At 41.4% G+C, this 288,358-nt stretch overlaps 4 protein-coding genes across 6 annotated transcripts; 2 read left to right on the forward strand and 2 right to left on the reverse strand.

Annotated features, from left to right (window-relative positions):
- Positions 1-18,615: 18,615 nt before the first annotated feature.
- Positions 18,616-80,191, reverse strand: slc38a6 (solute carrier family 38 member 6). The gene is made up of 16 exons (XM_055640318.1): positions 80,067-80,191; positions 70,989-71,119; positions 70,050-70,123; positions 69,701-69,753; positions 66,905-66,944; positions 55,615-55,693; positions 54,395-54,480; positions 43,829-43,887; positions 34,098-34,160; positions 30,503-30,553; positions 27,760-27,839; positions 26,647-26,747; positions 26,428-26,552; positions 24,454-24,598; positions 23,525-23,619; positions 18,616-21,702 (listed from the first exon to the last, which is right to left on the reverse strand). The coding sequence occupies exons 1-16, from the start codon at positions 80,118-80,120 to the stop codon at positions 21,607-21,609; spliced, it is 1,332 nt and encodes a 443-aa protein (XP_055496293.1). The 5' UTR covers positions 80,121-80,191; the 3' UTR covers positions 18,616-21,606.
- Positions 80,165-98,993, forward strand: trmt5 (tRNA methyltransferase 5). 3 transcript variants are annotated; one of them, XM_055640317.1, is made up of 6 exons: positions 80,198-80,272; positions 81,145-81,287; positions 85,378-86,021; positions 86,348-86,472; positions 94,996-95,647; positions 98,608-98,993. In XM_055640317.1, the coding sequence occupies exons 2-6, from the start codon at positions 81,280-81,282 to the stop codon at positions 98,682-98,684; spliced, it is 1,506 nt and encodes a 501-aa protein (XP_055496292.1). In that variant the 5' UTR covers positions 80,198-80,272; positions 81,145-81,279; the 3' UTR covers positions 98,685-98,993. The 3 variants fall into 3 exon arrangements, with proteins under 3 accessions (XP_055496290.1, XP_055496292.1, XP_055496291.1); XM_055640315.1 differs by lacking the exon at positions 81,145-81,287 and having other exon boundaries at positions 80,165-80,272; XM_055640316.1 differs by lacking the exon at positions 80,198-80,272 and having other exon boundaries at positions 80,773-81,287.
- A 6,484-nt stretch (positions 98,994-105,477) lies between these two features.
- On the reverse strand, positions 105,478-210,593 carry mnat1 (MNAT1 component of CDK activating kinase). The gene is made up of 8 exons (XM_055640319.1): positions 210,439-210,593; positions 184,093-184,245; positions 180,972-181,045; positions 173,044-173,147; positions 167,830-167,970; positions 164,572-164,697; positions 146,861-146,982; positions 105,478-106,051 (listed from the first exon to the last, which is right to left on the reverse strand). The coding sequence occupies exons 1-8, from the start codon at positions 210,525-210,527 to the stop codon at positions 105,931-105,933; spliced, it is 930 nt and encodes a 309-aa protein (XP_055496294.1). The 5' UTR covers positions 210,528-210,593; the 3' UTR covers positions 105,478-105,930.
- A 33,485-nt stretch (positions 210,594-244,078) lies between these two features.
- six4a (SIX homeobox 4a) lies at positions 244,079-271,091 on the forward strand. The gene is made up of 4 exons (XM_055640320.1): positions 244,079-244,851; positions 250,580-250,938; positions 251,051-251,272; positions 267,099-271,091. Exons 1-4 carry the CDS (start codon positions 244,118-244,120, stop codon positions 267,896-267,898), a joined length of 2,115 nt encoding a protein of 704 aa, XP_055496295.1. The 5' UTR covers positions 244,079-244,117; the 3' UTR covers positions 267,899-271,091.
- The last annotated feature ends 17,267 nt before the right edge of the window (positions 271,092-288,358 follow it).

A 288,358-nucleotide genomic window follows, 5' to 3' on the forward strand; every position in this document is an offset into this window, starting at 1 on the left:
ATTAACCAACTTAATTAAGTTATTGCACCAATGAACATGCAGTCAGAAACTGTAAACTAAGAGTTAAAGTTTCATGTTACTTTTGCGAATATGCTGAGATGGCACGCTCAAAGTTATTACCATTCAGAATGGGTGATTTAAAAAAAAAAACAGAAATATGAATGCAGAACCAAATCGTATGATATAAAATCTGGAACAAATTTCTTTATGAAATGCGAATCTGGAGACGATTTTTCAAAAACCTAAGCACAGTAAATTCCAAATTGTTCAAATCTGGATACAATTTTTGTGTGTAGAATATTAATTCTGGATTTTAATATAAAATTGCCTAGCAAATAAAATTGCCTCCTCATGTAGCTCATCAAAGCCAGAGATTCAAAAGGTGATTCATCTAGATGGAGGTATTTCAATAACTTTAGTGGAAAATTATTAAAACACTGCAGAAGTGGTGGAGGCTGTACTTTTAAGTCTTCCTGCTATTTGTCTGTGGTCTCTGGCTCTATTCCTCTGCCTAACAACCATCTGAAGTTGAGCCAGACCATTTGCAGCATTGACACCGAGGCAAACTTCTGACCGCTGCTACACATCCTCACTAGAATTATCTAATTGATCCCTTGTTCAAAATACATTTCTACTCCATGCCTGTTTCAGACCACCACAACTGAAAGCCTTAACCATGCTCATTACAATTCAATTTAAACAGCAGCCTACTTATTCCATACCCCATTAACCAAACCTCTGTTGTCCATTTTCTAACATTTTTCACACAGAGTGGTGAATCTGTGGAATTCTCTGCCACAGAAGGTAGTTGAGGCCAGCTCATTGGCTATATTTAAGAGGGAGTTAGATGTGGCCCTTGTGGCTAAAGGGATCAGGGGGTATGGAGAGAAGGCAGGTACAGGATACTGAGTTGGGTGATCAGCCATGATCATATTGAATGGCGGTGCAGGCTCGAAGGGCCGAATGGCCTACTCCTGCACCTATTGTCTATGTTTCTATGTTTTGTTCTGCTTATCCAATATTTCTGTTTATGACAGTTCTCATTAACGTTAAATTAAGCATTGCATCAATTTTAAAATTAACATTCTTTTCTTAAATCTCTTCTGACACATCTCTGTAATTAGGATGTGGGCCGAGCATCAAAAATGTGTCTAGAAGTCCATTTTCATGATCCACGTCTCGGAACTACATGAAATTCTGCACAGATTTAGATGAAATATAATTGAGAAGGAAGTCATAACTCGTCGGTGCCAAAGGTTGCACATTAATTAATTAAACTAATTAGAAAATGAGATCGGAAAAGTAAGCGCCATCTAGTGTCCAATGCCCATATTACACCATGAGGAGACTATTTCCGTGTTGCAGTCTATTTAAAGTATATATTATTATATCATCTATATACCATCCTTTTGAACCAGCCTAATTAAGGCCAGGGCAGTTCTTCTGGGTTCCCCCGTCTACAGAACCCCACTGACTGCCAGCGTGAAGAGTGGGGGTCACGGCCATAGTGGGACTGGGGCAGTGCCAGGCTGGGGGAAGGCTAAAGCAGGACAATGCCCCCTAACCTTAACTTGCCCCCTCCCAGAGCTGCCCAAGGCTGGAGCTGGAGTCGCTTTGGGACCGGCTGTGGGCTCCGTACTATGGCCCCGCAGCGCGTCCATCTCGGCCAGCATGCCCTTCTGGTGGTGGCGATGGAGGGGGGCAGCACTGACTTGCATGTAGCACTCACCGGAGGCCCGGCCCAACCCTCACCTCCCAGCGGAGGCCCGGCCCAACGCTCACCACCGACGGCCAGACCGACAAATTGACAGACTGACTGACAAGCAGACTGTCAAATAGACTGACCTTAATCCTAACCGTAGCTCTACATTTGTTATTTATCATTTTTATTTACCAGTACACATTATAACATTATAAAGATAAATGAAAAACAAAATTATCAGCAAGGTTAGCATTACCTTTATCCTTGGAAACCTTGCTATTGCTATTGATGTAATGAAGAGGCAGTCATGATCCCAGCATCCTCACTGTCTAGCGACCATAAAACAAAGCGCGGGATTGGCTAATTTGCGTCTGACCTCAATGTCAAACGTGCATTGATTGGGCAATTACAACTCAGATAATTTGAGGGTTTTCCTCATCTATATTACTAAAAGTCTGTTCTTGACCGGTTTTGGCCATCTGTGCTGCGATTTCCGAGAGAACGCCACCACCTACGGCCGTCATTTTTGGCCACCTTGCTCAGAGCCCCCCTCTGCCATATGTGTGCCGAGGATTTTTCCTGTCGATGAAAAATGACAGAGATATTAATGTTTTTACAAAATTCCCCATTCTCTCTGCTACCCCCGCTGGAGGCAGGGGAAGGGACTATAAAACCAGGAAGTGGTGTGCCTCAATTAGTCTCTGCAAGCTGGAGCTCTGTCAATTAGTCTCTGTCACTCTGAGCTCTGAATGACACTGAACAAATGTCTACAGCACTGTAATTTGGGTTGAAAATTAAAATATAGTTAGTGTGAAGTAAAAAAGCACTGCCTGCAAATGTTTGTTTGGGTTGAATGAAAAAGGCACTCTCTCTCTCTCCCCTCCTCTCCCCCCCTCCCTCCTCCTCTCCTCTCTCTCCCCCCGCTCTCACCTCCCCTCTACAGCCCCCTCCTCTCTTCCCCCCCTCAATTTGTCCTCTTCCCCCCTCCCCCTCCCTCCTCCCCCCCCCCCCTCCTCTCTCTCCTCTCTCTCTCCCCCCCCATCCCTCTCCTCTCCCTCTCCTTGGGGGCTATGTGTCAGTAGATGGTGTGGTTATGGGGTAAAAGGAGCAAATTAATAATATTAATATAATATCAAGGAAAATGCACTTGGTCTAGTATTTCTTAAATATGTGCAGATTTTGTTCTTGACGAGTTTCAGGTAACGAAATAAACAAAAAAGCTCCTCGGCCCCACGCCTAAAAAAGATATCTTTGCTTCTTCTCCAGTTAGTTTGAAGTAAAAAAGCACAGCCTGCAAATGGTTGCTTGGGTTGCTTGGGAATTAAAAAGGCACTCTCCCTCTCTCCCCCTCCCTTACGGAAAATTCTCCTGTCTCGATTATTGCTTCTCGTCCTCCTTATCTTTCAGAAGTACAAAGTGTTTTATTTTGAGTGAAAGCAAATAATTCAGCAACATTTAAATAATACTTTCTCTAAAAACTGGCCACATTTTGTGCCTTCCACCACAGTGATGAATGCTGTGGTGGATGTTTGTGTTAAATTTGTATTGTGTATTGTGTGTTCTTTATCATTGTACCGCTGCTGGTAAATTCATTTCACTTGCACTTTATGTGCAATGTGACAAATAAAACCGTATTGTATTGTATTGTAACTCAGACTGGAGTCATGTGTGCCTCAAGGATTGGTGCTGGGCCCATTGCCATTTGTCATTCACATCAACAATTTGGATGAGAATGTCAAAGGCAGGATTAGTAAATAGCACTAAAATAGCTGGTATTGTAGACAGTGAAGATGATTATCACAAATTACAGCAGGCTCTTGATCAGCTGGACAAGTGGGCAGAGGAATGGCAAATCTATATAACTAAAAGCCTCATCTTGAGCACTTCCTATCTGCACTGTATATTAATCTTAGAAAAAAACACTACCATACAACGCTATGAATTTTGGCCATCTTACTCGGTCCTCCTCCGCTGAGGAAGCCCTGAGGGTTTTTCCGATCAATGAAAAATAAAAAAAGTTATGAATGTTTAAAAAATCCTGATCAGCTAATTGGTCCTCTCGCCTGCGAATCACCATGATGAAGGTAACGCCCCTTCTGGGGGGAGCAGGACTATAAAACCCTGGATGCGAGTCAGTCACTCTGGAAGATCGCGAGGGTGAGGCCACAACTGTGATTCTGCTGTGAGTCAACTGAACTGTTTGTCTACTGAACTGTTAGTCTGCAATGTACTTGCAATAAATGATTTGTTAACCCTTAATGAAAATAAAATGAGTTGTTTGGCATGCCCTGTGCTTGAAACTGAAATGGCAATGGAAATGAAATGAAAATGAGATGAGTTGTTTGGCCTGCCCTGTGCTTGAAACTGAAATGGCAATGATTAGAGAAGGTGAGAAGAGGAGGAAGGGGACGATGTGGAGGGGAGCCGGGCGAGTGAGTGGGCTGCGAAATGTGGAGAGAGACAGAAGCTGCTTCTGACTCTCTGGAAACGGGCAGCTGAGTGAGCGGGCAGGGAATAGGAGGGGCGTGGCTTCACGAGCTGCGCCGGCAGTGAGGAGAAAACATCTTCAGCGCGTGGGTGCCGCTGACCCCGCGATCTGCAGAACAAAGATCCTATAGCGGAGCTGAGCTGTAGGATCTTTGCTGCAGAACCTACTTGATCTTTCTGCGCCTTTTGAAGAACGGGGGGGATGGGTGGACTAATGTACCTCGTAGAAAACTGCGCATGTGTGTTGACAGCAGCTGCATTCATCCAGAGCGGTGGGGGTGGGGCATGAGGAAATGCATTGTGAGGTCAGCAGCTGGGCAACCTTAATATTTTAGTAAATATCTCAGGAAATAACAGACCAAATTTATAGAGGATTGGCTTTTTGAAATCATAAGGAAAATTTCTACCAGAAGATGTAAACATTTCACTGTTATTGTAACATTAGCAGCTGTGCAGCAGTCAGATTTTTAAAAAAGGTCAGATTGCTCAACAATTTTAATTAAAAAGTCGGGAAAATAATGTACCAAATGTGCAGAGGAGTGGATTTCTAAAATCACAAGGAAAATCTCTACTGAAATATTTAAACAAATTTCCGTTTCGGTGTCTGGTTTTTGAGGAGACATGTTTCACAGGCGCACACACACACAGGCGCACACACACACACACACACACACACGCACACACACACACACAGACACACAGACACACACACAGAGTTTTAAAAGTATATAGATAGGTTTAAGATGAGAGGAGAGAGATTTCGTAGGAACCTGAAGGGCAACTCTTTCCTCTCTGTTGGTGGTGGAAATATGGAATGAGCTGCCAGTGGATGTAGCCGAGGTAGGTACAGTAAAATAATGTAAAAAACAGTTGGACATGTACAAGGGTAGAAAAGATTTAGAGGGAATGGAGTCAGATGTGGGTAAATGGGATTAGCTTGGATGGGGCAACTCGGTTGGCATGGATGAGTTTAGTGGAATGGCTTTGTTCCATCCTGTAAGAATCTGTGAGTCTAGCTTAGGAATAATGTGGTCACAATGTTGTGTGTCATTGATTGTAAATATGCAGTCAGGAAAACAGCATCTTATCCTGATGTCCTATTGCAATATAATCAGGTAATTACTGGCAAACAGTGCTTGAAAAAAAGGTACCAGAAAATAGCCCTTTATTTTCATAAAGATCTTTGCAATCCTCCCCCTGCAAATAATGTCACTATAGAGCAATATAAATTTACCCCAGGGCTCCAAACTGTCATAGAGTTGACACCAATCTCCCTAATACCAGAACATTGCAATTTGCTGCCACATTCTTGACCTCTGCAACAAAATCTCTTCAGCCGTGTATACACAGACACCAATTCACACAGGATTCTGGTACTCAAAAGCAGCATGAGAGCTTTGGCTTAGTGATTAACATAATTATTTTATGGTTATAATTAACTATTGATTTGTTTCACTAATCATTTAATGATAATAACTTTTGACAAAATACATTAACCAGCTTATTAAAAGCATATTTTAATAAATAGCACTTAACAGGATTTCAGAAGCAGACATTTCTGAGCTCTCCCCATTGGTTAGAGAATTGTGATGTACTTGCTTCACAATAATGCAACATTGTCCTGGACTATCTGCCTTTTTAATAAATTAAGATTGGCAATGAGGTGTTCTTTACCTCCAGGATTTTTTAAGAACATTTTTGTCTCTGCAAATTCTAGGCACGTTTGTAGCCTGATGGACAATTTTTCTACTGAAGTGCATGGAAACTTACTTAAGGCCTTGGAAGTATTGACAAGTGTGCGTAATACAGCAAATCATTGTTAAGGGGCCACAGCATTGAAATAGTTCTGGACCATAGCAGTAATTATGTTATTTGTTAATAGGAGAGCAATAATATGGCTGTCCCAATTGACTACATCAGAAACCTTCAATTTATATTGTCTTACTTCCTAACAAAATCTAATATTTTGCTTTTCTCAGCATTGAATTTTACCTGCTACCTAATCTCCAAGTTCTTCTGTGTGGAACCCATTGCTTCTCTCCAGAGATGCTGCTGGTCCCGCTGACTTACTCCTGCATTTTGTGTCTATCTTCAATTTTCTTGGCCCCGCTCTGGAAGTAGAAGTGGGGGCGGATGCAGACGGCAACGGCCGTGAGCCCCAGGCCAAGTTCTGCAATCGTTTGCCTGCTTCTGCTGCTGTTGAAGGTGAGATGTTGCGTCGTGCCAGGGTCTTGGGCCTGTCCCACTTTCGCCGTCAGTTCCGCGACAGGCCGTTGGCGCGCAAAGATTTTGTTCATTACAAAAATTTCTGAGCCCCGCGCAAATTCATGCACAACTACATACCCCTCCGCGCTTCTAAGTGGGACCGGCTCTGCGCGAGGCCATACAATGCCCGTGCCCCTCAACGCAACCACGAGGTCGCATAATGTGCGTGCCAAGGACACGTAAGTGGGACAGGCCCTTAATACAATAGACCTCAAGTAAACAAACAAAGCCAAAAGCAAACAAAAAGAACTTGGTGAGACACAAAAGGCTGAAATAACTCAGTGGGTCAGGCACATGAGATGCTGCCTGACCCATTGAGTTACTCCAGCCTTTTGTGTCCATCTTCGGGGATACTGGGATTCTACTCTATAAACAATCTTCCTGCCTTATTCAGTTCAGTTTACTTTATTGTCATGTGTGCCCAGGTACAGTGAAAAACTTTTTGTTGCATGCTGAACGGTCAGCAGATAATACAATTCATGATTACAATCGATCTATTTAGAGCGTATAGATACATAAGGGAATAATGTTTAGTGCAAGGTAAAGCCAGCAAGTCCAATCAAGGATAGTCCGAGGTATCATCTAGTAGTAGGCCCCCCTCAGTCATGACTGACCATGGTCGGATGCAAGCCTGGGCGATGTCATATGGAGGACAGGCTGTTGTCCATGCAGCATGTCCCCCCTCTCCACGTCACTGATCAATCCATAGTAACAGCAGCGCCGTCCCAGGCCGTCCCAGGTGCTGCCAGAGTGAGGTTGTAGACAACGATGAACTGCTTTAGAGGCGCTGACTCTTGAAATTTACTCCTGGAGCCTTTTCCATGACTGGATATGGCCACAAGTGTGCCCTCCCTTAGATGGACTGCCTTCCCGGGCTGATGTGCCCCATCTGCCCAAGACTCGTGGCGGCGGGAGTGTCTACCTTCCCGTGCAGGTCTATAGTGCCTGCCTATCAAAGAGGTTGATAGTAGTTCAGCATTGCTCTCTGGTTCACATATCTTGTTCATATCCAGAAATCTATTGGTCTCTCTTTTGAGTGCAACAATTATAGTCATGAAATGTGTTGCTTTCGCTGTATCAACGTATGTGTTCATATTGTGATGCTGATTGCATAAGGCGACCATAGAGTGTGCCTGTTTCTGACACCGTCCTTATCACCCAGTCTGTAGCAACAGCTTGGAGACTGAACAGGTGAGGTGTTTTGAGGATGTGACCTTGTCAATAAATCTTTACCTCAATAGTAATTTAATCTGCTGGATCTCAATTATTTATGAAACATTACGACAAGAACAATTCCTGCCCTCCATAACAAGAATCATGATGTGTGAAGGTGATTCTAGATATCCATGTTTTGATATTTCACCAGCATTGTAATTAATTTTTAAACCAGCCATTCAAAATCTGAAAACAGATTAAATAATAATCCTTCAATCTTCATGTACACTGACCACATCTATTATTAAAGACCAAGAACCACTTTTTCAGCAAAATTATATATACACATATTCAATTCTTATCTTCAATGTTTATTTCATACTTGAGTGATTGAATGATACAGCAGGGAAGCAGGCCCTTCGACCCACCATGTCCGCACCATTGATCATCCATTCACACTAGTTCTATGCTCTCCCACTTTCACATCCACTCTCTGCTCACTGGTGTAATTTACAGAGGCCAATTAACCTACAAACGCACACCTCTTTGGGATGTGGGAGGAAGCTGGAGGAAACCCACAGTCTCAAGGAGAATGTGCAAACTCCACACATATAGCAATCAAAATCAGGATGAAAAATCCAGGTTCCTGGCACCATGAAGCAGCAGCTCTATGAGCTGTGATACTCTGAATAAATAAATGTAGATTGCAAATATAGTGACAATTTCTGCATGCGTGAATACAGAGGGCATGCACAGCTGAATTAATATTTCTGGAGTCTGTAATTTATCTTAATATTAGGAATCATCTGACTGGTTCAGAGGCAATGGAGGTGAAGAATGGGTAGGATTGATGAATTTGGATTTAAAGAGCGTAACCAAGATGAGGTAGAGGCAAGAACATGTTTATTCACAATGAAATTGGAGGTAGGGGACAACTCTGCAGAAAATTTACTTATACTTTATGAACATAGGGCAATGAGAAAATGTTCATAAGGAAATAATGGATAGATCAAAGTCCTCGTCTGATATGCATATTAATACTTGCATGGTGATGGTTAAACTGCAATACCTTCACTGCAGGTCTCAACCAAGTCACAGAACAAGCAACTGCAATCCTGTAGAGACTATGCCAGAATTGCAGGAGACCCGAATGAAAGTTCTGCAAAACGTTCAGTTCAAACAATTATAGTGTAAGGGCTTCTGTATACATATGCAAAAAAAGTTTCAGCTAAATTGATTAGAATGTTGCAACAGAGCGACGGAATATGTTTTTGGATTGAGAGAGAGGTTATTGTAAACATCCTGCAAATATCCAAGGGTTGTGCTGAATGGGAATGTGAGCTGATGGGCTGAAGAGTGGCCAATGTAACATCCATTCTTAAAAAATAACAAAACTAAACTGAACATTTTTGGACCAGTGGCTTTACATCTCTGCTAAAGAACACGGGATAATCTTTACTTATAATCTAGGTAGTTTTATCTTCAGGTAAAGTGAAAAATAGCCAGCAAAGAATTCACAGTAACATTATAGTGGAAGTAGCAGGTAAGTTGTAAGAGGACACTGTAGTTGATTAAATATGTATCATGTTTACTTTCATGTTTGATTAGGTACCACACAAATCATAATCACAATATTAAAAGAATGAATTGAAAGACACCAAAATTGATTTAAATAGCTGAGAGTTGAGAACGGACTTTGTACATACTGTTTGAAAAAATGTTGAGACGTGTCAGCCTTTGCAGATGGCAAAATATCACCATTTGGTTCACTTGAATGTTGGACTAGGAAAAATTGCAAATGGATATTTAAAAGTCGCAGATGCAATGCAATGTCAGTGACCATGCGAGAAATGTTTTACTCTTTTCTAGATAATGATATGTGATGCATGTAGCTGACAGGACCTTGGTTTAATATCTCATCACAATGAGATTACTATTGATCACTCTTCATCACAAAGGCGCCAGCATCAGTCACATGCCCAGACCTCTATATTCCAACAAAAGTGTAGCAAAGCCGACTCCCCGATAATATTGGGAAAGCACAAAATACTTCATGTTATTAACAATTTATATTGTCATTTTATTTAATTTTAAATCAACAATTAAAAGCAAAATCAGAACTTGCAGATTCAGGAAACAATTTGTAGATGGCCTTCGGATAAATGGGGCCACTGAACCAAATAATTAGGTGTAGGATGGAACAGCAGATGCTGGTTTAAACCAAAGATACACACAAAATGCTGGAATAACTCAGCAGGACCAGCAGCATCTCTGGAGAGAAGGAATCAGTGACATTTCGGGTTGAGACCCTTCTTCAGAGTTCTCGACCCGAAACGTCACCCATTCCTTCTCACCAGAGATGCTGCCTGAGATACTCCAACATTTTGCATCTATCTTTGACCCAAATAGTTAACTGCAATTCTCCACATAAACGCTGCCTGACTGACTGAGTATAACAAGCATTTTGTGTTATAACTTTGGTTTTACTTGCCAGTTTGTTCCTTCTCCCTTTCCTGTTCCTGTGCTGAGAATGTCGAGTCCGCTCAAGATTCAAATCCACAGCTGCATGACTCTCTGGTGCTGCACACAAGTGGCCATTAGTTCATGTGCACTTCAACAGCAAGTAGCAAGAGGCTGTGAGGCTAATCACAGACGAGCCCTAATCCTGACATCATTCCAATGTTGTTGCACATGCATTTCCAGCCAGGGCGACTGGTTAATAATCAGGAAGAACTGCAGCCAATTTTAACCTCCTTAATCCAAGACTGTTGCAGGCAATTGTACCATTCTTGCTGCGGTTCTGGTTCTAATTACATAACTAAGTACAGATGAGCAATCAAACTTGGGACTTTTCAGTCAGTGTGGCTCAAGATCTGACTGGATAAACTTGCTCAAGCTTCATTGGAGGGAGTCGTTCTGTGATTGATTGCTATCACAGCTCAGCTTTTTTGAATTAGAAATTGAAGGGAATTTTAAGCCTATGAAAGGTATTTTTAGACTAATAGGTTGCCTTTCTTATTGAAATTATGAGACAGGGCATATTGCCCACGGTGCTACCAAAGGCCAAGCATCACACTTGTGATTATTATACTTTTAAACTTCAAATACACACATCCTTCAGGGCACATTTTCAGATAGAACAAGCTACAACCCTGCCAAAATTATCTTTCTTTCAACGTAGCACAGATATTTCTGGCATATTTTAAATAAGCAAAATACTAATACTTTAGAAGTGTTTCACAAAAGGGAATTATTTAAAAATTGTTGGCAGTTGTTATTTGCATTTAAGTGATAAAGACATAATTGAGGAATTAGACCCAATACATTTGACAATACATTTCTGAGCCACTGTAATACAGGGAGATTGAAAATAACTCCAAGTATTTTACAGATTATTTTATATTCCTACCCAAATCTATATCTATGCAGAGCAACGTTCTTTAAATCGTTGTTACCACTGTAACTGAGACCTGGGAGGATTTATTCAACACTTTAATCACCTGGAGCTGCCTCCTCCTCCTAATAGTACTGTAGAACCAACCCCTTCCTCATCTGCATCCACCTATCACTTACCAGGCTTTGCCCAGCTTTCTCCTCCACCCACCACAATTGGTCTGTAGAAGGGTCCAGATTCCAAAATTTACCTATCCATGTTCTCCAGAGTTGCTGCCTGACCCACTGAGTTACTGCAGCATTGTGTCTATTTTTGTAAATCAGCATCTGTAGTTTCTTGTATCCATTGTGCGGTAATCAAAGCGGATGCGCGCCTCTTGTATGCAAGCACTAAACTCAATTGCTTGTTCTTTAACAAGTAGTTACACGGGTGCCATGTATAAATTTAGGGCAAACAATGTATTACTCACCAATTGAGTTGGAAGGGAATTTAAGTACATTCAGTGTGTTCTCATCATTGATGTGCACTAAAATATGCATCACCACTCTATGCAAACTTTGTGTAGCCATCTCATAAGGAAGCCAGTAACAGGCAGTGTTTTCATGTAATTTATATTCAACTGGTCAAGCAAAATACAGTGTTGACAGCTTTTAAAAATAAATACATACCTCTTTCATTCCAGTTCAAATTATATAATTTTTGGTTTTGGAGTAGTGTCTGTTTTTGCACTCCACATAGATATGTTTAAATTCCCCATTGTAAACCTTTATTGGAAGGTCTAACCCAGACAAACTTTTTATTAAGGCTTCTGCATAAATATTTTATAGCATTCCTGTCTTATAAATTGTTAAAGGTTGGTTCAGATATATCCTCCGCAGGGTGAAATGTTTTATAGCGGTTCTCTGCATTCCTCTTACTTACCAAGTTCACTGCTCCCAGGGGTAGATGTCAGTTTCAGGTTTCACATGTGGTCATACTGCGCCGGGGGAGGATGGCTGGTTACAGCAGTTTACAATTAAACATTTTAGAGACTATCTGATCAAACCAACACATAGAACACGGCATCAGAAGTTATCTACATTCAACTGGCAAGCTTTAAATAAATGTTGCAGGGGCAGATGCATATGAAAAACACATAAAAGTTATACAAAAATAAACTCACACTTCCTATTGATTGCAGTATTTATCTGAAGAGTTGGGATACAATCCCACACTCTAAAGTGTCAAATCAACCATCCATCCAGAGGCTAATAAAGACCCATTTCTTCTTACAGAGTCACCGTTGGTAATTAATGTTTAACTACTGAAATATTCTTTAAATATTATCAAAATACAGCAAGCTGTGAATTATATCAGGATATAGAATCGTTATATAAAATGATGGATACTAATTCAGTGCTTTTCATGCCTATCTTTCATAGCACTACAAAGACACAGGAAGATGGTACAGGAGCCACCTCCAGGTTCAAGAACAGCTTCTTCTCAGGAACCAGGAACTCAGGCTCTTGAATCACCCTGCACAACCCTTACCACAAGCCTACTTCAGCAATGAACTACTATGAACTTTTTACAGATTACATTGCATACTTTGGCTTTCACCACTCTCTGGTTACCTAGACATAGACAATAATTTAATATTATTGTATTATTTATATTCACTTGTTGTGCATTCTATTAAAGCTGCAAGTAAGCATTTCATTGTTCCATTCCCAGTGCATATGGCAATTAAATAATCGTGTCTCTTGACATTCAGAAGAAGAAATAAATGGAGCTTTGTTTGAGATAAGAGATTGAAGTAACTCTCCCCATTTTGAATAATAAAACCATACTGTTTCAGTTAGTTCATGAAACATAAACCACACCAATGGTTTACCAATCAGTATTACATAGAAGCCGGATGGCAAGTAACCATTTGTTCCATTAGTTTAGGAATGCCCAAACCAGTCAAGTACTGCCATGCCCTCAGGTTGCATCCCAATTTGTTAATTGTATATATGGCTGCAGCCTCTATTAAATGATCATGTAAACGTATAATTATTAGTCAGCCTTAATTCATAATAGTTCAACTATTCCCATTAAATATGAATTAGAATATATTGCATTTTTAAAAAGACTACCAAATTGGATTATGATGAATCAGATACAACTGCACAACAGGTTAAAAATGACAAAGGCTGTCAACTAGGCAAAGATTTAAAAAACTTGTTTTTAAAAGATTTGAAACAATATCATGGTTACGATGTGCTGAAACCATTAATCATGGTGTACGGGTTAACAGCTCTTCTCCCCCCCCCCCCACCACCACATCACCAGTGATGATCTCCAATATGAAGAATTCTAGAAATGACAAGCCTTTCTTACAATGAAAGTTGCCTTGACCTTTAGGGTGCTGACAATAGTATTCTGACATAACGTAAAACAACCTTTAAATTTAAACCAGGTGCAGATAGTTTGCTGGCGTCTTGTGGCTGCCATTCGGTCCACAGATTCATGAACAGAGTGCTAAAACGTACCAAGTGTAAATGCATCAAGATGCCACACACAGCTAAAGCCGTAAGATATCACCGGCATTGCTGATGCTATTAAGACATATTTATATTCAGAGCAAAGTGCTAGACTATTGCCTGTTAGCTGCACGTCTTTGCATTCTGCAGGCAATTCAACTGACTAAGTTTGGAAAGGGAATAATCTAATCTTTAAATTAGACTAGCGGTACAACCTGTGTTAGTTTTACATATGAAACCATTAGAAATTGCACACAAATCAAGTATGCTATCACAGAAAATGATATAAAAAGTTTAGCCAAAAACAAAATTGCATCTGGCAGTATAACGTTCATCAGAAATTTCCAATTATCAAGTTAAAAACAAAGTACAAATGAGCACTAGTCATTTAAATAGTCACAATAAATAAGCAGCTGTGAATTTACTTAGAATTGAAATACTTCACAAAATATGGGGGAAATCAATCAGATTTTCTTTAGATATATCAGAGGCCAGTTTTTAAAGCCAAGAAGAAATCATAACAAAAGATATTATGAGGCATACAGATCAAATCATTAAGTAAAATTACAAACCGTCTGCAACTGCTGGAAATCTGAAACAAAAATGAAACATGCAGGAAGAACTCATCAGCTCAGGCAGTATCTGTGGAAAAGAGAAAGTGTCAACATTTCAACCCTTCATCAGAACTGGAAAAAAAATGGCAGCATTGATAGCAGAGAAAGTCGAGGAGGAGGGTGGGTGAACAAAGGGAATTTCTCTGACAGAGGAGACAGGGTGACCTAATGTGGCAATTAAGATCAAATTAAGCTTCTTCCAATGTGTATTATATGATGTTAGCAGTAAAGCTGTAGGACATGATATGCCTAGCAGTCCAGAATATGCACAAAAAATGGGAAATAAATGTTGAGCCAAATGAGTCAGTTAAAACTGGCCAGTTTTCGGCCATAGAGAAAGAATATGTTGACGAAAGTTAGGAGAATTTGAATCAAGTCTGGGTAGACTGCATTACAAAAGATGAGGTGTTGTTTCACAAGTTTACAGTCAGCCCCATTCTAACCGTGCAAGTGTGCACATATAGAAAGGCCAGAACTGGACTTTAATGGAAAATTAAAGTGGTGCAAAACCTGAAGTTCAGAGTCACTCCTGTGAACAGAGTGCAGATTCTGCACAGCAATCATTAGATCTATGGTACACAAAATTGCTGGAGAAACTCAGCTGCACCCGCTGAGTTTCTCCAGCAATTTTGTGTACCTTCGATCTTCAGCATCTGCAGTTCCTTCTTGAACACATCATTAGATCTATGTTTGGTTTTCCCACAGTGGAGAGGAAGCCAAATTTGTGAACACCAAATTCAATGTGTTGTGAGGCAAATGAAAGTTTTACACTACTAGTAATTTAATCAACTTTATTTAAGATCTAAGCAACTCATTTCTGTAATACATAAACTCAGAAACGTCTGGCAAACATGGCTGATTCCGCAGGCCTTTCCCGCCAGAAAAACTCCGCACATGTGCACACGCTGGAAAAGCCCCGCACATGCGCTCTCTAGAAGAGCCCCACACATGCGCCAACTTCATTCTCCCCTCCTATTCATAAGTTGAGACGGTCAGGAGGTTTAGTTAATCTTGATGACTGTCGCAGCACTGGAGCTTCAGGAGATAATGGTGTTTCAATAGCTGATGGTACATGCATTGCTTGGTGATCAACTTCACTCATTTTGTTATTTAGATCTGCAATTTTTAAATTTCTTATAGAAGTTTCCATAGTGGGTGATGGGAGTGTTGGAGGAAGTTCTCAATTAATGTTATCAAGGAGTGACGGAGCTGATGGAGAAGGCGGACATGGTGCAAGGTCACGAAGTGAGACAGTTGACTGACGTCCATCCCGATACTTGATAGTTGCATAAGAAGGGTTAACATCAGTCAGTTCAACTTCATCAACAAAAGGTTCATTCTTATTTGATTGGACATGCCGACAAAGCAACACGGGCCCAGGGCTAGTCAACCATGATGGCAGAGAAGTACCACTAGAAGAACGGCGTTTGAAGTTAAAGAACCACTCGTGTGGAGTAGTATTGGTAGCAGTTGACAGTTGAGATCTGATGGGAGTGTAATGCATCTGGTGGAACACATTCCCACTGCTGATCTGATATGTCATTTGACTTTAAAGCCAGTTTCACTGCTTTCCAAATGATTCCGTTATACCTCTCAACCTGACCATTTCCAATAGGATGATATGGTGTTGTTTTACTTGTTGCAATTCCTCTATTCGAAAGGAAGTCTTTTAAATCTTTTGACGAATGAGGTGCCCCTATCAGAATGTATGTAACTTGGAAATCCACAGAATGAAAACAGTCGATCTAAACATTTGATAACCGTAGCAGCTGATATTTTTGGACAAGGGAAGGCAAATGGAAACCTTGAATATTCATCAACTAAAGTAAGTATATAGACATTTCGAGAGGAGAATGGTAAAGGCAATGGTGAAGTTAATACTCAAACGTTCCATAGGTTGAGTAGCTTTGATCAAGGATGGAAGAACTTTGGTTTTAATTCAGCACAGATTCTACATGAAACACACCTTATTTTCACATCTTCTGTAGAGAAAGGTAATTTTTTGGAACGAATATAGTGTAACAAACGAGTGACTCCAGGATGACACAGCCCATTGTGAAGATCAGTGAGTGCAGAAGAATGAACAGAGGCACAAGTGCTCGAGTTAATGTATCCGGAGTAACATTATCCTTACCAGGGCTGTACTCAATTGAATAACTATATGAAGATAATTCAATTCTCCATTCATGAATTTTACTGTTTTTAACCTTCGTTCGATTCCGATTATCCAGCATAAAAGCTACTGAACGCTGATCTGTAATCAAAGTGAAGTGCTGGCGAGCAAGGAAACGACTCAATTTTCTCACTGCTTCAATAATTGCTTCCTTTTCGACAGCTGGGTAGTGCAATTCACTACCTTGGAGAGTACGAGACATGAAAGCCGCAGGTCGTCCTCCTTGATTTAATATTGTTGATACTGCTAAATCACAAATTTTTTGTTTATGTTATTACAGAAATGAGTTGCTTAATTTGGTGTGAGGTAAATGAAACTTTTACACTACTCGTAATTTACCTCACTTTATTTAAGCTTTAAGCAACTAATTTCTGCAATACATAAACTCAGAAACGTCTGGCAAACATGGCTGATTCCGCAGGCCTTTCCCGTCAGAAAAACCCCGCACATGCGCACACTCTGGAAAAGCCCCGCACATGTGCCCACTTCACAATGCACTCCATTAGAGGAATGCAAGTGAATTGTTGCTTGACCTGGAAGGACTGCTTAGGTCCCTTGGTGGTAGGAAGGGAAGAAGTGTTGCACATCTTGGAGTTGCATGGGAAAGTACCACCTGGTGAGATATAGTAAACAGTGCCAGAAGAGTGAACGAATGATTGCAAAGGGAGCAATCCACTCAACGTGCTTAAAATGTGAGGGGGATATTGGTTTGGTAGTGGAATCTTGTTGGAGCTGATAGAAAAGCATGATCTGTTCAATGCTGGTGGGTGGAAGGTTAGACAAGGAAAACTCTATCAGGCAAAGGGGTGAAAGCAAAGATGCAGGAAATGGATGAAATACAGTCAATATCTCTTTCCACTGTTAGTGGAGAAAATCAAATATTTAATGCAAAAAAAATGTCTGCATGTAATATTGATACATTCAAATCAATTGTGTTATGAGCACAATGGCATCTATTGGTGAGTGAGCAAATTCTAAATAGAGGTTACAAGCCCCAGTCGTTCTGTTCAAGTCCATATAATTCCACAGGATTATTCCACAAAAGCAGCACAAAAGTCTTTTCCCTCTCATTTCATGCTAGCATATCACCACTTAATTATCAGGCAAAAAACAAAATCTGTTCATTCTATAGCCATCTATGGCAATTTGCTACCGCATAATGTTTTTGTGTTACCTGCATTATTACACTATGGAATTACAATGGATGCTCAAAAGTACTTGGTCAGAGACAGTGAAAGATAATAAAGAGGCAGGGATGGGGTTAACAATGAGAAACTTTTCCCAGGATGGAAATGTCAAAACTAGAGGATTAAAGATGGACTAAACTAGTATATCTAAAATCTAATTGAGGCACTGTGAAAAGAATGCATATAAATTGACCTTAAAGCTATTAATTCTAGTAAAATGAAAATCGTACGTGCAGACTCAAGGCAATGTACAAAACCATAATTTAAACAAATTTCTATAAATTCAAAAGAATTCTACAAGATGCTGACAAAATGATTAGTGCTGACAAAGACATTAGTGCAAAAATGCATTAGAAACAAGCTTGTGATAGTGCGAGAGGTGGTCTGTACTGTTCAGTTGCCACGGCAAGATGACTGAGTGCTGACTGCCACTATGAGAAGTGAGCTTCCTGCTCTCGCAATGGCTAAAAAGCTGGAGAAACTCAGCGGGTGAGGCAGCATCTATGGAGCAAAGGAATAGACGACGTTTTGGGTCGAGACCCTTCTTCAGACTGATGTCGGGGGGGGGGGGGGGGGGGGGGGGGGAAATAAGAAAGGAAGAGGCAGAGACAGTAGTCTGTGGGAGAGCTGGGAAGGGGAGGGGAAGGAGGGAGAAAGCAAGGACTACCTGAAATTGGTGGAGTCAATGTTCATACCGCTGGGGTGTAAACTACCCAAGCAAAATATCAGGTGCTGCTCCTCCAATTTGCGGTGGGATTCACTCTGGCCATGGAGGAGGCCCAGGACAGAAAGGTCGGATTCGGAATGGGAGGGGGAGTTGAAGAGCTGAGCCACCGGGAGATCAGGTTGGTTATTACGAACTGAGCAGAGGTGTTGGGCGAAGCGATCGCCAAGCCTGCTCTTCGTCTCACCGATGTAGAGCAGTTGACACCTGGAACAGCGGTTGCAGTAGATGAATTTGGAGGAGGTGCAGGTGAACCTCTGCCTCACCTGGAAAGACTTCTTGGGGCCTTGTGTGGAGTCGAGGGGGGAGGTAAAGCGACAAGTGTAACATTTCCTGCAGTTGCAAACGCAGGTACCAGGGGAGGGGGTGGGTTTGGGTGGGATGGGACGAATTCACCAAGGAGTTACGGAGGGAACAGTCTCTGCGGAAAGCAGAAAGGGGAGGAGATGGAAAGATGTGCCCGGTGGTGGGATCCCGTTGGAGGTGGCAAAAATGTTGGAGGATTATATGTTGTATGTGACGGCTGGTAGGGTGGAAGATGAGGACAAGGGGGTTTCTGTCCTTGTTACGAATAGGGGAATGGGGAGTGAGAGCAGAGCTGCGGGATACAGTGGAGACCCTGGTGAGAGCCTCATCTATAGTAGAAGATGGGAACCCCCGTTCTAGCAGCTCTCTGCATGTGGCAGCAACTTGGTGCAAATCTAGTTCCTGATCAGTGAGGCCAAGTGTGAGACACCAAAATGTGGTGAGGGCTTTGTGACATAAATAGCAAACACTGCATCCAGAATTAATTTGACAGCTGGCAAAGGCTTCCCAGCTGTCATTTTTTTTTTTGAAAGGCTGACATTACAAATATGAAGTTATTCAATGGCAAATAAATAAAACTGGGATAGATCAAATTGCCCATGGAAGACAGTTCATAGCAGTGCTCAACGAAGCAAATAATTTGTCACAATAGTCAGACATTCAACTTGGGTGAATATAAAGAAGTTTTGAAATTTTGGTTAAGCTACAATGACTACCACAGAAACTTATCAAGATTCACAATCTGAACCCATTTGAGATAAAAAGCTAATGTTCAATATTGGCTATCATCTTTGAAAAGTTGTCCATAAAGCATAATTCTCTTAATGTTTTACAGAGGGCATGTGAAAAATGGAGATTGTTTTCTTTTCTTTTAATTGGAATCTTGGATCGAGCTGTTCCCTATGGAAATTGCCAATGAAGGAAACAGTCCACACAACAGAGACTAGAGAATTGCAGGCATTATTAATGTTACAGCAATTCAGTTGTTTGACCCCTACTTTCCAGAAATCACTTTCATTCATGAAAATGTACAGCTGAATGTCAACTTTCACACACTTACAGATAGCCCTTCGTTGAAAAAAAAAGTTGAACAATACACTTAGCAAAAGTAAGCTGCAGCCCTATAAAGGACAGCTGACAGTTTGCATAGTTTGCTGACAGAATAGAGAAAGTGCCTTGAACAGGATTGTTACATTTCAGGACAAAGTTTTAGGGTACAACTACTACTACTACTCCTACTCCTACTCCTACTCCTACTCCTACTCCTACTCCTAATGATTTTATTTTGTAGAGTATTAATTAGAAGATTGTGCAAAATGTGAACTTTTCTGGTAAATTTTGAATATGCAGCTTAGATATTCCTCGTGCAAATTCTGGAAATATATATATATCGATGGCCATAATTTCAAAAATATACAATATCACAGTAACTACAAAGAAAAAAATATGACCATTGTTTACTTTTTAAAAATTAATTTGAAAATATTGCATCAATGCAAAATTTCACGATAAGCACGATTCATTTAATTCCGAAGACAATTCTTTTTTTTGTTCTTGTGTTATCATATTATGAAGCTGTAAACAGATCAGATAAAAAAACTCCAAGAAGTTTCAATATCACGAGTGCATTAGCATTTTGTTGGATGCCGTTACCATTGAAGAGGATTCATTATGCCATCAAAGCAACCATTTATGATTCGACTACTATGGAGATAATTAGGATCACAAGCAATTTAGATTTTATATCATTTTAAACACGGAGGCAATGAATCATTCCATTTCCCGGAAATGTCATTGTTTAGATCTTCTTCCACGGGTTTTCTAATTTTGCACGTTTCAAATTGTGAGCTACACCCTTTTATTGTCGTAAATATTTAATACAACAAGCATGGAATAAAACATAAATTGTAAGATATTACTCAAACTGTGGACCGAGGTAGATAAATATTAATGCACCTTGTCTGCCAGGTTTTGCTTGCATAACTTAACCTGTTAGAATGCATAAACAACATACAATTGTGGTAAGAAATAGCTAGCAAAAAACCCAAGTGTAAAATGTCAATCCAAAATAACTTGAAAAACATTAACAATGATAATTATGCAGATAACATACACACAAAAATCTGGACTTAATCACCCACTTTCCAGTGTAAAACATCTACACATAGATTGTCCCATTATTTCTTTTTGAATGAAGTGCAAACAAAATTATACAAGTAATCCCAATTATTCAACAATATTATCAACATTAAGAAAGACACCAGCACTTTAAATAATCAATGTAAAATATTCAAAGCTATCGATACAAAAATAATTTATAATAGTAAATATGAGAAAGAATAATCCAATGTTTGTGCTCAACTATTCGAAACTTTCTGTATCCCACAAATTCAATGAGTTAATAAATACAGCATTTCCTTTAACACAGGTTTACAATTCAAAATATAAAAATCAGTGAAGTTGAAATCATTACAACAGATACACAACAGGTAATGTACAACAGATATTTGACAATGTATTAGATTAGGCTAACATTTGACCCACAATCTCCAATTGTTTTCCTTGATTTCCACCCATGAACATACGTTAAGTATTAATCCATGTAAACTAAAAATAACTTAATTAATACACATTTATTATATTTTAAAAAGGCTGTTTGAGACAATTATTTGAAAATAATATACCTTGAAATAAACTTGGCAGCATAGCTTCTATTGCAACTCAATATAGATCACAAAACATTGCACCCATCACAGAAGTATTCTTAAAGTTATATACTGATTTTCCTTGTGAAAGAAATTGCTCTATGCCATTGTGGTTTTAAGTCAGATAACGTCCCCTGCTTCCCAAATGAGAACAAAGACATGCTAAAGGCACAGAGTAAAGCAAAGGATCACTAATCTTACTCTTGGTCCTGGTCACCATTATTGTTCATGTTTCCACTACGAGATTTGGAAGCTCTGATCCAGTTTTTAATCTTTTCTGCCTGGTGCAAGAGTGATGCCAGTGGATCTGGAATGAGTATATGGCTGTTGCAATCGTGTATTTACAGCTCAACTGTGATGATTCCCTGGGAACTTGTAAACTTATGTTGATTACAGCACAGTTGCAGTGCTATGAATCCAGTTTAAAATGATAAGGACCAAACTAACGACACCCATCAAAATGCCTAGAATTACTAATCCAAGTGCCTGTCAAGACAAAAAAAAAAAAAGCTTATAGCATAAAATAATCTAAACATAATACAGTCCAAACTGTGTTTCTGTTTCATGTCTCGGTTTAGTTTTTACTTTTGATTCAGTAGTCTAGGAATTGGTTGAATACCAGTGTACCACCAAGTACTAGTTTGAATTCATTGAGCCAAAGCATCCTGCCCGATAGTGGGTGATTCTAAAGGGAAGGACCATCTGGGCCTTGTTTACATCTGATTGTCCATTCCATCACCTAAGTCACCATCCAGCCCTGTACAAAACGGTGATATGCTGGACAATGTTCAAAAATCACATGCCAATAAGGAATAGCTTTTGGACTATTACCCATGTATGCAAAATAGATCACCTACCCCAGTGGAAAAAGCATGGAAGTTGTTTTACTATATTTTAATCATAAGATCATGTGATAGTAGTAGAATTAGGCCATTCGGTCCATCTAATCAACTCCACCATACAATCATGGCTGATCTATCTCTCCCTCCTAACCCAATTCTCCCGACTTCTCCCCATAACCTCCGACACCCATACTAATCAAGAACTAATCAAGAATTTTTAAGTTCTGTGAATATGGAGTTTAAATTTTTTTCTAACTTTTAAACAAATTTTATTTGACTTTTAAAAACTAAAGTGGAAGTCTTTAGTAGCTGTAGACATAGATTACCCTGGCATTCCTAGGCAGGCCTGATGGATTTGTGGTCCTGGGCCCACTCACCACTTGGAGCCTACTTGAGCTGTTGGATACATAGGGTTAATTCATTCAGCTGTCCACATCTGCAAGTAGAACTTCTGGGCATGTGGTATATACAATACAATACAATATTTATTGTCATTTAGGCTACAGACTGGGTGTGGGATGCTCCGGCTCATCTGACTGTTGATTTATGTGGATTTTTACTAAGTGTAGAAAGGAGTTTCAGATGAGTGCATTTAAAATTGTTGTTGCATAATATGGTATCTACCATCCGAACCTTAGCCAGCACAGTTTCATCAGTAATGAAAATTTGCTTGTATACCAGTTTTGTTTGAAATTGAACATAACAGTACACACCTGTGTGGGAGACACAAAAAGCTGGAATAACTCAGCGGGACAGGCAGCATCTCCAGTAGAAGGGTTTCGACCCGAAACATCACCCATTCCTTCTCTCGAGGGGCTGCCTATCCCGCTGAGTTACTCCACCATTTTGTGTCTACCTTCAATTTAAACAAGCACCTGCAGTTCTTTCCTACACATCTGCGTGGTGTCACTCTGAGTTTTGGAGAAAACTGACACCCTCTGCTTCAGGAGATGTACCACCGCCTTTCTATATACTGGCAGGAGAGAGATGGTACTGTTTAATATCACTTCTCTCACACTGCGACTGTTACTCAGTTAACTGGTGGAAATGATGGGAAGGAGAATGAAGTAACAGATTGAAAGGGCAAGTGTCTTTAAAGCATTCCACATGGCGATGCTGGTTTCAATCTGTTATTCGTGTTTTGGTACTTAGGGAACATGAGCTATGTAGGCAAACATGGCAATCAACTAAGTGAGATAATCTGGCTGATTCTGACCACGTCCATTTATTCTGAAAAGGAGCAAGTGGCTGTGACAAGAGAGAACCGTTATACGACTGGTTAAAGATCGAAAACATTTTTAAATTAATGAAGTGACATTCGAGGATACAGACAGCATTTTGACAAATTATCCTCACTCCATTCTACCGATGGAGGAAGAGTGATTTACAACTAAGTTATTAAAGTGTTAAGATTAATGACAGCCAAGGTAACTGAAAGCCAGCTGTAGTTTTACTGCAAAACTCACCCCAAGCTTCTTTAAGGATTTTAACGGTTCTCTGCTTATTTGTAAGTAAAAGAGTCCAGGGTAGATAAATAATAAAGCAGATGAGGTAGTTGAACCTTAGGAAACGGAGAAAGGATTTCAGACTTTAAAGCGTTACAGTTTACACAAAAGTAAAAGGACCAACCTTGGAACTTAAAAAAAAGTTACCAAAAGGAAAAGAAAATGTGCAAGTTGAATTTTTAAATGGTCTATTGATGGCACACATATAGACTATCTAGCCTGTCTGTTTCATGTCAACATTCTACACAAAATCCTCCTTCACACAGCTCAGTCTAACCTTAACACCATAACTCTCATTTTGTCCTCATATGTTCACCCTAATTGCTACAACACATCAAGGTGCATTATACGACCAAAAAGACTCAAGACTTTACTTAACGCGGGCCAAGCAAAACACAGTAAACGTGGTGATTCCTCAAACTCCCTGCTGCCAGTTTTACTTTAAACGTGGAAGTTTCAGTTGGATAATGCTCAACATTGGAACGTAAAAGGAAACTTAGTAATCATAAAACCAGGAAATTGCAGTCTTTAGCTTTTATGGCTGTTAGCTTGACGGCAAATCTTTCAACAGTTCCTCACAACCAGGGTGAGATAGGAGCATAGTGCAGACCATACTTCCCTAAAAAAATTTCTACATGTTCCACTGTCCCTGGTACTTATCATTCACACACTTAAAAATCACAGGTGCCCCAACAAAGCCCTTTCACCAAAATGTTTTCTGTGTTATATTTCATTAAGTATAGACGATAAATTGATCATTGATGCTAAAGACTCAGTTCAATCCTTTGAAAGCTTGTTAGGTTTGCATCCCCCTTCAATTCTATATTTAGGATAGTACAATGGCACTTTATTTCAATTTTGATTAAAGATCAATTAATGAATTAACTTACCAACCACGCCAAAGATATTTTGTATACTTGAAACGTACATAGCCAGCAGCACAATCAGTAACTGAATACCAAGAGTGACAATGATATGACGGAACCACGAGAAGCGGAGGTTAGAAAAGCACAACAGCGTTAAGGATTTCCTTGCCTGCAAATAAATGAATGTCAAAATAAATAAAAGATAAACAAATACTTCTCCCTGCAGTCAAATAGTAGGATAGATATTTTCTTTTGAAGTTTGTTTGATATTGGCTCTTGATTCAAGACATAACAATTTCATGTGCAAGAACATTTTTTTCTCAGGTTGACAACAATATCAGAATATAAACCATTCCTAAAGATGATTCTTTCAATTTGATAAGGTTGCAAGCCAGTGTATTAACTGTTCAACACAATCTTAATACTTTAGAATTTTTATTTTTTGCTTCACTTCCCACTGGAATTTAAGGTAACAATGCCATTTATAAATGTTATTTTTTCTCAAAAGCTCCTTATTTGGTATTTATTGCGATTTTAATTTTTTCACTTTTATTATGGATTTTCAGTCCCTACGGAAACTATTTTGAGTTGTACCAGTGAACTTCTCCATGAGGTCTGTAATCTCGAGATCCAATACATTGGGTCGAGACCCAATAAATCACCTATTCCTTTTCTGCAGAGATGCTGCCTAACCAGCTGAGTTACTTCAGCATTTAGTGACTATCTTCGGTGTAAACCAGCATCTGCAGTTCCTTCTTACACTCTCCAAATAGGTGGTCATTGGCTTTACTCAGAATCAAAGTTCCATCCCAGCGACTGGACAAAACATCAATACGTCTAGCGACCAAAAGAAAGAAAAATCACATCTTACAAAATCTATTAGTACAAAATGTTGTTTCATGGGTAGATATGTACAATCAAGCACAAAGATATGGATGAGAAAGATATGCAGAGGATTGGAACAAGTCTTGGAAGGGTGCAGTACGCCATTAACATTGTGAAGGTGCAAAAATGTAATCGGGAGGAGCCGCGCGTGTCAGCCTCGCCAACAGTTTGTCTGTCATTTCATTCTATTTGTTATTTTCAGTGGCAAAAGTATGGCTTTGGAGGTTTATTAGTCTTTTTCATGTGGGGGGGTGGGGGAAAGGGAGAAACCATCTTCCGTGTCATTTCCTGGTCGAGGATGCGTCTTTTCTCCGAGTCGCATCTTCGCCCCCTCCTCGCGGCCTACCAACTGGATTGGCGTGGCCTCTCCTGCCGGAGACCGGCCAGAGCTTCAGCAGCGGCGCAGCACTGGATTCCATCGCGGAGCTGGTGATGCCTTACCGGGGATTGCCGTGCGGAGCACCGGAGTGCTGGGCTAGCTGCTTTTACACCGTGGAACTGTGGTTGATTGCGGGCGGCGCTGACTTTAACATTGCGGAGTCTGGGATCTTTTGCCGAGGATCATCAGCGTTGAATCTCTGCCCGACTCGGCCTGTGGACTTTGGGAGCCGTGGTCTCTGGTAGGAAGTGGCCGATTCTGAAACTCCAAGCTGCCGCATGTGTTCTTCCGTTCCGACGCCGGAGCTTCGATCATCCTGGCGCGAGGGCCTGAAACATCGGGCTGCCGTTGTGGCGACTGTGGAGGACTCAAAGGGCCCCGACCACGGGTGAACAAAGAGGAAGGTGACTGAACTTTATTGCCTTCCCTCACAGTTGTAAATATTGATTCATGTCAAATTTCCGCTTCATGTCAATTTTCTATCGTGTATTGTGTTCTTTTTATTTGTATGGCTGTATGGTCATTCAACTCTCACTATACCAATTGGTGCATGTGATAATAAATGTAACTTGAACTTGAAAATGGCTCTAGGGTAAATGAGAATTTTTAAATGGCAAAATCCATGTAGTGATGCAGATTTTAATTCCAACATAGTTTTGAAAGACTGCAAGTCGTTTCAAATGACACGAGAAATCGAAATGATACATAAAGGCACAATTGTTCTCAAAACTCACCGGAAAATTCAGTAGAGGTACCGTCAGGAGCACAGAGAAGAGCAAGCATAATCTAACAGACATGATGATAGTGTCATGTTGCAGATACTGACTGTAGGTATGCAGTAACTGAGAGTCCACTTTGCCTGAAAGAGAAAACAAAGTTCAAAACAAAAAAAGATTAAACAATTATGAAGGTTTATCGAAAGTGTTTGGAGATTGAATTAATACTTAACACACCGTAAAAGGTTAGGTAACCAAACAAGGCTGACAGCATGTAGACTGAGAAACTCAGAGTTATTCCAATGTTAACTACTTTTTGCATCTTGCTTTTTGAAGGCCTAGAAAAAAAGTCAATAGACATTGAAATGAATGTACACATTAGGCTCATTATGAAATGAATGTACACATTAGGCTCCCATCACAGCAGTCACTATAGCCTAAGAAGAACCAAAATGTAAATGGCATTTTAAAAGCTATACTAAATTAATATTAATATTTATAATATAACATTAATATTTACGAACTAAAACATTCAAGTAAAACATTCAAGTAAAAAGTATCAACCTATAAGGCACTCTTAAGACAGTTGATGTTTAGTTTTATGTGTCGCCTGGACAAGTCAGAGAACCACATAATTGAAGCCTTAGTCAGCCCTCTGAAAAGCTGCTATAGATTAACTTCTAGGCTAAGATGGCATTGGTGCAATAGCTTATATATATTTTAGGCTGATATGCAATTTCTTAATGTATCTTTGTAATTCTTTGTACTGTTTGATGTGTATATGGACCTGTGTCTGAAATAAAGTCAAAAATAAAGCTTTAATAATATCCCAAACTGTAATTTATATGAAAAAAGACAAAGTGATGGAGTAACTGAGCATGTCTGCAGCATCTCTGGAGAACATGGATAGGTGTTCTATCGTCAAGTTCTGTTGTATTGTATCGTATTGTGACGTTTTGGGTCCCGACCCAAAACATCACCTATCCATGCTCTCTAGAGATACTATTGACACGCTGAGTTACTCCAGCACTTTGTGTCCTTGAGTATAATTTACTTTTCCAACCATAATGATACTGAAGAGACACCAGTGAGTCAGCAAGTATGATCTATTCTGGGTCATAAATGTGCCTCTGAAAAGTAATTGATAAAGCTGAGGGAGCGATTCCATTATCGAAGGAAAAGAATGGCAAATGGACTGTCGTGGAATATTTTGAGAAAAGCCAAATTTATAATTCAGGCAAATACATTTTTGCCGAATGTCAGACGCGCATTCAATAAAATTGAATATTTAGTCAATCAGTAGGGTCAAGATCCACCATTGGAATTTAGCAGACCCTTTCCTCTACTCACCTTTGGAGTTCACAGTAAATGGGCAACACAGATGTGTGACACAGAAATGAAAATGCCATGGTTGGAATTGCATAAGCACTCTGCAAAGAAAGATGGACATGTTAAAACATCACAATGGATCTCCTCCAGCCAAATCAACACATGCTGGAGAGCCATACATGCGCTGTTAACCCCATCCCCATCTAAATATCTTATGACAACCTGGCAGCTTATAATTTTGTGAAGAGTTTCTGGTTCAGAAATCATTTATTTGCAGATCCTTGCAAATATAAGTCCTATTTGTTGTAACAGGAATTTTGTTACAAGTTACAATTTTAAAGTAAAATTTACCAAAGGACCTTATAGGAGGAGAGTTAATCGACGAAAACTAGACCCACAAAATACTAGGAGAGAATAACGGCATGGTTAATCTGGTAGACGTTAGGAAATTCTTTAAAAAGGTACGAGATAATGTCCTAGAATCAGCGTTCAACTTTCACCTAACATGCCCATGCCAATCTATTTACCCATCTATACTAATTCCATTTGCTTACATTAAGCCTTGCCTATTTAAATCTCCACCTAAATGCCTCTGAAAATATAGTAACTGTATGAGATTTCAACACTGCTTATGGCAGCGTTTCTATATATCGAACATTCTGTTTAAAAGAAAGCCTCATCCTTAGATCTCTTTATAAAATTACTTTTCACCTCAAAGCTTTGTCCTCTTGTTTCTGGTACCCCTTCCATGGAAAAATAATCGACTATCCATCTTATCTGCACCTCTTATAATCTTAAATACTGCTATAAGATTGGAGAATTTCTGGAGAGGGAAGGCCTATTCAGCGGAAGAATGATCAGGGATGTAAACACCAAAGCTGGAGGAGCACAGAAATTTAAAAGGTTGCATGGCCGGAGGTGCTTATAGAAACAGGAAGAGGCAAGGCTGTAGAGATGTTGAGAATTTTGAGAACGTCGACATTGCTGGACCAGAAACCGGAATAATTTCAGCAAGCAGAGGAAAACTGGATGAATAGGACTCTGAACCAATTAGCACAGAACAAACTCTTTTGTCACAGCAATAAAAAAAACATTTCCCTGACAAGATTTGTCTTTGGTCCTGCCTCAACCAATCTACTGATTTCCTATTTACGTCTTTGTATCGTCTACAACCCAAACTTTATAGTGTACTGGGCTTGGCTGCCCATCTTCCATTGAGCACCCATTGCGTTGGTTTCCTGTCCCACTCACAACTCGGGGATCAGAATTTTACACAGGTCAAATTTCCACCAAAATCACAGTGTCATCACTGACATTAGTTCTATGTCTGGACGTACTAAAATCAGAAAATGCTGGAGAATTCAAAATTCAATACAATTCAAAAACTATTTACTGAGTGGAGATGTTGTGTCATCCCAACTAAAATCATATTGAATTCAAAACACCTCAAATAAAATGGGGCGTCATCCAATAGGGATCATCCTGACCATTTTAAATAAAGTTTGTTCTAATGCCAGACAACTCACCTAGAAATTCTTACAGTATTGAAAAAGGATTAGAGCAACTTTAGAATCAGTGATAAAAAACCTCAGATGCCTGTGTAAACCCGGATAAATCGTATCCCTAACATGTTCATATACATCGGATGGAAGTAGGTTTTCCTAAAAATGTAGAATGCAATTTATTTGAAGGGTGCCAATATATAACTTGCTAGACATTTAAGACAATTGGAACTTGCAAAAGGAACTTGCTTTCTAGTTTTGGTCTCTAAATCAGTTGGAACCATGAAGGAAATCGCCATTTTCTTTGGAAGAATGTGGCTCAAATGAGCTATCATGTGTAAAACGTTTAAAATGTGCGATTAGGAATTTGATTTCCCATTAACCATGTGATCATTATTTGAAGCGGTAATATTTAATTTGGACATTAACAAAGTGGCGAACCAGAGTGAATATCAACTATCAAGTATGGGTCTAAAATAAGGGTGGGAAGCCACCACGAAAAATGCATAATTATTTATGTATTAAACAATTGCTAATTATCTTATTACAAACTAACAGATGGAGATCAGGAGTGTGGTCGCCATCTGTTTAAAAAAAAAAAAATTGGCAATTGTTTAATACAAAAATAACGATACATTAGTTTAACTTAGTTTAGAGATGCAGCTCAAAAACAAGCCCTTCGGCCCATTGGGTCTGCGCAGACCAGCGATCCCTGCACATTAACACTATCCTACACCCATTGGGGTCAATTTTTACATGTACCAAGCCAATTAACCTACGTCTTTGGAGTGTGGTGGAAACCGAAGATATCGGAGAAAACCTACGTAGGTCACGGTGAGAACGTACAAACTCCATACAGACATTACAAACTCCATATTTTCAGTCATTATGACATTCAAACATTCTTGGAACATTCCATTCAGATCACTGTTGTCATTGAACAAATAAATCATCACTCAAACTAGATTAGGGATGGATCACTTCATTCATAGCAATTGGCCACAGTACATCTCATTTTAAGTCAAATCTCTAGCTTTCTGTGTCAGAAAATATCATTACATCTTTTCAGATTTTGCACTATAGATAATAAAGACATTGCCTCAGTAAAAGCTACCATAAATAGTTTGAGGTGAACAAAGATTGTTCGATGTAATACGTGAACCCTACTGGGAGACAAACTAAACAGGTGTACAACATGTATAACCAGCGAGGTGCTCCGCAATTGTATAGGCTCTATGCGTACAGCGAGAAAGATTACAAACCTTATATGAAATTTGCAGAAACTTTGGTGTACACTCATCGGAACTGATGTTCTAAATAAGAGACACAAGTCATTTTGTATTTTGTCAAGACCCCACAACACTTATCTGTTTAGTTGTTCACAGTCAACGTTATCTAGTTGCATACGACCACAAGGACGTATTTTCCACTTTGATTGAAGACATAATCATTAACACAAGGAAAAAGCACATATACAGTATATCCTCATTATAATGGACCATAGTGAGGAGAATGGTGTCCACTATTGCCGATTGTCCACTACAATCATTGTACATGGTTGAAATAAGGAACTGCAGATAATGGTTAATTTGCAAAAGGACAAATTGTTGGATTAACTCAGCAGGACAAACAGCATCTCTAGAGGAAATGGACAGGTGACATTGGGACTCTTCTTCAGACTGGTTCAGTCTGCTGAGATACATCAGCACTTTGTGTCGGTTCATCTTAAAACCCAATGCCGCTGGTCTGCACCAGCGAGCAGTTCTTCACTGGCTTCTGTTGCGGCTCACGTTGTAGACGCAGGCCACAGTCTGCTGACAGCTTCCAAGGTGGAGTATGCCAACAGGAGGAGGAGGCGGTGAAGGGTGGGGGCGGTGAGAAAATACAAAGAGAGGCTGAGGGGACACAGCGACGGCGGACAGAGGAAGCAGCAGCGAGAGGGGAGGGAACCCCACAGTGACCAAGCTCGTCCTGTCGCTGGCAGCGGTCCGAAGAAACCACTGTCCCCATGGGCCACGGCATGAGCCGCAACAACAGCCGCATCAACCGGACCATGCAGTGCATGAATGGCTCGATGGTGCAACTTGCGACCTGGGGTGTAAGTGGCGGGAAGGCAGTGCGAGTTGGGGGTGGAGTCGCCAGGTCTGTCCACTATAACCAAAATCCATTATAAAGTGATCCGTTAAAACAAGGGTTTACTCTACTCCCCTCCCATCATGTCTAACTACATGCAATAAATCACAGTTGGATTCTAGGAGTTATACAGTGAAACCCTATGTAATGGTGACAATAATCACAGTCAAATTGGATCCTGACATCATACATTTCCCATCAAGAGTCAATAATGTGCAGATTAGGTGCAGACTGATGTTAATCCTATTTAGCCAATGACAGTTAATGGTCATGTCAATGTATGGAAGAAGTAAACAAGCCTGGACATTTGAACAGATGCCAAGCCCAAGCATTCCATTTATACAAAGCACAGAGAGGATATTCTTGGGGATCGTCCAGTGAGGTTTAATGGGTATAATTCCTAGAAACAGGAAGGGAATGATCACTTTGATGGGACTGTATTATTGGCCTCCCAATAGTCAGCATGAATTAGAGGAGCAGATGAGACTACAGGTAGCTATAAAAATAATATAGTAGTACGAGTGAGAGGCTTCAACTTCCCTAATATTAACTGGGCCACCCATAGGGTAGAGAGCTTAGAAGAGGTAGAATAGAAACATAGATGACAATTGCAGGTGTAGGCCATTTGGCCCTTCAAGCCAGAACCGCCATTCAATATGATCATGGCTGATAATCCAAAATCAGTACCCAGCTCCTGTTTTTTTTTTTTTCCCATATCCCTTGATTCCATTAGCTCTAAGAGCTAAATCTAACGCTCCCTTAAAAACATCCAGTGAATTGGCCTCCGCTGCCTTCTGTGGCAGGGAATTCCACAGATTCACAACTCTCTGGGTGAAAAGGTTTTTCCTCATCTCAGTCCTAAATGGCCTACCCCTTATTCTTAAATGTGTTAGATGGGTCCAAGAAAGCTTCCTTGATCAATCTATACAGGGCCCTACTAGAGGCAGCACAACACTGGATCATGTCCTAGGGAATGAGGTAGGAAAAGTGACTGAAGTGTCATTTAGGAGCTGGCCACTAGGGGCACCGCATGCCTCTGCCTACAATCTATCCATGGTTTCCATCTTTTTGTATTTTTTAGTTGTTTAAAAGTATGTTGAGGAGGTTTCTTTAGTTTTTCTATGTGGGGCAGGGGGGGCAGGTTAAGGGGGAAACCGTCTCCCACTCGCCTCCAGGCGAGTACTTGACTATTCTCCGAGTCGTGTCCTCGCCTCCCTCCTCGCGGCCTACCACCTGGATTGGCGCTCAGCGCTGGATACATCGCGGAGCGGGCGATGCCTCACCTGGGATCGCCGTTTGAAGCTCCGGAGTGCTGGGCCTGCTGCAACAACATCGCGGGGCTGTGGTTTGTACAGCTTCCAGCGCGGGCGACGCCAACTTCAACATCGCGGTGCCCTGGGGCCCTTTGCCGAGGGCCACCAGCGTGGGTCTCCGCTCGGCGCGGCCTGTGGACTTTGGGAGCCGTGGACTCTGGTAGGAAGTGGCCAATTCGGAGGTCCAAGCCGCTGAGGTTGTTCTCCCGTTCGTATGGCTGTATGGTGGCCCCAAATTTCACTGTACCAATTGGTGCATGTGACAATAAATGTCTCTTGAATCTCTTGAATTTTGGACCAGTAACAATAATTCTAATAATTTTAAAGTAGTTAAGGAGAAGGATAGGTCTGGCACACGTTAACACCCTAAGTTGAGGCGGCGGATTTTAGAAGCATTAGGTGGGAACTTGCAGAGGTCGATTAGGAGAGTCTGTTTGCAGGTAAGAGGTCAGCTAGTCTGTGGAGACTTTCAAAAGTGAGATAGCAGGACTTTATGCACAGCATGTAAGGAGCACCTTGTAGAGATATACACATCTTCTTTAGTTACAGGTGAAGTTCCAGAAGACTGGAGGATGGCTAATATTGTACTGTTATTTAGCAATGGCAGCAAGGACATGCCATGGAACTATAGGCTGGTGAGCTTTGAGGGAGTGCAGCGTAGGTTCACCAGGTTAATTCCTGGGATGGCGGGACTGTCATATGTTGATTGAATGGAGCGGCTGTGTTTGTACACTCTGGAATTTAGAAGGATGAGAGGGTATCTTATTGAAACATATAAGGTTATTAAGGGTTTGGACACGCTAGAGGCAGGAAACATGTTCCCGATGTTGGGAGAGTCCAGAACCAGGGGCCACAGTTAAAAAAAAAGGGGTAAGCCATTTTGAAAGGAGATGAGGAAAAACGTTTTCACTCAGAGAGTTGTGAGTCTGTGGAATTCTCTACCTCAGAGGGCGGTGGAGGCTGGTTCCCTGAATGCTTTCAAGGGAGCTAGACAGAGCTGTGCATGGCAGAGCCCTGGAGATTGTTGCACGACAGAGACAACTGGATTTACAGGCGTATGGTTTCCCGAAAGAGGAAATCAAGTCAAGTGGAAGTGTGGTGGAAGAAGGCCTTTAGCATGCTTACAATCATTAGGAAGGCTATCAATTACAAAAGGTGGAATATCATGATGTAGGTGCACAAGTAGTTGCTGAGACCACATGTGGAGTACTGTATGCCATTCTGGTCACCCAGCTATGGGAAGAATGTCAATAAGTTGGAAAGCATACAGAAGACAGAGTCATGGAGTCACACCAACACGGAAACATGTCCTTCTGCCCAATAGTCCATATTGACCAAGATGTGCCATCTAAGCAATTCACATTATATGCACTCAGAATATATAAGCAGAGAAACATCAAAAGTAGCTTACCTTAACATAACCTACAGTGCCATTGAACAATGGGCAAGGAATGTACCACTTTTTAACTACGACCTACAAAAGAAAGTAGAAAGTGCGGTTGACAAGATTTGACTGACTATAATCCATTTGTTTGCAGAGCCAGAACTAATGACCAGGTTTTTCAGTGATAGGGGTCACTGTTGAGCTGAATTTTACACAACGTGTATTTCCAACAGAATACGAGTCATGGGTCGAATTCATATTGTTTTACCTGCCTACTGCCCCACAATCTGAACCCAGAGACTAACTATCAAATTCCTGACTGTTCTTACAGACTGAGATAAAGCCTCAAACCTTTGAAACATTTGTTTCAGTAACAGTGCATTTACCCATTGAACCACTAGCAGGAGTTTGACTCAATTGCTTTCAGTTTTTTAGGTCAAATATTCCAGTTACTCTGGAGAAATTAAAAATTATACCAATGAAGGAGACGAGAAGAATTAAAAATCTACACCTACATCAAGACTCACTATTCAAATTTTAGTCGTAGCAGGAAAGAGTGTTTTGTTTGTCCTATTTTTGTACCTTCTGAGAAGGTGGTTTAAGATAAAGTGAAACCGGGGTACTGAATGGAGGACACTCAATCGACTGCAGATGCTGGAATCCTTCAGCAGTTTGTTTTATGCTGAATGGTACAATTGCCATTTTTTCTCCTATTGTAATATGGTATTTTGAGGACTGCATTGGGGCCTCTGTACTCAAATACTATGCTTACAATGCTGATAATTGGAAATAACAGCAAAATAGATTATTTTTGCATGGTGATTTGGTTTTCTACACAAATATAGTCAAAGTGTAGATCATTTCCAGTCTCAGTGATGTTAAGTTGTACTGAGATACTTTTAGGAATTAATTTTGGAGGATCTGATTTGTATGTTGCTGTTTCAAGCAAATTAGACTGTAAAAAACCTGACGTCACCAGAAAGATGAATGCCACAATGTTTCAATAAACCTAGGTGAAAAAAACATGACTGTGGATAATAACATAGAAATACAGGGGGGGAAAAAGTAGATTAAAAAGAATATTATTTATAAAAGCACTTCTGAAAACACAAAAATATGACAGAAATGCAAATTATATTAGTTTAAAAAGTCTAAGAAAAAAATAGGTTTTCAATCTTACAGCAGAATTTAGGAATCATTCTTACATATTCTGGGCTATGTTTTCAACTCAATTGACATCAAACAAACTATATCATCAATCTGCTGACAATACTAGTCTGTCAGATTATCCTACTTTTCCCCATTATCCTGTGTCTCCATATTTTATAGTTGCAAAATTGAAAGCCACTCTCAAAATGCACATTGAAAAATAGACTGTTGTCATAATCAACATCAGGAATTCCTAAACCTGAAAACAATTCTAGTTAACCACGTGAATAAGATTGGAAGAAATTATCTTCATTTAAAATCCAGATAATGTAAAATTCTGCTGGTTCACACCATCCAATTCACCAAATGTCCCTGCGCCTGCCGAACCTTCATTGGTTCCCAAATAAGCAAAATGTTTTAAAGTTCTCACTGTTATTTTAAAATCTCTTATTATTTATGCTCTTTCCATCTCTATCTTCCTCCAATCCCACAATCCTTTCCTTCAAATATAGCCTCTGATCATCAGAGTTTAATTGCTGTGCCAAAGATGTTCTTGAGGTTCAATTGTTAAGGCCCAAGCACTGCTCCTCTTCCCACTAAAATGTTCACACACAGGTTATAGGTGTAGAAATAGCCATTCGGCTCATCGATTCTACTCCGCCAATCCTGGCTGATCTCTTCCTCCTAATCCCATCTTCCTGCCTTCTCCCCATAACCCCTTACACACTTTCTAATCAAGAATTTGTCTATCTCTGCCTCAAAAATATCCACTGACTTGGCCTCCACAGCCTTCTGAGGCAATGTTCCACAAATTAACTACCCTCTAATGAAAGAAGTTGCTCCTTATTCCTTTCTAAAAGAGCGCCCTTTAATTCTGAGGCTATAGAAACATAGAAATGTAGAAACATAGAAATTAGGTGCAGGAGTAGGCCATTCGGCCCTTCGAGCCTGCACCGCCATTCAATATGATCATGGCTGATGATCCAACTCAGTATCCCGTACCTGCCTTCTCTCCATACCCCCTAATCCCCTTAGCCACAAGGGCCACATCTAACTCCCTCTTAAATATAGCCAATGAACTGGCCTCAACTGCCCTCTGTGGCAGAGAGTTCCAGAGATTCACCACTCTCTATGATCTCGTCCTAGACTCTGCCACTAGAGGAAACATCCTTTCCACATCCACACTATCAATTATTCTGCAAGTGTCAATGAGGTCCCCCCTCAACCTTCTAAACTCCAGCGAGTAGAGACCCAGTGCTGTCAAACGCTCATCATATGCTAACCGACTCATTACTGGAATCATTCTTGTAAACCTCCTCTGGACCCTCTCCAGAGTCAGCACATCCTTCCTCAGATATGGGGCCCACATTTGCTCGCAATACTTCAAATATGGCCTGACCAGCGTCTTATAGAGCCTCAACATTACATCGTTATGCATTAGAGCATTTTATACCCTCGCCTGCGTTCTTTCTCTCAAAACCTATTACTTTAACCAAGCTTTCAGTCGCCAGCTATAATAACTCTTTTGAAACTCAGTGTAAAATTTCATTTGATAAAATTACAGTGAAATTCCTGGATGTTTATTTTAATATGTTAAAGGCTATTTTTTTAAATAGAGGCCATTGCTAGCACTTCCAAACTTCATTTCCATTCTAGCACATCTTTAAAAGATATAGTGCCACGAGCGAAAAAAATCTAACTAATTTTTTTCCGAGCTATTGGCTGAGTATATTACCATTTACGTCTGCTGGAAAAAGCATGTCATTAAAAGGTAACAGAACTGAAAGCTTAAACATTTTCCTTTCTTCCTCACATTATTCATCAAAACTTCTCAATCCTTCACTTCTTACAGAAATTTCAGCAAAGCAGGTGGCCAATGAATTTGCTTCTGCGTCTGATTTGCACCCCCTTGGAAACTCCAAATCATCACTCGGTAACTCTATTGTTGGAACTCAAGTTCAAAATCCTTCTCACCACTGAATGGAATTGAATACAGGTGACTGAAAGTGCCACTGTCCTGTCAGAAAAAAATGTTTATTCTCAAGGTTTCAAACAAAAGCAGCTTCTGCACAAATTTTCAGATGTTTAACTGACATGATTGATCATCAGCACTTAGTACGACCAAAAGAATGTGATTTAAAGGGCTGTCCCACTGCGGCGACCTAATCCGCGAGTTTAGAAGAGTGTCTTCTACCTTATGCTCGAGGGCACTCGGGGTTTGGGAGAAGGGGCGGGGGAGAAGGGGCGGGGAGACACTTTTAAGAAGTATAATAAAGTTTAGCGGGCATTTAACCTACCGGTTAGTTTTCTTTGGTCCTGAAAACTCCAATGAGCCAATTCAAATACTCGGTCAGCAAAGGAGATTGCTTACGGCTGCCTTCGACTGCCTGTAACTACATAGCGACCCCATTCCACTACGAGTTCAAAAGAACCATGCCGACCAATTTTTACTCGTGGAAAATTTTTCAACATGCTGAAAATTTTTCCGCGACCTAGCTGAGGCCGCGAGTATGCGGGAACTTCCGTCGAGCATGAAGGAGATTTCCAGTGACCTCATAGGACCTCCTAGGACCACGTGTCGCCCATGCTGCGAGTTTGAGTCGACGGCAAACTCTTCTAAACTCGCAGATTAAGTCGCCGCAGTGGGACACCCCCTTTAAGATAAAGGATGACAAGGTAGTGGGAATGACAATGGAGATGCAATTCAGCTAAGAAACGCAGATAGTTTAATGAAAATCTAAATATGAAGCAACAATGAAAATTTATTTTTTTAGTCAGATCGCTATTTTAATTTAGTTTTTAAAAAGTCTGAAGAAGAAATGACCTTTTCCACAATCTACATGAAGATTATGTGAGAAACGTTTCAGATTTTTTACTTTAGTTGATAAATGGTGATACCGACCAACAAACACTCTGCAGTACAACAAATAAATAATTTTCAGAGAATCATTAAAATAAAATGCTTTCCTGAAGTAAGTACTCTTACATCATTGAAAGAACCAAATAAATATTTTAAAAGGAAAATCATTGAAAGACCAAAAGGGAAATGGTACTAAAATAGACAGCAGTGGAAGTATTAAGTCAACACAGATATGTTGATTGATCTCCTTTTATGTTGCATACCCTATCAATCATCAACAGAAACGATCACATATATGGAAGTCGTGCAGGTGGATCAAACCAAATTATTCCAGGATTCCTTCCAAAGAGAACAAGATAGAAGAACAAAACAAGCTAATAATCATCGATAAAAATAAGATGTTTGGATGTAGTATCCTGATATCATGTAGTATCCTGATATATGACAGATCATAAGCACATGCTATTCAGGGATTTTAAATAACTTTCTTCCCAACTTAATGAATGGAGGTAAACTCAAGAGTGTTTATTTGCCATATGCACTGGCTATGTTAGAAGACACTTTTGAAGAAGATTGTCTGTGTATCAGGACTCTGAATCTGTCTTAGGTTAAGTACTGCCGTGATACATATTTTACACTGTTTCATTATCACTAATATCAGTGTAAAATACAACACTTGACAAATAGTCACCAGCTGTTCCATGCAATTCAAATGAAAAGGTTCAATAATAATGACAGTTGCCATAAACTTTCCTTACCATCCACCCATTTTACTAATTTTTTTGTGGTTGAATTTCTTAGCCATTGACAGATTGTTATAGGTAGCAGACCAATAGGCCAAGCAGACCAGTGACAGCATGTTGGTGATCTGATGCAGTTCTCTCGTGTGTTATATAGGTTCAAGTAATTTATTGTGACAACCTCCCTTCCCCCATTACAGAGCTTCTCTTCTTAGCTGGTCCAAGTGCATTCATCCTAGCCTAAAAAAGTAAACATTCAAATTTTCTTTGCCTGATTATTATACCAGCTTCCAGATTATGGTAATCAATGGTAATCAATCAATGGTTCTTTTATTATCATGTGTACCATGGCATAGTGAAATTCATTTTTTGCATACAGATCAGTAAGATTATTGCTATACATAGACAGGTTAATTTGCTTTGGTATAATTGTACATTGTTCCAAGTGTGTGTAGGATAGTGTTGGTGAGCACGGAATGCTGGTCAGCACGGACTCGGTGGGCCGAAGGGCCTCTTCCGATAGGGCCACTGTATCTCTATTGTTTAGTTTAACAATCCGAGAAGTACCAAATGCACAGAAACAGTCCACTGAGTCAATATGCAAAAATTGAAAAAGGGATGCAAAAGGGATTTATTCTTAGACCACTGGGATCTGTTTTGGGGTAAGGGTGAATTGTACAGAAGGGATGGTTTACATCTAAATAGGCAGGGGACCAACATTCTGGCAGGCAGGTTTGCCATTGCTACACGGTGTTAAACTAAAATAGTGTGGAGGAGACAAACGGGAAATATAGGGATGGAGTTAAAGGGAAAGAGAGAATTAAAAAAGTTAAGAAAGAAACCAGATTTAACGGGGCAGAATGCTTAGGAAGGGATTGGAGAGTATGGTCAAGTGAAATATGAATCGATGTGAAAGGTGAGGGGAGTATTGGATTAAAAGTATTATATATGAATGCACAAAGTATAACAAATAAAGTGGATGAGCTTGTGGCTCAGTTAGAAATTGGCAAGTACGATGTTGTGGGAATTACAGAGACATGGTTGCAAGAGGAGCAGGGCTGGGAACTGAATATTCAAGGGTATAACCATATAACCATATAACAATTACAGCACGGAAACAGGCCATCTAGACCCTTCTAGTCCGTGCCGAACACATAATCTCCCCTAGTCCCATATACCTGCGCGCAGACCATAACCCTCCATTCCCTTCCCATCCATATAACTATCCAATTTATTTTTAAATGATAAAAACGAACCTGCCTCCACCACCTTCACTGGAAGCTCATTCCACACAGCTACCACTCTCTGAGTAAAGAGGTTCCCCCTCATGTTACCCCTAAACTTCAGTCCCTTAATTCTCATGTCATGTCCCCTTGTTTGAATCTTCCCTACTCTCAGTGGGAAAAGCTTTCACACGTCAACTCTGTCTATCCCTCTCATCATTTTAAAAACCTCTATCAAGTTCCCCCTTAACCTTCTGCGCTCCAAAGAATAAAGCCCTAACTTGTTCAACCTTTCTCTGTAACTTAGTTGCTGTCTCTGTAACTTAGTTGCTGAAATAGGTATACTTCCTATCGAAAAGACAGACAGACAGATGGGCAGAAGGGGTGGGGTAGCTCTGTTGGTGAGGAATAAAATTAATTCCCTTGCGAGGGGTGACATAGAATCAGGAAATGTAGTCAGTATGGATAGAACTGAGGAATTGTAAGGATAAGAAGACCCTAATGGGCATTATCTAAAGGCCTCCAAACAGTAGCCTGATCATAGGGTGCAAGTTGCAGCAGGAGTTAACGTTTGCATGTAACAAAGGTAATGCCACTGTGCCAAATGTTAATCTACAACTTGAGAGGGAGAAGGGAAAATCTGAAGTGTCAGTATTACAGTTGAGCAAAGGGGACTATGGAGCCATGAGGGAGGAGCTGGACAAAGTTGATTAGAAAGATACCCTAGCAGGAATGACAGTGGAACAACAATGGCAGATATTTCTAGGAATACAGAAGGTGCAAGATTAGTTCATTCCAAAGAGGAAGAAAGATTCTAAAGGAATAAGGGGCAACTGTGGCTGACAAGGGAAGTCAAGGACAGTATAAAAATAAAAAGTATAACATAGAAAAGATGAGCAGGAAGTCAGAGGATTGGGAAACCTTTAAAGTGCAACAGAAGATAACTAAAAAGGCGTTACAGGGAGAAAAGATGAGGTACGAAGGTAAGCTAGCCAAGAATATAAAGGAGGAGAGTAAAAGCCTTTTTACGTATTTGAAGAGGAAAAAATTAGTTCAGACAAATGTGGGTCCCTTGAAGACAGAAACAGGTGAATGAATTTATTATAGGGAACAAGGAAATGGCAGATGAGTTGAACAGGTACTTTGGATCTGTCTTCACTAAGGAAGAAACAAACAATCTCCCAGATGTACTAGTGGCCAGAGGATCTAGGGTGACGGAGCAATGGAAGGAAATTCACATAAGGCAGGAAATGGTATTGGTAGGCTGATGGGACTGAAGACTGATAAATCTGTAGGGCCTGATGGTCTGCATACCAGGATGCTTAAGGAAGTGGCTCTAGAAATCATGGATGCATTGGTGATCATTTTCCAATGTTCTATAGATTCAGGATCAGTTCCTGTGGATTGGGGGGTACCTAATGTTATCCCACTTTTTAAGAAAGGCAGGAGAGAGAAAACAGGGAATTAAAGACCATGATGGGGAAGATGCTGGAGTCAATTATAAAAGATGAAATAGCAGCACATTTGGATAGCAGTAACAGGATCAGTCCAAGTCAGCATGGATTTACCAAGGGAAAATCATGCTTGACTAAAATTCTGGAATTTTATGAGGAGGTAACTGGAAATTGGACAAGGGAGAGCCAGTGGATGTAGTGTACCTGGACTTTCAGAAATGTTTTGATAAGGTCCCACATAGGAGATTAGTGGCGAAATTAGAGCACATGATATTGGGGGTAGGGTAATGACATGGATAGAAAATTGGTTGGCAGACAGGAAACAAAGGGTAGGGATTAACAGGTCCCTTTCAGAATGGCAGGCAGTGACTAATGGGGTACCACAAGGCTCGGTGCTGGGACTGCAACTATTTACAATATACATGACTTGGACAGGTTGGGTGAGTGTGCAGATGCATGGTACATGCAGTTTAATGTGGATAAATGTGTGGCAAAAACAGGAAGGCAGATTATTATCTGAATGGTGTCAAGTTGGGAAAAGGGGAAGTACAACGAGATCTGGGGGTCCTTGTTCATCAGTCACTGAAAGTAAGCCCTCAGGTACAGCAGGCAGTGAAGAAATCTAATGGCATGTTGGCCTTCATAACAAGAGGAGTTGAGTAAAGGAGCAAAGAGATCCTTCTGCAGTTGTACGGAGCCCCAGTAAGACCACACCTGGAGTATTGTGTGCAGTTTTGGTCTCCAAATTTGAGGAATGACATTATTGCTACTGAGGGAGTGCAGCATAGGAAAACAAGGTTAATTCCCGGGATATGTTGATAGAATGGAGCGACTGGGCTTGCATACACTGAAATTTACAAGGATGAAGAGTTGTGAAACTGTGGAATTCTCTGCCTCAGAAGGCAGTGGAGGCCAATTATCTGGATGCTTCCAAGAGAGAGTTAGATAGAGCTCTTAAAGATAACAGTCAAGGGATATGGGGAGAACGTAGCCATGATCAGCCATGATCACAATGAATGGCGGTGCTGGCTCGAAGGGCCGAATGGCCTACTGCACCTATTGTCTATTGCCAGGTTTTTGGTTCCATTTTCACAATTCAAGCTGTAGCTAGTCAAAAAGGCCCATTGCAGCCATCGCCTCCAACTGGCTAATACCCGTTAACTGCATGAATGACCTACTCCCAGGATCAACAATGGTACTGAAAATTACCAACAAAGATACTCAAGTCATATTGAATTATTGAAGTGCAAACTATTTAAAAATATATATTAGACAACAGGAATGACCAAGTGGGAACTGAGGAGATGTTCGCATCATATCTACAGTACATAGCAGGGTATTGAAAATCCAGCAGAGACATGATACAAATGATTAGTAACACATTTTTAACACCTTTAATATATTGAAACACCCCTGGTTGCTTCACAGGGACATCATCAAACAAAGCGAGATACTTTGCTTTGTGATTAACAAAGAACTTACACTTAAATGTAGATTGGTTGGTTAGCAAGTTTGCAGCCAATATCAAAATTAAGGTCAATTGTGGACAGCGAGGAAGGTTTCAAAGGATGCAGGAGGATTTAGATTAGTTACTGATATGGGGAAAGAAATAGCAGATTAAGTTTAATTGAGCAAATTAATGTGTTGCATTGTGGCCAGTTGGACTCAAGGAGAAAGTACACAGTTAGTGTGGCAAGACCCTTAACAGCTTTGCTATACAGAGATCTTGCAGTCCAAGTCCATAGCACTTTGAAAGTAACCACACAGGCAGATAGGATAGTAAAGAAGGTGTATGGCATGGTTGCCTTCCCCAGTCAGGGCATTTGAGTACAAGAGTCAGAAAGTTATATTTCAACTTTATAAAACTTTAGTTAGGCTGCATTTGGAGTGCTCCTTTACAGGAGGATGTGGAGGCTTTGGAGAGGGTGTAGATGAGGTTTACCAGAATGATACCTAGAATAGAGAGCAATAGCTATAAGGGGAGTGTAAACTAAGAACATATGCTACTGCAGGCAACTGAACAGGGACAAATGGAAGCACAGCTGCAGTACACAGAGCTGGACAATAAACAATGGCGGACGTAAACAGTGCCAAAGATAAAAGCATGTTGAGAAAAACGAGCTGATTTGGCTTTGTTCAGTTACAGTTCATATGCATGTCCAGCATTTACCTCATATTAAGATCTGAAGCACCTGTGGCCATGTGGGTACTTGTAGTCGGGACTCTGCGTGTTTAATGTACTGCTGCATGTTGGCCTGCTTCTGATCAACCATTTGAAAATGAAACCAGATAGACAGATTTCAAGGTAACAGATATGAAAAAAATAACTCACCACTGCAGTAAAATAGACCATGAACAATATGGACAAGCCACTTGTGTAACCAAGAAACTCTAAAAAAAAAAACAATCAAATGTAAATATTACAAAATCATACAAAAAATACATTGTAAAAAACAATTAGTAATAGTTTATATGGAAATATATATTTTTCCGCACATCTGCAAAGCTGGGGAACTAAAAATAATGCCTGCATTTCTCCCATCTTTAAAAGAGCACAATAAAAACATGGACAGTAAACATCTAATAACTATTTAACATCTTAGTTTTCCGAGTACTTATTTAACGCAAGAACTAAAACTGCACCAGAGATTATTCAGCAGGAACAGCACCAAAGGATGATAAACAAAATATAGTACACGCTTCTACTACCACTCACATTTCCAAAATTAATTGGGTGAAGAGCTAACCCGAGCCCAGATGTGTTACATTATTTCAGCTAAATTGTGTGCTCAGTTATTTGAGCGTGATCGAAAGTCCAAATAGAACTTGGAATGTTCTACTTGGTGCACAGAAGATTAAGAGAAGATGGTTAGATTTTGAAAAAATGACATAACACTTTTTAGATGAATGAATGGGAAAATATATCCCTCCCACTCCTCGCCAATGAGAGGATGCTTTGTAACCAGAAGGCACATATTTAATGTAATAGAGATGGAATAAAGGGGGATAAACACATGTATAGCAATGTGGAATAAACAATGAGAAGAATTATTTCTATAATTTCAGAGAGGAGGGAAGAGAGGAGTGGGGGCAAGAAGAGAGGAGGAGGGGGGGAAAGGAAGAGAGGGGAGGAGAGAAGAGAGGGGGAGAGAGAGGGAGAGGGGGAGAGGGGGGAGGGAGGGGGGGGAGGGAGGAGGGAGGGGGGGGGAGGGGGAGAGAGAGAGGGAGGGGGAGAGGGAGAGGGGGAGGGGAGGGAGAGAGAAAGAGAGAGGGAGAGAGGGAGAGAGAGGGGAGATAGGGGGAGAGAGAGAGAGGGAGGGGGGAGAGAAGAGTGGAGGGGGGAATGAAGAGGGGGGGGGGGAGAGAGGAGTTGGCAGAGAGGAGGTGGGGGGAGAGAGAGAGAGAGAGAGTGGGGGGGGGGGGGTGAGAGAGGAGATGAGAGGGAGGAGAGGAGGGCAGGGGGAGTGGGAGGGTCAGGGTGAGAGCAAAAGGGCAGAGGGAGGGGAAGGGGGAAGTAAAGAAAGCTGGAAGAGAGCATCTAAACCCAGGTGGTCCTGTGTGGAGTTGGTACATTATTTCCTGTGACCACAAGGACTTTCTTCAGGTGGCCCAATTTACTTTTACTTTATAGATACAGTGCAAAAAGAGGCCCTTCAGCCCTCCGCTCCAACCAGCGATCACCCCGTACACTAACGCTATTCTACACACTGGAGACAGTTTTACAATTTTTACCGATGCCAGTTAACCTGCAATCCCGTGCGTCTTTGGAGTGTTGGAGGAAACTGGAGCACCCAGAGAAAACCCACGCGGTCACAGGGAGAATATACAGATTCCGTACAGACAATACCCGTAATCAAGATCATACCAGGGTCTCTGGCGCTGTAAGGCAGCAACTCCACCGTTGCTTTATTGCTGCACAAATATATTCCACTAATATGGGATTTTCTCCCATATTCTAAAGAAATGTGGATGAACTGGTAAACAAGCCACTGTAAATTGGTGCGAGTGTGCAGATGAGTGGGTGGGGGTAAATATGGTTGTTGATAGCAATGTGGGGAAAGAAAAATGGATAAAGGCAGGAACAGTGTAAAATTCGGTAGGTGTCAGAGGTTATGGGGAGAAGGCAGGAGAATGGGGTTAGGAGGGAGAGATAGATCAGCTATGATTGAATGACAGAATAGACTTGATGGGCCAAATGGTCTAATTCTACTATCACTTATGACGTTATGACTTAATGGCCAGCACAGATTCAGTGGGCTGAAGGGCCTGCTTCCTTGAAATACTTGAGAAAGAGCAGGGGATGGAGACAAGAAGGAAAATTGGCCCATAAGAAGAGCCTCGACACGAAGCATCAAATGTGTACTTCTCTCCACAGGTCTCACTGAATTTCTCGAACAGCTCGATTTTTGCAATAGACAAAGCATTGAAGCTATGAGATATTTAGTTCCTTTAGAGCTGCATTTTTCATCATCGGAATGTGTCCAGGTTTACATTTAAAATGCATTTACTTCTGGAATTTTCTCTAGCATCTTTTATTCATCGTTTTTCTTTTCTTTTTAAAACACTTACGTTTGCAAAAACTAGAAATTGCCTTAAATAACTTTTTTTAGAGAAAACAAAACAAAACATGCTGGGACTGTGTATTTGCATCCGGTAACCTTACTGCAGAGAAGTAAAACATAGGGTTCAAAGGTTTGCAACCCCAATTCCTTATAGTATAATAAAAGTGCCAAAAAGGATGAATCAATCACATTTTAATTGCTCCAGCCTCCTAGGGTCGCATGGAAAAATGAAAAATGCAGCAATTTGGAAAAGCAAGTAATTTGAAAAATTCAAATTTAAAAATGGACATCATAACCACCAAAAAGAGATATCTACAGCCTGTGCTATCTCTAACGGTAACATAAATGTTTAGGACGATGGTGGTACAGTTGCTGCCTGGGTTCGATCCTGACTTCTAGTGCTGGCTGTACAGAATGTCTACATTCTCTCTGTGACCATGTGAGATTTGTCCAGGTGTTTTGGTTTCCTCCCACAATGCAAAGATGTGCGGGGTTGTAGGATAATTGGCTTCTGTAAATGGCCCATTCTTTGGAAAGTGAACAAAAATGTCACACACATGACCAGATGTCATCATAAAATGATACATTAAAAAATCATTGTAAGAGATTAATCTTACAAAAGATTATCTGGACTCTCCTAATGGCGGCATGCTGTAAGGTTGCAAATTCGTTTGCTCCCTTAACTTTTACTTACCACTCTTTCAATGTTACTTGTTATTACTTGATTTCAAGGCACGGTGTGACTTTTCTTAAAAAGTGTTGATAACACTTTTATATGCTTTAATCATGTAAAGGATGGAGACAAGAGGGAAAGGAGCTTCTCCAAGGAAGGAGCGTGGGAAAGGCACAGCTTCTGACTCTAGTGTCTTAGAAGGAATATCCAAAATGAACGATGAACTGAAAAATGAAATGAAAACAAGATTTTGCAATTTGGAGGAAATGGTGAAAGGAATTTCGACCAAATTGAAGGAAGTTCAAGTCAAGCTGATTATGTTACAAGATGAATCTCGTGAACAGAAGGAACAAATTGATAACTTGCGAAGCCTGGGCCAGGAGAGAGATTTGAAGATTGAAAAACTGGAACGGAGAATGAATGAAAATCCTCGGGCACTCCAGCAATACAAGATTAAAAATATGGATCTGGAAAACAGAAGCCGTCGACTGAATTTGCGAGTTGTTGGTTTGCTGGATGGTCAAGAAGGAGATAATGTTATTAAATATATTTCTAAAACAATAAAGGAGACTTTCAACATCGAGCATTATGAAAATTTTTCCATTTTGGATAACGCACACAGGATTGGGATGAAATCTGGTCCCCAAGATAAACCGAGACATTTGATCGTTCGGTTTCACTTCTTGCAGATGAAGGAGAATATTCTCCAGGCAGCAAAAAAGTTGGGCATGGTTGAATATGAAAGATGCTAGTTTCGTTTTGTTCCTGATTATAGTTATGAGTTTTTAGAATTAAGAAAGTCTTTCCATAATGTAATGTCTGAGTTGTTTAAGAAAAAGTTGCGCCCTGCCTTACTTTATCCAGCTAGACTGCATATACGACTCTTTAATGGTAACATTAGATTTTTTAACAATCCTCAAGACACTTCCAGCTTTCTGGAGGCTTATGAGGGTGAAGTCGCGACCGGGAGCAATTGATAGCTGATTAAGTTATAATTGGAGATTTACTGTTCCTATTTTGGGGTTTTTTTTTAATTTACTTTTTAAGAATTTTAGTATGATGGTATCAAACAACTTTTACCTTCTCTAAGATAGTTCATTTAATGTAATGGTATTATATATTAATTTTTATGACTTTCTTTCTTAGCTTTTCTAAAATGGAAGGAATTTTTTTCCCCCGTCTTTAGACAAATTAAGTGAACGCAGTTCTTGTTTTTCATATTTTGACCTTGGATAAATAATATGAAGTAGCTCTTGTGTTCCACTGCTAACATGTCCTTTTTTAACCATAACATTAATTTTGTTTTGTCTATTGAGTGGCAAATATGCTTTCTTTTTACGTTGGGTGCTGTCGTTAGGAGAGATAGGGGTACGGAAGGGATTACTGACTGCATACTGGTCAGTTTTGGGCTTTGCATGGGTGGGGGTCTTTTGCTTCTAACTTAGTTTTTTTCATCTGTGCAGAATCTGAACTACAAAAATGTCTGAAATGTCGTCACTTCTGGCTCCACCCTAGATTTTTTCTTCTTCCAGTATCATAAACTATTATGCTTTAAGAAATTAACCCTTTACATTCCACATGATTTTTACAAACAATATGGATAAAGTTATTAACTTCCTTTCATGGAATGTGAATTGTTTGAACCATCCCATTAAGAGCACACTTTTAATTAAAGTTATTCGTAGACTAAATGCTCAGATTATCTTTGTTCAGGAAACTCATGTAAGGCAAGACGACAATCAACGATTTTTCAAGTTTTGGAGAGGACAGCAGTTTCATTCAAATTCACAGGCTAAGGTGAAAGGAGTCTCCATTTTTATTGACTCCTCAATTCCGTTTGTTCATTATGAAACAATTTCTGATCCATGTGGTAGATTTCTGGTGATTACTGGTGTTCTTCATAACCAAAAAGTTGCTATGGTGAATGTTTATGCACCAAATATTGATCACCCTGAGTTTTGTTAACAGTTAATCGCATCCTTTCCTAATTTAAATGAACACTTTTTAATAATGGGTGGAGATTTTAACTGTTGTTTGAAACCCTCGATGGACAGATCTGCAACTGATCATGTGCTTCCAAATAAATCAGCTAGTTTTATAAATTATTTTTTACTTGACTTTGGAATGTTAGAAGTCTGGAGATTATTACACCCAAATAACAAAGAATTTTCTTTTTTCTCTCATGTATATCATAGTTACTCTAGTATTGACAACTTTATAATAGATTCTCGGCTAGTTTTATCGGTCACTGCTTGTGAGTATGATGCAATTGCTATTTCTGATCATGCACCATTTAAACTATTAATCAAACTACCTGATTCCAAGTTTAGTGCTAAACAATGGCGATTTAATGCAAAGATCTTAATTTTGTTAATTTTATTAAAGATCAGATTGCTTTTTTCTTCTTAACAAATTCTACTGAAGAAATATCCAATGGTGTAGTCTGGGATGCTTTTAAGGCATATATTCGTGAACAAATTATTTCATACTCCGCGGGATTAAAAATAAACTCAAAATGAAATGCGTATATTGGCTGATGAGATTAAAGAAATTGGTAAAAAATATTCAAAAGCTCCTAGTTTAGAGCTCTATAATAATAGAGTTGAACTTCAATGGAGACATGATTTGTTATTCGTATCACTGATTGAGAATCAGCTACTTAAAACCAAAAGTCAATTTTATATACATGGCAAAAAATCTGGTTAATTACTCGTTAATAAGTTGAAAGCGGTGTCGGCCAAACGTCAGATTACTAAAGTGAGTAAACGGGATGGTACACTGACTGTAGACCATGATGAAATTAATAAATCCTTTCAGGAATTTTATACCTCCCTATACCAATCAGAATTTCTTACTGATTCCAATATAATGCATGAGTTTTTAAATAAACTGAACTTGCCAAATGTATCACATAATGTGCTTTGTTGTTAGACAAACCCATCACGGAGGAAGAAATACAGAAAGCCATCCTCTCAATTAATTCTGGTAAAGCTCCCGGTTTAGATGGGTTTACAGTAGAATTTTTAAAATATTTCTCAAGTTTACTGTCTCACTGGTTCTGCAAGGTTTTTAAAGAAGCCGTTTAAATGACTAGATTACCACAATCCTTTTATGAAACATCTATTTCTTTAATTCTTAAAAAAGATAAAGACCCTACTGAAGTGACATCATATAAACCTATATCACTGTTAAATGTAGATTCCAAAATTCTTTCCAAAATATTAGCTACGAAATTGGAAAATATTTTACCGCAAATTATTTCTGAAGATCAGACAGGTTTTATTAAAAATCGTTACTCATACTTTAACGTTAGGAGATTAATGAATATTGTATACACTGCATCAAATAAAACTCGTGATGCCGAGAAGGCGTTTGATAGAGTAGAATGGGAATACATATTCAAATACCTGAAAATTTTAAGTTTTGTCCAAAATTTATTTATTGGCTGATATATCATATACCTCAGGTTTCTGTACTTACCAATAATCAGAGATCCCCTTTTTTCAGGCTCTTTCGAGGTACTAGACAGGGCTGTCCTTAAAGTCCTTTACTGTTTGATATCGCTTTGGAAACTTTGGCCACCGCTATTATGGAATGCCCTAATATTTTTGGTATTGTCCGTGGGAATAAGACACATAAGCTATCACTTTGTGCAGGTGATCGGTTATTATTCATTTCTAACCCTGAGAAACCTATTCCGGCAATAGTAGCACAACTTAATCAATTTAGTCGTTTTTCTGGTTATAAACCAAATCTTAGTAAGAGTGAGCTTTTTCTATTAAACAATCTAGTTTCGAATTATGGAGTTTCCATTTAGATTGACTACCGAATGTTTTACTTATTAAGATTACCAAGAAACACAAGGATTTATTTAAAGCTAATTTTACGCCTCTAATTGACCATATCAAACAACAGTTTACTAAATGGTCATCAATGTCCTTATCTTTAATCGGCCAAATCAATGCTATTAAAATGTTTATCTTCCCTAAATTTTTGTAATTATTTCAGACGATACCAATTTTTATTGCTAAATCTTTCTTTGATATTATTGACTCCAAAATTTCTTCATATATATGGCAGAATAAAAATTTCAGCTAAGTAAAAAATACTTGCAGAAATCAAAAAAAGACAGTGGTTTGGCACTGCCGAACCTTAGATTCTACTATTGGGCAGTTAATGCTCGTTATTTAAAATTTTGGACAAAAGATTTAGAAGATACCCAAGGCCCAGGATGGATAAATCTTGAACGTGATTCTATGCAAGGGCTATCATTGGCTTCTATTCTAGGGGCCTCGTTACCTTTTACAATTACGAGATTGAATAAATATACGACTAATCCAATAATAAGACATACATTCCAAATATGGTTTCAATTTCATAAGTTTTTTGGATTGAATGATTTTATCTTATCGAGTCCTATCATATCTAATTTTTTTTCCCAACCTTCTAGTACTGATCAACCCTTTCTGTTATGGAAGAGGAAAGGATTAGTAGCTTTTCATGATTTGTTTTTGGATGGTTGTTTTATGTCTTTTGAACAACCCTCCAATAAATATAATTTACCTAACTCACACTTTTTTAGATATTTACAAATTTTTTGAAGACTACTCTACCCTTTTTTCCGTTACCACATCAAACCAAAATCTTGGAAAAAAATTAACATTTGAACCCTTATCAGAAAGGCTGAATAATGAGTTGATTTTTAAATTACAAATAGATACATTTGATAAAATTAAGAATGACTGGGAAAGAGAACTCCAAATGTCTCTACCTATAGAGAAATGGGAGAGGATTCTTCAATTAGTTAATACTTCCACAATGTGTACAAGACACGCTTTGATACAATTCAAGGTGGTGCACAGAGTTCATCTGTCAAAAGATAAGTTGGCTCTTTTCTATGGTCATATAAATCCTACCAGTGACAGATGTAACTCTGAAGTGGCCTCGCTGACTCGTATGTTTTGGTCCTGCCCACTTTTGGAAAAATATTGGAAAGGAATCTTTGATACTATTTCTGTTATTTTAGGTTGTTGTTTAAGCTGCTAACATTCTTCCAACATTTACCTGATCCTGGAGTCCGTAATTTTCTTGGAATGGGTTGGATGTTCCACAAAGTAGTTCTAATCCTGGCCAATGTCTCCGACCAGTAATTTAAACTTTACTTTATATGTCTACATATTACTGATGGAGCCTGATTGGCTAAGTAAATGCCAGATGAAGGTGGAGGGAGAGAGAATGCGAATGGAAAGGTGTCTATGAAATGGGAGTCAAGACTGTACAATGGAGTATCTGTAGAATTGAAGATCTAAGAAGATAATAAGGAAAAAGGAATATTGGAAGAGTGGCAGGAATGATAATAAAGGGAGCAGAATGGGGGAGGCTAAACAAATGGTTATTAATATTACAGAATTTTACAAATATTAATATTTGTGGACACGGCCCAGAATAGTGCTTGACTCCCAGAATAGAATAGTGCTAGACCAGCACACAACCAACCTCCCTTCCATTGACTCCATCTGCACCATGCTACCTTGGCAAGGCCACCAGCATGCTGAGTCTCACCCCAGACACTCCCTCTTCTCCCATTTCTCATCAGGCAAGAGGTACAGAAGTGTGAAAACATATACCTCCAGCTTCAGGAACAGGTGGTCTGGTTTCCACCAACACTCCAAAGATGTGCAGGTTTGTAGGTTAATTGGCTTAGTTAAAATTGTAAATTGTCCCAAGTGTGTAGAATCGCGCTAGTGTACGGGGTAATCGCCGGTTGACGTGGACTCGGTGGGCCTAAGGAATCTGTTTCCACACTGTATCTCTAAAGTCTAAAAAGTCTACTAAAATACAGCAACTTTAATCTTTAAGAAAGAAATGCAGATGCTGGAAAAATCGAAGATAGACAAAAATGCTGGAGAAACTCAGCGGTGAGGCAGCATTTATGGAGCGAAAGAATAGGTGACGTTTCGGGTCTCGACATGAAACATCACCTATTCCTTCGCTCCATAGATGCTGCCTCACACGAGTTTCTCCAGCATTTTTGTCTAACTCCTATCCTAATCTTCCTCAGGATCTTAAACCAATGTAATCTACTTGACCTTTTCCTCTTCCATTCTAGGTGCTAATTATAACATAAATAACAATAGCACGCACTAATCGCTATATTTTTAAACTCCATGATGTGACCTGAACTGTTAAGGGCCTGTCCCACTTGGGCGTCATTTGCGCATAATTTACACGACATCCTAAAAATTGGTTGGCGCGTCGTGATGCGCGCGCATGGCGAGGCGTGGTGGCGTATGCAGTGATGCGCGGTGCCCCAGGATTCTGGAATGCTCCAAATCCTCGCGTGCCACCTGCTTGACGTATCCCTTGCGCACGCTGACGTACTGATGGCGTACGCTGACGTGTAGCGAGTGGTGACGCATGGTTACGCACGAACATTGTCTATGCTAATTTATTGTGTGTCACCGTGCGTCAACATCTGTAATCATGCGCCGCCCGTACGCCGTCGGCGCGCCATTTGCGCGTCATTTGAGCGCCGCACCACGTGACCACCCTGATATAAAGGGCGCGTAGTTTTGAAAACTTTTCACTGGGAAAATCCTTGCCACGGAGATCGGACTAAGTACGAACGACATTGCAAATAGCTCCCAAAAGAAGCAGGGCCCTCAAGAGCATTTGCCGTGCGACTGTCATACTGCTAGACGATTTTCGCGCGTCAGTCACTACCAGGCCTGTCGCGTAAATGACGCTCAAATGACGCCCAAGTGGGACAGGCCTTTTACTTATATTTTCCAACAAATTGTCACAAAAGTCCATAGAGCAAGATAATAAGTTTAAGTAGAGTTAACATTTCAGGTTGACGATCTTTCATCGGTTTTTACGAAAGGTCAATGACTGAAAAGATCAACTGGTTTTCTTTCAACAAATGTTAGCTGAGTTGTTGAGTACTTCCTGCATTTTAAGTTTTCATTCCAGATTTTCAACAATCATAGTTTCAACATGAAATTGGATAAAATCCATGCTTTCACAGGAGTGTTGGGTTAGTGGTTCCACACATGCAGTTTCCTTCCTGTAATGTTCTAGCAACAATCACCAACAAAAATAAAATTAATGTATTATTTGAGCAAAATAATACATAATTTCAGAAACACTCAAAAATGTCAGTAGATGCACATGTATTATGGAATTAATCACTGCAGATGATGTATTTCCATATCGATGGATATTTCAAAAGATTATTGTTATTTGACAAATGATATTGCAGATTGTAATGGGATAAATGGACAAGAGAAATGAAACAAGAGCAGTTATTGATCTTTCATTCATTTCATGTTGCCAACAAAGTTCAAAATGAAGTTACACTTACTCACGGCCGTGACTGCTCTACAAAGGAAAAACAGATTTGATTACCGAAACAGAAATACCTTTGATAAGTATTTGCCTACACACATCATGTGGCAAATTAACAAGACAACAGAGAACCTAGTTGGAGAATTAGTACAGTAGCTTCTCCATTCCCATGTAGTATTCCAATCAGTTGCAATTATATAGCATTCACTCATATTTTGTTGAGATAAGAGATCTTGGGAAGTAAATTCATAATTCAAATATAATTTATTTGTGCGCCCCACACCAAGTACATGTGAATAATAGTTTAAAAAATTACCTATTTTACGAAGAAGAGCAAGAGGGAGAACGACACAAATAACGATAATGATGAGGAGGATTTGTCCATTAAGATACCATGGTGTCCTATGGTGTCAATAAAGATATTCAAATTAAACGCCATTAAAATATAAGTTTGTAAGTTCTAAAAGCAGAATTAGGCCTTTCGGCCCCTCGAGTCTACTCTGCCAGTAAATCATGGTTAATCTATCTTGCCCTCTCAACACATCCTCCCCATAACCCCTGACCCCTTACGAATTAAGAATCTGTCCATCTCCAGCTTAAAAATATCCATTGACTTGGCCTCAGCTGTCTGTGGCAATGAAATCCACAGATTCACCGCTCTCGGACATGAAATTCCTCCTCATCTTCTTTCTAAAGGTACATCCTTTTATTCTGAGGCTATTGACTCTACCACTAGTGGAAACATCCTCCCAACATTCACTCTATCCAGGCCTTTCAGTGTTTGGTAAATTTCAATGAGGTGCCCTCTCATCCTAAACTCCAGCGAGTACAAGCCCAGAGCCCTCAAGCGCTCATCATATGTCAACCCAATAAGTCCTCGAATCATTCTTGTAAACCTCCTCTGGACCCTCTCCAACGCCAGCTCAGCCATTATAGGGCGAAGAGTCAAGTATGAAAGATGGCTGCCACAATTTGCCACAAGTATAGATTGTTTGGTTTGCTCTATTATTTCACAGAGAATAGTTTGAGCATATTTTTTAAATTATAAAATGCTTCTACAATAAAATTACTGGAATTCAAATATGTTGCATGATGCTGAGCAGTATCTGTTACTGAAAATATTTCTCGTCACCAAGAGGACTAATGAAAAAACTAAAGTTGTTTAACCAGCTACTTCAAAATGATGGCATGTATCTTAACAATTAAACTTTTGAAGTCGCAAAGTAACTCAGCAGGTCAGGAAGCATCTTTGGATAACTTAGATAAGTGACGTTTCGGGCCAGGGTCCTTGCCTGACCCACTGAGTTACTTCAGCACTGTCTTGTTTTGTAAACCAGCATCTAAGGATCCTTGCTTCCGAATTAAATGTTTGTTTCTCTTGATGTAATTATTTTACTACACATTCCCTACCAGGTATGAAACTGTACAATGAGATACAGAATAATTTTAAACATTCTCTCTTGACTAAATTTAGTTGCATACCTTAATTTTACTCGTTAACTTACACATTAACCGATTATTGCGGCTGACACTTACCCATTGTGACTGATGTGTAGGAAACCAGAAATTACAGCAGGGAATTCGGATTTTATGATGAACAAGTAAGATGACATTGCTGATGGTAAAAAAAACAATAACAGTTAACAGATCAGATTTCATAAGACAAATAACATGAAACAATTATAATAAATTGTATTTTCACTAAACTAGAAAAGTAAAATAGTGAATAAAAGATATATTACAATTTTATCGCAGCTTCACCATCTGAAGTAAAACTGTCATTTTAGATTTCAAATTACAAACCACTTTATCATTAATATTATGGATTAACCTTAAAGCTATCAACTTGCAGTTCCTTCAAAATGGTAAAATATTCCTAGGTATTTCACTGAAGCATCATCAAAACCCAATATCAAATCTCACAAGGAGGCATTGAGGCGAATAAGCTGCAGGTTGTAAAAAGAGTGGTAGGTCTGAAGAAACAGGTAAAGTCAAAATGGTTTGGCAAGGGAAATCCAGAGTTTAGACATTAATAGTAAACAGTTAACTTTTAAGTCTCTGACACTTTGTCAGAACTGGGAAAGGGAGAAAAAGATGTCAGTTTTAAGTAGGTGGGGGAGGGATGGTTAGAACAAGAGAAATATCTTTTCTAAGGTGATACCAAATGGATTATCAATCACAATCAATCACAATCACAATAATACTTTATTAGCCAAGTATGTTTTGCAACTTACGAGGAATTTCATTTGCCAAGTCAGTCATACAGATAAAGCGCAACAGAACACACAAAACACATTTTAACATAAACATCCACCACAGTGACTCCTCCACATTCCTCACTTTGATGGAAGGCGAAGAAAAAGTTCAGATCTCTTCCCTTCTATGCTCTCCCGTGGTCAGGGGTCTCGAGCCTTCTGTTGACAGGACGATATTGACTCCCGTAGCCGGCAGTCAGGCCCTCCGCATCGGGGCAATCAGCTTCTGCATCGGGGGGATGTCAGCTTCCCCGCGCCAGCGATCGGAGCCCGTGTCGGGGCTGGTCGAGCCTCTGCGTCGGTGGAGCTCCAGACTAGCCTCTCCGGAGACTTGATGGTAAGTCCGCAGGCCACGGTTGGAGCAATCCCAGGCAAGGGATCAGTTCCGATGTTAAGTTCACGCCCCGCAGTGGGGCACAAAGTCAGTCCGAGGAGGTCTCCAGCTCCATCGACAGTAGGCCGCAGATCGGCCGGAGATGTGCATTAGCAGACTCATAAACAGCCTCTGTTATCATGCTCCTGAATGGTGCTTCCATAAGCTATGTTACAGTTGAATGTACCTCTATCCCATTGAGGACATTGGACTATCTATGGAACTGATGCGCTACAATGCTGTATTCTGTATATTCCACATTGCTCTATCTATTGTTCCAGAGTTTGAACTGGTTGTATCCATGTATGGTATATCTGATCTGTTTGGATAGCATGCTAAAACAAAATGTTTCACTGTACTTTCGTACATGTGACAATAATAAATCTAAGCCTAATCTACTGAAGTTATTCACAGTAACATGATTCTGGCTGAAATCAGAATGATCAATCACCTTTTCAGCATAGAAAAGGATACCAGTAAAGGAGCAAGATGTACTCAAGTGTCTTCTGTATTCTCCTTGGTTTGCATACTGGTCGGTCATTCATTCCTTTTTGCCAGCAGAGTCATAGACCACAGACAACAAAGTCCATGCTAACCATCTAGCACCCATTTTACCCTACTCCCATTTAATTTTTTCACATTACCCTCAACTCCCCTCTAGATTCCACCATTCATCCATATGCAAGTGGCAATTTACTGTGGTCAATAAGCAAACATTTTTTGTGATATGCAAAAATAAAAGAATCTGGGTGGAAACTCATTAAGCATGGGACAATGTGCAAAATTTCAGGTGGACAACACCAGTGGTCAGGATTGGACTCTGGTCACTGGAGTTGAGAGGCAGCAACATCATTAGCAGCACCACCTTGCTGTCGCTTGTACTTTAAATCCCCTTGCAATAAGATTTCAACAAAATTTAAAGTGTAACGGGTGGCATATTCTGGTCCCATGGAGTGGTCATCTCCCAACAATACTGACAGTTGTTATATTTATTTTCCAAAACCTGGATTAGAAATCCAATTACTCATCCTGACCAATACTCAACAACAATGTTTTTTTTTTACTGGTTTATTATTTTCTTCATTTATAAAATCTGCCAACACTTCCTTCCCCCCCTTGCAGTGAATTCCCACACTAACTAAATTCCCAATATTAGTGACTCTGTTTAAACACTATTTAAATTGAATTGTAACTGTTCTGCAGAACCTCTTTGATCTGACTGGTACTCCTCACTGGAGCATCTTGCCCTGTATTGTCTCAATCACACCACCAGAAGTAAATTAGCTGGTCATTGTTATGATTTATGAACCTTGCAGTTTACAAATTGACTGCATGTCTCCTGCATTAGAGCAGTGAATGCACTTCTAAAATATATCTGGAAGGCTTTGGAAAGGCCTGTTCTTGTGAATGATGTGGAATAATGCAGGTTCTTTCATCCTTCTCTCACACTACACAATGTTTTCCTTTGCTTTTGAATAATTGGGGAAAAAATCCATCAAATAGACAAGATAATTGAACTCGAGACACATTTAGATGTGCTTGTGCAGGGAGAGAAAATAAACACATACCTTGTCACAAAAAGCTATTTGGAAATCTATCAAGCAGACAGTTTAATCCAACATTCTGCACATCTATTGAACATCACATCAATGAAATCCCTTCTGATCTTTGGGATAAAGAAATATGATCTGGCACAGTCTGGAGGTCACCTAACCATCATAATTACTTCCACTCAGTTTCCTGTCTGAACACTACTGCAGAATAATTGTGTTGCATTTGCACTATAAAATCTCAAACAAAAGATCAATAAAATCAGTCAATCTGCAAAATGCTTTACTTTTAGACAAAACATTTCTATTTGATTTTGAGAAATGCTTGCCCTCAAAATTAGCTGGTGGTCCATGTGAAATAGAGGGATACCCTGGAGACCCCATGTACTGTCGAAATGAAATTCCTTGCAAGTTGTACTTGTACTGATTGGAAAATACAAAATGATACTTCGAGACAGAAGTGTGTAGAATTAACTAATTAACTCCAACATGAGCATGAAATGTTTAAATTTATTCTTTCAAATTAACTTTCAGCAAAAAGATAGCTATTCTGTTTTAACATGCAACATTTTTGTGAGGTAATGTTGTTGTGATCATGCTCAGGAACTTATGTTTCCTTAAAAATGGAAACCCACACATTCACACTCACTAGTGTGGGAAAGTTTAAAAATCTTATTTTAGTATTTTGTCGGTCCACCAGAAATATTCTACTGGTGTATTAACTTGTGACTTGTCTTCTAGTATCAATAAAAAAATAAGCTGCATTAAATGAAATTAAATGATGCCTAATCTAATGGTATTAACTAAGTAAACCAGATGCATTAGATTAACTTACAACAGATAATAGTTCTAATTTGCAGTTGGATTTCAGCCATTCCACTTTCACACACAGGTTTAAAAATCAGCTAGCCCCAAAATGAACACAAAACTAATATTTTTTGTTTTGAACATACCCATGGATTTGACCAATTTCAGCCAAAGTGCAATTTCTAGGATAGATAAGAATTAAACTATCAATTTGTTACGAGAACAATATACCTGAAAATAATGAATCTGAATTGCATCCAGTCCTAAATGTCAAGACAACCAATTCCTTTATCCTTCTCACAGCACCTGGTACAGCACCATATACAAGAGCTCTCCCTACTTTGGTCTGTCAACACATCTGATTCTGGGTAGCTATGGAAACTGACACAAGGTGATTACAACTACACTAACTGCAACTTGGTGGAAGAATGCTTTGGAGTTACAATGAACTGCACATAGCAAAGTTATGAAATGACAGGGTTGTTTGATCAGACTGAAGGGTCAGCCAATTATAAAGTATAAAAATCCACAAAAAAACAAAAATAACCACTTTATGTCATCACAATAATGAAAATTAAATATATAGCCACAAATCTATGTTCAATTCTTGATAAAGAACATGACAGCACTTCTGGTAGTAAAGTAAGTTGGGCATCAGATTTTATATATTATTTCCTTTAAAACAGGCTTGTTAGCTGTTATAATATTGGATAAATTAGATCTAAAACACAAGACGAAACACAAGACAGGTTATGATTTTATACAAAAAAAAGTTCTCAAATAGATAGGTCATTTTAATTGGTCTAGTGCCAATGAACTGCAGACATGAATTATAAACTTAACAGAAGCACAAACACTACCTCACCAACAGACGTTGATGCAAATAAAAGTATACACTCTTAAACTTTCATTGACCCAGCGTGAGTGGTCATACAAATTGCATGGATTCCGAGAACTAATGCAGCTGGAATACATAAAGGCAATATATTTTATACCATTAATGTTAAAACTTTAGGCAGATCTAGTCATAACAATCCATTGATTTAAATTTAAAAATTCAGCATTCAGTGAATTTTCAGGCTACTTTGAAAATGTATGTTCCAAGTCCATAAGGACTATTGGAATTCACGCTCCCCCCCCCCCAGAATAATATCCAAAGTACTCAAGGCTTTGAAAGGTGATATATCACTGGATATTTTATTAAATTTTAACATGGATGCCAATTAGTGAAGGAAAATGCTAGAATCCATTATTGAGGAAAGTGTTGGAAAATCATATGACATTCAACCAGATTTGATGACTACTATTGAGGTGACACTGGTATCAGTGTTGTGTCCTCAACTATTCACAATCTATATTTTTGCGTATGCTGTGATCAAATTAGCAAACAGGCAGGTTAGCAAATTGTAAAAAGCCCAAAAAAACTTGCAAAGAGATGGAGATAGATTAAGTCAGTGGATAAGAAGTTAGTTAAAGGAATACAATGTGGAAAAAGTGTGAGTTTATCCACTTCACAATTAAAAAACAAGTAAACTAGTCATGATGTGAAAGAAAACATTGTGATGCAATGGGATCTGTGGGTCCTAATGCATGAAAAACCAATACGTGCCAATTAGGCACAGTAACTGCCATTATTAGGTTTATTATTCAATTCAATTGAATTCAATTTATTTTGTCATTGGTCACCTATACCAAGCAACAGTGAAAAGCTTTGTTTTATATGCTAACAGTTCTTAGCATGATAGCACAATGGTTAGAACAACAACAAATGGAGCTAGATTTACAGATAGAAAAATGATTTAAAAGAGTAGAATGATTGTATCGGATGACAGTAGATCCTCCTCTGGGACCAGCATTTAAAGAGTCATCATGCTCTTCGAGAACATTGGTATTTTCTGCAAGTTATAAACTTTTGATACAATATTCAAGCCATTAATGATTCCTATGTAAACCATGGTATTTTAAGAAACAATATCTATCAGAGGGATTCAAAGAAAATTTACCAAGCTGATTCCTGAGATGAAGGGGTTGATGTACGCTGAAAGGTTGGGCAGAGGGAGACTATACTCATTGTAGTTTAGAGGAATGAAAGCATATCTCACTGTAATAATGAAGTTCTTCCAGAGCTCAACAGGATGGATATAGGCAGGATGTTTCCTTTGAATGATCAATAACCAGGGGCCAGAGTCTCAGAATAAAGGTTGGCCAAGTAGACAGAGCCAAAGAAACACATCTTTCCTAAGAGCTTGGCAATGCTCACCATTGAGTTTATTCAAAATTGAGAATTTCAGAATATTAAAAGGAAAGAAAGAATATAGGAACAGTGCATGAAAATAGAACTCAGATAAAAGATCAGCCACCATCGTAATTGTATCACCATCATAACGGGCGGCACAGTGGCATAGCTGTAGAGCTACTGCCTTGCAGCGCCAGAGACCCAGGTTCGATCCCAACTACTGGTGCTTGTCTGTATGGAGTTTGTATGTTGTCCCCGTGACTTGCGTGGGTTTTCTGCGAGAATTTCCTCACACTCCAAAGACGTACAGGTTTGTAGGTTAATTGGCTTGGTATAAACGTAAAAAAATTGTCCCTGGTGTGTGTAGGGTAGTGTTGATGTGCGGGGATCGTTGGTCAGTGCGGACTCGGTGGGCAGAAGGGTCTGTTTCCGTGCTGCACCCCTAAACTAAATAAAAACTAAAACTTGACGTATGATGCAGCTCAAAGGAGATAGATTGTTTCCTTCTGCCCCTAATTTTAATGTTCTTTGGTATCATGGGAACAGTCCTGGAATGGAGATACAGCACTCTGTGCATAGGTACCAGCCAGGGAAGATGTCTCCAACTCTAGACAATGGGAGCAAATTTAGTGAGCAAAGTTTATCACAGGGTGCTGTAAGAAGATGAAGTAGCAGCAACCAAACCATATTGTGTATGCGATTATTGTATGCTATCTCACCCTAACAGATTCATAGCCACAAAGTTCACTGTTTAATGCAGATTTTAAGAAGAACCACTCACTCCTCAAAAGCTGCTTTAGAGTTTCTACCCAAATTCTGCAGTTATTCCTTCAAGGTGGACTAACTGATCGTGGGTGCAAAGCAGCTCTAAGTCAAAGACACAAACAAAACATTCAGACAAAAAAAGTGTGCAGTGTCAAGAATAAGACTTGAGTATAAAGGATGCCAGAGCAGGGAAAGCAGACAGTCTTCTTTGATTGTGGAACCAAAAGAAGGAGATGCGAAACATATAAAGGAAAGAGCAGATTTCAGTAGAAAGGATCTACCAATACAAACAGGGGAAAGTATAAAAAAAAGTTGAATGGGGGGGGAGGTAGCTACAGGAAGATCTTAGAAAGAATTCTCGTTTTAATTGAATTGATAGAGAAAAAGGTAGCAGGATGTGACTGTTAAGGCAATTTTTATTCTAGCCTATTTAGAACAAAGTATCTGTATATTCAAACTTACGCACATATAACCGTCTAAAGATATGGACTTCCAAATACCATTTGATAAAGGGAATATGGAACAGCTCTTTATAAAGATTGAAAGCTATTGAATAAACTGAGCTGTGGCAAAATGGATAGAAAAATTGCTAACTAATAGGACACAGCTAGTAGTGAAAGATGTTCAGGTTTTACACACACAGTGAAGGTCTGTGATGGTCTGTTACGAGCACGGTTTCTATGAGCACAGTTTTGTTTTGGAAACATACATCACAAAAGTTAGACTTGGTGATGCAGAGCACAATTTCTGAATCTCTAGATGACAAAACCTGGAGGCATGTGGACCATGAGATGAATACTCCAAGACTTTTAAGAAGATACTAAACAAATTGGTGGAATTAGCAGCAATTCAAATTTAATGCTTGGTAAGAAGCGGTACATTTTTGTATAAAAATCAAGAGGAAGAAATATAAACTAGTTACCCATTTACTAATCCCACGTGCTTACATCCCTGACTCCACCACCTCCACTGCAGCTAATCCAGATACCAACTATTCTATGAAATATTTACGCTTCAGATACCCTTTGTACAGGCACAATAGCAGTATGTAATGGAGGATTAGGTATATTATGTGTTGAAAGTGGCAGGGTAAATTGAGAAAATGGATAACGGTGCACACAAGGTCCTGCCATTATACATAGTTTAGTTTAGTTTGGTGGATGCATGAGAGCAAGGAAGTAGTGATGAAACCTGTACAAAACATTAGTCCAGCCAAAACAGCAACCATTTATCCATTTCTAAGCATTGTACTTCAAAAAAGATGTAAATGCAATCGATAGAGCGTAGAAAAGATTATTTCAAAACAATTCAGGGATGATGAACTTTTCCTACATGGTTCAACTGGCGAAACTGAGGTTGTTTTCCTTGGAGAATAAGGAGGTTGCAAGGCGAATGGAGAGGTTTTTAAAAATATGCAGGGAAGTTGTGGAGCTAGATTCAAATGGATTCTAAAGGGTGCTGGCTAAGTATTTGATGGGAAGGAGTGTGCTGGGATATGGGGAGGGGGACCAGCTGTATTCTCCTACACAGAACCAGCACAATTTGACAGGCTATATATCTGATGCCACTGATGCCATTCTATGAGAATACAGCATTACCCACAATTTTCTCACCTTCAATGCAAGTATACCTTAGAATATTTTAGTCATAAAGTTAGACAGCCTAGAAACGGGCCCTTTGGCCCAACGCATCACTGCCTCAATAATTTAGTATCTCTTTATCAGGTCACTATTCAGCCTTGTTCGCTCTAAGAAAAATAAGTACCACATTTCCAATCCCTACCCAAGACTAAAATCCAGATAGGATCCTGGTACATCTCAATTACATTCTGTCCAGCACTAAGAAAACCTTTCTGTTATGTGGCAACTAGAATTACACACAGTTAACCAGTCTAACCAGTGTTTTATAAATTTGCAACATAACATCCTGAATTTTATAATGTATGCCCAACCCAAGAGAGCAAGCACAACCTATATATTTTTTTCACAACTGCATCCACCTGTATATCTACAGAGATAGGATAGATATTTAGAATATTTTTCCTCATGGTACGGACATCAAAAGCGTAGTTTTAAGGTGAGAGGAGGGAGTCTTAAATGGAGATTTGAGGGGAAAGAGTGCCTTTTGGTTATACAGAGGCTGACTGATATCTAGAACTTGCAGCCAGAGGATGTGATAGTCAGAAACAACCACAATGTCTAGATTCATTTAGACAGGCATTTAAATAGACATACACTTCAATAGGATATGGCCCAAATGGAGGAAAGTGGGATTAGTACAAAGGAGCCAAAATGTTGGTATGGATATGGTGGGCCAAGAGGCCCACCTAGTTATTATACAACTCCATGACTAACAGTAGCATTATAGTTACATTGCAGAATTTGAATGATCTTGGCACAGTCCAAAACAATTCAGAATTCTAGAACTTAAGTTCAGTTAATTAAAATAATCTGGAAACAATGATCAGTAAAACTGTATAATTTGATTTATTTTTCTATAAAATAAAATTCCATGTTTCTCCACTATCTATAGTGAAAGAAATTTGCCATCCTGACCCAGTCTGATCCCAGACCCATACATTACAGAACATTAGAAATGGCTTATGGAATGGCATTATAAAACATCTATGTTAAACATCAGAGCCTCGTCAAAAGTACATCTACCCAATTTGACCCTGTAAAATAGCTCTGATTACTATATGACAACTTGGACAAAAAAAAATGAAGTTAATCCACTGTCAAGCAAGTAACAACCCGACGTATTGTAGAGTAGTAGAATTTTACCCTTCAGCCAACATTCCCAATTCTCAATTAGCTTCAAGTATTATCTGCTTTGCAGTAGGTCACACCCAACAATAATACATAATCAAGATGGGAAAAGCTCAAGTGTACAACATTAACTCCAGTCCCTGTGAAATTCAATGTGTCCAGTCAAGCAGGGACAAGGAAACATGCTTGACCGGATCCCCTGAATTTTCAAAGACTGAGAAATACATGCTGATTATCACCCACCATCCTCTCGCAGCTACTCCTCCACATTGAACACCACTTGAAAGAAGCACCATGAGCAGCAACACGTTTGAATGTGTGCAGCCTAAGAGGGTTCAAATGGCTTTCATGAAACTTAAAGAACAAAAATTCCTAATTGGGTCTGTGGCACAATACAATATGGAGATACTTTGCAATTCCTTCAACATCAGTAAATCAAATTTCTGGAATTACCTATCCAACCATAGCAATTAGGACAGAAAAAGCTGGAGTAACTCAGCAGGCCAGGCAACATCACTGAAGAACATATCCATGTTCTCCAGGGATGTTCTCTGACCTGCTGAATTACTCAAGCATTTAGTGTCTTTATTTTGTAAGCCATCATTTGCCGTTTCTTGTATCAACAGCAATTAGGACTTTTACAGATCACGTAGGTAGCTCACCAGCAACTTTGGAACATGAAATATTGGCGGATTATAAACACTGGCCTTGCCAATGATATCAATATCTGTGAAACAGTTAGCACAGGATATGTGTTCCTGTCCAACATTCCCCAGGGATAGGTTATACTCTGTGTCTCTCTTTCTCATTTCCCCAGGAATTAAATCCTAAAACTGCAGCACCTTTATTATTATTGTTATTATTTTATTATTATTATATTATTATTATTATTGACAAATTCTCAGTCTTATTTGGGAGATGCCCATAATGTTACCAAGAATCTTTGTCTTCCAATATCTTTGCAAAAACCAGGATATCAGAACGAGTCCTTGCCTTCACTAAATTAGGATCTGGAGTCTGGTGCAGTGTCTCAGTGAGCCAAGCCTAGGCCTAATACTTTGCTTTTCTGACAGACTCCTAATGAGATAACAGCAATATTTTGTCACTGCTGTGGATTTTCAGAATCTAATTTTTCTTTACAACCTTGTTTTAATTATTTGAAATAGAGCGTTATCTATCTTTTGAAGACTACAAGTACAAAAATATAGAATACAGTAAAAAGTGTAAAGACTTAACCTCCCCCCACCTCAACTCAAAATCCCCTTCCACCTTTAGTCTGAAGAAGAGTTCCAACCCAAAACATCACCCATCCTTTTTCTCCAGAGATGCTGCCTGACCCGCTGAGTTGCTGCAGCACTTTATGTCTACCTTCATATGCTCAAGATCTGATTTTCTAAGCCACTGACTGATATATCTACCTCAAGTTCTTTATAACAAGGCATATTTTAACCCAAGAGGGAAGTTAAAGAGGGATGGTCACTGAACGTCCCAAGCCCATTTGCTAATTCAGTATTGTTACAGACCTACAATGTCTCTGGTAGTCCACAATATGGGCATATTCTTCAATTTCCTTAGAATTTAGAACTCTTCTTTACTGTCCTGGACATGCCCACAAACTGAGCCTTCGCAGCCCCGGAACGATTCCAATGACAGAAAATCCCACGTGAAGAAATTATTCATCACTATTCTAAATGGCCAATCTGTTCCGAGACTATGATTCTAGTCTTAGACATCTACCCGAGGGAAATGATCACAGAGTAGGCCTTATAAGATAGATGTCAAAACGTATAAACATTTTAAGTGTAATTACTTCTCACCCTTCTAAATATTGACCATGGGCATATTCCAATCAATTGATAACCTTTCATCCCAGTAATTAGTGCACTTTTGCTGCATTTCCTCCATGTATATTCTCCCTGGCTAAGGACATCAAAATTATACACAGATCCAACTCATTTTTTTAAATGGAACAATTTATTTTACAGTCTTGTTCATGTTCAAACTTTGGAAATGAACTCCAATTATTAAACATGTTCGGACCTATAAATTTCTTTATGGATAGATAAGATTACCTCCAATGTTCTGTATCAATATTGCAACAGCAACCATAACCTGCAAGGAAACAGAACAATTTTTGAATTGAAGGCAGGAGCATTAAGCATTCAATTATTATTATAGAAACATAGAAATTAGGTGCAGGAGTAGGCCATTCGGCCCTTCGAGCCTGCACCGCCATTCAATATGATCATGGCTGATCATCCAACTCAGTATCCCGTACCTGCCTTCTCTCCATACCCCCTGATCCCCTTAGCCACAAGGGCCACATCTAACTCCCTCTTAAATATAGCCAATGAAGTGGCCTCAACTACCCTCTGTGGCAGAGAGTTCCAGAGATTCACCACTCTCTGTGTGAAAAAAGTTCTTCTCATCTCGGTTTTAAAGGATTTCCCCCTTATTATGTCATTTAATATTCCATCTGCAGTGTAAAGGTACCTAATATTGCTGATTATTCTGGTGTGCAGTTTTAACCCCTTTTTCCCTATTACATAATAAATCAACATCCTAATCAAGCAGATATTTTGTTTAGTTGATACAATTCTTAGCTCTCAGTTTTAACAACAAAGAGATTACCTGAAACTGTTGACAGGCTAGTCAAGGTTAAAGAAATTGACAGAAAGGTAGTGTGCTTACAATGAATGGGATGATTTACAGTGCTCTGCTCGGGGGGGGGGAAGTGGGGGGGAAGTGAAGTGGGGGGGGGGGAAGTGGGGGGGGGGGGGGGGGGAAGTGGGGGGGGGAGAGAAGTGGGGGGGGGAGGAGAAGGGGGGGTGGGGGGGGGAAGTGGGGGGGGGGGGGTGGGAAAGAAGTGGGGGGGGGAAGAAGGGAGTGGAGGGGGGGAAGTGGGGGGTGGGGAAGTGGGTGGGGGGGGGGGGAAAGAAGTGGGGGGGGGGGGGAGGGAAGGGAAGTGGGGGGGGGGAAAGAAGGGGGGGGAAGTGGGGGGGAGAAGTGGGGGGGGAAAAAGACGTGGGAAAGAAGTGGGGGGTGGGGAAAGAAGTGGGGGGGGGGGGAGAAAAAGAAAAGAAGTGGGGGAGGGGGGAAAGAAGTGGGGGAGAAGTGGGGGGGAAAGAAGGGGGGAGGGAAAGAAGTGGGGGAGGGAAAGAAAGTGGGGGGAGGAAAGAAGTGGGGGGAGGAAAGAAGTGGGGGAGGGAAAGAAGTGGGGAGGGGAAAGAAGTGGGGGGGGGAAAGAAGTGGGGGAGGAAAGAAGTGGGGGGGAGGAAAGAAGTGGGGGGGGGAAAGAAGTGGGGGGGGGGAGAAAGAAGTGGGGGGAGGAAAGAAGGGGGGGGGAAAAAGTGGGGGGGGGGGGGAAGAAGTGGGGGGGGGAAAGAAGTGGGGGAGGGAAAGAAGTGGGGGGGGGGAAAGAGAAGTGGGGGGGGGAAAGAAGTGGGGGGGGTGGGGAAAGAAGTGGGGGGGTGGAAGGGGGGAGGGAAGAAGTGGGGGGAGGGGAAAGAAGTGGGGGGAGGAGAAAGAAGTGGGGGGAGGAAAGAAGTGGGGGAGGAAAGAAGTGGGGGGGGGGGAAAGAAGTGGGGGGAGGAAAGAAAGGGGGGGGGGAGGAAGAAGGGGGGGAGAGAAGAGGGGGGGGGGGAAGAGAAGGGGGGGAGGAAAGAAGTGGGGGGAGAGAAGGGGGGGAAAGAAGGGGGGGGGGGAAGAAGGGGGGGGGGGGGGAGAGAAGGGGGGGAGAGAAGGGGGGGGAGAGAAGGGGGGGAGAAGAAGGGGGGGGGGAGAAGAAAGGGGGGGGTAGAAGTGGGGGGGAGTAGAAGTGGGGGGGATTAGAAGTGGGGGGGGGAGAGAAGTGGGGGGGGGGGAAGGGGGTGGGGGAGAAGTGGGGGGGGGGTGTTCTCGAAGGGGGGGGGAAGTGGGGGGGGGGAGAAGTGGGGGGGGGGGGGAGAAGTGGGGGGGGGGAGAAGTGGGGGGGGGGGGAGAAGGGGGGGGGGGGAAAAGTGGGGGGGGGGGGAAGAAGTGGGGGGGGGGTGGGGGGGGGAAGTGGGGGGGGAGGGGGGGGGAGAAGTGGGGGGGGGGTGGGGGGGGTAGAAGTGGGGGGGGGGGGGGGAGAGTGGGGGGGGGGGGGGGGGGGGGGTAGTAGAAGTGGGGGGGGGGAAGGGGGGGGGGGTAGAAGTGGGGGGGGGGGGGGGGGGGGTGGTGTGGGGGCAGGGGTAACCCGCGGGGGGGCGGGGGGTTGGGGAGGGGGGGAGGTAGGGGGGGGGGCGTGGGGGGGGGGAATGGGTGGGGGGGGGGGGGATGTGGGGGGGGGGGGGGGGGGGGAGGGGGGGGTGGGGGGAGGGGGGGGGGGGGGGGGGGAAAGAAGGGGGGGGGGGGGGGGGAGGAGGAAGAGTGGAGACACTTTTAAGAAGCCAGACAACTTTTAATAAAGTTTAGCGGACATTTAACATTAACGGTCGGTTTTCCCTCGTTCTGAAAACTCCAATGAGCCAATTAAAATGCCCAGTCAGCAAAGTAGATTGCCTACAGCTACCTCGGCTACCTATAACTACATAGCGACCCCACTCCATTGCACTACGAGTTCAAAAGAACCATGTCGACCAATTTTTACTTAGGGATTATTTCTCAGAAAGATGAAAAATTTCCCTCAATCAAACTGAGGCCGCGAGTATGCGGGATCTTCCCACGAGCGTAAAGGAGAGTTACAGTGACCGCCTAGGACCATGTGTCGACCATGCGGCAAGTTTGAGTCAAGCGCAAACTCTTCTAAACTCGTAAATTAGGTCCCCGCAGTGGGACAGGCCCTTAAGTGCTTGTCAGTGAGTGTATTAAGCCTGGATGCAGCACGACAAAAGTACATCACTTATTACCTTTCCAGTTGTCTTGAAGGCACAAAACCCAAGGTCTTCATAGGATGTCAGTGCTATCAATGAATAAAGCAGATATAATTAATGGAACGGGGCTCGCTGTTTACAACCCAAGTTCAAGATAGCATGAACATAATTAAACTCTTTACTTTTCAGTTCTTTTTAACAACTGGAACACTCCACATGCATCTAATAGAATAGAATATTGAGCAATATTAATTAATTGAACTAACAAATTGGATACTTCAAAATGAAGGTATTAAACACTTTAGGCAACATTGTTTTGATCCTTTTGAGAGCACCTGAGTGCATACAATTAACCCAGGCTGTACGAGTTTGGTCTTTCACTCACCAGTCTGTTGACATAACTCCAGTAGCAGATGAATCGAATATGCAGCCAGTAAAGCAACTATCAGCAAGAGAACACTGCAAGAACAAAACATTAAATACACAACGACGCATATATGTAACACTTTACCTGTAATAAAATTAACTATTGTAGTTAACAAAGCACATAACCCCTAAATTTTACTAAACATTTGTTACCAAATGTTCTGTAGTTACACTCATGTAGAACAAACCATTCTTGATTTATAATTTAATGCAAACAAATTTGTAGACCATTAACCAATTGGTGTTCCACATTTTCTCAGTGATACACTCAATACGATGTCGCAACAAGATCACCAATTAATTGCTACAGAAGTGTCGGCAAGAGGACACTACAATGAGTCCGCAAGGATCCATGTCAAGTTCCTAACACAATAGGGCACATCCCAAACACGGTGTTAAAGTGCAGGTTGTAGGTAACTGTTGCGCTGAGACTCAATGATCAAGTATTATTTCACACATGCAGTGACAGCAGCGCACTGTAATTACTTTAAAGTTCACCTATATTTGATTGATTCGTATTATGGTTTGTATCAGCTTTTCTGACATCAACATTTAAAAGATACATGGACAGGTACACAGATGCAAAAGGTTTAGAAGGATTTGGACCAAATATGCGCAAATGGAACTAGCTTAGATGAGGCATCTTGGACAAGTTGGGCCGAAAGGCCTGTTTCCGTGCTGTGACTATCTTTGCTATATGATGATTATCTTTTTTTTTTCTGTCTGCTCTGATATCGTATAAAGAATTTTAATATAAATATTTTGGCCATTACATTCATGGCCCATATAAATATCAGAAAAATCAAAGTCTGAGTGAGAATCCCATATTTACATCAAGACAAATAATTCAGATCAACTAGCAAAATAAATTACATCCTGCTACGTTTTGCTTTCTTACCTGAAACCAATAATACCTGTATTAGCCATTACAAAAGCCAAACCAAGGATGCCACTTCCCATGATTGCATGCGTTACGTTAAACACAGAGGATGCAAAAGAAGCTCGTGATGATTCCTGATGTGGCGGTATCTGCCAAAATAAAGAAACAGTACAATGGATTTCAAAGGACAATTTCAGTCTGACCGTACAAGGAGCATTCACCCTACACCAGAGTTAGTCACACCCTTTTGTCAAGGTGATTGCAGTCCCATTGCATTAAATGTATTATAGAAATTGAAATATTCTAACCCTGACTAACATATACTGATGTATACACATAGCTGAACATTAATTACATGCCATAATTCAGAGGAGATTGTAATGTACTCAATAAATGAGGTCCATGTAGATTCTAATTACTTCTTGGTTGCAGCTCTGTAGTCAGATTGGGATGGGAATGTGTGTGGTTTAGACAGTTGCACAGCATGCATACATTGATTTCTGCGGCACTCCTCGTTCAATCTTGGGTCATGTTGGTTGGGTCGGGCAAGTTGGGCTGATGGGCCTGTTTCCACACTGTATCACTCTCTAAGCCTTTACCCTGGAATCGGCTCTTTATCCTATTAATATCAGCTGAACTCAAGTATGTCAACTAGATGCATGGATGTTATAATGCAGCATCACAATACATCACATATCAAGAATAGCCCAGCGTTAAACACGCCTTGATTTACAGTGCCAGTTTTCCTTGCAGGGGTTTACAATTCAGTTAACTTTTTCTTTAGATTAAAACATTCATGTTTACTCAAAGGCAGGGGTCTTTTAGTTACAAAAAACAGCCAAAATTTATCTAGCTGCAGCAAGCTGTGATTTTGATCAAGTTTCTCCCAATCCCCTCAATAGCACATTAACCTTGTAAATTAAAGTTACATTGCAACTCACCTCCACTCCAAAATATTTCCTATTATCTATAAGCAACAAGTCAAAAGATTGATGAATCAAGAGAATATTCCCTATACACCTGGATGAGTGCATCTTTAACTTTCATGAAGGACAAGCAGACAATAAAAATTGCAGATGCTGGAGCCTTAAGCCAAAAATAAAGTGCTGGAGGAACTCAGTGGGTGAGGCAGCAGCTGGGATAGGAATAGACAGACAAAGGTTTGGGTCAGGACCCTTCTGCTGTCTATTCCCTCTACATATGCTGTCTGACCCACTGATTTCCTTGAGCACTTTGTTTTTGGTCCATCAAGGACAAGCAATGCCAGCTTTGGATATAACACTGCCAGCCACTTCATCCAGGTCGCATGTTTGGAAATACATGGTCAGTCCTTCAACATTGATAAATTCCAGATACTTTAAGGATGCACAGAAATTACAACTGCTGCTGGGAAACCAGCAGTGCAATGTAAAGCTCCCTTTGGTACCCCCAAAATTAACTGGTAAATCAGGGCAAGATACTGCCTATGAGCACCTGCAAAATAATGTACTCTAGCTTCAAGGACCAGATGTTAAGAGATGTGCTAAACCTGGGTGCAGCCTTGACCAGAGTTCTTTGAGGGAGAAACACCTCCCACAGCTCGGCACTCTCCATTATAACCCTATGAACTATTTGCTTTAAGGTTGTGAATGCTGCATTATGCCATGCTAATTTTTGACTTGTGTAAACAATGAATTAACTGTCAAAAGATCACGCAAGTGAATTATATTCTGACTTTTTATGAAAATATATTTTAAAAAGGAGAATTTTTAATACAAGTATCTGAAAAGATGTAAATAAAAGTATTGGGTGAAGAGATGTTGGGAAAGTCAGGGTTACAGGAATACGAACCAGCATAGCTACGAGGTGTCAAAATCCCTTCTGATGCTGTAATTAATACCATTCCATAAAAGCATTCACGTAAACAAATCAGTGCCCAAGAAAGAGTTCAGAAACATATGTGCCAAGAAACCTTTGAATGACATGCTCTGTGGAAGGATCCCGAAAGCCGAGCCTGCTCCAATATCGTGACCGGTCACCAGATGAAGAGATAAGACGACAGATCAACTGGTTGCAAATGATATTTGCAAACAAGGAGAGAATGTCTTGAATAAATATATCAATGAGCTATAGATGACTATTAATTACAAGGTTTAGACTTACAACAGTTATATAAACTCTGCACCTATAAGATTCTGCCTGGCTATTGGTTATCTGTACAATGCCGACAGGGTGTACCTCAATCTGGGGTGGAAACTATTTTACCAGCAGCACAGCACAGTCCATCATAGGCCCAGCACTTCCATCCTGTCACATTCAGTGTTTTGCATCAGGAAGACAAGAAGTACTGTATCATCAAGGATGCCTGCCAGCCTTGCCATTCTCTTTTGTCCCTTCTGAATTTTCAAAGTTATCAACAGTCATAGAGACAGCGAGATACAGCATGGACATAGACCCTTTGGGCTACTGAGTCTATGCAAAAAAACACCACCATTTACATTACTCCTGTATTATTCCTGTTTTATTTAATTTCTTCCCCCAACCCCCATACAAACCAGGGACAACTTGGAACTGCAAATTGATCCACCAACCCACGTCTTTGAGATGTAAGATGAAACCAGAGCACCTGGAGGAATTCCGCAGTCACAGGAAGAGCACCCAAGGTCAGGAGTGACGCCGAGTCGCTGACGCATGTGAGGCAGCAGCTCAACTAGCCATTCCACTGTGCCACCACTGAGCCACGGGTGTATTCAAAATACTCCTCTCTGCAAATTACTCTTCATCTTGTTTCCTCACCCTAGGTTGCACTATTTAAACTGCTCACATACAGCCTCATTTTATTTTTATGGCAGCTGATGATACAACACAATTCAGCTCAGACCCGCCAGAAGAAATCAGAAACGGTGAGCAGTGAGAGTAAGGTGGAAGTCCGGCAGCACAATCAATATTTATATCATCTAGCAGAGAAATGAATGTTGGAGGTTAATTATTGTAGCAAGATAATTTATGAGATCCAACATGATGCATTTTAAGGAATGCTTTCAGATCTCTACATTTCCCACCATCTAAGGATTCAAAGAGTCTTTCCAGGCAAACCAGCAATTCTTCTACTCTTGCTTCAATCTCATATTCAGGCCATCCCTAAGTAACAAATGGATTCTATTTTTAAAAGATCTACGTCAATTTTATCCATGAATCAGAAAATACAGAAAAATGGCTCAATATGGTAACCATGCCTCCACAGCATTATAGTGTACAAGACCAAGTGCAGACCCGTTGGGTCTGTTCCCCCAGCGCACGTTTACAGGGGGGGGGGGGGGGGGGGGGGGGGGGGGGGGGGGGGGGGGGGGGGGAAAGAGGGGGGAGAGAGGGGGAAAGAGAGTGAGGAGGGGGGCGGGGGCAGCAGCCCGAGCCCGAAATGCGGGGAGACAGAAGCGGCTTCTGACTCTCTGGAAACCCACAGCTGGAATGAGCGGGCAGGGCATGGGAGGGGCGGGGCTTCATGAGCTGCGCCGTCAGTGAGGAGAAGCTTCATCGCGTGAGCAACGCTCACCTCCGGATCTGCAGAACAAAGATCCTATAGCGGAGCGCAGCTATAGGAGCTTTGCTGCAGAACATTCTCATTCTTTCTGCGTCTTTTGAAGAACGGGGGGTGGAGTAACGTACCTCGTGGAAAACTGCGCAGCGCGTTGACAGCAGCTGCATTAATCCACGGGGGGGGGGGGGGGGGGGGGGGGGCAGGATGCAGGTGGGCCTTGATTGGTGGGCATGTGGGCATTGTGACGTCAGCAGCTGGCAAGCAGTGATTATTTTTTTTAAAGTGAGTTTTGTGAACAATTTTATTCAAAATCTGGGGGGAAAATTGAGCAAATTTAGAGTGGATTTCTGAAATCATAAGTTAAATCCCTACCGAAATATGTAAAAATCTCCGCGTTTTTGCGTCTGGTTTTCGAGGAGATACGTTTCAAAGGCAAAATGACACACACCCCCACACACACAGAGTATATAGATAGCACCAAAAGCACACAAGATTAATAAGAAATAATTCTTAAAAGTGGAGAGAGGAAACTAGTTATGCCATTCATAGGAATCGGCATCTGTACATACTTCAGACTTTTGAATTTAATATTATGGGAGCTCATTTGTATGTAGGGCTACCCACAAGTCAGGTGCTCACAGTCCAGGGACAGCCACTATGCCATTTGGTGTTCAGAATATGGCCTCCTTTGCACTGAAGGAACCAAGTGCAGATTGTACAACTTCTTTGCAAATCACCTACATTCAGTGCTCAGTGTTGACTATGTTTTGTGTTGCCTAATATTTTAATTCTCCCTCTCCCACTCTGATCTGCCTGTGGCTTCCTGCATTGTTATAACAAGGCTCAGTTTAAGTTTCAGGAACAGTACGAAACAGTCATCCCTGCACATTTAATGCAGACATTCCTGAAAGAGGATACTTGAGAAGGTAGTGGCACAGCTGGTAGAGGTGCCGCCTCACAGTGCCAAAGATTCTGGTTCAAATCCAACCTCAAATGCGTGTGGAGTTTGCACGTTCTCCCTGTGCCCAAATGTGTTTCCTCCGATGACACAGTTGACATGAGGATTTGTAGGTTAATTAGCGACTGTAGATGGTCCCTAGATTGTAGGGAGCAGGTAATAAATCAGATAGGCAGAAAAAATTGCTGGAGAAACTCAGCGGGTACGGCAGCATCTATGGAGCGAAGAAAATAGGCAACTTTTTGGAAAATAGGCAACTTGACCCGCTCCCCTTGCGGGGGCATTGTTACGTTATTCGAAGCTGCTTGAAGAATCTGTGAGTTGTTTGAAAGGCCGGATTTTTAAAACTTTAATGATGAATAACTTTTGAAATGTAGCATGAAATGTAATGGGAACCTGTTTATTGCGTCAACTGGGTTAATGCAAGTAATAATCTGCAAAAATTTCAACTCTAGCGCATAGCATTTTGACAAAGGTATAAAAAAAACAGACGCACACACAGACACAGACGTATACATACATACAAGATGAAACTTTTAATAGTATTTATAGATAGATGAGCCAAACGCAGGCAAATTTGACTAGCCTAAATGGGGCTCCGAGGTCAGCATGAGCCAAAGGGCCCATTTCAGTGATGTATGACTCCTGCACCTCACCTTCCCTCTTACATTAGAACATGGATAAGTACAGCACTGGAACAGGCCCTACAGCCCACAATGTCTGTGCCGACCAAGTTAAACTAATTTTTTCCATCTGCATGTGATCCACATCCATCCACCCCTGTAATGCAAATACAGAAACTCCTCTAGCCAACAACTTCCTCAAAACTATTCAGTCAAATTACTCAGCACAAGCTAACTTGTTTTGATCAGCAATTATTTGCCTAGGCTCAAGCACTCTGGATCCAGTGTAAGACTTCAAGAACTTCCCTAAACTCACAGCAATAAATCAAAGAAAATTGCAAGTGTGAAGTTACTTAATCCCTCAACATTCATTCTCATTATATTCAAGTATTTTTCTGGTCATATTCATTGAAGACAAGACTACTATTCTACAGGTGCTGTCTGTACAGAGTTCATAGTTTCTCCCTGTGAATGCGTGGGTTTTCTCCGAGTGCTCTGGTCACTCCTCTCCAAAAATGTACAGGTTTGCAGATTAATTGGCTTCAGTAAAATTGTAAATTGTCCCTAGTGTGTAGGATAGTGTTAGTGTACAGGGTGATTGCTGGTCGGTGGGCCGAAGGGCCTGTTTCCACGTTGTATCTCTAAAATCTAAAGACAGCTACATCAGACTCTTATTTAATGATATACTGCTATCTTCAACATCATAACTCCAACCAAATTCATCTCCAAAATCCTGAACTCAAGACTCCGCACTCCCCTCTGCAACTGGACCCTCAACTTCCTGACCCATAGACCACAATCAGTAAAGACAGGTAACATAACATACTCCACAATACGGGGGATGGAATCCAAAGCAGGAGTGAGGCGAGCCTGAAAGTTGATAAAAAGCTAGGTCCATCAACAGAATATACAGTAGCATGGCAGGGAATGAGCAAGGAATGTTGAATTAACTTTCATGTATTTCAGTGCGAGAGGTCTGACGAGTAAGGTGGATGAGCTCAGGGTGTAGGTCGGCATTTGGAACTGGGACGTTATAGCCATTACAGAAACCTGGTGAAGGGAAGGAAGGAGGGAGGGGGCGGAGACAGGACTAGCAGTTCCAGGGTACAGGTGCTGGTGAGATAGGGGTGGGGGTAAAATAGGTGTTTTATTGGTTAAGGAGAATGTCACAGCAATCATTTAAGATGACATTACTGATGGTTCATCTGGTAAAGCTCTATGAGTAGAAGGAAGAGATAAAGGGGATAATCACCTTGTTGGGAATGTATGATAGGCTCCGAAACAGTCAATGGAAATTAGAAGAACAAATATGCCAGGAAATTGCAGGCAACACCAAGACTAATAAGGTTTTAATGGGGATTTTAACTTCCCCATTATAGACTGGGACTGTCATAGCGCCAAGGATTTGGATGCGATGGAATATGTCAAATTGGGAAGGGCAAGTGACTGAAGTGTCAGGGAGTGAGCTGTTCGGGACCAGCGACCACAGTTCTATTAACTTTGAAATAGTTATAGACAAGGACACGTTTAGTGGAATGAGCAGCATATTCAAGGAGGAATTCAGTATGGCAAAAAGGGGGAAAGAAATAACTGCCAGATAAATTGGCTTAATTAAGAGATTAATTACAGAGATTCCAAAGGTACATCATACGTGCATTAGGGGAAGAGGGTACCTCGAGAGAATAGGGCTCCTTAGAAACCAAAGCAGTAATCTTCGTGAGGAGCTGCAAGAGATGAGCAGAATTTCAATGATATTTCTCTTCTACTTTTATTATGAAGACATGAAAACTGGGGAACTTGCGATGGAGCCCCATGGTGACCAAATGCGTCCCGTCAGTGGCAGCGGCCTGTAGAAAGTGCTGGTCCCAGTGGCTACAATATGAGCCTTAACAACAGCTATGTCAACCTGACTGTATGGTGGATGAAAAATGGCTCGCTAGTGCACCTTGCAAGCAGGGGGTGGCATCAGAAGCCAGAGTTATAAATGGCAGAGGAGGTGGTGCAAGCCAGGGGTGGAGTCGGTAGGTCAATCCGCTATAATCAAAATCCATTAGAAAGGGACCCATTAAAACAAAGATTTCCAGTATAGGAGCCCGAAAACTATGCCCTCCAGGTTCAGGAACAACTTCTTTCCAACAACCATCAGGCTACTAAATATTATAAATAAATTCCAAACTATGAACGGTCTTGATTTCACTACAGCCTTCTAGGTTTTGGTTTGTTTTTTATTAATATTGTTTTGTTTTTAAAGAACTTATTTTTCTTGTTTATTTTTTATTATGTTATCTATCGAGCGCTATGTTTACAGACCTGTTATGTTGCTGTAACTATGAATGTCATTGTTCCATTTCAGTACCTATGACATGTAACATATGACTCGCGACTCATCTATCACTGGTCAGGCTTTGTCCCATCTCCAGCTCTCTTTTCCAGCTTGTTCCCCCTACTACAATCAATCTAAAGAAGGGTCCCAATCCCAAATGTCTTCTGTCCATTTCCCTCCAAAGAAACTGCCCGATCCACTGAGTTCCCTTAACGTTTTTTTTTGCTCAAGATTCCAGCATATGCAGACGGTCCAGCCAAATCTACCCCCCCCCCTCCCCCCGGCTCACACTTTACAACCCTGGCTTCCAATGCCACCAACGGCTTGCCGAATCCAGGTTTATCTCTCCAGTTGCTCTCCAGCCAGCTGTGTAGTTCAGGCATTCTCTTTTCTTTCCAGACTATCAACTACTTTTTTTTTTGTGTATTTCTCAGTTGCAGCTTCACCCACCCCACTCCTTCATCAATCATATCTCTCCATTAACACCTTTGAGATAGCTCAGATGCAGTTAATAAGCCTTCACCACCATGTCTCACCTAGTACCAACATCATTTATGTCATTCGGATTTTCTTGCTCTCCAGCCTACCAGTGCTAATCCTCTTGTTCTCTTCCACTACCTCTCCAAAACTTGATTGTTTTTTTTTACTTTTCCTAGTTCTCACGAAAGGTCACAAATCTAAACCATTATTTTTTCTCTCTCAACAGATGCTGTCTGACCTGCTGAGTATTTCCAACATTTCCTTCTTTATTGTACATTGCTAATACGGAGTTCTGGTTAAATAGTTAGTTTGATAACGACAGATTCAGATTCAGATTCAGATTCAATTTTAATTGTCATTGTCAGTGTACAGTATAGAGACAACGAAATGCAGACTGGGGTTGCCTGGCGGTGCAGTGCTCCCTCAGCACTATTCTGGAACCTCAAATTGTTTTTTGCTCAAGGCCTTCAAGTGGGACTTGAAATTAGAATCCAAAGATTCACAAAATAGCACTACAAATCTGAGTAGTGCTGAGTTAATGATAAAGGCTGATGACCTTGCAGAAAGAACTGACAAGTTCTGATAAAAAACAGAAGTCCATTACGTGGGTGGAAAATAAACTGCAGATGCTGGAATCTTGAGCAACACACCAAGTGCTGGATGAACTCAGCGGGTCGGGCAGCAGCTGTGAGGGGAATGGACAAACGCCATTTCGCGTTGGTCGGCTGAAGAAGGCTCCCCACCCGAAGCGTCGTCTGTCTATTTCCATCATAGATGCCGCCTGACCCGCTGAGATCCTCAAGCACTTTGTGGAAAAGACCCTAGAGTACAGATTAAAAGAACGGCAAAGGAATTAACCCCAGATTTTAGTTATAATGCTACTTCTCACATGTGCAATAAGAATCAGAAAATTGTTTTTCAAAATAACTATTTCGTTACATTATTGCTGCAAGTTGATAGGTGTTTAATCGGCTGTACAAAGTCTGGATTTAAATCAGCAGGTCTCTGCAGAGAATGAGCCGAAACTTCACCCATTCCTTCTCTCCAGAGACGCTGCCTGTCCCGCTGAGCTACACCAGCATCTTGTCTCTATCCTCAGTGTAAACCAGCATCTGCAGTTCCTTCCGACACACATGTCTCTCCAGAGAGAGACGGCACAACGTCAAGTCTGTCGTTTCATGTTGAACACACTTACATCTCTCGGGAGCAACTGCTCCTCCAACGCATTATCGTGTAGCTCGCTCCCCATCGCACCGACTACTCGCCCGACCTGGACCTGGAGCCTCCGCACCGGCACGGTCACCGTCACGTGATAGACCGTCAGCTGACCGGCGGCGCCGCGCGCCTCTTGATGACGCTTCCGCTGCGAAGGCTCGTGCTGCTGCGGGAGGTCGGAATGAGGTGAGTGAGGGCTCGTGTGGTGGTCGCCTGGCAACCGGTCCTGGGGGCGAGCTGGACCCAACTGCCTTGGGGAAGGGTCGCCTGGCAACCGGTCCTGGGGGCGAGCTGGACCCAACTGCCTTGGGGAAGGGTCGCCTGGCAACCGGTGCTGGGGGCGAGCTGGACCCAACTGCCATGGGGAAGGGTCGCCTGGCAACCGGTCCTGGGGGCGCGCTGGACCCAACTGCCTTGGGGAAGGGTCGTCTGGAAACCGGTGCTGGGGGCGCGCTGGACCCCACTGCCTTGGGGAAGGGTCGTCTGGAAACCGTCCCTCATAGCGCTCGCTAGATGAAGGGGAAGGGTCAGGGTCGTCTCGAAACTTCCCTTGGAGTGCGCTCCAGCTGAACCTTCCACCCCCGCCCTTGAGGAGCGGCGATCAGACCCCAGGCTGTACCGGGACCGGCGGGCGGGGATCAGACCCCAGGCTGTACCGGGACCGGCGGGCGGGGATCAGACCCCAGGCTGTACCGGGACCGGCGGGCGGGGATCAGACCCCAGGCTGTACCGGGACGGGCTTGATTCGGTTCCAAGTGCGGCGAGTTCATAGAGGGGATTAACGTGTCAGGCAGCATCCGTGGAGGGAGGCGGACAGTCCCTTGGATCTACTCAAGCTCGTCTGTCCAGTTCCTTCCCACAGACGCCGCCTTACCCACTGAGTTATTGGGTCTCGACACGAAACGTCACCCATTCATTCTCTCCAGTGATCAATCAGACCCAGAGTTGCTGCCTGGCCCGCTGAGTTACTCCAGCGTTCTGTGTGTGTCTTCGGTTTAAACTAGCATCTGCAGTTCCTTCCTACACGAGTCCCTTCAACAGTTGTTTTATTGTTTCAGATTCCAGCATCTGCAGTCTCTTGTGTCTCCACGGAGAGGAAAGTGGTTTTAGGACGTTAATCGCTCATTGCCTATGCAACACTCAGACATAGACTTTTCCCACCATCTGTTGTGAACATTACTGTAAATGTGCGAATGATACGGTAATTAATGCCCATCTGTTGTCACCCAGAGTATTTGGTGGGTGGCTTTATTCATGTGCCTCTAAGGTGATTCCAGGCTAGAAGTTCCAAGCAATTGGATTTGGTGAGATTTTTAGAGGTTTTGGAGGAGGAGGATGCATTAATATACTTAGTGAGTTGCTGTCGCCCTATAATATACATTATACGATATACAAGCTTTGCGGGGATCTATATGGAGCTAAGTAGCACAAATACTAATATAGATCTTGATAGTTTTTATTTTGGTCTTAAAGCTGCACCAATCCAGACTCTTGACTTCTTACAGATTGTGAAGAAATGAAACACCAAGAGCCATGTGTTCCAAAGCAATCAGACTCTGTCCTGCATTTGTAGCCACTGTGCTGATATGATTGATCTAGATAAGGCTCAAAAGTGTTTAATTGTCATGCACTGAGAATTGAACAATTAAATCCTTACTTGTTAAAGCTTTACATACCCATTAACGCAGGAACATAATGTCTAATAATCACAATGATCAATAATAAAACAAAATCAATGATCATTAATACTGTTAGCCAAACCATAATAGTGTCTATTTTGTTTATTGCTTCTTAAATAGCAGTTCCCCAAAAGGTTAGTTTACATAGCATGAAATACAAAGCTGCAAATGCTGGAAATTTGAATTGAAAACAGAAAATGTTGCAAAAACTCAGCAGTTCAGGCAGCATATATGGCAAAGGAAGTAGTCAATGTTTTGGGTCTGAGACCCTTCATCAGGATTCATCTTTACTTGGCAGAACATCGCTTCAGATATGAAATGTTGACTTGTTTCCCCCCCACAAGTTTACATGCATGTTTTGTCAAGTCATTCTTTGTGTTCTTTGCAAGATGAATGCATCCAGATTTAAACCATTTTAATAGAGTAAGGAAATGAATGCATACTTGAACTATTGGAAGCATTGGTGATGATCTGAGACACAGAGAGTGTATGGGGTCCTGAGTGTATGGGGTTCATCACACAGAGGTGTATGGGATCCTGAACGGAAATAAGGCAACAAAGGAGGACATGCAGAAAAAGAAGGTGCCATTTAGAAGGAAAGTGGGTGTGGGGAAGAATAAACCACAAAGTGTAGGCAAGTGGCCCCTGCAGTGGGCAGTATAAGATTGGGAACCTGTGTTTGGCATTGCCATCATTTTGGATCCATTGACCGCTGTGGGGCTGGCAGGGGGAAAAGAAAAAGCTTACAATTTATAGCGTTTTTCACATCCCTTTCATAATGTTATTAAGCGTCTTGTAACCATGGCAGTACTTTTCAATTACGGTCTTGCATTCAATTTGTGAACAAAAAGAACTCAGACAATAACGTGATAAAAATCAGGTAATCAGTTTAAAACAATGAATATTGGCACTAAAACATTCAGGATAACTTCCCTGTCTTCTTCACAATCTTAGAAACAGAAAAATAGGTGCAGGAGTAGGCCATTCGGCCCTTTAAGCCTATCATTCAATATGATAATGGCTGATCATCTAAAATCAGTATTCCCCATTTTTTTGCCATATCCCTTGATTCCTTTAGCCCTAAGAGCTAAATCTAACTCTCTCTTGAAAACATCCAGTGAATTGGCCTCCACTGCCTTCTGTGGCAGAGAATTCCCCAGTTTCACAACTCTGGGTGAAGAGGGTTTTCCAGCGAATACAAGCCCATTCTTTCATCATATGTCAGTCCCGCCGTCCCGGGAATTAACCTGGTGAACCCACGCTGCACCCCCTCAATAGCAAGAATGTCCTTCCTCAAATTAGGAGACCAAATTGCACACAATACTCCATGTGCACTCTCACCAGAACTTCAGAAGGACCTCCTTTCTCCTAAACTCAAATCCTCTTGCAATGAAGGCCAACATGCCATTAGCTTTCTTCACTGCCTGCTGTACCTGCATGCTTACTTTCAGTGACTGATGTACATGCACACACAGGTCTCGTTGTACCTCTCCTTTTCCTAATCTGACACCATTCAGATAATAATCTTGCCTTCCTTGTTCTTTCCACCAAAGTGGATAAACTCACATTTATCCGCATTATACTGCATCTGCCCACTCACCCAACCTATCCAAGTCAACCTGCAGCCTCATAGTATCCTCATCCCAGCTCACACTGACACCCAGCTTTGTCATCCGCAAACTTGGAGATGTCACATTTAATTCCCTCATCTAAAACGTTAATATATATTATAAATAAATGGGGTCCCAGCACCGAGCCTTGCGGCACCCCACCAGTCACTGCCTGCATTCTGAAAAGGACCCGTTAATTCCTACTTTTTGCTTCCTGTCTGCCAACTAGTTCTCTATCAATGTCAATACCCTACCCCCAATTCCATGTGCTCTAATTTTGCACACTAATCTCTTGTGTGGTACCTTGTCCAAGTCCAGGTACACCACATCCTCTGGCTCTCCCTTATCCATTCTACATGTTACATCCTCAAAAAAATTCCAGAAGATTAGCATGATTTCCCCTTCATAAATTCATGGTGACTTTGACCGATCCAGTTACTGCTTTCCAAATGCGCTGCTATAACATCTTTAATAATCGACTCAAGCATCTTCCCCACTATCGATGTATGGCTAACTGGTCTATAAATCCCCGTTTTCTCTCTCCCTCTTTTCTTAAAAAGTGGAGTTACATCGGCTACCCTCCAGTCCACAGGAACTAATGTAGAATTGAGAGAACATTGGAAAATGATCACCAATGCATCCACGATTTCTAGGGCCACCTCCTTGAGTACTCTGGGATGCAGACCATCAGGTCCTGTGAATTTATCTGCCTCCAGTCCCAATCGTTTATCAAACACCATTTCCTGACTAATGTGTATTCCCTCCCACTAGATCCTTGGTCCCCTAGTATTTCTGGTAGATTGTTTGCGTCTTCCTTTGTGAAGACAGAACCAAAGTATATGTTTAACTGTTTTGCCATTTCTTTGTTTCCTATTATAAATTCACCTGTCTCTGATTGTAAGGGACCTAAATTTGTCTTCACTAATCTTTTCCTTTTTACATATATAAATATGTCCAGCTGAAATCATATCATGAGATGTCTTATGTCCACCTGAGGAACAGGACTAATGCCCCATCTGAAAGGTGCTCCCACCTAACAGTACAGGACCCTCTTACTACTGAACTGGTGTATTAGACAACCCTTGTTCCCAGAAAACTCAGAGTTAAAGCCATAGCCAACAAAGTTAGCAGAGTAGAAACGAGGAAAGGAAATTATGAAAGCAGAAGGAAAAAACTCAATGTGTTTAGTTGGACGGTCCTTAAAGTGTGGGTAAATCTTTAGCTGAAGCCAAAGGATAGATTAATTGCATAGTTATAGGAAATAGAATTCCTTGACCAATGTGGTGGGAAAATTGGAGTAAAAAATGAGTCTTTCCAGAAAGTTGGCTGTTGAAGTGAGCAGGCTTAAATTTGATGCTAGTTGACAGCCAATCCCCTGAATAGACATTGCATATTAGATACGAGTCATCTGAATGAGAGAAAAACTGTAAGCAAAGTTGATAGACTTCGTTTGGACAAGGACAAGAACAAGAAGGAATACTGATAGAAAATCAGCATGCCAGATTATTGGGAACAAAGAATGCCCCACCTATTCTAGATGACTCTTGGATTCTCAAAGCAAAATCATTTGAAATGTCTTTAGCGAGCAATGGAGCAAAAACCTGAAAGTCTTCCATGGCTTTTTAGAGAACCTATTTCATAAATATAACATTCTGCCAAGGGATATTTCAGTTTAGTCAATGTATTCCTTTGCATTCAATTTGACAAAAGTCTGGCCATTGAGCTGGTGATACAGGATAGAAACATAGAAAATAGACACAAGAGGAGGCCATTTGGACCGCCCGCCCGCCAGCACCGCCCGCCATTCATTGTGATCATAGCTGATCATCCACAATCAGTAATCCATGCCTGCCTTCTCCCCATATCCCTTGATTCCCCTAGCCCCTAAAGCTCTATCTAACTCTGGAGGTTTATTTTCAAAGTCAGTACCAAAGTTAACTGGGCCCAGATCATTACTGCATTAGTTGTGCTGTGACTGATGTTCAATCTTTTTTCAATTTAGGTTTCTTGTTCGCTTCAACAAGACATGGGCAAATGCTGCTTTAAGTACACCAGCTAAAAAATTGACACGGAGGGAGTGGTATAGTTTTACTCCAGTAAAATCTCAGCACTTTCCTGGACAGTGGATTTCCACGGACAATATCCCTGAATTAGGCATGATGTCAGTCCAGAACCCTGAAGAGGTCATTGATCTTGACTTGCCTCCTGCAGCAGTCCGTGGCATGACTCAGCTAAACAGGGACTTGTTTCAGAAAACTGTTGCACTTCCAGCTCTTAAAGTAAGAAAGGAATTAATAAACAAAGTCATGAAAGCATTGAGAAATGTAGCAATAAAAAGACCAGGACTGAAGCGTGTAATTGAAGATTCAGAAGATGAAATTTACAGACTAATTTTGTTGGACCCAGACAAAATATCTTGCTTGGAATCTTTTGGAGCTTCGGAGAGAGCTATTTTAAAGGAATATAATGTTGATCTTGAGGTTCGCAAGCACAATTTAATAATGACATACGAACATTTCAAATCTGAAGAGATTCTGAAGGCAGTTTTGCCGGTCGGACAAGACGTAACCACTGGATTTAGCAGAATCGGCCACATTGCCCACATGAATCTTCGAGATCATCAGCTTCCATACAAGCATTTGATTGGTAGGATCTAAATTTATTTGTTTTTGGAAGAAAAATAAAATGAAATATTTTTTTTGTAAGAAAAGTTCTATTTAAAGGAAACATTGCTGTATGGATAACATAAAACCCTTCTGTAGAAAATGAGTAATACAAGTTTCTACATCTATTGATTATTAGTATTTCTTAAAAATATTTACATTATTCTTGTTAATTATGTTTTGAAGTTTATGTTTGTAAGTAACACACTTTTGGTTTTCCTATATCAAAAATAGATGCAGAGTTATCAAAAAGCCTGGATTGAAGTACATACCATCCTTAACTAAATTGCCAACAATTTTGTTTCTTAGGTCAAGTTATAATGGATAAGAATCCTGGAATAACTTCAGTAGTTAATAAACTTAATATTATTGACAACACTTATCGTAATTTCCAGATGGAAATACTAGCTGGGGAAGACAATATGATAGCAACGGTAAGAATATTAAATTTCATTTTAGTTGTTTCCCAGTAATGTTTGTTTAAAATTGCACTTTTTCTTCAAATTTTGGGGGGATGGGAATTTTTAACAGATGCAATTAAAGCATCTTGAAAAAAGTGATGGCCAGTATTTTCAGAGAAATGTAAATTATAAAGCTCGTGTGCCGGTGGTGTGCTGTAGGTTCTTTGACGTATTAAATTAATTTAAACAAAAAAAAAGTTCCGCATTGAATAATCATCGCATTGTCCAAGAGGAAAGTCACTTCAGTATCCAAAGCAATAACGTCTCCAGTTAAAATGTGTGAGAGGAAGAGATGACCAACATTTTATCGTTCAAATTACTCTATCCACTACAAATGAACATTCTCATTCTGTATGATTGTACAGATAGTAATGTTTAATTATTACAGGTGCACAACCTTTTATCCGAAGATCCAAATAACGAAAACCTCCGAATAGCGGACATTTTTTCAGTGCTTGAAAAAAGGTCCTTGAAAACGTTCACGGAGGGCGGCCCGCAGAGGTGACAGCGGAACCTCCGGTCGGTCCTCGAAGAAAGGGGAACTAAATCCCCATTCATAAAAGAGACGGTGAGGGTATATTGCGCGGGAGGGTTAATAATTGACAATATGCTGCTGTCTGCCCGCTGAGTTAAAAAAGTCCCCACGGTAGACACGATACACAGTGTATCGTGAGTCTTGCGTGGGAATTTTTTTTACTCAGCGGGCAGGGAGCTGCAGATTGTCGCTCCCTTCAGTTTTACCCCACCTACACCCCTCTGCTTCCCGGCCATGTGTGTGACCCCTTCCCTCCCCTCTCCAGCTCCCCGCCCATTGCACCGGCGTGGGGGCTTTGTACTGTCTTCACGTCGGCAATGCCAGTCACCGGAGACGTCAGGACCAACGGGACACCGACCCCCAGGCCCACTGCAAGCACGGAGATCCCAGAGACCCACAGCCAGCAGCAGCCCAGCCCCGTTCCAACTCCAGAGGAAAACTGCAAACTAGCGGGAGACATCGGGACCATTTCGGGAGCCGCTCCCCATGGGCCGCTACGGCGACAAGTGGCAGTTCGCCGGTCAGCCCGAGCTGTGCCCCCTCATTTAGCACAATCCGACCACATTGCCCACATGCAAGCTTCGGAGATCCATCAGCAACTCCAGCCCAGCCCCTTCCAACTCCAGAGGGGCAAATGCTGCTGGTGCGCAAAATGCGTCTTGTTCTTTTTTCGCGCAGCTCGGGCTGTGGGGAAACACTGCCACTTTTGCCGTAGCGGCCCATCGGGGGATTAGCGGATTCCCCTGGGGTGTAGAAAATGGGGGAGGGGGGGTTTCTACTCTATTGATAGCCCCCTACTTTCTTAGGGACAGGGAGACAGGATTCTTGTTAATTATGTTTTGCAGTTTATGTTTGTATGAAACTCGCTTTCAGTTTTCGACGAAATCAACTAAATCCCAGATTCATAAAAAGCCTGGATTGAAGGGTACATTGCGTGGGAACTAAATCCCAAGACAAAGTTGAGTCTGAGCGTTCACCGAGGGGTGGCCCACAGAGGGACAGCGGAACCTCGGGTCGGTCCTGGAAGAAAGTTAACTAAATCACCTTCATAAAAGTGAAGTGGACCGTATATTTCGCAGAGGGTATATCACTACCTGGAAGAAACAGACATTTTTTCCAGGATGTCGTCTGCACACCAAAGCTCACGTTTGGCGCCTGTTGCTGCACACGGATATAAGAGTGTGAAAAAATGTCGCCTTAGGCCTCCTTAGGGGGATGGGAGCCCCGCTAGGGTGACATGAGTGCAGGAGGTGATTCAATGCTGCGGGCCACATTTACAAATTCAGGAACTCTTTCAACACACTGCATTTCATACAGACATTTATTCTGCAAGAAAAAACTACATTGAAGACTCAAACTCGCGACCGAGGAACTGCCGGGATCAAGGCGCAAACTCGCGACCTTGCGGATATGAGCCGGGCACTCTACCACCGAGCCAGCCATTAAAATCTACGCTAAAAAATTTCCATTCCGAAGACCGACAAATTCCAAATTACGAAAAGTGTCTGGTCCCAAGGCTGTCGGATAAAAGGTTGTGCACCTGTACTTATGCACATATGTGGTTGGTTGTTTATGCAAAGCCGTTTTAGACAATAGACAATAGGAGCAGGAATGGGCCATTCGATGTGAGCATGGCTGATCATCCCCAATCAGTACCCTGTTCCTGCCTTCTCCCCATATCCCCTGACTCCGCTATCTTTAAGAGCCCTATCTAGCTCCCTCTTGAAAGTACCCAAAGAACTGGCCTCCACAGAGGCAGAGAATTCCACAGACTCACAACTCTCTGTGAGGAAAAGTGTTTCCTCGTCTCCGTTCCAAATGGCTTACCCCTTATTCTTAAACTGTGGCCCCTGGTTTTGATTGTCGGGGAGCAACATTAAAACTTACATTATCCGTTGAATTAACATTCACCTTATTTCCAACTTGGGAATAGAATGATGCAGTACATCTGAAAAAAAAACAATATACTGAAGCTCATATTCAGGTTGCAGTACAACTTGAAGTAAATGTTTAGTTAAAATCTGAATTTCCTATTTTGCATTTCATTCTGAATTAGCTTAATTTGGAATGAAATTGTATACAATTTATATAGAAACTTGATACGGGTTGGCAATTTGAAAAATAGAACAATATCTGACTGTCCAGCCTGACAATTGTAGGTAACATTTTGAAGATATGATAGATATGAAGAATCCATAATTTACTGTAAGATGCAGAACATTTGATGAAATGTAGTTAAGATAACAGTTTCCTACCATATCCTGAGAAGCTACTGGAGGAGCACGTTCACAATGTATTGCTTGGCCAGTGGAGAATATCAAATAGGAACAATCATTTTCAAACAGTAAGTACAGTGCCCTCCATAATGTTTGGGACAAAGACCCATCGTTTATTTATTTCCCTCTGTATTCCACAATTTGATATTTGTAATAGAAAAAAAAATCACATGTGGTTAAAGTGAACATTGTCAGATTTTAATAAAGGCAATTTTTTATACATTTTGGTTTCACCATGTTTAAATTACATCAGTGTTTATACATAGTCCACCCATTTCAGGGCACCATAATGTTTGGGACACAGCAATGTCATGTAAATGAAAGTAGTCATGTTTAGTATTTTGTTGCATATTCTTTGCTTACAATGACTGTTTGAAGTCTGCGATTCATGGACCTCACCAGTTGCTGGGTGTCTTCTCTGGTGATGCAACACCAGACCTGTATTGCAGCCATCTTTAGCTTATGCAGGTTTTGGGGGCTAGTCCCCTTCAGCTTTCTCTTCAGCATATAAATGGCATGCTCAATTGGGTTCAGACCGGGCGATTGACTTAGCCACTGGCCCCATAGCAGTAACGTCCACGTCGCGGGCTGGAAACTGGAAGCATCCTGAGCTAATTCTGCTACCACCATCATCTATGATTGATTATTCAAGATGGCTGGAAGCTGGAAGTTTCCTGAGCTAATTGTGCTACCACCACCACTATGGCCGCGCCGTTGTGTTTGGCTGCCTGTCGTCTCCCATCTGGACAAAGCCCCGAACAAGGAAACCTCAACCATTCGTATGACCTGCAGTCAATGCTGGTCTACGAACAACAAACACTTCTCGACATCCGAGCCTCAGTCGTTGAGGTCTTCATCCAAGGCCCCAGACAAAGCCCTGGACAGAGCTCCAGACTGAGCCCTGGACAAAGCTTCCTCTACCGCTCGCCTCCCGGTGGGTGTACGGGCTCAGCCTTGCGGCCGCCGCCACTCGCACCAAGCCAGGAGGCGGAGTAAACGCGCGGGCCCCCTGGAAAGGTTGAAGACTCTCGCCCGTTCGACATCAGCTTACCTCACCCAACGCTGTGAAGACGGATCTGGTCGGCCCTCCCGCTCCATCCATCGGCGGCCTCTCAAGCCCAGGAATGCCTCTCTTTGGTCGATCTTCCCTGTCCCCGGTCTGTCTGGCTCCCAGCCAGGCCATGTGTGAAACGCAGCAGCGTGGTCTCCCTGAACCTCCGCCCACTGGTGTGGGGAGCCGCTACCGGACCACAACTCACCTGCATTCCCTGCTAAAGTGGCCCTGATCAACGCGAGATCCTTGCTGAACAAAACCTTCATCCTCAATGACTTCTTCACTGCACATGGATTGGACTTCCTAGTGATCACAGAAACCTGGCTTAATCTTGGTGAGCTTGCTCCACTCGTGGAACTCTGTGTTTAAGAAACATTTCAACTGCCGCCTCCTGAACGCTGATCATTTCTCCAGTTTTGAACATCAACTAATCATAGTTGATCTAATCCTGCCACTTTTAATAGTTCTTGTGTATCGCCCACCAAAAATGCATAAAGACTTTATCTCACAATTTGCTGATCTTATCGCCAGCTTGTTGCCCAAATTTGACTGGGTCCTGATTCTTGGTGACTTTAACATTCATATCTGCTATCCCACTTAAGCCTCTTGTGAGTGAATTTATGAACCTGGTTGAGTCCTTCAATCTGACTCTACTCACCACTGGACCCATGCACAAGCTTGGCCATACACTCGACCTGGTGCTATCGTCTGGTCTCCCAATTTGTAATACAGAAATTATTGATGCCTGTCTATCTGATCATAGTACAATTATATTCGATGCATCTCTGCCTTTCTCTCCCTCAAAATCCCATCTCCCTGCTCGCTACTCCCGCTACGTAAACTCTTCGACTGCCAGTAAGTTCTCTGAGGCTCTCATAGCCGTCCCCGACATCTGCACCATCGAGGCGTCTCCCCTCCATCTCAGCACTGACGACCTCATTTCTTTATTCAATACCACTTGCTCTTCTATCCTGGATTCTGTGGCTCCTCTTAAAATGAAATAGCCTAACTTTAAAGGCTGGCCTTGGCTCAATGACACCACCAGAGCCCTAAGAAGAGAGTGCAGAAATTCAGAATGGAAGTACAAATCTGATGCTTCAAATTCCCTTTGAACTTCTGAGAAACAATCTTCTCAAATACCAGGAGGCAGTAAAGTCTGCAAGAACAAAATACTTTTCCGACCACATTTCCAAAAACGCCCATAACACCAAGGTCCTTTTTAGTACAATTACCTCTGTCATATGTCCTGCCCCCAGTACCAGCTTAGCTGGGTTCCCTGCTAAGTGTGAAGAATTTATTACATTTTTCACCGGCAAAGTTAAGAACATCAGATCGAATATTTCCCCTCCCATCCGTGACCTAGCTGTCTCATTGGTCTGTTCTTCTAAACTAGACTGTTTCCAACCTGTTACTCTACCCTCCCTTGTAAAGCTGGTCACCACCATGAAACCTGCGACCTGCCCCCTTGACGCTGTCCCCACTGCCCTTCTGAAGGATGTCATTGCAATAGCTGGTCCCAGCATCCTCGCCATCATCAACAGTTCTCTGGAAACTGGCACTGTTCCAACCTGCTTCGAGCATGCGGTGGTCCAGCCCCTCCTGAAAAAAACCTAACCTAGACCCCACCATGCCTAGAAAATACAGACCTATTTCCAAACTGCCTTTCCTTTCAAAAGTCCTTGAAAAGGTAATTTTGAGTCAACTTATGGCTTACCTTTACCAAAATACTATCCATGAAACTTTCCAATCAGGTTTCAGGGCCCACCACAGCACAGAGTCTGTCTTGTTGAAGGTACATAACGACCTACTGCTCACCATTGACTCCGGCCACTGTGCAATCCTGCTCCTTCTTGACCTCAGCGCAGCATTTGATACAGTGGACTACACCATCCTAATTGACCGTCTCCGGTATGGGGTTGGTATTGATGGCACTGCCCTGAGCTGGTTCGTCTCCTACCTCAAAGATAGGAGTTTCTCTACAAACATAGGCAACTCTTTCTCCTCCCCAGCTTGCCTCTGCTGTGGGGTTCCACAAGGCTCCATCGTAGGCCCCATTCTCTTCTCTCTGTATATGCTCCCCTTAGGCCAAGTCATTCAAAGGCACGGCATTTCCTTCCACTGCTATGCAGACGATACACAACTCTATCTCCCCCTGAAGCCCAACAACCAATCTAATCTACTCAGCCTTATCCACTGCCTCGAGGATATAAAGTGTTGGATGGCCCAGAACTTCCTCCAACTAAACGAAAGTCTGAGGTCATCCTACTCGGCCCCTCTGGCTCAATCAAAACGATAGCAGGCAGCCTTGGTAGCCTTACCCCATTACTCAAACCTCACGTCAAAATCCTTGGCGTGATATTTGACTCTGCAATGAAATTTGACAAACAAGTCAATGCCGTGGTAAAAGCTAGCTTCTTCCAGCTTCGGACGATAGATAAAATAAAACAATTCCTCCAATTTGACGACCTCGAAAAGATCATCCACTCATTTATCTCCTCCCGCCTTGATTACTGCAATTCCCTTTACACTGGCATTAGCCAATCATCCCTGTCCAACCTGCAATTGGTCCAAAACGCCGCAGCAAGACTCCTGACGGGCACCCGAAAAAGGGACCACATCACCCCGATTCTGGCCTCTCTCCACTGGCTCCCTGTGCGGTTCCGAATCAATTTCTTTAACGGGCTCGCCCACACCTACATCAAAAATCTGCTTACCCACCATACCACCTCCAGGTCACTCAGATCGGCCGACTTGGGGTTACTGACCATCCCTAGGAGATGCAGCAGGGTTGCATCTCCTAGACTATCGAACAGCATCCCTCTTCCCATCAGAACTGCCCCCTCCATCGACTCTTTTAAGTCTAGACTTAAAACTTATTTCTACTCTCAAGCCTTTCTTGAGGTCCTCTGAGGGAGTGCTGTATGTATCTATGTATGTATTGTTGATCTATGTACCACTGTTTGTAGCACGTTAGTACCTGCACCAATGTAAAGCACTTTGGTCAATGAGAGTTGTTTTTAAATGTGCTATAGAAATAAAATTGACTTGACTTGATCTATTGCGACAAGTGATGGCTTCTACGGATTGTCGCCGGAAGCTTGCATCCTTTTCAGGACGGACGATGACAGCGAGGCCAACATTTGAAACAAGATGAACATGAAAAGAACAAGACTTGGCCACTCAAGAATTGACCATTTTTTATCTTTAAAGAAATCTTTTGTTACTGTAACAGTATATTTGGGATCATTGTCACTGTAGAATGAACCACCGGCCAATGAGTTTTGAGGCATTTATTTGAACATGAGCAGATAGGATGTATCTATACACCTCAGAATTCATTATGCTACTAGCATCAGCAGTTTTATCATGAATGAAGATAAGTGAGCCAGTACGTTCAGCAGCCATACATGCCCAGCCCTTTACACCCCACCACTGTGTTTAACAGATGAAGTTGTATGCTTTGGATCTTGGGCAGTTCCTTCTCTCCTCCATACTTTGCTCTTGCCATCACTCTGATATAAGTTAATCTTCGTCCCATCTGTCCACAAGACCTTTTTCCAGAACTGTGGTTGCTCTTTTAAGTATTTCTTGGCAAACTGTAAGCTGGCCATCCTATTTGTGTAGCTAACCAGTGGTTTGCATCTTGCATTATAGCCTCTGTATTTCTGTTCCTGAAGTCTTCTGCAGACAGTGGCCATTGACAATAGATACAAGTATAGGCCATTCTGCCCTTCGACAATATCATGTAAATTAAAGTAGTCATGTTCAGTATTTTGTTGCATATTCTTTGCAAGCAATGACTGCTTGAAGTCTGCAATTCATGGACATCACCAGTTGCTGGGTGTTGACAAATCCACACCTGAAGATAATTTCTGATCTGTCAGACAGCTGTTTAGGGATTTTTCTTTATTATAGAGAGAATTCTTCTGTCATCAGCTGTGGAGGTCTTCCTTGGACTGCCAATCCTTTTGCGATTAGTAAGCTCACCAGTTCTCTTTCTTCTTAATGATGTTCCAAACAGTTGATTTTGATAAGCCTAAGGTTTGGCTGATGTCTCCAACAGTTTTATTCTTGTTTCTCAGTCTCATAATGGCTTCTTTGATTTTCATTGGCACAACTTTGGTCCCCATGTTGATAAACAGTAATAAAAGTTTCCAAAGGTGATGGAAAGACTGGAGGAAAGACTAGGTGCTGTGAGCTCTCTTATAACTGCATTAAGGAGACAATTATTATGCACCTGAGCAATTACAAACATCTGTGGATCCATGTGCCCCAAACATTATGGTGCCCTGAAATGAGGGGGGAGGGGGGGGGGGGGGTACTATGTAGAAACACAGCTGCAATCTCTACATGGTGAATCCAAAATGTATAAAAATTGCCTTTTTTTAAAATCTGACAATGTGCACTTTAACCACGTGTGATTTTTTCTATTACAAATCTCAAATTGTGGGGTGCTGAAGCAAATAAATAAATGATAGGTCTTTGTCCCAAGCATTATGTTGGGCACTGTAGGTACATTACGGTTAGAATTATAGAAGGGATTATTTTTTGAACTGTTTTTATGTACATTATAATAACTTAGTTTACCTTGTACCAGCACAAAGTATTGAATATAATTTGTCTGTTCATAGGTCAAGGAGAACAACATAATGTATGAATTTGATTTTTCCAAAGTGTATTGGAATCCTCGGCTCAGCACTGAACATGGTCGAATAGTTGATCTTCTAAAAGCTGGAGATGTAGTGTATGATGTTTTTGCTGGCGTTGGACCTTTTGCTATTCCAGCAGCAAAGAAGAATTGCAAAGTAATGGCAAATGATCTTAACCCAGAGTCTTATAAATGGTTGGTCCATAACTGCAAGGTGAACAAAGTAAATGAAAAAGTACAGACATTCAATCTAGATGGCAGGGACTTTATCATGGGCCCACTGAAAGATGATTTAGCAAAACAAACTGAAGCAATTGCTTTGAAGGAGAACAGAACCTCTATTCATATCATTATGAATCTGCCTGGTATGGCTATCGAGTTCCTGGATGCCTTCAGACAACTATTGGAGGGGCCGTGCACAGCTAATGCATTACCCACTGTCCATTGCTACAGTTTCTCCAAGTGTGATGAACCTGCCAAAGATGTTCAGAGAAGTGCGGAACATTTCTTAAAAACCTCCTTAGAAGAACATTTCTCTGTCCATTTAGTTCGTAATGTGGCCCCAAACAAGGAAATGATGTGTATCAGTTTTAAAATCCCTGTTAAAGTATTATGCAGAAATCTTATGGTAAAAGGTCAGTAACTCCATGGCACTATCTATTCTAATTTTACAGTTTCCAAATTTATGATCAGATTTATCATTGCATAATAAGTTGAACTGTCAATAGTTGAACATTTATATGGGAATCAGAAAAGTACTTTATTCTCCTATACCACCGCAAAAATGTATTTCTACAAATTCTGGGGCTGGTTTTAGAAAGAATGCTGCTAAACATTTCTGTAAATGCCCCAAGGAACATTCCGCATTTGTTGTCATACTACCCAAAAGTTAAAGATGTGATTAATTTAACCTTTAATTTCATGACCTTTTAATACAAAATGTATTTATTCTCTTGTTATAAATTAGTTCCATATTTTAAATGTTGCGGTAGCCACATAATCAAAAAAATATATATATTTTACTGTACTAGATTGGATTTCAATAAGTGAAGTTTTGAATGGATATTTCCTTTTTATTTTATTCCCACTTTGGATCTACTACGATGACCTGTCAGGAGCAGAAAAAAAATTTGGAAGAAAATTTGCTATATTTTATTTCTTCTGCTGAAAATTATTAGAATATAGAACAGTACAGCACAAGAACAGACTTTTTGGCCCACAATGTCTGTGCCGAACATGATGCCAAGACCATTTCTTATCTATCAGTGCATCATAATCTATATCCCTCCATATTCATATCCAAAAGTCTCTTACATGCCACTACCACATCTGCCTCAGCTACCAAACACAGCAGCATTTACCACCTTCTGCATGTAAATACAAAACTTACCCCACATATCTCCTTTAAAACATTGGTCTTCTCACCCTAAAGCCGTGCTGTCTAGTATTTGATTTTTTTTTCCATCTTGGGAAAAAGGTCCTGATGTGTCTACCCAATCTTTGCCCCTCATTATTTTTTTAATACTTCTATTCACTCATAATCTCCGATGTTCCGCAGGTAAAAATTCAAATATGTCCAACCTACCCACTGCTCCAGGCATCATTCTGGTAAACCTCCTCTGCACCCTTTCCAAAACCAACACATCCTTCCTGTAATGGGGTGACCAGAATTGCACGCAATGCTCCAAATGTTGCCTAACCAGTCTTATAAAGCTGCATCATGATTTCCTGACTCTTATGCACAATGCCCTGACCTGTTAAAGCCATACCACACCATACGCCTCCTTTACCATTTTGTCTACTTGTGTTGCCACTTTCAGCGACCTATGGACCCCAAGATCCCTCTATACATCTATGCTGTTGTGTCATGCCATTAATTGTATATTTCCCCTTACATTTGACATCCCCGCAAAGTGCAACATCTTGCACTTTCTCAGATTAAACTTCATTTCTCCGCTCTTTTCTGTAGCTGATCTATATCCCAAGGTATACCTCGACAATCTTCCTTACAGTCCCAGATTTCAGAAATCTTGGTGTTATGCGCAAACGTATTACTTATCAACCTGTCTACCTCTCAATCTCCAGCCTAAATATTGTCCTTCCGCCACAACCCTGTCTTCTTCGATTGGGCCAATTCTGAATCCATACAACAAAATCACCGTTAATCCCGTGTATTTTAAACTTCTGAATCAGTGTATGATGATGGACTTTAAATGCCTCACTAAAATCAATGTAGACAGCATCCACTGCTCTGCCCTCATCGATTACCTTTGTCATTTCCTCAAAAAACTCTATTAAAGTGAGTAACCCTGGACAAAGCGCTAATGGCAAATGCAATGTTAGCATTTATTTCGAGAGGGCTAGAATACAAAAACAGGGGTGTAAAACTGAGGCTTTATAAGGCACTAGTCAGACCACATTTGGTGTATTGTGAACAGTTTTGGGCCCATATCTGAGGAAGGGGTGTGCTGGCATTGGAGAGGGTCCAAAGGAAGTTTATGAGAACGATCCCAGGAATGATTGGGTTAACATATGACATGTTTGAAGGCATTGGGCAGGTACTCGCTGCAGTTTTGAAGGATGATGGGGAACCTCAGTGAAACTTACCGAATAGTGAAAGGACAGAGTGAATGTGGAATAAAAGGAAATACCTTTTAGAAAGGAGATAGTCTTTAGCCAGAGGGCGATTCATTTGTTGAATTCATTGCTACAGACAGTTATGGAGGCCTAGTCAATGGATATTTTTAAGGCTTGATTAGTAAGGGTGTCAGGTTATGAAGTAAACGGTGGAGAATGGGGTTGAGAGAGAAAAATAGATCCGCTGGGATTGAATGACATGGACTTGATGGGTCAGACGGCTTAATTCTGCTCCTATAACTTGAGAACTTATGAATTATAATTGGGCTTATGGGCCTAATTGAGCCTTGATTGTCCTTAATTAACCATTATCCTCTAAATGGGAGTAAATCCTATGCCGAAGAATCCTTGTAAATACTTCCCTACCACGGATGTGAGGTTTACCGGCCCATAATTCCCTGGCTTCTCTCTCCTTCCCTTTTTATATTAAAGGAACAATATCAGTTACTCTACAGTCCTCTGGAACCCTGTCAATGACCGGCAAAGACAAAGATCTTTCTCAAGGCACGTGCAATCTCCTCTCTTGCCTCTCTTGATAGTCTGGGATATATCCATCTTAATGCTCTTCAGGAGCCCCAACAACTGCAACTTCTTTATCTCAAACTGCCCTTGCATATTATTTTTCTCCACATTTATCTCACAGTCTTCCTTTCCTTCCCTTTGGTGAAAACAGATGAAAATGTATTATTTATTAACGTGTACATTGAAGATGTTAGGTTCAAGTTTCCCACTATCAAGCTAATATTTTGCTGCGAGCAATTGTTGCCTAGCCACAATTAAAGCAGATTTAAATTCAAGTGTGTTATAATGCAGCAGAAGAACGTGAGAGATTATTAAAAATATTAAAGATATTGCAGATCAAAATGAATGTTTTTTTTTGATTACTCTTGTAAGTTTTATTTTGGCTACAGCTTAGTAATTCTGTCATTAATGTGCAATTTTCTTTTCAACTTCCCAGACAATACTGAGGAGCCAGCTCCAAAACGCCTTCGGTCTGAAGACGCTACTGTTGCAGTGGACTACAGTGACTTGTGATAAACGAGCAGCTTCATTTTTAGCTGTTAAGAAACTGAATACAGTGCAATTTAATTGCCAGTCAGTGAAAGGAATCTAAGAATGTTTGCATCATTTCCTGGTCTCCCTTCTGGTCGTGACTTGCTTCTATAAACAGCCAGTGATTTGTTATAATGGGGATTGGAGTCCTCTCAAGGGCTCACTTTACTTGCTCGCTATGATGGTTTTTCCACTGTGAATATTGAATTCTGTCATATTAATAAGTAACCAATGGAAAATCTTGACTCAAACAGCACCATTAGAACTGCAAATAAAACTTTCACAAAATTGCATTCAGTATTCATCAATCATTTTGGTTCTTGGAACAGTTTCAGAATGTTTAAACAAACTGAGAGAAATTCCAGAGAGTAGAGCAAATTTCAGGAGGTTTAAGAATACATGGCTTTAGTCCAAATGCAGTAAAATCATTTGCATTTATCAAAACATATTTTCCGCAGCTCTGGTATCTAAAGATTAAGGTTTCAATCTGCAGTAGTGATGGAGTAATTTGTATTCCATTGAAGGAATAAAGTACTCACAAATGTTTTTTTAATGTTAAATTATGAATGAAAATATACTTAAGATTATTAACAGTGGAGAGTATAAATCCTTTAGCTAATTTTATGCATTTGACACAAATTAGTTTTACTGTTGTTGGAATGTTATAGTCAAAATTCCCTCACCCGTGATAAGATTTTGATGTTGATCAAGGATCCATGGCAATGGAAATATGCCAGATGGTTATTTCACATCATGGAAGATCATAGAAGTTAAAAATGTACAATTAAACAATATAATAATAAATCTGCCTTGATGATGACAAGCAAAATAAATTACTTGGGCAACTCGACTGGTCAAGCAGCATCTGTGGAGGCAAAGGGGTGGTCGATATTTTGTGCCAAGACCATCCTTGGGGTTTTGCTGTCTTACGGGCAACAAGTATGCTCATCACCTTTTTCCCCTGAAGTGATTCATTTATGTTTTCAAAAATTTGAATTGCATTTGGACATTAATTCTTGAGTGATGTGTGTTCAATTAGACAGGTGTAACTTGTGCGTGGTACCCAGTACTAAGCAATAATGGAATTTAGGAATGAACACATTTTGTAGCTGGTGTCTAACATCATTGTGAAAAATACCAAAGATTGCCAAACATGTTAAGTTTCTTTTGCTTGGAGTACAATCTGGATGCATTGTTCTGACAAAGCCCTACAACATGTTTCATTCACTCTAATGCAGACGCTTTTGTAGTCATAATATCTGCTATCATACTTTTGATGCTAATTTGAGCATTCACTTGACCAGTGGAGAACTTTGTGATGCCTCTCTTTAAGATATGGTCATATCTCTAATGTGCTTCAATGAAAAATTAGTATTTTTAAAGGAACTTTACAGAACAAAGTCAGGAAATTTGCAGTTTCTTAATTTCTGGACAAATCACATAGCGTTTGTGCAACAATAGACATTTCTTGTTGACCTCAAACGAAAACACTTCATTGAAATATTTGTATGCATTACCTTTAGAACATTATCAACATTAAAGGACATAATGTTTTGCACCTTATAAGACCATGCAGCACTGAGGCAGGGTGAAAAGTGGAAAGACTATATTGGTGTTTATGTCATGGTTCCCAAACCGCAATAGTAAAGAAGTCCAGAATTATTGGTTTCCTGGAACTCAAGAGAAAAGCATTGCGAATGTAATTTGCTTCTTGTTCTTGTGGAATGGTCAGACTCATCATGCAACGGTGAAAGCAACAGGTGTCCTAAACTTTCTGAGGCGCAACTTTCATCATTGTTCAACTTCTGTCAAGGAGAAGCTATACTTCACCCTCGTTAGACCTCATTTGGACTACGCAGTTGCAGCATGGGACCCATACACAAATAAAAACATTTCTTCCATCGAAAGTGTCCAAAGACAGGCAGCTCGATTTGTTACTAACACCTATGAGAGGGAAGCGAGTGTCACCAAACTTCTGAATTCTCTGGGATGGAACCCTCTCCAAGACAGACGTGAAGCTCACTGTTTGACCTGTTTTTACAAAATGTTAAATGGTCAGCTCGACATAGATTCCAAGACCTACACCAAACCCAAACCAATTAGGAGCAGACGAGGGCATTCGATCCAATTTGTGATCCCAGCTACAAAGACAGATGTATACAACAATTCATTCTTCCCCCGCACAATTAAAGCATGGAATAATCTCCACCCTACTATAGTTACCCACCCAGATGCAACTAAATTTAAAGTAGCTCTTTCTTCCCAATAACCCTTTCTGGCTTAAGTCCTCCCTCCACCACCTCCAGTTTAAATTCCATTTGGAATATTTTGGAGGACCAAGAAACCAAGAACCAAGTTCACCTCCACTGCAAAAGTGCATAAAATGGTAACATTGCCAAGATATCTATCAGTCAAGCCTCTGATGGACACAAGGAACTGTAGATGCTGGTTTACACAAAAAGACACAAACAAAGTGTTAATCTGAGTGGGTCAGGCGGCATTGCTGGAGAACTTGGATAGATGATGTTTCGGATCAGCAGCCTTCAGACTAATTGTAGTAGGGAGGAGAAAGATGTGGGGATGGTACAAAGCCTGGCAAGTGCTTGGTAGATACAAGTGAGAGTGATTTAATTTAATTTAGAGATACAGTACAAAAATAGGCTCTTTGGCCTACAACCAGCATCCAATGTTATCCCTCTTTCTCATCCACTCCCTGCGCATTAGATATAATTTATAGAGGCCAATTAACACACAAACCTGTATGTTCGTGAGAGGAAACCAAAGCACCCTGAAGAGCAACCCACAAGAACATGCAAACTCCACACAGACAGCAACTGAGGTCAAAGTTGAACTTTGGTCCCTGGCACTGAGGCAGCAGCTCCACCAATTGTCCCACATAGTGCTGCTTAAAATGGAATTGGCGGATGGGTGGACAAAGGCCAGACATATGTAGAGAAGAGGCACAAAATGTGAATCCCAGGGATGGGATATAGTGGAAGAGGATGGAGGAAGAGGAAAGGGTTATTTTTGGTAAGTTAACTAAAATTGAGAATTCAGTGTTCTTTTTGTTGGGTTATAAGCTACCTAAGTGGAATATGAGGCACGTTTAGCCTCACTCTGGCAGAAGAGGCAGCCCAGGACAGAAATGTTGGTATGGGAAGGGGAGTTAAAAAGGTTAGCAACCAGGAGATCCAGCAGGTGTTGGCGAGCCAAGCGCTTGTATTTGACAAACCGATCGCTTAGTCAATGCTTGGTCTCATCGGGAACATAGAGAACACTCTTGACAGCACGGATTGTTAGTTTAGGCAAACTGGCATCTTGGACTTTTTTCAAAATATTGAATAGAATACATTGTTTATTTGTTTTACATTTCATCAGTGACCCATCTGCCTGTTGGAACCAATCACCCCACCCACCACCATCCTCAAAAAAGTGCTCTCCTTTCCCCTCCGAATATATTTATATCTTCAAGTAACCCCACTCTCAAATTTCTTCCTTGAGCTTCAGCATCACTGCACCATCATTCCCAGAGTTACCAATGCTCCTGCATTATCCAGACATCTAGACTTATGTTAATGTCTCTGGTACTCCTGTAACTGCCCCAGGAGACAAATATTCTAATGTTCCAGCATGTCCCTAAAGGCCCACACATTTAACTTTTTCCTCATTGCTAAATCTGATGCCTACCATCAGCCTTAAACACTTTCCATATAAATATTCTTATAGATGGTGGTGGTTCTATTACCGTCAAATAAGCAGAGGGGAAATAATTGGATTTCCTGCTAAGGTGTGGACTTTGTCCACCATTGGAGAAAGCTGCTCTACTGGCTGGAGTCGACTTTGGGTGCTTCGTTTCTCAGGGCAACATGAACCATTCCTCTTGCTGGAGTTAAGTGACAAGGATGATGAGAGTTCAGCATTGATTATTTTGTCAGTTAAGTCTGTCTAGGGTTATAACAGTATCCAATTTTATCTACAAATTTCAGCATGAGCATTATCACATTTGGATCAATCTTTTTAGTCTTTAATACCAGTTTGTTTAAGAAGGAACTGCAGATGCTGGAAAAATCTAAAGTAGACAAAAAATGCTGGAGAAACTCAGGGGGTGAGGCAGCATCTATGGAGAGAAGGAATCGGCGACGTTTCGGGTCGAGTCCCTTCTTCAGACTGAAACGTCGCCTATTCCTTCTCTCTATAGATGCTGCCTCACCCACTGAGTTTCTCCAGCATTTTTTGTCTACTTTCTACAGTTATTGTTTGGAACGATCATGTTTACACCTCAAGCCCGTGATAGAGGAGCTAGCTATCAAAATATAATCCACATTTCCAATGCTTGGATGTGGGAAGCGCCCAAGAATTGACATTCATGGATTTTCAAGGTTGTGCGGTCTTTGAACGTTTCCATAATTTATCCATTACAAATTGACTTAAAACTTCTTAGTACTGAGTGTGATGAGTATGAAAGCTGTGGTGATTAGCACCTTGTTAAAGACAGATGTCATGTAAGACGGGTTGGCTCACACTCTCATTGGGCTGTCCACAGGCAAAGCATGTTTCATTCAATAAAGTATGCTCCCATTAAAGGCCCTTATCATGCCTTGCATTATTTTCTTCAAATATACAACTAAAATATTAATATCATCTCAGACAATTATTACAAATGTTAATTACAATGCAGGAGGGAAAAACACGTCTATATAGTATAAAGTTATGCTATTCCTTATGACTATGTGTAGTTTAGGGCAAATGTCTCAATATCTGAGTGTTTATATCTATTGAGGTCGTGTTTCTGGCACTGAATAGCTGTAAATGGGATCTTGGAGTTGTCCATGGTCACTTGTGCGGTCTCCAAACAAAGTGGGTGTTCATTTTTTCTTGCAACTCCATTCTTTCTGTCTGGTTCAGTTATCCAGCTTCCATTCTTTGAATGCTGTACAAGATATATTCCAATGGCACTAGCCTTTTCAATACTTCTAGTCTTCATTTACTTTCCTCCCAAAGCTTTATTTCCTGTTTTAATCTCAAGTATCCAGGAAATAGAATTGGTGAGATGTATGGGCAGGACTCTAGGAGAAATGTAAAGGTGCTGTACAGAATGGAGAGATGCTTCACAGGAAGCAGCATAGTAACGCAGTGATAGAGTTTTTGCCTTACAGCGCCAGAGACCCAGGTTCATTCCTGACTATGGGTGCTGTTTGTACATTCTCCATGTGACAACATGGGTTTTCTCCGGGTGCTCCGATTTCCTCCCACATTCCAAAGATGTACAGGTTTGTAAGTTAATTGGCTTGTATAAAATTGGTCCTTGTGTGTAGGATGGAACTAGCATACGGGTGATTGTTGGTCGGCACGGACTTGTATGTCAATGGGCCCGTTTCCATGCTATATCTCTAAGTAAAACTAAACTCAGGAATTTCAGCTACAAGGTTAAATAGGAGAGAATGGAATTTTATGGACTTTAGACAATGGAATCAATTAGGACAGGGGTGGGGAACCTTTTCATGTTGGAATGCCGCATTAAGTTAGCTGTAATCTAATAAGGCCGCATCTAAGAAACTTCAATTAGATATACTTCAAAATGTACATTATTTTGTAAAAATCTAACTACTATGTACTAACTTCAAGAAAATAAAAAAAAAGTTACATTTAAAGTTAACTAACCTTTTAATGACTTTGTTGTGACTGCTTTCTGTGGGAGGTTAATGTACATTCTAGAGTCGCATTAGAACTAAATCATGAGCATACAGGTGTTAAAATAGCGCTCATGACTTACTAATGTTTAATTGTGGCCATCAGTCGGGGAGGGTTATTTTGGTGAATCTTTTACTCTTTGGTAAAGACGTTCATTTTAATATTAAAATAAGAATAATAAAGACGAACAAAAACATATTAATAAAATAAAAATAAAAGGATTTGTTCAACAAAATTTGGATTCATTCAAAAGGCCGCACTTAATGGCGTAGAAGGCTGCATGGGGCCTTAAGGCCGCAGGTTCCCCACCCCTGAATTAGGACTTCAAAAAGAATTGTGGAGGTACATGAGGCCCAAGGCAGGGAAACAAAAGAACAAGTAACTGACAGGATTATTATACAAGTGATATGGAAAAGATGGGTTCAATCATTTTTATTGTGTCAGAACTATTCTTGCCCATTTGTTTTCCCACATTTCCAATTGTCAACATCCTTAAAATCCGATCAAATGTGGAAAATGTCACTTTATTGGTGAAGGGAATAATCTCGAAGTTGGGGCTGCAGAAGTCTGTTAGGGCAAATGTGGATTTTCTTCTTAAATAAAGACAGTGTCTCAAGTTTGCAATTACTTTTGGTTTTGCCCATTCAACAATTGCACAAAGCGTTCAGTAACTGGACTGCAAAACATACACATCTGCAACACAGAGTTTTGGGTAGCACTTTGCTTGGGAAAATCACCAAACAGTAACAATTGATTTTTGATCTGGTGAGAGAAATTAAGCTACACTCAAGTGATCCAATTCAATACACGTATATAAATGATCTGATAAAAATCTAAACAAAATAATGCTGTTCAATTTCTTGGTTAAAATTTGAGGAAGTTATATTAGAATATCTCCCAGTGAAAAGCAACATCTCAAATTGCAGCATGAGGGAACAGGTATTTATAGATTTCTACGTTTTCCTTGTGTATTTATAACAAATGCATGAACATAAAATAACTATTGTTAATAATGCAAATAACTATCCATATATATTCACCTATCATCTTAAGGATGCATTAATATTCTAGAAAAAAAATAATGAATGGTACCAATAAATTTTATTCAAAATAAATGAAAACTTTCACATTTGCCTGGACACATTTAGATTCAGTTTTACACAATACAAATTTATTCACTGAGCTTCAAAAATAGCTGTTTGAGAAATACTAATAGTTCTTCAATCTTTAGTTACCAGTAGTTATATCGTTTTTGTCAAATGGTTCCTACACATCTGTAACCACCTGTATTTAGCCTGCATCTCCTTCTTCCTGTAAGAGGATCTCTGCACACACTCCTTGGAAATAGAAAATGCTAATCTCTTCGAGTTTATCACCTGCTGTCTCCAAACAGCTGTCCAAGTTCAACTTATTTGGCCGCATGCCAATTTTCCATTCAGCTGTGGTATGGCTGATCGTGGGCTTTTAACGGAAGTCAGGCAGTTGAAATTCCTGGTAGCAATCCAATGGCTATCTTTGAAATTTCACATCTACCAGACTAGCTGGACTGCCAGAAAAGACCATTAAAAGCATCTTGTAGAGCACGGTAACATGCAAGGGAAGAGGTGTAGCCGCCGGCAAGATCCTGGGGCGTGGCTGTACGCACATGGTTCAGGTACCTTTAAAACAAAAGTGCACAGAGCTCTTAATAAATGAATTTACACACTTTTCATCACATAGAAAATAAATGCAAAAACACAAAGATAGAAGTTGCTCTAATCTAGTGCTGCATACACATTGATTTCTGGACAGCTGTTAGTTTGGAAATACAGAACATCCATTATTAATACTGCTCCACTTCAATGGAACATATGGTAGCAAAACCAATTTTAAAACAATTATAACAGAGAGATGCAGCAACTCACCTCATGAAAAAGGTCAGCTGCTGTTTAAAGTTTGCCAATCTATAATTGCACTCTACCATAATTCCATCACTGACTGGACAGAGCTGCTATGAACATGTACACTTGGAGCAATGCCAACATTATAAGGTTGCCTCCACACTGCAGGCATTGCCCATAACATCATAAAATAGAAGCAAATGTAGGCTACTCAATGTCTCGAGCCTGCCCTGCAGTTCAGTATAAACCATGGTTGATCTGCCACAGGCCTCATTTCTTCTGTGGCAATTATCCATAGCCCTCAATTTTGTCAACTTAAAAAAAATTATCTACTTCTTCTTTAGATACCCCTAGTGATCTTGCAACTCCACCCTCCAGAGTAGAAAATTCTAGACATATATCACCTTCTGCACATATACAAAGCAAATTTGGTGAATTCATATACGTTGATTTTATCGTCATACACGAGTAAGGTGAGTTATAGGCACAATAAAAACATGCTATATACATAACTCCATCATAGGATCAAAAGGGTATTTAGAACAGCAGCCAACAAAATCTTTGGAAATGGGAGTTTTGGCAAAGAATTGCAACCATTCAAGTATATACCAGGAATGTCCCGAGTTGTATCTCCCTGTTGGCAAGCTCCTGAAGACCTTAACAGGACATGAATAAATTGAACATTTAGAAAGCCTTAAGTTAATCAGACTCATGGATTTGTGAACGACAGGTAAAAAATAGATGGTGATATGGGTATGTATAGACTTCATGGATAGTAATTATAAATTTGCGACCAATGCCAAATTCAGAGTCACGCAATCTAAGGAAAAGTAGATCTTTTCGAGAAATAAGCTGTATGGATATGATGATCTTAATTACCTCCTGTGTTGTAAACTTATGATTGAGGTTATTGAAGCTGGTAAATGATGCTGCAGAGAACCACTTTGTGTTATACTTCGAGGTAAAAAAAAACAATGAAGGCTAATTATACCTGAAACAATATCTTTGGAAGAGCCAAGGTCAATAATCAAAAGGTCTTGAGGAGGAAAATATTTTGGAGATAAATATAGGGATATATTTCCAGTTAATGGTGAGTCACCACATAAAGCATTTTCACATTATCTCCTGTCGATTACATACTCAAAATATAAATGGTACAATTACTGATTAAATAACAAATTTCAAAACCACTAATAGGAAAATACTATTTTCTTTCATCTTAGCAGCAATCCAAACATTATTAGCATTGTAAAATATCCAAAAGTCATTTCTTCAAGTAAAATATCCAAATAACATTTCTTGAAGAACACGGAGCAATAGATAAGCCTTAAACATAGAAACATAGAAAATAGGTGCAGGAGTAGGCCATTCGGCCCTTCGAGCCTGCACCGCCATTCAATATGATCATGGCTGATCATCCAACTCAGTATCCCGTACCTGCCTTCTCTCCATACCCCCTGATCCCTTTAGCCACAAGGGCCACATCTAACTCCCTCTTAAATATAGCCAATGAACTGGCCTCAACTACATAGAAACATAAGGAAGCTGACTAGCAATCTGGACTGCATAATATTATGTTATGTTGTGAATTCAGTTTAAAAGAGTTAACATGCAGTTAAAACATATCAATAAACATTGAAAACCTAAGCAATGACATGCGAGTTGGTCACGGGAAACTAGAGGAGCTCTGAGAGCTATTTTGAATAAAGGCGGTTCTGTCAAAGTGCTTACTTTTAAATATTTTAGCTTTCATACCAATGCAATGTTAGGTTTAGCTCTAACCAATAAACACATTGCAACAGAATGGTTTCTATTCAGTGAGCCCGGCAGGGGGTTCAAGTGAACCATGAAAAGTCAAAAGCAGTGGTTTAGGTGAGATGTGATTGATAATGCAGCAGTCCAATTCTCTACATGTGCACTTGTGGGAGAGATCAGAAGAATGTTTTTGTATCCTTCACTCTATCCAATGCAGAGACATACCAGGTTAAAGTTCAAACTTATTTAGCAAAGGAGGCTATTATCTTTAGCTCAGCAAGAGCTGCCTTTTAAGTCAATTTTCAATAAACCAGGAGTAGAATTATACTGGAAAAAGAAACAGCAGAATCTGAAATCTTGGGTAAAAAATAAAATTCAGCAGGTCAGTCACCTGTATTTGTGGAGGGAATGGACAGATGACGTTTTGGATTGGGAACCTTCTTTAGACTAATGGATTGGGGAACAGAAAGCTGGAAAATAATGATAGGGATGGGGTAAAGCCAGGCAAGTGATAAATGGATATGGTTGAGGGGGGTGATTGGCAGATGGGCGGAGTAAATTACTAGACGTGAAAAAGAAACAAAGGGAGTGAAAATTGATGTGACATAAAGGTGGTGGGAGAGATATGGGTGGAATGGGGCAGAGGGTTTGGTGAAGGAGGCGGCAAAAGGAATATGAGACTCAAGTATGGAAGACGAGTGTACAGAGGATGGGAAAGGAGTAGGGAGACTAGGGTGGTGGCAATGGAAATGAGGGGGTGGTGGGAACTTAATTACTTAAAATTGGACTATTCAAACATGCATCGTAGGTTGTCAAGGATATTTTCAGTACATCGGTCAGCGTATTGAATATAAAAGTTGGAATATTATGTTACAGTTGTACAAATCATTGGTAAAACCACATTTGGAGTATTGTGGTCAGTTTAGGTCATCCTACTATTGGTTAGCAAGGGTATTTGGAGCTGAGGGATGAATTTCTGTGCAGAATGTCTGCATGTTGAGTTGTAAGCTACCAAAGTGGAATGAGGTGCTGTTCTTCCCCTCCCTATCTACCCTCAATCCAACCCTCTCTACCCCTTCCCTCTCCCCCGCACTACCCACTCCCTCTCCAACGTCCCTCCCCTCAATTCTACCCCTCTCTCTCTCCCTCTACTCTTTCTACCCCCCTCCTTCTCTGTCCCCTTCCCTCTTAACTCCCCTCCACCTCCCTCTCTACCCCCCTCTCCACCTCCCTCTCTACCCCCCTCCGCCTTCTCTACCCCCCTCCCTCCTCTCTACCCCCCTCCCCCTCCCTCTCTACGCCCCCTCTCTGCCACCCCCTCTACCTCCCTCTCTACCCACCCTCCCTCTATAGGAATTGAAGAGGGAGAGTGAAGAGGAGGAGGAGGAGGAGGGAGTGCTGGGGGATGAGGGGAAATGAGCCGCGCCTGCGCAGTTGGGGGCTATGTGTGAGTGGTGCAATATTGCTTTGGGGAATGGCTTGCGTTGGGGGAACGGGTGAGTGGTGGAATCTTACATTGGGGAGCAGACCCAACAAGTCTGCACTTAGCATGCACAGTAATGCCTCCATCTTCTATGTCACAATGGGAACCCGTCAGCCGCGCCTGTGCAGTTAGGAGATATGGATGAGTGGTGGAATATTGCGTTCGGGGACCAGCCCTCCCATGTAACCCCCCCCCCCGCGTTGTGAGACGAGACACAACGGGTCCCACTTGATCTAGTACTCTATAAATACTTCAGTTTGATCCTACAAAGGTCAGAATTCTTGAACGCATATTACAATACTTTGATACATCTTTAAGATTGCCCTTTAATGAAAACAGATGTCACGTTGAGTCCTTCAGGGGTTTTTCAGGATAAAATATATCTTCCTACATGGACTTTTATTACTACGGTGCACATGACCACAGGAAGTACGATTTGCCAACAAATAACAGGAAGCACCACTTGCCAACAATGCCTCCTAAAGCCAAAACCTCCTGTCTATGCTCTTTGGACTAAATATCAAAATCAAACAGTTTTTGTCCATTCCTTAACTATCTGACCTGACCATAAGAATTTGCAAACAGTAGCAATCGTGAATGTTTATTCAAACTTTTAAATTTTCCTCATGATGTTTTAAAATATTGTTTCAAGAATATTAATGGTTCTTACAAATGTAAATCCTACAATATTTAGATCATTAGGCCTAGAAGGGAAGGGGTTCCACAGTTCCTCCTCCTCAAAGGAAGAGGATAAAGGAGGGATGGAAGAGAGGGAATTGGAGAATATAGAAATGTTTTTAGCAACTATTTTAGAATATCTGTCATCACTGATTATGGTGGTTCAGATAATTTGGAAGCAACATTTTTTGAGCATGTAGGTATCATTCTATCTTTTGACAGTCAGTTTGCAGGCACCAATTCAAAAATGTGAAATTAATTCCCCACCTGCTACACATCTTTCATGTCTGTACGAGTAATTTAATTTTATATTTTTTCCAATGCTGTCACTTTTTCAAACATTTAAGTTTTTTTTTTAAAATAGGATTTCATATTTACTTAATTGTTTACGACTGCAAGTTTCAATACCAATGTACTGCAGGAATGGTCAAATATTAAACATGCTGCAATTTTATATTTTCATCAATTATGAAAGGCAACAAGAACCTAGATGATAGCACCACCATCAAAACAGAGAAACAAGTTCAAACAGAAGGAAAATCTAGCTATAACATTAACATAACCACTCAGCAATCCTCCTAGTTCTTCTAAACCACTTCAAGCTAATACATTGATTTTGAAGTTTAATTATTGCTTTTTTTTGACAAACATGCGAATTGAAGGACAGATAGATCCCATAATCAGCAGTTTAAATGACCCAGCTAATTTGTGCCGATTAGCAAGTAAAATACATTGAATGGTCCATATTATAAACAACAGCAGGCTTCATGCGGCCAGTTAATAGTGTAATTAGATTTCAAGGTTCAGATGACTGCTTAATGCACTCATGATTTAAATCATTTGAATACCCTGAAATATATTTCTAAACTTAAATTGCTACAATGCCCAAGGAAACATAATTTGACCCAGTTAAAGATTTGTTCAACACAGAGTACAATTTTGATTTTCCTAAAATCAGATAATTATCGTATCAATCAACACTTCTACTCAGCTTAATGAACCAGTGCTGGTAGGCTCAGCAGGGAGGCAGCAAGTTTCAATTTTACAAACGATAGACGTTAACTTTGCCTGTTGACATTCCAGGCTAGACTAAATAGAAGTGGTATCACCATAGTATGGACACAAGCACCAAAGAGACCTCAGCGCATTGAACTCCACTGGACGGTTTCACCTTCCCTCCCACCTGCTACCCCCTATTTTCAGTCCGAAGAAGGGTCCTAACCTAAAACGTCATCTATCCTTTTTCTCCAGAGATGCTGCCTGACCTGCTGAATTACTTCAGCACTGTGTGCCTTTCTTTAGCCCAATCTGATGTTCTCATGCAAAATTGTGGGAATGCTACACAGTTGTAGATGTGTAGGAAGGCACTGCAGATGCTGGTTTAAACCGAAGATAGACACAAAAAGCTGGAGTAACTCAGCGGGTCAGGCAGCATCTCTGGAGAGAAGGAATGGGTGACTTTTTTTGATGCTGTCTTTAGATGCCGTTTTTGGTTGAAAGATTCAACCAAGGAACAAGCTTACAATTCAGATGAAGTTCTTGTAATGTATTTATAGAAATTTAGCCTTTGACAAATTTCAGTAAAGAGCAAGTAATCTGGTCAGAGATCATTACTGTTTAAATAACTCATATTTACTGACATTATAATAATGACATAATTTCAAAAGTTATAACAAAACTGACAGTATTTCAGAAGTACTTTGATGTCAATCTCTCAGGGCGTCATATGACCACAAAACGTGCTAAATGTCTCATATGTATACTATGGTATACAGGACACTTTGTCCTCAGTTGAGAAAACCTTGTGGAAGAAGACACTGTGGCACATCAGCTGCTGTCTCAAGCAACCAGAGTTCAATGTTGACCTTTGTGCTAGCTGTGTGGAGTTCACATATCTGTTTCCATCGGCTACTCTAGTTTCCTCCCACTTCTAACATAACACTTGTTCACTAAGGCTGCTGGGCAGGCACAATGACATCAAACACCACTCCGGCCTAGTGATATTGCTGGAGTAAAATTGTACCATGTACATAAAACTACAAACAGAATGGACCCTCAATGAAGTTGAAGTAGGCCTAACTACCTACTCAAGAGTATTTAATTTTCATATGCTTCACAAATGGACCATGAAATTCTTACTTGTTGCATCTTAACATGCTCATAAACACAATGTACACAGATATATATATTTTTAATTCATAAATTAATAAACCATAATACTGGAGCAAAAATTGTATTTTTTAGTGCAACAGCTTTTGTCCATTCTTTAACTAAGTGACCTAACCATATGAATTTGCAAACAGTAGCAGCAGTGAATGTTTATTCATACTTTTAGCTTTTCCTCATGATGTTTTCAAATATTTGTTCATGAATATTTATAGTTCCCAATGTAAATCCTACAGCATTGAGATCTTTAGGCCCAGAGGAGAAGGGATTCTACACTTCCTCCTCTCATAATACTGGTGCAAAAACTGTTGTTCTTAGTGCAACTAAAGATGAACAATAGAAGTTCGCTGCTCTAGATGTCAGCAGATCTATATCAGTGAGACCAAGCGGAGGTTGGGCGATCGTTTCGCCGAACACCTCCGCTCGGTTCCGCAATAACCAAGCTGACCTCCCGGTGGCTCAGCACTTCAACTCCCCCTCCCACTCCGTCTCCGACCTCTCTGTCCTGGGTCTCCTCCATGGCCACAGCGAGCAGCACCGGAAATTGGAGGAACAGCACCTCATATTCCGTTTGGGGAGTCTGCATCCTGGGGGCATGAACATCGAATTCTCCCAATTTTGTTAGTCCTTGCTGTCTCCTCCCCTTCCTCAGTCCCCCTGCTGTCTCCTCCCATCCCCCAGCCTTCGGGCTCCTCCTCCTTTTTCCTTTATTGTCCCCGCCCACCCCCACCCCCGATCAATCTGAAGAAGGGCTTCGGCCCGAAACGTTGCCTATTTCCTTCGCTCCATAGATGCTGCTGCACCCGCTGAGTTTCACCAGCTTTTTTGTGTACCATAGAAGTTCATAGTTGCTGAGAGTAATGTTGTGTAGTGTTCAAGAGCCCAGTGGTTGTTGAGAAGCTTTTCTTGAAACCTGGTTGTCACAGTTTACAGACCCACGCACCTTCTTCCTGACAGTAGGAGCAAAGTAAGACCATGTGGGTAAATGTGAGAGCATGAAAATGAGGTGGTGTTTGTCTTTGTTGAAATTGGCTGCCTTTTGGCTAACTGTAGAGAGCATGCTGACCAGTTGCACCGTGGCTTGGTTCAGCAACTTGAGCGCCCTGGAGAGGAAAAGACTACAAAAAGTAGCAAACACTGCCCAGTCCATCATCGGCTCTGACCTTCCTTCCATCGAAGGGATTTATCGCAGTCGCTGCCTCAAAAAGGCTGGCAGTATCATCAAAGACCCACACCATCCTGGCCACACACTCATTTCTCTGCTACCTTCAGGTAGAAGGTACAGGAGCCTGAAGACTGCAACAACCAGGTTCAGTAATAGCTACTTCCCCACAGCCATTAGGCTATTAAACCTGGCTCAGAAAAAACTCTGATTATCAATAACCCATTATCTGTTATTTGCACTTTATCAGTTTTTTTATTCATGTGTGTATACATTTATATTATGGTATATGGACACACTGATCTGTTTTGCAGTAAATGCCTACTATGTTCTGTGTGCTGAAGCAAAGCAAGAATTTCATTGTCCTTTCAGGGACACATGACAATAAACTCACTTGAACTTGAACATTTTGAGCCAGCTCCTCCTATGGTGGGGAGGTCAGTACATGTGATGGACCGGGCTGTGTTTATCACTCTCTGTAAACTCCTTCGTTCCTGAATATCTAAGTTTCCAAATCAGGTTGTGACGCAACCGCTCAGTATGATATATTCTGTACACCCGTAGAATTTCAGGAGTATTCATCAACATATCAAATCTCCTCAATATTCTAAAGAAGTAGAGGTATTGATGAGCTTCCTTTGTGATTACATCAGAATGCTGGGCCCAGGACAGATCTTCAGAGACATGCATGCCCAGGAACTTGAAACTGTTGGCTCTCTCCAACACCGTCCCATCTGAACTCAATAATCACCTCCTTGATCTTGCTGACATTGTTGCAACATTGGATCCACTGGTGCAACAATCTCCCTGCTATACTCAGACTCACCATTGCTCATATTTGTCTAACAATGGCGATATCTACAGTAACCACTGGCAAGAGTACAAAACTATTCAAGCTGAAAACGTGCATCACCCACTTTCTCTCTCTCCCCCCCCCCTCAAAAAACAAGTGACTTCCAACTTTTCTTGAATAAAACCCTACCAAAAACACTTGTCATTTATTAAAGCCTCCTGGACCATTATAACCAGTAATCACGCTAGCTCTGTCAGACTGGGGAAAAATATCTCCAAAACTATAAACTATTTGAACTGTTTTTGTCACTTTTCACCTTATATTTTACTTTTTTTGGTGACACTTAATTCAGTATATGTGTAGATTCGTGTTACCAGCATAGCTAAGGGTAAGCATTTCAAAACGCTTATTTATTTCAGTATTGAATTACATACATTTTTTTTCCTCTCTTTGTTGTTGCATGTACATTGAATATGGTATAACATTATAGTTTACAAATATTACGGCATAATGGATTAGAACAAATTAAAAAAAAACAATATTTCATAAAATTATTCCCAATCCCACCTCACAAATCTTTATTTCTCTCAAGGTCAGTATGTCTGAAGCTCGACAATAGGAATTATTACTTATTGGAACATGAATACAATGCGTTTAAGATTGTGTTAGTTGTGGCTTACTGATTCATATACATGCTATATGAATCATAGCACCATTTGAAGTATAGGTATTCTTTGTAGTGTCATTGAAAAGCTTTCAGACTTTGTTAAATTACTGCCATATGAACACCTAGCTTATTGTTTCAACAATGAAGTGATCCAGAATTCAGCAAATTGTGAAAATACTTGACATATACTTTAAATTATATTTTATGGAGTTACACCACCATTTAAACAAATGTTGCTCAACATGCAAGAATGTGTCAAAAATGTAATTAGGTCGAAGGCTACATTATTCAGCTATTATCGGTGAATTTTAAAGACTATTTTGCCTCCCTATAAGGGCATAATAATGCTTACCCTTAGTTCTAACAGCTGTCAACCCTTCAACCACACTCTGTAGAAAATTGCAAGCTGTACAAATATTCCCTTAGCAGCCACATGATCATCCATGAAAAGAAAAAAACTGAATTAACTAACTAAAATAACCCCTGCACTCTGTTATGAGAGCAATTGCATAACCATTTTTCTGCTGCTTTGAAACCTTCACGTCTTGTTTGAATTATAAAATGCACATCTCAGTATAAGCAGGAGTTCATTAGATATATTCAATGAGCCCACCTGGCCAACTAAAACATGGCTTATCTGTTGTATTCTTATTTAGATGCGTGAAATTGAATAGATCACACGGGCAACAGTTTTTCTTCTATTTGTGAAGTAAAAATACAAGGAAAAGGAAAGAAAAATGGCGGGAGAGAAGTTAATTAGGTGAAGCAGTACAAATGTGAAATATTTGACAATTTGTTGAGGTACCAAATAAAATAACTTTAGGAATGACTGGATACAATTGGATGATTAGAAAATAAACTTAATTGCTGCAATACTTAATGAAAGTAGGTAGTGGATTTCAATTGCTTTCTATTTTCAAAACATCCTAGACATTTTTACTTAATTTGCCTATACAGAATAAATGGAGATGAATTATTGGGAGGATTAAAACATCTCATAACTTTTTTTTTTTAATACAAGAATCCATATTTGACTGGCTCTAATAAGTGATATCCAACAGCCCAGATACATTTTCCACATAATTAACTATTAAGCAATGTACCTCAGTCAGAGTCCTAAATGTATACGGCACAGAAACAGGCCCTTTGGCCCAACTTTTCCATGCCAACCAAGGTACCTTCCTGAGCTAGTCCCTTTGTCTGTAATTTGCTTATATTCCTCTATCCATGTACCTGTCCAAAACAACACAAAGTGCCTAAGAAGGGTCCCAACCCAAAAAGGCTCCTATCCATGTCCTCCAGAGATGCTGCTTGACCCAGACTGAAGAAGGGTCCCGACCTGAAACATCACCTATTTATGTTCTCCACAGATGCTGCCTGACCCACTGAGTTACTCCAACACACTGTGTTTTTATGCTCAAGATTCCAGCACCTGCAATTCTTCACATCTACCTATCCAATCAGCCTAGTTTTAATTTTAGAGATACTGTGTGAAAACAGGCTCTTTGGCCAACCGAATCAGTGCCGACTGGCAATCACCCATACTCGTTCAATTTTACACATTAGGGACAATTTACAGTAGTCAAGAGAGTTTATTGTCATATAGAAGCCAATGAACCTAAAAATCTGCACGCCTTTGGAATGTGGAGGCAACCCACACTACCTCGGGCAATATAAGTGATTTTTTTGCACTAAAATACCCTGTTTGAGGTTTCAAATTATATTGTTCAGATGTTCAGTTATATTGTTCAGATGTTCACTGAAGATGTAACTAGGAAAATGGACAAGGGAGAGTCAATGGATGTAATGTCTTTCAGAGAGCATTTGATAAGGTCCCACATAGGAAATTAGTGGGCAAAATTAGGGCACATGGTATTGGGGGTAGAGTGCTGACATGGATAGAGAAGTGGTTGACAGACAGGAAACAAAGAGTAGGGATTAACGTGTCCCTACTCTTTGGCAGGCGGTGACTAGTGGGGGTACCACAGCTATTTACAATATACATCAATGATTTGAATGAAGGGATTCAAAGTAACATTAGCAAATTTGCAGATGACACAAAGCTGAGTGGCAGTGTGAACTGTGATGAGGATGCCATGAGAATGCAGGGTGACTTGGACAGGTTGGGGGAGTGGGCTGATGCATGGCAGATGAAATTTAATGCGGATAAATGTGAAGTACTCCACTTTGGTAGCAAAAACAGGAAGGCAGATTACTAAATGGCGTCAAGTTGAGAAAAGGGGAAGTACAACAGGATCTGGGGGTCCTTGTACATCAGTCTATGAAAGTAAGCATGCAGGTACAGCAGGCTGAGAAGAAAGCGAATGGCATGTTGGCCTTTATAACATGAGGAATCGAATATAGGAGCAAAGAGGTCCATCTGCAGTTGTACAGAGCCCAAGTGAGACCACACCTGGAGTATTGTGTGCAGTTTTGGTCCCCTAATTTGAGGAAGGCCAAAATAGATAACATTAAAAATGTAAAATCTACCCTTGATCTCTGGTCATGTTAATCCATGTACAGCAGAGCTGGAGGATGGGCAACCTGCATTTCAGTTTCATATCTGAAATCTTCCAAACTCATCCAAAATGTCTGCAACAAGATTTTTTTTTTCGTGCTTTGCTTACTTTTATAAACAATTCTTCTTCTTGGTCCTTGGTCCGTCAAAATATTCCAAATGGAATTTAAGCTGGAGGTGGCGAGGAGTGGACTGAAGCAAAAAAAGGATTATTGGCGAAGAAGAGCTACCTTAAATTTAGTTGCGTCTGGTTGAGTAACTATAGTAGGGTGAAGACTATTCCATGCTTTACTTGTATGGGGGAAGAATGAATTGCTGTACACATCTGCCTTGGTAGCTGGTATCTCAAATTGGATCGAATGCCCTCGGCTGCTCCTAATAGGTTTGGATTTGGTGTAGGTTTGATAATCTATGTCGAGCTGACCATTTAACATTTTGTAAAAACAGGTCAAATGGTGAGCTTTACATCTGTCTTGGAGAGGGTTCCATCCAAGTGATTTCCGAATGTTGGTAATTGCCGTGGTCTTCGCTTGCTCCAAGTTTAAAGACTACATCCTCGGCAACTCTTTCACCATCGAGACTGACCACCAGCCTGAATAAACCCATCCATGTTGCTTCTTCCCGGTTGCAGCGCATGATGCTGCAGCTCCAGCGTTTCACGTTCCAGATCGTCTACCGTAAGGGCAAAGACATGTTTGTAGCTGACACCCTTTCTCGTGCTCCGCTGCCTTCCGTTGTCCGTCACCCGTACGAATCCTCCGACCTTCTGGTACTAAACGTCAACATTGTTCCTTCACAGCAAATGCAGTCCCTGGTGCAACACACTGCTGATGATCCTGCCCTGCAACAACTTGCGGACGTTATCCGCCGTGGTTGGCCTGACCGTCGCTCCGAACTGCCTGCTGGCGCTGTACCATATTTCCTCGTTTGCGACGAACAGGTGCTTCACGCCGGCGTGGTGGTAAAGGGTCACAAAGTCGTGGTGCCTGCTGCACTCCGGGATCATTATTTCCAGACTGCTCACAGCGGCCACCCTGGGGTGGAAGCTACTCTATCCCATGCCCAGAGCCAATTCTACTGGCCAGGCATGGCTCAGGACATCCGTGACAGGGTCTCCGCCTGCGCTGCCTGCAACACCCTGCACCCCCATCAGCAGCACCAGCCTCTCCTGCAGCCGCCGGCTCCAGAGCTCCCATGGATGGCCGTTGCCACCGACCTCTTTGAGTGGCGCGGAAAGCACTTCCTGGTCCTGGTGGATTCCTATTCCAGCTGGTTCGAGGTCGACCAGCTGACCTCCGTCACCTCTGCCGCTGTCATCGGGAAGCTTCGCCGCCACTTCTCCACCTTCGGCTCCCCGGTGACCCTCCGGTCCGACAACGGCAGCCAATTCTCCAGCGACGAATTTAAAACCTTTGCGGCCCGTTGGAACTTTCACCACGTTACCAGCAGCCCCGAGTTTCCTCAAAGCAACGGACTTGCTGAGCGGGCCGTACGTAGCGCCAAGGAGCTGCTGGAACACTGCCGCCTGTTCCGTGCCGATTTCCACCTTGCCCTGCTCAACCTCCGCAACATTTCCCGCGACCCTGCGCTCGGTTCCCCTGCCCAGCGCCTTATGTCTCGCACCACCAGACCTCCCCTGCCGGTCTCCCAGCAGTCCCTCAAGCCCTCAGTACAAAATCCTGCCACTGTCACTGAGCGCATTGTCAAAAAACAGGCCATCCAGAAGCGCTCCTTCGACAAATCCGCCCGGCCCCTTCCCCGTCTGTTCCCAGGGCAGGTTGTCCGAATGCAGTCCCCCACTGGCCACTACCGCCTGGCCGTCGTAGTCGGCGACGCCGGTTCTCCGCGCTCCTACTTCGTCGGCTACGAGGGGGCTATCTACCGTCGCTCCCGCCAGCACCTACTCCTTGTGAATGAGCCCACTCCGCCTCCCGCAGATCCTTCTCACCCCCCCATCTCTTCTCGACCTCCCGTTGCCCCTCGCGCCCCGTCTACACCTCGCATGCCACGCACCCTACCTTCACAACTGTCCGCCCGTTCCCCTGCCTCGCCTGCCAAGCCAGCATCGCCTGCAAAACCTACCTCCCCTGCCAAGCCTGTTTCTCCACCCGCAGCCCCGCATTCTCCTCCGCCCGCCTCTCCTGCCCATCCCCCGGCTGCTGTCCCTTCTGTTCCCGACAATGAGGAGGAGGGCGGCTTACGCAACCACTCTGGCCGGCTGGTCAGGCCGCCTGTCCGCTACGGGGAACTCGCATAGTGTTGTACTGTTGCCGTTGCGGTTGGTGTTCGTAGCGTATGAGCCGTGGTCACTCTGTATAGTACCTGCCATGCTTTTGTTTCCAAGAGGAAGGATGTAGATCAGTGCATGTTCCTTTAACCATAGTGACCTCCCGTATTACTAACCACTCCCCATTGTCTCCAGTATAATTGTAGTGTCCCCACCTCTAGCTCGCTCTCTAGCTCCAGTGATGACCACGGACATAGTGTTAAACAGTTACCTAAATAAATAGTTACAGTAAAAGACTTGTGTGTGCAGTAAGTCATTTTACAGTAATATTCACCTCTCTCATAGGTATTTGTAACAAATCGAGCTGCCTGTCTTTGGACATGTTCGATGGAAGAAATGTTTTTATTTGTGTATGGATCTCATGCTGCAACTGCGTAGTCCAAATGTGGTCTAACGAGGGTGAAGTATAACTTCTCCTTGACAGAAGTTGAAAATTTATGAAAATTCCTCTCAATTTGGTTGACAAAAACCACACAGGATAGGTACATTTTCCTCATTCAAGGAATAGGGCCACATTTCAAATATGATTTATTTTATAACATCAATAATTATTATTCTATAATATTATACAATATAACCTGCACCATTCTTAGAAATGCTTATCATTAACAAAAGCAATTCACAAACAGAGCAACAGATTCAACGCAAGACATCAGGCAACAAATCTAGAACTAGATACTTAGAAACATAGAAACATAGAAATTAGGTGCAGGAGTAGGCCATTCGGCCCTTCGAGCCTGCACCGCCATTCAATATGATCATGGCTGATCATCCAACTCAGTATCCCGTACCTGCCTTCTCTCCAGGTGATCCCCTTAGCCACAAGGGCCACATCTAACTCCCTCTTAAATATAGCCAATGAACTGGCCTCAACTACCCTCTGTGGCAGAGAGTTCCAGAGATTCACCACTCTCTGTGTGAAAAAAAAAGTCTTCTCATCTCGGTTTTAAAGGATTTCCCCCTTATCCTTAAGCTGTGTCCTTGTCCTGGACTTCCCCAACATCGGGAACAATCTTCCCGATACTTGGATGAAAATCAGTTACAGAACACCATTCCTATTATAGAATATTGCATTGGTGGCAGAACCGGGATGCGGGGGGGGGGGGGGGGGGGGGGGGGGGGGGGGGGGGGGGGGAGGAGGACTGCAGCCCCCCCACTTTTTTGGCTGGACATGTTTCAGTGTCTCGGGCTTTGGACGAGGCGTTGCTGTGCTCAGAGCAACCTGGTCGTGGGTGTTGGAGAGCCGGGGCGGAGGGTGGGATGGAAGCAGAAGCAGTAACTACAGGAAAAATGTTCTCCATGATGGGAGATTCCAGAATAAGGGGTCACAGTTTAAGAACAAGGGGTAGGCCATTTAGGACTGAGAGCAGGACAAACTTTCTTCACCCAGAGAGTTGTGAATCTGTTGAATTCGCTTCCACGGAAGGCACTGGAAGCCAATTCACTGGATGTTTTCAAGAGAATGTTACATTTAGCTCTTGGGACTAGCAAAAATCAAGGGATATGGGGAAAAAACTGGAAAGGGGTACTGATTTTAGATGATCAGCCACGATCATATTGAATGGCAGTGCTGGCTCGAAGGGCCGAATGGTCTACTCCTGCACCTATTTTCTATGTTTCTATGTAACTTGCTCATGCTTGAATATATATGGCAATAAATCTCCTCTTGATTTTGAAGTTTTCATGCATGGTAGAGGTATAATGTAGTCAGAGTGATACAGGATGAAACAGGCCCTTCGGCCCAACTTGCCCACAGCTGCCAACATGTCCCAGATACACTACCTTCTTTTGGTCCGTATCCCTCCTAACCTGTCCTATCCATGTATTAGTCTAACTAGTTCCTAAATGTTGTGATAGTTCCTGCCTCAACTAACTCATCTGCCAGCTTGTTCCATACATCCACCACCCTTTGTTTGGAAAAGGTTACCCCTCAGATTCCTATGAAATCATTTCCCTTTCACTTTAAATCTGTCCTCTGGTCCTCGATTCACCTACACTGGGCAAGAGACAGTGCGTTGAAATGTAATTTCTAATGCATATTAGATTTCTCGTAAGTGTTACTTTAAAAAAAGTAACGTTTCCACAAACATATACCCCCTTTATTAATGTCATGGTTTGATGATTCTAAATTCAAATCAAATTGAAATACACGTAAAAGGAGAACGCATACTTTCAAAATACTCTGATTTTTTCCTCGAGCAAAACATAATTTATATGACTTCGCAAAATTAGGAAATGCTATGATTATTTCTTGTCCCTTTTTCCAACTAAAAACTAAAAAAAAAAATAGCACTTGAAATAACACAATTAAACGTTTTTCTGTCAAATTTTCTGTACCGTGGAAGGCACTGTCGTCGATCCCGGGGGTATGGGGGGGGGGGGGGGGTAGATGGGAGATATAGTCCCCCACTTTGAGGTGGGGATGGCCTGTATTATTATCCCCCAGTTTTTGGAGGTCGAGCAATAATAAAAATAATAATCACCTGCACCTATCTCTCATGTAGGCCCTACATTATCTTAAAAATACTTCAAACAAAAAACATTGAAATCATACTTTTACAATGCGCTAAAACATGATTTTAATACATCAAATTTCAAAATGTTTTGAAACAGGGGCTCTGCGGCCCCTGTATTTTACATGATTTAGTTGTCAATTCACTATATTCAAGGGGCAAGTTTCTGGGGCAAAAAACAACAGATCAAAGCAAGGTCAATTGCATTCCATCAGGAAACATGTCTTAACATTTTATTTATTGGACTTTCTGATCACACAATCCTAGTGTATGCAAATTTTGCAAAGTAACTTTATCTATTTATTCTTCATGACAACACCAGAAATCTTGTTGTTCCAGTAAGAGGAATGAGTGGGCACAGGTTTTTCTAGAAGGAATGCATTGGGAACTGTTTAAACAAACAAATGCATCTGGAATATACTACAAATTTACATACGACTGTACATACAATCATTTTAAAATTTTGATCACGATTACCATTGGTACAAGCATGTGGTGGAGGGTTCAGGTGATAAGATCACCAAGTTCTGTGTAGCGAGATCTTCCACGTAAATATTACTCCGCATCAACAAAACACCACAACTTTTCTCTCTGGCACTCAAAGAAATGTAATACAAAATTTATAAAGCATGTTTATCCTCTTTCTTCTTACAAAACAGGTTGCGTCACAGGGAGATTGTGAGACTGGACGGGCGGAGAGACATTCTCGGCAGCTGCACGCACACAGATCCGCGCCTCATCCGCAGCCAGGATCTAACCTGGGTTCCCGATGCCGCAAGCACTGCCGAACCACCACTGGACCGTCCGTCCCTCCTTCCCCGAGTGTCCCATCCCCGCCAACCCCAGCTCAACACTGCCTGCCCCACCGGGCCAACCGACAACTCAGGACGGACGGGACAACGGCCCGGAACAGAGGCCCACAGCCAGCACGGAGAAGAAGCGCCAACTCCAGCCCAATCTCACTCCAACTACTGAGGAACCCGCTCCCCGACGGGCCAGGAACCGCCAGCCGCACCACCCAGTGCCCACCGGCCAACCTTCCCGTCGCCGACCGCAAGTCCGTCTCCACCGCTCCAGGCCTGCGCCCCGGCTGCCGGTCAACCCGACTGGACAGGCAGAGCCAGGCTGGAGCATCCGCCCCGCACCAGCTACAAGTCCGGGGCCGCCATTGCTCCAGGCGCGCGCCCTGGCTGCCGGCCAACCCGGTTGGACAGGCAGAGCCGAGCTGGAGGCAGCGCCTCCTCCCGCGCGGGCTGCAAGCTCAGGGCCACCCCGGACAGGGACGGGACACCCAGGAGGGGACAGGGACAGCCCAGCAGCAACTCAACAGCGCCCACAGCTCCGGAGATCCAGGCCTGACCCCGACCACGCATAAAATGCAGGCCTGTACACAACGCAGCACCACAGCCACTGAGAATGTTTATAGCGAGTGACCTATGACCTGGGCATGCGCAGTCGGAATACCGAACTCGCTTATTCAAAGCAGATCAGAACCAGCCAAGCTGCAACATGCCCATTTTACACAGGAAGTATCTGTACTTGAGGGCTCTTAATTAAATAAAACAAGTACGCCAGATGTGAATTTGTCTTGACTACAATGTTAAATCTTTTTTCTTCATAAACATAATAGGTAAGTTTGCCAGTGTTGCAAATCAGACTTATCACAAGAAAGGCTCTGCATTATTAGGATACAAAATCTTTTCAATATCAGACACTGCAATCCTAAATACAGGACTAGGTGAATCCCTCAAAACTTATGTTCATTTCCATCCCATGCTATACCTCAACAATATTTACATGCTTTTGCATCACTTCTCCTAATATCTATCGAATGCATTTCGTTGTCTCCGTACTGTACACTGACAATGACAATTAAAATTGAATCTGAATCTATCCTTAAGAAGAAGTTATGTGCATCTTTGAAGGTGGCGAAAGGGATTGAGAGCATAGTTATCAAAGCGTACAAGATCTTTGGGCATCATAAACAGGAAGGATGTCATGATCCTCGAGAGGATGTGATGGAGATTAAAACGGGATAATACATTTTAACTAGAGGGTTATTTAGAAGAAGTTGGGGTTTCTTTGGAACAAAAGAAGTTCCAGGGAGATTTGATTGCAGTGCACAAATCTATGACAAGCTCTGGTACAGTAGAAAGAGAAAAGCTGTTCTCACCAGCTGACTGTACACAAACCAGGGACACTGCATTAAAATTTTGGACAAGAGATACAAGAGGGAATGAGGAAGAACTTTTTTTTTCATCTCAGCAACATAAAATCAACTGGAACCCAGTGTCAAAAAGGATGGTGGAAACGGATACAAACAACGACTCGGGAAGCAAATTGGATAAGGGAAATAAACGTGCAGGACTCTCGAGATAGAGCATGAGAATGGAGCTGATGACTTTTCTCTACAGAAAGCTTCCATAGATTTAATGGGCAGAGTGGACTCCTCCTGTGCAGTAAGATTTATTTTATGTATTCTTCCTTCAAATTATTTTAACAGGATCAAGCACGTCAAAAGCTTTTTTTTTTTTTAAGGTGTTCAAGGACAAACAAGTGCTCCAATCATACACTATTTGCAGTGTTTTTCCCATTCCCGATAAACTTGAGGTGTGTGAGAGTGAGGGAGAAACATGCAAGACTACCTGAGGTCAAAGAGCAAGACAAAAGAGAGGTGGTTTTCTTCATTTAATATTGCTTAAATTTTCATTAAAAAAACCAGCTGACTTCCAAAACTTCCAAGTAATTTTTATAAAACAAAACACAGCTGTATTATGAGACAAACTGATTACCTCATTTGTGTTGCAGACACCAAAACCTAATATTAATTGCACACACCGTGAGACAGACCCTAATTTTTAACACCCGTGCAATTGAGAGAGAATGTAAAGCATTAGACGGAGCGGGCAAAATTCTCTGACATACTCTCTACAGTTTATGGTCTGCTGGGCAACAATGCTCCCTGCTCTCCTATATGTTTCTGACACCTGGACTACCGACAGCAGGCATCTCAAGTCACCTAATAATCTTTTTGCAAAGTCCAATGCACAATACATCAACCATGCATTGAGTACACTTGTGTTGGGTTCTGCCTGTCCATATGATATAAAAACTAAGCAATGATAGTTGTTTTGTCACTCATTACAATTACAGGAACAGCAGCTGGCAGTATTGTATAATTTTAGCAAGCGTTATGGAAGTCATCAAAATTGTCTTTGTAGATCACCATCCAATTTGTCCCTCTGCACCATACCTGTCCTCTGACAATAAAGATTCAGGGAAGATTCCGGATAATGTGTAACACTTCACATATCTTGAAAGGTACCTCACCAAAGACAGACTGACCACACCATTCAACACCTTCAATGCATCCGCACAGCCTTTGGCCGATTGAGAAAAATGGCTTGGAAATGAAGACCTGTGATTTAGCACAAACTGCATGATCTACTAGGCAACGATGATGCTTGGTGTCCTATCCATTTCTGAGTCCTAGACTACCCATGCAGGCACCTCAAGGCGCTGGAAAAATAGCACTATTGTTGCCTTCACAAGATCGTTCAAACTCACTGGAAGGACCAGTAGGTCAATGTCAGAGTCCTTTCGAGGCCACATCCTCAATACCCACTCCCTTGTTGCAATCAAACCAATTACATTGGGCAGGCTGTATTGTTTGTTGGCCACATCATTTTCAGGCGTAATAACAAGCTTCAAAATAGACACACCAAACAAAGCTCTTTCAAGCGAGCATAGGGGAAAAAACAATGTGATCTAAATGTGATCCTTGAAGATATGTAATATCCCCATCTGACTCCTGGCAATCACTGCCCATGACTGAAGTGGAGAAGGAGCATTTGGGATGCTACTATGAATCACAAGGCCACGTTCTGAGAGCACACAAGTGCAAAAATAAAGGACCACCTCATAAACTAACTATCCATCTGCTCTGTGGGCCACCACTTGTCACTCTGTGAACGAGTCAGTGATTCACAAATTTGTCTCATTCGGCAATTCAAAATGGGAATGGATGCAACTCATCCTGGATTCTGAGGTGCTGCTTAAATGGAAAATGCAAATGCTGGTCATCCTTCCACCTTTATCTCTCTTGATCGCAAAAAATAAATATTTGGAGCAAACAGATTTAATTTTACAACTCACTTCAAAGCCTCTTAAGTCAATGTCAAAGCAAGACAAATAACACATTTATAATGAAAAGCCACTTAAAAAATTGCCAACAAAAATAAATATAATTACACAAATAAATGTCCAAGTTAGTTTACTCGTTAGCAATAAGCCACATTTCATTCCACATTCACTAGTTTGATCTGCCCATGACTAGATATAAAATGGATTGATTTTGATGGTTTTAGTCTTTTTGGTAAAAACTGCTTTAATAAACAAAGGTTAAAGCAAGTTAAAGATTGTCACAATTTGCATTGGATAAAATAGAACACTCCCGTGGAACAAAAGCAGGAAGTTATCCTGAGCAAACGAGTGGGATTTACAGTCAATGTCCCAACATTAAACTACTTCACTGTTGAAACTCCACAATTATAAATTTTAAAAACATCTGCCAAACTAATTGCAAAATGTTGAAATTTTGAATGTAAAATAGTATAAAATGTTAACTTCAGCTTATTTCAATAGTAGCAAGATTGGAATTTCAATGGCAGCTGCAAACCGCAAATATATTTGCATGCTTCTTCTTTGGAAAAGAAAAATACGAATCTTTCCAATCACTCTTATTACTAGTATACAAACAAGCAATCTTTTTTAGAATTATAGCATTGCCTAGTACAGAGGACAACGATTCAGCTTGTTATGGCTGCGCCAGCTCTTTGAAATAGCTGTCCAACTTAAAGAAAACTTTCCCAGTTTTCTTTTACACCCAACTGCCTTTTCATGTCACTGTGGAATCAACTTCTACTAACTTTTCATGAGTGTGTTCTAGATCTAGATAATCTTTGGAGAAATTTCATTTCAGTTACCTTTGCCTTTCCTTTAAATTTATAATCATTGGTTACTTTCCTGTTGCCACACAAAATACTTCCTCTACACTTAGAATTATAAGGGGTTCTGATGTTTTGGGTATTTCTATAAGGTCTCCTTTTAATCTTCTCTGTTAACCAGATAATCCAGTTCAGGCTTCCAGCGGTCCTTTGTACTGTATCATTATGGTTTGCTATGAAACCACTCCATGGCTTTGACTTCTTTTCAATTGTCTAGTGGATTCATGTGCAATATTCCAGCTGAGGCCTAACCAAGGACTTGTTGGAAGACTCATTGTTTTCATTCATATTTAATGTACTTAATTACAAAACCAAACGTCCAATACATTTGCTTAACCTGCCTGTTTTAAGCTCTTCCTTTGAGACAAGAAGAAACCAAAAATCTAGGTTGCTTTAGAAACACAAAACATGGAGAAAAACGATTCAAGAAATGTGAAATTACTCATTCAACCCAAGGCATGACTTGCTCCACAGGTGAGTAATGCAAACAGAAAAAAAATAATCTTGTTCAAATAAAATCGAATAAATGTTAATTTCTTTCAGGAAGAAGTCCATAATTAAGAAATTATGAAAATTATTTTCTTTCAGAGTTTTCACCAAATGAATTATAATAAAATATATAATTTCACACTGCTGGATTAAACTTGGGCAAATCATTAGTCATTGGCACAAAATCATTTTTCTTAAACAGCTGGCTCCGTTTCTGTGTTACTAATTCATATGACACTCTTAAAAAGGTTTATATACGTTTACATAATTTATTTGTCTGATGTGGTATTTACAGAAAAAACAATATGTTTTGATTTGTAGGTAGAACCTGGTAATTCTCAATATTCCTTCCAATTCTCAATATTCCACTAAACAAATAGTGAGCAGTAGTTACGAAAAAAAGCTACCTAACTATTTATAAATTGTCCAACACATCAAAGTCTTTCCTTAAATAAAGAGACCACTACTGACTCCCCTACGCCCTAAATAACTGATGCATCACCTTCCTATTTTTTGCATTAATTTAAATCGATTTCCCTTTCAGAAATCCCTTTGACTTTGCCCGATTAATTCAAATTTATACCTCAAACATAGAAAATAGGTGCAGGAATAGGCCATTCGGCCCTTCGAGCCTGCACCGCCATTCAATATGATCATGGCTGATCATCCAACTCAGTATCCTGTACCTGCCCCCTCTCCATACCCCCTGATCCCTTTAGCCACAAGGGCCACGTCTAACTCCCTCTTAAATATAGCTAATGAACTGGCCTCAACTACCTTCTGTGTCCGAGAGTTCCAGAGACTCACCACTCTCTGTGTGAAAAATGTTTTTCTCATCTCGGTCCTAAAGGATTTCCCCTTTATCCTTAAACTGTGACCCCTTGTCCTGGACTTCCCCAACACCGGGAACAATCTTCCTGCATCCAAGTACCTATAGTAATATCATTATTTATAGCTTGCAGGATTTTCCTAATTTCAAACATTTAGATAATTAGCACGTGGGTACCTGCTTTCAGTTTCATTCTTTTTTTTAAATTAAATTATATTTTCTATTTTCCTATTAAGTAGATCCTTCCTCACATCTAGGGAATCTAAAACCAATACGTGAACTATTTAACCAGCCACTTCTTTTAACATCCAAGGATGAAGTCCATCAAGATACAGAGCCCTATCAGCTCACAACAGATCCTTCTGTTCTTGTACGCTCATTAGGGATTTTTTTTTGTGCACTCACTTGTTTTCTTTGTCCTCTCCAATTGCAATGCCTAATGGGCCTGTCCCATTTAGGCAATTTTTTAAGACAACTACAGGTGATTAGTTTGTCACCACACATTCGCCAGTGGTCACCGGGAGTAGTCTCCTCAGTCGCGCAGAAATTTGTAACGTCTTTCTGGTCGCCGCTAAATTTTCAACATAGAAACATTTTGGCGACAATGGGTTTGACGCCAGAGAGTAGCTTGACTTCTCCCGACATAGGTGCTGTCGTAGGTTGTCGCCGGTTTTTCAGCGACCTGCTACGACTATGCCAGTCGCCGGCAGTTGCCTAAAAAAATCGCCAAGTGGGACACTCAATGAAATCAGATTGCCACTTTTATACCAACTTACTAATTTGAAAAATCTTGCTACTCTAAATTGTTTATACTGCTCTGAATATTTTAGCGTTAAAACATGTGGTTTCATTTATAACTATCCAGGATATATGGCAGCCTACAATGCACAATGAATTCTGAAAAAAATCTCTCAATTACTTTGTGGATTGCCCACAAACCATCAGATTGGGATGCACGGTGGCACAATCAGTGCTGTTGACTCACAACTCTAATAAACCTCAGGTACTGCCTGTGTGGAGTTTGCACATCTACTCCATGGCATTACTTTTTTTGTAAACCAGCATCTATAGTTCCTTGTCTCTCCATGGCAGTATGGATTTCCTCCTGGTGTTCTGGTTTCCTCCCAAATTCCAATGGCATGTCAGTAGGTTAAATGGCTGCTGCAAATTATCCCTTATCATAGGTTAATGGCAAAATTAAAAAAAAGGGGAGGTTATGAGGAGGTTCAACTGAAAATACATTGCGATTACTCAGAAATCCAATTAGAAAATGGGACTAATGGGAATTATCTCGATATCTTGAATTAATCCTACAGTATGGGTTGAATAGCCACCTCTTGTGCCATTACAAATATATAAGATGATATTCCTAATGGCTGCATTATTTTAAGAATGCAAGAAACAGAAGCTAGTATAGGCCATCTGACATTATTCAGGGTTCCCTCACTATTCAGTTGGATTAGAGCCGATTTGATTACTATAGGTGTCAGAAGTTACAGGGAGAAGGCAGGAGAATGAGGTTAGGAGGGAGTGATGCACCAGCCATGGTTGAATGGCAGAGTAGACTTGATGGGCCAAATGGCCTAAGCTTATTATTTTCAACCTCTATTTTTCTGCTTGATCTCCATAACTTTGATTTCCTGCAAACCTAAATTCACTCTGTAAACATTACAGACTGAGCATCTCCAGGGCATTCAAAAAGTTTCAGACCCCTTCACATTTTGTTATGTTACAGCCTTATTTTAAAATAGATTACATTTATTTATTTAATGATCAATCTACACACAATACCCCATAATGAAGAAGCGAAAACAGGTGTTTAGAAAGAAATAACTGAAATATCACATTTACATAACTATTCAGACCCTTTGCTATGACACTCTAAATTGAGCTTGTATTCATCCTGTTTCCATTGATTATCCTCGAGATGTTTCTACAACTTGGAGTCCACCAATAGTAAATTAAATTGATTGGGCATGTTTTGGAAAGGCACACACCTGTCTATATAAGGTCCCACAGTTGACAGTGCATGTCAGAGCACAAACCAATCCATGAAGACAAAGGAATTGTCCATAGACCTCCGAGAAAGGATTGTGTCGAGACACAGATCTGGGGAAGGGTATAAACCAATTTCTGCAGCATTGCAGGTCCCAAAGAGCACAATGGGCACCGTCAACCTAAAAATCGAAGAACTTTGGAATCACCAGGACTCTTCATAGAGCTGGCCGCCTGGCCAAACTGAGCAATTGGGGGAGAAGGGCCTTGGTCAGGGAGGTGACCAAGAACCCAATAGGCACTCTTCTTTGTTTATTTTTAACCTTTTTCTATGGTTTGTATGGAAACTTATTATTTAATTTATGTAAAGCACTTTGGTGTCAATGCGAGTTGACTTAAAACGTGCTATATAAATAAAACTTACTTACTTACTTACTCTGACAGAGCTCCAGAGTTCCTTGGTGGAGATGGGAGAAACTTCCAGAAGGAAAACTATATCTGCAGCACTCCACCAATCAGGCCTTTATTTTTGGAGTGGCCAGCCGGAAGCCACTCCACAGTAAAAGGCACATGACAGCCCACTTAGAATTTGCCAAAAGGCATACGAAACAAGATTCTCTCGTCTGGTGAAACCAAGATTGAACATTTTGGCCTGAATGCCAAGTGTCACGTCTGGAGGAAACCAGGCACCGCTCATCCCCTGGCCAATACATACCTACGGTGAAGCATGTTGGTGGCAGCATCATGCTGTGGGGATGTTTATCAGCGGCAGGAACTGGGAGATTAGTCTGGATCAAGGGAAGGATGAACGGAGCAAAGTACAGAGAGAGCCTTGATGAAAGCCTGCTCCAAAGCGTTGAGGACCTCAGACTGGGGCGGAGGTTCACCTACCAACAGAACAACGACCCTAAACACACAGCCAAGACAATGCAGGAGTGGCATCGTGACAAGTCTATGAATGTCCTTCAGTAGCCCAGCCAGTGCCCGGACTTGACCCCGATTGAACACTAAAATAGCTGTGCATCGACGCTCCCCATCCAACCTGACAGAGCTTGAGAGGATCTGCAGAGAAGAATGGGAGAGATTACCCAAATACAGGTTATTCTCTGGAGAGCAGAAGGTTAAGGGGGGACCTGATAGAGGTCTTTAAAATGATGAGAGAGATAGACAGAGTTGATGTGGACAAGCTTTTCCCTTTGAGAATAGGGAAGATTCAAACAAGAGGACATGACTTCAGAATTAAGGGACAGAAGTTTAGGGGTAATATGAGGGGGAACTTCTTTACGCAGAGAGTGGTGGCGGTGTGGAATGAGCTCCCAGTGGAAGTGGTGGAAGCAGGTTCATTGGTATCATTTAAAAATAAATTGGATAGGCATATGGATGAGAAGGGAATGGAGGGTTATGGTACGAGTGCAGGCAGGTGGGACTAAGGGGAAAAAAATTTGTTCGGCATGGACTTGTAGGGCCGAGATGGCCTGTTTCCGTGCTGTAATTGTTATATATGGTTATAGGTGTGCCAAGCTTGTAGCATCATACCCAAGAAGACTTGAGGCTGTACTCACTGCCAAAGGTGCCTCAACGAAGTACTGAGTAAAGGGTCTGAATACTTATGTAAATGTGATATTTCATTTATTTCTTTTTAATTACTTTGCAAAAATTTCTAAACACCTGTTTTTGCTTTTTTATTGTGGGGTATTGTGTGTAGATTGATGATAAAAAAAATTGTTTAATCCATTTTAGAATAAGGCTGTAACGTAACAAAATGTGGAAAAAGTGAAGGGGTCTGAATACTTTCTGAAAGTACTGTACAGCCCAATAGATAAGTTTAAATATTCCCTACCCAATGAATTAAGGATTTTTTCTTCACCTGAAGTCTTACATAAGGTTTTCTTGATTGCAAGACTTTAGTTCCATAGTCCCAGTTAGAGGAATAACATCTCAACTAGAGGAATAACATCTCAGCATCCACTTTGTAAAGTGCTCTGGTGATTTTATATCTTTAAGAAGCCCCACATTTCTCAATCTCTTCTCTTCTCATTGGACAGCCCTGTGAATTCAAAAGTCTTTTCAGGGAACTTTTGTTCCTATTGGCTCTAAGTAAGCATGTAATTATTTTGGAACTGAAATAAAAAATGTGGTCTCACAAAAATCCAAAACCATTTCAGCCACACTTTGCACATAGTTCAGGTCACTTGAGTATACAAGATGGTATGTCCAACAGACCATGATATTTCTGCCAGGTCCGAGGGCTTAATTTTCAGTCATGCAAAGTCTGCATTGGTACATTGATGGCAATGGTAAAATTCATCATCAATGTTTCCAGTTTCTGCAAAATGAATTTCAATTTCCAGAATCTCACTGAATTTTTAACCAACAACATAGTGATTGGGTAGATTTTGTCCTCAAGCCTCTTGACTGGACTTAAACCTAGAACCTTCATATTCAGTTTTAAAAAAAAAGAGAGAATGTTACCAGTAACTGAGCCACAATTAATTAATGCTATGTGGAATTCTGAAAAGATATTAATAAGAAATTTAATAAGTTCAGCAAGGAACCATATTCTAGGGATCAGAAAACAGTTGGTTACCCACATCATTAGATTCCTTAATGATTCTAAAACCGATGAAAGCAAGCTCACAAATTACAACATATTCAACAGAATTAAATGTTAGTAGAATAAAATATCTAAAAATGTATGGAGTTACATGGAAAATTTGGGTTAACCCAAGAACTATAAAATCCACAAAGGTTTTAAGAGTTCAGAGTTACACCTTTTATTAACTGCAAAAAATAAAGATGTTGCATTACTGTTTTGATGAAAAGTCATCAACTGTAAATATCAAAACTTCTAGGAATATATGTGGCATGCTTATTGTTTCCAATTACTTTATTTTTTGCATTATATTAACACCCAATTATAATCAAAGCTATATACAGTATAAATAAACTATATAAATTATAAACTATATGGGATCATGGACTATACTGGGAGCTCAAGGGAAAAAATGTACATTAAAAGTGAAATTTGTTATAATAAGAATCCTCTAACATTCAAAAAGGGAAGATTATTTAATTGCCGGTAAATTGATCTCTATAACTCTAACCCAAAATACACTGTATACATTTCAGATTGAGCATTCACATTTTTACAGGGCAATCCTAAGCATTTTACTAAAAATTGCATTAGCCATTGTTTTTTGATATGTCAGATGACAAAAGTATTGCTTATCAGTCAGAAAACAAAGTTAATAAAAATAACAACCATAGTAATGCAGGAGAGCATTGTTCTATTCTAATATAGCATAACTGATTACATAAATGTAGATGACCAACTGTTTACATGAACTCCACCAATAATTGCATTTGAGAGCATACTAGCAGTCACAAATTTCTTTCACACCATTGCAGCAGTGTTTATTGTATGTTTAAATGTACCCCATAAATACTACACTAATAAATCTGGAGCCCAGCAAGCTTTCAAAGCAGTTGTTTCTCAAATTTCATAGCTTCACTCAACCATAAAGCTGTCAAGTTGTTTCAAAGATGGCAAATTGAGGTCAGCATCATTTGAGTTCTTTCCCCCTTCCTCCAGTTTCCTCTCGAGTAGATTTGGAAAATGTAAATGTCTCCCAATAATTTCCAAAAGTAGAATATTCCTATCTTTCTTAATATATCTTGGAAATAAATAAAGTGGGGATGTTTTAAAGCTCAAGGACTATTATTTACACAATTTAGATTAACATTGCTGGAACAATAGTTAAGTGACTACTAAAAAAAATAGCATATTTTCCCAAGGACAGTTGCAATATCTTTAAATAATATACAGTATTAGATACTAAATTCCATGATCACTGGTTAACAAACAAAATGCTAATTACGGAATGGTCAAGAGTACCGTTTCTGGACTACTTCATATTTGTTTTCTAAAATTGGTGATCTTAAATGAAATGTGCTGATTACATTTCATCATGCATACTTTGTAAAGTGCTTTGGCATCAACCCACAGTTTCCTGCATCAAGGAATGCCACCAGATTCAATGGCGAAGTATATTGAACAAGATTAAAAGCAGGAGAAAGTGGTACTAAAAATCTATATTGTTAGTATTTCCCTGTAAGAATAAGATGCACAACACATCATCCATAAGGAAAAAGGGATGAGCTCATAAATGCAGTGATGTCACTGTCAGACATATACCAAGGACCAAAGAATATGTAGTATGTTTGTCTTTCTTTTAATATTAAATTATATTTTATTTCTTTTAATATTAAAAAAAACCCTCAAGTAATGCTTGTTGTTATTCATGATTTTATTAAATTTGTGCAGTTATTTAATTATACCAACTCAAAAAAAATTAATAACTTTATACTTTACATGATTTGCACACGTTGCTGAGAATATCCAAACCTTATTGTCAGTATTTATTTAGTTTTGCCCACTTTTCAAAATCCACGGTCATTGAAAGCCTACACCACCTTGCAGATTAAGCCAGGATTTCTACAAATACCAGCTTTATTTGTACAAGGACGACAACACTCTGAAAAGTTTACAGCGCAAATATACTTATAGATACTTTTGGAACCTGTATTAAATGCAAAATCAGCAGAAGTTAATTACATTATTTGGGTCATCACCTAACAATAATATCCAAATTTTCAGCTGGTGTTTTCAGTTTATAAATTATAATCACAATTAAGTAATTCATTAAGGCTTAACAAATTTAATGTCTAAAAATTGATTTCCAAACAGTTGCCATGACATCCACAATCATTCCATTCACCTTATCACAGTCGAGCAAAAAAACCCCACAAAATGTCATCATTAAATTGACGTTCTACTAATCCAGCTATTAGGCAAATACAAAATCTTGTATTGGCTTTCCACCCACTTCCACCATTATTGTGGAACTACACGCAGATATAAAAGCAAGAAAATGAACGTATAATCAAAGAAAAATTATCTTGGCCAATGATGTAGAATTATGTCATCTTGAAAGGAGCAAAATAAAATTAAAATGTAGAATGTATAGCGGAGGAGGGGGACTGCAAAATTCTAACATGTAGTGTTCAAGTGACTAAAACCATGGCAGTCAACAGTGAGGCAAAGGAAGAGTACTATATACAAGGCTCGTTAGAGAAAATACACTGAAAAGAACCATACAGTTTTAAACATGATGAACTTTAAATATGACACCCCCGAAGCATGAGCCAAAATTAGGGTTGGTGGATGAATGGGGCTTGGCAAACATAGGAAACACACAGCAGTAATTTGGATGAATGGAATTTATTGACTGGATGGGCGCGAGGGAAATAATAATTTGTTATAAAAAGTTGAGTTAAGTCAAAACCAAGGATAAGGATTTCAATGGCAAATTGAGTGAGGTAGGGACAACGTTAGGCTGTGTACTCTAGCAGAAGTAGGTGGTCTTTGTCAGAGTCATACTGCAAAGGAACTGGCTATGCAGCCCACCGTGTCAATGTTGACCAATGGGCATCCTTTCTTATTACACATTTTCCACCACTTGGCCCACAGCCTTCCATGCTCAGCTGATTCAATACTCATCTAGATTCTTCTTATGTTATTAGCGACACTATTTCATAGAAACATAGAAAATAGGTGCAGGAGTAGGCCATTCGGCCCTTCGAGCCTGCACCGCCATTCAATATGATCATGGCTGATCATCCAACTCAGTATCCCATCCCTGCCTTCTCTCCATACCCCTTGATCCCTTTAGCCACAAGGCCCACACCTAACTCCCTCTTAAATATAGCCAATGAACTGGCCTCAACTGCCTTCTGTGGCAGAGAATTCCACAGATTCACCACTCTCTGCGTAAAAAATGATTTTCTCATCTCGGTCCTAAAATACTTCCCTCTTATCCTTAAACTGTGACCCCTAGTTCAGGACTTCCCCAACATCGGGAATAATCGTCCTGCATCTAGCCTGTCCAACCCCTTAAGAATTTTGTAAGTTTCTATAAGATCCCCCCTCAATCTTCTAAATTCTAGCATGTACAAGCAGAGTCTATCCAGTCTTTCTTCATATGAAAGTCCTGCCATCCCAGGAATCAGTCTGGTGAACCTTCTCTGTACTCCCTCTATGGCAAGAATGTCTTTCCTCAGATTCCATCAATCTCTCCAGCAATGCACTCCAGGTACTCATCACTCACTGGGAGGAAAAGGTTCTCCTCTTGCCCCCTGAGAATCTCTTACACGATCCCGTTGTGGAGCATGTGAAAAGTCCAGTTCATATACAAGTACGTGCAATAGATTCTTTTTTTTTTTTTTATTGTTCCTTTATAAAATGTCCTCTTTTCCGAGTTTCAATATGAAGTGTTATGCAGCCTTAGGGCTGTGCATGCGTATTGGGGTAGGGGATAGAGAAAATATGCCTCTGATTCTGAACCAGTTTAGACTGGGAAGGATTCTAATTAAGTATGTGAATTTAGTTGGCTTTAATTTCAATTGTAATACATTTTAAAATATTTAATATTATTTTAAACTGCAGAAGGGCTTTGCCAGTTGTCAAAGCTTTCAGAGGTATTTTAGGAACACAAATCATGGAGGAAAAAGGAAATTTATATTAGTTCAGTTTCAAAAAAGTTAAATCAATTATTAAAATCATGAAATTGTAGTGGCCTGGTCAAGGTCAGGAAAAGACCAGACGCCAGGAGGATTCAAAAGAAGCTTTTTAATTCCAACAGTCAGAGTACACACCACGACACCCTTGTCAGAACCCCTAGGAAGTGTCGTCAGGAAACCCCGTGGCAGACCAACGCCCCTGTCCCTCAATCGGCGAGGGGGATGATCCAAGGAGTGGCCTAACCCCCAGGGACCGCCACAGGACCCCCCCCCTCCTAAGTACCCGAGGTACGAAACGGACAGGAGCCCGGGTGCACACAACGCTCGGCCCCGGAACAGGCGACTGATCAACAAGTGCGGGGGACGAAGTAGCCAGAGGAGGAGGTATCCTAGACAGAGGCTGCCCTTGCTTACGGGGCAGCGCTACCAGCGCCGGCCGATCGATATCAATATGTGCTGGCTTCAACCGCGCAACTGAAACAGTCTCACGCCGACCCCCCATGTCCAGGACGAAAGTCGACGAGCCGTGTTCCAAGACCCGGAAGGGACCTTCGTACGGCCGCTGTAGAGGTGTCCGATGTGCATCCCTGCGCAGAAAAACAAACTGGCAGTCCTCCAGAGCAGAGGGAACGTGCGGACGGAAGGACCCATGACGAGAAGTGGGCACCGGCGCCAGCTTGCCCACCGTCTGTCGAAGACGTTGCAGAGCGTCCGAAGGCTGCTCCACCTGGCCACGTGCCGGCGGGATGAACTCCCCAGGCACCGTTAACGGAGACCCATACACCAACTCGGCGGAGGAGGAGGCCAAGTCCTCCATGGGTGCGGTGCGTATCCCCAGCAAAACCCACCCACGGTAGAGCGTCTACCCAGTCTGGGTCAGTGAGCCGCGCCCTCAGGGCACCCTTAAGCGGTCGGTGAAACCGCTCCACTAGGCCTTTCGACTGCGGGTGGTACGCTGTCGTGTGGTGCAGACGAACACCCAGGAGGCATGCCATGGCTGACCACAGCTCGGACGTGAACTGAGGCCCCCGGTCGGATGTTATGTCCAGTGGAACCCCGAACCGGGCGATCCAGTGCGCCAACAATGCTCGAGCACAGGTGGTTGTTGCGGAATTCTGTAGCGGAATGGCTTCAGGCCACCGCGTGAAGCGGTCCACAACGGTAAATATATACGTCATGCCCTGGGACGACGGCAGCGGCCCCACGATGTCCACCTGAATGTGGTCGAAACGTTTCTGAGGAATGGGGAACTCCTGCAACGGCGCGTGCACGTGTCGTTGCACCTTGGCGGTCTGGCACGGGATGCAAGTGCGCGCCCAATGTCCAACCTCCTTCCGCAGCCCGTGCCACATAAAGCGGGAGGCTACCAGGGCTGTTGTCGCCCTGATGGAGGGATGCGCAAGTCCATGGAGCACCTCAAACACCCTGCGCCGCCAGGCGATGGGGACGATGGGTCGCGGAACTCCAGAGGGGACATCGCACAGCAGCGTGGTACCCCCAGGACCACAGACAACGTCCTCCAACTGCAGGCCCGAAAACCGCCGTACGATAGGCGGCCATCTCCTCGTCGACAAGCTGAGCGGCTGCCAGGGCGGAATAGTTGATCCCCTCACCGACTTGGAGAACTGTGTGGACTGCAGGTCTTGATAAGGCATCGGACACCCTGTTAAATTTGCCCTCAACGAACCGGATGGAGGTGGTGTACTCTGACGCATGCGTCAACTGCCTCTGCTGCCGGGCAGACCACGGGTCTGATACCTTGGCGAACGCGAAGGTTAGCGGCTTGTGGTCCGTGAATGCAGTAAATGGTCTCCCCTCCAGAAAATAGCGGAAATGACGTCCGGCGAGATACAGGGCAAGGAGCTCCGATCGAAGGCGCTGTAACGATGCTGAGGACCACTGAGATGCCTGCTGAAGAAGGCAAGTGGCCGCCAGCAACCCTCAACGAGCTGCTCTAACACTGCCCCAACCGCAACCTCAGAAGCATCCACCGTCAAGGCGGTCGTGGCATCCTCTCGTGGGTGGACGAGCATTGTGGCCTCAGCCAGTGCCTGTTTAGCCCTCTCGAATGCCGCTGTTGCTTCCACGGACCAATCAACCTCCCTGCGATGACCAGCAATCAGGTGGAAAAGCGGACGCATGACTGCGGCCGCTAACGGCAGGAAGCGGTGATAGAATGTGACCATCCCCATGAATTCCTGCAGGCCCCCAACTGTGGTCGGACGGGGGAACCTGCGGATAGCGTCCACTCTGGTCGGCAGAGGCACCACCCCTTGTGCAGTCACGCAGTGGCTGAGGAAGTCGATAGCCGTCACCCCGAAACGGCACTTGATCGCGTTGATAGCCAAACCGAAATCGCTGAGACGCTGACACAGTTGATGGAGGTGGATGCAGTGCTCCTGTCGCGAGCGACTGGCCACCAGAATGTCGTCCAGGTACACAAAGACAAAGTCCAATCCGCGGCACACGCAGTCCATAAGCCGCTGAAAGGCCTGCGCGGCGTTCTTCAACGCAAACGGCATCCGCACAAATTCGAATAGACCTAATGGTGTAATAATGGCCGTCTTCAGGATATCGTCGGGGCGTTCCGGAATTTGATTGTACCCTCGCACGAGGTCCACCTTGGAAAATACGGATGCTCCGGCCAGATGGGCATTGAAGTCCTGAATGTGCGGGACCGGATACCTGTCGGCGACGGTCGCATCATTCAGGCGACGGTAATCCCCACACGGGCGCCAGCCCCCGTTCTTCTTAGGGACCATGTGGAGCGGTGAGGCCCATGGGTTATCGGAGGGACGCACGATGCCTATCGCCTCCATCTGGCGGAACTCCTCCCGAGCTAGACGGAGCTTGTCTGGGGCGAGACGACGTGCCCGAGCGTGCACAGGCGGGCCAGTAGTGGGGATATGGTGCTCCACCCCGTGCTTGGGGGTGGAGGAGTGGAAGTGAGGTTCGAGAATGCCGAGAAAATCTGCCAGGATGCGTGCAAAAGTCGCATCCACGGATGGCAGGGGGCCATCAGGGCCGGAGCATCCGTATTTTCCAAGGTGGATCTCGTGCAAGGGTACAATCAAATTCCGGTCCGCCCCGACGATATCCCAAAGACGGCCATTATTACACCATTTGGTCTATTCGAATTTGTGCGGATGCCGTTTGGGTTGAAGAACGCCGCGCAGGCCTTTCAGCGGCTTATGGACTGCATGTGCCGCGGCTTAACTCGCCTCGCAGTTAGTTGGTCAAGCGAGCCAACCACGTAATAGTACTTAGTCTCATCCTGCGTGATACCTCTCACAGCAAACTGTGCCTCTGCCTGCTGGAACCAGGTTTCGGGTTCTTCGGTCCACAGAGTTGGGAGCTTCAGCGCAACAGCGTTATTATCCATCACAATGCATGATGAACGACGTGGGGTCACCAGTGTAGTGGCCTGGTCAAGGTCAGGAAAAGACCAGACGCCAGGCGGATTCAAAAGAAGCTTTTTAATTCCAACAGTCAGAGTACACACCACGACACCCTTGTCAGAACCGCTAGGAAGTGTCGTCAGGAAACTCCATGGCAGACCAACGCCCCTGTCCCTCAATCGGCGAGGGGGGATGATCCAAGGAGTGGCCTACCCCCCAGGGACCGCCACAAAATGGTAATTTCATTCTTTTTTAAACAATGGAGAAGTTGCACTTCTCCACATATAGTCACGCATTTATGAAGGAAAAGATTTGTTGAGAATGTCTGAGAAAAACAGACTGACAGAGGCTAACAGGTCAACTCCTGGAATGCTTATGGTTGCTGTTTATTAAGTTCTGCAAAGTAAAAGTTAAACTTGGTCACCAGGGAATCATAAGCCTTGAAACAACTTAAATTGCTGGAAACAACCAAACATCTTCAGAGAATTGTAGAAAGGTGCATCGCAAAAGGCCTTTTCACCCATCATGATGGAGAACGTTCTACATAGTTCAGTCACACATCCCATTCCATGATCTGTTGAATTGGAGATTTCAGCACAATTTGATTTTCAAAGACGCAAGTATAGAAGCTGGGATGTAATGTTAAAATTGTACAAGGCATTGGTGAGACCAAATCTGGAGTATGGTGTACAATTTTGGTCGCCCAATTATAGGAAGGATGTCAACAAAATAGAGAGAGTACAGAGGAGATTTACTAGAATGTTGCCTGGGTTTCAACAACTAAGTTACAGAGATAGGTTGAATAAGTTAGGTCTTTATTCTCTGGCGCGCAGAAGGTTAAGGGGGGACCTGATAGAGGTCTTTAAAATGATGAGAGGGATAGACAGAGTTGATGTGGACAAGCTTTTCCCTTTGAGAATAGGGAAGATTCAAACAAGAGGACATGACTTCAGAATTAAGGGACAGACGTTTAGGGGTAATATGAGGGGGAACTTCTTTACGCAGAGAGTGGTGGCGGTGTGGAATGAGCTCCCAGTGGAAGTGGTGGAGGCAGGTTCATTGGTATCATTTAAAAATAAATTGGATAGGCATATGGATGAGAAGGGAATGGAGGGTTATGGTATGAGTGCAGGCAGGTGGGACTAAGGGGAAAAAAAATTTGTTCGGCATGGACTTGTAGGGCCGAGATGGCCTGTTTCCGTGCTGTAATTGTTATATGGTTATATGGTTAAAGACATTTTTTTAATCAGGTGAGTGTTTCTGCTTCCACCATCCTTTCGGTGGTGGTTTCAGATCTTCAATGCTATTTAAATCCACTTACCCTCATGACTGAACTCATTTTCTATGCAATATAAAGCTATCTTAGCCTCAACTTTTGAAATGTCTTGATTTTATTCACTTCATTTAAATCTCCCCTAAACCTCCATTGTATTAATGAAACTGCTATATTCTAATTAATTAAGTTTGAATTGTTCACCTGAAGTAACTCAGAGCTATAGAGAATGGAAACAGTCCCTTTGGCCCAACTCGTCCATGCTGACCAAGTTGCCTAACCAAGTTAGCCTTTACCTGGCCAATATCCATCAAAACCTTTCCAATCCATATACCTCTCTAAGACTCTTTCAAATGTTGTACTTATACCTGTCTCTGCCACCTCCTCTGTTAGCTTGTTCCTTATATGCATAACCCCATTTGTAAAAGAGTTATTTCTCTGGTTCCACTTAGTCTAGTATAACCGTAGAACCATTTAACAATGACAGCACGGAAACAGGCCAACTCGGCCCTTCTAGTCCGTGCCGAACACTTATTCTCTCCTAGTCCCATCTACCTGCACTCAGACCATAACCCTCCATTCCTTTCCCGTCCATGTACCTATCCAATTTATTTTTAAATGATAAAATCGAACCTGCCTCCACCGCTTCCACTGGAAGCTCATTCCACACAGCTACCACTCTCTGAGTAAAGAAGCTCCACCTCATGTTAGCCCTAAACTTCTGTCCCTTAATTCTCAAGTCATGTCCTCTTGTTTGAATCTTCCCTACTCTCAATGGGAAAATCTTATCCACGTCGCTATATCGCTATGATATTTGGCCATTTTACTGACAATCCTCCTGCGCAGAGGCGGCCCCAGGATTTTTCCGATCGATGAAAAATAAAAAAAGTTATGAGTGGTTAAAAAAATCTTGAGATCAGCTGATTGGTCCTCTCACCTGTCGATCACCACAATGAAGGTAACGCCCCTTCGGGGGGTTGGGGGGGCAGGACTATAAAACCCTGGATGCCTGGACGCGAGTCAGTCACTCTTGAAGATCGCAAGGGAGAGTCCACAACTGTGATTCTAAGCTGTGAATCAACTGAACTGTGAGTCTACAATGTACTTGCAATAAATGATTTGTTAGCCCTTAATGACAATGCAATGAGTTGTTTGGCAAATTGGTGGTCTGCACTCTGCTTGAAATGCTATGAAATTGAATTTGGTGACCTGCACTCTGCTTGAAATGCTATGAAATTGAATTTGGTGGCCTGCACTCTGCTTGAAATGGAATTTCAAGGATTCTCAAAGGGAACTGCCAGCGCCTAATCAACTCTGTCTGCCAGCCCACCAGTCCGAGTAACTAAGCTATCAGCCCCCCCTTAACGCATCTCACTCTCCAGAGAATAAAGACCTATTCTTATTCAACTATCCTCTGTAACTCCCTCCCCCCACACTCTACCACACCCCACCTCCTCTTCCACCCCTCCTCTCCCTTCCCTTCCCCCCCCCCATTTTCAGTTATATTGAAACATGCAAATTCCAATAAAATACAAGAATTTAATGTTTATTAATTGCATCAAATAGATTCAATGGTTAAAAATTGTTAAGAGTATTTCATGTAAAATTGTTTCAATTCGTACAATTTCTCATAAAGATAAACCCTTAACTGAGAAAAGCTATTTTGAACGCATATACTTTAAGAATGTAGGGAATTGCAAAATTCTGAAATCCACAAAATGAAACACTTCTTGGTCGTTATAGTATATAATGGCAAAGAGACGGAAATCAAGAAGTCTGTTAAAAATGGAAAGCTTGTTAGTCACTGAGCAGACTACATTAAAGGTCTACTAAATGGTCATGCAGGAAATAACTGAAAGTCTGCAGAGTAAATTTGAAAATTTTCAGGTGTTGATTTACAACTGGTACGTTATGGACTACTGCATTTATATGAGCGGATAAAAAGGTTCTCCTCTAAATTGAAATACACCTAAACTGACCATCAGAGGTGTGCAGAACAGAATGTTTTCCTTTGTGTGGCAATAAACTATATACTGTCTATTATTAATTCCTGAAAGAACATTGAAAGGATATTCTTGAAATAATATGTATAAAAAATAGCCAAGACCACAAAGATTAAGGAACCCCATCTTGAAAAGCGGAATTGTACTTCTTAAGAAAAATTACATCTGCACACCTGCTGCTCTGTCTCTGTGCAGGAAACCAAACCAGATCCACATCATAAAGTGGTATAACACTACTTATTAAAGCATTAATCATGTTCGATTTTGTCCTGACAGACTGCCAAAATGTACCATTACATCACTAAAAATATCTATTAAGCAAAACCTGAGTTTGACATTTCACAGAAACACACTAAGCTCAGAAGTATGACCTATTGTGAAGGGTCCTTTTCTATACTCACTATTAATTTAAAAGCAGAGGATTAAATTGACAGTTTACATAGCATTTCTTCTGCAATCTGTTTGATTTAATTTGCAATTTAAAAATCTAGGCCTAACTCAATATCTTTTGGAAAATCTAGCAAATTAGAAACCGTAGGATTACAAAAAATATCCCACATAAAATGATTTATATTACTTCCAAAAGAATGTTTAACTTAATGAATGGTTATAATTTTAAACAGTGTAAATCTGTCAACACATATTGCCTTTAGCAATTTATAAATACTTACTTTTGCAGAACATTTAAAAATGTTTCTTAGAGAATGAAACAAAATTTGTAAAATTACAGAAGCAATACCATTTCATTGCTCAGAAAAGAAAGCTGTAAATCACTACAAGAAAAACGCAGCATAAATATAGGTGCAAAACCATGAAATTAACAATTAATTCCAACAGGACTACAATAACTGCTGGCAAAGTTTCTTTTTACACTCCTCACCCCAAATGCAACCACACCACCACCACACTATTTGAGAGGGAGAAGGGTAAATCACAGGTGTCAGTATTAACAGTTGATCAAAGTGGACTATGGAGCCATGAGGGAGGAGCTGGCCAAAGTTGATTGGAAAGATACCCTAGCAGGGATGACAGTGGGACAACAATGGCAGGTATTTCTGGGAATATTATAGAAGGTGCAGGATCGGTTCATTCCAAAGAGAAAGAAAGATTCCAAGGGGAGTAAGGGGCGACCGTGGCTGACAAGGGAAGTCAGGGACAGTATAAAAATAAAACTATCTTGACATGGAAGTTACTCAGGAGGATCAGTTTGGCCCTATAGCCCAGGATCTTCCACAGTACATCTTCCTTGGCATTATCTGAAGTTCCGGTTTGGGGAATTTTACTCTGATGATTCCAAATTTTCATACAAAATGTATTAATTCCTTATGGAAAATCACTGTATTGTCGTACACGCTCGCTATTGATGGCGAAGCTCAATCCATGAAGAAGGCATTCCTTTTCCACATTTTACATTGCCTGTTTTAGCTACATGGCAAAATTGATGGCATGGTGGCCGTCTGAGTTTGAGCTATGACAGTTCTATTGTATAGTATCGTGTGTGTAAGAAGGAACTGCAGATAGACACAAAAAGCTGGAGTAACTCAACAGGACAGACAGAAACTCTGGACAAAAGGAAAATATTACGTTTTGGGTTGGGCATGAAATCGGTTCCTGCACACCTTTGGAATGTGGAAGGAAACAAGAGCACCCGGAGAAAACCCATGCGATCAAAGGGAAAAGGAGCAAACTTCATACAGACTGAACCCATTTGAGGATCAATTCCGGGTTTCTGGCACTTTTAGGCAGCAGCTTTATGGCCAATGTACTGCCCCATAGTCTTGAACTGAATTAAAACTTACAGCAGCTGTAAAGGGGGACATAGCGTCACTTAGAGATTGAAGACTGAAAATGGATAACTTCTTTTTTTAGCAACCAAAGTTATCAACGTATAATTTTTTTGTGTGTTGGAAAACAAAATATAGTGGCACAGCTGGTGGACTTGCTGCCTCACATGCCAGAGATCTGTGTTCGATCCTGTCCTCGGGCACTGTCTGTGTGAATTTGCACATTCTCTCTGCAAGCATGTGGGTTTCCTCCCACATCCCAAAGACGCATTGGCTTTGTAGGTTAACTAGTCTCTATAAAATTGCCCCTAATGTGTAGGGAGTGGGTGAGGAAAGTGGGATAACAGAACTGGTATGAATGGGTAGACAAAAATGCTGGAGAAACTCAGCGGGTGAGGCAGCATCTATGGAGCAAACGAATAGGCGATGTCTCGGGTCGAGACCCTCCTTCAGACTGACATCGGGAGGGTTGGGGGCAGGAAAGAGAAAGGAAGAGAAGACAGCAGGCTGTGGGAGAGCTGGGAATGGGAGGGGAAGGAGGGAGAAAGCAAGGACTACCTGAAATTGTTCATACCACTGGGATGTAAACAATCCAAGCGAAATACGAGGTGCTGTCCTCCAATTTGCAGTGGGCCTCACTCTGGCCGTGGAGGAGGCCCAGGACAGAAAGGTCGGATTCGGAATGGGAGGGGGAGTTGAAGTGCTGAGCCACCGGGAGATCAGATTGGTTATTGCGAACAGAGTGGAGGTGTTGTGTGAAGTGATCGGCAAGTCTGCGCTTGGTCTCAACGAGGTTGATCATACACTGAATTATCCAACCACATTTTAGTTTGGAAATGGAAAGAGATAATATAAATTGCATTCATTGCAACGTGTAAAAAGAGTTGAGATACTGTATTATAATATATCATGTCTTGATGGGTGAATACGTTTAGTTTGTGACTTTATTTGAAGCAGAAATAATATGTGAATGCTTCAATGAGCATAATTCCGACTGATAACTACGCACTTCGTCCGAGCATATTATCACACGCGTCATGCAAGCCGTCTTAAATGACCACCTAAACTGTCATTTGGCACCCTAAAAGCTGCCTTGGTTGCCCGGCTGGAAACAGAGAAAAAAAATGAGAGCCTTGTTTTTATGTTTCCACTCAATCCTTAAAAGAACCAGACATGTAATTATTGTGCAAATTTGAATTTAATCCTTACCCTTGCGTTCCAAGCAGCTCATATTCTGGAACTTCAGGTCCAAACATCTCCATCTGTAATGGTTGGTACATATACAAGGCCTCTTCAATCTTTGGCACAGGCTGCAAGGATATTTGCTGACCCTGTTTACAAAATATTTTGCACATTAGGAGTACTCTTCCTCAAATAGATACAAATTTCATACTTAAAAGCATGTGCCATGTGTCAAACTATTACAATTGAAAAAGTAAAGCTACCGTCTGCTTTAAGTAAATAGTCAAATCAAAGTTTGTAAGATTTATTTTAAAGACATTTACAGAGTAACCTAGATTTTCCATCAAAAGTATTCCCCCTCCCACCACAACCCATTGGTCGAAAATTTGCAAAACTCACTAAATTCCAGAAAGATACCAAAAGACTGAAAAACAATGTGATTTCCTTGTATAAAATGGGAGGAAGACAGAGGGCAGGGTGGGCGGCGCGACTCTTGTCAGCAGCGGCCTCTGCAGCCCGTCAGCGTTTTATTATTTTCTGTCTATGTTTTTATGTAGTTTTTGTTATTTTTTGTTGGGGTGTGTATGTGTGTGTGGGGTGGGAGGGAGGGGGAAACTTTTAAATCTCTCCCTGCACGGGAGACCCGACCTTTTCTCGTCGGGTCTACGTTATCGTTGGGGCTGCAATGAGGAGCGGCCTCCAACAGAAAGAGACCGGGGACTCTGGTGCTGACGACTCACCGTCACCGTTGCGGGGCTGGCCGAGTCCGGAGCGGGTGGAGGAGCGCTGCTGCTGCTGCTGCTGCTGCCCCGACCGGAGAGTCGGAGGCTTCAACTGCAGGTCTGTGGACGGCGGCACCGGGAGCCCGCGGGTCCCTGGAGGGAGACCGCTTTTCAGGGCTCTCGCAACGGCGACTTCTCCCGCCCGAGTTGCGGGGTCGAAGAGCTCCTGGAGCGGGGCCTAACATCACCGCCCCGCGCGGCTTGGAATGGCCGCGGGACTCTGCGAGCGCACGCCGGGGGCTCTAACACCAAGACCCGGTGTGCGACCTTGCACCACCCGGCGTGGCATTAATGGCCACGGGACAATCGCCATCGCCAGCCGGGGGCTTTGACTTTGACTCTGACATTGTGGGGGGGGGGGGGAGGGGGGGGGGGGGGGGAGTGCAGTGGAGAGATAAGTTTATTTGGCCTTCCATCACAGCGATGTGATGGATGTTTATGTAAATTATGTTGTGTCTTGGGTCTATTTGTTTGTAATGTATGGCTGCAGAAACAGCATTTCGTTTGGACCTCAAGGGGTCCAAATGACAATTAAATGTATCTTGTATCTTGTAGGGAACTATCAGCAAGTTAGTTTAATTTATATATTGTTGGGAAGATGCTGGAGTCAATCTAATTTGGGAAGGCAAAATTTAATGAAACAGATTCAACTTGGTTTTATGAAAGATGAATCACGTTTGACAAATGTTCTCAAATTAATTGAGCGAGAGAAGAATCTGGAGATGTCATGAAGATAGATTTCCAAAAGGCATTTCACAAAGTGCGACACAAGATACTGGTGCATAAATTAAGACACCAACGTATAGGAGTTTGCATGTTAATACAGATTGAAACTGGCTGTCACAGACAAAGAGTTGGAATAAATAAGTCATTTCAGGATACAGGGATGTACATAGAGAATGTGTGAACCAGGACCCCAGTGTGTTGGAAGGAAGCACCAGAATTGGAGCTCTAGCAATCTGGTAGGGAGCATGGCAAACAACACCTGGTCGGATAGGTGCCAAATAACAGGAATTCTAAATAGTCATCGTGCCATACAGCACGGAAACAGGCCCTTCAGCCCAACTTGACCACACTGACCAAGATGCACCTGCTTGTGTTTGGCTCAAAACCCTCTAAATACTTTGTCCATATAGCTATCCAAAAATGTTATAATATCTGCCTCAACTACCTCCTCTGCCCATTCGTTCCTTATATCCACCACCCTGTGTGTAAATCTTTCCCCTCTCACCTTAAACCTATGTCCTCTGGTTCTTGATTCCCCTACTTTGGGTAAAGACTCTGCATTCACCCTCTCTTTTTCACCACATGATCTTATACACCTATTTAAAATAACCCCTCATCCTCCTGTGCTCCAAGGAATAAAGTCCTAACCTGCCAAACCTCTCTCTTTTGCTCAGGCCCTCAAGTCTTGGCAACTGAATAATCAGACAGTGGATTATTGGAGTTTAACTGCAATGTTGAATATAATATGTACAAAATATTTACTGTCCTCTATAACATAACAAAGGATATTGTGGTGTTCCTTCAGATTTAATTGAGTTCCAGTGAAACTGTAAAAAGCCAGCAGCAGGGAGAGCAGTGTGCAAGTCAGGTAGAGATCAACAGCCAGAAGTGACTGGAAACTGTGCTGCTTGCAGACTGAAAGTAGTGATCGACAAAGCAGCCACCAATCCTGCAATTGATTACATCAATGTAAAGACAATTATATCATCAGCAGAGAATAAAATATCCCAAGTTAAAAGCCAAGTACAAATTTTATGCCCAGAAAAACAAGAATTAGATACACAAGACTGTTTTTCTCAAGATTCCAGCTTATTCAAACTACTAGAGGATCTCAGTGAGCCAAGCGGTTATACAGGGCCCTAGTGAGACCACACCTGGAGTATTGTGTGCAGTTTTGGTCCCCTAATTTGAGGAAGGACATTCTTGCTATTGAGGGAGTGCAGCGTAGGCTCACAAGGTTAATTCCCGGGATGGCAAAACTGTAATATGCTGAGAGAATGGAGCGGCTGGGCTTGTATACTCTGGAATGATGAGAGGGGATCTTATTGAAACATTCAGATTCAGATTTAATTGTCATTGTCATTGTCAGTGTACAGTACAGCAGTAGACAACAAAATGCAGTATAAGATTATTAAGGGTTTGGACACACTAGAGGCAGGAAACATGTTCCCGATGTTGGGGGAGTCCAGAACCAGGTGCCACAGTTTAAGAATAAGGGGGTAGCCATTTAGAACGGAGATGAAGAAGCAATTTTTCACACACAGAGTTGTGAGTGTGTGGAATTCTCTGCCTCAGAGGGCAGTGGAGGACAGTTCTCTGGATACTTTCAAGAAAGAGACTCTTGAAGATAGGGCTCTTGAAGATAGCGGAGTCAGGGGATATGGGCAGAAGGCAGGAACGGGGTACCGATTGTGAATGATCAACCATGATCACATTAAATGGCGGTGCTGGCTTGAGGGGTTGAATGGCCTACTCCTGCACCTATTATCTATTGTCAGTATACAAGTAGACAAATGGACAGGCACGGTTTTGTATTGCAACCTGACACACTGTTAGTCCTTTTCCTCCACAGATACCACCTAGCCCACTGAGCTCTTCCAGAAGTTTGTTTTTTGTTCAAGGGAAGAGAACGGTCAAAGATGAACCACATGGAAGAACGAGAAAGGTGGAAATTGGAAGCAGATCAATTACATTTCCCAATTTCGGGCGTTGAACAAGAAACATGGATGCAAATCAAGCCGAGTTTACATTTTTACATGCAAGGTAAAGTGAGGTACAGTTCCAATTAAACATTTCGCTTGCAGTAATGTCCCATGGATCCAGACAAAAAAAAACTAAACGATAAAAGAGGTAACCACCATGGAACACAAGTGTTCCACATTTCACAAAAATGCTAGGACCCATGTTATTTTTTTTGGATGAACCGAAACAAAAGTGTCAGACAATGTAAAAATAAAATCATCCAAGAGGTAGTGGCATAAAGACTGAGCCCGAGTTTAAAAGACCTTCTTGTGCAGACCAAATATATACATTTGAATAAAGATGAATTAATGTAAATTTAACCCTTGACAACATTTTAGGAATAATCCGTGTAACTAATTATTTAAGTCTTTTTGTGATGCTCATAACTTTGTTTGTTAACAAAGTTGGTCTTTGACAAAGCAATTGATCTCCTGCAGTATTAGTCACGAACATGAAGGCAACTTGTTTAAATACTTGCGTTCAAGCATGACAATGTGACAAAGATGAAGTGCATATTGTAGCACACCTCTTTAATTTAGACGCAAGAGTCTAAATTATCTCTATCTTGCAGTCAATAATTCCACAGGCACATGAGGTGATGTTGGAGGATAATAATGTTTTTGTTCATTTGCAGTTCTAACTAGATGTTTACACCCCCCCCCCCAAAGACTTCAAACAGTTTTCAAAAATAAAATGTAAGTAGTTACAGGAATTATTTTGAGTTGTGAAAGTCAGCCCAAATATACTATATTTTTTAATTATTAATGATTTGTGTACAACCATATAACCATACAACAATTACAGCACGGAAACAGGCCATCTCGGCCCTACAAGTCCATGCCGAACAAATTTTTTTCCCCTTAGTCCCACCTGCCTGCACTCGTACCATAACCCTCCATTCCCTTCTCATGCATATGCCTATCCAATTTATTTTTAAATGATACCAATGAACCTGCCTCCACCACTTCCACTGGGAGCTCATTCCACACCGCCACCACTCTCTGCGTAAAGAAGTTCCCCCTCATATTACCCCTAAACTTCTGTCCCTTAATTCTGAAGTCAAGAGAAGTTTATAAGAAGCATTGCACTAGCTTGGATGGCATACTGGTCAGCCTGGATTAGTTGGACCAAAGGACCCGTCTCCAAGCTGTATGGCTCCATGAAAGTGAGACTGAAATATTATTTTATAAATTTTACACGTTTTAAAATTCAGGCTGCAATATAAAATTCGGTTTTGGATAAATAAATTCATGGTTTACACAATTAAGCAACAGAGCAGGTGTGGAAGGAAGTGGACAGTCAATGTTTCCGGGTGAGACACTTCACTGAGGCTGAAAGAGTAGTAGTAGGGGAAGTAGGTGATGAGTGGAAAACAAAAGACTGCAGGTTCTGTAATCTGGCGAAGAATTGAACGATCCGAAACGTTAACTCTTCATTTCCTTCTATAAATGCTGCCTGACTAGTTCAGTTCCTTCTAGATGCTCATTTTTGCTACAGATTCCAGTGTCTGCAGTCTCTTGTGCCTTAAATTTAAAACTGACATTTGCTCAGAATCTAATGATAACTTTCATTGTGTGAAGATAATTGTTATTTTGCAAATTAGATTAAAATTTACCAATATCTCTGGTTCTTGCCAGCACACACTACTAACCATTACTTTTTTGGTAGACAAAAAGATGCCAGTACACATATAACAGTTCACGTGCCGATATTGGCTGCTGTGCATCAATCAAGTTTTTAACTTTTTAAGAGGTACAGGTACACATACCATCACAAAAAGACACTGCTACTAACCTATTTACAAACTATATCTTCACTTACTGAAAGGTAACAAGAATTTTGTAAAGGGGCAAAAAACCTCCAACTGTGTTTTTCAAGTGCTTTTTGTGTGTTTAGGGAAGTAAAATATCTTATTCCAAAGGTGTGTCTGCAATGTTCAAGGAATTTGCACAAATTGAAATGGACTTAGATGGGTGGGGGCAGGGAGAAATCTTTCTGAGATGACTTTCAGCTGACAGCAAACACATGCAGCAGCTGCAATAACAATGTGGGTTCAGCAAAATGCTTTCAGAAACAAAAGAGTCACATTTAAATGAAGTCACCAGTAGAAATGCTGTTAGCAATCGAAGAGTTAGTTTAACTTTCTTAATAATTACACCAAATGCAATTCTAAGTAGATTAAATGTGTATACTGACAGTAGGCTCTTACTGCATTGTATGTACTCATCAGGCATGGGTCAATTGGTGGAGTCTAACCTCTTTTCAGAAGATTGTGGTTTCTTCACATTTCAGAGATCTCACCATAAGGATCTAGGCTATCACATAAGCACAGCACAGAGAGAATGAAGTTCTTAAGGATGAGACAAGATACAGTTGCCACATCTTTCCTCTCAGTTGGATATAAACAATGTCATCTATTATTTGGATAAAGAGCTAAACTCCAGCATGTAATAGTTCCTTATTTCCACATCAAAAACAGATGGAGCTGGAGCAAAAAAAAAAACAAACTTCTGTTATCTTTTCCATTTTGTGACCCAAATCCATAACATTTCCTTTTCAGATTCAGATTACAGATTCAATTTATAAAATTGTCCATTGTCAGTGTACAGTACAAAGAGTTTACTGACAATGACGCCAATTAAAATTGAATGCTGAAGGCTGAATCTGGAATCATGGCTGCCTCTTCACACAATCAAGGTTTCGAATAAAGGTAAAGCTGAAATTTCCTTCCATTTACAAAGTCGTGACCGAAAAAAGTAGATAGAGAAACTCAGCAAGGCAACTGGAGCAAAAAGGTGAAAGAAAGGTGGGGGGGGGGGGGGGTCTGGAGATAGAGGCTGTAGGACTACCTGAAAAAAAGCAAGGACTACCTGAAATTGGAGAAGTCAATGTTCATACTGCTGGGGTGTAAACTCCCTAAGCGAAATACGAGGTGCTGCTCCTCCAATTTATGGTGGGCCTCACTCTGGCCACGGACAGAAAGGTCGGATTCAGAATGGGAGTAGAAGTTGAAGTGCTGAGCCACCGGGAGATCAGGTTGATTATTGCGAACCGAGCAGAGGTGTTGGGTGAAGCAATTGCGAAGCCTACCCTTGGTCTCACCGATGCAGAACAGTTGCCACCTGGAGCAACGGATGCAATAGACGAGGTTGGAGGAGGTGCAGGTGAGCCTCACCTGGAAAGATGGCTTGGGTTCTTGGAGTCAAGGGGGGAGGTAAAGCGACAAGTGTAGCATTTCCTGCAGTTGCAAGGGAAAGTACCAGGGGAGGGGGTGGTTTGGGTGGGAAGGGAGTAATTGACAGGGGGTTACGGAGGGTGCGGTCTCTGCGGAAAGCCGAAAGGGGAGGAGATGGGAAGATGTGGCCAGTGGTGGGATCCCGTTGGAGGTGGTGAAAATGTTGGAGGATTATCTGTTGTATGTGACGGCTGGTGGGGTGGAAGGTGAGGACAAGGGGGACTGGCCTTGTTATGATTGGGGGGGGATGGGGAGTGAGTGCGGAGCTGCGGGATATAGAAGAGACCCTGGTGAGAGCCTCATCTATAGTCGAAGAGGGGAACCCCAGTTCCCTAAAGAATGAAGACATCTCTGATGCCCTGGTTTGGAACACCTCATCCGGGGTGCAGATGCGGAGTAGACAGAGGAATTGGAAGGAGGGGATAGAATCCTTACAGAAAGCAGGGTGCGAAGAAGTGTGTTCCAGATAGCCATGGGAGTCAGTGGGTTTGTAGTAGATGTAGTTGTAGTAAATGTAGAGCTAGGGTTAAGATTAGGGTCAGGGTCAGGGTTAGGGATTTTCCTCTCAGTGGAAAAGGGTTAGGGTCAGGATTAGGCATTTTCCTCTCAGTGGAAGAGGGCAGGGGTAGACAACCCACGGCCAACTCCAGCCCATGACCCGAAAACATCCAGCCCGCAGGCATTTTTTTTTCTGAGTACTTCCGTGACGGAGCTGGCGCTATGGGGGTGCTGAAGGCGGCCCTGGGCCGAGCTGAGCAGCAGTTGGGGGGGGGGGGGGGGAGAGGGGGTCAGTCAGTTGGGCTGTCGGCCGGGGGTGGGTGCAGTGAGCGGTCGGGCGGGTCGGCCGGGGCAGTGGGGTGCAGTGAGGGTTCGGTCGGTCGGGCTGATGGCCGGCCGGTGTTGCAGTGAGCGAGCGGCTGGACTGACGGAGCCGGCACTATGGGGGTGCTGAAGGCGGCCCGGATGGCGTTCAGGGCAGTGCTGCTCCCCACCTTGTTGACATTCGGTGCAATCGTCGCTGATGATCCAGAAGGGCATTCTGGTCAAGGTGGACGCGCTGAGCAGCCACACGTACGGAGCCCACAGCGGGTCCCAAAAGTGGCTCCAGCTCCAGCCATGGGCAGCTCTGGAAGGGGGGGGGGGGGGCGAGTTAGGGTTAGGCATTTTCCTCTCAGTGGAAGATGCATTAGCCTTCCCCCAGCCTGGCACTGCCCCAGTCCTACTCTGGCCATGACCTCCACTCTGCACACTGGCAGTCAGTGCGGTTCATTAAACTGGGGAACACACAGTATCTGCCCTCACCCATTATTTAGGCAGGTTCAGGAGCCAGTGAAACCTGGGACCTCTGCAGCAGTTCCATATTCAATGTTCCCATATACAGCTATATATTATTGAGCACAAGAGGGCACTGTTACCTTTTCTAATTAGCTTAATTAATTAGTGTGCAACTTTTTGCACTGACGAGTTATGAATTCCTTATCAATGATGTTTTATCTAAATCTGTGCCAAATTTCAAGTAGATACCAGACATGCATCACAAAAGTTAAAATCTAGAGCCCTTTTGGCACCTCGGCCCATGGCCTAAAAAACTTGGCAGGTTGAGCAGCATCTGCAGCTTAACAGGCCTGTATGTGTGATACATACAGGTAAATAGAATTGTTAAAAAGTCATGAATTAATCATATAATAAAATGTTAACCAATTAATTTATTAACAAATTAATAAATGATATACAAGCATTATTTTAACCACACACTCAATACCTGCAAACATTAGGGTCAAGCAAATCTCATTCTTTCACGCCACAATATTGCCTCTCCCCTTCAATAAACTTAGCTTTGTTAACCTCCAAAACCAAGGTCATTCCAGCCACAGCAGTCAATGAGCTGCAGTATGTAGACAGGGCTTGTGAACATGCACACTTAAAGACCGAACTCCAAGTTTTTGTTGACTTGTTCACTGAAGCATATGCAAGAAGGGGCCTTAAACTAAACTAAATGCTCATGTCTCTACCTATGTTCTTAACACCCTAGCCCTATCACCGAACAATAACATTCAAATCTGGAAGACATGGAATATTTCTCACATTTCTCAGTAAAGACAAACATTGCTGATGAAATTCAACACCATCTCACTGCATATTAATTGACTGCTCCTTGGGACTAGTACATATGAAATGTGTCCCGATATAAACTCATTTCATGTGACAAATTTAAGAACAAGTGCTAACCAATGTAACAGACATTACAATTCTGGCTTACATTTTTTATTAAAGTAGCAAATGAAGCGTTTCTCACTGAGCCTGTACACCTCCAGTGAAAATGTGTTACTGGCTATCCAGAATTACTAATTTCATTCATTATAAAGCATTGAACCTCATATGGAGAAGAATGAGTAAACCTGAAGGGAACTTCAAAAATAAAAATTGACATTCTATGTTTCTAATGATTTAACAAATTCTCAATAGACTAAGCAGCAAATAAGCCACATTGTGTTTAACTTATTATCATTAACACAGACTTCATGAATTCTGGCGGCATTTTTTCCACTTACTCAGTGTCCCAGAAGAATTTCAAAACCCAGAGAAAACACCAAATAGCTGAAAGTGTGACAACTTATGTGAAAATTGTGCCTATTTCCTGCCCAGATAATGGTGGAATGCAGAAAGCCCTTTGCTGAAATTAGACAATAGACAATAGGTGCAGGAGTAGGCCATTCGGCCCTTCGAGCCAGCACCGCCATTAAATGTGATCATGGCTGATCATCCCCATTAATTAATGTTAACTTAAATAAAATTAATTTACATTTTATACAAATACTAAAAGTGAAATAACTGCTGAATTCAATCGGTTTAACTCTTCCCATAAATGCTAACCATCAACAATGATTTGGTATGCACAGAAGTGCCAAGTGGCTGATGAAAAGCGACAGCTTTAATAATGAATGGGTTAAAATACAGTTGTTATCGTGGCAACATTTATAAAATGTACAATTATATACTGGGAGGTTTGTTAGGGCTGTATTCTACCAGTTGCCATTGCACATGTTGGTGCCAATCAGACATTTGCTACAACACTTCGCAAAACCCAATTAATCATTGCACCCTGTCCCTCCCTTCACAAAACTGGCAGTTTGCCAGAAAGTCAATCTTTTTCAAATCAATTCAATACTTTTCCGTATTCATTCAAAATTTAAAAAGTAATATGGTCAATGACCTACACTGTAGTTGATTTTCTAGTAATGTTTTATCCTTATGTCAGCTAACTACTTTTTTTACCTCGCAGACAAGATAGTAATGGCTCAAGGCTTGTCGTGTACATTCATTCCATTGACCTCCGAAATGACCTATGCAAAGACAGTCATGCATTGCACAGTGGTATAAATCTTCACAGACAAGTAAAACCTGTTCTGCTTGGCACAAAGCCCTCTAGCTGTAAAATCTACTCGCATTTATGGAGGAGGGCAAGAAGGGGCCACATTTACACAGCACATATCATTCACCATGTAGCACACTTCGCACTTAAAAAAAAACGAATTATTAATTACATAGCTTTCTCAATCCAAAGAAACAATTTAACAAATAAATACAAATTACTTGAATCTAATTAACCGCTGGGTGTTTAAACTTTCTTTTTTTTCTTTCCAATTTTTGTCTTATATATTGAAACCGTTTTTAAATTTTTTTTTTAAATGAGGTAATACTATAAAATTGAAGAATGATTTATCATTGACTGAATAGCTACCCAATTTAAATTATGCACCGGTGCACTAAATTTTTTTTTCCAGAGTATTCATTGATCTTGGAGCAAATTCTTATTCCAAAAAATAACTATTATCTACAATATTTATCTTTATTGCTCAACAAATGCTGATAATTAGACAGCCATGCCTTTTCAATTTTTTGTTTTAAATGAAGTACAAGTACACATAAACTATGTACGCACCCAGGTAGGCCCGACTCACCCCACAGGCCTCCCTGTGGAGAAGCCGGGCAGCGAGGCCTGCCTGTGCCGAAGGAGCCTCAATGGAGGCGACAATGAGAGCCTTGGCGGCGGGTGCCTCGGCAGTAGCGCAAACCTCGACGGCAACATGAGCGCCGGCAGTAGTGGGGCCTCAGTGACGGCGAGAACCTCGGTGGCGGTGGGGCCTCGCGAGCGACAATCGATAAGCGCGAGGAGGGGAGGGGGGGGGGGGGGGGAGTGGAAGACAATGAGGACCCAGCGTGGGGGGGGGGACCACCATAAAGAACAATGGAGGACCCAGCATGGGGGGGGGGCCGCCGTGAGAGACAGTGGGAGAACAAAGGGGGACCCGGTGTGGGGGAGGGCACTCTAGTTTAGAATCCTCTTCCCAGGGGATAAGTCTGTGTTCATTTGTTTGTTTGTTCATTTGTTCCGGTGAAGCAGCCAGCCAACAGTCGCTTGTCTTTTTCTTTTTGTTTTCACATTTAATTTCAAGTTTTTTTTGTGCCTTGTTGCGTGTTGTGACTATTGCCAGACTAATTCCCCTCCTTGGATGAATAAAGTTTTATCATATGTATCGTACATTTCATGTTCCTAACTTCAGGACAGCCTTATCCTGCAAAATATTCTTTAACACTAGGAAGTATGTACAGAAGTGCTCACCGCTTAGCAATTTCAACCTGAACATTTACTGTTTTATTCCCCCACTGAGAGAACCCAAGTTGAATTTAACTGCTAGCTGCTCAACAGTACAGGGGAAACAAAATAACATATCCCGTTACTTAACCATGGCATTTGTTGGCTAATGCAGTGGCAAATTTCAACTCGGTCAATACCATCTTGTCATTTTGACTGGAAGTTTAAACAGTGGAAATAAAATGAGAACTGAACTTTTAGTGTTTTAAAAACTTTTGTAAAATTCCTTTTAATTTCTAAGTAAGTTTTAATTTCTAAGCAAGATTAAATGGTTTCTTATTTTCATTTAATTTTGAAAGCTGTTTCTCGGCATTGGATTAGTGGAACAGTTGACCTGGCAGAATTTTATTGTCAGTTCATATTGTCAGAGTTTGTCAAGAACATAAACCTCAAAGTAATAATGCCAATCCAACTCACCATCACTTGAAAAATGCCGATGTAGCATCTCTGATGTACAAAATAAAGTTAACACGTCTGCTAAATAACTTATCAATGGGGTCCCATCTCTTCCCATCCCTCAGGGATATTGTGCTATTGCAGGAAAATGATGCTGAGGGATTATCTTGTTGGGTGACATAAAATACATGATATTTTCATTTTCTCCTCAAAGATGCTGCTTGACCTGTTCATTATTTTCAGCATTTTATGCTATCATTTCAGATTTCTAGCATGCGTAATATTCTGTTTATAACTCAACAAATAAAGCTTAACAAATAAAGCTCAACCAAAAGTATAGGATGTAAATATTATAAACATGGCTTATCGACCTGACAGATGGAATTCAGTGATTCTCATAATCCCCTCCATACCCTACCCGTCTTGGGAATCTTGTTTGTCCACTGAAGGCAAGGAATGTGTCTGACCTGGTCCAATCCCAGAACCATTTCCCTCTCAGAGCAACAAAACGTTGCAACTCTGCTGAACTGGTGATTGACAAACAGTAGGAAAGATGAATGCGGTGTGGGAGGAGGGAGAGGAAGGGTCATCAGAGGGATAAGGGAATGAGAGGAAGTAGAAGGAGAGAATAGAGGGATTGAAAAATAGAATGGGAAATAATGGACTGGTTATAAAAATAAGAGAAAGGGGAGCATTAAAGTAAAATCTTACGATACACTAAAAGGTGTGGGGAAAACAAAAACATTGTCATCTCACTCTCTTGCTTCCTTACTACATCCTGGACTAACCTATTCAGTTCAGCTCGTTGTATGGGGACCTATGAGTCTTCCTCTATATTACATGGAGATACATAGCCACATCTAAACTTAAAATACCATTTCCCCTCCCACAGTATTTCTGTAAAGAACTGCCCGTCCTTAATTTGGTGACTTCCCATGTTTGAAAACATAGAAACATAGAAAATAGGCGCAGGAGCAGGCCATTTGGCCCTTCGAGCCTGCACCGCCATTCAATATGATCATGGATGATCATCCAACTCAGTATCCTGTACCTGCCTTCTCTCCATACCATCTGATCCCTTTAGTCACAAGGGCCACATCTAACTCCCTTTTAAATATAGCCAATGAACTGGCCTCGACTACCTTCTGTAGCAGAGAATTCCAGAGATTCACCACTCTGTTTTCCTCATCTCGGTCCTGAAAGAATTCCCCCTCATCCTTAAAATGTGACCCCTTGTTCTGGACATCCCCAACATCGGGAACAATCTTCCTGCATCTAGCCTGTCGTAAGTTTGTAAGTTTCTATAAGATCCCCACTCAATCTTCTAAATTCTAGCGAGTACAAGCCGAATCTATCCAGTCTTTCTTCATATGAAAGTCCTGCCATCCCAGGAATCAGTCTGGTGAATTCCTCACATTGCACCAGTACAGATCAACGCTGTCAGAGAATGAAGCAGCACCAAGAATGACTTGCCAACCAAATATCTGTAGAAAAGTTACGAACAAATTAGACTAATTATTGACGATAATATTCATGATTTGCTTGTGAATCTGCTTTGTTGCACAAGTAACTGATGAAGATTATCCATTTCTGACCAGTACTGCAACTTCTCCGCAGATGTTTAACCTACCAGTGTTTTTCTTGAATTAACTTCTCCAGAGTTTTAAAATTATTGATCAACCTAAGCCCAAGCACTTTTACAGGATCATAAGTGACAACCAAATACAGGTACCGCACGTTTTACACCGGGGTTAATTCTTGAAAAGCAGCACCTAATTCGAAAACAATTCTAAATAAATAAATTATATCATAACATGCGCAGCCAAGTTTTGGTATAAATTTGAGTGCATTATTTCAATAATAGAGCACATAAATTTGGTTTTGGTATTAATTACACAAGTGCATTATTTCAAAAATGCATAAATCAAACATTCGTAAAATGAGAGGTGCCTGTACATTTAACAGGTCCATTTTAAAATGATATTTCAATGTTGAGCATATCAGGGGCCAAGTATTAAATATTCATTGTTCCCACTCCCACATTACATCTTACCAAATAGGGACAAATCAAAAGTGGTGCCTATACAATGTGGAGCAGAGGCGCTACAGCTTTACTATATTTTCAAGATATGAACTTGACAAACTGGAAAGCAATATTGTAGAATGGTAAGTTGGTTTTCATGACCTTCTTAGCTTGTTGTGAAATATTTAACGTTTTTAAGTATAATGTCATTCCAAATCATAACCCATGTCGATGTCAAATCTTGTAATGCGCTCTTAGTTTCTATTACTTGATTGATCTTTCATGCATGTCAAGATCTATTAAAGATATTAGGACCTGATCAAATGTATTGGCAGACATTGTGGGGAGCTAGGAATCAAATTGTGCAGCCCCAGTTAAGATAGTTTCATCAATAACCACAAGTGAGGTGCCAGAAAGGATCTAAATGCATTTGGAAAGGCAAGGACTGATTAGTGACTAATCATGTCTCATGAATTTGATCGAGGTTTTTTTTTTGAGAGGTCACCAAGAAGCTTAGTGAAGGCAATGCAGTGTCAACATGGGCTTTAGCAAGGCCTTTGACAAGGTACCCCGGTAGGATGGCCTGGATGGTTAGATCACATGTGATCCAAGGTGAGCTAGCCATTTGGATACAAAAATGGCTTCATGGTAGGAGATAGGGGTGGTAGTAGAGGGTTAGTTTTGAGATTGGAGACCTGTACCAAGTGGTGTGCCACAAGGATTGGTGCTGGATCCACTTTGCTTATTAATTATGTTAACAATTTGGAAGAGAATTTACAGAGTAATTAATGTTTGTTGATAACAATGAAGAAGATTATCCAAAATTACAAGGGATTTTGATCAACTAGGGCCTAGGCCAATGGGTAGAGGAATGTCAGATGAAGTTCCATTAAAAATAATACAATTATGTATTATTATGTATGAATAATACAATAATGTATTTTGGTAAGACAAACCCAGGCAGAGCATCCACAGTAAATGGTAGGTCCTGGGGAGTGTTGCAGAACAGAGGGACTTTGGGTGCAGGTATATAGTTGCATGAAAATGGTAATAGGGTGCTAGCCATCATTGGTCAGGGTACAGACACTCCCCAACTTACATAAAGATTAGATTCTGTAAACCCTTACGCAAGTCAGGTTTTACACGTCGGAATCACCTTAAAACTAGGTAGAAACAAAGAACTGTAGATGCTGGTTAATAAGCAAAGGACACAAAGTGCTGGAGTCACTCAGCAATCAGTCTAAAGAAGGGTCCTGACCCAAAACATCCGTGCACTCCAGAGATACTGCCTGACACGCTGAGTTACTCCAGCACCTTGTGTCATTTCACCTTAAAACTCCATGTCGATGGTGCAGGAACGCACCAGTGAGCCCTTCTTCAGCAGCTGGTGCACCTTCTGAAGATGTAGGCCAGGTGTTGCTCTCCACCACTTTCTTCATTCTCACTCGCCTTCCTAATGTTGCACTGATAGTGGCCGAAATTGGAAGAGCAATGCTTTTATATCTATGAAATAGAAGGAAAGCCGTCCCCTCCTTGCAGTAATATGTCATTCTGTAAAAGGGACCACCTAGTGTGAATTGTTTAGGTAAGTCCAAGTTTATGTAAGTCACCTACTATGTAATTCGAGGAGTGCCTGTATTAGATACAGGAATTGTAGAGGCCACCTTGGGGATACTGTGCACAGATATGGTTGTTCAGCTATTGGAAGGATGTCATTAAACATTAAGAGTGCAAAAAAGATTTAGAAGGATGTTGATGGATATGAAGGGTTGCATTTATAAGGAGAGGCTGGATAGACTCGGTCTTTTAACATGGAGAGTGTCAAGCAACTATACCAGCATGCTTCAAAGTGTTTTCCATCACTGTTAAACAATAGCACTGATGTCCCTGTTTATCTCAGAATGGCCTGATGGAAACAGAAGCTTTAACAGTAAATTGGAACGGTTTATTACTGTCACGTGTACCAAGATACAGTGAAATGCTCTGTTTGTGTGCTATCCAGTCATATTGTTCTATACATGAATACAATTAAGCCATACACAAACACAACAGTCAGTGCAAGAGAAAACTACAAGAGTAGCTGAATATAGTGTTCAAGCAATTATACCATTACAATTATAAAGAAGTTTAAGGTTAGAAGATTGGGACGTTATGAGGACTATTCAGCAATCTGGTAGCATTGTCACTAATTTAGAAAATGCTCATACTGCGAATTTCACTGTGGCTCCCAGATGGCTCCATTCAGTTGGGGCAATTCGCAGCATGACCATTTTCTGTTGGTAACAATCATAACTTATTTTCTAAAAAATAAATGAAAATATCAGAACCATTCCATCGAATAGGTAAATAGATTAAAATTGATGTCCAATAATCACTCATTTAATTGCAAATGCAAAAACAGAAGCTTTAAATTATTTGAAAAGTTAAGAATGGATGCATCTACTGATGTATAGTATCATGTAGAATATTCATTTAGACTGCCAATATCACATCCAATTGTGAGTTAAAAGGGAAGAAACAGTTATTTGGCATTGTTAAGGATGTAGAGGGTTATTGTATCTCAAAATTTTAGCCTATGTTGGCAACAAGTAGAGAACTCATAATTTGGAAATTAGACTCAAGGGACTAGAATATGACAGCTGCACAAAATGGGGAATAGTCAGATATGTAAAGCAGATAAGTAGATGTCTGAATATGCAATTGGTTGTGCATGGAGATAGTGAAACTGAGCAACTGAAATGAAATTGATCTATTCCATTATCGTTTCCCACTTTTCCTTTAAAATTATGAGTCCACAATTTGACAATCACAAAATATTAAATCCATGTATAATCATGCATCTCTGTTCAATGGCTCAGAAGATCTCTACTCAAAGACTGAAACCATGTGTTTCGACATTTTAAAATGTCTCCACTGACCTCAAACTGACTCAACCAGATGGACACCGTTTGAACAGAGGTTCCACTGGCCTTAAGTATTCTGCAGGCCCTTCAACAATAAATGTAATTGCTTAAAGATGGAACCCTGAACAACTCAAACTGTTAAATTGTAAAATAAGGATCTAGCTATTATGTAAACTTCTAATCTATGAGGTTCATTTCACATGAATAGAATAACCACAGATTATCAATTTGAAGAACCTATTTCCACAATCTCCAAACTTTTGATAATGTCAAATATTTTTTTCCCTTTAACAAAAAATAGATTATATGTTATGGTTATAGTAACTGCATTACAACTACATACTGTAACTCTTTCAGGAATGCCAGATTGTAACAACACCTATGAAAATCATGAAACATACTTTACCTGGAAGAAAAATAATAATCCTCCTTTATTCCCCATTTAGTAGCTTCATTATCCTGAAAGAGCTTGACAAATCACAACTAAAAGGACAACAGGGAAGGGAAATAAAGCTAAATTTTACTGATGTCTACATCAATATGTCTAACTTGGTAGGTAGCAAGTGACCAACTAAGACACAATATTTAAAGATACCCTTAATTCCAACGTTAGATATGATGGTTTGACATTAGAGCAAAAAAAAAATCCCTGAACAGCAAACCACATCAATAAGGATTCATATGCACAATTCTCCAATATTACCATATTTTCCATTTTATAGAAGTGGAAACAGAATTCATAGTGTGGAAAAAACACATGTCCTACTTCCTGACTGAACCAGTTTAAATACTGTGCACATATCAAGTTGCCATTAATGTAATGCTTTACTTTTGAAGTTTAAAATTAATTCTATTCAGCTGTACGTATTGTCGCCTCAAACCAGAAAATCAAAGTTAGGATTCATAAGCCAAGTCCCATATAACATTTTGAAAAGCCATTAGTTGCATTGTATTTATATACAGCATACTATATCCGAAGTATATAATCTCTTACCATTTTGATGCCAGTTGAGAATGTGACAGATTTAACTTTCCGTTGTGTTTCTAATTGCGTTTCCAATTGCACAACCCGGTCCTTGTGCTGAGCCAAGAGCATACTTGCGGGCAGCTGGGAACTCTCCTACCACAAACATTAATGACAGATTAGTCTCTTCAACCCTTAAAGCCTAGTATTCAAGAATCAAAATCCTGAAAGCTTATTTTTTTCATAAACTCAATTTGTGACCGATCAAAGTCAATGAAACTGCATGGGTCACAGATTGAGCATAATATTAATTTCATTCAGTATTACATGGTTTAACATAGAAACATAGAAATTAGGTGCAGGAGTAGGCCATTCGGCCCTTCGAGCCTGCACCGCCATTCAATATGATCATGGCTGATCATCCAACTCAGTATCCCGTACCTGCCTTCTCTCCATACCCCCTGATCCCCTTAGCCACAAGGGCCACATCTAACTCCCTCTTAAATATAGCCAATGAACTGGCCTCAACTACCCTCTGTGGCAGAGAGTTCCAGAGATTCACCACTCTCTGTGTGAAAAAAGTTCTTCTCATCTCGGTTTTAAAGGATTTCCCCCTTATCCTTAAGCTGTGGCCCTTTGTCCTGGACTTCCCTAACATCGGGAACAATCTTCCTGCATCTAGCCTGTCCAACCCCTTAAGAATTTTGTAAGTTTCTATAAGATCCCTCTCAATCTCCTAAATTCTAGAGAGTATAAACCAAGTCTATCCAGTCTTTCTTCATAAGACAGTCCTGACATCCCAGGAATCAGTCTGGTGAACCGTCTCTGCACTCCCTCTATGGCAATAATGTCCTTCCTCAGATTTGGAGACCAAAACTGTACGCAATATTCCAGGTGTGGTCTCACCAAGACCCTGTACAACTGCAGTAGAACCTCCCTGCTCCTATACTCAAATCCTTTTGTAATGAAAGCTAACATACCATTCGCTTTCTTTACTGCCTGCTGCACCTGCATGCCTACCTTCAATGACTGGTGTACCATGACACCCAGGTCTCGCTGCATCTCCCCCTTTCCCAATCGGCCAACATTTAGATAATAGTCTGCTTTCCCGTTTTGCCACCAAAATGGATAACCTCACATTTATCCACATTATACTGCAATGTGTTTTCTCATTTAGACAAGAAATATCTCTTTAATTATTTTCCTTATGAGCATTTCAAGAGGAGACAAGAGGTGCACAGTTTTCAGTTCTCTGTATGTGATTAATGTTATTTTAGAGAGATCTATTTCAGTCAAGTTTACAAAAGGATGTTTAATAGATATTTACTGATGTATCTTTTTCAATTTCACATTGTTGTCTGCTTTTTAGAGGTCTAACATCCTCCATTTTTTCCTATCACTGTCCTTTTAATTTTATATTCAATATATTTAATTATAAAGAATATATTTATTCTGTGCTTTTTAATAATATCTTGCAACTTAAACTTATGATCATTCAACTCATGCTATCTTGCAGAGGAGCAATAGCTACTTATTCCCCCTCTCCTTAAGTTCTCATATGCTTTCCAACTTATTCTCTCGCATGAAAATCTATCAACTTTCTGATTCTTTTTTACATTAATCTACAGTAAGGGGTGATTTACAGTAACCAATTAAAACCTCCAGGAACATGTTTAGGACATGTGAGAGAATAATCAAAGAGGTGCAGGACTGATGTCCAACCGGCTGTACAAACCGTGTCAAAGATATTTACAGACTGGTGAGTTTAGAGGAATAACACAAAAATTTGTCTTTGAATATACAAGGAGAATTACCAACCGTAAATGTTCAGCTCTTTTGCAACTTTCTATTTTTTGAGTCCTCTATTATCTTAAGAGACTATTGCTAAAAATACAAAATTATGGGATTGGGGGTAATATATTAGCATGGGTAGAGGATTGGCTAACAAATAGGAAGCAGAGAGTGGGGATAAATGGTTCATACTCGGGATGGCAACCGGTAACTAGCGGGGTTCCGCAAGGGTCGGTGCTGGGACCCCAGTTGTTCACAATTTATATAAATGATTTGGAGGAGGGAACCAAGTGTAATATATCAAAATTTGCGGACGATACAAAAATGGGAGGAAAAGTAGGGGATGAGGAGGATAGGAAGAGTCTGCAAAAGGATATAGATAAGCTAGGTGAGTGGGCAACAACTTGGCAGATGAAATTTAATACTAATAAATGTGAAGTCATTCACTTTGGGAAAAAAAATGATAGGGCAAGTTATTTTCTAAATGAGGAGGAGCTGCGTTGTAATGCAACGCAAAGGGATCTAGGGGTATTAGTACATGAATCACTGAAAGTTAGTATGTAGGTGCAGCAAGCAATCAGGAAGGCCAATGGAGTTTTGGCCTTTATTGCTAGGGGGATTGAGTATAAAAACACGGAGGTCTTGCTGCAGCTGTACACAGTATTAGTGAGACCACATTTGGAATACTGTGTACAGTTCTGGGGTCCATACTTAAGAAAGGATGTACTAGCCCTGGAGGCAGTGCAGCGAAGGTTTACAAGATTAATTCCTGCAATGAGGGGATTGTCATATGAGGAAAGGCCAAGTAGGCTGGAACTCTACTCTTTGGAGTTTAGAAGAATGAGAATTGAAACATATAAGATCGTGAGGGGCCTTGATCGGGGGGATGCACCGAGGATGTTCCCAATGATCGGGGAAACTAGAACTAGGGGACATAGTTGCAGAATAAGGGGGGGCTCTTTTAAAACTGAGATGAGGAAGAACTTCTTCACCCAGAGGGTGGTTAATTTATGGAATTCACTGCCCCAGGGAGCAGTGGAAGCAGAAACTTTAAATATATTTAAGACTAAAATAGATGGTTTTTTAGCTGCCAAGGGGATAAGGGGCTACGGGGAGAGGGCAGGGATATGGACCTAGGTATGGTTAGTATAGTAAGACCTGAGTGATCTCCTGGACAAGTGTCGATCGCCTAGATTGGGGTCGGAGAGGAATTTCCCGGATTTTTTTCCCGAATTGGACCTGGGTTTTTATCCGGTTTTTTGCCTCCCCCAGGAGATCACGAGGTTCTTGGGGTGGAGAGGGGTGATAGCGGTATAAAGGGGAGGGTAGTGTCTTGTGTTCTGTGTCTTGTGTCTACTGTTTGTGGGTAAGTGTGTCTGTTTAGTGTTCAGCCATGAGCGAATGGCGGTGCGGGCTCGATGGACCTGGTGGTCTGCTCTCGCACCTACTTTCTATGTTTCTATGTATCTTCTAAGTAGAGTTCAGATCCACACTTACCAGATCATCAATGAGGGCTTGTTTATTCTTTTTTTTTGCTAACTGCTGCATTTGCTCTTCCTGCAATAAAAGCATTCGTCTTCGATCATTCTCTTGCTTTTCAAATTCTAAAGTCTCCTCCAAGTCTTCTTGCTCCCGGGTCTAAAATAGAAAACAGTTGTATTTGCTGAAACACAGAGATTTGATTTTACTGAAGACTACCAGATGCATCGCTCATGCATCCCTAATTATAGTGTCTGGGTGTTTTTAAGGTATGACATTGGCTTCCAAATCAAATGGCCATGTTACAGAAACTTAACATTAATGAGCACTGGCATTTCTTGGGAAAGTTTAACAGGCAAAGACAAATTCTTGGAGTGGTGTGTGATCGCAAAATGTCAATATGTTAAAAAAAAATATGGGAGGTGCTCGGTCAATCCTCATATCGAGAAACACAAAACTGATTGGAGTTCCAATAACTACAGGCAGTTGCAGGCAATTTAAGAGAAAGTGAGCCGTACAAATCTCTTCAAGACAATTCCTGACCCATCCTAAATGCACAAATCACTATTGCCAAAGTTATCCAGGAAATTCTATGATTGCCATGGAATATCCATCTTCTACACTGTAGGTTTCAGAACTGAAACCCTAACTCGCATCTGTGATTACTTATAAAACTCATTGTGCCTTCCAAACTCTATTTTACAAACTACCCAACTTAGGGATGCCCGACACTTGTATCTCTCCCCCTCACATCCACAAAATTTGTATCTCTTTATATGCTCCTTCTCCTCATTAAAGTTTACCTGTGCATATTTTCAATTTGAAATCCTATATAACTTTCCTACTTTAGAAACACCTTCTAACAACCTTCTTACATGTAGCCTTGTCTCTTCCACCTTCAATTTACTACAAAGTCCTGTCTCTTTCCACTTCTTCATATTTCAAAAGCCTTCAATCGTCTTACCCTCTCTGATCTTTTTTACGTCTAGCATTTCTGCCTTCAGAAACCTACATAAGAGCAGTACCCTTAACCTCTTCTTGTTCAGTTCCAACACCTTGCTTCTTTAAGGACTCTCTAAATACACTGTCATTTTTATTTTAGAATATAGTTTCCAATATTATCACTGAAGTGTGTGGCGTCGAATAAAAAGCATGCTTAAATCCCCTATTCACCATTGTTCAAATGTATTGCAAGAAAGGGTTGTTGAGGAAATCATTGTTGAGGAAAATGCACTGATAAAACACATGGATATCCTTTTATAATATTTAGGAAAAAAAGAGTACTACTAAAGGTCAAAATGATTGATTTCTATCACACAGAATTAACTAAGGTAGTATAAATCAGATCATATCAGCTCAATCATTCCACTACGGACCTTGCCCACAAATTATTTGGTGGCGAGAAAACAAATATAATGAAAGATTAGTGACTGATTTCAATGATGGCATATTTTACAACATCACTGAAAATAAAAATGATCTCTTCAGGTTTAACAATTGGATAAAGAAATAATATGCAAAGATGAGATCATTATTGACTTTTACCCTTTATTCTTGTTTGTCATTTATTTCATCAAGTCAAGTCAAGTCACATTTATTTATATAGCACATTTAAAAACAACTCTCGTTGGCCAAAGTGCTTTACATTTGTTATAAGAATAGTATAAACAAACAATCAAGTACTGTAAAATAATTTTCTTAGCTTCTTTTTTTTAAGTTGTTTTATAGAGCTACATCCAAAACATACCTCATATTTAGATGCTGCCTCACCCACTGAGTTTCTCCAGCATTTTTGTCAACCTTCGATTTTTCCAGCATCTGCAGTTCTTTCTTAATCATATTTAACTTGGGTATCTTACAACCCAACAATATGAACGTTGAATTATCTAATTTCAGATAACTTTAGATACACTCACCCCCACCAGCCCTAATCACCAATTGACCTATCAGGGAACCATCCTGCCTGTAGTCATCTGTTGCTAACTCGGATTTGCCCTTGTCTTTTCTTGCTTTCCGTTATACCCCACCCCCTACCATTACAATCAGTCTGAAGGTGGCTCCTGACCCGAAATGTCACCAATCATTTTCTCCAGAGATGCTGCTTGAATCACGGAGTTTCTCCAGCATTTTGTGCCCATCTTTGGTATTAATCAGCATCAGCAGTTCCTTTTTATTTCATTTTAATAGATTTCCAATACGTCTTTCTTACTTAACAGATAATTAATTATATTTACAAATGAACTGATAACTTCATTCAACACAACGCACCACAAAAAATGTTTCTTTTTGCCTTGTGCATAATACTGGAAGCCTTATTTAAGACTCAATTAAAAAAATGAAAAACTTTTAAACCAATTAAATAAAAAGTTTAATGGATTTTCATTCAGACTATTTTTATTTAACCAGAATGCGTCTACATTTAGTCAGCAAAAAAAGGGAATGCATTTAAAAATAAAAACTATTAATTATAGAGCTTGGGAACATTCTGCGAATTTGATAATGTATTCAATTGTTAGTTCTATTCAGTGAAAAGGAGGAAAAATCTCCATCTAATTTAAACAAACTCAAGGCCATTTTGGCCATTTGGGCCAAATTTAATTTCATGCTTAGGGGTAGATTGCACTTAGATTCAAGCTAGAGTAATAATTTCAATTGTATATTAGGAACTGAAGTACATTGAGATAATGGAAAAAGAATTACGAGGGACTCTCATTATTGTAATAGGCCAGATTGAATGTCTGGTTACTCTTTTGGACTAATTTATGTCTTACAAAAGTTAATGGAAACCAAGTTCAGGGCTGGAAGTTCACTTTCAAGAGAGAAACAATAAAAAAAAAGGCCAACAATACAAATCAGACCCCTCCCACTCCGCCTCCGGCCTCTCTGTCCTGGGTCTCCTCCACGGCCACAGCGAGCAGCACAATTGGAGGAACAAATATTCCGTTTGGGGAGTCTGCAACCCCGGGGCATGAACAAAATTCAGAGTCCTTGTGTCATCCCCTTCCTCAAAATCAGCTGTCTCCTCCCATCCCCCAGCCTTCGGGCTCCTCCTCCTTTTCCCTTTCTTGTCCCCGCCCCCGATCAGTCTGAAGAAGGGTTTCGGCCCGAAACGTTGCCTATTTCCTTCGCTCCATAGATGCTGCTGCACCCGCTGAGTTTCTCCAGCTTTTTTGTGTAACATACAAATCAGATCTGTTCATTTCATCAAAATCACTAAAAGGATCAAGTAAACAATTTATTTAAATTCCCAAAAGATTTGTGATAAGAGATGCACAGCAAAGAAGGGGAAAAATGATCCATTGCTAGGAAAATAATTAGCAAGAGGAATTAGCAAGTTGCTTATAAAACTGAAAACAAAGGGCGATTTAAATGGTGGATTTCAAATAGGATATGGAGATAAGAGAAAGACCCTGTGGCATGTACTACACCACCTTGCTTGCACAATCTTGAACAATGCAAGAATGGGGACAAAATAGCAGCTAAAGTAACATGGCATAACATTTGTGGTAACGTCTCGCAACGACATCGGAAATAGTCACAAAGTGATTTGAATTGTTAACGAGTATGATTTACATATTGTTTAAGGAAAGCTGAAAATGATCATTACTTGCTACAATTTCAACAGTGTCTAGCCAAAACCAGGAAGAAAAAGCAAAAATACTGCTTTATACCCTTTTCTAGCGTACTGTACATAATCAGGGTCTTATTCAAGAAAAATAACGACTGAAAGACTGACATAGCCTTAAATGAAAGAGCGAATAAGATTTAATTCTTTGATTTGATGTCCACTAAATGGAAGTTTAACTGGTTAACTTGTTAGACTCTTAAGAAACAAATTATGAGTTAGGATGACACATAATAACTCAGTAGGTCAGGCAGCATCCCTGGATAACATAGATAGGTGACACTTCAGGTCAATTCAATAACTTTGCATCTACAAGTTAGGATGGGTTATCAGAGTAATAAAAGGGAATTCAACAGGATTCTGACCCATAGTCACTTCTATTCATTATGTGCTTCAATTAATAATATTATAGTACCACAGACAATCATATCTGAACTTTGGGCAACTCCCAAAATATAGGAGTAAGTAGAAAGGTAACATTTCAGGAGGCCTATAGATGACGAACCCGTCTTCTTTCCCCTGTTCTTCATTACTTCCATCCAAACTGATTTTAGATCAATATCCACTGCAATAACCACTACAATAATGTACAAAACATTATTGTTGAAATCTAATTCTATAAAATCTTAATCAAGCCACAACAATAATAACAAGTGCACTGTGGTCTCAATACTATACAATGACTGTTGAGGGAAAATAAATGTTGATTTTTCCACATGGAATATAACTGTAAAAAACAAAAAAGGTAAAGCTAATTTTGCTGCTGATAATCATGGAATAGAATTATTCAATGGGATTAAAGGAGTGGTAAATAAGATGGTGTTGGTTCAAAATTAACGTCACCCGGTTCAAATTAAATGCATGCTATGTTGCAGAGGCAGTCAAAGGGTTTAGATGGAAAAACTAATATCCCAATCCTTCATTTCTCTCTGGATTTTGGAATTGTATCAGATAGAGGAATGCACCCCCATTTAAAAAGGAGTAAAATATTATCCTACTCACAACATACTCAACAAGCAGTAAAGCAATCAGAGACCATTCAAGGTCAAAATTAATTCCTCAAGATAATCATTTATGAAATTTAAAAAAACACACAAACGCATTTTGTAAGATTACGGACAGGGTAAAACTGAGGAAGATAGCACTGGAGATGCTGCATATATGATTTTTTCAACAGAACAAATTAATTACTGGGTAATTCAGAAACTACAAGAAGATGAATGTCAAGTTTAAAATGCAATTTACCAAGAAATTACAGTTCAAGGGGAATGGTCTTTGTGACATGGAAGTATGCCGGAGAGCCCCAAGATAAACTGGTAGGTAAACAATGGCAGACACAATTATTAAATATTTCTCAACAACAGACATTCAATTGAGAAATAAAGATTCTAGAATATCCTTGGCCAACATAAGAATGGTATTAAAATGGAAATAAAGGAATAATATTGCAAACAGTAGGGGTAGGCAAGAAAAAGATGTAAAAATCATCAAATGCTGGCCAAAACATAAGAAATAGATTGTGAGAAAAAAACATTAAGAAATGTACCGAAGACTAAATACATGTTTATTAGTTCACTTCAGTAAGTATCTAAAGAAAATCAACTGACCAGTTTTAACTTGTTTTTGTGAATAATATCCTTGTTATCCTTCTGATATTGCTCCATTTTTCTTCTGGTGTTTTCCACATCTAGATTGTTTGTCAGATTATTAACTGCAAAATAAAATGTAGCTTTGAACTGCCTATAAGACAATCCAATATCTGCCACGTAAAATGTTAAACTAAATTACCTTTAAACATTTTTCAAGAGAAATGGCTGACTTAACAGAATTGTCATTACTTCTTTGGATGACTTTCCTACACCACTTCCAAGGAATGGAAGATACCCATGTCTCGGGATGGCCTCGAACTGAGTGGCTTAACTTTTGACAGCTTTTGACGGCACTGGGCCTGTACTCGCTGGAGTTTAGAAGAATGAGGGGGAGAATGAAACGTAGCAAATAATGAAAGGCTTGAATAGAGTCGATATGGTGGGGATGTATCCACAAGTGGGAGAGTCTAGAACTAGAGGTCATAGCCTCAGAACTAAAGAAGATGATGATGAGGAATTTCTTTAGTCAGAGGGTGGTGAAACTGTGGAATTCTTTGCCACAGAAGGCTGGAGGCCAAGTCAATTGATATTTTTAAAGCAGAGATCGATTCTTGATTAGTCGGACATGAGACAGGAAAAAACTGAAAAAAAGAGGAAGAGATAGATTTCTCCACGGATTTTGAAATTCGGCAAGGCCCCATTGCCGCCACGAGGCCACACTACTGCCACTGCGGCTCCATCGTCGTGAGGCCTCACCACTGCGGTCTCAATCCCTCCTGGATAGTCGTGTTGCATCCTGGCCGGGGCCTCGCAGGTAGAAGCCCGTGTTGGACGAAGCAGCCGACGGTGCCCGTGGCTGGACATGACGGAGGCGTGAAGTGGAGCGTTGACGCTTCGCGACGATGGGGCCACGGCACTTAAAGAGCACTGCTGAGGGAGGCAAGGGGAGTGCTGGAATCTTACATTCAAGAACCGCTTGAGAAGGAGGACCACGGCTCCTGTGGGGGCTAGGGATAGGGAACGGGTGCGTTGGGGGAGCAGACCCAACGGGTCTGAACTTGGTCTAGTACTTTTGAAAACTCTGATCTTGTACGTGTGCATGTGTGTGCATGTGGCGAGTAAGTAGAGACACCTCAAACTGTTCAAGCCTCAAGTAGCACCTAATACAAATGTATTCTAAATGCTGCTACTTACTAATAACTAACATGACACTATCAAGGCATAAATATAACTATCTCACAATACGCAAACCGATTTTTTAGGTTACAATTTGAAACTGACTATACAATCTACAACATTCTATTCTCTTAAAATAAGAGCCAGACAGCATGGAAATAAGTCGTCAAGTCAAGTCTAGTCACATTTATTTATATAGCACATTTAAAAAACAACTCTCGTTGGCCAAAGTGCTTTACATTTGTTATAAGAATAGCACAACAAAACAAGCTACATACATATATACATGTAGCCCTCACTCAGAGGACGTCAGGAAAGGCTTGGTAGTATAGATAAGTATAGGTACAGTGGGCCAAGGGTACAGTTGGTTAAAAGTACAGTGCTTTTTGTTTATATAATGAAGGTGCAGTTTAAAGGTCACGAGGGAGCAGCTGTTGTGAGTCAGATACCTGCTGATTTCTCCCAGCAGTTTCTATTGTATTATACTGGTATCAGATCCAGGGTAAGGCGGGAGAATGACAGTCAGAGCAGTATACTGTTCTGGATGTCAGATGTGGGAGGTCATGGTGTCGGATGGCCCTCCAGACATCCACATCTGCACCAGGTGCAGCGAGATGGGGCTCCTAAGGGACCTTTATTAGGATCCTGTAGCAGCAGCTCGATGACCTCGCTCTGATCAGGGAGAGTGAGGAGGTCATAGAGGGGAGTTATAGAGAGGTGGTCACTCCAAAACCACGGGAGAGAGACATGTGGGTCACGTTAAGGAAGGGCAAGGGGCAGAGGCAGGAACGAGTGAGTACTCCAATGTCGGTACACCTCGCAAATAAGTACTCCTGTTTGAGTACGGATGGGGGTGACAGCCTACCCGGGGGTAGTGACAGCAGACGGGCCTCCAGCACAGAGACCGGCCCTGTTGCTCCAAAAGGTAGGGAAAAAAAGAGGGCAATAGTAATTGGGGACTCTATTGTTAGGGGGTCGGATAGGCGATTCTGTGGACGCAGTCGGGAGACCAGGATGGTGGTCTGCCTCCCTGGTGCCAAGGTCTCGGACGCGTCTCAACGCATCCAAGATATCCTTAAATCAGAGGGAGAGGAGCCTGAGGTTGTGGTACATATAGGTACCAATGACATAGGAAAAAAAAGGGAAGAGGTCCTGAAGGGAGGATTTAGGCAGTTGGGAGGAGAGTTAAGAAAAAGGACCAAAAGAGATTAGTTAAAACAAATGTAGGTCCCTTGCAGTCAGAAACAGGTGAGTTGATCATGGGGAACCAGGATATGGCGGACCAATTGAATAACTACTTTGGTTCCGTCTTCACTAAGGAAGACATAAATGATCTGCCGGAAATAGCAGGGGCCCGCGGGTCAAAGGAGGTGGAGGAATTGAGTGAAATCCAGGTTAGTCGGGAAGTGGTGTTGGGTAAATTGAATGGATTAAAGGCCGATAAATCCCCAGGGCCAGATAGGCTGCATCCCAGAGTACTTAAGGAAGTAGCTCCAGAAATAGTGGATGCATTAGTAATAATCTTTCAAAACTCTTTAGATTCTGGAGTAGTTCCAGAGGATTGGCGGGTAGCAAACGTAACCCCACTTTTTAAGAAGGGAGGGAGAGAGAAAACGGGGAATTATAGACCAGTTAGTCTAACATCGGTAGTAGGGAAACTGCTAGAGTCAGTTATTAAAGATGGGATAGCAGCACATTTGTAAAGTGGTGAAATCATTGGACAAAGTCAGCATGGATTTACGAAAGGTAAATCATGTCTGACGAATCTTATAGAATTTTTCGAGGATGTAACTAGTAGCGTGGATAGGGGAGAACCAGTGGATGTGGTGTATCTGGACTTCGAGAAGGCTTTCGACAAGGTCCCACATAAGAGATTAGTATACAAACTTAAAGCACATGGCATTGGGGGTTCAGTATTGATGTGGATAGAGAACTGGCTGGCAAACAGGAAGCAAAGAGTAGGAGTAAACGGGTCCTTTTCACAATGGCAGGCAGTGACTAGTGGGGTACCGCAAGGCTCAGTACTGGGACCCCAGCTATTTACAATATATATTAATGATCTGGATGAGGGAATTGAAGGCAATATCTCCAATTTTGCGGATGACACTAAGCTGGGGGGCAGTGTTAGGTGTGAGGAGGATGCTAGGAGACTGCAAGGTGACTTGGATAGGCTGGGTGAGTGGGCAAATGTTTGGCAGATGCAGTATAATGTGGATAAATGTGAGGTTATCCATTTTGGTGGCAAAAACGGGAAAGCAGATTATTATCTAAATGGTGGCCGATTGGGAAGGGGGAGATGCAGCGAGACCTGGGTGTCATGGTACACCAGTCATTGAAGGTAGGCATGCAGGTGCAGCAGGCAGTAAAGAAAGCGAATGGTATGTTGGCTTTCATAGCAAGAGGATTTGAGTATAGGAGCAGGGAGGTTCTACTGCAGTTGTACAGGGTCTTGGTGAGACCACACCTGGAGTATTGCGTGCAGTTTTGGTCTCCAAATCTGAGGAAGGACATTATTGCCATAGAGGGAGTGCAGAGAAGGTTCACCAGACTGATTCCTGGGATGTCAGGACTGTCTTATGAAGAAAGACTGGATAGACTTGGTTTATACTCTCTAGAATTTAGGAGATTGAGAGGGGATCTTATAGAAACTTACAAAATTCTTAAGGGGTTGGACAGGCTAGATGCAGGAAGATTGTTCCCGATGTTGGGGAAGTCCAGGACAAGGGGTCACAGCTTAAGGATAAGGGGGAAATCCTTTAGAACCGAGATGAGGAGAACTTTTTTCACACAGAGAGTGGTGAATCTCTGGAACTCCCTGCCACAGAGGGTAGTTGAGGCCAGTTCATTGGCTATATTTAAGAGGGAGTTAGATGTGGCCCTTGTGGCCAAGGGGATCAGAGGGTATGGAGAGAAGGCAGGTACGGGATACTGAGTTGGATGATCAGCCATGATCATATTAAATGGCGGTGCAGGCTCGAAGGGCCGAATGGCCTACTCCTGCACCTAATTTCTATGTTTCTAAAAAGGTAACAATCTCAGGATTACTGCCTGTGTCACGCGACAGTGAGAGTAGGAATGGAGCGAGGTGGAGGATAAATGCGTGGCTGAAAGACTGGTGCAGAGGGCAGGGATTCAAGTTCCTGGATCATTGGGACTTCTTTTGGGGAAGGTGGGACCTGTACAGAAAGGATGGGTTGCACTTGAACCCAAGGGGGACCAATATCCTAGCGGGGAAATTTGCAAAGGCAGCTGGGGAGACATTAAACTAGAATGGTTGGGGTGAGGGACTCAAATAGCGAAAGCTAGTAGACAGAATGGGAGGCAGGAAGCAGAAATGGGAAGCACTCGGACACAAGAGGAGAAAGAAAAAAAAGGAAATAAACAGAGAATAAGAGACGGGGGTTTTCTTAAATGTGCATATTTTAATGCTAGGAGCATTGTAAGAAAGGTGGATGAGCTTGGAGTCTGGATAGACACCTGGAAGTATGATGTTGTGGCGATCAGTGAAACGTGGTTGCAGGAGGGCTGTGATTGGAAACTAAATATTCCAGGATTTCGTTGCTTCAGGTGTGATAGAATTGGAGGGGCAAGAGGTGGAGGTGTTGCATTGCTAGTCAGGGAAGATATTACAGCAGTGCTTTGGCAGGATAGATTGGAGGGCTCATCTAGGGAGGCTATTTGGGTGGAATTGAGAAGTGGGAAAGGTGTAGCAACACTTATAGGGGTGTATTATAGACCGCCAAACGGGGAACGAGAATTGGAAGAGCAAATATGTAAGGAGATAGCAGAGATTAGTAGTAAGCATAAGGTAGTGATTGTGGGAGATTTCAACTTTCCACACATAGACTGGGAAACACATTCTGTAAATGGGCTGGATGGGTTGGAGTTTGTAAAATGTGTGCAGGATAGTTTTTTGCAGCAATACATAGAGGTACCTACTAGAGGAGGGGCAGTGCTGGACCTCCTGTTAGGAAATGAGACGGGACAGGTGGCGGAGGTATGCGTTGGGGAGCACTTCGGGTCCAGTGATCACAATACCATTAGTTTCAATATAATTATGGAGAGGGTCAGAACTGGACCTAGGGTTGAGATTTTTGATTGGAGAAAGGCTAACTTTGATGCAATGCGAGATGATTTAAAAGGAGTGAACTGGAACATTTTGTTTTATGGGAAAAATGTAGAAGAGAAATGGAGGACATTTAAAGGGGAAATTTTAAGAGTACAAAATCTTTATGTTCCTGTTCGGTTGAAAGGAAACAGTAAAAATTGGAAAGAGCCCTGGTTTTCAAGGGAAATTGGACATCTTGTTCGGAAAAAGAGGGAGATCTACAATAATTATAGGCAGCATGAAGTAAATGAGGTGCTTGAGGAGTATAAGGAATGTAAAAAGAATCTTAAGAAAGAAATTAGAAAAGCTAAAAGAAGATATGAGGTTGCTTTGGCAAGTAAGGTGAAAGTAAATCCAAAGGGTTTCTACAGCTATATTAATAGCAAAAGGATAACAAGGGATAAAATTGGTCCATTGGAGAAACAGAGTGGACAGCTATCTGCAGAGCCAAAAGAGATGGGGGAGATATTGAACAATTTTTTTTCTTCGGTATTCACCAAGGAGAAGGATATTGAATTATGTGAGGCAAGGGAAACTAGTAGAGTAGCTATGGATACTATGAGGTTCAAAGTAAAAGAAGTAATGACACTTTTGAAAAATATAAAAGTGGATAAGTCTCCAGGTCTTGACAGGATATTCCCTAGGACATTGAGGGAAGTTAGTGTAGAAATAGCCGGGGCTATGACAGAAATATTTCAAATGTCATTAGAAACGGGAATAGTCCCCGAGGATTGGCGTACTGCGCATGTTGTTCCATTGTTTAAAAAGGGTTCTAAGAGTAAACCTAGCAATTATAGACCTGTTAGTTTGACTTCAGTGGTGGGCAAATTAATGGAAAAGATACTTAGAGATAATATATATAAGCATCTAGATAAACAGGGTCTGATTAGGAACAGTCAACATGGATTTGTGCCTGGAAGGTCATGTTTGACTAATCTTCTTGAATTTTTTGAAGAGGTTACTAGGGAAATTGACGAGGGTAAAGCAGTGGATGTTGTCTATATGGACTTTAGTAAGGCCTTTGACAAGGTTCCTCATGGAAGGTTGGTTAAGAAGGTTCAACTGTTGGGTATAAATGCAGGAATAGCAAGATGGATTCAACAGTGGCTGAATGGGAGAAGCCAGAGGGTAATGGTGGATGGCTGTTTATCGGGTTGGAGGCAGGTGATTAGTGGGGTGCCTCAGGGATCTGTGTTGGGTCCTTTGTTGTTTGTCATGTACATCAATGATCTGGATGAAGGTGTGGTAAATTGGATTAGTAAGTATGCAGATGATACCAAGATAGGGGGTGTTGTGGATAATGAAGAGGATTTCCAAAGTCTACAGAGTGATTTAGGCCATTTGGAAAAATGGGCTGAAAGATGGCAGATGGAGTTTAATGCTGATAAATGTGAGGTGCTACACCTTGGCAGGACAAATCAAAATAGGACGTACATGGTAAATGGTAGGGAATTGAAGAATACAGTTGAACAGAGGGATCTGGGTATAAGCGTGCATAGTTCCTTGAAGGTGGAATCTCATATAGATAGGGTGGTAAAGAAAGCTTTTGGTATGCTAGCCTTTATAAATCAGAGCATTGAGTATAGAAGCTGGGATGTAATGTTAAAATTGTACAAGGCATTGGTGAGACCAAATCTGGAGTATGGTGTACAATTTTGGTCGCCCAATTATAGGAAGGATGTCAACAAAATAGAGAGAGTACAGAGGAGATTTACTAGAATGTTGCCTGGGTTTCAACAACTAAGTTACAGAGATAGGTTGAATAAGTTAGGTCTTTATTCTCTGGAGCGCAGAAGGTTAAGGGGGAACCTGATAGAGGTCTTTAATATGATGAGAGGGATAGACAGAGTTGATGTGGACAAGCTTTTCCCTTTGAGAATAGGGAAGATTCAAACAAGAGGACATGACTTCAGAATTAAGGGACAGAAGTTTAGGGGTAATATGAGGGGGAACTTCTTACGCAGAGAGTGGTAGCGTTGTGGAATGAGCTCCCAGTGGAAGTGGTGGAGGCAGGTTCATTGGTATCATTTAAAAATAAATTGGATAGGCATATGGATGAGAAGGGAATGGAGGGTTATGGTACGAGTGCAGGCAGGTGGGACTAAGGGGAAAAAAAATTTGTTCGGCATGGACTTGTAGGGCCGAGATGGCCTGGTTCCGTGCTGTAATTGTTATATGGTTATATGGTTACAAGTCTTTAGTCTCGACTTAAAAGAGTCGATGGAGGGGGCAGTTCTGATGGGAAAGGGGATGCTGTTCCACAGTCTAGGGGCTGCAACCGCAATGGCGCGGTCACCCCTGAGCTTTACCTTCGGCCCATCAATCCAGGTAAAACATCAACTGCAAAACATTTACACCAATCCTACACTAATCTCATTTCATTCTTAGCACATTCCCATCAACCGCCACAGATTCTGCCTGTGTTGAAATATTGACTAAGAATTGCAAAACCAGAGATTCTATTTCGACAGATATATTTTGGTTAAAATGTTAGAGAGATAAAGAGCAATAAAGAAAGTAATTTATATTTACTGTCCAAGTAGTTGACCCTAACTGTTTTCTAAGTTTTGGGGTAAATCAGTATGGACAATAAATGGCAATATTGTCAAGTCATCTATATTTTGTGAACAAATAAAAAATGAGATTATTCACATAGACTTACCAATGTCTTCAATCTCTTCAAGAAAGTCATTATATTCATTTAGACTATGGAAGTCTTCTTCTCTTTTGTTGTATCTTCACATCAAAAAGGGAGCAAACAAAGATATTGAAAAAACTTGCAATTAAATAACATGATTCTAAAATCATAATTACAGAAACTATTAGGCGATACTCAAGTTAAAAAGTGAACATTACATTTTTTTCAGCAATTTGAAGCTGGTTCAACATAATATTAGATATACAGATATCTTGTCTGACAGCTTACCGATTTTATTTACCATTATTTTACACAGCATTGTGATGTTCACTTTCACGTGAGCCTCAAAATCTTTCCCTGCATAATTCTTTGGCCAATAGAAGCAAAGCAAAGAAATAATAATTGCCATTAATAATTTCAATTTATACTAAATCATGCCTTGAAATCCATACTTTTAGTTTAGTTTAGGGACACAGCGCGGAAACAGGCCCTTCGACACACCAAGTCCACACCGCGCATTAACACTATCCTACACACACTAGGGACAATTTGCATTTATACAAAGCCAACTAACCTACAAACCTGTTCATCTTTGGAGTGTGGGAGGAACCAAAGATCTCGGAGAAAACACATGCGGTCACCAGGAGAACGTACAAACTCCGTACAGACAGCACCCGTAGTCAGGATCGAACCCGAATCTCTGGCGCTGCACATTAGCAACTCTACCACTGCACCACAGTGCCATCATACTGATGCAATAATATTTGGCACCATGTTTGTTCCAGCAATTTCCAAAGGCTCTACAGGAAACAATTTTTAACACACCCTGTAGAGATCAGTTAAATTAAAGTTTCTTATGTGGACCCCTTATCAGAAAATTTGCAGACAGTAAACAACATTTTCATCTTCAAAAGGGGAGAAGCTATCAATTGAGAATTACAGATCAGATGGCTTGACATCAGGTGGTAACAAAAGTACCAAGTACTTTGCTAAAAGATGAAATGGTTAACAGCCAAATGTAGTAAAAGGAATTGTCAGCATGTATTTTTCAACAAGGTTTATATTTAACCAATGTTATTGATCAGGTCGGGGGGCGATCCCCCTGCCACAGGGACCATCCCATGCTACCTGCTACATGGTTGAATAGTTGGCGACTAAACCATCTCCCCAACCTAGTTTGCCAGGTGAGGAGGGGGCTGTGGGCCCCCAACAGTGGACCAAAAACGATACCCGTCAAATGATAGATGAACTTCTAGCGAGCCAACAGCCATCCACACTTCAGTAGAAGTTGCGATCACTGTAAGGAATGATGATGAAGCACACACACCAAAATCCTATACTTCCAGCGGTGGAAGTCCGCAGGAACTGGAGAACAGAGATGTGTGGTGCATCCGTCACCGTTCCCGTCGGAAACCAGCAGCACTGTGTCGCTAATGCTTTCAATGATGATGATGATGATGATTAATATTATTGGATTTTTTTTAAGTAGGATCTGGCCAATGCAGTGGATGAACAGTGCTTGCATTTCAGAAGGCCTCAAACAAAGAGCCACTTCAGGAACTCATGGCAAGGTCAAAGATTGTAGAGTCTGGAGCCAGGCAATATAATAGATTGAAAAATGACCATAAAATATATGAAAGGAATTAAGGGAAGTTTCCCAGATTGCTGAAAATGGCAGTGCTTTCAAACATATAATGTAAATTGATTCAAACTCTGGAACTGAAGACCTTGGTGTCAAAATCTTCAGAGAAGGAATGCATAGCATTCATTCTGTAATACCTTTCTTGGAGAGAAAAGATTTAAACTATTTTTTGGCCAGGAATAAGGATGCAGAAATAGAAAGAAGAAAAATTGCCCATCAAGGATTGAATGAGAGAATCACCCATGCCAATGGATGGCCCAAATATCTCCACCAGAGGCCCTGCTAACTTGTTCAGCAAAAAATAAAACACTGGAAAAACTCAGCAGGTCCGGCAATATTTGCAGAGGGAATCGGAGAGACAATTTTTCTGGTTGGAACTAAGGTTATAGTTACAGAGAAAGGTAGAACAAGTTAGGACTTTATTCTTTGGAGCGCAGAAGGTTAAGGCGGGTCTTGATAGAGGTCTTTAAAATGATGAGAGGGATAGACAGAGTTGACGTGGCTAAGCTTTTTCCATTGAGAGTAGGGAAGATTCAAACAAGAGGACATGATTTTAGAATGAAGGGACAGAAGTTTAGGGGTAACATGAGGGGGAACTTCTTTACTCAGAGAGTGGTAGCTGTGTGGAGTGAGCTTACAGTGGAAGTGGTGGAGGCAGGTTCGATTTTATCATTTAAAAATAAATTGGATAGGTAGATGGACGGGAAAGGAATGGAGGGTTATGGTCCGAGTGCAGGTAGATGGAACTAGGTGAGAGTAAGTGTTCGGCACGGACTAGACGGACCGAGGTGGCCTGTTTCCATGCTGTAATTGTTATATGGTTATAGACTCGGGGAACATAAGATTATGGAAGTGAACTTCATAGTGCTGTATAAGATCAATGATAGTTAGGATCAGTAACCTGCAAGAAAATAAAAATCTGGGACTAGGATACTATATTGACAATAAAAAAAAGGGTTTTCCGGCTTTTTTTAAAATAATGTTTTCTACAAGAATATCACAAGAATTCTATAAGAAAAATACAAATGGACCTTGGTAAAGCCTCTGGCTTTAAATTTCACATCCACCCATATCCCTACTTCCGGCTTTACATTTCACTCCTACACCTCCGCTTTCCATCTCTGACATCCTTTTTTTCCTCTTTTTTACCTCCAGCCTTTTTTTAACTAATTCCATCCATCTGAAAATCCTCAACTGTATCAATCTATCACTTGCCAAGCTTTGCCCCAACTCCACCTCTTTTCCAGCTTTCTCCCCACCATTCAATCAGTCTGAAGGGACCCGACTCGAATCATTGTCTAACAGTTCAGCAGGTCACGCAGCCTGTAGAGGGAATGGACAGACGTTTCAAGTCTAGACCCATCTGCAGCACTTTGTTTTTTGCTCAAGATTCCAGCACCTGCAGTCTCTTGTGACTAGCTTGTTAGTCTGATGTACATTCTATTAATTATCACTTTCCACTTTCACAAATTCCACCCAACAGCAGAAGTAAAATGTTCTTACATTTTTAATACTTTCTTTCGAATCTCTACCTCCTTATCCACTGTTGGATCTTCAAAGAGTTGCACTCTGAAGTTGTTCTTTCGGAGTGCTGTGCCACATTCCTGACAGCTTCCAGAACCTCTGACAAACAACAGTTCCACACAGCTCTCGCACCTGTTAAAAAAAGGAGTTAATTTTAAATTTTCAAAATTCCCAATAGAAAAAATAACAGCATTTGCCTCATGTACAATAACACTGGGAATGTTTGATGATTGAATCAAAGTCGTTAGAAAAGAATAACAGTAAAGACAGCATAATGTACTCACTTAGACTATGATAAAATGTTTGCATCCCTTACAATCCTGTAATCATAAGGTGGTTGGGAAGCTATTACAAGTATTTATTTTTTGGTTGAGTTTAGTTTATGAACAGCATTGAAACAGGTCCTTCGGCCCACCAAATCCACGCCAACCAGTAATCAATGGTACACCAGCTCTATCCTACACACTGGGGACTAGTTACAAAAGCCAATTAACCTACAAACCTGCACATCTTTGGAATGTAGGAGGAGACCGGTGCACCCAGAGAAAGCTAACGTGGGGTTTTCAGGGTTTTTTTATTATATAATAATGTTTTCTACAAGAATATCACAAGAATTCTACAAGAAAAAGACAATTGGAACTTGGTATTGACCATTTCAAGATATTTTAGATCTACATAATTAATACTTGCCTAAATATGTTAATTGCCAATGAGGAAGCATTTGTTGTGACAAAATGAAACAATGGGCCAGATTGTGCAGGCTTTTACGAATATTTCCAAATGGAAATCCTGGCCATCAGCTGTTGAATCTAAAGTCCCAGCCTTTCACACGTGCATTGAAAAATATTGTACTCTAAGACTTATTAACAGATTTGGAAGGATTAATTCATCAGTTTACCCCATAGCTGGATTCCACGTGAAGTCCAGTGACAGAGCACAATCTTAATGGGATTCTCCAATATTACAGCAGGAAATTGCCTCTCAGATCCTGTGCTAAGTCTGACATGGTACAGAATCACAGAACACATCAACTATACTGAAGATTGCAGGGAAAAGATTTAGGAGGCAATAGGAAAAAGCAAATTACTTTTTTTTAAATTTTGTTTCATTTCAATGTTTGTGTGGTTTGATTTTTTTTATGATCTTATAATTTCTATTTTTTAATCACTTCCTTCCATCCATTGAAGACATTTAAAAATCAATGACAGCTTTTAAAGCAGGCATAGACTAGCCGCTGCAGATTGCTGGTCATAAATGATTCTACGAATATACGAGTCCTGGTAACATCCTTGTAAATCTTCTCCGAGATTTGGCAACTCCGCACAACCTCAAACCTACTTGATGTGAAAACCCAATGTATAGGAACACACTATTCAGTTACAATTGAATACATTTTTTATTTTTTAAATAATATATTTTATTAGAAGCATAATCAAAACACATTTTGTATATCAATTACATATTGTTAATAGATGGGATTCCAACTATCAAAGCAATAGGGGCCTCATTTATCAATTGTATATTAACTCGGCTTCTATTTGTTTATTTTTTTAAATATAGATAGGGAGAGAGAAGGAAAAAAAAAACAATAAAAAAGAATAGAATAATTTACCAATAATACAACTTTGGAGATAGGTCCATAGATTATAAAACATAACTATTCATCTAATCCTGGGTTCAAGCTTCAGTCAGACTTCTGTGCCGGACCAATTTACCCTTTCAAATAATCAATAAATGCTGAATTGTATCGTATATACAACCCACAAAAAGAAAATGTTTGTTTGTTTAACTAGATTGCAATTCCTTGGTTTATCTCCACCAACCACTCCCCATTTTATATATGGGAAGGAACTGCAGATACTGGTTTACACTGAAGATAGAGACAAAATGTTGGAGTAACTCAGCGCATCAGACAGCATCTGAATGAATAGAAAAAGACTAGGCGACATTTTGGGTTGAAACCCTTCTTCAGACTGAGAGTCAGGGGGGAGGGAAACTAGAGGTATGGCATGTTCCCATACAAGCACATACGACACAACTACCCTTTCACTTCTTCTTCCCTTCCCAGAGACCCAAGCAATTTTTCCAGGTGAAGCAGCAATTCACATGCTCTTCTAGTCAAGTGTGTGCCTTCAGTGCTCATAATACGGATTCCTTTACGATGGAGATACTAAATGCAGTTCGGTGATCACTTTGTGTGGCATCTGCACTCGGTCTGTAATCCCCGTCCCACTTAGGAAACCTGAACGGAAACCTCTGGTGACCTTGTGCCCCGCCCAAGGTTTCCGTGAGGTTCCCGGAGGTTTTGGTCACTCTCCCTAATGGCCAAAAGTGTTTTCTGCGTAGTCGAGGCTTCTTCTATGTTCCTGTGATTATTTCAACAAAATCAAAACCGGCCTCGACTAAAAATAGGTTGCCGTTTGGTCGTAGCCAGTGGAGTGGGGTCGCTATTTACTTACAGGCAGTCGAAGACAATCTCCTTCGCTGACCGGCCATTTTGATTGGCTCATTGGAGTTTTCAGAAAAGATCCTATAGGATCTTTGGTTTTCAGGAGCTAGAAGATCCGCAAGAAGGTAAAATGCCCGCTAACTTTATTAAACTTCTTAAAACAGTCTCCACTCCTCCTCCTCCCCCCCTCCCCCCCGTAGGATCCTGTAGGATCTTTGGTCAGTAGATGCAGCTCACACTTCGGTCGAGGCTTTCCAGGCGAGTGACCAAAACCTCTGGCGACTCATGGAAACCTTGGTTGGGGCGCAAGGTCACCAGAGGTTTCCGTTCAGGTTTCTTAAGGGGCATAAGAGCGACCCTGGCTACCTGTTGCCTGCCACATCAATTCTCCATCCCAACCTATCTGTCTGTGGCCTCTTGGACTGCGACACCAACGCAGGTTTTAATAATAATAATAATTTTATTTATAGAGCACTTTAAAAACAAACATAGCTGCAACAAAGTGCTGTACATCACTAATCATTGACAAAAAAGTTAATACACACCAAAAATAACAATCAAAAGAAATAGTAGGAAAAGACATGTAAAATAAAGAAACATCAAAAACACCACAAACAGAAGCAAAGCCTCAGGCATGGTCAAAAGCCAGGGAGTACAAATGCGTTTTAACACTGGATTTGAAGATGGACAGTGAGGGGGCCTGTCTGATGTGCAGCGGCAGGGTGTTCCAGAGTGCCGGAGCAGCAACAGAGAAGGCTCTATCCCCTCTGAGCCTCCGACTAGACCTCGGTACCTCCAGGAGCAGCTGACCAGCTGACCTGAGGGACCGGGCAGGAGCGTATGGGTGGGGCAGCTCAGAGAGGTAAGGCGGGGCGAGCCCATTCAGAGATTTAAAAACATGTTTTGTGGAATAATACATCACATTTCAAGTGGGAACATTCTTAGGCTTCTGGATTCAATATTAAATTATCCAAGTTCAGGTTAATTACTTTCTCACAAAGAATCACCAAGCCTTAATCACAAAACTGGCCATTTCCGCTATGTCATACAGGCATGATAGAAGCTCATCCTTTCCTCATTAATACCACCTAACCTGCTGAAACTCCAGTAATACAAGGGCAGCACAGTGGCTCAGCTGGTAGAACTGCTACATCACAGTGCCAGACACCCAGGCTCAATCCTGACCTTGAGTGCAATTGGAGTGGAGTTTGCACATTCTCCTTGTGACTGCGTGCGTTTCCTCCAGATGCTCCGGTTTCATCCCACATTCCAAAGATGAGCAGGTTTGTAGGTTAATTAGCCTCCGTAAAATGGCCTCAAAGCATTGGGAATGGATAAGAAAGTGGGATAACATAGAACTAGTGTGAACAGATGTTTAATGGTTGGCATGGACTTGGGAGGGGGGGGGGGGGGGGGGGGGGGGGGGGGTCGAAGGGCCCGTTTCCAGGCTGTATCTCCAAAACTAAAATCTATGATCCAATAATTCCAAAATCCCAAGAATTCAACATCTGATCAGCAGGTGATGTTGGCCGTGTTCCCTTTACAACCCAGGGCCCCATTTTCTGCACTCCATTCAAACTTACCTGTTCCATGGAAATTTTAATCATAATACCATGTAATACTTAAACAAAAATTACAAATATATCTTGGAGTATTAACAAGGATAACAACCAATAGTCCAGAACAATTCAGTCTTGTCTGAAGAAGGGTCTCGACCAGAAACGCCACCCATTCCTTCTTCCGCTGAGTTACTCCAGCATTTTGTGTCTACCTGGTCCAGAACATTTGTTAGTCCAGCACCAAAGAGCTTTGCAGAACAGATTATCGGAGTTCTATTGTATTAGCAACACATTAGACAGATGAAGAAGCCCCAATATGATTGTCGCATTAACCTATCTGACCATACTGACCATGACAATCCTGGCCTTCCCTGTTACAAATCTGCCCTTTGTCCTATCCGTCTTTCCTGCCATGTTTTCTGGAACTTAAAACAACCTTTTTTATCTTCCTTTTGCAGTTCCACCAAAGAATCTTCAGTCTGAAATGTGAACTCTGCCCAGTGTGGCAGAGTGTTTCCAGAATTTTCTGTTTTATTTAGTATATCCAATATCTGTAAATTTTCGACTGAAATTTCTAAATATTATCTTGAATGCACTCAAGGCCTGAAAAAGGAGAGAATACCACACCACCACTCCTGGTGTGAAAATCCTACCTTGCATGTCCCCTGAAATTACCTGCCTCTCACCTTAAAGCTATGTGGTTGACATTTCTACACTGGTAAAAAAAAGCTGACAATCTAACCCATGTAGTCCTCTCATATGTTTATATACTTCAGCCACATCCCCTCAGCCTACAGTGAAAACAATCAAAGTTTGTCCAAGTAATGCCAAGAACAATATTAACAATTTACAACCAATCAATTCATTGAATCTTTGAAGCTTTATTTTGGTTGCAAGCTGGTATGGGAACACAACTACACAAATATTCAAGTGAACAGCCAGATACATGATTTCTTCCAATTTACCACTTCATGCTGATGTGCTGGCTGTGGCAACAAAGTTACAAAAATAAGAAATTTTGGAGTAACTTCAAAACAGCAAATATTGCCAGCCTCACCATTGCAAGAAATTCTACACTCATTTCTTTAACAACTAAAATTGCACACATTTACCAAATTAATGAATAACTCACAACATATTTAATAGACAATAGATAATAGACAATAGACAATAGGTGCAGGAGTAGGTTATTATGCCCTTCGAGCCAGCACCGCCATTCAATGTGATCATGGCTGATCATCTCTAATCAGTACCCCGTTCCTGCCTTCTCCCCATATCCGCTGACTCCGCTATTTTTAAGAGCCCTATCTAGCTCTCTTGAAAGCATCCAGAGAACCTGCCTCCACCAGGGTGATGGAGTAGAATATGCAATAATAACAGCATCGTTTTAAATTCCCTTTGGTAATTTCATCAATTTGTGCAGGATTTCTATAATACTTATAATTTCTATAATTTCAAATGTTTCCTAAATTAATTCTGATTTCAGACTTCAAGTTTCCTTACAAGCCCAAAGGAGAAACTATTTACAATGATAAACAGAAGCTGCGCATATGGAGTCCTGTTGGAATGGTTAAAATATTCCTGGGTTCTGCTAAAAATGGATTATGATTCCCAGAGGAAAGAACAAATAAAAATCATAAAGTGCCAATTCACTTTTCATCTTAGTTTCAGAACACACCCGTGATTTTGTAACGAGTACTTAACATGTCCAATTATACTTCATGAAATTATCCAGATCTTGTAAAATGAATTACAATGCTGGAGTCTGAAAGAAAAAAAATTTCTCAAAAATGGTTATTACTTGAATATAAATTAATAGACAATGTTGCAGTTTAATCATAAAACAAATGCTTTCAAATCCCAAAATGCCACGTTCAAATTGCTGCTGTGTAATTAATTTAAGTGCGCTACTTATCACAAAGTTACACATATATAAATTCACTACCCATGAGTGTCTCCACTGAGGTATATTAGATTGTCTGGAGGATTTGAATTTTCATTATTTTGCCACACTAAATTACGAGAGCATTGAATACGTAAGATATGACATGAAATTTCAAGGCTAGATCAAAAGATCCAGAGTATCAGTTCTGGTTGTACTATTCCATAATCTTTTGCTCAAACTCATATAAAATACTCTTTGACATTCAAAGAATAAAAAGTGACATTTAGAATGAAACGACTCTTTTCGAATACCAAATATAAATTAGTGAGGAACATTTTCATTTTGTTAGATCAGAGTACAGTAATGGTAATAAATATTAGACAAATAACAGATGTTAAAAAGGTACAATGATTTTTGATGTGACTGTTATTCAGTATTATTAATTAAATCAATCAAACACTATGGGACAGCATAAATTTTAACGGTTTATTTCTCCAGAGAAAATTAGTGCAACAGCAAAAGAACGTCTTCTTGGCACTCACTGAACAAATCTTCTATTTCAGATTAACTCACAGGATCCAAACATCATTACCACCAGGGGCGCCGTACGATGGCAGCTCTGCCGGCAGTCTGTTTGTTTTTTCATCTTTTTATTTTATTTTTGGTGTTTGTTAAAAGCTTGTTTTAATGTTCTTCGGTTTGTCTAATGTGGGGGGAGAGGGAGGGGATCGGGGGAAACTTTTTTTCAGGTTCTCACCTTGCGGAGATGCGATTGATTTTCGCATCGCATACTCCAGGCGCTCTGCGGCCTTCCATCGATGGAGCTGGAGGCCTCCTAGGACTGTTGTGAGCCCCACCGAGGGGTGCGGACTTAACATCGGAGCTGATCCCTTGCCTGGGATCACTCCAACCGCAGCCTGCGGACTTACTATCAAGAGCTCGCAGTCTCGGGAGAGGCCGAGTCGGGAGCTCCAACATCGCGAAAGGTTCGACCGGCCCCGATGCGAGGTTCGATCATCCAGCGCGGGGTAGCTGACATCCCCCCGATTCAGGAGCCGATTGCCTCGACGCGGAGGGCCCAAACACCGCCGGCTACGGGAGTCAAGATGGTCCCATCAACGGAGGGCTCGAGGCCCCCGACCGCAGGAGAACAAAGGGAAGACACTTGAACTTTATTTTTCCTTCCATCACACTGAGGAATGTGTAGGAGTCACTGTGGTGGATGTTCATGTTAAAATGTGTTTAGGGTGATCCATTGCTTTTATTTGTATGACTGACTTGGCAAATAAAATTCCACGTATGTTGCAAAACATTGCAAATAAAGTATTATTCTGTTGCAACTCTGATCATTGCCCAGGCTGAGAATTTATTGTCCATCCCTAATTGCCCTTAAACCGAGTGGATTACCAAGCCATTTGAGAGGGCAGTTAAAGGTCATTCACATGTGTTTGGAGCCATATTGAGGGAAGGCCAGGTAGCAATGGAAGATTCCCTTCCCGGGAAGACAAGTCCAACACATTGGTAGCTTCTGGTCAACATCATGGCTTCTACCTTTTCATTCTGATTTATTCAGATACATGTGCTGCCTTTAGCTTTGAACGTGTGCCTGCATATTAATGGATACTGGAAATACCATGCAACACCATCCACCATGTGTATAAACAAATTAGGTGAACAGGGTTGCAGAAAAGGGGGCATCCTCTCCAGAAGTCTGGCAAGATCCAAGATTAATCCAAATCTATAAAAAAATTATAACTAGGGAATCATCATTTGCAATTCTGAGAAGAATTCATTGGCACTCAGCAAAGACTGAAAATAATCTCACATTTCCTGCATCAATATTAGAATAAAAAATGTAATTCACACAGACATCTTTAAAAAAAACCTCTTTGAGTTCAACATCCTACACCCAACACAAATGACATTTAAATAATGCTTGCTAATATTCAAATTATGTGCAAACTCAACATTAAACAATTCTGAGCTTAGAGCATTCCTGCCTCACCTTGATTTTATTTGTAGAATTAAACAAGTCAGAATAACCCTCGGCAGAGCACACAAGCCATTGCTAATTGACTACAAACTCCCCTTCTGTTTGCCAACATTCAAAGAAAAAGATTAAACACACCTGTATTACATCCCACTAACTACATAAATACAAGTCATGTGACACCACTGTGCAGGAGGTCCTTGGCTTGCTAGAACCAGTTTCTAAAAGCAGCTAAATTACCATCCAAAACCAGTTGGATGTTTATGTAAAGTAAAAATTGGGGCGTGTTTGCAGTCAATGGAACAGATGGCATGTTAACTTATCAGGCTGAAATTAACTGTATTTCTTGGAAGTATTAAAGCAAAATTACATGGTCATGTGTACACTGTGATAATGGTGAAATTCGCTGTAAGTGTAGGAGTATTCTAACAAATGGGGTGAAATACAAAGTGTTTGCAACTACCTGAATGACAATGATTAGGTTGAAGTGATAATTATGGAGAGCCAATGCTTATATTTAGATGCATATCATAAATATCTTTTTTTTTAGATAAATACTAGAGTACTGCAGCTAAAATTGAAATGCTGCGTGCAGTTCTGGTTGTCTGCTATAGGAAGAATAGGCAGAAAAGATTCAACAGGATGGTACAAGGACTTAAAGGCTTCAGTTATAAGGAAACATGGATAGGCTGGGACTTTATCTCCTGGAAGCTGAAAGGTATACAAAATCATGTGAGGGGAATTATCAGTCTTTTTCCCAGGGTAGAAGAGTCCAGACTAGAGAGCATCGGTTTAAGATGAGGGGAAAGATTTAAAAGAGATCCTAAGGGCAATTTCTTCATGCAGAAGGTCATATATATATGGAATGAACTCACAGCGGAAGCCTCAGAGTTAGATACAATGGTGGCACTTAAGAGACATTTAGAAAGGTATATGCATAAGAGATTAAGAGGGATGTAGTCCAAACACAGGCAAATGGGAATAGCTTAGTTATAAAACCTGGCCAATATAGACAAGTTCGGCAGAAGTGCGTGTTCACGTGCTGTATGACTCCATTGAAAATACACTCCCAAACTGAACCAAAATTAAAAAGACAAAAGTTCAAGTCCTGGGAACATGTATTAGAACTGTAAAAACTATTCACTCATTTTTGGGATGTCGACTTTGTTTGCCAAGTCAGAATTATTACCTATTCCTAAATATCATAGAAACATAGAAAATAGTGCAGGAGGAGGCCATTCAGCCCTTCGAGCCAGCACCGCCATTCATTGTGATCATGGCTGATCATCCCCAATCAATAACCCGTGCCTGCCTTCACCCCATATCCCTCGACTCCACTAGTCCCGAGGGCTCTATCTAATTCACTCTTAAATCCATCCAGTGATTTGGCCTCCACTGCCCTCTGTGGCAGGGAATTCCACAAATTCACAACCCTCTGGGTAAAAGTTTTTTCTCACCTCAGTCTTAAATAGCCTCCCCTTTATTCTAAGACTGTGGCTCCTGGTTCTGGACTCGACCAACATTAGGAACATTTTTCCTGCATCTAGCTTGTCCAGTCCTTTTATAAGTTTCTATAAGATCCCCCTCATCCTTCTAAACTCCAGTGAATACAAGCCTAGTCTTTTCAATCTTTCCTCGTATGACAGTCCCCCCCATCCCAGGGATCAATCTTGTGAACCTATGCTGCACTGCCTCAATCACAAGGATGTCCTTCCTCAAATTAGGAGACCAAAACTGTACGCAATACTCCAGATGTGGTATTACCAGAGCCCTATACAACTGCAGAAGAATCTCTCTATTCCTATACTGAAATCCTCTTGTTATGAAGGCCAACATTCCATTAGCTTTCTTCACTGCCTGCTGTACCTGCACGCCAACTTTCAGTGACCGGTGTACAAGGACACCCAGGTCTTGCTGTACCTCCCCCTTACCTAACCCCATTGAGATAATAATCTGCCCCCTTGTTTTTGCCACCAAAGTGGATAACCTCACATTTATCTATATTATATTGCATCTGCCATGCATCCACCCACTCACTCAACCTGTCCAGGTCACCCTGCAACCTCCCAACACCTCTTCACAGTTCACACTGCCACCCAGCTTTGTGTCATCTGCAAACTTGCTAGTGTTGCTCCTAATTCCCTCTTCCAAATCATTAATATATATGGTAAACAGTTGCGGCCCCAACACCAAGCCTTGCGGCACTCCACTTGCCACTGCCTGCCATTCTGAAAAGGATCCGTTCACTCCTACTCTTTGCTTCCTGTCTGCCAACCAATTTTCTATCCACGTCAACACCTTACCCCCAATACCATGTGCTCTAATTTTGGTCACCAGTCTCCCGTGGGGGACTTTATCAAAGGCTTTCTGAAAGTCTAGATACACTACATCCACTGGCTCTCCTTCATCCATTTTACTTGTCACATCCTCAAAAAATTCCAGAAGATTAGTCAAGCATGATTTTCCTTTCATAAATCCATGCTGACTTGGACTAATCTTTTTACTGCTATCCAAATGCCCCATTATTACCTCTTTAATAATTGACTCCAGCATCTTTCCCACCACCGAAGTCAGGCTAACTGGTCTGTAATTCCCCATTTTCACTCCCACTCCTTTCTTGAAAAGTGAGATAACATTAGCTATCCTCCAATCCACAGGAACTGATTCTGAATCTATTGAACATTGGAAAATGATCACCAATTCATCCACTATTTCTTGAGCCACCTCCCTGAAGACCCTGGGATGCAGACCATCAGGCCCAGGGGATTTATCATCCTTCAGTCCCATTAGCCTACCCAATACTATTTCTCGCCTAATGAAATTTTATTTCAGTTCCTCTACCCCATTAGATCCTCTGTCCTCCAGTACATCTGGGAGATTGTTTGTGTCTTCCTTAGTGAATGTAATGTTAAAATTGTACAAGGCATTGGTGAGCCCAAATCTGGAGTATGGTGTACAATTTTGGTTGCCCAATTATAGGAAGGATGTCAACAAAATAGAGAGAGTACAGAGGAGATTTACTAGAATGTTGCCTGGGTTTCAACAACTAAGTTACAGAGATAGGTTGAATAAGTTAGGTCTTTATTCTCTGGAGCGCAGAAGGTTAAGGGGGAGGGGACTTGATAGAGGTCTTTAAAATGATGAGAGGGATAGACAGAGTTGATGTGGACAGGCTTTTCCCTTTGGGAATAGCGAAGATTCAAACAAGAGGACGACTTCAGAATTAAGGGACAGAGGTTTAGGGGTAACATGAGGGGGAACTTCTTTACTCAGAGAGTGGTAGCGGTGTGGAATGAGCTTCCAGTGGAAGTGGTGGAGGCAGGTTCGTTGGTATCATTTAAAAATAAATTGGATAGGCATATGGATGAGAAGGGAATGGAGGGTTATGGTATGAGTTGAGGCAGGTGGGACTAAGGGAAAAAAAGTTGTGTCGGCACGGACTTGTAGGGCCGAGATGGCCTGTTTCCGTGCTGTAATTGTTATATGGTCATATGGTTATTAGATCCGAAGTACCCGTTCAACTCTTCTGCCATTTCCTTGATATCCATAATAATTTCACCCGTGTCTGCCTTCAACGGGCCCACATTTGACTTTGCTACTCTTTTTCCCTTAACATAACTAAATAAGCTTTTACTATCATTCTTTATATTCCTGGTTAGCTTCCCTTCATACTTCATCTTTTCAGCCCGTATTGGCCGTTTTGTTTCCTTCTGTTGTCCTATGAAAGTTTCCCAATCCTCTGGGTTCTGGCTACTTTTTGCTGTGTTATACATCTTTTCTTTTAGTTTTATTCTATCCCTAACTTCTCTTGTCAGCCACAGTTGCCTCCTACTCCCCTTAGAATATTTCTTCCTTTTTGGAATGAAATGATCCTGTGTCTTCCAGATTATGCCCAGAAATTCCTGCCATTGCTGTTCCACTATCATTCCTGCTAGGATTCCTTTCCAGTCCACCATGGCCAGCTCCTCTCTCATGCCTTCATAGTCCTCTTTGTTCAACTGCATCACTGACACTTCCAATTTAACCTTCCCCTTCTCAAATTGCAGGTTAAAACTAATCGTATTTTGATTACTACCTCCAAATGGTTCCTTTACCTCGAGTTCTCTTATCAAATATGGTTCATTGGACAAGATTAAAGCCAGAATTGCCTTTTCTCTGGTCGGCTCCATTACAAGCTGCTCTAAGAATCCATCTCGGAGGCATTCTACAAACTCTCTTTCTTGGGGTCCTGAACCAACCTGATTTTCCCAGTCTACCTGCATAATGAAATCCCCCATCACCACAGTGGCATTACCTTTGTTACATGCCAGTTTTAACTCCTGCTGCAACTTACACCCTATATGGCTACTATTTGGGGGTCTGTAGATAACACCAATTAGTGTCGTCTTGCCTTTGCAATTCCTCAACTCAATTCACAGTGACTGTACCTCGTCAGTCCCAATGCTTTCCGTCGCAAGGGACTGAATTCCATCCCTCACCAGCAGAACTACCCCCCTCCTCTGCCCACCCTGCCTGTCCTTTCTATAGGAGTTATAACCCTGAATATTAAGTTCCCAGACCCGATCCTCCTGCAGCCACACTATCCTCACAATGTCATATCTACCAACCTCTACCTGAGCCTCATCTACTTTACTTCTTATACTTCACGCATTCAAATACAGTACTTTTAAATCCTTACGCATCTCACCTTTCACATCGATCCCTACTACACTTGGCCATATTCTCCTATCCCTTTGTGAGCTTTCTTTCCCGTTAATTCTGGGGTCATTAACTATCCCTTTACTCCCTTTCCCTTTAACTCTGTCCTTGACTATCCCATGTGACACCCCACCCGTGTAGCAGTGGCAAACCTGCCTGCCAGAATGCCGGTCCCCCACCTGTTAAGGTGCAATCCGTCCCTTTTGTACAGTTCCCCCTTACTCCAAAACAAATCCCAGTGGTCTAAGAATCTAAATCCCTGCCCCCTGCACCAGTTCCTCAGCCACACATTCAGGTCCTGTATCTCCCTGTTCCTGCTCTTGCCAGCACGAGGAACTGGAAGTAAACCGGAGATAACAACCCTGGAGGTCCTGACTTTCAGCATTTTTCCGAGCGCTCTAAAGTCACGCTTCAGAATATTCATCCCCTTATTTCCGACATTGTTTGCGCCAACATGCACTACAACTTCCGGCTGTTCACCTTCGCCCTTGAGGATTTTCTGCACTCTGTCCGTGACATCCTGGATCCTGGCACCAGGGAGGCAGCACACCATCCTCGAATCCCGTCTGTTGCTGCAGAAACCCCTGTCCGTACCTCTCACAATGGAGTCTCCAACTACCACGGTGTTGCCTGACGTCAGCCTCTTTCCTATGGTGGTAGTGGGACAATACATCAGCCCATCTTGCAGAGCTGCTACCTCACAGCTCCAGTAACCCTAGGTTCAACCTTAGCCTCCGGGGAATTCCAGAGTGGAATTTGCACATTCTACATGTGAATTGTGTGGGTTAGTAGGTTAATTGGCCACAATAAATTCCCCATTGTGTAGATGAGAGGTAGAATGTGGAGAGGGGCAGTGGGGCAAATGAAAGGACGTACATGATGGGTGGCAAACACTCAGTGGACCGAAGGCCCGTCTCCATGTTGCATGACTCTATAGTGCCTAGTCACTTTATTGAGTCATACAACGTGGAATCAGGCCCTTCGGCCCAACTTGCCCCAGACCACCAACATGCCTCATCTAAACTAATCCCACCAGCCCACACTTGGCCCATAACCCTCTAATCCTATCCTATCCATGTACCTGTCTAAATGGTATATATTATGATAGTACCTGCCTCAACAACCTCCTCTGGCAGTTCGTTCCATATACCCACCATCATGTATCTATACACTGTAAATGGATCGATTGTAATCATTATTGTCTTTCTGCTGACTGGTTAGCATACAAAAAAAGCTTTTCAATGTACCTCAGTACACGTGACAATAAACTATACTGAACTTTGTGTAAAAAGGTTAGCCTTCAGGTTCCTATTAAAGTTTTCCTCCCTCACCTTAAACCTATGTCTTCTGGTTCTCAATTACCCCACTGTGGGCAAAAAGTTCTGTGCATTTACCCAATCTATTTCTCTCATGATCTTATACCCCTCATCCTCCTGCACTCCTGAGGAATAAAGCCCTAACCTGCTTAACCTCTCCCTACACCTCAGGCCCTCGAGTCCTGGCAACATCTTGATAAATCTTTGCTGCAGTCCTTCCAGCTTGACAACATCTTTCCAATAACATAGGGATCAAAACTGAACACAATACTCCAAACATAGTCTCACCAATGTCTTATACAACTGTAGCATAACCTCCCAACTTCTATACCTTCTTGAACCACTGCACCATGCAGTGAATCTGTTACCACAAAGTTGTTGTGCATTACATTTCAGTGGCAAGATTCAGTGATAAGGGAAAGCGATGCATTTCCAAGTAAGGGCGGTGTGCAAGTGTGATGAGAATGTCCGGTGGTGGCAGTCCCATGTGGCAGTTGCCCCATCATTCTTGACTGCAACACGTTACAAATGAAATTTAACATTGTGCAGTTATCGGCAAACATCTCAGTCCTGCATTTAAGATGAAAAGAAACTCACTGACAAAGCAACTGAAAATGGTTGTGCCTGGGACACTAACCCAAGGAACTTGTGCAGCAATGTCCCAGAATTGATTTCCAGCAGCCATAACCGCATCCCTCTGCACGATACAAATCAAACTCCAACTAACTCAGCACTGACCACGCACCCCCACCTCTTCTCAACTGAATTCCAGACCTGCAGACGGCTATTAGCAAGGACAGGCGACAACATGTTCTCAACAGCAATTCTTGCAAGGCTGCATTCTCAGCCTCTTACTATACCCCCTATACACTCACAACTGTGCAGCAAAATTCTGCTTCAGATCGATTTACAAATTTGCTTATGACATCACCATCGTGGGCCAGATTTCAAACTATGATGAGACAAAGTACACGAAGGAGATAGAGAGCTTAGACATGTCAAGACAATAGCTCTTCAATGTCATCCACACAAAATAGCTCGTTATTGACCTCGGGAAGTGGGTGGAGTACATGCCAGTCTACATCAATGGTGCAGGAATGGAGATAGTCAAGAGCTCAAGTTCCTAGGTGTAAATATCACCAACAATTTGTCCTGGTCCAAACACAATAATGTGATAGCCAAGAAAACACACCAACACCTCGACTTCCTCAGAAGACCAAGAAAATTTGGAATGCCTCCAATGACACATATAGATGCAACATGGAACGCATCCTAACAGCCCAGCACATCACTTAAACCAGCCTCCCCCTTCTTTTCAATAACTCTAAACACACTTCACACTGCTTCAGGAAAGCAGACAACATAATGTAGGATCTCTCACACCTGGCCATCACCTCTTCTCCCCCTTCCATTAGGCAGAAGATACAAAAGCTTGAAAGCATGTACCACCAAATTCAAGGTGGTTGCATCTGCTGTCAAACTGTTGTGGCAGTAGGTGAAATAAAATTGGCACAGTCATTACAAAGGCAGGAGTTAACAATCAACCTCTCAAAGCACTCATCACAATGGACATTAGTGCCACTGGTCAGTGATTTTAAAGGCATGTCAGTCACATTGCTCATCTTGGCACTGCTATCATGGGTGTCCTTATAAAGCAGGTAGGGACCTTGGACCATAGTGGTGAGAGATTGGAGATATCCTTTTTCTTTTTTTTGTATGGTTTAGCCAGCTGGTACGTTCGAGTTGGCCATACTATACAACTTCAGCAACACATTACATGGATAAAGCGGCTTAATCTGATTTTAACTGCTGCTTAATGGGCACATTATTTCACACTATCAGGGAAATTCTGTTTGTTCCACCTTCACCTGTTATCTCAACTAACCTATTACTAACCTATCTTTCTCAGTTCTCAGAAAGGGCCTGGACTTTTAACTGTTTCTTCTTCAACTAATGTTGCCTGACGTTGAGTTTTCCAACTTTTTTTATGCTGCTATTACCAGAAAAGGTGATGTTGGGGGAAATAGTTATAAGATTCTCATCAATCAGGTTGGTTCAGGACCCCAAGAAAGAGAGTTTGTAGAGTGCCTCCGAGATGGATTCTTAGAGCAGCTTGTAATGGAGCCGACCAGAGAAAGGCAATTCTGGATTTAGTGTTGTCCAATGAACCAAATTTGATAAGAGAACTCAAGGTAAAGGAACCGCTTGGAGGTAGTGATCATAATATGATTAGTTTTAATCTGCGATTTGAGAAGGAGAAGGTTAAATCGGAAGTGGCAGTGATGCAGCTGAACAAAGGGGATTATGAAGGCATGAGAGAGGAGCTGGCCATGGTAGACTGGAAAGGGATACCAGCAGGAATGACGGTGGAACAGCAATGGCTGGAATTTCTGGGCATAGTCCGGAAGACACAGGATCATTTCATTCCAAAAAGGAAGAAAGATTCTAAGGGGAGTAGGAGGCAACTGTGGCTGACAAGAGAAGTTAGGGATAGAATAAAACTAATAGAAAAGATGTATAACACAGCAAAGAGTAGCCGGAAGCCAGAGGGTTGGGAAACTTTCATAGGACAACAGAAGGAAACAAAAACGGGCAATGTGGGCTGAAAAGATGAAGTACGAAGGGAAGCTGGCCAGGAATATAAAGAAGGACAGTAAAAGCTTCTTTAGATATGTTAAGGGAAAAAGAGTAGCAAAGTCAAATGTGGGTCCCTTGAAGGCAGACACGGGTGAAATTATTATGGGGAACAAGGAAATGGCAGAAGAGTTGAACAGGTACTTCGGATCTGTCTTCACTAAGGAAGACACAAACAATCTCCCAGAAGTACTGGAGGACAGAGGATCTAAGGGGGTCGAGGAACTGAAAGAAATTTTCATTTGGCGAAAAATAGTATTGCGTAGGCTAATAAGACAGAAGGATGATAAATCTCCTGGGCTGGATGGTCTGCATCCCAGGGTCCTCGGGGAGGTGGCTCTAGAGACAGTGGATGCATTGGTGATCATTTTCCAATGTTCAATAGATTCAGGATCAGTTCCTGTGGATTGGAGGATAGCTAATGTTATCCCACTTTTCAAGAAAGGTGCGAGAGAGAGAAAACAGGGGAATTACAGACCAGTTAGCCTGACTTCGGTAGTGGAAAAGATGCTGGAGTCAATTATTAAAGAGGTAATGATGGGGCATTTGGATAACAGTAAAAGGATTAGTCCAAGTCAGCATTGATTTATGAAAGGAAAATCATACTTAACTAATCTTCTGGAATTTTTTGAGGATGTGACAAGTAACATGGATGAAGGGGAGCCAGTGGATGTAGTGTATCTCGACTTTCAGAAAGCCTTTGGTAAGGACCCACACGGGAGACTGGTGACTAAAATGAGAGTGCATGGTATTGGGGTAGGGTGTTGATGTGGATAGAAAATTGGTTGGCACGCAGGAAGCAAAGAGTAGGAGTGAACGGGTCCTTTTCAGAATGGCAGGCAGCGGTGAGTGGAGTGCTGCAAGGCTCGGTGTTGGGGCCGCAACTGCTTACCATATATTAATGATTTGGAAGAGGGAATTAGGAGCAATACTAGCTCCTAATGACTTGTGTCATCCACAAGTTTGCGGATGACACAAAGCTGGGTGGCAGTGTGAATTGTGAAGAGGATGTTAGGAGGTTGCAGGGTGACCTGGGCAGGTTGAGTGAGTGGGCAGATGTGTGGCAGATGCAGTATAATATTGATAAATGTGAGGTTATCCACTTTGGTGTTAAAAACAAGGGGGCAGATTTATCTCAATGGGGTTAGGTTAGGTAAGGGGGAGGTACAGCGAGACCTGGGTGTCCTTGTACACCGGTCACTGAAAGTTGGTGTGCAGGTACAGCAGGCAGTGAAGAAAGCTAATGGAATGTTGGCCGTCATAACAAGAGGATTTCAGTATAGGAGTAGAAAGGTTCTTCTGCAGTTGTATTGGGCTCTGGTAAGACCACATCTGGAGTATTGCGTACAGTTTGTCTCCTAATTTGAGGAAGGACAGCCTTGTGATCCCAGTGCAGTGTAGGCTCACGAGATTGATCCCTGGGATGGCAGGACTGTCATATGAGGAAAGATTGAAAAGACTAGGCTTGTATTCACTGGTGTTTAGAAGGATGAGGGGCATCTTATACAAACATATAAAATTATAAAAGGACTGGACAAACTAGATGCAGGAAAAATGTTCGCAATGTTGGGCGAGTCCAAAACCAGGGACCACAGTCATAGAATAAAGACTGAGGTGAGAAAAAAGTTTTTCACCCAGAGAGTTGTGAATTTGTGGAATCCCTGCTACAGAGGGCAGTGGAGGCCAAATCACTGGATGGATTTAAGAGAAAGTTTGATAGAGCTCTAGGGGCTAGTGGAATCAAGGGATGTGGGGAGAAGGCAGGCAAGGGTTATTGATTGGGGACGATCAGCCATGATTGCAATGAATGGCGGTGCTGGCTCGAAGGGCCGAATGGGGTCCTCCTGCACCTATTTTCTATGTTTCTATGTGTCCTCCTCGGACACGGGCATTGCTCAGCCTTAAATACTAACTCAGGTACCGACCCCGTGACTAGTGCCTCCCACACCAAGACGCCACCCTCTAGTGCCGATGGTTCGTTGTGCCCATGGATTGCCACTAGGTGCTGCCACATGAACCCCCCAGAACCAGAGGCACCGAACCGGATGGGACGCGGCACGATGCGGCCCAAACGCGTAGATACAATCCCACACCCCGGGGGCTTGCTCGGTTCGGAAGAATCTCCGGGAGCCCGGGACGGCAGACGCCCGCGATGGGCCGGTTCAACCGCATGGTCTGGCTCGCTCAGGTCCAAGTAGACCAGTTTCAAACGAGCCACAGACACAGTTTGACACCAGCCTCCCATGTCTAAATCAAATGTAGTAGGCCCATGCCGCAGCAGGCGAAAGGGATCTTCATACGGGCGCTGCAAGGGCGACCTGTGGGAGTCACGGCGAAGAAAACGTAGGGGCAGCCCATCAGCGGCAGATGGGAAGGGACCCCTTCATGGGACGACGTTGGGATGGGAGACAGAGCTCAACTCTCTCCCGCAGGCGGATCAGCACTGATGACGGGGGTTCCTGGGACCCATCAGTAGCAGGGACAAACTCCCCGGGGACGGTGAGTGGAGCACCATATACAAAGGACGATGACAGATGAATCCCCAACACGACCCATGGCAACTCGTCCACCCACCCAGGGCCTGTGAGACGAGCCTTCAGACAGCGGTGGAACCGCTTCACCAACCCATTTGACTGGGGATGGTACGCTGTCGCGTGGTGGATCTGCATCTCCAACAGGCGGGCCATGGGCCAGATATGAACTGGGTGCCCCAGTCGGAAGTCATGTGAAGTGGAACCCCAAAGCGTGCAATCCAAGTTGCCACGAGGGCACGAGCGAGTTGAAGTGTCCGTGAGTGGGATGGCATCCGGCCACCATGTAAAATGGTCGACCACTGTAAGCGGGTGTGAAACACCCTGGGACAGAGGCACTGGCCCCACGATGTCCACGTGATCGAACCGCCGGCGTGGCACTGTGAAGTCTTGAACAGGCACCCGGACATGTCGATGCACCTTTGATGTCTGGCACGGGATGCATGCCCGGGCCCAGCAAGCGACCTGCTTCCGAAGTCCGTGCCACATAAACTTTGTGGCCACCATAGCGACCTTGACCCAGATGGATGGGTGGGCCAGCCCAGGGATCACCTCAAAGATGCGACGGCACCAGGCCGCCCGAACGATAGGCCTTGGCTGACCCGTAGATATGTCACAGAGGATGGAACCCGAGGGATCGAACGGCACGTCCTCAAGCACCAAGCCAGAGATCGCGGTGCGGTACGCCGGCATCTCATCCTCCGCCAGCTGGGCCGCCACCAAGGCGGAGTAATCTATTCCCGAGGCCGGGTTAAGCACGGCTGCAATTGCTGGACGGAACAAAGTATCCGCCACGAGGTTGCATTTCCCGGCGATGTCCCAGACATCCTTTGTATACTCCGAAATGGCCACCAGCTGGTGCTGCTGACGGGCGGACCAAGGATCCGAAACCTTCGCGAAAGCAAACGCGAATCCAGAGGGGAGCAATATATGCTGATCTCTGCCCCGGTGTCCACTATGAATCTGAGCCCCGAGCGTCGGTCCCAGACATAGTCAATGGATCCTGCCGGCCGCCACGGTGACTATCGGCGGCTGGCGCTGCCGTTTCTCGGAAACGAACATGGCTGGCGGCATTCAGTTCTTTTAATTTTTAAGAAAGATGGGCTTTTATGTCAATTGACTGTCCTCGATCACAGCTTTTGTGTTAAGTCAATGGAAAAGCAATTAGATGCAACAAGATGCTAATTTCAGTATGAAAATGACCATAACTTTGTTACTGTTTTACTGTGTTACTGTTTTAATGTTCTTTTTACAAACCATGTTCTCGGGGTATCTAAATCTAAATTTTATTAGTTATTTAAGTTGTGACATCGGATGGAAGCTGCATACCCAAATCTTGTTGCACTTATGTGCGGCATGGACTTGTAGGGCCGAGATGGCCTGTTTCCGTGCTGTAATTGTTATATGGTTATAAGATATTATTATTAACCATATAAACCATATAACAATTACAGCACGGAAACAGGCCATCTCGGCCCTACAAGTCCATGCCGAACAATTTTTTTTCCCCTTAGTCCCACCTGCCTGCACTCGTACCATAACCCTCCATTCCCTTCTCATCCATATGCCTATCCAATTTATTTTTAAATGATACCAATGAACCTGCCTCCACCACTTCCACTGGGAGCTCATTCCACACCGCCACCACTCTCTGCGTAAAGAAGTTCCCCCTCATATTACCCCTAAACTTCTGTCCCTTAATTCTGAAGTCATGTCCTCTTGTTTGAATCTTCCCTATTCTCAAAGGGAAAAGCTTGTCCACATCAACTCTGTCTATCCCTCTCATCATTTTAAAGACCTCTATCAGGTCCCCCCTTAACCTTCTGCGCTCCAGAGAATAAAGACCTAACTTATTCAACCTATCTCTGTAACTTAGTTGTTGAAACCCAGGCAACATTCTAGTAAATCTCCTCTGTACTCTCTCTATTTTGTTGACATCCTTCCTATAATTTGGCGACCAAAATTGTACCCCATACTCCAGATTTGGTCTCACCAATGCCTTGTACAATTTTAACATTACATCCCAGCTTCTATACTCAATGCTCTGATTTATAAAGGCTAGCATACCAAAAGCTTTCTTTACCACGCTATCTATATGAGATTCCACCTTCAAGGAACTATGCACGGTTATACCCAGATCCCTCTGTTCAACTGTATTCTTCAATTCCCTACCATTTACCATGTACGTCCTATTTTGATTTGTCCTGCCAAGATGTAGCACCTCACATTTATCAGCATTAAACTCCATCTGCCATCTTTCAGCCCATTTTTCCAAATGGCCTAAATCACTCTGTAGACTTTGGAAATCCTCTTCATTATCCACAACACCCCCTATCTTGGTATCATCTGCATACTTACTAATCCAATTTACCACACCTTCATCCAGATCATTGATGTACATGACAAACAACAAAGGACCCAACACAGATCCCTGAGGCACCCCACTAGTCACCTGCCTCCAACCCGATAAACAGCCATCCACCATTACCCTCTGGCTTCTCCCATTCAGCCACTGTTGAATCCATCTTGCTATTCCTGCATTTATACCCAACAGTTGAACCTTCTTAACCAACCTTCCATGAGGAACCTTGTCAATTTTGAAACAGTAATTCACGCCTTTATTTCATCTCGGCTGGATTACTGTAATGCGCTCTACACTGGAGTCTCGCGAGCTTCGTTGGCTCGTCTCCAGTTGGTCCAAAATGCTGCCGCTCGCCTTTTAACCGGAACTCGAAAGAGGGAGCACATTACGCCAATTTTGGCCTCCCTTCACTGGCTTCCAGTGCACTTTCGAGTTCATTTTAAAATTCTTTTATTTGTTTTTAAATCTTTGAATGGCCTCGCCCCGCCTTACCTCTCTGAGCTGCTCCACCTATATGCTCCTACCCGGTGCCTCAGGTCAGCGGATCAGCTGCTCCTTGAGGTACCAAGGTCTAAGCGGAAGCTCAGAGGGGATAGAGCCTTTTCTGTTGCTGCACCGGCACTCTGGAACACCTTGCCGCTGCAGATCAGACAGGCCCCTTCACTGTCCATCTTTAAATCCTCCCTAAAAACGCACTTTTATTCACTGGCTTTCGACACTGGCTGAGACATTGTTCCTGTTTTAGTGCTTTTAATGTCTTTTAATTTTTTACTGTTTTTATAGTCCTGTCGTCTTAATGATTTTAGTAATTTGTGATAACTTTTTGTGATTTCCCATGTACAGCACTTTGTGGTAACTGATGTTGCCTAAAAGTGCTTTATAAATAAAGTTATTATTATTATTATTATTATAAAGGCCTTACTAAAGTCCATATAGACAACATCCACTGCTTTACCCTCGTCAATTTCCCTAGTAACCTCTTCAAAAAATTCAAGAAGATTAGTCAAACATGACCTTCCAGGCACAAATCCATGTTGACTGTTCCTAATCAGACCCTGTTTATCTAGATGCTTATATATATTGTCTCTAAGTATCTTTTCCATTAATTTGCCCACCACTGAAGTCAAACTAACAGGTCTATAATTGCTAGGTTTACTCTTAAAACCCTTTTTAAACAATGGAACAACATGCGCAGTACGCCAATCCTCGGGGACTATTCCCGTTTCTAATGACATTTGAAATATTTCTGTCATAGCCCCGGCTATTTCTACACTAACTTCCCTCAATGTCCTAGGGAATATCCTGTCAGGACCTGGAGACTTATCCACTTTTATATTTTTTCAAAGTGTCAGTACTTCTTTTACTTTGAACCTCATAGTAGCCATAGCTACTCTACTAGTTTCCCTTACCTCACATAATTCATGGATTAGTAAGTATGCAGATGATACCAAGATATTAATTTTTTTTTTTTTTTTTTTTTTTTTTTTTTTTTTAATACTGAAGATGCGAAAGTGAATTGGGTATCAAATTAAAGTCATTTTTATGCTTTATTTGATTGGATCAATTACAGGCTTGATTTTTTTAAATCTCAAAATTTTGTAACATTCCTATAAATATCATCGAAACAGTTGCTTCAGTTCACCCAGTCCACAACGATCATCAATAACCCATTCATACTGGTTCTATATTATTCCACTTTCTCATCCTCTCCTTACACACTATGAGCAATTTACTGAGACCAATTAACCTACAAAACCACATGTCTTTGGGAGGAGGAAAACTGAGCACCTTGAGGAAAGCCACCTGGTCATAGGAAGAATGTGCAAACTCCACACAGACAGCACCAGAGGTCAGGATCGATCCTGGGTCTCTGGCGCTGTGAGGGAGCAACTCTACCGCTGCACCTCTATGATGTTACTTGGCACTACTAATACTTTGCAGCCCATTCACAAAGAGAGTTCACGAACACCTCTATTTCCGCAGCCATTTGAAGAGGTTCAGCATTTTGCCCAACTCTCCACCGAAGTTTTACAGGAGTATAATGGAAAGCATTTTGACTGGCTGCATCAGACTGGCTCAGAAACCTGAACGCTCAAGAATGAAGGAGGTTGCAGAAAGTGATAGAAACATAGAAACATAGAAATTAGGTGCAGGAGTAGGCCATTCGGCCCTTCGAGCCTGCACCGCCATTCAATATGATCATGGCTGATCATCCAACTCAGTATCCCGTACCTGCCTTCTCTCCATACCCCCTGATCCCCTTAGCCAGAAGGGCCACATCTAACTCCCTCTTAAATATAGCCAATGAACTGGCATCAACTACCCTCTGTGGCAGAGAGTTCCAGAGATTCACCACTCTGTGTGAAAAAAGTTCTTCTCATCTCGGTTTTAAAGGATTTCCCCCTTATCCTTAAGCTGTGACCCCTTGTCCTGGACTTCCCCAACATCGGGAACAATCTTCCTGCATCTAGCCTGTCCAATCCCTTAAGAATTTTGTAAGTTTCTATAAGATCCCCTCTCAATCTCCTAAATTCTAGAGAGTATAAACCAAGTCTATCCAGTCTTTCTTCATAAGACAGTCCTGACATCCCAGGAATCAGTCTGGTGAACCTTCTCTGCACTCCCTCTATGGCAATAATGTCCTTCCTCATATTTGGAGACCAAAACTGTATGCAATACTCCAGGTGTGGTCTCACCAAGACCCTGTACAACTGCAGTAGAACCTCCCTGCTCCTATACTCAAACCCTTTTGCAATGAAAGCTAACATACTATTCGCTTTCTTTACTGCCTGCTGCACCTGCATGCCTACCTTCAATGACTGGTGTACCATGACACCCAGGTCTCGCTGCATCTCCCCCTTTCCCAATCAGTGATGGATATTGCTGGTCCAACATGGGTACTGACTCCCCATCATCAAAGGGATCTGCTGGAAGTACTGCCAGGAAGGCAGCTCATTTCATCAAAGACACATACCATCCTAGTTAAGCCCTCTTCTCACTGATACCATCAGGAAGACGGTTCAAGAGCCTGAGAACCATTACTTCCAGGTTCATGAACAGCTTCTTCCCATTGACCAACATTTTCTTGAACCATCCTGCACAGCCTTACTTGAGCACCATACCATTACAGAATTTGTACTACTATGGTTGCTCTGCATATTTGGGGGTGGGGGGGGGGGGGGGGGGGGGGGGGGGGTGGGGTGGGTGCATTATAATAGTCTGGTTTACTGAGAATACCTGATATTTTATTGTATATTTATTTGTTGTTGTTTTTCTTGCATCTGTTGTGCCTGTAAAGCTAAGCAAGTAGGAATTTCATTGTTCTGGTATATATCCAGTGCCTATAACAAATAAACACTCATGAAACTCTTCTTCCACCACATTTTCCAATTTACTAGATGAAGTAGTAATTGGTGGTGTCAGATTTTTCCTTACTTCTCATGACTGACAATAGGTGCAGGAGTAGGCCGTTTGGCCCTTCGAGTCAACACCGCCATTCAATGTGATCATGGCTGATCATCCCCAATCAGTACCCCGTTCCTACCTTCTCCCCATATCCCCCGACTCAGCTATCTTTAAGAGCCCTATATAGCTCTCTCTTGAAAGCATCCAGAGAGTACTGCAGTACATTATTGAGTGGATGTTAATCCATTACTGCTTTGGGAAAACCATAGGCCTTTAGCATTGTGCAGAGATAGATGTCAGAACTCACTTGCTATCTCCATTACACCAGCCATTCGATATTATAGAAGTGACCCAAAAAATTGTCAAACAATGGTAAAGTTAATGGTGCTGGATAATTCCAGCCAAAAGTGTGTTCCAGTTCTGTCTCTTCTCTTCCAATCACTGGGGTTTGCCCCACTGTAGTGGAATTGCCCCCTTCCTGTTAGCTTGTCCACTATCATTATGAACATATGCCAAAAAAAATAGAGAGGAATTTAGTGAACACTAGAAAAAAAAACATCTGCCTGCAGTGCATCAACAATACATTGCTCAAGAAAAATTATGCAAGCAATTATAATAAAGTAGTCCTGAATGTCAAACGATGGAGTAATAGAACGATCTCATGAAAGACTCAGAAAATAGTTGTCATTAGAACTAAACTGAATCTTAACATGTACTTAATGTGTATTCCAAAATTAGTGAAACTAAAAAATACAAAATATCTTGATCATTGACCCATACAATTACAAATTATCCAAAGTTGAAATGTATAACTTTGATCATCCATTTGTAAGTTACCAAACATTTTTTTCAATTTTTAAAATAACTACTCATGCATTGATTACATAAAGCACTTGAGGCCATAGTGCAACAGACTATAGCAGAAACCAAATAGGGAAGAGTTCAATTGTCTGTTTCACAGATGCTTAAACCATCATTCGCCGACTTTTAGATATTCAATGTGGCCCGGTAAATGAATTTCCTGCATGAACTGTGTTTGAAATCAACTGTAGACAGGAAGTTCGCGTATTCTACAAATACTAATTAAGACGATCAATGTTAACATGTTTCAAGATTAGTCACGACAATTAAAAAAAAATGCAAACGCTGCAAATCTGAAACAAAACAGAAAATATTGGGAACGGTCAACCGGTCAGGCAGCATCTGTGGAAAGAAAACTGTGGAGTTAACGTTTCAAGTTGAAGACCTCCCCACCAGGAGAACTTCATCGCCATAACTTGGCTATTGTCATTGTTTTTTAAACATTTAATGCAGCCCCAAGTGAATAACTTCTACAAAAATCAACTACAATCCACCTGTATAAACCAAACTCATTGAGCCTGACTTAATTCGTCGGCAGGTCGTTCACCCAAACCTGCTCAGAAAAAGCTCAAAATCGCGTTTTAAAAACCCCCTTTGCATGATATGATTGCGTGCGGTTGTAATACTTGACTCACAGCGTGTGTCCGCACACATTCACCATCAGTTTGAGAGAAGGGTTGCGATATTTCGTGGTTTTACACCTAGGACAACCCTGATCATCCATCCTTCCCAGTCCCTTAGAAACGGCGCAGCAACAAAACGCCTCCGACTGCAACTCTCGGCACTTCACAAAGGGCCCGGCGACAGCGGAGGGGTGATTGAAGAACACCAAATTGTCTGCTGTTTGCTGGCTCGTGTGTTTGCTAATAATATAGTTTACAATTTCCTGATGAAAATAAACGCGTGACTATTTTGTATTTGTCCATTCCCCCAATACAATTTAAATATGCGTGCCATTGTTACAGCCCATGTTTATCTAACTTTGCAATCGCCACCACCTGAACAAATACAAACATCTTGTTGAATGTGTCCTTGTCTGTATACAGAGAGAATTATCCAGCACCACAAGGCGTTTTGAATGCTCAATTAAACCAATTCAAATCTACTTTCTAACATTTGCACGTGAGGCGCAGCTGTTCAATTTATAATCGATGTTATTACAATGGAAGGATTAAGAGGTCCACTTGAACGAGGATTGATTCGGACTACATTTTGTTCTCATTGTAAAGTTTGCTTGACTTATCTACTTTTTTTTAAATTTCCATTACGATAGTTATATGTTGAATTATTTATTTCCATATTATGCACCTGCATTTTTCATATGGTATTAACTGTATACATATGCTGAAATTATAGGTCAACAATATACCTTCTCAACCTTGACTTTATCAGCATTTTACTGGGAAACTGCCTCCAAACATTAAAATGAATATCATCATTAATTAATTTCAACTGAAGTCAGTTGATGGAGCAATTGAAAATAATATCAATTTTTCCCACACCTGGAGTATTGCATATAGTTTTGGTCTCCTAATCTGAGGAAGGACATAGAGGGAGTCCAGAGAAGGTTCACCAGACTGATTCCTGGGATGTCGGGACTTTCATATGAAGAAAATCTGGATAGACTCGGCTTGTACCCACTAGAATTTGGAAGGTTGATGGGGGATCTTATAGAAACTTACAAAATTCTTAAGGGTTGGAATGCTAGATGCAGGAAGATTGTTCCCGATGTTGGGGAAGTCCAGGTCACAGTTTAAGGATAAAGGGGAAATCGTTTAGGACTGAGATGAGAAAAAACATTTTTCACACAGAGTGGTGAATCTCTGGAATTCTCTGCCACAGAATGTAGTTGAGGCCAGTTCATTGACTATATTGAAGAGAGAGTTAGATGTGGCTAAAGGGATCAGGGGGTATGGGGAGAAGGCACGAACAGGATACTGAGTTGGATGATCAGCCATGATCATATTGAATAACGGTGCAGGCTCGAAGGGCCGAATGGCCTACCCCTGCACCTAATTTCTATGTTTCCAAGAAGAAAATCATTGCCATTTCATTCAAAGTGAATCTAATACTGGAATCATACCGTGGTTAATTGTTCCACTCGCGATACTCTGCTCGTATATTACACCTTCACCAGTCCTTCAGCCACATTTCAAGATTATAAGAACTTGCCTTGCTGTGTAAATAAATTGTCTTTTAGCAATAACATTGCATTTGTAGTCTTTAGTTACAGACCCTCATGTTAATATGTCATTTAATGGTTACCAAAACACTTTGAAGTGAAGAATGTCTATTAAATTTCCACTTTACCTATATTAAGGCAATGAAAATAATCTCATCTTCCCCTTACCAGAATATATTGCCTGTAATCTAACTCACAGCAAGTTCTCTTGCCATTACTCATTGTTCACCTACTGCCTTTGACAAAATTTCATTATAGAAATGTCATCCTTGTTTTCAAATCTTTTCATACTCTTCAATGCATTACATACAGTTGCATGGGTTTTGTTGGGTTAGAGTTATAAATGTTTTATAAATTGCAGATAGTAGCAATGTTACAAAATTTTGAGATTTTAAAAATCAACTGCAATTTATCTCATCAGATAAAGCCTAAAAAGAAGTTTAATTTGACACCTAATTCACTTTCATATCTTCAGTATTAAATAAGTCATGGCCATTTTCATACTCTGAAATTAGCATCTTGTTCCCTATTGCTTTTGCATTGACTTAATACAAAAGCTGTGATCGAGGACAGTCAAAAGCCCATAACTTTCTTAAAAATTAAGAGAACTGAATGAAATTTTCAGTTATTATAGATTGAAGCATTCTGAAACAAATATAAAACATCTTACTTCGATGACCTGAAATTAAAGCAGATAATTAGTTAATTACCTGATTGTAGTCAATTACAAAATTGACGGTTGTGATGGAAATAGTAATAAACATCCAGACTGCCTTGAAAATTCAAAAATGTGATATTCTCAAGATCAGAACTTTAATATTATTGTATTATATGCCGTAAGTCCATAACAGATAGGTAAATAAATTACAATTTCTAGCAATAGACCAAGTCTTTATGGAGAAGATCAGTTGCTAGCTGGTACATTGGCATATCAGTAGCATCATCATACTCCTCGGATTGTAACCAATAAGCAACTCTGTACACCTTGTTTATCCTCAACTTTTCAATGTTGGCATTGTGAAATACAGGCTTTTGCTTTTCAAACCACGCATGACATGCCTTTCTGCCCACTACTTTCCCATTAAGAATGTCCTGTAGATTCCATTTCTTAAGAAAAATATATATTTTTTAATAGCCTAAGTATCCAAATAACAAACTACTCCCACAAGAATCTCACTGTCATGAATTCATATGCCAGATGGAAGGAATTTGATGTTTAATTCCCATAAATTAATCTAGAAACATCCACTCGATATAATCAACATTTTTATTTTTTTGCACAATACATGGGACTAAAACTGATATTTAGTATAAAAATATTGACTATGGGCAGACAATAACACAAAATATAGACGATTTAAATGCTTTTATGACATGATTGGCCAAAAAAAAGAGCATTTAAATCACCTTGCGTGGGTTTTTCAGGAATGCGATCGATTGGAACATTGCATTTGGGTTGAATTTGAACCCCATATCGGCAAGAAAAACACTGCCGGTTCGTATGGGGCCCGAATCACATTTTCGCAGCGTTAAATTTGATTAAAGCCATCCCAAGAAGCAAGTTTATATGTAAAATAGACGACTTACCCGTTGTTTTGCCCCGTTCATACGATCCGTCATGCTGTAGGCGTTGAGAGCTTTAGAAGTAGCTTTTTATTTTAATCAAATGATTAAATTGTCTCGCGATTAAAATTTTTTTTAAATCGGGAACGGAAGTAGTCTCGACGCCCCCCCCCCCAAAGGCACCAAAGTCGCGCACACGGCCAGTGGCAGAACTGCAGAACTGCAACGCCGCTGAAGGTAAGTTTTGTAACATCGCTACAGATAGCCTAGTAAGATGACACAGGGAAAATCTGTGGCAAGACAATATCACGTTTAAGAAAGTAGATTTAAGATGCAATTTAATTGTCACATGTACCAATTAAGGTACAGTGAAATTTGAGTTACCATACAGTCATATCAAGTGAGAAAAGCAACAATACACAATTCAACCACATAAAATAAACCACATTTAACATTTCTCACTGTGATGGAAGGCAATAAAGTTCAGTCATCTTGTAAAGTCATGAGTGTTCACTCGTGGACGGGGCTGAACCCTCCGCACTTGCCGTTGCGGACGGTCCGCTGTTCAAGCCCTCTCATAGTGATGATCGAAACTCCGACGTTGGGACGGATCGGACCACTCCGCAGCATGGAGCTCCCGAGTTGGCCGCTTCTTACCGGAGACCGCTGCTTCACGGTGTTAAAATTCACAGGCCCCGCGGTCGGAGCTCCTACACTGGCGACCCTCGGCAAAAGATCCCAGGCTCCACGATGGTAAGTTTGCGCCGTTCCCACGGCTTGAAGCTCCCGGCCGGTCTCCAGGAAACGGAGATGCGACACGGAGAGAAATCACATCTCCGTCAAGGTAAGTGACTGGAAAAACTTTCCCCTCACCCCCCCCCCATACCCCCCACATAAAACATACTAATAGATATTAAAACAAACATTCAAGACATACTTAAAATAATATAAACAGAGAAGGGACGAGACAGACTGCTGGCGAGGCGGCCATTACGGGCGCCACCCAGTAGCAGAGAGTACATAAAATGAGGTTTATTTGTCAGAGGCACAGGTACAATCAGGTACAGGTACAATACAACAGCTTCCCAGACACTTAAACAGACAAAACACAAAGAAATATATACATACATTTTAAATAAATTCTACGACAGTTGAAAAAGCAACAAAAAAGATCTGCGCAACAAAGAAGACAATAGTAGTAAACACAATTAGGAAAACTAAACAAGTCCATGGTAGTGTAAGAGTTTGTTTAGTTTAGTTTAGTTTAGAAAATACAGAATGGAAACAGGAGCTTCGACCCACCAAGTTGATACCAACCAGCAATCCCTGCACACTAACACTATCCACCACACACTGGGGACAATTTACAATTTTACCAAATACACTAACTTATAAACCTGTATGTCTTTATGGGAGGAAACCAAAGCACCAGAGAAAATTATGCAGGTCACGGGGAGAATGTACAAACTCCATACAGACAACACCTGTAGTCAGGATTGAACCCGTGTTTCTGGCACTGTAAGACAGCATCTCTACCGTTGTGCCACACAGGTACTCAATGTTCTGTTGTTGAGGTGAGCTGAGGATTGTGTGGATTGGTTCAAATACCTTTTAGTTGTAGGAAAATAGCTGTTGCTGAACCTCATGGTGTGTGAATTCAGGCTTCTGCATCTCCTGCCTAATTGTAGCAGCAAGAGAGGGCATGGTTGAGTTCCTTGATCTAGATGCATTCGATGGAGGGTGGGCCGATAATGGACTGGGCTGAGTTTACCCATCTCTGAGGCCTCTGACAGTCCTGTACATTAGAATTGCCATACCAAGCTATGATGCAACCAATCAGCATACTTTCTACAGTATACCTGCAGTGACTTGCCAAATCTCTTTAAACTTCTAAGAAAGGAGAAGCACTGGTGCACCTTCCTCATGATTACATCTATATGCTGTGCGCAGGACAAGTCATCCAAGATGTAAACACCCAGCAATTTGTAGCTCCAAACTCTCTCCACCACCTGTAGTTTAGCCTGCCTGGGACAAAACATCAATACACCAGATGTACCAAATCACATTTCAGGTTTTGATAATGAACTTTCCACAGGATTATTTTTTTAATGAAATGCATAATACAAGTACAAAAATGAGATTGAGGTGGTTTTGAAATCATTTCATGATCTACAAAAAACATGTTAGATGTTTTACATCAATTGTGAAAGATTACATACTTATTGCATTGCAAAGTCACCAATCCTATCCATTGTGAACAGGGCACATTTTGTTGGAAAGAGAAGGCTGTGGGACAGACAGGCACCAAAAGGTACTCAATGGAATAGATTAGTTTGAGTGATGCAGGAAAATTTGTGTTTGTTATTTTTCTGTCACTACACAAACATAACTTGAACCATTTATCTATATAACTAAAAGTCTCATCTTGACCACTTCCTGTCTGTGCTGTATATTGATTTTAGAAAAAACACTACCATATATCGCTATGATTTTTGGCCATCTTACTCACAGTCCTCCTCCACTGAGGCAGCCCCGCGGATTTTTCCGATCGATTAAAAATAAAAACGTTATGAAAAATTCTTGAGATCAGCTGATTGTTCTTCTCGCCTGTCACTCACCATGATGAAAGTGACTGCCCTTCTGGGAGGCCAGGAGTATAAAGCCCAAATGGTATGAAATTGCATTTGAATTTGGTGGCCTGCACTCTACTTGAAATGGTATGAAATTGTGTTTGAATTTGGTGGCCTGCATTCTGCTTGAAATGGTATGAAATTGCATTTAAATTTGGTTGCCTGCACTCGGCTAGAAATGGTATGAAATTGCATTTGAATTTGGTGGCCTGCACTATGCTTGAAATGGAATTTCAAGGAATAGCCATGAGTGAACTGCCAGCCCACCAGCCGTGAGTCAATCAACTGCCAGCCCACCAGCCATGAGTAAATCAACTGCCAGCCCACTACCCATGAGTCAACTGCCAGCCCAACAGCCGTGAGTCAGTCAAGTGCCAGTCCACCAGCTGTGAGTGAGTCAACTGCCAGCCCACCAGCCCTGAGTGAGTGAGCTGCCAGCCCACCAGCCTTGAGTGACTGAGCTGCCAGCCCACAAGGCCTGAGTGACTGAGCTGCCAGCCTACAAGGCCTGAGTGACTGAGCTGCCAGCCCACCAGGCCTGAGTGACTGAGCTGCCAGCCCAAGAATCCATTTGGCCCACAATGTGGACAGCTATCTGCAAAGCCAAAAGAGATGGGGGAGATATTGAACAATTTCTTTTCTTCGGTATTCACCAAGGAGAAGGTTATTGAATTATGTGAGGTAAGGGAAACAAGTAGAGTAGCTATGGAAACTATGAGATTCAAAGAAGAGGAAGTACTGACACTTTTGAGAAATATAAAAGTGGATAGGTCTCCAGGTCCGGACAGGATATTCCCTAGGACATTGAGGGAAGTTAGTGTAGAAATAGCAGGGGCTATGACAGAAATATTTCAAATGTCATTAGAAATGGGAATAGTGCCGGAGGATTGGCGTACTGCGCATGTTGTTCCATTGTTTAAAAAGGGGTCCAAGAGTAAACCTAGCAATTATAGACCTGTTAGTTTGACGTCAGTGGTGGGCAAATTAATGGAAAGGATACTTAGAGATAATATATATAAGCATCTGAATAAACAGGATCTGATTAGGAACAGTCAACATGGATTTGTGCCTGGAAGGTCATGTTTGACTAATCTTCTTGAATTCTTTGAAGAGGTTACTCAGGGAAATTGATGAGGGTAAAGCAGTGGATGTTGTATATATGGACTTCAGTAAGGCCTTTGACAAGGTTCCTCATGGAAGGTTGGTTGAGAAGGTTCAATGGTTGGGTATTAATGGTGGAGTAGCAAGATGGATTCAACAGTGGCTGAATGGGAGATGCCAGAGAGTAATGGTGGATGGTTGTTTGTCAGGTTGGAAGCCAGTGACTAGTGGGGTACCACAGGGATCTGTGTTTAGTCCACTGTTGTTTGTCATGTACATCAATGATCTGGTGTGGTAAATTGGATTAGTAAGTATGCAGATGATACTAAGATAGGAGCGGTTGTGGATAATGAAGTAGATTTTCAAAGTCTACAGAGAGATTTATGCCAGTTGGAAGAGTGGACTGAAAGATGGCAGATGGAGTTTAATGCTGATAAGTGTGAGGTGCTACATCTTGGCAGGACAAATCAAAATAGGACGTACATGGTAAATGGTAGGGAATTGAAGAATGCAGGTGAACAGAGGGATCTGGGAATAACTGTGCACAGTTCCCTGAAAGTGGAATCTCATGTAGATAGGGTGGTAAAGAAAGCTTTTGGTGTGCTGGCCTTTATAAATCAGAGCATTGAGTATAGAAGTTGGGATGTAATGTTAAAATTGTACAAGGCATTGGTGAGGCCAATTCTGGAGTATGGGGTACAATTTTGGTCGCCTAATTATAGGAAGGATGTCAACAAAATAGAGAGAATACAGTGGAGATTTACTAGAATGTTGCCTGGGTTTCAGCAACTAAGTTACAGAGAAAGGTTGAACAAGTTAGGGCTTTATTCTTGGAGCGCAGAAGGTTAAGGGGGGACTTGATAGAGGTCTTTAAAATGATGAGAGGGATAGACAGAGTTGACGTGGATAAGCTTTTCCCACTGAGAGGAGGGAAGATGCAAACAATGGGACATGACTTGAGAATTAAGGGACAGAAGTTTAGGGGTAACATGAGGGGGAACTTCTTTCCTCAGAGAGTGGTGGCTGTGTGGAATGAGCTTCCAGTGAAGGTGGTGGAGGCAGGTTCGTTTTTATCATTTAAAAATAAATTGGATAGTTATATGGACGAGAAAGGTAATGGAGGGTTATGGTCTGAGCGCAGGTATATGGGACTAGGGGAGAATACGAGTTCGGCACGGACTAGAAGGGTCGAGATGGCCTGTTTCCGTGCTGTAATTGTTATATGGTTATATGGTTATATGGTTAATGTCCATACTAGCCCTCTAGAAACCAGTCCCATTGGCCCACCCCATTCTAGCGCTGCAGAAAGTCCCCCCACTGGCCACCAATATTGGAATTGGTGGAGAGGTGGAATATTGCATTGGAGGACCAGCCCTCCCGTGTGAACATGGGACCCAATGGGTCCCCTTAGTCTAGTATCAAATAAACCTAGGCATAATGGTATGCTCATTTGCTGAGAAATAAAGCAATTCATCTAAGACTATTTGTTCATTCCACCTATTGATTATCAAAGATGAATGCAGTTAAAAAAGCATGATAATTTTGGCCTCAGTCACAGTTGCCTCCCAGGATAATATCACTGAGCTATAAATGCAGGATATTGTGAGTAATTTCCCTTTGGCATAAGACCTTCAGTCCATTTAGAGAAACCACTGTGTCTGAGGAGATATCAAGGATAAACTAAAATTTTAACAAGGGCAATATTATAAGAGGCAATGCAACACTAACAGTGATTAATTCCATGTGGCTGCATTGAGAGTCTCGCTTAGATTGTGTTTCGCCTGGAGATAACCTGAGTTAGGAGTCAGAGAAAATTATTCATGATATTATTTAGAATCTTTTCCAAGTATTAACTTCTTATGTATCAATCATGTCCACATGGGTTAAAGGGCCTTCCATGACTAGAGGTCTTCCATCTGCCTATTTTTGTGACTATTTCTGTATTAGTGCTTGTGTGTGTGTGAGTGGCTTGAGGTTGGAAAGATCACTGTCCATACTGCTGGGTTGTATGCTGCCCAAGCAAGGTGCCTCCAATTTGCACCGGTCCTAACTCTGACAGTGGAGGGGCCCAGGACAGAAGGGTCGGTGTGAGAATGGGAGGGGGAATTGAGGTGTTTGGCCACCAGGAGACGTGTTGGCCTGGGCGGACTCAGCTGAGATGTTCAGCTGTAATTTGCACACATTCTCTCGACTCCCTCTCCCCTGACTCTCAGTCTGAAGAAGTGTGTGACCAAAACGTCACCCATTCCTTCTCTCCAGAGATGATGCCTGTCCCATTTAGTTACTCCAGCATTTTGTGTCTATCTTGTGCACGTGTGTATGTCTGTGTGTTGTATGCGAGTGTTGTCTGTGTGCTTTGCATGTTTGTTTATGTATTATGTATGTGTGTGAGAGGGAAATGTGTTGCGTGTATGTGTGTTCTGTGTGTGTATATGTGTTGTCTGTTGGTGTGTGTGTGTAAAAAGAACAGACAAATCCTTTTTGATTTCCATGAATGTGAACTATGTTGATTATACATACACACTGCTCCTTCATATTTGCATTTTAAACAAATTGACTATTTACTTTTTTGAATAGTAAAATCAAATTAGGTAATGTTTAAATAAAAGCTGATTATTTTGTTTTCGTTCACAAAGAAACTGAAAGATGAAAAGGTAATTAGACCACCATTTACTCTTTAGGGGGTTTTGAATGAATGGTGAGCAGGAAAATTGAGCCACCAATATTGACACCATTTGGACAGTCAACTGATCTGACATCCATCTACAGAATGGATTTGCACATTTGCACATTTACACATTTGGTAATGTGAGGTGACATTCAAGGCAGTCTATTTCAGTGCAGACATTGGGAGGGCTCTGCATCTTAACATTCTTCAGCCAAGTATCTGTACCTCTTTTTCTTCAAGTTCAGCAGTGAAGCAGCTAGCAGAGCTGATGACAGCATCATAGGTGGCGGGAAGTATTTAAATAAACAAAGCCTCAAGTTAAGAGTCAATGCCTCATCCTTAGTCTCAACTTCAGTACTGAAAGTCCATTATTAGAACATAGAACATAAAACATAGAAACTAGGTGCAGGATGAGGCCATTCGGCCCTTCGAGCCAGCACCGCCATTCATTGTGATCATGGCTGATCGTCCCCTATCAATAACCTGTGCCTGCCTTCTCCCCATATCCCTTGACTCCACTAGCCCCTAGAGCTCTATCTAACTCTCTCTTAAATCCATCCAGTGACTTGGCCTCCACTGCCCTCTGTGGCAGGGAATTCCATAAATTCACAGCTCTCTGGGTGAAAACGTTTTTTCTCACCTCAGTCTTAAATGACCTCCCCTTTATTCTAAGACTGTATCCCCCGGTTCAGGACTCGCCCAACATTGGGAACATTTTTCCTGCATCTAGCTTGTCCAGTCCTTTTTTAATTTTATATGTTTCTATAAGATATCCCATCATCCTTCTAAACTCCAGTGAATAAAAGCCTAGTCTTTTCAATCTTTCCTCATATGACAGTCCCGCCATCCCAGGGATCAATCTCGTGAACCTACGCTGATTGAGTTGATCCAGAGGGCATATCTGAGTTTAGTTTAGTTTAATTAATTATCATGTGTACCGAGGTACAGTGAAAAGCTTTTGTGGCGTGCTAACTAGTCAGAGGAAAGGTATATGATTACAACCGATCCATTTACAGTGAACTGGCCTTCCTCCTATATTTAATCATTGAAACAATTAGCTGTGTAATACAATCTGCATAAAGCTGAAGTGACAAGATGGAGAAGTGGATGAAATCCCTGCAAAAAGCAAGTATTAGATGTATTATAAAATTCAAAGCATTTATTATGGGGGAATGTAGTTGATGGCTTTGTCATTATGCGGCAGTGTGAAGGGGTCTCATCTAGACTTCTCCTTGGATTGTCACCTTGTCGTGGTGGAGAAGCTTGTGTGGTCCTGAGATCCTGAGAGCGATGCCGTCTGGAGCTATGCTCCTGGTAGGGCCACCCATGGCGATAAGGTCGAGGGGGAGGTCTCTAACAAAGAGCAAACCAACCATGACCTGAACGGTGAAACAGGTGGAGGATGATGGCTGACTTTAGTGGAGCATTACAACGGTTGGGAAGGCGGATGAAGTCTGCAGCAGAAAAATGGTCACCAGTCGTCTTGAACTCCATGCCACTGGATCCTGAGCCAGATCTGTCAAGGGCTGTGTGGTGGCTGTCTGTGCACCAGTCTCCTCATGTTAAACAGTCATGCACAGGCGTCCTCCTTGAGAGCACAGTCATACTCGTTTCGAGTGACCACTGATGATGATTTAGACGGACAAACATATTGTTTCAGAATTGTCTATTTCAAAATCCATGCATTTTAACTTGTTAATGAACATTTATAAACACAGACTGAGCAAGATCATCAGAGATATTTTAACATAGCATTTAGATTTATAGAGCCATGGAGCTGTGCAGCATGGAAGTAGGCCCTTTGGCCCAACTCATCATAGAAGAATACAGCATAGCAACAGGCCATTTGACACATATTGTTCATGCTGCCCAAATTGCCTAACTGTATCAATCACACTTGCCAGTACTTGGGACATATCCATCCAAACCTTTCCTATCTTTGTACCTGTCTAAGTGCCTTTTATATTATTATACCCACCTGCTACTTCCTCTGGCAGCTTGTTCCATGTATGCACCACTCTCGCTGTGAAAAGGTTGCCCTTTAAATCTTTCTCCTCTCACCTTAAACCTATTCTGTCTGTTTTTTGAGTCCCCTTCCTATGGAAAGCGTGTGGCTAGTCATATTACTTTGCCCCTCTTAATTTTATATAGCTCTTTCAATTCACCCCTCAGCCTTCTATACGCCAATGTAAAAAGATTCACCCTATCTATGATGAATATAGAAACAAGAAGTTACAAAAAAAGACACCAAATGCTTGAGTAACTCGGCAGATCAGGCAGCATTTCTGGAGAGCATGGATAAGTGACAATTGGGGTCAAAACTGTTCTTCAGATTGATTGTTGGGGAGTGGAATAAAAACTGGAAGAGAGGAGGGGAAGGATAAAGCATGGCAGGTGATAGGTGAACACAGGCATGCCAGGTTTTTGATAGGCAGATGGTTGGACAAAGGCCAGGGATGAAAACGCTGCCATCCGGACAACACAGTAGCTAACCATTCTAACTCCTCTTCCCCTTCCCATCCTGACCATGCTATTCTGGGCCTCCTCCATTGCCAGGATAAGGGCACATGCAAACTGGAGGAACAGCATCTCATATTCTGCTTGTGTAGTTTACAACCCAACTGTATGAATACTGAAGATAGACACAAAATGCTGGAGTAACTCAGCAGACAGGCAGCATTTCTGGAGAGAAGGAATGGGTTATGTTTTGGGGGACTATTGGGTCAAATTTTGGGTGCTCTAACAACCTCCCTCCCATACCCCTTTCTCCCCAACATCTCCCTTTCTTCCTCCCTTGTCCCCTGTGCCCCACCTGAATTCAGGCTTATTTCTCCTCTCCCCCTCCACATACATTCCTTCCTCTAGCTTCACAGATTACAACTCCTTAATCCTTTTGTCTCATACCTTCTCTTTTTTCATCTCTGACCTACTACCTACCATAATACCCACCCCCACCTGTGTTCACCTATTACCTGCTAGGCTTTGTCCTGCCTTGGGGGGGGGTGTGCTGCAATCAGGCTAAGTAACGGCAGCACTTTATATATATATTTTTTAAATCTTTGATGAATACTGGTGAAGAGAGCCAGACATGGTGCCGTTGTATTGGTTAAGATCTTTAAGGTTAACTTCTCCCTGAGTCTACTACATTTATTTTTAGCTCGTATTAAGGGGGTAGTTGTGGCAGTCAGTGGAATGGTATGCTCCTGTCAGATGTGGGAAACCAGGGACCTGTCATGCATACGTGATGACGGTGTGGTCAGGAAATGTATCGTGCTGTGGCTCCTCTCAGACTGCAGGGATTGACAAGAGCAGCGGTTAGATGCACCGAGGAGCAAACAGGAGTCCAAGAATGTTATAGAAAGTAGTTTCAGAGAAGCGGTACAACGTAGGTTCAGCCAGTTTGATGGGTAACCACCAGGAAGGGCAGGCAGATTCTTGCATTGAGGGGAGACTTCATTGAAACATACAGAATAGTGAAAGGCTGGGATAGACTGGGTGTGGAGAAGATGGTTCTACGAGTGGGAGAGTCTAGGACCAGAGGTCAGTCTTAGAATTAAAGGACGTTATTTTAGGAAGGAGATGAGGAGAAATTTATTTTGTCAGAGGGTAGCGAATCTGTGGAATTATTTGTCACAGAAGGATGTGGGTGCCAAGATAGTGGATATTTTTAAGGCAGAGATAAATAGATTCATGATTAGTATGGGTGTCAGAAGTTATGGGAAGAAGGCAGGAGAATGGGGTTAGGAGGAAGAGATAGATCAGCCATGATTGAATGACGGAGTAGACTTGATGGGCTGAATGGCCTAAATCTCCTATTCCTTATGACATAGAGTGCAGGAGTGTAATTTGGCTATCTTCTTCTCAACCAAGTTCACAGTTTTGAAAGCTATAGTAGTGAGATGTAGTCTCTGGGGCAAATAGCAGCAGCAAAGAGAACTGTAGCGCCACGTCTAACTTTGTTGAAGAGCAGGGTAGAGCTAAATCAAAGTGAGCAATGATAGAGGACCCTATAGTCAGGGGTACAGATAGGCATTACTGTGGCCTTCAGGAAGGTGTGTTACCTGGTCAAGGATCAATGATGTCTTGGAGAAAGCACAGGCCATTCTGAGAGGAGAGGGTAAACAGACAGAGATGTGATTCATATTGGTATCAATGATATTAATGACACATGAGATGAAGTCCTGCAAAGGGGATTTCGGGAGACAGGTGAAAGGTTAAAAACACGATCTTCAGGGTTGTAATCTCAGGATCACTACCTGTGCCATGTGTGAGTGAGACGAGGAATAAAAAGTTAGTGTGGTTCAATAAGTGGCTTAAGTAGCTAGAGCAGGAGGGAGGGCTTCAGCTAAATGGATCATTGGGCCTTCTTCCAGGGCAGGTGGGATCTGTAAACAAGGGACAGGTTGCACCTGAACTGGAGTGGAATGAATATCCTTGTAGGGAGATTCATTTGTACTACTTGGGAGGATATAGATGAGTAACAGGGAGGTGGGACTCAGAGCAGCAGGTCAGCAAGTGGAAGGATTGAAGGTAAGGTAGAGATTATGTCAAATAAGTCTGAAAGGAAGAGCAGACAAGGAAAGGTTAATTTACATGGAGAGACTGATAGGCTGAAGTATGAAGTTTAATGAAAGGAGTATTGTGGTTTGAGCAGTTGAAATTAGGGCCAAGAACAGTGCTTGGAATTATGATATTGTGGCCATTACAGAGGTTGTGGGAGGGACAGGACCAGCAGCTCAACATAATAAGGGTTTCAATGTTTCAGATATGATAGAGTGGGAGGTAAAATAGGTGGATGAGTTGCATCATTGGTCAGGGAGAATGCCACAGTGACACTTGGAGAGGACAGAGAGTGGTGAATCTCTGGAATTCTCTGCCACAGAAGGTAGTTGAGGCCAGTTCATTGGCTATATTTAAGAAGGAGTTATATGTGGCCCTTGTAGCTAAAGGGATCAGGGGGTATGGAGAGAAGGCAGGTACAGGATACTGAGTTGGATGATCAGCCATGATCATATTGAATGGCGGTGCAGGCTCGAAGGGCCGAATGGCCTACTCCTGCACCTATTCTCTATGTTTCTATGACATACTGGAGGGTTTATCCACAGGCAATTTGGACAAAACTCGAAATACAAAAGGTGCAATCATTCTAATGGGATTATACTATAGGCCTCCCAATAACCAACAGGAAATCCTGCTAAACAGATATGAAGCAAGAATTTGGAAAGATGCAAAATCAACTTGGTTGTCGTAGTGGAGGACATTGGTTTTCCCAATAGTGACTGGTGCTTCTTTAGTGAGCAAAGTACCTCTCTCCTCAGACCCACTTTGACAAATAGCCAAACTATTTCTTCAAATTTCCAAAATATTTTGTATTTAAAACATATATAATATTCTGCAAGCGATTCATTCACACAACACCTTTAACCAGTTGAAGATTATAAACAGGTGATTGCACATGTATTCAACATTTTGATTGAGGTGTAACTATCAAGTGTCTTTACACAATATTTGTCCTTTGTTGCAATCACTAAGAAGCAACAGACGAATGGGCTGACTGCATATTTTTATCTGCTTGTGCTCAGTATAACATATTCTCAGAAGAACATATACCTCAAGTGAAGTATTTAGAAACTGTAGGTCAAAATTGAAAGTGTTTAATGGTTAAATATTCTAGATGTGAACCGGAACAATGGAATTCCTACTTGATCCAATTTTACATGCACATTAGATGCAACATCAACAACAATAAACATACAAAAAATGAACAGCAATGCTAAATAAACTAGACCACGATAGTGGAAAAACCAAGTAATCTGGTAGTGCAAGTGGTTTGGTGTCAAGGTAGGGTTGTGCAGAATGGTTCAAGAGCTTGATGACTGATTGAACTTGGTGGTGGTTCTCATGTTTCTGTACCTACTTCCTGATGGTAGCAGTGAAAGAAAACGTGGCCAGGGTGGTGTGGGTTTAGTTTAGTTTGGTTTAATTTAGCCCTTCGGCACATCGAGTCTGCGTCAACCAGCGATCCCCATACACTATCACAATCCTACACATTAGGTACAATTTACAATCTTTACCAAAACCAATCAACCTACAAACCTGTCTGTCTTTGGAGTGTGGGAGGAAACTGGAGCCCCCGGAGAAACCTCACAGGTCACAGTTAGAACGTAAAATTCTGTACAGACAGTACCCGTAGTCAGGATTGAACCTAAGTCTCTGGCACTGTAAGGCAATACTGCTGCACTACCGGGCCGCCCTCGGGTCTTTGTTGATATTATCTGTCTCCTTGAGGCAACACTTCCTATAACACTTCCTACCTTTTTTCAATGGTGGGGGAAGTCAATAGCCATGATGGACCATGCAATGTCCACCATGTTCTCCAGCTCCCTTCATTCTGGAGTGTTTGAATTACGAAAAACAAGCACTGATTGGACTAGTTACTATGCACTCCACCAGATACTTGTAGAAGTTTGATAGAGTATTAGTTGGCACACTGAATCTCCTCAAAATCTTTGAGGAAGTATTGGAACTGGTGAGCTTTATGTTGCAATTGTATCATTTTGCTGTGCCCAGAACAGACCATTAGAGATGTGTTTGCCCAGGAACCTGAAGCGATTGACTATCACCACCTCCATCCCACCGATGAGGACAGGTGAATGGTCTCATGGCTTTCCCTTCCTGGGGTCAACAATCATCTCTTTGGTCTTGCTAGCTGTGAAAGCAAGATTGTTTTGCTTGTCCTGGCACCACTAAAGCAAATTATCAATCTCCTTTCTGTGCACTGACTCATCATTACTTGTTATTCGTCCAAAGACAGTTGTATCCACAACGAATTTAAAGTTGGCACTGGAGCCATGTCTATCATTTAAAAAAAGAGACAGAAATTTGAGATTCACGGACTGTCACAATACCAAAATGCAACATTAATATAGTACCATTGCTCCTGATTATGATGACAATAGCATTAACTACCAAAATGCTTTTGCTTGTACTTCTGTCAACAAAGCCAGTCTTCAACCATTCAGATTCATACCTGGAAAAACAAAAGATAGTAAAATAAATAACTTGGTGCCTTCACCTCTGCCAACACTACATGATTTACTGCACATATCCAAATATCTCATTGGCCAGCTGCCCATGTGTATGTTTTGGTCTGGTTGACTGCCCATGGCTTCTGCAGGTTAACTGGAAAATTTGTCACAACCTGCCCGGCCTGCTTTGCTGTAGCTCTATCTAGCATGTCTTACTTCCTGCTCAATTGTTTGAAAAGCCACACTCAGATGCTCACTGGCTCTTTATGGCCAAAAGCAATATGCAAGTAACAAAGTGCCACAAATGGCATTGAGGTGAATAACTTGTTAATCTGTGTGATGCTGTTGAAAGAGAGATGTATTCCTGCCTGGACACTTAGAGAACTCTCATATTTTCTTAAATAAACTAAAGCATTTTCTATGGATACCATAATAAATCATAGAAACATAGAAACGTAGAAAATGGGTGCAGGAGTAGGCCATTCGGCCCTTCGAGCCTCCATTCAATATGATCATGGCTGATCATCCAACTCAGTATCTTGTACCTGCCTTCTCTGCATACCCCCTGATCCCTTTAGCCAGAAGGGCCACATCTAACACTCTCTTAAATATAGGCAATGAACTGGCCTCAACTACCTTCTGTGGCAGATAAATCATCAAGAAGATGGGATTAAAATGCTGGAGAAACTGGGGTTCTCCAGCATTTTGTATCTACCCGATTTTTCCAGCATCTGCAGTTCCTTCTTAAACAAGAAGATGTGATGATCATCTATCTAGCATCCTTTCAGTATTGCAATGAAATGTTCATCAAATTATATCCTACCCTAAAACACAGAGTAGTTATTTATTCCATATTACAGTGAGCAACATTTAATTAATAAAGTTGCCTAGGACTAAAAAGACACTCCCTCAGTCAACAAAGTAACAATGGAGGATCGCAATACAAATGGACACACACGGATGTAAAACTCTTCATCCAAGTAACAAGCTTTCTCCTTTACCTTCAGACATACCCAACACACCAGCAGTCCCCCTTAAGTCTACCCAGTTTCGCAAGTACAACAGTATTAATCAACCTAAGCCAATTAGCAATTAGACCCTGTGTGCACAATATATCACAGAAGAGTTCATAAGCAATAGGTTGGTGATTATTGTTTTTTTAAATTAACATGATGTTGTTCATTTTTATAAGAAAGGTGCAAAACTTTTTGTTTTTAGCCTGGGACAAAGAATATCTCACTCCTGCAATCCTATCATCACTTCATTCCCGTGTTAAAGGTAAAATAAATGTTAATCGGAGATCAAACTCCTATTATAATTTTTTCTAATTTAATATGTTGGTTCCCTTATATATCATTTAATATGGGTGGGGCCTCGCGGTCGATGAGCATGAGGGGGGAGGGGACGACAATGAGGACCCGGCATGGGGGAACCGTCGTGAGGGACGGTGGGAGAACAAAGGGGCTCCCAGGGTGGAGGAGGGGGTGGGGGCATTCTAATTTAGAATCCTCTGCCCAGGGGATAAGTTCCGGTGAAGGCGCTGTGTACACGGCAGCCAGCCAACAGTCGCTTGTCTTTTTCTTTTTGTTTTCACTTTTAATTTCTAGTTTTTGTGTACTTTGTGTGTTGTGACTGTCGGCATTCCAATTTCCCTCCGGGGATGAATAAAATTTTATCATATTTCATCGTATCGAATTGTATCGTAATATTAGGATATTTAATATTGGGATACAATTTCTCTCTTTTATTATATTGTTTACAGTCTACTATATTTACATACTCTGTCGTGCTGCTGCAAGTCAGAACTTCATTGTTCTCTCTGGGATATATGACAATAAAATCTTGACAATTTGAATCTTAATGCCCCTATCCCGCTTAGGAAACCGGAACGGAAACCTCTGGAGACTTTGCGTCCCACCCAAGGTTTCCGTGCGGTTCCAGGAGGTTCCAGGAGGTTTTTGTCAGTCTCCCTACCTGCTTCCACTACCTGCAACCACCTGCAACCTCCGGGAACCACACGGAAACCATGGGTGGGGCGCAAAGTCTCCAGAGCTTTCCGTTCAGGTTTCCTAAGTGGGACAGGGGCATAAGAATATAATGTAATTGTCCCACACAAGATGCAGTGAATGCCCAGAATGGACTGTGCAAAGGAGATGGTTTAGATTGACAACATATATAAATTTTAGAGCGAGCATTTTGAAAGAATATCAATATGGGAATATAGGCAGAAGCGGCAAAGGTCCTGGCGAGCTGTGGCTATTCCCCGCAGCAGGCTTGGCTCGCACGCCGCGGAACCAGAGGAGGGAAGCCTCCGTGCCCGGCCCGTGTTCGTCCATGAAGACCATGAACCGGAGAGGAGGTGGAGGACGTCGGCAACAGCGGCAGATGCTGGACAAAGGACAGTTAAGAAGATCCAGGATCTTACCTTCCACACCCCCAGGTCAGCTTTGGAATGCGCCTCTGGGGCACGAGGGTTGAAGGTGGCACAGCAAGGAGAGGGTGAACGGTTCACAGGACAACGGATGGAGGCGGCAGCTGAAACAAGCCCTTAATATCCATATAACCATATAACAATTACAACATGGAAACAGGCCATCTCGGCCCTTCTAGTCCGTGCCGAACACTTATTCTCCCCTAGTCCCATCTACCTGCACTCAGACCATAACCCTCCATTCCTTTCCCGTCCATATAAATATCCAATTTATTTTTAAATGATAAAATCGAACCTGCCTCCACCACCTCCACTGGAAGCTCATCCCACACAGCTACCACTCTCTGAGTAAAGAAGTTCCCCCTCATGTTTCCCCTAAACTTCTGTCCCTTAAGTCATGTCCTCTTGTTTGAATCTTCCCTACTCTCAGTGGGAAAAGCTTATCCACGTCAACTCTGTCTATCCCTCTCATCATTTTAAAGACCTCTATCAAGCCCCCCTTAACCTTCTTCTGCGCTCCAAATAGGCGACCAAAATTGTACACCATGCTCCAGAATTGGCCTTACCAATGCCTTATAACATTACATCCCAATTTCTATACTCAATGCTCTGATTTATAAAGGCCAGCACACCAAAAGCTTTCTTTACCACCCTATCTACATGAGATTCCACCTTCAGGGAACTGTGCACAGTTATTCCTAGATCCCTCTGTTCAACTGCATTCCTCAATTCACTACCATTTACCATGTATGTCCTATTTTGATTTGTCCTGCCAAGATGTAGCACCTCACACTTATCAGCATTAAACTTCATCTGCCATCTTTCAGCCCACTCTTCCACCTGGCCTAAATCTCTCTGTGGACTTTGAAAATCTACTTCATTATCCACAACCCCACCTATCTTAGTATCATCTGCATATTTACTAATCCAATTTACCACACCATCATCCAGATCATTGATGTACATGACAAACAACAGTGGACCTAACACAGATCCCTGTGGCACCCCACTAGTCACTGGCCTCCAACCTGACAAACAGCCATCCACCATTACTCTCTGGCATCTCCCATTCAGCCACTGTTGAATCCATCTTGCTACTCCACCATTAATACCCAACAATTGAACCTTCTTAACCAACCTTCCATGAGGAACCTTGTCAAAGGCCGTACTGAAGTCCATATATACAACATCCACTGCTTTACCCTCATCAATTTCCCGAGTAACCACTTCAAAAAATTCAAGAAGATTAGTCAAACATGGCCTTCCAGGCACAAATCCATGTTGACTGTTCCTAATCAGACCCTGTTTGGTCTGTGAAATGGTGCAAAATGGACAACTATTGCATATAGTCTCAGTGGGCTGTTTCTACGTATTATATACTTTTTGTACTTTTCTATGGCAATCATCTTCTGATCTGTATGCAAAAAAGAATTTCACTGTACCTTGGTGCATGTGATAATAAAGGAACCATTGAACTACTGAAGGCAGTGGCATATTTAAATTTCAAATTGTGGGGCCTGCCAAATGTACCACACTCGTTTTCTCTGTGTTCCATGTTCTCCCTCTTGTGTTTCCCTCTGTGCACTCACCATATTAAATTGTTCTTCATTGGAACTTTGTTGCCTGCAGCTTTGTATTTAAATTCTTAATTGTATTTTTTAATGCTTCAATTCTTTATTTTATACTTATTTGTCCTCCAAACATCTTTTCCCACCCTAAAGGAGGTGGAAATTTAACTATGTTCCCACTGTGGATCCTCTCGGGATTTTGATTAATACCATGTATAACAAGACCATGTGGTTCCCTCAAAGAATCATTGATTGTTCTTGAAACCATCAGTCCACTCTATGTGTTAATTAACATCACAGGAAAGGCTAATCATGTCCCCATCTAATGTGCATATCAACATACTTTACAGCAGGAATCTTTGTTGTTCTGCTATAAATTAGATCAAAGCAATTGAAGGCTGAAATTAAGTTGTATATTACTGATTTCCAGCTATCTTTCTTTATACAGACCAATGGCATATTATTCGCATCAATTGAGTTATTGAGGACTTTCAAGTCAAGTGTGCTTATTTGTCCTATGCACTGGATATGATTTTGAACAATGAAAATTTTACTGCCTGTAGCTTAACAGACCAATGAGATGCAACCACAAACAAAAAAAAACACAAGAGATTATTTGTTGCTCTAAATAAACTAAATCATGATTGCGCAAAACCAAAATATGTAAAACCAACCAGACAACAATGGAGCAAAACTATTTGATTTTCTGTTTAGATTGCAGTTTTTTCCCCAATATGCATACTAATATGGCAAATCACATTAACATAGGTAAGTGTAGATCTCATTTTATTTGGGCTTTTATTATTTCATTTTTTTTTCTCTGTGCTGTGCATCATTTTTGTTGGGGTAGTCCGTTAAAAAAAAATCTAATTTGATGTCTTCCAGTATTCAACTAATGTGTAAGGCTTATTATGTATCAGACAGTGTAGGCACCTCTTAAGCTGCTGGAAATCCATGGAATCACTTTGCAACAACCAAAAAGAAGATACAATATACATTCTGTCTCTTCTTTACAAAAGGTTCATATCAATGTATATTTCGTTCATACAGGTCAGCTAAAACAACTGGCAGATCCAATTTTTGCCAATCAGGATGCAATTGTCAACACTGAACAGAAGTAAACATTTTACACTGACCCTATTTTTGTTTAGATAAAAATTAGAAATACTAAAGTTCTGAAATGAAAACCGTGACTAGTCCGTGAAACTTAGCGTTCTATCAAACATAATACTATCATAATACTAATAACTATCATCATAATCATAATACTAATCAGAATTCAAGTTCAAATAAGGTTGAATCAATGTGAAAAAGTTAGCCCAGCTTTCTCATTCATGTGGTGGTCAATCTGATACATTTTTCTAGCTGCTTCTAGTTTTACATTCCTTTCAGTATTTGCTCACACATGGCAGAAAAATGTGGTCAAACCACTCCTTCAACACTACAGTAGTCAGGTGGTTTCCATCTGTGTCCACAGAGACTAGTGGGACAAGATTAACTTTAAACATCTTAAATCTTCTAATGTTCTTAATAAAAACTAGGGTATAGCCCAATTGCATTGGATCTTATCAGCGTTTATTCTTTTCTTTTTAATGTCATGTATCATGAAAGATTAATCAGAATTTGCCTTATTATACAGCTCACTGTCAATTGATATTGATTGATTGGGGTTTGTTCTTGTACAAGCTTTTGATCTTCACAATATTACCTGCAGCTTGACTGCAAAGAATTGAATGAGAATTGTCGAATGCCACTTCATTTCAATGGGAGTCATGGCTCGAACACAAGAAGTGGATGATGAATAGTTTTTTTCTTTGATATTGTTCAATCAACCAGTGATAGCCAGGAATTATACTGTGTTTAAGAAGGAACTGCAGATGCTGGAAAATAGAAGGTACACAAAAATGCTGGAGAAACTCAGCGGGTGCAGCAGCATCGATGGAGCGAAGGAAATAGGCAACGTTTCGGGCCGAAACCCTTCTTCAGACTGTGTCCTGTGTCCAGCTGCCAAAGTACTTAGATTGGTTCACTCTCCCTTAGTTTCTACTTAACCTACTGGATCTATATTAGCAGATCTCACTGACAGTTTCTTTTGTTTCATCAGCTTTATTTACAAAAACTCATCAGGAAACAAATGTTTGGTTGTAACATATTTATTTACCTGGAATTGTTATGCCTGTTCAAATGTTGCACTGCTGCATCCACTTCAGCATGGCAATTAATCTTAAATGGAATTGGGAAATGATTGGTTTTGTATGAAGCTAGGGCATTACAATGTTATACAATGTTGCACAACCACATTGCTAACAACCAATGTCTCTACATTCGAAGGAGACAGAGGAAATTTGGCATGTAGTCAATAACCAAACTTCTACAGATGCACCATAGAAACCACACTGTTGGGTTCCATCAGAGCTTGGTTTGGGAACAGCTCTGCCCAAGACTGCAAGAAATTGCACAGTCGTAGATGTATCCCTGTCCATCACACAGACCAGATTTCCCACCATTGTTTCCATCTACACTTCACTTTGGCTGGGAAAAGCAGCCAACATAATCAGAGACTTGTCCCAGTCTGGTCATTCCTTTATCTCCCCACTCCTGTCGGGCAGAACGTACAGAAACTTGAAAGCACGCACTGCAAGACTCAGGAACAGCTTCTACCCATCTGTTAGCAGGCTTCTGAACAATCCTTCCAAGAGCTAGGGAACAGTTTGGTTACCTCAACCCTGTTAAGGATATTGGACTTGGTGTAGGGAACTAACGCGCTACAATGCTGAGAACTATATTGTGCACTCTGTATCTTCTCCTTTGCTCTAACTACTGTGCTTGAATTTGAATTGATTGTATCTGTGTATGGTATTTCTGATGTTTGGATAGCATGCAAAGTAAAGATTTTCACTGTACCTCGCTACATGTGACAATAATAAACCTGAACCTAAATGGTATCCTGTATTCCTTGGTTTTTAATGACCTGAATCAAAATTCAAGCGTTGTACAAAAACAATGCTTGTTAATCTTGGTCACTTCTGTAAATAATGTAAAAAGATAATCATATCGCACTTTGAATTTGGTGTTGAAATATAGACGCCGGCTTCTCAAAATTATTAAATATATGGCCAAATTAGAAAACAAATAATACAAACTTTACAAAAAAGCAATTTGTGATATCTACAGTATGTCAGAATTTTAGTTTAAAAAAAGATTATCAGTTTCAATGATTGAATTTCCTAAATTAAACCATTACAAAAGTACTTAATTGTTGTCAGTAAAGCACTTTGAGACACTTGATGTGGTAATGCATTTTTTTTTATTTTTTGAATGTTAGAATATACCTTACTTTAAAAACATAACTGTATAATTTGGTTGTTGGAATTATGAAATAAAATAGAAAGTTACAAGAAATTACCATCAGATCAGGCAGAACCTAATTCGAGAGAATCATTTTTTGCAAAGAATACCTCATCAAAACAGATTTGATTAAAACAAAATTATAATCTGCAGATTACAAATATAAACAACACCCTTATTATTGGCACATTCTACCATCATTAAATCTACATTTTTTTGAATTGTCATATTGTATGCTGTCATCATTTGAGGGAGAAGGCAATAAATTCCACATTGTTGGACCAAGTAACTAAGACTTTCTTAATATAGCAGGATATTACAAATTGTGAATTGAAATTAAAACCTCCCTAGTGTAGCAGGGTGCTCCTAAATGTGCTTGTTGCCAAGATTAACTGTGCATCTAATACTATTCTATGGTTACATTTGTGTCTGCAGCATGTAGTATATCTTTGTGAAGAACTTATTATCCGTTGACCTCAAGGTGTGCTCTTCATTAAGGTGCGTAACGGAAACTAAAAATCCATTGTGAACAGTGCCCTTTTCACAAAATGCTCAGCGAGACAGGCAGCATCACTGGAGAGGAGGAATGGGTGGCGTTTGGGGTCGAGGCCCTTTTTCGATCTTCACCCGAAACGTCACCCATTCCGTCTCTCCAGTGATGCTGAGTTCCTCCAGCATTTTGTGCCTATCTTTGGTTTTAACCAGCATCTGCAGATCCTTCCACTTCCTCCCAAAAACATTTCTTCCCTCTGAGTACACTCTCTTTATTGTCCAAATTAGGATGCATAACATGAGGAATTGTCACCAATGGCTTTACATCATGATGCAAAAGGCCTTGGTTAAAACCTAAATAAACAGGTATTCCACTACATCTCCCTGTCGATTTGGGAAACTGCATTAAAACGTAAACAATAAATTCATTCTTAAGCGATCAAAAATTCTACAAACCGGTACCAACATGTTACAGACAGCAGATATTTTCTTTAACAATTTAAATAACTGATAGGTGAGAATGGTATATATAATTAGCTAAAGATAGACACAAAAAGCTGAAGTAACTCAGCGGGACAGGCAGCATCTCTGGAGAGAAGGAATGGGTGACGTTTCGGATCGAGACCCTTCTTCAGACTGCATTAACAGTTATTGTTAGGTTCAATTTGTTAGATCAGCGTTGCTCAAAGATTGATGCTATGATTTGCTAGCATGCACACACATAACACGCTTCATAACATGCAATGATATGAGTCGCTCAACAATTGCACATGCTGCCATTATACAGCAAATCTGAAGCAACGGCAACAAAATAATTGGTGCTGTAGGCATGGGACTTGAGAATGGCATCAGATCTGATGACTATCTCAGTGTACAAGTATTATATACAGTGGCTTGCAAAAGTATTCATACCCCTTGAACATTTCCACATTTTGTCACGTTAAAACCACAAACGTAAATGTATTTTATTGGGATTTTATGTGATAGACCAACACAAAGTGGCGCATAATTGTGAAGTGGAAGGAAAATGATACATAGTTTTCAAATATTTTTACAAATAAAAAACTGAAAAGTTGTGGAGAAGTTTAAAGCAGAGTTAGGTTATAAAAAATATCCCAAGCTTTGAACATCTCACGGAGCACTGATCAATCCATCATCCGAAAATGCAAAGAGTATGGCACAACTGCAAACCTACCAAGTCATGGCCGTCCACCTAAACTGACAGGCCGGGCAAGGAGAGCATTGATCAGAGAAGCAGCCAAGAGGCCCATGGTAACTCTGGAGGAGCTGCAGAGATCCACAGCTCAGGTGGGAGAATCTGTCCACAGGACAACTATTAGTCGTGCACTCCACAAATCGGGCCTTTATGGAAGAGTGGCAAGAAGAAAGCCATTGTTGAAAAAAAGCCATAAGAAGTCCCGTTTGCAGTTTGCCACAAGCCATGTGGGGGACACAGCAAACATGTGGAGGAAGGTGCTCTGGTCAGATGAGACCAAAATTGAAGTTTTTGGCCTAAATGCAAAACGCTATGTGTGGCGGAAAACTAACACTGCACATCACCCTGAACACACCATCCCCACTGTGAAACATGGTGGTGGCAGCATCATGCTGTGAGGATGCTTTTCTTCAGCAGGGACAGGGAAGCTGGTCAGAGTTGATGGGAAGATGGATGGAGCCAAATACAGGGCAATCTTGGAAGAAAACCTGTTAGAGTCTGCGAAAGACTTGAGACTGGGGCGGAGGTTCACCTTCCAGCAGGACAATGACCCTAAACATACAGCCAGAGCTACAATGGAATGGTTTATATCAAAGCATATTCATGTGTTAGAATGGCCCAGTCAAAGTCCAGACCTATTGAGAATCTCTGGCAAGACTTGAAAATTGCTGTTCACAGACGCTCTCCATCAAATCTGGCTGAGTTTGAGCTATTTTGCAAAGAAGAATGGGCAAAAATTTCAGTCTGTAGATGTGCAAAGCTGGTAGAGACATACCCCAAAAGACTTGCAGCTGTAATTGCAGTGAAAGGTGGTTCTACAAAGTATTGATTCAGGGGGGTTGAATACTTTTGCAGCCACACTTTTCAGTTTTTTATTTGTAAAAAAATTTGAAAACCATGTATCATTTTCCTTCCACTTCACAATTATGCACCACTTTGTGTTGGTCTATCACATAAAATCCCAATAAAATACATTTACGTTTGTGGTTGTAACGTGACAAAATGTGGAAAAGTTCAAGGGGTATGAAAACTTTTGCAAGTCACTGTATGTACTGTGTCTGAGATGATTATCTAAGATGTATCTAGGTCCTTATGTATTGTGATACTTGAATTGATCTGTATACAAGAATAAATGTCACTGTACCTCTGTGCATGTGATAAATAACGTACCATTGAACCATTGAACATGAACATTACGTTCCATAAAATGTTCTTCCGCATCTACAGCAAATGTTTTGGAGCAGCACAGGGAGAATCCCAATGGAAAACATTCTATATATACATATACATAGGTATAAATATGAATAGGTATGAAATATACATATATTAGTAACATAATAACCATAATCAATTAATTTTCCTTCATGCCTTGCAGATTTAATAATGTTTACCAAGCTATAACACACCTTTCAAAACTAATTTATAAATAATTATCTCTGTAAGATACCATTCTACAGTCTATAATCTTCAAAACACTTTTTCAAGTACCTGATGATTTTCTTCCTCCATGATGTTGGCACACTGCTTGCAGAGATAACATTTGATATCTTGCTGAATATTATCAATTGATACAATATTTAATCCTGTTTAGCAGGCTTTTATAGGTATATGATTTTTTTAAATTTCATATTTCTTGTTTCCTTACAAAATAAGTTCGGACTTTGGGAAGTCAGATAATATAGAGGAAATGGCTAGGACCTTAACAGCATTGATGTAGAGAGAGACCTTGCAGTGCAAGTTCATAGCTCCTTAGAGTAGTGACACAGGTGGATAGATAGTGAATACGGCATTTGGGTTGCTTGCCTTCATTGGCGGAGGCATTGAGTATCAAAGTTCTGACGTTGTGTTGCGGCATACAAAACATAGTTAGACCACATTGAGTATTGTGTATAGTTCTGGTTACCAGATGAATAATGTGGTAGCAATAGAGGTAGTGCAGAAGAGATCCACCAGCATGTTTCACATCAGATTGCCAGAGGAGGTGGTGGGAGCAGATACAATTACAATTAAAAGGTGTTTGGACAGGTCCTTGGATAGGAAACTTACAGGTGGGTATGGGTCTAATGTGGGCAAGTGGGATTAGCATAAACAGGTAAAATAGTTGCTACGGGTTGGCAAAAAGGGCCAATTTCTATGCTGCACAATTCTATAATTCCATGATTTTATGGAATGTTTGGGACATATGAGGAAACAAGAGCATCCATGAGAAACTCAAATGGCCATAGAGAGAATATGCAAACTCCACATCAGCAGCAGCCGTGATCAGGATTGAATCCATGTACCTCAAACAGTGAGGCAGAAGCCAATTAGGAATGTTACGTGTTGATTTTGGTACAAAGTAATCAGTGTTTTACAGATATTGATGACTCAAGTTCCAAACGGTTCAGCCTACAAATCTTGAGATATTGGCAAAGGGTCATAAATGCTATGAGCTCCAGATTCAGATTGATCATATTCACCAGGGTGCAATGAAATTCATTTTTCACATGAAGCACACAAAGAATACAGTATACATAAAGACAGATACTAACAAATAGAACAATGAGTGCAAAGTAGTGCAAGATTGCTGTGTGATCTGAAGTGGAGCAAAAAGTATTAAAGTACAATAACAAAATAGGCAAATGAGGAAAAGAATAAGACTAGGTGGCAGCACCTCTGAGAACAGGGTGTGAATGAGCTGATTGGTTCAGGAATCTAATTACAGTGAAGAAGCTGTTCTTAAGTGCAGGTGTCTGAGCTTTCAAGCTTCTGTATCTGCTGAATGCACCAGGTGGCAGGTATCCTAATGACACTTCCAGCCTTCCTGATGCAACATACCATGAAGATGGATTAAATGGAAGGAAGTGATGAGCCTGCGATGGACTGGCCGATGGTCACAACAACCTGGGGATTCAGGTGGTCATGAGTGGAGCAGTTGTCATACCAGGCTGAAATGCACCCCATCAGAATTTCCATGACGCATCTGTGGAAGATTGATGGAATCCTCATGGACCTACCTAATCTTATCCAATGCCTAAGATCATAAATCTGCTTTCCGCTGACTGCTGACCACACAACTAAAGTTTTTCACTGTACCTCAGTACATGTGACAATAAACTAAACTAACTAACTAACTTGATCACCACATCATTGTGAAGGGACCAGATTAGGATGCTGGTGATATGGATGCTTAGGAACGTGATGCCGTTGACCATCTCTACAGCAGCTCAATTGAAAAGGTCAGGGTTGTGTTCACCCATTGTTTTCTTATGTAAACAGCTAACTCTTCCATCTTGTTTAAGTTAAGTTCTAGGTTGTTGTCCTGATCATTGATGTTGACTCTGTGGACAACAATGGTATAATTGTCAAATTTAAGGATGGAGTTGGGCTTGCACTTAACCACAATACAATGGGAGTATTGGGAGTAGAGATAGGTTATTGAGCACATGACCTTGAAGGGCACCAGTATTGAGCAGCAGGGGGGAGGAAACGTTATGCCCAACTCTAACTGACTAAGGTCTGTTGAACAGAATTCCAGAAGCCAGTTGCAGATGGAGGTACAAAGGTTTAGGGATGATCTTATTCAGTATTATGGCATTGAAGCCCGAGCAGCAGTTAATGAATAGCATGCTGGCATAGGTGTTCTTATTATCAAGGTGTTCCAGAGCTGAATGTACCGCAAAAAAAGATGGCAACCTCTGTAGACTTTTATTTCCTGTACTTTTTTTTAATTACAAGGAGTCTGGATTGTCCAAAAGATTGGCACAAATCGGGGACATTATCAATCTGTCAAAGGAGACATGCTGATGATATTTGGGGAGTATGTTCCTCAAGTTAGCTTGATTGAAGTTAATGCTGATGATGAAGAGGGCATCAGGGTTTTTTGCCTTGAGAGTTGACAACCAAATATTAGGATATACACCTTGGCATTGGGTTGGGATAGTGTGTAGACCACTGACAACATTGGAGGTGAATTCATTTGGTAGATAAAGGAGATAGTATTCTTTTAAAGATGTTTCCAATTTAGGGAAGCTGAATTGAGTTAGGAACATCACATCAGTACACCATGATGCATTGCCCACAAAGCAGACACCATCATCATTCTTCTTCCCTGAGTTTTTTCGTGTGGTGTATGCAATAAATATAGAAACCCTCAGGTTTTATAACAGGGTCAGGTGAGTCAGGATTGAGGCATGTTTCAGTGAAACAAAGAACAATGCAGTCTCTGATCTCCATGTAAAACAGCCTCCAATTTGTTCTTGGAAGGGGTGGGATCCCCACTGTTTCAGCTGCTCCTGGAGCCACCCCTCCCTGACCACCACACTTCCTTGTTTTGTTAGTGTTCAATGCAGGTACAGCTTACAATATCAGCAAAAACAAAAGGTGATATCTGCCTTAGGTACCACAATAATGGGTGCATTTGAGTACTTTGTACCATTTCACAAGCAACATGTGCCACTTCAGTTAAGTTGGATCTATTTAACCATTCAGTGCAATTGGCAATGGGATAATGGTTTACACGTGATCCATAACATTGAGTTGTTGATAGTGAGAAAGGTAATCTTTGGCTTCAAAATAATATGAACATATTAGTAAAATGGTGGTGGATAAAGTTTAATCCTGAAAAGTGTGAGGTGATGAATTTTGTATGGTCTAATAGGACTAAGATGTATGCAAAGATTCTCATTTGTGCTATCCACCAGAGGCTCAAACCCACATCTTCCATTTGCCTTTTTCACAATTTGTGACAGTCTCATTTAAAGCAGTGATAACAACATCTCTTTGGAATCAAAAGAGTGTTGGAAGTTCAGAATTAAACCAATCTCAAGGCAGATTTGGTAATTTATAATACTCCAAGACTCCATTGACAACACATTAGCTATTTGGGCAACTAATGGAATATGGAGATCTCTAGAAACACCACTCTAATTCTCCATCTATTAGCAACTTCCACATTCTAATCAATTTGTGTAACGAATCTCAGCCTAAATGATTTATTTGATCTATTAGTGGCTTCTTGTATTTATACTGCTTTGTTCTAAACTCACCCACAAATGGAAATGTTTCCTCTGCATCCACACAATTAAACATTTTCATGACTTTAATGACCACTAGATTTAAGACTAATCCTTTCATTTTTCAACCTCTCATTCTTTCTTGATAGTTGTATCCTTTCAAACCTAGTAAAGATTGTGCATTTTTTGTTGTTAGCACTCTGTTCAATGCTTCAATTTCCTTTTTGTTGTGTGGTCAAATATTACACATTGTGTTCCAAACATGATTCAACCAATTTCATAATAATTTTTAAAAGGTCTGTTTTTGTGCACAGTTTCAATGGAGATAATTCCGAGCATTTTGTTTGTATTCTTTGTGTCATCATCGGCCACATCTGTTAGCAGGATTTGCATATGTTAACATCTCCAGATCTTTTTCTCTTCGATCCAATTTAATTTCTAATCTTCCCTACAAATTGGTGGCCACTCTTCCTGGCTAACAAAGTGAACCACACTCTACTTCACAATTTAAAAAAATGTAATTTATCCTACTATTCTATTAGGCCTGTTTGTGTCTTCTTGCATTTTGGTCATGTCTCTAAATAAATAATTATGGCCCTGAAATTTTTGGCAGTCTGCATTATAATCATTTACTTGTATGGCAAGCTAGAGTGAACCCATTCCTGTGGGTTTTGGCACTATTAGCAAATCTCATACCTTCTACATTCTCAATTTTAATTTTACATTGCCAAGGGTAAGAAACAACCTACTGGCAGTGCCAGGCATAGGCACAACCAACAAAGAGAAAAGGAACAAATGTTGGACTTAAATGACGGACAGCAAGAGCTCAGCCACACAACCAGTATTAAAATACCAGTCACTGCATAAAGAAGCTAAATAAAGGAAGAAGTGTCTTGGCATATATTTGGTCATGAGTGAGAAAAAAAACCAATTCAGAACTGCAGCTAATCCCAAGTAAGGTAGCTGGGATAAGGAATGAAATAGGATATACAGCTCCTTTCTGGTTTAGAATAATGGATTAAAAATATCTGCTTGATCTTTTCTTTTCCAAAGAATCTCAACTTGCTCAATCTTTAGACTGGACCAAAGAAAAAGATTGGATAAAAGTCAACAATGAGGGAATGTCCTCAGAAAGGTAAAAAGACAAAAATGCTATCAAACTAGCACAACAATAGGTGAAATATTTCAATGGGAGGGCAACAGATTTCATGGGAAATGTATTTTACTTGAAAAAAATAGCTAAGATTAGTTAACATGAGATAATAAAAAGGAGGATAAAAATGAATCTACAGGAGAATTATTACTCAAAATGAAAGATTGCAAGCTGAGTTTAAACAAGAGATTTAAACCAATTAAATATACAGGTAGCATAAAATTAAAATATCAATAAATATAAAAAGGAATAGTAGAATGTATTGGTATATAAACCAACAAAATGATAATTAACAGGAAGGGGGGAGGGGGGCATAAATAAACTCAGAGAAAATGAAACTAGAGTGCCGGATGCTTTTATACGCATTTAAGCTCTGTTGTGATTGCTGAATCTATTATTTGCTTGAATTTCTGCCGGTTGGTTTTGCTCTAATAATATTAAAAATACAAATCATTATCGGATCAATATAACCGCTCCTCGTTGTCCCGATGCAGGCTCTCGACCTGAAATATGGACCATTCCTTTGCCTCCACAGGTGCCGCTTCACCCGTTGGAGTTCCTCCTGCAGTTTGTGCCTCATTTTGCAGCATCTCTCGCCAAACCTGACAAGAAACTCGTCGGATCCTCTCAAGGTAAGATTAATATCAGTTATAGTTTGTCGTCGGTTGGTGTGGTCCATCAATGACATTTGCAAGCAACGAAATAATCTAAAAATATTTGGGGGCTCTTGTAGCCACCTGCATTTTAAGGGCAAATTATAAATTACATTTCACATTCAACATTGGTCTTAGAAATCTTGGAAAAAAAATAAGAGACCAACATGAGCAGGAATTACTATCAAATCAATTGTGTGCTTTGCACGTGTGTCTGTGTGTATACGTCTATATGAGTCTGTATGTGTGCCTATATGTGTAGGAAGGAACTGCAGATGCCGGTTTACGCCGAAGATAAACACGTAATGCTGGAATAACTCAGCGGAACAGGCAGCATCTCTGGATAGAAGGAATCGGTGACGTTTCGGGTCGATTCCTTTCTTCAGACTGAGGACTATCCGCTGAGTTACTCCAGCATTTCGTGTCTATATGTGTATGAGTCTATATATGTGTCTATATGCTATCAAGGTATGTCTATACGAGTATATGCCTATAAGAATCTGTGTGTGTGTCTAAATGAGTATATGTCTACATGAGTTTATATGTGCGTCCATATGAGTATGCCTATCTATATCTGTATACATGTTTTCAAGAGAGAGTTCGATTGAGCTCTTAGGCATAAGGAATCAATGGATAAGGGGGGAAAGCAGGAATGGGGTACTGATTTTAGATGATCAGCCATGATCATATTGAATGGCGGTGCTAGCTCGAAGGGCCGAACGGCCTACTCTTGCACCTATTTTATCCTATGAGTAAAATCAGAAATATGCGACCTATCCAGTAAAATTGACAATTGCATTCGTTCTGAGTTACATTCTTAAAATTGCCAAGTGTTTGCACAAGTCCGAAAAATAATAAGAAATAACATCTTCAAATGTTCATTAACCTGCTTATTTATAAACAAATTTGAGCAACTACAGGTTCAGGAGTGAGAAAGAAGGGAACTCGACGGTAACATTATTAGCTTGGACTTTCCCTGCCAGAAAGTCAGGGAAATTTAATTTCGCCTGATTGACAGTCTCCAGGGCGACGGCCAGGTCTTAATCCGCCTGGACCCACCCTCTGGAAAAGTAGACCAATCACTAAATGAGAGGACGAGCCGATTCTGCAGCAGAGTAGGTCGCCGTCACGTTGAAAACACACAGATCCATCCTGGGAGATAGTCATCTGTATGGGGGGGGGGAGAAAAAAAACCTGATCGGCTAAACCTAGCCGAGGAAAGGCGGCTCTGAGGCATAAAGAAGCAAGGAGGGTGGGAGGGAGGGTGGAGAAGAGCAGAACAGAACCATGTCTTCCGCTTCCAGCGAGATCACCAGCACAATTGAGATTAAAGAAGAGAACGGCAGCCTGCAGCCAAAGATCAGTGCTCTGGGCTCTCCAGGCACCCTGGAGCCTGAAGCGGGCGCACTGTCTGCAAGCCCGGAGATTTCCCAGCAGGTTCCCGTTGAACTTTTAACCAACCCCGCGTCCGCTCTGACTTTCTCGCCGGAGCAAGTGGCGTGCGTGTGCGAGGCTCTACAGCAAGGAGGGAACCTGGATCGCTTATCCCAGTTCCTCTGGTCTCTGCCTCCCAGCGATCTGCTACGTGGCAACGAAAGCATCTTAAAAGCACGGGCTCTGGTGGCCTTCCACCAGCACCGATACAAAGAGCTCTACAGCATTCTGGAAAGCCACAACTTCGACCCTTCGTGCCACACTTCGCTGCAGGACCTGTGGTACAAAGCCCGCTACACAGAAGCCGAGAAGGTCCGGGGCCGGCCCTTGGGGGCCGTGGACAAGTACAGGCTACGCAGGAAGTTCCCCTTGCCCCGCACCATATGGGACGGCGAGGAGAGGGTCTACTGTTTCAAGGAGAGGTCGCGCAACGCGCTCAAGGAGCTGTACAAGCAGAATCGCTACCCTTCGCCGGCCGAGAAGCGCAACCTGGCCAAGATCACGGGGCTCTCCCTCACCCAGGTCAGCAACTGGTTCAAGAACCGGCGCCAGCGGGACCGCAACCCCTCGGAAACCCAGTCGAAAAGGTGAGGCGGCAAACTTTTCCCAAACTTCTCTCAATTCCCCGGGGGTGCTTCCTAATACCTCAAAATGGCGCTTATCTAGTCCTTGATTTCCTACCTCCCAAGTTACAGTGGGTCAGCGCCGAAAGATCGGCACAAGTGTGTAGCTGGTAGCGCTACCTCCCAGCCCCTCGCCTCCGCTCTGCCGCCCGGCCGCCTCTTCAGGCCGGGGCTGGAGGGAGGGAGAGGGGGGGGGGGGGGGGGGGGGGGGCAGAGAGAACGACCGAGGGAAATGTCCCGTTCAAACAAAAACAAGAGCGAAGAGAACAAAGGGGTAATTCCTTTCTTTCTTGTGATTATTATGCTTTTCTTCATCAGAGACACACACACAGAGCAGCGAGCCCGTGTGGCAGCGCCGGTTAATTTGGGGGTGTTTTGGGAGCTGCTTTGCAGCATGGCCGGGCTCCGGCTTTGTTTTGAAATCTGAGTCTTTCCCATTCGGCTCGAATTTCAGCGGAGTTCACCTCTCCACGGCAAGTTTTACTCCTTAGTTTCTTTCATCCCACTTTTTCCCGCACCGATTCACATCTCCCACAGGCTGCTTCTCCCCACCTTTTTTGCTCTCCCGACCAGTTTGAGATGGGGATTTGAGAAGATTTTTTTTTGTTCACCCGCTTGTGTTTATTTTTGGAGGGGGTTAATTACAGTGTGGCGGATAAGCCCCCCGCATGAAGTTACCGAAAAGCTTTGTATTTAAAGGGAGAGTGCGCACCTGGTGGAGTTAGTGTCGAGCGACAAGTTCGAACTGTATTCAAATGGAGATGTAAGAAACTGCTGCGGGGCATTTGTAAAGTAAGCGAGGTAAAGAACGCCTTTGTACTCGACCAGCGCACCATGCAGTTGTGCAGGAAAAGTCAAATTCCACAAATAGAAGCGAGCTTTCTGACTCATCGGCCACTCTCGTCTTTTTTTTTGTTTTACTGCTTTTTAACAAGGTGTCTTGTGCAAGAGAAAACACACACACACATGGACGCAGGAGGAAATTAGTGGCATGAATTGGGGAACGGACCAATTAGTTTCAACCCTGTTACATTGCAAGACGTAAAGGTCAAAGGATTACATACTGTCAGGGTTGTTTGATTGCGATGGCGGAAGAATGAAAGCGAGCGCTTGAGATTTTCGAGCATGCCATTTGTAGTTAAAAGTACAAATGGAAAGCCCGCCTCTCTTAAAACCAACAACAAAAGCGAATAGGGAGGAAAAATGGATTCAAGAATAATCGGGAGATTACGATTATATTTTCAACGCGCATCTAGTTTGCAAAATATAATACGCGTTACTAAATAAAATTGAGAGCCGTAACATAATTATTGGAAAAACACCAAACAATCCCAAAGATAACACTCACATTTACATCATTTTGTGATCTCAGCATCGTAATCCCGACCCGAAACGTCGTCTACCCATTTCCCTTCGCAGATGCTGCCTCTCCCGCTGAGTTCCTCCAGCACTTTGTTTTATGTTCAAGATTCCAGAATTGACTTTTGTTGTCCACAGTGATAACACAGGGGGTGAATGGTTTGATTTGTGCACTTTACAGAAGACTAATAATAGTCCAGAGTCTTCGTCAAATAATCCAATAAACTAACAATCTTGGAAACTAATCCACTCCCAAACACATGCAAATTTCTGATGTGACCCGACAGAAACAATAACACTTGACCACTGTTAACAAAACATTGGATCATGACTGGAAATAAAAATAGAACCGGCGGCTGTTGCTTTTAATCAACCATCAAATACTCTGTCTAATATCTTTCTGAAGCATTTGTTTGTTGATGCATCTCCCAAAATTAATAAAGTACTATTGGATAAATATCAAAGCATAAGAATTATTGGTGCAGATATTAATCTGCATTTTTAAACAGCCATGTTATTTATTTTAACGGGCAAACACTACTATAAAAGTAATGGCATATTAAAATCTGACGTGCATTAACAAGGAATGGCATGTGGGGGTTTATATCAAAGAAAGATACAAATTGCTGGAGTAGCTCAGCAGGTCAGGCAGTATCTCCAGAGAACATGAATCGGTGATGTTTCAGGTTGGGACCCTCCTTCAGTCTGAACTGAAATGTCACTGGTCCATGTTCTCCAAAGATGCTGCCTGACCTGCTGAGTTACTCCAGCATTTGTGTCTTTCTTTGACATATTGAAGTCTATTCGAGTTAGTCATTTCTAAACTGGTCTCTGGATGTCATTTTTTATATATTGGTTAACAAAACGAGGAATCTAATTTATCAGGAACTTGATTGCTATCTGCTTGTTAGCAGATGGAAAGGATGATGCTCCTCTCAAGTACAACAAATAGGCCATTCCATCTTATTGCATCTTTTAAGGAATAATACATTTTTATACATTTTCATGTTGGAAGCATGTTTTAATGTACCCACCTTCCTGTCAGAAAATGCATTCACAATTGTAGCTGATTGCATAAAACTTTTTTTTTTTTTGCTCCTGTCACCTTGATTTGTTTTGCCAAGTATCTGAAATGTTGTTACCTTTCTTGCATCCCTTGAAATGGGTGCAAATTTGATTACTGTCAATTGTCAAAATGATTCATTATTTTAATTCCCTTTCAAATGTCCAGTGAGCCTTTTCTGTGTTAACTTTTATTTTCCACATTGCCACATAACCATTATTCTTTAACTATTGAGCTTTTTTTTTTGTAACTAATTTCTCTGCACCTCCAAAGCCTTTTTTTCTAAACCAGAGAGCATTCGGATGGGAAGGGCAAAGTTTAAAGGAGATGTGCGGGTTACGTTTGTGTACGTAAAGGATGGTGGGTGCCTGTAGAGCACTGCCAGGGGTGGTGGTGGAGGCAGATACAATAGTGGTATTTAAAAGGCTTTTAGATAGGCACATGGATATTGTGCTGACCATTGATTACCATATGCTGACGCTATCTAAACACACTAGGGACACTTTACAATCTTACTGAAGCCAATGAACCTACAAACTACCTCTGGAGTGTGTGAGGAAACCGGGGCACCTTGGGTAAACCCATGGGGAGAATGTACAAACTCCATACAGACAGCACCCGTAGTCAGGATTGAACCTGCGTCTCTGGCGCTGTAAGTATAAGAATTTAAATTGTCCTTAGTGTGTAGGATAGCGTCAGCTTATGGTGATCGCTGGTCTGCACAGAATCGATGTGCCAATGGGCCTGTTTCCGCACAATATCTCCAAACTAAACTAAGCTACTCATCTTCAACATTACCCAAGCAGCAAATGGGACCAAAGCTTGCCATCTGTCTGAGAGACGGGCAACATCCCTGATGATATAGTAAACCTTCAGTACTGCACTGGATCCAGCTACAAAAATGGATGTCAAAATTGAAGCCCCAGATTCTCAAAACTCATTTTTTACAAAGAAGGATAAAAATTACAATGAGCAGAAATTTTGCTGAATCTGTAAGGCAGCAACTCTGCCGCTGCGCCACCATGCCGCCCTAAGTGCAGTAAATTCCACTGTACAGCACGATGCTTCTTCCTTCCTCAACATTTATTCAAGGTTAGATCATTTGGATCACAAAACTCCAAGCATATTCTTATGGTTATTTATGGGGGCATATTGCATGTAAATTCACTACCACCTGTGACTGCATTTTGCAAGTGCTTGTTGGCTTTGATGAAACTTGGAAAGTTGTAACTGTCACGGGATAGATAAAGCTACTGTTCCATTCAGACGGCCAGTTGGCAACGTTATGCATTTCATCATCTGTGTCCTGTCCAGGTAGCTGGATACCTGACCTTTTGCTGCACTCTGAGCTCCACACTGAGTTTAGAGGTGGAACTCAACCATGCAAAGCTGAGGATCTGGATAAAGTTCACACCTAATCCCTTAGCTTTACACCAGAAATCTAATGCAACGCTATTCTTTTTCTTTATCTGAGGTTTTCAATTGGTTTAATTTACTTTAACATGTTTTTTAAATAAATTTACGTTTTTAAATGGTTTGGGTCCCCTTTAAATTTAGATGCCTCTGACTCTCAGGGACATTGAGAAGTTCAATGACTTCTTGTTGCAGTAGGCTGTCAGAAGTATATCAGGGCCTCATTGAGTTGATGTGAGTTATCAGGAAGGGTCTGTTTTCATGCTGTATCACTAAACTAAAAACAATTGTTACCTGAGGCCTAGTCACTGCTCACAGGCTATTTAGCCTTTTGGAGCAACTGCAGCCAAACCTCCAGGACAATGCCAGAGACCCAGGTTCAATCCTGACCTCGGGTAGAATTTGCACATTCTCCCTGTGACCGTGTGGGTTTCCCCTGGGTGCTCCAATTTACTCCCACATCCCAAAGACCTGTGGCTTCTGTAAATTGCCCCTAGTGTGTGGGATACCAAAGTAGGTTAAAATAGATCTAAAGTACGGCTGATCTGTGGTCGGCACGCACTCGGTCAGCTGAAGAGCCTGTTTCCATGCTGATCTTTCAAACAATGTGGTGGTTGAATCAGTGGCACTGTACAACTATGTAGTTGTATTATCCAAAGATAATTGATTTAGATAGTCTCAGAAAGCAACTTACATATTCACAGGAAGCTGGCGTTTACTGCCTTTCCCTTGCTGTTCCCTGACCGATGGATTTGCTGATCATGTGGAAGGCAGTTAGGTGTCAACCACATTGGTGTGTCTGCAGTCACGTATATGCCATATGAGATACGGATGGAAGATTTTCCTTTCCTGAAAGATGTTGGAGAACCACATAGGTTTTTATGGCTCTTCTGGTGGTTTTTGATCACTATTACAGATTTTTATTTTTTGCAGTCCTGATAGGATTAACAAGTTACTTATTGTCATTTTAATTAGTTTTATTCTTTGTTGCAGTCATAAAATCATAAGAGCAAGCAGGAATTTGGCCATTCAGACTATCAAGTCTGTTCCACCATTTGATCATGGCTGATCTATTTTTTCCCCCTCAATCCCATTCTCCTGCCTTTTCCCCCTGACCTATGGTGCAATGGGCTCTATCCCATGCCTGCTATAAATTGAATTGTGATTTATTCCTGTTCAACTCTAGCCCAACCATATTTCAAAAGGATGGAGGGGGGCATTGAAATGTCACAGGAAAGAAAATGTATAATCCATCATTTTGAGCTTGGTGGAGCATTACTCTTAGAACAAGTAATGTTCTGAATCCTTGAATAACCCAACCTATCCTCCTCCTTAGCACATTGTGCCGAAAAATCACTTAATCGTAATTACCAAACAACATGTAATCTGATATTTGTACCGGTAGATAGACTCACTGTCTGATGTATTCCTGATATAGCCTATCTTTATTTCTTCATATACTTTTCTACATATTTTTATGTCTTTGGGGGATTACAATTATCCTCTGGCCTACATAGTTATTTTAAATTCAAAATACAACTTTTTCTCAGACCCCTTTAAGGTGCTGAATATAAAACAGAAATTGATCTAAATATTTATTTTGGTGCCTGATATTATATAAAATGAAACTGCTATAAACTGGTGGTCATTATCATTTTGGCCTTAGAAGGTGAGGTATGTGTTATTTTTGAATTTTGAATATGCTATTATGCTGATATTTTGCATTGGTTAGAGAAAAGTTTAAAGTTCAAACCATATCTGTTATGCCAGGTGACAGAAATGTAAATATTCTTAAAGCTTTGAAATATTGTTGAGACATCGTTAATAAAACAGTATCTTTTTAACTTACTTCCACAGTGAGTCAGATGGTAATCACAGCACAGAAGATGAATCTAGCAAGGGACAAGATGACATGTCGCCACGCCCATTGTCCAATCCATCAGAGGGAATGAACCAATCCAACATCCATAGTCATCCGGAAGGCATGTTTATGCATCATATTGGGGAACTGAAGCCTTCCCAGAATTCCTCTGGCATACTACTGAATGGAAATCTCGTAACGACAAATGGCTCTCCTGTTTTTTACAACGGAAGTTCTTTCATCCAAGGGCCAACTGGCGTCCTTGTTAATGGTCTGTCTTTAGGAAATGCCCAAACAATAAGTTTAAGCCCGGTTGGAACCACTCCGAGCGTGCTGGTTAATAATATTTCAAACGGTAAGTAATCAAAGAATCGCTGTCCTTCAAATACGATTTTTAAAACACTTATCCAAACTGTCATCCTGTTCAACTGTGACGTTCGATCCAAATTCCTGTGATCTCTTCCCAGGCTCTGCTAGTGGCAGTGAAATTAAAACTGAGCATGTACGCATCCTACCCTCTCAAGAAATGGCATCCTCAGGTTCTGTAGAAGTCAATCGAAGCCCAATGCAAGTAAACCAATATAGCCTTGTGCAGCTCCAAAACTCAGAAAATAATATCCAACTGGTAAATGGAAACATTGGGATACCTTCACTGCAGCTTCCTTCAGTTTCTACTGCACCGTCACAAGGCAAGTTGCATTTTCATTCCCTTTTCCGTCATCTGGAGATGTCTTAATTTTTTCAGTATATCAAGCTCTGCTTTAAAATGGACAGTTAGGTTAGATTGCGTTATACCAAGTGTGAGCTATTTAAAATGTGGTAGCATTATTGTTGCATTTTAGTTTTGTGTTGTAGTGGAACTATCGTGATGTGAAACACCATGCCTGACAAACTTAAAACCTGTTCAATCCCCAGCAACTGACCAGCTGCATGCAAACATCGTCGGCTTACTTAACTGGATTGGTATTTGGGTTGACAGACGTGTACATTGTGGAAAATTCCTGTTGAATGTGAGAGTGATTGAGGACCTGTTTTGCAACTTTCACCTACAAAACCAAAATGCATTATGGAATTAAACCTTGTGATATGACATTTGCACAGACAAGAAGCAAATGTCTGACCTGTACTAGAAATGTGATGAGATCAGTATTTGCATAGTGAATACCAACTGCCATGCAAAAAGCTTGGTAGCATGGCTGTTGTCCAGCATTGATCAGCCTCCAAGCAAGGTCACTGAGTGAAAGTCACAAGATCAGATTCATATTGGAAAATTGATTGTGTGTCTTGACATATATTCTGCTATGTGGCTCTAGTAGGTCCTTAAGCTTTAGTAGCAGACCAAGTACTTTATGTGACAGTTGCTCAGAATTGAAGCCCTCCGTTAGATGCATTTGTTAACCTTATCAGAAGCTTCCTGTAACCTTTCCACGACTTATAAGAATAAATTCATTCTGTTTGGAATACTGTTAGTGTGTAGATCGCAAATAATCACTGTGTATCACAGAGTATTGTGGCTGATGATAATCTTGAATTTGGTACCTGCTCTCTGGTTTGGTATAAAAGTTCATGCACTCTTTAAAAGAGCATTGAATTAAAATAATTATATTGTTCTGTACCGTGGCAAGTTCTTATAGTGAGTAGTGTGAAACAGTATAAATAAGGTCACACATCTACCTTATAACTAAAACTCTCATCTTGTATGTATGTATATGCCCGAAATACAGCCAAAACGGTACACGATAGCACTACAATTTTAGGCCCACCTTGCTCACCATTCGTCTGGGATGTGCAGTAGCAAGTTGTGTTCGATTTCACAAAGTAATTCCCTTTAAAAACTTTAATTTACTTTCTACCCCTCAGGGTTAAATTTGATTCAGTTCTAACTTCATCTGTATCAACAGTGATGGTAATAATTTGGAACAGGGCAGCTGTTGCACAAACTGATCTAACAGAAGCTTTTCCAGCCCTTGAAGCACGAGTAAGGGATTTTTCTTCCTACTGTTTGTAATTTACATTCAGTTTACATTTTTGCTCCCATTTTTATTGTGTTTGATTTATTTATTTTTCGTCTCAAACCATTCATCCCAAGAAATTGTTTAATTCAGTGTAAAGTGTCAAGGACACTTGTTCCTCCCACCCTAAAAATGTTATAGACTAAAATATGTTTTCATTCTTCCTTCCACATTCTTCTTAATTTTTCTTTGCAAATTTCCATTTCCACCATATTAAGAATTTGAACTACGGTGAAAACCTTGTTTCTTTCTGACCTACTTCATTGCAGATTTTCTTTTCTCTGTAATTAATGCTGTAACACTATATTCTGGACTCTGGTAATTTTCTCTTTGTACTAGCTGTTGCGCTTGTGTACGTATTGATTGTGCCCCCATATAGTATGATTTGCCTGGATAACACAAAACTTTTCACACTATGTGACAATAATGAACAATGCCATAAGTTGTGGTGAGTTGGGTAAACTGTGACAGTTTTACTTAATTTAGGGAGATATGGAGGGAGGAAACATGCCCTTCAGCCCACTGAGTCCATGCTGGTCATCGCTCATCCATTCACACTAGTTCTATGTTATCTCACTTTTTCATCCGCTCCCTAAACTCTTGAGGCAAGTTACAGGGGTGGAAGATTGCAACCTTCACGTGGTCCTCCCTGTTTCGACTAATGCAATCAACTCGACGTGCACAAACGGAAGATCAAATAGAACAAGTTGTCCAACAACTTTAGGCTGTGCACGCCACACGAGAGAAGAAGAAGAATGCAAATTACAGAGGCCAATTAACCACCAAACCCGCATGTCTTTGGTATGTGGGGGAAAACCCATGCAGTCACGGGGAGAATGTGCAAACTCCACACAGACAGCGGCCGAGATGAAAATCCAACTCGTGTCTGTGGCATTGTGAGGCAGCGGTTCTACCAGCTGCGCCTCTGTCGCACATACCTGGGCTTATCTAGGGGGATTTGAGTGGATTTTACAAAAATATTGACTTTCCTGGGTGCTTCCATCTTCCTTCATCCTATTATCCTTTTCCTTAATGTTCATAATCTTGTCCCCTAATTTAACTTTGTAATAAACTTGAGCAAAACACAAAGTACTGGAGGAACTCAGCGGCCAGGGACTAATGGAGAAGCTGTGACTTCATCCCTTTAATGGTGGGGAGGTCATTCCCTCCATAGATGATGCCTGACCCGCATAATTCTTCTAGCACTTTGTTTTGCTCAAGATTCTAGCATCCATAGGTTCTTGTGTCTCCATTAGCAATAAACTTATTTACCTTCCAACATATAATATCCTATTTCCACCTCAATTGCACCTGCCTCACCTAGAGTTGAAGTTGTCAACCAGATCCCTTGTCATTGCCATGCTCAAATGTTAAAACTTTCCTGAAATTTGTCTCCCCACTTCAAGAGTCAAGGGGGTTTAATTGTCATGTGTACCGGCAATGGAATCTTTATTAGCTGCAGGTCACAAGCCCATGCAAGAATCCATATATAATCATCAAAATACCATTATAATATAAAATAATAAACATAATATTAAAAATGGAATAATCCAAAATACAACAAATTAATAACCATAATACTACTTCAGAAACGCTAATCTGTAGTATAACCAAAGACATGATCTGCAGATGGTCATAGTTGCGGAAGGTAGTGTGACAGTTGCTGGGATGAAACTTATTGAACCTGGTGGTCACAGTTTCAAGGCTCCTGTATCTTCTACCTGACGGTAGTCGTGAGTTTGGAGCGTGGCCAGGGTGGTGTGAGTCTTTGATACGCCTCCTATAGATCCCTTCAATGGAGGGGGGGGGGGGGGGGGGGGGGGGGGGGGGGGGGGAGGAGGACAGTACAGTACTCTGATGGACCGGGAGAGTGTTTACCACCCTTTGTTGTCTCTTTTGTTTCTGGCCGTTTGATTTACCAAGCTAAGCTATGATGTCACCAGTTTGTATGCTCTCTACTGTACACCTGTAGAGGTTTGAAAGGGGATTTGTCAACATGTCTATTCTCCTCTACTAAGGAAGTGAAGGTGTTGATAAGTTTTCCTTGTATTGCATCAATGTGCTGAGTATAGAATAGATCTTCAGAGATATGCATGCCCATCATCTCATCGATAAATGCAGCATCATGGATCCCCTCCTGAATTCAACAATTACTGTTTGCACTGAGAGCAAGATTGTTGTTCTGGCACCATTCACTCAGATATCCAATCCACCCAATGTACTCTGACTTATCATTAACCGTTACTTGTCCAACAGCGGTGGTATCGCCAGCAGATTTAAAGATGGTGTTGGAACTGTGTCTACCTACACAGTCGTGGGTATAGAGTGAAGAGTGCAGCGGGCTGAGCACACAGCTTTGAGGTGCTCGTGTGTTGATGGTTATCAAAGAGGAAGTGTTATTGCTAATTTATCTTGATTGTGGTGTGCCAATGAGGAAGTTGAGAATTCAATTACATAGAAATCCAGTTCTCTGAGTTTGACAAGAAGTTTGGAGACATGATGGTGTTTGACCGCTTGACTGCAGTCAATGAACATGAGCCAGGCGTATATTCTTATTGTCAAAGTGGTCCAGTGCAGAGGGAAGAGTCAGCGGGATTGCCTGTTGATCTATTGTGGTGGTAAGTGAATTGCAGTGAGTCCTTGCCCTTACTAAGGCAGGAGTTGATATGCGTCCTCACCAATCTCTCAAAGCACTTCATCACTATGGACATTGGTGTCGCCGGTTGGTGATCACTGAGGCACAACACGTTACTCTTCCTCGGCACCAATATTATCAATGTGCTTTTAAAGTAGTGGGAAGGACATTCCTTTAAGGAGATGAGCAGGAATTTATTTAGTCAGAGGGTGATGAATCTGGCATTCTGCCTCAGAAGGCTGTGGAAGCCAAGTCAATTGACATTTTTAAGGCAGAGAAAGATAGATTCTTGATTAGTATGGGTGTCGGTGGTTATGGGGAGAAGGCGGGGGAATGGGATTATGAGGTAGAGATTGATCAGCCATGATTGAATGGCAGAGCAGGCTTAATGGGCCGAATGGCCTAATTCTTCTCCTATCACTTATGACATTGGACCTAAATAATGAGAGTTTGATGGTGTTCGCAAGAACTCCAGTCAATTGGTTTTAAGACCGCAGCCAGGTACACCATCAGTGCCAGATGATTTACGGCGGTTCAGCCTTATGATGGGATCTTCTGACATCGGCCATGACGACCTGCAAATTTCATCTTGTCTAAAGAAGCATTTAGTATTTACCCAGTCATATATTCAGTTGCATTTGCCTGTTAGCCACATCCTCAGCGACACACATTCTCAGTGTCATCATTTATTTAAAAAAAAAGAAAATACTTTGGCCTTGATTCATTATGGACATGACTTTGCTCCCAAGACCAGGATCATCCATTGCCATCCATATCCTGGAATCACTCCTTTTTGGCCCTGCTCTTTGACAAGTGGGAGGAACTCATGAATTTCTAGGACTGACCATTCATTCACGGCTCAATCTTCTTTCTGTATGACAACCAAAAAAAGTTCTCCCCCATCTTCCCACGTACACCCTTTATATCCAGGGTCTGTCTCGATCCATTCCAAGCTTATCCTGTCCATGTAGCACGCCTTTCACTCTAACCCAACCTGGTGTCACTGAGCCTATAATTAAATCGCTAGGCTTATACGCTCCATGTCACATGCCCCTGTGCTGGCTAATACTTTGAATGATTCTCTACTTTGAATCTATGTTTCTCTTTGACAAATCTATCATCATCATCCTGGAAGAAAATAATTATCCCCTTGTTGTTGGGGAAGGGAGGGTGATGGTTGAATGTCCCCCCCCATCCTTCAATCCATCTACTGGGGTGTATAACTTAGTTGGACACTGAAGCAGCCCTAATTATAACAACAAAGTTCAAACTCTGACTGTGATTGTGGTGAACTATTGTTTTTTTTTTTCATTTTAATTTCTCAATCTATCTCATACCTTTGATATGATCATCTTTATCAGTTGCCTGAGACGTGCTCTGGTTCCCCTCTTACCTTTTTGATCATTCATTGAAAACCATTTCCAGTGTCACGATTCCTGCTTCTGAAGTCCCCCAAAAAATTATTATTGAACTACTCTTATTTTTCATCAATCATGCCAGCTCTTGGAGTTCTTATCTGAAGATGTACATATATTCCATCGTATCCACCTCTTTTAATTTTTCTGGTGCTTTTCACTGTCCTTACCCTGGATCTACTTTTAGGTTACCTGCAATTTACAATTTCACCAATGAAAAGGACTGAAACATCTAGCTTCAGATGCTGATGCATTCCTTCCCAATCTGTTCCATCCTTCTCTCTGGCTGCTGACTGAAATAAACAGTTCACTATTCTGCGATGGTACCTGACCCGAGCCCACAACCCAACAGCATGAACATTGAATTTTAAGTAGCCTCAAACAACACCACCCCCCCGGCCTTCCCCTCCCCTTTCTCCTCTACCTGAGCTCACATCTATTTCTACCCTCTCCCACCACCCACATTCCTTCATGTCCAGCTATCTGCCTCCCAAAAAAACCCTTTCCCTCCTCTCCAGCTTTCTGCCCCATCCCCATAATCCTTCTGAAGAAATGTGTTAACCCAAAGTATCAACTAACCATGTTCTCCAGGGATGCTGCCCAATTTACTGTGTACTCCAGCATTTTGTGGCCTTGTTTTGTGAACCAGCATCTGCAGTTCCTTGTTTTTACATCAAATCCATGCCCTCTCCTTCACCAAGTGCCTATTTCCATTAAAATCACTTCCGCTATTGGGCCTGTCCTACTTAGACGACTTTTTAGGAGACTACGCTGTCTTCACATGTTCGCGGGTGGTTGCCCGGGTGTCGCCTGCATAGTGGTGAGTAGTTTCCTCAGACTCGCAACAAGTCGTAACGGCATTCTGGTGAAAAATTTGTGGCGACAATGGTTTTGATGACATTGAGCGTGACGTAGGTGCAGTAGGTGCAGTGGTAGTGGGTCACCAGGATGATGTAGGCTATCGCCAGGTGATGTAGGTTGTCGCCGGTGGTGACCGGTGAATTTGATTGGCGCATTGAAAAAACGCAAGTACACAGCCCCACGTGGTGACTCGAATCTAGTGCGCGGTCACAAACAAGCAGTGCACTGCATTAAAAAGCAAAATCTTTTTATATATTGGGATGAATAAAACAAACACAAGCAGTGCACTGCATTGAAAAGCAAATAATTTTTATATATTTTGATCACAAACGCAAGCAGTGCACTGCATTTAAAATTAAACTATTTTGTGAGGATGTGGGTGACTCTGAAAAGGGACTTATCTTGTGGTCTATAATGGGCTCTCTTCCTGGAGTGGTGGACTTCTGTTTGTGGTGTGGGATGTTTGCTGCTGGTCTTCAGATCATGTCATTCTGCCATGGTACTGCCTATTTTGGAGTTGTAGTAAGCGAAGAGATGGTCTCTTTGCTCCTTGGCTCTCTTTTTGCCGGTGTTTCCTGGCAATCTCCCCAGTGGCAACAAAGGTGTAGTCTATCCTCTAGTTCTCCATGAGCTTTACGCCAGTTCTCCATGAACCTGGTGTACCTGCACGCCAACTTTCAGTGACTGGTGTACAAGGACACCCAGGTCTCACTGTAACCCTCCCCCCCTTTACCTAACCTAACCCCATTAATATAATAATCTGCCCCCTTGTTTTTGTCACCAAGTGGATAACCTCACATTTATCTATATTATACTTCATCTGCCCACTCACTCAACCTGTCCAGGTCACCCTGCAACCTCCTAACATCATCTTTACAGTTCACACTGCCACCCAGCTTTGTGTCATCTGCAAACTTGCTAGTGTTGCTCCTAATTCCCTCTTCCAAATCATTAATATATAAGGTAAACAGTTGCGACCCCAACACCGAGCCTTGCGGCACTCCACTTGCCACTGCCTGCCATTCTGAAAAGGACCCATTCACTCCTACTCTTCGCTTCCCGTCTGCCAACCAATTTTCTATCCATATCAACACCCTACCCCCAATACCATGTGCTCTAATTTTAGTTACCCGTCTCCCCTGCTGGACCTTATCAAAGGCTTTCTGAAAGTCTAGATACACTACATCCACTGGCTCCCCTTCATCTATTTTAGTTGTCACATCTTCAAAAAATTCCAGAAGATTAGTCGAGCAGTCAAGTCTTGCCCAATGGAGGTCTCTTTCCGGATCCTACCATCTGCGTAACTGCCAGGTGTGCCCACATCCACAAACAGGAAGTTGAAGTAGATTGAACCTCCCTTGGATGGGCACCTGATGGCCACATGCTTGCCGTCAACTGCCCCACATGTCTGCTGGAAGTTCCGTCTTGTATCAAAGCCCTGTGCTACTCTCTTCCACTCATCTGGTGTATTATGGCAATCCATGACTTCATCTTCATAAACATTGATGATGACCTCACAGGTCTCTTGGACAATCTTGCTGATGATGTTGTGGGCCACAAGAAAGTTGTAGGAGAGGCACTTGTAGGGGTCTCCTGATAGACAATAGGTGCAGGAGGAGGCCATTCGGTCCTTCGAGCCAGCACCGCCATTCAATGTGATCATGGCTGATCATCCCCAAACAGTACCCCGTTCCTGCCTTCTCCCCATATCCTCTGACTCCATTATCTTTAAGAGCCCTATCTGGCTCTCTCTTGAAAGCATCCAGGGAACAGGCCTCCACCGCCCTCTGAGGCAGATAATTCCACAGACTCAAACGTGTTTCCTCGTCTCCGTTCTAAATGGCTTGCCCCTTATTCTTAAACTGTGGCCCCTGGTTCTGGACTCCCCCAACATCGGGAACATGTTTCCTGCCTCTCGCCTGTCCAAACCCTTAATGATCTTATATGTTTCAATAAGATATCCTCTCATCCTTCTAAACTCCAGAGTACAGAAGCCCAGCCGCTTCATTCTCTCAACATATGACAGTCCCGCCATCCCGGGAATTAACCTTGTAAACCTACGCTGACTCCCTCAATAGCAAGAATGTCCTTCCTTAAATTAGGGGACCAAAACGGCACACAATACTCCAGGTGTAGTCTCATTAGAGCCCTATACAACTGCAGAAGGACCTCTTTGTTCCTATACTCAACTCCTCTTGTTATAAAGGCCAACATGCCATTCGCTTTCTTCACTGCCTGCTGTACCTGCATGCTTACTTTCATTGACTGATGAATAAGGACTCCCCTTTTCCCAACTTGACACCATTTAGATAGTAATCTGCCTTCCTGTTTTTGCCACCAAAGTGGATAACCTCACATTTATCCACATTAAACTGCATCTGCCATGCATCTGCCCACTCACCCAACCTGTCATTCTAATAACATCCTCCTCGCAGTTCACACTGCCACCAAGCTTTGTGTCATCTGCATATTTGCTAATGTTACTTTGAATCTCTTCATCTAAATCATTGATGTATATTGTAAATAGCTGTGGTCCCAGCACCGAGCCTTGCGGTACCCCACTAGTATGCCTGCCATTATGAACGGGACCTGTTAATCGCTACTCTTTGTTTCCTGTCTGCCAACCAATTTTCTATCTATGTCAGCACTCTACCCCCAATACCATGTGCCCTAATTTTGCCCACTAATCTCCTATGTGGGACCTTATCAAATGCTTTCTGAAAGTCCAGGTACACTGCATCCACTGGCTCTCCCTTGTCCATTTTCCTAGTTACATCCTCAAAATTCCAGAAGATTAATCAAGCATGATTTCCCCTTCGCAAATCCATGCTGACTCAGACCGATCCTGTTACTTCTATCCAAATGTGCCGCTATTTCATCTTTTAGAATTGACTCCAGCATCTTCCCCACCACCGATGTCAGACTAACTGGTCTATAATTCCCTGTTTTCTCTCTCCCGCCTTTCATAAAAAGTGGGATAACATTAGCTACCCTCCAATCCCCAGGAACTGATCCTGAATCTATAGAACATTGGAAAATTATCACCAATGCGTCCACGATTTATCAGCCTTCAGTTCCATCAGTCTACCCAACACCATTTCCTGCCTAATGTGGATTTCCTTCAGTTCCTCTATCACCCCAGATCCTCTGGCCACGAGTATATCAGGAAGATTGTTTGTGTCCTCCTTAGTGAAGACTGATCCAAAGTACCTGTTCAACTTATCTGCCATCTCCTTGTTCCCCATAACAATTTTATCTTTTTAAGTCTTCAAGGGTCCAACTTTGGTCTTATTTATTTATTTCCTCTTCACATACCTAAAGAAGCTTTTACTATCCTCCTTTATATTCTTGGCTAGCTTACCTTCGTACCTCATCTTTTCTCCCCGTATTACCATTTTAGTTATCTACTGTTGCTCTTTAAACATTACCCAATCCTCTTGCTTCCCGCTCATCTTTGCCACGTTGTACTACTTCTCTTTAATTTTTATACTGTCCCTGATGTCCCTTGTCAGCCACAGTAACCCCTTACTCCCCTTGGAAACTTTCTTCCTCTTTGGAATGAACTGATCCTGCACTTTCTGTATTATTCCCAGAAATACCTGCCATTGTTGTTCCACTGTCATCCCTGCTAGGGTATCCTTCCAGTCAGCTTTGGCCAGCTCCTCCCTCATAGCTCCATAGTCCCCTTTATTCAACTGTAACACTGATACGTCCAATACCCTTCTGTCTCTCCAATTGTAGGTTGGTCCACTTGACCATATTATGGTCACTACCTCCTAATGGCTCCTTAACCTCGAGTTCCTTTATCAAATCTGGTTCATTACATAACACTAAATCCTGAACTGCCTTCTCCCTGGTAAACTCCAATACAAGCTGCTCTAAGAATCCAGCACAGAGGCACTCCACGAACTCCCTTTCTTGGGGTCCAGTACCACCCACTCCATATTTGGGAGAAAACGAATATGCTGGAGAAACCTACTTGCTTACAGGGACAATATGGAAACTCCACACAGAAAGTGCAAAAGGTGAGAGTTCAGCTAGACTTGTTGGAGTTTTGAGATAAAGCTGCATAACCTGTTCTGTCACAATGTTGTGTGTTTCTTTTTGACTGGTTATGTTTTGCTTTATTTTTGGTTATATTTTTTAATGTTGGCAGTCAATAATCCTACATTATTCCTTGTGCACTGTCAAGAATAATAGGAATGAGGTAGGAATGGACAGATATGACAAGGACAGTATATGCAATAAAATCAGTCTCCCTTTCTAAAGCTATGCACCATATCTTTTTATTTATGTTATACCTTTCTCCTGCCAATTGTGTCACATTAACGACAGCACTGAACATAGTTTAGAAAGCGGAGAGATAGCCTTGGGGGCGAGGAAGTATGGAACTTCTAGTGCAGTATGAACTGGCGAGCAGTGAGGTACCAAACTAAGATGCTGCAGCCCCACCACTAGTGAGAGCATGTAATTACAGTGTGACAAGTTTACATACAGAGTTTCCATTTTAATTCTGAAGAACCTTTGGCAGAATAGCTGATACAGAAATGTATCTAGTGCAACTAGACAGTGAAGTGTTGTGAACGCGGAGCATCGAAGTCTAGTGATTTAATTATAGGATGCTGCTTTATTTAGTGCTGCGAGACACAAACCTGTCGAGGGTGGAAGACGTCGCACATAACTGAACAGAATGGTGAAAGATTGCTGCCCAATGCACTCAACAGTTGTGGGAAGAACTAAGTCTAAGATTTAAAATGAACTTTTTCCCAAAGTAACCCACTGTTTTTGGGTTGTTTTGTCTCATTCCAGGAATGTGGCTGCACTTTCAGGAACGATTTTCCCCCATACATTACTTGGACAAATGTGCATCAAATAATTTTGATCACCATGCAAAGTCCCTTTGATTGAATTAGCTGGTGGTTTGACAATCAGCTGGGCACTTCAGAGATAACAAGATTGTAATAATTCTCTGCTGGATTGGGACCCCGCTAACATAAGTACCATTATTTGCTTTCTATCCTCCCTGGCAATGTTGTACCTGGATGTAACCATAGAGGTTCTCTGTGGCCCCAGGAACAAGAGCCTTGGCATCTGTTGGAGTACTCTTGTCCGCAGTTGTGGTCACTCCATTACAGAAAGGATGGGGAGTCTTTGGAAAGGATGCAGAGGTGGTTTGACAAAATGGTGCCTGTATTAGTGGGTATACGCTACAGGGAGAGGTTGGACAGACTTGGATTGTTTTATCTGGAACATTGAAGTTTGCAGGGATATTTGTTAGAAGTATATCAAATTTTATGAGAGGCACAGATAGTGTGGCCAGTCATAACCTTATTCCCAGGATGGAAATGTCAAATACAATAGGGTAGAGCTTTAAGGTGAGAGGGAGCAAAGTTTAAAGGAGATGTGCGGGGCAAATTTTTTTACACGGAGGGTAGTGGATGACTGGAACATGCTGCTGAGGGTGGTGGTTGAGGCAGATATGATTGTGGCCTTTAAGAGACGTTGGATAGGCAAATGGATAAGGAGGGATATGGATTATATGCAGGCTGGTAAGAGCCAGTCTTGACGTCATGTTTGGCACAGTGATTATGGGCCAAAGGACCGGTTGCTGCGCTGTACGATTCTATGTTCAACCTGTACGGCTACCTCTGACCCCCTGAAACCACTCTCCCACACTCTCCCATCATTGCAGCTTTCTGTACATTCATGAGCAATGCTTCCCGACAGAAGGTATTGTAAGTTCTTTGTTGAGTTGGCAGCAAAGACTGCACTATAGTGACTTCCATGGTGACAAGTGGGAATGCAAATGAGACTGCAAATGCGACACGGCATAACACACTTGCACAATGTTTTTGTCACATGTACCAAGCTACATTGAAATACTTTGTTTTGCATACAACCTGGCAGACCTCACCTAGGCAATGATGCAAGTGTCACCATATCTTGACACCGACAAAGTTGCAAAGGTTCACCAATAGATATCAAGTAAATGGGGTGGTAAAGAAGGTGTATGCATGGTTGCCTTCATCTGTAGGGGACTGAGTAGGTAAGTCAGAGTTATGTTGCAGTTGTATTAAACTTTGGTTAGGTCGCATTTGAAGTATGGTGTGCAATTCTGGTTGCCACATTATAGGAAGGATGTAAAAGAGTTTGACAGTACTCTTTTGGTTTGTATTTCGTCTGGTTTGGTGTTTAGAATGGTTTTTGATTTTGTATCCTGCAGAATTAGTTGCAACACTTATTTGTTTTTGGAAACATAATTAAAAAGCATATGGCAGTGTGTCTTTATTTCATTCATCATAAAACATGGATCTAAAATTGTTACTCTAATTTTAACAGCAATTGTATGCTTTTGCATTCATTAATGAACATTGAACATTGTCATTTGAACTTGTGTATTTAGTGATGGATCTGTATATAGTTCCTCAATTAAATGGATAGTATCAAAGTGATAGTATCAAAACAAAAGATGAAGCATACAAATTAGCCAGAGAACGCAGCCTACCAGAGGACTGGGAGAAATTCAGAGTCCAGCAGAGGAGGACAAAGGGCTTAATTAGGAACGGGAAAATAGATTACGAAAAAAAACTGCCGGGGAACATAAAATCTGACTGCAAAAGCTTTTATAGATATGTGAAGAGAAAAAGATGAATTAAAACAAATGTAGGTCCCTTGCAGTCAGAAACAGGTGAATTGATCATGAAGGAACAAGGACATGGCAGACCAATTGAATAACTACTTTGGTTCTGTCTTCACTAAGGAAGACATAAATAATCTGCTGGAAATTGCAGGGGACCGGGGGTCAAACGAGATGGAGGAACTGAGTGAAATCCAGGTTTAGTCGGGAAGTGGTGTTCGGTAAATTGAATAGATTAAAGGCCGATAAATCCTCAGGGCCAGATAGGCTGCATCCCAGAGTGCTTAAGGAAGTAGCCCCAGAAATAGTGTGGATGCATTAGTGATAATTTTTCAAAACTCTTTAGATTCTGGAATAGTTCCTGAGGATTGGAGGGTAGCTAATGTAACCTCACTTTTTAAAAAGGGAGGGAGAGGGAAAACGGGGAATTATAGACCAGTTAGTCTAACGTCGGTAGTGGGGAAAATGCTATAGTCAGTTATTAAAGATGGGATAGCAGCACATTTGGAAAGTGGTGAAATCATTGGACAAAGTCAGCATGGATTTATGAAAGGTAAATCATGTCTGACGAATCTTATAGAATTTTTTGTGTATGTAACTAGTAGAGTGGATAAGGGAGAACCAGTGGATGTGTTATATCTGGACTTTCAGAAGGCTTTTGACAAGGTCCCACATAAGAGATCAGTATGCAAACTTAAAGCACATGGTAATGGGGGTTCAGTATTGATGTGGATAGAGAACTGGCTGGCAGACAGGAAGCAAAGGGTAGGAGTAAACGGGTCCTTTTCAGAATGGCAGGCAGTGACTAGTGGGGTACCGCAAGGCTCCGTGCTGGGACACCAGTTATTTGCAATATATATTAATGATTTGGACGAGGGAATTGATTGCAACATCCCCAAGTTTGAGGATGACACGAAGCTGGGGGGCAGTGTTAGCTGTGAGGAGGATGCTGGGAGACTGCAAGGTGACTTGGATAGGTTGGGTGAGTGTGCAAATGCATGGCAGATGCAGTATAATGTGGATAAATGTGAGGTTATCCACTTTGGTGGCAAGAACAGGAAAGTAGACTATTATCTGAATGGCGGCTGATTAGGAAAAGGAGAGATTCAACGAGACCTGGGTGTCATGGTACACCAGTCATTAAAGTAGGAATGCAGGTGCAGCAGGCAGTGAAGAAAGCAAATGGTATGTTAGCATTCATAGCAAAAGGATTTGAGTATAAGAGCAGGGAAGTTCTACTGCAGTTGTACAGGGTCTTGGTGAGACCACACCTGGAGTACTGCGTAAGTTTTGGTCTCCTAATCTGAGGAAAGATATTCTTGCCATAGAGGGAGCACAGAGAAGGTTCACCAGACTGATTCCTGGGATGGCAGGACTTTCATATGAGGAAAGACTGGATAGACTCGGCTTATACACATTGGAATTCAGAAGACTGAGGGGGGATCTTATAGAAACTTACAAAATTCTTAAGGGGTTGGACAGGCTAGATGCAGGAAGATTATTCCCGATGTTGGGGAAGTCCAGAACTAGGGGTCACAGTTTAAGGATAAGAGGGAAGACTTTTAGGACCAAGATGAGGAAATCATTTTTTACACAGAGAGTGGTAAATCTGTGGAATTCTCTGCCACAGAAGGTAGTTGAGGCCAGTTCATTGGATATATTTAAGAGGGAGTTAGATGTGGCCCTTGTGGCTAAAGGGATCAGGGGGTATGGAGAGAAGACAGGTACAGGATACTGAGTTGGATGATCAGCCATGATCGTATCAAATGGTGGTTCAGGCTCGAAGGGCCGAATGGCCTACTCCTGCACCTATTTTTTATGTTTCTATGTCTATGTTTCTTCCCCCCCACCCTCATATCAGTCTAAAGAAGGGCCTTGACCCGAAAAGTTGCCTATTTCCTTCGCTCCATAGATGCTGCCTCACCCGTTGAGTATCTCCAGCATTTTTGTCTACCTATAATTATCTTTGATCAAACTTTACTGGCTTTACCTTGCACTAAACGTTATTCCCTTATCATGTAGGGGAGATGCAATGAGACCTGGGTGTCATGGTACACCAGTCATTGAAAGTAGGCATGCAGGTGCAGCAGGCAGTGAAGAAAGCAAATGGTATTCAGTGTGCATTTATAGCAAAAGGATTTGAGTATAGGAGCAGGGAGGTTCTACTGCAGTTGTACAGGGTCTTGGTGAGACCACACATGGAGTATTGCGTACAGTTTTGGTCTCCTAATCTGAGGATATACATTCCTGCCATAGAGGGAGTACAGAGAAGGTTCACCAGACTGATTCCTGGGATGGCAGGACTTTCATATGAAGAAAGACTGGATAGACTCGGCTTGTACTCGCTGGAATTTAGAAGATTGAGGGGGGATCTTATAGAAACTCTTAAGGGGTTGGACAGGCTAGATGCAGGAAGATTGTTCCCGATGTTGGGGAAGTCCAAAACAAGGGGTCACAGTTTAAGGATAAGGATAAGTCTTTTGGGACCGAGATGAGAAAAAAAAATTCACACAGAAAGTGGTGAATCTGTGGAATTCTCTGCCACAGAAAGTAGTTGAGGCCAGTTCATTGGCTATGTTTGAGAGGGAGTTAGATGTGGCCCTTTTGGCTAAATGGATCGGGGGGTATGGAGAGAAGGCAGGTACAGGATACTGAGTTGGATGATCAGCCATGATCATATTGAATGGCGGTACAGGCTCGAAGGGCCGAATGGCCTACTCCTGCACCTATTTTCTATGTTTCTAAACACCATAGTATAATTTCTGGCTTAGCCAGTGGCACCTAGTAATAGACTGGGTGACAACCATGACTATATAGATACATGGAGCTAACATCGAATATTATAAATCAGTACAATATTTGCAAGGTAAATTGGGTACCTGTTGTATGTGTTTCTTCAATGGGTTATTATTACATGTACATTTCAATATGATTAAACTTTATCCTGTTTTACAGGAAACATTTTGATAACAAATGCATCTGATGGAGGGACATTCCTAAGTGCTCCTGCAGCCAGTCTTCAGCAAGGTAAGGTTTTCTTGGCTGCCACGGTCCCACCGAATGCAGTAATGTGTGCATTACCCAATTCAGGACATGCCATGGCGCCAGTCAAACAAGACACGTTGGACGGGAGTCTTATCTTTTCTCAATTGATGTCAGTGAGTGGAAATAATCATCTGAATATCAATACATCAACTGGGAACCAAGCTGCAACGACTCTACAATCTCCATCATCATCTCTGTTAAACACAGGCCTGTCTCAAAGTCTGCCTTTGACTTCTTCAAACATGCTAAATACATCAAATACCTTGAGCTTCAGCCTCACAGTGAGTCTTCCACTGTCAACAACTGCACCTCTAAATTGTGACCAACATTTGCCATCTGCAGTCACAAATGCAGTTCCTGTGTCGATGGCCAACAATGAATATGTTACACTCCAGAACTGCAATCTACTTCCACACGAGTCTGAATCTAATGTGGACACTTCTGACATTGATAAGCCCAGAAATCTCATCACTGAGGAAGCACATGAATACATCAGTGGGCACGTGTCAGTACTTCACCCCCCTGTGAAAGAAAACTACTTGGTCGTCTTGGAGAACAAAGCTGGCAACCATCTGTCAGTGATGGACTCCAAATCCAAATATGTTATAAATGATGTGGTGAATAATGTCTGCAAAGAACTGGAAACTGAAGAAAAAGAACTAGCAAAACTTCAAAATGTTCCCATGGATGAAGATATCAGTGATTTATAACGGCTTACAGACATGTGGTTGTTAAAAATCTTTAATAGTTTCCGTCCATGCATTAAGGCATCCAAATACAGAAGTGCTTTTGTTAGCAAACTTTATCTACTTCATAATTTAAAAAAAAACTTATGCACGCATAGATGGAAGTGATTAAACATTTGTCTGTTACACATTTTTACTGGAGTCTTGAGAATTCTTAGTTTTAAGCTGATATTTATTTTTCCAAAGTGTAAAGGTGGCATAAAACATGTCTGGTCAGTTAAACTCAAGAATACAGTATGGTTATTGTTTTAAAAGTACATGTCCATATTGATGTGTTTATTATTTGTGCGTCTATCAGTTGTTTTGTATGCATGGTTTGATATCAGCCTACTGTCAACAGCTGTTTTTAGGCATTTCCTAATACTGTTCACTATTTGAACCAGAGACTTAAAAAAAAATAACACTATGTTCACCTCCGCAGACAAAAGTATAAAGAAATACTTCAAATATAATTTATACCTTGCTTATTTTCAAACAATCTTTCTTAAGAAACTACCCAAAACATACAGAAAGCATATTTGGCGTTCTTTTGCATGACTATTAACTGACAATCAATACCAAAACTATCATTATAAATACCATTACAGTATAAAATTTTATTTTTTAGTTATCCTGAAGTCAAATAAGTACTGTGAATATTGGCAGGAAGTATCCCTTTCCTGTTAAACTACCTGCACAAAATGGAGATGGGATGTGTGGAAAAAGTGAATAGCTCAAATTGGTACTAACCCATGAAAATAATACCACAGAGGAAACTTTATTTTTTTTTTTTCTTAACATTTTATTAATATGTTACTTGCATGTGATTAGTTCAATGAACTACTTGAATCTTGGCCAGGAAATTTCTTTTTCTAAGGGTGTTCCTATACATTTATTTGATGCCTTAATCATTATTCACCTGAGCTTACCCAAAGCAGTCATGTATATATAAAAGTTAAAAATAAAGAGTTTAATACTTTTGTACTTTATAAAGTACCATCTCAGCTACTTTATCTGCTCTACCATTGTATGACGTACAACTCATTCATGCTTGTTGTCACGACCAATTGGCTTAAATGGATTCTGCATCATTTACAGCCAATTTCTTTGAATATTTGTTTTGGATTTTTCTTTATGTACCATGTTATACATGGAACTTTAAAATACTTAACAATCCATTGCACACTGGTTAGCTCATGTTTTGCACTGATAGTTTGCAATGAATCAAGCATTTTGGGTAATGTTCACAATCTGCTTGAGCTTTCATGGTTTATATTACCGGTCCCAATCACTAAAGTGCTACAGTTTAGCAGCATGGGCCTGACCAAAGCCAGAGTAGTGACTGAGTCAGCAAGATAAATCAAGATATCAATCTTTGTGGATTCATATCGCTTCAGTGTTTTCTGAGAAACTTCAGCCTATCGTGTTACGTAGCCAACAGAATTTAAAACCCAACATTTCTATATCATAAAAAGAATACATTGGTAAATTCAGTAACCTTGATCTTGAGGTGACCTTGATCCAAGCCTAGCCAGTTTTATGTTGTTCCTATACAAAGGTCACAAATGTTGCTACTTTGCAATGTACTACCAATCAGCGAAACACTTTAATGTATAATCAATTTTTACCAGGTAATCTATTCCCTTTTCAAATTTTCATCAAACATGGCACTAAACTCAATTCCAATTCATGCTATTTATTATGCATGTCCTCCTCACTCACTAAAATAATGGATTGTTTGTGCTGAAAGTCATGTGATGGTCACTACACATAAAGCACACCAATTTTTGTTTACAAATTTCAACTTGCCTTAATCTCATGCTGTTAGTTTTAAAAATATATAAAATTTGATTGCTGGTACAGACCTTCCAGGCTTCCAACCACTTCCCCACTGCGCCCCATCCAACCTGTGTGCCTTATAGCTTTTTTTAAATGTGGAAACAGGTATTTCTTCTAGTGAAATTTAAATTCTGTAACTCCATATATGCATTTTAGAATTAAACAGGTATGTTCATTATTTGAATGTTTCCTCTTGCATTAAGTGCCTATTGTGGGTTTAAAATATTTAAAGAAATGTGTGGCATTTGAAAACCTGTCCAGCTCATTGCAGTAAATAGAAAAATCTATTCTTCTCAAAGTGAAAATGAATTGTAGCCAAGTATGTTTTTTCTGGTATGTGAGAGCCTGCCTGTATGTTGAGACAATCTTCATATTATTTGGATTAAAAGTATTTTTATATGAGCAAGGAAAAGCGAATGACAATGTCAGCAGGAGGTTTGAACAAAGTTTTTAACGACACTCGCATTGTACCTTAAGTTTTTTTAAAATGTAAAAGCTTTATCAAAGTATCGGTTATAAAGAATTTTGTTTTTTAAACTGCTCTGTAGATAGTTCAAAGAGGAAACTGAACAGGGTTTCTAACTTAAGAAATGACACTCCATATTTTTTCTTCTATGAACTCAAGTTAATATTGGGTTTGTGTACTCCAAGATTACCCGAACAGCGGGAAAAATATGCAGCCTGATTTGCATAAAATGTCATTCGCCTCTTTTCAATTTTTTGTTTGAAATGCTGAACTTTGAAATGTGTAAGTTGTGAGACAATGCATTGTGTACTTTTTGTATTTGTCACTCTTTTAAACGGTTCTGGCAAAAAACCCCTATCCCTACAATAATTATTGAGGTGTGGAGTGGTAATATATCACTGCATTGCTTCCTTATCTGACTGCACATGAAGTAAATTAATGTTTTTTTCTGTAACTAGGAATATGTTAGTTGATGTTTTATAGCTTACTCTAAAGGGGTATTAATTTAAAGGGAAGGTTTTATTAGCCATCACACGTTATATACTTTGATTTCAAGTCTGTTTTACTGTACTGTAGATTTGGCATGAAACTTTATAAACTTTTAAAATTGTGTGTATATATAGACATAATCAAACCAGTGTAAGGGATATGGATAACTAAAACATCTATACTGCACTAACTTCTTGGTGATGGTACATTGAGCATGTGTTAGTGTTTTGTGTTCACCCTTATTATACCAAAGATACTTTGAATAATAGTTTTGACGTATAACCTGGTTTGTCTATACTGTTACATGACCTTTGTTTATATCTGAAATGATTTGAGCTTATTTTTCTAAACACTATACTCAATGAACTTTATATTTATACATTTTTGCTGTCTTTTGTTTTATTCTATTGCATTGCATGAACTTTCTTGATGTGTACGGAGTTGGATGATCAGCCATGATCATATTGAATGGCGGTGCAGGCTCGAAGGGCCTAATGGCCTACTCCTGCACCTATTTTCTATGTTTCTAAACTGAGAATTTGGTCAGAATTTAGTCTGGTTGGTACAGCCAGCAAAGATCTTCTTAACATGTTACTGTCTCATTTGTTAACGCGACAAAAAAGTAATTTGGTTCCTTGTGGTAGGGTATGATTTCATTGTCAACAGGAACTCTGCAACATTTTGTGGGCTGGAAGTCCTAACTAACGTCATGTGGGTTGGAAGCCCTAACTAATGAATTAAGGGACTGAAGTTTAGGGGTAACATGAGGGGGAACTTCTTTACTCAGAGAGTGGTAGCTGTGTGGAATGAGCTTCCAGTGAAGGTGGTGGAGGCAGGTTCGTTTTTATCATTTAAAAATAAATTGGATAGTTATATGGATGGGAAGGGAGGGTTATGGTCTGAGCACAGGTATATGGGACTAGGGGAGATTATGTGTTCGGCACGGACTAGAAGGGTCGAGATGGCCTGTTTCCGTGCTGTAATTGTTATATGGTTATATGTTATATGGTTAAGCATTGGGACCATTATCCCAAAACCTGGCTGCCCCTATAAAAGCATACATTCAGGCAAGTTCCTTAGAAAGCAGGTAGGTGCTAGAACTGGCAGTGGGATTTTCTCACTTTTTGCATCCTTAGTGCTACCATTAAATGATGGGCCATACGTAAAACTGTTGTGTGTGTGTCGTCAGTTGTAAGGCCCTACTCACCATGGGTATGTTGGGAGTTGTGGATCACGTATTGGGCTGTACTCACAACTTCTGTGATTTAAGTAGGTCAACAAATTGTTGCCTCAATACTGTGCTAAACACTACATCTAGCCCCTGACCAGTTAGTACTAAAGAAGAGAACTTTCAAATGAAGTGATAAAAATGCATTGGAGAATCACATTGTTTTGAAAGCGATGGACATGTGGTCCCACCCTATTGTTAATAATTATTTTAAATAATTTATAAGTGTAAATGTTAGCTTAAGAGTCTGGTGCTTTAAAATTTTTCAATACATGAAGTAGCGTTGGATTATTACTACAATAATTTCCTTCAGAGTAGAAATAAAAATTTGGTGTTGTTGAAGAAATGTCTCCCTCCCTGTGATCTTCCAGATTGTGTTTGGAATAATATTCTGCCACTTCATCAGAAACTGTCGCAACTCAATTTCTTGCCTTGTTTCTGGCCGTTAATAATAAGTGAAAAAAAACTCTGTTGCAAAATGGACTTTGGACTTTAGAGATGCAGCAGGGAACAGACCCTATGGACCACCAAGACTGCACCAACCAGCAATCGTTCCACTCACTAGCGCTATCCTACGCACTAGGGACAATTTATAATTTTACTGAAACCAAATAACCTACAAACCTGTACTTCATTGGAGTGTGGGAGGAAATCCATGTCTTCACAGGAAGAATGTTAAAACTCCTCACAGACAGTGCCCAGGATCAGGATCGACCCCAGGTCTCTTGCGCTGTAAGGCAGCAACTCTACCATTGTGCTGCCTTGGGCATCAGACTGAGAAAATTATCAGTAGGGTGGTTGGTTTGGATGAGATGTTACGTTTTATATGTAACCTTAACCAAGGGTGGGTAATTATCTGGCTCCCAGGAGGAGCATTAATAATTAAAATATTTTAATAATGTATTATCTATTAACATTGGCTAGCATGATATCCCGGGAATCGGGGAAACCCAACCAGTGAAAGGGAAGGACAGGTTTGGGAAGATATTAAGAATGATTTCCCTGCTTGGGAAGATTGACTGGGCACCTGCTCTGGGCTTGGCTAATGAGGATTCAGATTGGAAGAAATATCTTCATCTCAACGGATTTTGAATCTTTGGAAATCTTTGCCACAAAGTTGCTATGCCAGTAAGTGTATGCAATAGATTAATTACTTCTTGCATGTTATGGTAATTGAGGGATAGAAACATAGAAAATAGGTGCAAGAATAGGCCATTCGGCCCTTCGAGCCCATTCAATATGATCATGGCTGATCATCCAAAATCAATACCCCATTCTGGCTTTATCCCTTGATTCCCTTAGCCCTAAGAGCTAAATCTAACTCACTTGAAAATATCCATTGAATTGGCCTCCACTTCCTTCTGTGGCAGGGAATTCCACAGATTCACTATTCTGGGTGAAAAGGTTTTTTTCCTAATCTCAGTTCTAAATCGCTGAGCCCTTATTCTTAAACAGTGACCCCTGGTCCTGGACTCTCCCAACATTGAGAACATTTTTCCTGCATCTACCCTGTCCAATCCTCTAAGAATTTTATATGTTTATATAAAATCTCCTCTCATCCTTCTTAATTCCAGCAAATACAAGCCCAGTCAACGCATTCCTTCATCATACGTCAGTCCTGCCATACCGGATTTTAACCTGGTGAACATACGCTGCACTCCCTCAATAACAATAATGTCCTTCCTCAAATTAGGAGACCAAAATTGTACACAATACTCCAGGTGCAGTCTCACCAGTGCCCTATACAACGGCAGTAGGACCTCCTTGCTCCTGAACTCAAATCCTCTCGCAATGAAGGCCAACACTGCCTTCTTCACTGCCTGCCGTATCTATATGCTTACTTTTAGTGACTGATGTACAAGCACACTCAGGTCCCTTTGCACCTTTACTTCTTCTAATCTGACACCATTCAGATAATAATCTGACAATAGGTGCAGGAGTCGGACCGTCGAGCCAACACCGCCATTCAATGTGATCATGGCTGATCATCTCCAATCAGTACCCCGTTCCTGCCTTCTCCCCATACCCCCTGATTCTGCTATCTTTAAGAGCCCTATTTAATGCCCCTGTCCCACTTAGGAAACCTGAACGGAAACCTCTGGAGACTTGGCGCCCCACCCAAAGTTTCCATGTGGTTCCCGGAGGTTTTTGTCAGTCTCCCTAATGGTCGAAAGTGGTTTCCGCTTCTTCTATGTTCCGCGGATTATTTCAGAAAATTCAAAACTGGCCGCAACTAAAACTAGGTTGCTATTTTAAAAATCGGTAATTTTTTAATCGAAGCCGGTTGCGATGCTAATTGCAGATGGTTGCCAGATATTGCAGGTGGTTGCCGGAGGTAAGGTAAGACCTTCCACTACCTGCAACCTCCGGCAACCACTTTCAACAAGCATCGCAAACGGCTTCGACTAAAAAACTTACCGATTTTTAAAACCAAAGTACTCGTTTAACTGTTCTGCCATTTCCTTGTTTCCCAATATAAATTCACCTGTCTCTCACTGTAAGGGACCTACATAAAATGTGAAGTTGAATGCATGATGGAATGTCATTATCAAAGGGTAACTTTAAACCACACAGCTAGGTTCCTATTCGTGTGATTTCACATAAACCCTTTACAACTCTACCTATAGGTCCTGTGATCCCTGGGATTTGAACTCTGCCCACTCACTATTTTGTGTTTGGATTCAGGCCGCCTGCTCTAGAGTCCTCCCTGCCTTCCTGGAATCCAAGCCTGCAATCGGGCTATATACAGGTGGAGACTCAGATATAGAATTAGATGGTATGGAAACAACTCGTTCATGCGGCCCAAATTGCCTAACCGAGCTATTCCTACTTGCCTGTGCCTGGTCCATATCCCAACAACCCTTCCTAACCATATACCGTGTAGTTGATTAGTTTAGAGATACAGCACGGAAATAGACCCTTCTACCTACCGAGTCCGTACGGACCAGCGATCCCAGCACATTGACATTATCCTACACACACACACACTAGGGACAATTTTTACATTTACCAAGCCAATTAACTTACAAACCTGTAGATAGACACAAAAAACTGGAGTAACTCAGGGAGACAGGCAGCATCTCTGGAGAGAATATCGAGGCTCTTCTTCAGGCAACTTGGACATTTTTGGAGTGTGGGAGGAGACCGAAGATCTCGGAGAAAACCCACGCAGGTCACGGGAATAACACAAACTCTGTACAGACAGCAACCGTAATCGGGATTGAACTCGGGTCTATGACGCTGCAAGCACTGTAAGGCAGCAACTCTGCCGCTGCGCCACCGTGCCGCTCTAATTTTCTTTTAAATGAAATAATTGTATCTGCCTCGAGCATTTCCTCAGGCAGCTTGTTCCAGTTTCATACCAACCTCTGTGCCCCCTTGGGTCCCTTTTTAATCTTTCCCCTCACACCTTAAATTTATGGCCTCAAGTTTTAAACTGCCCTAGTGTGGAGAAAATAACTATGGCTGCTCGCCTTATTTATTCCCCTCATGGTTTTATATATCTTTCAAGTCACCTTTCAGCCTCCTATGCTCCAGGGCAAATAGTCCTAGCCTATCCAGCCGCTGTTTATTACTCAAACCTTCCAGTCCCAGTAACAAAGTTGTAAATCTTTTTTGCACCTTTTCCAGTTTAATGACTTCCTCCCAACAGCGGGGTTACCAGAACTGTACACAGTAACTTCAAATGTGGTCTAGTCAATGTCTGACACAGCTGTGATATGATGTCCTGACTCCTGTCCTCAATACCTTGATAAAGGCAAGCTTGCCAAAGACTACCTTTGCCACCCTGACCATCTGTGTCACTGCATTCCTCGGGGTCCCAGCAGAGACCCACATCTACGTTTAAATTCCAGCACAGGAAGTCACGTGGATTTCTTGTATTCTTGTTTGAAGTTTTCCATCCTTATTAATGTCCATCTTAATGTAATCCATTCATAGGTTTGGCTTTATTACTGTCATGTGGATCAAGGTCCGGTGAAGAGCTATAAATTACCATTTTGAAATACCCTTGAGATGGAGTGCCCATAACATGAATCAATGTTGGCATTTATAAATATAAACATTCAGGTATCTCAGAGGGTAAACCATGAAACCTTTGTCCTCTGTCAAGTAGCATTTTCAGTGCTCGGCAGTAAGTCGGCTTTCATCCCTCCATGCTTTCCATGTGAGCTGTTTATGTGAAAGAAGGAACAATTAGGAAGAAGGGTCTCGACCAGAAACGTCACCTATTCCTTCGCTCCATAGACGCTGCCTCACCCGCTGAATTTCTCCAGCATTTTAGCTTGGGTGAGATCAGCAGTGCAAAATAATAGTGAAGTAATAATATTTAGTTTGAAGTGAAAATGAACATAGATTTGCGGAATACTCACTTTAGTTAATTATTAAAAAAATATTCATTCTTTAGAAAAGATCATTACTTTGGAAACACAGCACCGTCAACTTATTGGATAACAGGAGGGAAGACCAATGTTCATGCTCTACTCAAGTAAAGAGTTACCATTCTTTGTCATTACTTTATTGCCAGTTATTTGCATTCTCATGAGAAAATTCTAGTTCGGAATAGGAAACTGGAAGATTAGAAACCACAACTGAAATATTTATTATGTTAGTAATATCCTTCATTTTATGCAATATTATGGATGTTCGAAATAAAATCAAAGATTGCTGTTCTGATACTATCTAATAAAAAATCATGAAAACATGTTGCCCATATAATGTCCCATATCATTAGATGAGGGACATTGCCTACTAAATTGTTCCTTCACATTGGACCATTAAAATTTGGCAGAGTGTTCATTCTAATTTATCTCCTGTATTATCACAGAGACAATTAGGATCAAATGCACATTGCTAGTATTGGATGGTTAAAGGATTGCTGGTTAGATTTCAACAATTTCCATCCTCTCCTTTCTTGATCTCACAGTCTCCATCACAAGAAATAGACCAATGACTGTCGTCTATTATAAACCCACTGACTTCTACAATTATCTCGACTACACTTCTTCCCACCCTGCTTCCTGCAAAGACTATCCCCACTCCCAATTCCTCCATCTACGCTGCATCTGCACGCAAGATGAGGTGTTCGATACTTGGACATCCGAGATGTCCTTATTCTTTAGGGAACAGGGGTTCCTCTCCCCCATTATAGATGAGGCCCTCTCTTGTGTCTCATTGGTACCCTGCAGCTCCACCTTTGCTCCCCTGCCCCCTAGACGCAACAGAGACAGAGTCCTCCTAATCTTTACCTTCCAGCCTGTCAGCATTCGCATACAACACACAATCCTCTGAAATTTCCGCCACCTCCAACGGGATCCCACTAGCCACATTTTCCCTTCTCCACCCATTTCCGCCTTCCACAGAGGCTGTTCCCTCCACAACTCCCTGGTTGACTCATCCCTTCCCACCCAAGCCACCCCTCCCCCGGTACCTTCCCCTGCAACCGCAGAAGATGCAACACATATCGCTAAACCTCCTGCCTCAACTCTGTCCAGGCACCCTAACCGTCCTTTCAGGTTAGGCACAGGTTCACTTGCACCTCCTCCAACATCATCTACTGTCAAGTCAAGAGAGTTTATTGTCATGTGTCCCAGATAGGACAATGAAATTCTTGCTTTGCTTCAGCACAACAGAATATAGTAGGCATGAATACAGAACAGTTCAGTTAGTCCATATACCATTATATAATCTGCCTGAAGGTAGCGGGGAGATGAATGTGTGGCCAGGATGGTGTGGGTCCTTGATGATGCTGCCAGCCTTTTTGAGGCAGCGACTGATAGATTCCCTCGATGGAAGGGAGGTCAGGGCCGATGATGGACTGGGCAGTGTTTACTACTTTTTGCAGTCTTTTCTGCTCCTGGGCGCTCAAGTTGCCGAGCCAAGCCACGGTGCAACCGGTCAGCATTCTGTGCACAAGTTAGAGAATCCTCCTTGACATACCGACTCTCTGTAATCTTCTCAGGAAGTAGAGACGCTGATGTGCTTTCTTAATAATTGCATCAGTGTTCTCGGACCAGGAGAGATCTTCAGAAATATGCACACACAGGAATTTGAAGCTCTTGACTCCACCATCGACCCGTTGATATAAAAGGGGCTGTGGGTCCCCATCCTACCCCTTCTGAAGTCCACAATCAGTTCCTTGGTTTTGCTGATGTTGAGGGCCAGGTTTTTGTGCTGGCACCATTTGGTCAGTCGGTTGATCTCACTTCTATACTCTGACTCGTCCCCATCAGTGATACGTCCCACAACAGTGGTGTCGTCAGCGAACTTGATGATGGAGTTCGCACTATGACCGGTTACGCAGTCATGAGTATAGAGTGAGTACAGCAGGGGGCTGAGCACGCAGCCTTGGGGTATCCGTTATTCAAGATGCGGACTCTCATACATCGGCAAGACCAAAAGCAGACTGGGCGATCATTTCGCAGAACACCATCGCGCAGCCCGCCTGAACCTACCTGATCTCCCAGTTGCAGGGCACATTAATTGGCCTAGGTCTCCTCCATTGTCAGAGTGAGGCTAAATGCAAATTAGAGGAACAGCATCTCATATTTCGCGTGGGCAGCTTACAGCCCAGTGGGATATTGATTTCTCTCACTTCAGGTAGCCCTGGCATTCCCTCGCTCTCTATCCTTCCCCCCATCCAAGTCGCACTAGCTTCTCATTTTCACCCTACAAACAGATAACAATGGCCTGTTTCCTGTATCATTGTTGCATTTTTGCATTCATTGTTCTATCATTCATTGTTCTTTATCTCTCCACACCACTGTCTAAAGTGCCCTCCATAATGCTTGAGACAAAGACCCATTATTTATTTATTTATTTATTTGCCTCTACTCCACAATTTAAGATTTTTAATAGAAAAAAATCACACGTGGTTAAAGTGCACATTGTCAGATTTTATTAAAGGGTATTTTTATACATTTTGTTTTCACCATGTAGAAAATACAGCAGTGTTTATATATAGTCCCCCCATTTCCGGGCACCATCATAATGTTTGGGACACATGGCCTCACAGGTATTTGTAATTGCTCAGGTGTGTTTAATTGCCTCCTTAATGCAGATATAAGAGAACTCTCAGCGCATCCTCCAGTCTTTCTATTACATTCAATTAATCAACTCCCACCAGATTCCATTATTCACCTTTAAGAGCAGTTTGCAATGGCAAATTAAGCCAATGACTTGCACGCACATTTTTTGGGACATGGGAAGAAACTGGGGTCGGGGAGAAAAGGCAAACTCCACACAGACACCATTCAAGGACAGATTGGATCCCCATCTTCGTTGCTATGAGATGGTCACCATACTCACTTTGCAACTATGCCACCTCTAAATAAAATACTTAAGTTCTTGTATTTTTACAAATACTTAAAACAGAAAATGCATTGATTCCAATTTAACCAAATCTGCAGAAATAAATAATAAGTACTAGCCATTGTCACCTTTGTTGAACAGCAGCTAATGTCTGCCCCATTATCTCTTGGCAGTAAAGATGGCAATATATGACAGAAAGTCTCATACGAGTACAACCAGTTATTTTGAGAGGTTTGAAATCAGATCTGTTTCCAACGCTTGTGAGTGCTGTTGGGCCACACGTGTAAGCTCACAATTAGTATTCCTGGGACTTTCCAGATATGCTTATTATTTAAAACTCTATAGGAACAGATATTGTTGCAGTGGTGGGAATGGCAGCAGCTTCAGCCTATGCCTCGAAAGATCTCAGGATCAGCTAAATCCAAATGTTTCCACCAATACTAGGTTTGCCAGATGAAAGATAATCCCTCGGTGTCTCCACAGTTCAAGGCTACCTCCAATTAAGCTCACTGCTCGGTTTGCCTTGCAATTCTTAAAATAACCCTTACCTCAGTTTCAGGGCTTCCTGCCAACAAAGGTGAGTGATTGCCTGTGGGGTTGATTAGTTTAGTCTAGCAAGGGTTTGGAGTTTATCCAAAGATCTTGGTAAAGTTAATGTGGATTGTACAAAGACCAAATGTGACAGAACTTCCATTCAAGCCATAGAACCTTTCTGGGCGCTTTTATGTGAATGTTACAGGTAGAAGTTTGTACAGAGTTTGTACGTTCTCCCCATGACCTGCATGGGTTTTCTCTCGGTTTCCTCCCACGCTCCAAAGACGTACAGGTTTGTAGGTTAAAATTGACTTGGTAAATGTAAAATTTGTCCCTAGTGGGTGTAGGGTGCTGTTAATGTGCGCGGGTCGCTGGTCGGCGCAGAACCGGTGGGCCGAAGGGCCTGTTTCCGCATTGTATCTCTAAGCCAAAAAAGCGGTCAATCCATTGACCTCATTGTGTACGTTTTTAATGAGGAGCTATTTCCAAGAGAACCAGGATCCACCTAAAATGTGTGCTTCATTTAATCAACCACAAAGCTTTCTCGTTGGCTCAACGAAGTTAAGGATCTCGAGACGGGACCCCATTCGGAACATTGTGTGTACAGGTTTAAAAAGATGAATACCAAAAGGAATAACGTACATAACAATAAAAGTCTGACAATAGCATAGTCAAGAATGCAGAATACCATCTAGTAAAAATGTAATTTAATCAGTTACCACTATCAGTTATCAGTACCCCAGGTCTTATCTCCTGCTCGGACATGAACCTCTCTATTGCTATCCATCTCCTTCCATGGCAATGCAGCAGATCTACGAACATTCTGGGTAACTACTCTGTAAAAAAAAATCCCCAATGCGAAAATATGTATTACATTCAAAACTGCAGCCAGACCATGTGATGTGTGTAGGAAGGAACTGCAGATGCTGGTTTACACCAAATTAGACACAAAATGCTGGAGTAACTCAGCGGGACAGGCAGCATCTCTGGATAGTAGAAATTGGTGATGTTTCGAGTCGTGACTGAAGAAGGTTCATGATCCATTCCTTCTATCCAGAGATGCTCCCTGTCCCACTGAGTTACTCCAGCATTTTGTGTGATGTGGTTGATTTGCTCATGAAAGCAAAGTCCTGACCTGTAAACGTGAAATGAATGCAGATCATTTAAAATTTGCGGAGACATCCAAATTTAAAGAGACAGACCAACAATAATACCCTAAGTGTTCCACACTTTACATTACACTGTTAACCTTGTAAAATAAAATGCATCTTTGGCTTACAGAGAGTAAAACCCTGGGAGATTCATGAGAGTAAATGTAAAGTATTTGCACAGAGTGCACGTGTGCTCCACTCCAGGAAGAATGTTGTAGAAAATATTAAAAGAGAGAAAACGTCAGACCTCTTATTTGTACTAAACTGCATCCCCAAAATCACTGACCAATTAACCCCGGCTACCATTTGCAACTTGTTAAAATTGTTTAGATTTTAATAGGCCAAACATTAACTCTGCCTCGTAAAGGTCAGACCACATTAGCAGCTAAATATCACAGCCACAGGACATCAACAAGTACAGGTTAAAGAGTACCACCTGAGCTAGTGAGAACTTGGGGGTCGAAACTTAATCTCATTTGGCTGCAATATATGCATAATAAGTTGGTGGTTTTGTATTGTATGCTACTTTCAACATACAATTTCATTGATTTTCTGTCTGCCACCAATGTGCCCATGACCTTGACGAGATTGGAGTACTCGGAAACATGTCCCTTCAAATCTCTGCTTCCCCACATGTTTCCCAGGAACTGGATCCATCCAAACACAATATGCCTCCCACTCCTTGCACACCTCAACTTGTATAAAAGGCGGTCAAAATGAGTCAAGGACAGCCACTCCCTCTTTAGTCATAGAGAGATATAGCATAGAAATAGGTGCTTTCCCCAGCAAAAATCATACCACCATCAAACACCCATTTGTTTTACACTAACTCTATGCTGACCCACTTTATCCTCTCCACATTTCCGTCAGCTATCCCACCCCAAGCTTCTGCACAGTAGAAAGCATTTTATCGAGATGCATCACAACATGGTTTGGGAACAGCTCCACCCAAGACTGCAAGAAATTACGGAGAGTTTTGGACGCAGCCCAGTCCATCACGCAAACCAACCTCCATTCCATTGACTGTATCTGCGCTTCAGACTGCCTCGGCAAGAACACCACCATAATCAAGGACCAGTCTCACCCCGGTCACTCCATCTTTTCCCCCCTCCCATCAGGTTAGAGGTACAGAAATTTGAAACCACATGCCTCCAAATTCCACGATAGTTTCTTCTCAGCTGTTATCAGGCATCTTCTCAGCAGCCAGAGTGCAGTCCTGACCTTCCATCTACCTTTGAAATGTCTTTAATCGGACTTCATCTTGCACTAAATGATGTACCCTTTTATCCTTTAACTGTACACTATGGGCGGCATGATTGTGTTCATGTATACTCGTTTCTTTGACTGGATAGCACGCATCATGATCAGCCATGATCATTCAATTGATCAGCCCTGATCATATTGAATGGCGGTGCAGGCTCGAAGGGCCGAATGGCCTACTCCTGCACCTATTTTCTATGTTTCTATCATTGATAACAGCTGTGTCCGATTGGCTGATATTGGTTTGGCCACCTGAACCTTGCCAGCCTACTCCCTATAAACCATTCTACATGTCCCTTGATTATCATCCCTTTGATCTGTGTTTTCACACCTTACCCTTTCTCTGTGTCTCCCTCTCCCCTGACTCTCAGTCTGAAGAAGGGGTCTTGACCCAAAACATCACGCATTCCTTCTCTTCAGAGATGCTACCTGTCCCGCCGAATTACTCCACCATTTTGTATCGATCCTTGGTGTAAACCAGCATTTGCAGTTCCTCCCTACACATACTCCCTATAAAACCCAAGCATTTTAACCGGAGGGGAGAAGATGAGAGAAGAAGCAGGAGAGAAAGAGGAAGAAAAAAAAAAAGAAGGTAGGTGAGAGAAACTGAGGCAACTCGCTGCTAATTCATGTCACCCTATCGCAGGGTCAGGAAAGACTAGGTCACTGGGACAAATATGAGTGCAGCAGCACCACCATGTGATCAAGACTGAGCTGCCAGGAAGAAGCCCTGGACTGCCAGTACCTCTACTGAGGCTAAGACTGAGTGGCAGGGGCACGACTGAGACATAAATGCCTCTTCCTGCCCACAGACAATGTGGACAGCACCCATACACAGAAGCAAAGACCGAGCTGCCAGGATAATGGTGGACTATGGTGCCATTTATGTTATGTTGTATCGTGGACTTTCTGTGTTTGTGCTTTTTTTTAAATTCAATTTCAATTTTATTTTTAATATGTTTTATTATTTATTTATTATTATTTTTATTTTTTTTATTTTTTTTATGATACTGCCTGTAAGGGAAATTCATTTCGTTGTCTCAAATTGAGACAATGACAATAAATTTGAATACAATACAATACAATACAATACAATAAGCCAGAGCCCACTAGCATTGCCTCTTCAAGCCCAAACCAGAACCACTAGGATAAGCCACTAACGCTTCCTCTCGAGGCAAGGGTGAACTGCCAGGACAAGCCTGAGATCGGCAGTGCCACTGCGCATGCGCCCTGGTGACAAGGGACAGCTTCCCTATGCAGTCTGGACATTCTTGTCACTGTAAATAAAACATATCATGTGAGTTCACACTACTGCAAGTGTCGGTGTGGTCACTGCCGAATCCGACGTCATTCCCAATCCCTTAATACCTCTATCGTTAGCAAGGAATCCACACCAACGAAACATGACCTTTTCTCCCGTTTAGTATTTCCTCATTATACCCTCAGCTCATGGGAGATGAGAAAATTATTTTTTTCAGCCTCAGGATAAGGGTGAAATTTGTTGCCTTATTGACTTAAATTGATATAATGTGTGGAAATGGACCCTTCAGACAATACAGAGCTTCGATCACCTGTTCACACTAGTTCTATGTGATCCCATTTTCACATCAACTCCGTACACACTTGGGGCAATTTTACGGAGACCAATTAATCTACAAACCTGCATGTCTTTGGATGTGGGAGGAAACAGTAATCAGAGGAAACGCACACGGTCAGAGGGAGAACATGCAAACTCCACACAGACAGCACCCGAGGTCAGAATTGACCTCTACTAGCCTTCTATCCTCTCTTGATCTTTCCATTTCCAAATGCCACCACAACATCATCAACTTATAACCATATAACAAATAACAAACCATATAACAATTACAGCACTGAAACAGGCCATCTCGACCCTTCTAGTCCGTGCCGAACACATATTCTCCCATAGTCCCATATACCTGCGCTCAGACCATAACCTTCCATTCCCTTCCCGTCCATATAACTATCCAATTTATTTTTAAATTATAAAAAAGAATCTGCCTCCACCACCTTCACTGGAAGCTCATTCCACACAGCCACCACTCTCTGAGTAAAGAAGTTCCCCCTCATGTTACCCCTAAACTTCAGTCCCTTAATTATCAAGTCATGTCCCCTTGTTTGAATCTTCCCTACTCTGAGTGGGAAAAGCTTTTCCACGTCAACTCTGTCTATCCCTCTCATCATTTTAAAAAACCTCTATCAAGTCCCCCCTTGTTTGTTTATATCCATCACCCACTCCAATCTTACCCCCTCCAAACACACAAGCCTTCCCTTAGTACCAACCATACCCTGCAGACAAGGGTGGTGCCGTGGTAGTCCGGCTTCATGCAAACTGGATACACAGGACCTAATGTTCCGCTTGCGTAGCCTACAACCTAACAGCATGAATATTATACTCTCCAAGTTCAGGTAAAACCCACCACCCAATCGCATCTCACCATCCATGCAGACCTTTCCTTCCATTCCCCTCGCCACTCCCAAGTTTTTTCCCCTCCTTTGCCGCTCCATACTCTAGTTCCCCCATTTCCCCACCCCACCGCATTGCCTTCTACTCCCATCCCTCCCTCCCTCTGGTTTTGCATTTCATTTCCTCACCTTCCTCTCTTATCAGATTCCATTATTTGCACCCATTTTGAATTCTCCCCTTCACCTCCATCCTTGATTACCATCTCCATCTGTCCACCACCTGACTCATCTGCCAATCGACCCCTCCGTGTGGATCTGCTTATCATTTGCCATCTCTTGCCCCATCCCTTCCCTTCACTTCTTTCTACTTACTAACTCAGAGGGTCAGGCAGCATCGCTGGAGAAAAGGAACAGGTGACGTTTTGGTCACTTGACTCCTCTTACAGAGAATACTGCAATATAGTCATTTAGCAGCAAGGTGTGGGAATCTATGGACTCCCACATAGTCACCATTTTCTTACAGAATGTACCTTTCACTTAGACCAAGGTGAATGATGCTAGTTTTGTTTTTCTTTTCCTGTCATAAAGTTTCTTGTTTCCACAGATCCACAGTAGAACTGCATTCTGCAGTTGCATTAAAGCATAGAAGAAGTTCCTTATCACATTATCAGCGGTGTAATTTGATTGATCTGTTTTAAAAAGGTCACAGAGAGTTCCACCATGTGTCCCACTTAGAACTATCATTGACGTCAATGTTTATGCAGTAGGCTTATTAAGCACCAACAGTCAGAGCCACAGGTTAAGGAGACTGTGGGCTTGAAACCCACTTTATCCCCAAGTGGCCAGCAATGCATTGAAATGCTGGTAGTTGTTATGCCGGCTCTCTCTGCAACTGAGCAGTCATGCTTTCTTTCTGCTGCTTTGACAGGTGCTGGTGGCTGCCTAATAACACAATGCCTTCAAAAAATGAAGGATGCTGTTGGATGTACAAAATAAATTAATTGTGGGTGTTGGGAATCCGGTGAGAGTGCAAGAAATATTCAATAGGTCAAGCAACATCCATAGAGTGAGAAGCAAAGTTATCATTAACAATCTGATGAAAAGTCATCAGCCTGAAATGCTGGGCCAGACATTGATGTCTAATGTCAGTCGTGCCGAATACAACTACTGGTGTTTAGCTACTTAAACAGTAGTGAGTCCCAGGCTTCTGTGCAAGTACTGTCAAACATAGAAGTCCTGAGCTCGCTGATAGATTCTGAACTCTGGGGCAGTTCATTCTTCCCTTTGACTTCATGTGGAGTGCAGAGATAGACCTGGTCTTGCTGGTACTGGAGAGTCAGCCTTGCTGTATTACTGGTCTCCACTGATTTTAGGAGGAATTATAAGGCTTTCATTTCGTAATCATGTTTGAATTTTTTTTACAATGGTTGTTTTAAACATTTTAACATTGTTCGCTCCTTGTCATTAACTTTGTAATTAAAAAAATAATTTAATAAATAACATACCACAATTTAACAAGTTCTTAAATGCCTCGGCATGTCAAGGATACCAAAAAAAGCAATTAATCTTTTTTACAACCCACAAAGCTGTGGGACAGAGTGCTTCACCAGCTGCTACAGGTTGTCAAGGACTTTTCTGAGGCAGGACCATTTCTGTGAGCCACTGGAATCTCGATGGCACATGTGTGTATGGAGGGACTGCTGCCAATGATTGCAGTGAACATCAAACATGGTGAGCAAGTGCAAACCATTGCGATGTGCAAAGTATATTCAGGAGAGTGGGCAACAAAACCATGAAGAAACCTTTATGTTTTAAAGAATTTAAACAGAATTTTAAACTTCTTGCGTCCTAATTGTGTTATCCAATTGTTTCTACCTGACACAAATTTGGGTGTAGTTGCAATGGCAGTCTCCAGTTATTCAAAGTCGGGAGCTCATCCATGATTTGATACTGGCCCCAACACATACAATAAATCAGAACCACTTAGCAGGTCAGGCAGCATCTCTGGAGAATTTCTCAAGAGATGCTGCCTGACCCACAGAGTTACTCCAGCATTTTGTGTCTATCCTCGGGGTAAACCGGCACCTGCAGTTCCTTCTTACACACTCATCGGAACCAATTGGCTCAATACTGATACATTCACCACAAATAGAAAAAGTTGGAACTCTGGGTGATTTATCACCGCTTGTTGATAAAGGATAAGGTCATAAGGAATAGGAATTAGGCCATTCGTCCCATCAAGTCTACTCCACCATTCAATCGTGGCTGATCTATCTCTTCCTCCTAACCCCATTCTCCTGCCATCTCCCCATAACCTTTGACACCTGTACTAATCAAGAAACAAACTATCTCTGCCTTAAAAAATATCCACTGACTTGACCTGGCCTTCTGTGGCAAAATAATTCCACTGACACACCACCCACTGACTAAAGACATTTCTCCTCATCTCCTTCCTAAAAGAACGTCCTTTAATTTTGAGGCTCTGATCTCGTTCTAGACACTCCCACTAGATAGACGTGCAGCACAATGTTGAATAATCTTTCTTCCTCGTGTACTAATCTCTTATTTTTTTGCTCAGAAAATGGAAACATATAAAAAGGAAAGACAAAAAAATGAAAACAGGTTTAAAAAATAGGATTGAGAGCAAAAGAAGCAGGGAGGAAGATGACAAGGGGCGAAGAATGGAAAAGGCCAAAGTAGGCTTGAGGTTCTATAATATACAGCAGTGTGTGGATTTTTACATTCTAAATGCTCTTGCAGCCCAAGTTTAAATCTGTTAAATTTGCTTGCTGCCCTCAAGTGGAAGGACCTACCTAATCTAACTCATTCCAAAAAGTTCCTGAGTGAGTGAACCTGAAAGTGCTGGATCAGAGCAATGGGACGATTGGTTTGGCAGGTTGTCAATGAGAATGCATGCACCCTGATGTTGCCATGTTCTCATCACAACATGGCAAACCTTGCCTCACTGCTCCTTTCTGTCCCAGTCGTCAATAGTAATACATTTAAAGTTGGGATAAAGTCAACACAACTCATGGAAAGTACATGATGCTGTAACTATGAGTAATGTGTAAGAAGGAACTGCAGATGCTGGTTTAAACAAAAGATAGACACAAAAATCTGGAGTAACTCAGCGGGACAGGCAGCATTTCTGGAGAGAGGAAATGGGTGACGTTTCGGGTCAAGACCCTTCTTCAGAAGGTAATAATAACTATGAGTAAAGTGGTTAATCTACGTTCAGAATTTAAATTCTAAATTAAAATGGGTAATTCAAGTTTAAAGCAAAATAATTAAACTGCTGGAGGAGTTCAGTGGTTTCAGCAGAATCATGGAGGCAGAGGAACGAACAATGTTTCAGGGTGAGACCCTTCATCGGGACAAATTCAGGTAAAGAGTAACATCTGCCTTTACATTGTAACAACATTTTAAATCACCCCCATTAGTGTAAGGATTAATTTTACGAATTAAAAGTACAATTTCCAAAGCTATCTTTGAAGGAGTTGCAGTTTCACAATCAGCTACTGATAATCACTAAAGGCTGGCCAAATGAAGTAAGTTTGGAGGACATATTTGAATAGGATCACAGTTTTCAGGAAAGTATTGCAGACAGTGGGAGAAAGGGGTATCACAAGGCCAGACTCAAATGAATGGGAAACATTTGCAGCATCATAGTGTCATACAGCATGAAAACAGTCCCTTCGGCCCAATGCATTCATGCTGACCAAGATGCCCCATCTACGCTAGTC

Source organism: Leucoraja erinacea, chromosome 9 (assembly GCF_028641065.1).
Source record: "Leucoraja erinacea ecotype New England chromosome 9, Leri_hhj_1, whole genome shotgun sequence".
In the NCBI taxonomy this organism is placed as follows: Eukaryota; Metazoa; Chordata; class Chondrichthyes; order Rajiformes; family Rajidae; genus Leucoraja; species Leucoraja erinaceus.

Coding starts and splice junctions, on each gene's coding strand:
- trmt5 (XM_055640315.1), top strand. CDS start 80,223: ATGACGCTTCCGCTGCGAAGGCTCGTGCTGCTGCGGGAGGTCGGAATG. Junction 86,022..86,347: donor TCCATACAAGCATTTGATTG/GTAGGATCTAAA, acceptor TTTGTTTCTTAG/GTCAAGTTATAATGGATAAG. Junction 95,648..98,607: donor CAGAAATCTTATGGTAAAAG/GTCAGTAACTCC, acceptor TCAACTTCCCAG/ACAATACTGAGGAGCCAGCT.
- mnat1 (XM_055640319.1), bottom strand. CDS start 210,527: ATGGATGATCAGGGTTGTCCTAGGTGTAAAACCACGAAATATCGCAAC. Junction 173,148..180,971: donor TGAAGAGATTGAAGACATTG/GTAAGTCTATGT, acceptor TTTATTTTGCAG/TTAATAATCTGACAAACAAT. Junction 164,698..167,829: donor AAGCCCTCATTGATGATCTG/GTAAGTGTGGAT, acceptor TGTTTGTGGTAG/GAGAGTTCCCAGCTGCCCGC.
- six4a (XM_055640320.1), top strand. CDS start 244,118: ATGTCTTCCGCTTCCAGCGAGATCACCAGCACAATTGAGATTAAAGAA. Junction 244,852..250,579: donor TCGGAAACCCAGTCGAAAAG/GTGAGGCGGCAA, acceptor TTACTTCCACAG/TGAGTCAGATGGTAATCACA. Junction 250,939..251,050: donor GGTTAATAATATTTCAAACG/GTAAGTAATCAA, acceptor ATCTCTTCCCAG/GCTCTGCTAGTGGCAGTGAA.
- slc38a6 (XM_055640318.1), bottom strand. CDS start 80,120: ATGGGGAGCGAGCTACACGATAATGCGTTGGAGGAGCAGTTGCTCCCG. Junction 71,120..80,066: donor AGCAGTTGCTCCCGAGAGAT/GTAAGTGTGTTC, acceptor TTATTTTGGCAG/ATACCGCCACATCAGGAATC. Junction 21,703..23,524: donor AATCCTTAAAGAAGCTTGGG/GTGAGTTTTGCA, acceptor TTGTCTTGACAG/GCACTTGGATTAGTAATTCT.